This window comes from Hermetia illucens, chromosome 1 (assembly GCF_905115235.1).
Source record: "Hermetia illucens chromosome 1, iHerIll2.2.curated.20191125, whole genome shotgun sequence".
Classification (NCBI taxonomy): Eukaryota; Metazoa; Arthropoda; class Insecta; order Diptera; family Stratiomyidae; genus Hermetia; species Hermetia illucens.
The window spans coordinates 184,251,556-184,539,913 of record NC_051849.1 but is presented as its reverse complement, the minus strand read 5'-3'; the positions used below and the strand labels follow the sequence as shown (position 1 = coordinate 184,539,913).

The 288,358-nt window shown below is 41.5% G+C and overlaps 15 protein-coding genes and 1 long non-coding RNA gene across 23 annotated transcripts; 10 read left to right on the top strand and 6 right to left on the bottom strand.

Annotated features, from left to right (window-relative positions):
* The first annotated feature begins 87,827 nt into the window (after positions 1 to 87,827).
* Positions 87,828 to 93,360, top strand: LOC119646810 (derlin-1). The gene is made up of 5 exons (XM_038047411.1): positions 87,828 to 87,980; positions 88,039 to 88,242; positions 88,303 to 88,451; positions 92,958 to 93,068; positions 93,126 to 93,360. Exons 1-5 carry the CDS (start codon positions 87,828 to 87,830, stop codon positions 93,268 to 93,270), a joined length of 762 nt encoding a protein of 253 aa, XP_037903339.1. The 3' UTR covers positions 93,271 to 93,360.
* Positions 93,361 to 96,749: 3,389 nt separating this feature from the next.
* Positions 96,750 to 157,862, bottom strand: LOC119646987 (dynein heavy chain 8, axonemal). Its single transcript, XM_038047703.1, has 41 exons — positions 156,822 to 157,862; positions 150,940 to 151,404; positions 150,491 to 150,861; positions 150,304 to 150,412; positions 149,976 to 150,237; positions 144,068 to 144,303; positions 143,841 to 144,009; positions 143,379 to 143,778; positions 143,102 to 143,322; positions 133,710 to 133,834; positions 133,472 to 133,655; positions 133,208 to 133,415; positions 133,021 to 133,150; positions 132,546 to 132,964; positions 131,699 to 132,456; positions 126,506 to 126,645; positions 126,379 to 126,441; positions 126,152 to 126,319; positions 125,880 to 126,085; positions 125,606 to 125,826; positions 125,293 to 125,530; positions 124,501 to 125,233; positions 120,489 to 120,837; positions 120,247 to 120,420; positions 120,036 to 120,164; positions 119,639 to 119,973; positions 113,901 to 114,087; positions 113,582 to 113,838; positions 113,400 to 113,525; positions 113,106 to 113,344; positions 112,903 to 113,043; positions 112,528 to 112,817; positions 112,336 to 112,469; positions 111,866 to 112,276; positions 111,592 to 111,807; positions 104,723 to 104,991; positions 101,785 to 104,654; positions 101,541 to 101,719; positions 101,272 to 101,487; positions 96,964 to 97,293; positions 96,750 to 96,905 (listed from the first exon to the last, which is right to left on the bottom strand). The coding sequence occupies exons 1-41, from the start codon at positions 157,860 to 157,862 to the stop codon at positions 96,780 to 96,782; spliced, it is 13,845 nt and encodes a 4,614-aa protein (XP_037903631.1). The 3' UTR covers positions 96,750 to 96,779.
* A 622-nt stretch (positions 157,863 to 158,484) lies between these two features.
* LOC119656795 (probable 39S ribosomal protein L24, mitochondrial) lies at positions 158,485 to 159,614 on the top strand. Its single transcript, XM_038063405.1, has 4 exons — positions 158,485 to 158,686; positions 158,771 to 158,927; positions 158,999 to 159,192; positions 159,251 to 159,614. Exons 1-4 carry the CDS (start codon positions 158,591 to 158,593, stop codon positions 159,560 to 159,562), a joined length of 759 nt encoding a protein of 252 aa, XP_037919333.1. The 5' UTR covers positions 158,485 to 158,590; the 3' UTR covers positions 159,563 to 159,614.
* Positions 159,615 to 165,522: 5,908 nt separating this feature from the next.
* On the bottom strand, positions 165,523 to 166,296 carry LOC119646162 (transcription initiation factor TFIID subunit 10-like). The gene is made up of 4 exons (XM_038046535.1): positions 166,092 to 166,296; positions 165,962 to 166,026; positions 165,788 to 165,905; positions 165,523 to 165,733 (listed from the first exon to the last, which is right to left on the bottom strand). The coding sequence occupies exons 1-4, from the start codon at positions 166,206 to 166,208 to the stop codon at positions 165,626 to 165,628; spliced, it is 408 nt and encodes a 135-aa protein (XP_037902463.1). The 5' UTR covers positions 166,209 to 166,296; the 3' UTR covers positions 165,523 to 165,625.
* Positions 166,297 to 171,330: 5,034 nt separating this feature from the next.
* On the top strand, positions 171,331 to 173,152 carry LOC119646161 (geranylgeranyl transferase type-1 subunit beta). The gene is made up of 7 exons (XM_038046534.1): positions 171,331 to 171,681; positions 171,754 to 171,904; positions 171,962 to 172,109; positions 172,174 to 172,337; positions 172,426 to 172,578; positions 172,636 to 172,754; positions 172,817 to 173,152. Exons 1-7 carry the CDS (start codon positions 171,581 to 171,583, stop codon positions 173,064 to 173,066), a joined length of 1,086 nt encoding a protein of 361 aa, XP_037902462.1. The 5' UTR covers positions 171,331 to 171,580; the 3' UTR covers positions 173,067 to 173,152.
* A 5,759-nt stretch (positions 173,153 to 178,911) lies between these two features.
* Positions 178,912 to 187,029, bottom strand: LOC119654914 (thioredoxin domain-containing protein 11). Of its 5 annotated transcripts, none has more exons than XM_038060554.1 (12): positions 186,179 to 187,028; positions 185,902 to 186,115; positions 185,778 to 185,840; positions 185,358 to 185,723; positions 181,015 to 181,212; positions 180,865 to 180,955; positions 180,370 to 180,809; positions 180,153 to 180,308; positions 179,803 to 180,000; positions 179,553 to 179,743; positions 179,359 to 179,494; positions 178,912 to 179,300 (listed from the first exon to the last, which is right to left on the bottom strand). In XM_038060554.1, the coding sequence occupies exons 1-12, from the start codon at positions 186,616 to 186,618 to the stop codon at positions 179,070 to 179,072; spliced, it is 2,724 nt and encodes a 907-aa protein (XP_037916482.1). In that variant the 5' UTR covers positions 186,619 to 187,028; the 3' UTR covers positions 178,912 to 179,069. The 5 variants fall into 5 exon arrangements, with proteins under 5 accessions (XP_037916482.1, XP_037916500.1, XP_037916492.1 ...); XM_038060572.1 differs by having other exon boundaries at positions 179,365 to 179,494; XM_038060564.1 differs by having other exon boundaries at positions 185,902 to 186,112.
* Positions 187,030 to 187,165: 136 nt separating this feature from the next.
* Positions 187,166 to 187,848, top strand: LOC119654942 (INO80 complex subunit C). The gene is made up of 2 exons (XM_038060600.1): positions 187,166 to 187,532; positions 187,588 to 187,848. The coding sequence occupies exons 1-2, from the start codon at positions 187,388 to 187,390 to the stop codon at positions 187,785 to 187,787; spliced, it is 345 nt and encodes a 114-aa protein (XP_037916528.1). The 5' UTR covers positions 187,166 to 187,387; the 3' UTR covers positions 187,788 to 187,848.
* Positions 187,849 to 191,930: 4,082 nt separating this feature from the next.
* On the bottom strand, positions 191,931 to 202,759 carry LOC119654031 (ankyrin-1-like). Of its 2 annotated transcripts, none has more exons than XM_038059203.1 (8): positions 202,548 to 202,759; positions 193,921 to 194,045; positions 193,692 to 193,846; positions 193,497 to 193,629; positions 193,255 to 193,437; positions 193,084 to 193,189; positions 192,731 to 192,969; positions 191,931 to 192,657 (listed from the first exon to the last, which is right to left on the bottom strand). In XM_038059203.1, the coding sequence occupies exons 2-8, from the start codon at positions 194,026 to 194,028 to the stop codon at positions 192,190 to 192,192; spliced, it is 1,392 nt and encodes a 463-aa protein (XP_037915131.1). In that variant the 5' UTR covers positions 194,029 to 194,045; positions 202,548 to 202,759; the 3' UTR covers positions 191,931 to 192,189. The 2 variants fall into 2 exon arrangements, with proteins under 2 accessions (XP_037915131.1, XP_037915125.1); XM_038059197.1 differs by lacking the exon at positions 202,548 to 202,759 and adding an exon at positions 200,897 to 201,052.
* Positions 202,760 to 210,600: 7,841 nt separating this feature from the next.
* Positions 210,601 to 220,727, bottom strand: LOC119654047 (hsp70-binding protein 1). 2 transcript variants are annotated; one of them, XR_005249787.1, is made up of 6 exons: positions 220,545 to 220,727; positions 220,403 to 220,483; positions 219,805 to 220,342; positions 211,163 to 211,368; positions 210,809 to 210,930; positions 210,601 to 210,739 (listed from the first exon to the last, which is right to left on the bottom strand). XR_005249787.1 is itself a non-coding variant. In XM_038059211.1 (5 exons), the coding sequence occupies exons 1-5, from the start codon at positions 220,578 to 220,580 to the stop codon at positions 210,859 to 210,861; spliced, it is 933 nt and encodes a 310-aa protein (XP_037915139.1). In that variant the 5' UTR covers positions 220,581 to 220,727; the 3' UTR covers positions 210,780 to 210,858. The 2 variants fall into 2 exon arrangements, 1 of the variants encoding a protein (XP_037915139.1); XM_038059211.1 differs by lacking the exon at positions 210,601 to 210,739 and having other exon boundaries at positions 210,780 to 210,930.
* On the top strand, positions 210,647 to 217,527 carry LOC119654065. Its single transcript, XR_005249788.1, has 2 exons — positions 210,647 to 210,776; positions 217,448 to 217,527. It is a non-coding gene; the product is annotated as an uncharacterized LOC119654065 (long non-coding RNA).
* A 26-nt stretch (positions 220,728 to 220,753) lies between the features above and the next one.
* On the top strand, positions 220,754 to 221,517 carry LOC119654054 (DNA-directed RNA polymerase II subunit RPB9). Its single transcript, XM_038059221.1, has 3 exons — positions 220,754 to 220,978; positions 221,046 to 221,174; positions 221,253 to 221,517. Exons 1-3 carry the CDS (start codon positions 220,914 to 220,916, stop codon positions 221,440 to 221,442), a joined length of 384 nt encoding a protein of 127 aa, XP_037915149.1. The 5' UTR covers positions 220,754 to 220,913; the 3' UTR covers positions 221,443 to 221,517.
* Positions 221,518 to 229,948: 8,431 nt separating this feature from the next.
* LOC119658837 (probable NADH dehydrogenase [ubiquinone] 1 alpha subcomplex subunit 12) lies at positions 229,949 to 230,794 on the top strand. Its single transcript, XM_038066580.1, has 4 exons — positions 229,949 to 230,155; positions 230,246 to 230,423; positions 230,479 to 230,563; positions 230,621 to 230,794. The coding sequence occupies exons 1-4, from the start codon at positions 230,061 to 230,063 to the stop codon at positions 230,686 to 230,688; spliced, it is 426 nt and encodes a 141-aa protein (XP_037922508.1). The 5' UTR covers positions 229,949 to 230,060; the 3' UTR covers positions 230,689 to 230,794.
* Positions 230,795 to 233,788: 2,994 nt separating this feature from the next.
* On the bottom strand, positions 233,789 to 240,282 carry LOC119646590 (serine/threonine-protein phosphatase 2A activator-like). The gene is made up of 6 exons (XM_038047083.1): positions 240,124 to 240,282; positions 239,776 to 240,068; positions 239,372 to 239,714; positions 239,213 to 239,313; positions 234,384 to 234,491; positions 233,789 to 234,321 (listed from the first exon to the last, which is right to left on the bottom strand). The coding sequence occupies exons 1-6, from the start codon at positions 240,194 to 240,196 to the stop codon at positions 234,151 to 234,153; spliced, it is 1,089 nt and encodes a 362-aa protein (XP_037903011.1). The 5' UTR covers positions 240,197 to 240,282; the 3' UTR covers positions 233,789 to 234,150.
* A 7,231-nt stretch (positions 240,283 to 247,513) lies between these two features.
* LOC119646881 (beta-1,4-mannosyl-glycoprotein 4-beta-N-acetylglucosaminyltransferase) lies at positions 247,514 to 251,731 on the top strand. Of its 2 annotated transcripts, XM_038047509.1 has the most exons (3): positions 247,514 to 249,079; positions 249,157 to 249,160; positions 249,214 to 251,731. In XM_038047509.1, the coding sequence occupies exon 1, from the start codon at positions 247,705 to 247,707 to the stop codon at positions 249,058 to 249,060; it is 1,356 nt and encodes a 451-aa protein (XP_037903437.1). In that variant the 5' UTR covers positions 247,514 to 247,704; the 3' UTR covers positions 249,061 to 249,079; positions 249,157 to 249,160; positions 249,214 to 251,731. The 2 variants fall into 2 exon arrangements, with proteins under 2 accessions (XP_037903437.1, XP_037903436.1); XM_038047508.1 differs by having other exon boundaries at positions 249,157 to 251,731.
* Positions 251,732 to 264,967: 13,236 nt separating this feature from the next.
* On the top strand, positions 264,968 to 266,780 carry LOC119647140 (cryptochrome-1). Its single transcript, XM_038047933.1, is given in 1 exon segment — positions 264,968 to 266,780. A coding segment is annotated over 1 exon segment (1,611 nt). The 5' UTR covers positions 264,968 to 265,051; the 3' UTR covers positions 266,663 to 266,780.
* Positions 266,781 to 273,392: 6,612 nt separating this feature from the next.
* Positions 273,393 to 280,496, top strand: LOC119661180 (tetratricopeptide repeat protein 19, mitochondrial-like). The gene is made up of 2 exons (XM_038070398.1): positions 273,393 to 274,350; positions 280,142 to 280,496. The coding sequence occupies exons 1-2, from the start codon at positions 273,487 to 273,489 to the stop codon at positions 280,409 to 280,411; spliced, it is 1,134 nt and encodes a 377-aa protein (XP_037926326.1). The 5' UTR covers positions 273,393 to 273,486; the 3' UTR covers positions 280,412 to 280,496.
* The last annotated feature ends 7,862 nt before the right edge of the window (positions 280,497 to 288,358 follow it).

Here is a 288,358-nt window from a genome sequence, read left to right as displayed (position 1 = left end):
CGACTGTATTTATTGCAAACACGTAATGGATGATGCCAGCCTTACCTTTTTCTTCTGTTGAAGGAGGGGGCGCCATCGCCATCACTTTTCGATGGAAGGTGGTCCCTGGACACCATAACTGAGGCCACGCTGCTGAACGAAGAAACGTGGAGCTAAGTGGCACAGTCAAGGCATTCTTAATTCAAAAAAGAGAAAGATGGATAGGAAAGACGCCAAGGTAGCTGAAGCTCTCTGAATCCATGGGGTTTAGTCCCTAAGGTGATTTTTGTGACCGTTTTATTTTCTATTGTCGTCAAAAATCAAATATGTATGTACATATATATAAAAAGAGCGATGCAATTGAGTTCAAAATTTTCTCTGCCTACACAGGGACTTATTTAATTCTTGATAACAGGATTGAGCAGCTCCAAAAAATGGTTTTTATGAGAAATAAGTATTCCTGGTAATTTTTTTTGTGTTGGTTTTCTTTATAAATTGTATGGTTCGACTGCCGACCTGGTCTGATTAAGATTTCATAATTCGGCAAGTCCTCATACGCGATGCCCGCTGGAAACCGCTTTCAGATGGGCTAAAAATGTGTAGACTAAGCCAACTAATGTGGGCTTCTTTGTTCGCTGGTCAGACATGGACGAGACAAAGGCTCAAACAAAATATATAAACCGGACGATGGAAGAAGATGAGGTAATGCCATTCGCATCATCGGAGGACGAGTTGCTGGCATTCATCCAGGAGACATTCGTAGCAACACTGTGTTAAAACCAACCGCACGTACTAGCCATGGTACTCGTAAACCGAAACCGTCGACGTGAGCAGCCTCTTCAAAAGTAAACGCTGACAAAAAGTTCGGGAATTAGAAGCCAGCTCTGAAGCGGAAGTCCATTGGAGTCCAGCTCAAAAGCCAGTACCAGAAGGCCACACATATTGCGAGCAACATTGCGAAGAATAAGGAGACCGGTACTGCCGACGAGCCGGATGAAAAGGACCTAGGTAAATACCAGACGGTTGTTGAATGAATATAACAGCAAACACCCGTGAGAAAAACAGATGGCAAAAACCACCCCTTGAAACATAATCGATCTCGAGACGAGGTTGAACAACAAACAGGTAAGCAACAAGAGCCGGCCTACGAGCCACGAACTGTGAAACTCTTCAGCGACGTTCCCGGGAGTGGTGCAGGTGGATTTCAATTCCGCTATCGGGGAACTAGCGCCAAAGATGTAGGCCAATAATGAGCCCAGTTTGTTGAAGATGGTTATCGACCCTGGACGACAAAGACGAACACATTGGATTCATTCCCTACTTCGACTGACAAATCAGATGGTCTATGGGTTCCGCTTTATGCAAGGAATAATGCTCCGGGAACTTTCTCGGTTCGCGTGTTGTTAAGATCAGCGACGCCTGAGGGGGGTGTAAAGCTCAAAGTCATCCCTTACGACGAAATCTCCAGGAGATCTGTCATTCGCATCTGGTTGCCGAAGACGCGTATCAATAAGGACAAACTCGTTCAATCCCTACCTCTTCCCAAGGACAACTGTAGCCAAGAAGGATCAACCCAAGGCAAATAGTCAAGCTTTTCTGCGCCGTATAAACGAATAGTGCTTGGGGGCACTGGAAAAAGAAGATTACAAAGTACGGTTCAGAGTCAGAAACCCAAAGGTGAAAGTGTTCTGCTCCGCGAAATCGATGACAACCTAGATCTAGTCGACTCCGGCAACGAGCTGTTGGAGGAGATGAAGATCGATGGTCCGATGGGAATTGACGAACCCCCTACGTAAACATAGTATGACTTATGCCTCCGATAATCTGCTGATCTTGGAGGTCAAGTTGAAAACTTCAACGTCACACTAATCGCAGGCGAGTGAACTATCAAAGATTGTAAGACCAATTCATCACCTTAAAACCAGCTATCAAATACCTTGGAGTAATGATAGACTTTAGGCAAAACTTCAAATTGGTTGCTTGCGATAAGTCCTCCAGTCCTATAATGGCTTTGGTAAAGAAGATTGCAAACATTGGAGAGCCGCGATGGATTCTTTAAGCCAGAGCTCCACACCGTACTACACACTGCATGCCATAACCGAAAAATGAGTGCAATTTACAGAAGGACCGCAGTAAGAGTGCATTGTATTTTCAAAATTGTCCCAGATGATAAGGCACACGCCGTTAATAATGGATTTAGTACATCTGTCATGGGAGGCCCAGGTTCTCCAGAGATGAAAAGACCGCGGGTGGTCATCTAAGTTCCTTGCGATCATCCTATTCACCTATATGTGTTCCTCCTAAACTACTAACTGCTAACTGCTTATTTTATTCCCGACAAAAACTACACTTCCGATCGATTGATTTACATATATGAAGGGGTTCCACTTTTAACCACAAAATCGAAATTCATTGAGACACAATTTTTTAACAATATTCACTAGAAGCATTGCTGGAAATTTGCTTTTCGTATCGCACATGGGTGGCCCGTCCGATTTTGTATAACATCTTCCATTTAGTACTTCCTGTTCACTATCATTATATTTAACGCTGTACTAGTGATAAGCTCAGCAGCAAGAAAAACACAAGAATCAAAGTCCCATAACGACTGGGATTCGAATCCAAAAAAACAGAATACCATCAATCAGAATACCATCGCCCCGTCAAATCTTCCATGTGATAGACATTTTCAGCTTGAGGAAGCTAGAAGTGTTTGGCCCAGAAATTCTGAATTATGTGTGAAATGAGCTGGTAGGTTACTGTGATGAACTCATCAACTGTCATTTGCTTACAGGACCAACTGTTTACACCTTACTGCATCACAAAGATGATGCAGAAACTCTTTGCCACTGGAGTCAATGTCTGACCATTATTGCGACAACTCTTCTTCCAGCTAAAGAAAACGATTGGAGCAAGGAGTATATATGAATTCCGAAAACCAAGGTTTTTGTAAATATGTAGGAGCTAGAATCCTTTGCCAAGGCCTAGATAAGATTTCATTAGCACTGAAGTCATTTTTCTCATTCTATACAATACTGTTACCAACGCCACTTCGAACAAAATATTCACAATCCTGTGAACTACACAAATATTAGATGAGAGCCTTTTTGCCCTTATTAGCAAGAGCAAAGGCAGAATTTTAAGAAAATCATGAAAAAAAATATCCAAAATCTACAATTATGATTTTCGCCATTGGTACCCACTCAAATAATTTAAAATTCTGAAAATTATCTCAAAACCTCATAAAACGAATTGCAAGATGCACTTATCCTCGAATTATCCTGCCTTATCACGAATTATTGAGTAAAATTTTGGTCACGAATCATTGTCTCTCAAGGATCTATATGAACTCAATAATCACTTAATGGGAAATTTCATAAAGGACAAATTGTTGCTGAGGTTTGCCACTAAAGTGAACTACTTGAACGCTTTCGCTGCACATAATAAAGATTGTATTCTGCGATATTAACAAATAAGCCTACATTCATCTTTCTTCCGAGAAGATGCTCATGTATCGTGGCATATCATGCAGATCATTAAATCCCTTGCTAAGCGGTATCATTTACATGCTTCAAGGGAAGAATAGAAAGATTAAAGATTAAAGTGAATGTTGTATCGAAGTTGAATGAGCCACTATTATGTTACTTGTCCACAATTTTCAGATACTATTGACATACATAATTGCTTATGTCGGGGATTCATTTCCAAGTGAGGAGAGGTTAGGTCGCAGTCTACACTTTTTAGGAGTGAAATGTCCACACTAAACAACTTCTAGTTTAAATTTGCAAAATATGGTTTATTGAAGGATACGTACTACATACTTGTCAATGGTCCGTGATAACACAATAGCTATACTATTTCTTAAGGAAAAAGCTTCTAGATATTCACTTTTAGTTAGAATTTCTGAAATGCCGGCGTGCAAAACATAGTAATGATAGTAGTAATATAGAATACTATAGTTCAAGTAATTTTTCACTTTTTTTGAAGCACCAGATGCCAGATTTTATCTACAACTGCGATCTAAAATACTGTAAAAGGATTTGATGATGTGGCTGGCGATAGTTTAATGGGAAGATTTATTAAACGCACTATGAAATGCGCATAAAGAATGGTTTGTTTTATACCATCTGAATGACACTCTGCAAGAGTCCGAGGAAATCTACAGATTTTGGAAGCTCAAGCCCCGTGGAACCACCGTACGGTATTACATCACGGGGCGGAGTCAGCTCATTTTAGCTTGGTTCCCTTTAGTCTCTACGCGGCGTACGTAACTCTGCTTTTCTAGTCTCCTCTGCCTTTCGCAGTTTGCTCTGGATAGATTCGATCATGGTGTTGATCGCATCCCAGTCTTCCTGACATGCTAACATTCTTCGCACCAGATTCTCTGGTACGAGCACCTCTCCTAGAGTCTCCTCTAGGTTCTTCCTTTCCTCCACAAATCTTGAACAGTGGTAGAATACATGCTCTGGGTCCTCTGGGACTCCATCGCAGTTTGCACAATCGGGTGAGGTAGCCCCATCACGATTCTATAGGTGCTCCCCCACGGGTTTACGTCCGCTTCTGAACAGAGTTCCTTAAAGCATTCCCTCTTGCTTCGCTGGATGGCGAGCTTGAGGGTTTTGCGGGCTTCCTTATAGGCGCGCTTTTTGCCCTTGGTCGATTCTACCTCCTGCGCTCTCTGAGCTGCTCTTCTTCCTCGGTGACAGGCTGATCGAAGGCTGGCCAGTTCAGTATTCCACCAGTAGTTTGGTCTTCATCTTCCTGCTCGGCATGGACTCGTCACACGCTTTAGCGATGCATTGGGCCACAGGGACGTAGAGGTGCCTGCCTTATTAGGTTGGTCTAACCACACTTCCATGATAGTCTGCTCATCTAGAGCTTTAGTGGACCAGCCTGACATCTTTCTCGGTTTCAGGCATAATGCTCTTATGCCCGGTGACTCCACCCATAGCCCAAAGAAGATTGCCTGTTGATCGCTGTGGTCTTTCTCCCCACTCCTCCTGCATCGATCGGACCGATCAATGCCACTGGTGCATGCCTTCGCGAAATGGCCAAACGCGAAGCATTTGAAGCACCTCTTTAGAGAAATCTGCTCTCTCAGACGGCACACAACCCATCCGATTCGGACCTTCCCGGCCGCCAATAACTTCTGCGCTGCGTCCACTGGAAATCGCAATGTGGCCGATTGAGTATTGGCATAGGCTTTCCGCAAACTGACAATGAACTCTTCGGCAAGTTCCTCCAACTTTAACCATTCCATTAAGGGAGTGCAAATTTCCCCTTTGGATGTCACTTCATCGTGATCCTTGCACTGTATATAGACCTCATGTTTTTGGGTCCGTACTGTGATATTCTCCCCAAGTGAGTTCTTAACCTGAGTTCGGAAGCCATTAGTTTTCCCCAAGCTGATTTTTTTCAGCTCAAACATGAGGTCACCCTTTTGGATCCGTCGAATCTTGCTGACATTAGATCTTTTAGGTCTGGGTTAACTTTGACCTTTTTCAGTATTTCCGCGTAAGACAAACTTCCATTCCTGGAGATTACAATCGCTTCTGGCCGAATTCGCACTTTTGCCTTTTTCTTCGCCTTTTTCTTAATTACATTGTTCCACCGTTTTCATTCCCCTTGGATTTTGTCGAGTCGATTGTCTGTCTCAGATTCTGTCTCAGAATATATAAACCCAACCCGGCTTCAAAATACCTTCCATACCGATATCTGTTCAATCATACATTTTTATATTATGAAAATTTATTAAAAATTCCCCCTTACTTCATCCTAGGAGTATAAACAACAATATATGTACATCACAAAATAAAGCTTCATGCTAGCAAGTTTGATAGAAAGCCTACTAACATGCCTTTTAAAGAACAATTAATTAGTTAAATCCAGTCATATATTCTTGCAGATAAAGGAGGTTTTAATATTTTTAATGCTCTCCATTCAACATCCTCGTTACAAGCAGCAAATTATGTTTTTAACGCCCTTACAGGAAATACATATCAACCTCTCTTCCCTTCAGCAAACCGGCATTTGTTATCACTCGTAACTGTGCAGGAGCAAAATTTAGCAAAATGACAGCTGCTCTTCCACAACTCCATGTACATGATCAGGGTTGATTTATATCTTTATCGATACTTACAATTTTCAAAATTAGGAAGAGCTATATAAAGTGCGCTTCATAGTAATATGATTGTTCGTAATTTTGCATGTAGAAAGGCTTTTAAAGAGTTTACCTGAAAACGGCTGTTGCCATTGGAAAAGGTCAGAGAACCTGTTAAATGTTTTGCTGGACATTTATGTTTCATTACATTCACACTATATGGAAAACTATCATTTCCCAATTGTAAGGTCACTTATTTAATATACATATGTTTTTCTGGCTTTTTATTATTTAAATATATTTTAAAGTTAAAATTCGCAATGTTACATACAAAGAGATAATACGAGTACGAGAAGAGAAAAAAAGAGAAAATTTCGTGCCTTTTAAGTGGCTTCCCTGTGCAATCCCTTGAAGACAGGGCAACGTATAGTGAGTTGCATATACTCGGGAAGAAATTTTCAGTCACTATTCTTTTCTTTTTTAAGGTTTTGTGTAAACACAAAATACAAAACCTTATTAAAATCGGTTTACTGTCTGTCTGTCTGTCCATCAGGCGCATTTTTCTCGGAGACGGTTGCACCGATTGACACTAAATTTGGTAGAAAGGTGTAGAAACTGTGAACGCTCACGCATACAGTGAGTTACATCCTTTTACGTTGAATTCAAGGGGGTCCCCATACATGCAAAAGCGGGGTGTAAAATTTTTTTTCATTAAATATAGTCATGTGGAGTAACAAATTAAAGGTCTGGGCTAGTACTTTTCGAAACCGGTCTTAGTTTTGACATTTGTTGGAAAGGTGGGGATGCGGGGGGTTGAAAGTGATCATTTCTTCAAGGGGGCCACTCTCAGAAACTACCAAAGTGAAAAATCTTAAAAAAATCAGAAGGTGTCTGGGCTCCGAAATACCCTCCATACCGACACCTGTTCAAATAAAGTTAATAATAGTACATTACTATAATTTTTAGTAATTGACAGGAAAACCCCCCTTAAGTTCACCCTAGGACCACGAAATTCTGCAGCAATGGAGGCTACAGCATAGAGCATGACCCGGCCAAATTTGGTGAAAATGGCACTATTACTAGCAAAGTTATACTAGGTTAAAACTGTCGCTTCTCTGCAAATTCAAGACTATGAATGTCAATATCACTTGAAAGTGGATATTGTCACATAATATATGCATATGTTAGATGCTACATACTAATGGGACAAATGCACACTCAAATCTCTTTATAAAAGAAATACACAAAACCTTTCATACCTGAAGCATCTAGCTTCCGGTTTCCCGACTTGTTTAAATCGCTATTAACAAAACGATAAAATCCGCCATGCTATTATCATAACATAGTATGCTGGAGGAGGAGGGATTGAGGCAACATACTTTGTACTATCCTCAGTAAAACAAAAATAAAATGCTGAGATCAGGGAAAGAGATAAATAGAGTATAGTTGTAGTTATTCCACTATGCCAAATCCCACCTGATCTCTCTTGGTGGCAGGTCCCGCGACAGGCCGACCAAGAAAATGCATACAATGTCGTTAGAAACAAGATGATCGCATTGAGTAACAAGCCTCGGGAAAATGCTAGGGCGTCCACCTCAGTCTACGCTACAGGACGGTCCCCGGTCCCATCCAGAAATGGGCAAGCGTTCTTGACGCATGAACGGAAAATCAGTCCGAGCAAAACAAATACGTGCCTGCACGCTAAATGCTGGTACCCTAACTAGAAAGACCGAGGAACTCGCAAGAGCCCTTCCAAATAAACGCTTTGATATCTGCGCTCTGCAAGAAACACGATGATCTGGTGCCAAAACCTGCGACATTGAACGCGAACGCAGTAAAAATGGATATAAACTTCTCTATTTTAGTAGCAAACACACTCAATATGGCGTTGGCATTCCCATCTCAGAGGGTTTTCGTGATGCCATTAAACAAGTCAAACGGTTTAATGATCGGCTGATGAAGTTCACCATTATATCAGCTGATCGCACTATTCACTTCTTCACTGCTTATGCACCACAGACAGGTCGACTTGATGCCGAAAAAGATGCCTTCTGGCAACTTCTCGATGAAAACACTTGTCACGTGCCTGCTGATGAATATATCATCATTGCCGGCGACATTAATGGTAATGTGGGTGAAAAGGAAGACGGTAAAAAGTGTCACGGTGGAAAGGGGTTTGGAGCACGCAATGAGGGTGCGAGCGTATAATCGATTTCGCGGACACCCATGACATTGTACTTATGAATACATGGTTCATCAAACGATTGTCTCATTTTCCTACATTTTATAGTGGGAACAGTGAAACGCAAATCGACTATATTCTCATAAGACGCCGATATTTTACCACTGTCACTGATTGCAAGCTGTTCCCTATGAGACTATCGCACTTCAACATCGGCCGTTGATTGCCGTCCTGCGAATGAAGCCACCGATAAAACAGCGTGAGGAACGCACTGGCCCTCCGCGCACAAAATGATGCCGACTTCGTGAGAAGAAATGATCTCATTTACGCGATTATCAACCATTACGAATGTGGAGGAATCGTGGAACCAAATAAAAGACACGACCTACAGAGCGGCCTCTGCAACCCTCGGGGTCACCAGGCCGGGTAAGCGGTACATCAACGGAGATACTTGGCTTTGGAATGATGATGTTGAAATGAAGGTCCATGAAAAGAAACGCCTCTACCACAAAGTTCTTGACGATCAAACGCTTGCTAATTAGCAAATTTATAAGAATGCTAACCGGGAAGCAAAGAAAGCAGTCGCTGCCACCTGAGCGAACCATTACAAAAATTTTTACAATAAACTGGACACTCGGGATGCGAGAAAGATCTATATCGATTTGCCAAAAGCCGTAACCAACGCACACAGAATATCGAACACTTCTGTTCCGTTAATGACAAGAACGGTACTTTACTTACCAACCGTCGAGTGGCAACGGATAGATGGCGAGAATACTTCAAGCAAATTCCAACAAGCACAATCACTGTCAATAGCAATGATCTGCTCAAAAATGAGCGATTTAAATACCTAAAGTCAACGCTATCAGCCAATGGAGAACTACATTAAGATATTGCTTCACGCATTAACGCAACCTGGATGAAGTGACGTTCCACAACTGGTGTTCTTTGTGATCGACGTATCAGCGAACATCTCAAATCTAAAATTTACCACAATGTCATCCGTCTGCCGCTCTCTATAGTTCCGAGTGTTGGTAGACTATAAAAGACAATGAACGGCGTCTTGCGGTAATGAAGACGAAGATGTTGCATTAAACTGGTGGCGTGACACGTTTTAATCACATTTCAAATGAGGATATCCGCGATCGATATGGGGTTGCACCGCTCGTGGAAAAACTGCGTCTGAGGCCCTTTTCGATGGTATGGTTACGTAATTTACAATAACGAGAATTCCCTTGCCATTATTGATCTTAACATCGAAGTCAACGGTAAGTGACCAAAAACCCGGCCGAAACAACGGTGGCTTGATACGCTGGATGGGGATTTACGCCTTGCGATTACATCCAGATCAGGCCTTTGATATAATAAAATGGCGAAACCGATCACGACGAGCCGACTCCGCTTGTGAACGGGACAAAGTCTGAATAAAAAGAAAAAAATGTGAGGAGCGACGAGAGCATGACATCTCCGTACATAGTTAAAAATTCCATTGCCCTCTAGGTTTTAGAAAGCGATTTAAATAAATGATTTGATGGAAAGCCTTGTATTGATAATAGTCAACATCATGCGCTTTACACTCTGATTTTAATATTATTAGCAAATGCAAAAAATTTAACCTACAATAGATACAAAAAGGGCTAGGGAGAAATAGATTCTTCATGAATGGAATTTTAATATTTCATCCGAATGTCAATCATTCTCATTAATGATGGCGTCAGCATCTTATTTGTATGGCTTAGGATGCGGACAAAATTTATGAGTGATACCATGACCGTCCGGTTGTGGATAAAATCCGGCTCAATAGGTTACGATGGGCAGGTCACTTAATCCGTATGGATGAGGATGATTCCTCCCGGAAAGTCTATAAGGGCAATATGTATGTTAGAAAAAAAAGACGAGGCAGACCCTGCCTAAGATGGAGTGATGGGGTAGGTCAGGACGCCAGACAGCTTTTAGGGATATTGAATTGGTGGACCTCGGCGGAAAACCGGGATGTCTGGAGTTCCTTATTAAGGCAGGCCTAGACCGGGTACCGGTTGTTGTGCCGCTGATGATGATTAGGATGCGGTAAATTCGCAGGAAATTGATAAGTTTGAACTGCTATAACGTTCACACTAATAGTCGGATTTCAATAAAACTTGGCATGTGTATGCACGAGACAGTCCTCTATGTCGATGTTGTTGTAGTACTCCTAGGATAAACTTAAGGGGAGTTTTCAGTCAGTTGGTAATATTCTATTAGTAACTTTATTTGACCAGATATCGGAAGCCTGATTTTTTTCGGATTTTTGGGTTGGGTAGTCTCCGAAAATGGATCCTGTTTCACTTTAAGTGCGTACATTTTGACTCCCTACTCGCGCACTTTGCAATTCACACCAAAACTAATCTGTCTATCTGTTTCGGAAAGTACTAATCGAGACCTTTCATTTGCTACCTTACACTACTACATCCGGTGGATTTTTTTTTTAAATTCTCCCTTTACATGTAAGGGGTGCCCCCTTTAAACTCCACCTAAATTTATGTCACCCGCGGTATGCATGGGATTGGGGCAGTAAGTAAAAAATCCGGGCCCGGAGTGAAAGAAACAGAGTCCTCTGAGAAAACTCCAGACCGGAGGAGGTCCTCTGCCCCCCCCCCCCCCCTTCCACTACCTCTCTCGGCAGGCCTGAGCATTGGTTTAGAAGCCTTAGTCGTCAGTTATCCGTTTTGATCAGTACTGCTACAGTTTACTTACTTAGTCTAGATCCTGAGTACTCTCATTTTTTTTCATTGTACCTTTGAATGAACCTCGTGGTTTGGGAGGAAAGGCGAAAATGCTTGTCTTAGAGTATATTTTTATTAGTCGACAACAAATGATTTACCACAAAATAAATTTCATAGCTTTACAGATAGCACTGTCTGCCTCTGTCATTACTGGATCACTTCGATTTCGACTCTAGAAGAGTCTTGCAATATGAAATTTTCACTTCCTATACGCATATACGAAATTCATCACCTATTCCCTAATTTTCGAACCTCTGTGACTACCCAACATTTTTTCACTAAATTTTACACCTCAAAGACAGGAAAAATCCCTAAAAGTCAGCTCTTTTGGTTGTATTATAGTTACGAAAGTGAATCCTGTTCCAATTTTTGCCGATGTAAATTAAGTGCAATAAAAAGAACAAGGAACCTTCGACGACACCAGGCTTCAGAAGCACATGGGAGCCACTCCACCTCTACCTTCAATCATTCACTTTAAAGAGCTAGAACAAAACCCGTTAAAACTCTAGATTTGTGTGCTTCATAAAGTTAAATAGTTAATCTATAATCGAAAGTCCTGAGCGATATTTCTTAACATTAGTTAAACCCTGAGCTATAGACCATACTCACGTAGATCATAACAATTCGCGATCCCTCAAGTACCTTTTTGATATGATCATGATTACGATTAAGTCCACTACGGAGTGACACACATATGCCATACAGGAACGCCCCGGACAGGCAAAAGGTGCAGCAGCAGCAGCCGAGATTTGATCCGTTCCTTTCAAGACGCTGCCAACAATCAAAAGAAAACTGGAATTATTTGAATCAAGCGGAAATGCCGCGCCGCTTAACATTCTCACATTCACCGTTTACGGATCCTTTTTGTGTTGTCCTAGGAGCATGTTCCTTGGGACTTATCAAAGGTACTCACAACCTAGCCCAAGGAACATTATGAACGTGAATTGTGTTCGCGACGCGTGCTCAACTTCCGGTTAATTATGTTTGATACGACACGAAAAACGGTACGCCACCACCGTCCTAGTCATTAACCTTATGTAGTATCAGATGTACGAATGTAGATATGTTTGTCAGTAGTTTCCGTTTAAGGAATTGGATAATAACAATCATAAAAAACGGGTTTGGCTCGTGCCAACTGCTCGTCATTTAGATTGGAATGTTATAGAAGAGACGACATCCTGCCTGACCTTGCGATGAGTATGTGAAATACGATAACGGTGTAATTACAACAAATTCAAAATTGTATTTTCAAAAGGCGTGCGGTAATTATAGGACGCGTGCGCTTTTCGGGAGGAAACTCCAGGTGATAGCCAATTACCAAGGAAAATATGCATCAACTCAAATGCATAAAAGAGTTAACTGAAAATCATAAATTCGCAAGTCTAACAACTTGTGTAAATCGCTACAATTTTTGAATATTTTGTTAACGAAAAATCATGATTACCTTATTTTTCTTGGAAAAGTTATTATTATTGGGAATAGTTTGAATCCCTCATTATGATATTGACATCAGGTGGTAGATGTTGTGAAATAAATGTCGTGGCCCAACCAACATGACACTGCTTGAAGCAGAAACAAACCCCAGATAAATTATAGTTATGCACACGAGTCCTTTTGTCTATAGACTACAAAACCTTACCTGCTTTGGTAAGGTTTTTTTCTGTTCTGTCCGGAACCATTTATAGCATCCTTCACCTATATCGGCTGGAAGGAAGCTGATACTGGTAAACCATTTCCACAACTGGAAAGTCACAGTCTCCACCATACGAGAGGACAAATGATCACTGTTTAAAGTCGGCATATTTGTAGGTCAGTTCGTGGTAGTTTCATCATTCCAAATAAATTTCAGTGAACATTCTTGTAGTCGAAGACTTTACGAACATTATATATGAATATATACCCTCGAACCGGAGCAGTGGCGAAAAATAACAGTGTAGCTTCACCAGTGGTGGTCTTTCCTATAGAACTAAGGTTTGATAGTAGTGTCGAAGACACAGTCCTTAAAACTTGAATATCAATTTTTATTATGGACTAGCTGACCCTGCGAACTTTGCTCCGCCTTAGAGGCAAAAACTAAGCAAATTTTTGATTTTATTAAGTTAATTTTTTTATTTATCAAGTATTTCAATGATTTTTTAATAGGTTGCACTCTTCAGTTACGCACCTTGTGATATACGACATTTTTTGCTTAATAATCAGGCGCAAGAACAAACAACGCAGATGGTCTTCCGATCCATGAACATGCCGCATATAATTGACCATGTGAAAAACATTGATTTTCCAGATTCAGACCACAAACTTTTAAGGATTTACCTTGTGATAGGTTAATGGTCATGGCGAATGCAAGACGGATCAAAAATTGAAATCTTTTAAACTTAAACGACATATTGGATGGGATCATCGGGATCCTCGGAATGAGAACTACCTCACCTTCGAATTTTTCTTTGAGTATCGTCGTAAATCACAATGTTCATCAATTTACTTACCACCAAACGCGTACCATTGCAAAGTTTTGGTGGGTTTATGTTTCGAAGCATGATTATTACGGAGCCAACTTTTAGGCGTAAATTGTGTGGTAGCAAGCCAGGCACATCCAAGGAGTTTAAAAATTCAATTGGAGTTGGTGGCTTCATCTTTATTTGTTACACAGTCAATGGATTTGAATGAATGCATTGTTCCAATGGTATCATTCTGAAATATGTAGTTAAGGTCATCTACATCTTTATTCTTAGCCACTAAAATTGCTCGCTAACTCAACGATTCATTATTTTTATAATAATGGCTTCAACGATTGCCGGATCCCAATGGGCATCGTTTTCTAGTAAATTGAATTCTTCACTTGCAGCACGATATATTGGGAATATTCTATCATTAACAGTCCGTAGTCTAGGTGTATCTAAACAAAATATCGGTCTCAAAATATACCTCGTTCCGATATCTACAAAAATAAAGTTAATAATAATATATTAGCATATTTTAAAAATTTAGCAGGAAACCCCCCTTAAGTTCATGCACGGACTACTCTTTTCTTGGGAGTGCGGCCAGTACTTTCAAAAATTATGTATTTACTTGTTGAATGCGTTTCCTGGCACAACATTGGCTCGATTATTCAGGCCTACTGTTACTACCACTTCTTTTAAGGTTCTATGGACAACAAACCCACATTAAAATCGATTTATTAGTTTCCTGCCTGTCTGTCTGTCAATCGCACTTCTCTCAGAAATGGCGATGCCTATTGACATGAAATTTTGAAAAAAAGTTAAAACTGTGAACCCACACGCCCCAAAACAAGGGATTAGCAGGGATATAGAAATGTAAACGCTGTACTGTAGACCACAGCAAGAAGCATCATACTTAATGAAAATGCTGCTACTATAAACAAAGTTGTCATAGGTCGAAGTTGTCTGTTTTACGTAAATTTGCTGCATCCTAAGCCATCACACACACTATTAAATATGAGCATACGAACACACGAGCTATATGCTTTACACAAGTGGAACTATTGAGATCCCAAATATTCCTACATACAAAATCCACAAACCCTTTGTTACCTGAAGGGTGGTTTGTGGCTTGTTCTCAATTTAAATTCCGTAAACCACACGCACATACTATTAACACCGCCGCAGCGTCTTAGGGGATGGGTGAGGAAAGTGCAGAGGAAGCTATCACCACACCTGGTAATGCACCACCAAAATGAGAAGAAGCAGAATTTTAAGGTCCGGTACGGATAACCGGCGGGAGTCGTCTGGCTTAGTGACTGGTTCGGGTTCCCGTAATGGACAGCACAGTATAGTTTTCGGTGAAGGAAGCGAAAGAGTAATGGGGTGGACTTTTGAATTACCCGCCCAGCATGCTAAGTGAATCACCCCCGAAGGCACCCGCCATGCTAATATGCCTGGTATAAATTTTACGTATGTTACCGAAGAGGAAGTTCGACGAGCCATAAACAGTTCAAAGAATTTGAGGGCCCAGGGCTGCATTGGGTGCAGAATTTCTGGTATAAGAAATTCACCAGTATAGACAGTCGGTTGGAGCATAGCATAAAATCAGGTCAATAGTCGGTCGGAGGAATTTCTACCTTTCCTCACTGCGAGAGTTACCTACCTTATCCCTAAGAAGTACACGGTGCAGGATCCCGCGGTCACAAAGCCGATTACTTGCCTACCAAGGCTCTACAAATGAAACGGTGGCATACCACCTTATCATCTGAGGGTGCCAATACGCCAATATGCTATCCATGTATGGAGAGGCATCTTCCGTTGGGGTTTGTTGAGTACCCTTTGGTTTTGCATGGCACTGAACCGTTTCCATGGCTACTGAATGATACCAGAAGGCATGGTTTTACAATCATATATAGCCTACGTGGTAAGTGCAAGCTGAGACAAGCTGCATGCTGGTACTGACGACCACCTTTGAAGTCTGTTGCGAATAGTGGATATGTTCAGCCGTGGTATTCGGATGGAATTTAGATTAGACAAGTGTAGAATTCAAGCCATCCACAAAGGTCATAATGAGCAGCATGCCTAGACATTGTATCGGTGACCTCCACATCGAAGCTATGACCGAAGCAGACAGATACCTAGGAATTCTGCAAGGAACCCATGTTCGAGTTGATGATCTGAAGGATGATCTGCTGTCCAAATTCCAGCGACGTATAAAGCTGGTACTGAAATCGCATCCCTCGGGACGTTGGAGACGTTGAGCCATTTCATTTCTGGCTGCACTGTAATGGCACCGGTGCAATACACGAAGAGGCATAATACTGTATGTAAGGTGATTCATCAAAACCTTACATACAAGCATGGGCTGATCACGGGGACATGTCCAGTTTATCGGTATGAGCCGCAAGCAGTACTTGATAATTCTGCTTACAGCATGTACTGGGACCAGCAAATTCTAACTGAATGAACATTCCACACAACAAACCTGATGTGCTGTTAATTGGCAACACGGGTCGCTCCGCGTGTATTATTGATGCTGCTATTCCTCATAATAGCAACATTAAACAGAAATACGTGCAAAAGAAGGTGAACTATGAGCCAATGGCTCGGGAAACCAAAGAAATTTGGCATCTTGAGCGGGTGGTTGTAGTTCCCATAATATTGTCAGCTACGGGTATTGTGCCTAAATCACTCACGACTTCCTTTGATCCTTGGGACTCTCACACACTCTGGTTCAAACCATGCAGAAGTACACCATTCTACAGGCGTGCTCAATGTTGCGAGGAGTTCTCGATGGATTCTCCCATTAACCTACCACCGGCCACCACCACTTTATCTTTTAAGCAGGAAGGATCGACCGAGCCTAAATGCTTGGCACTTACTGGTAGATTGTGACAACTCGGAAGTAAAACAAGGTCCAGATTGGTGGACCTCGGCACAAAACCGTGGTGTGGGGGTAATCTTCTTTAAAGTGCTAAGGCAGCGCTAATAAAAGCAATCTCAATATGTTAATTGGCTAGAATCATGCCCAGCTGCACAAAATATAACAATGAACTGTGCTTCCTAAATTTTAGCTTTTCTTCAGGAATCATCGACCTAGGACAAGAAGTTTTCGAAATATTTCTTACACTATGCTAAAATGTATATATAAATATAACAGCTATACACATATACGCCACTTACCATATGCTTACGTTGCGTATAATTATGCAGAGTTTTTATGGAGCTCACTTGGAAAAATCCCAAGCGACTCTTCAAATGTTGACGTCACCTATCGCAGTTTTGATTATTTTTAGCTAGCAACAACTGTCTAAACCTACAGTTCCTTCGCATAACATAGATTTGAGCTCGTATTCCAGTCCCTGTATCCTAACCACTTTCGCATCTAACGATCGATACTTTTGCAGACTTTCTAGTAGTAATCATAAATATGTAAACTGGACTGCAGAGAGGAAATCCAGACCTAGGATGAATGGAAGCCCTTCCATATTACCAAAATATCTGCTTACTTTCGAAAAGTTCGAAAAATATTTGGGCTCGGAGGAATTGCCTCCTTCCCCCAACCTCGTCAGACCTGAAAATCGCTCATCACGTAATACATAGTCCTCAAGACTGTGTTTTTAATTAAGCGGTAATGTCACCTTACGAATTCTTTTAAACATTTGTTTTTCCATTCGCAAAAAATGCAAAAAATGAATTACAACGAGACAACATTTTAAAGTAGTCCAAAATATAAATTGACACCGGTACAATTGATTTCTTCCTCTGAAAGCGGCAGTCCAGTGATCTCTAATCAAGCGCTGACACCGCTTCTTACGGGTATAGCCCACTCCAGCATTTCCCCGATAATATCTAGAAGGCATATGGATCTACAAGAGGGTGGCTTTGCTGAAGGTGTACCAACCCTTGAGATGCGGAGAATATCCCATCCAATGTGATCGCCAAATGTCATGTCTACACTTTATCGTGAATTTTGGGCCTTTTTCAATTATGAGTACAGTCCAAAATTTTCATAAAAATTCATTATCCCGAAGTGTACAAAATATTAACAATTTGTAGTAATAATAATAATCGTTGGCGCAACAATCCATATTGGATCAGGGCCTTGAAGTGTGTTAGAGCACTTCATTCAAGACCGTAACGGTACACTAGGAGGCAATGTGGTCAGCATTGCGCTCGCCCGAGATTATTACCCTGATTTGATTCAGGTACTCATTCACAGCTGAGTCGACTGGTATCCGACGTCAACTCACGATGCAAATTCCACTGCCACCAGTGAGATTTGAACCGCAACCTTCCGTATGACAGCCTTGCGCTCTAACCACTCAGCTATCCGGACAACAATTTGTAGTACGCTGGCAGACAATGTAGTCAGCATTGCCCTCCTTTGCCATTACTACGTTAATTTGACAACTGAGGCGGCTGGTATGCAGCACCCACTAGCGATATAAATCTTTCTACCACCAGTGGGATGCATTGCGGCTTTCCGTTATGATTTCTTAACTCTCTAGCCATGTAGCTTCCGGACATGTAGGCAATACTGTAGGCGTTAACCCTACATAATAAATTGGCAAAATAATGAATTGAGAATCTCTCTATTCTTGACAAGTTAATAGTGATAGTTAATAGAAAATTTCCAACTCGAAGATTAATTAGAACACCCTAGGACCCCCGGTCTAGGCCTGCCTTAATAAGGAACTCCAGACATCCCGGTTTTGCGCCGAAGTAACCAATTCGATATCCTTAAAAGCTATCTGGCTTCCTGACCTACCCCATCGCTCCATTTCAGGCAGGGTCTACCTCGTCTTCTTTTTCTACCATAGATATTGCCGTTATACACTTTTCGGGCTGGATCATCCTGATCCATATAGATTAATTGACCCGCCCACCGTAACCTATTGAGCCGGATTTTATCTATAATCTCACGGTCATGGTATCGCTCATAGATTTCGTAGTTATGTAAGCTACGGAAACGTCCATCCTCATGTAGGGGCCAAAAATTCTTCGGATGATTCTTCTCTCAAACGCGGCCAAGAATTCGCAATTTTTCTTGCTAAGAACCCAAGTTTCCGAGGAATACATGAGGACTGGCAAAATCATTGTCTTGTACAGTAAGAGCTTTGACCCTATGGTGAGACGTTTCTAGCGGAACAGTTTTTGTAAGCTGAAATAGGCTCTGTTGGCTGACAACAACCGTGCGCGGATTTCATTGTCAGAGCTGTTATCGACTGTGATTTTCGACCCTAGATAGGAGAAATTATCAACGGTCTCAAAGTTGTAGTCTCCTATCTTTATTCTTCACGTTTGATCAGTACGGTTTGATGTTGTTGGTGGGTTGGTTTTTGGTGCTGACGTTGCCACCATATATTTTGTCTTGCCTTCATTGATGTGCAGCCCAAGATCTCGCGCCAATTGCTCGATCTGGATGAAGGTAGGCTGTTCATCTTGGGTTATTCTACCCATGATGTCGATATCGTCAGTGTAGGCCAGTAGTTGGGTGGACTTAAAGAGGATCGTGCCCCTCGCATTTACCTCGGCATCACGGATCACTTTCTCAAGGGCCAGGTTAAAGAGGACGCATGATAGGGCATCCCATTGTCGTAGACCGTTGTTGATGTTGAATGGTCTCGGGAGTGATCCTGTTGCTTTTATCTGGCCTTGTACATTGGTCAGGTTCAGCCTAATTAGTTTTATCAATTTTGTCGGGATGCCGAATTCTCTAATGGCCGTGTACAATTTTACCCTGGCTATGCTGTCATAGGCGGCTTTAAAATCGATGGAAAGATGAGGCAACTGATGCAACATTAAGCATAATGATGAACCGCTTGGTGTAATTAGTCACCTCCATATTTAACCAGAATATACAAAATAATAATAATAATAATTGGTAGGGCAAAAATTCAATTTTAAAGTATGTTAAAGCACTTCAGCTCAAGCCCGTGAAGGTACACTAGCCGACAATCTGGTCAGCATTGCGCTCCTTTGCGATTACTACATTGATTTGATTAAGGTATTCATTCATAACTGAACCGCCTGGTATCCTACAACCAGTCACGATACAAATCCTTCTGGCGCCAATGAGATACATTTCGGTTTTCTATCGCGATGGGTTAACTCTCTGACCATGTTGCCATTTGGGTATGTACGAAGTACTCTAAGCATTATCCCCCGGGCAACAAGCTAGCCCGGCAATAGTAAGAATTTCCCTATTCTTGAAAAGTTGATACTAATGATTAGTAAAATTTTCACATCAAATAATAATTAGAACACCCCAGGAGCCGAAAGTACTAATTCCAGCATTTGAAAGAACTAAGTGTCAAGAGTTGAATTTAAAAAAATGAACAAACAAAATTAAATTAAAATCAGCAGTTACCAAACTCCGGACGAAATATAGAATGAAAAGTGACTTCAAGGTACCATTTTTGTTACTTCGTGTTGTTCGCAGCTCCGGGCTAATGGTAGGAAGGGATATTCCATTGTAGACTAAATTGAAACATTTCGAATATAAATAAATTCAAATACACAATTCGCAATTAATTTTTCGCTTTCCATTCCTGCTTAACAAGAACTCCACCCTTCTATTCATCAGCCAATATGAAAAGAAATACTAACCACCTTTCCAGAAAGTAAAACGCGGAAAATCCCTAAATCCATCTTGGAAGCGTCTTTTCCTACACAAAACAAACATCAAAAACACTCGAATGAAATGTTATTTCTGCCATTTGTTCGACTCTCAATCATTTTTGTAGTCATAAGTCATTTCCCATCCTAACAATATCAAGGAAACGCGGTTCAGCAACGTGTGACAGGTTTCCCCATCAAGGAGGAAACGGAATTGAATTTATTCGAAACAACAAACTATAACCGCCACCGGAAATGAGAAATTGATAAACTGCTTAAGACTAAACACCCACACCCTACAATTATGTGATCCCGGTTTTTCGTCCTTGTTGGTATCCTGTTTGGTGCGTTCAACGTATTTGCAGTCAATCGGCCGCAAGTTATTAAGTCGTGTGTATGAAGCGGCGTTCAATTTGTCGCTATTAACTGTACGATATGAGAATATTTATCGAGGTGGTATAGTATAGGAGAAGACAGGGTGGAAGGAGAATATTTTGTTATGCAGGAGTATAGTTTATGAACGAAATGTACAGGGGTAAAAGCTTTTTTCATTTGGCGGGTCTTGGAAATTACGTAAATACGAATTCCTTGAAATTGGCTTCTCAGATAAAAACCAGAGGCAATGCAACCAATGGTGATATTTCGTCTAGGTAGTGTCCTTTTCTGGTTGGCATTTAAAATTTTGTTTCGTTTTCATTTATCCTAAGTCCAACTTCCCTCACTGTGATATCTAGGCCCACCAATGTCTCCTTTCTTCCTGGAATTATTTGATACTGGTAGGTACAAGTTGATTGCTGTTGGAAGAGCAAGGCGGTAGCGAATCTGTACAGCTAGCCCGCACTGTTCACGAAGAATAAAAGCTCCCCCGCCCCAAAAATTGATTACCTAGTGTCGTTGGTACTGGCTAGACCTGGACAATTACAAAGAAACAGCAAAATCTACCCGAAGTGCAGCAACACGTTGCCTTACAGAGTACGACCCCTTTAGTAGGTGCAATTATCTGGTAGACACAGGTGAAGTCTCGGTCCTCCCCGTTTCTAGACCCAAAAGACTATTTCCCCTGCAGCTAAAATTAGCGGAAGCAAACTCCATACCCATCGCAACTTACCGTTGTGCAATATCTGGTAGACGCAGGCGAAGTCTCCGTTTTCTCCGTTTCCAGACCCGAGAAATTATTTCCCCAGCAGCTAAAATTAGCGGCAGGAAACTCTGCGGCCATCGCAACTTACGGTTACAGGCAAGCAGACGTGAGTCTTGGCTTACGTAGGATCTTTTCATAGCACTTCATTTTGGCTGACATCAATGTCCTGATATTAGGCGCAGACTTCCTGTGTCACTAGTAGATACACCACAACCTCTCTTCGGTTATTAGGGAAAATTTCAATCTGCTCTAACAAGAGTTTGAACAACTACTTAAGCAGAATATTTGCACACCTTCCAATAGCAGATGGTTATCTCCACTCCATTTGGTACCCAGGACCAATGGCGAATGGCAACCTTTTGGAGATTATAGACGCCTGAGTACTCAGACAATTCCAGACTGGTACCCCATCCAACTCATCTAAGACTTTATACAATATTAGACAAACTGTCGTGTTTTCTCGACCTTGGATCTCGCCAGTAGCCCTCACTGTAACTTCCGAAGGCTTCCTAAAGACAATTATTTGCACACCTTTTGAACTCTTAGAGTTCACACGGATAACTTTTAGGCGCTGCAATACAGCGCAAACCTTTAGGAGATTCATCTATTCTGTACCACGAAACTTAGGACTTTTGTTTCGTCTATTTGAGGGACGTTCTGGTCGCTTCTTCTACCGAGTCCAAGCATTTGGTAGGAGTGTAGTTTTCAACGCGTCTTGGAAAATAAGCTAATTCTTAACGTTGACAAATGCAAATTTCTCCAGCAGAAAGTGAAATTTCTAAGCCATTCTATTACCTCTGACGGCATTCAACCCGACCCAGACAAGGTGCAAGCGATCGCAAACTTTCCGCTGCCAAAAATAGTGAAACAGCTTAAAAGATCCTTGAGCATGGCAAACTTCTACCGCCGTTTCTTTCCCAAAGCCACTCACCAGCAAGCATTACTCAACGCCTTCCTGCCTAGTCCTAGTACCAAGGATTCGCGGTTCTATGGTCTCCAGAAACCGTCCAAGCGTTTGTAACCACCAAGCAACAGCTTGTAAAAACTACTATTTTGGCATTCCCTCAACAAGATGCACCTCTAGCCGTGTTCGCCGATGCTTCAAATGCAGCAGTAGACACTGCTCTTCACCAAAGAGTAAATCAAAGCTGACGACCGTTGGGTTTCTTCTCAAAATAGTTGAATCTCGCTCAACGAAATTACAGCGCCTATGATCGTGAATTACTAACCGCGTATCTGAGTATTCCCTCGAAGGCAGGCTGTCCACCGTGTTTACGGACCATAAGTCTTACGACAAAACCCCGACGAAACGTCGCCCTTGCCAATTTCGGCACTTAGCCTACATCAGTCAGTACACATCAGACATTCAACATGTGTTCGGTAAAGGTGACTTAGTCGCTGTCACTTTGTCTCGGATCGCCAAGATCAACATCCCAGCCGCAGTCGATTTTTCGGCTATCGCTGTGGCCCACATACAGTTCTTCAGAGCCTGCAATCGGACTCCAAATACAAGTTCAAGGAGTTCCCCACCTTTGACTCACATTGCTCTATCTGCGAGATCTCTGAAAAGGGACTTAGGCCATGTATTCCAGTCGCCTTCCGTAAAGAAGTATTTCGTTCGGCGTACAAACTTGCCCACCCTGGCATTCGAACCAGGAACTGGTTAGTCTCCAGCAAGTATCTCTGGCCGTCCATGAAGAAGGACGTGAACTTTTGGGCCAAAGAGTGCATTACATGTCAAAAGTGTAAAGCATGCTAGAAAGGAAGCAAGTGCATTCCGTAGGTCGACAGCGCGCTTCCATACTATATAGCTCGACATTACAGGATCTTTGCGAGGCTCGTATGGCTACCAGTATTAGTTCGATCTGCTTACGCAGTGGACTATGGTAATACCTCCGAAGGAAATAACAGCACACTGATATGCTGAGGCTTCCCGTCGAGAGTGGATTGCGATCATTGGTGTTCCCGCCGTCACCACCACAGACCAGGAAATGCAATTTGAATCTACTCTCTTCTCGAAGCTCGGAAAGCTCCTAAAATTCAAACGTCAAAGGACAACTGCATACCATAAGCACTCCAATGGGATGCTAGAAAGTTAGCATCGGACGCTGCAGACAATTATTATGGCGCACGATAAGGGTTCCTGGTTGCAGGTCTTGCCTTTCCTTTCCTGCGTACAACCGCTCGTAAATAGTTTGCTCCCAGCCTTGCTAAACTGGTGTTCGGGGAGAACCTTCGGCTCCCTGACGACCTGGTCACCGACAAGAGAAACAAGATAAATATAAAACATAATAACAATAAAAAATACAGTAAGATAAATAAGTTTACTGTACGGTTAAGCTTGCTTCTATTGTGTTTCTTAGCGCCGGCCACAACAAAATATAACCGTACGTAAGGATGGGGCGGACCACGGCTGGGTACACCCAAAAAAACCTCCCTCCAAAGACCCTATTGAAGTAGAAACGTATACACGGGGTCCGGTGCTTCGATTACTCCTTTTTTGACCAAAATGACACAGTATTCTTTTGCGAGTGTAATGATTGTCTTAAATTGTATGTCGCTATGGTTAGTGACATTTGCGGTTAAATTAAAAATGATTACTATTAAGGAAATTTGCAGAAAGGAATCCCAATAGTGTACTTAAATAAGAGAGTAAAACATTTACAATAGTAAAATTTTCCTTAAGAAATGGTAAAATTAGTAGCTGTCACTATTTGGTACATATTGGAAATTGGCTGCTGGTATAAATAAATTAGGGCAGCTTCTATACCTATAACTTCAGTGGTCTCAACTGCGAATTAGCTTGCAATACTCATAGTCCATTTAAGGAAGTCTTAAAATACTTATTAACACTGCGCTAATCTTTCCAAACTGATAACCGTGGGCTAGAGACGCGTCCACCAAAAGATGACACTGCAGGTTTCTAAAGTCCAAAAATTGAATCCTCGAGAGGTAAAATTACCACTTACATTTCAGTGGTTTAATAGTAATCGGTAGATCTTGGAGGCCTAAGACTTTCTCTGCAGATAGGAGTATATATTGCCTTCAACTGACTAGAATAATCCATCCATCCATCCCGATGTGATGCGTACTCAATGGCGCAATCAAGTGGGCACCTCAAAAGGGTTTCCTGGTCTGAACTTTATTGTCAGGATAAAAGTGGCAAGAAGAATTTTCAAAAGAAAGCAAGCAAAAACAACCTTTCATATTAGAGTGAAAAATATCTTAAAGTATCATTAAAATACTAATAGATCTATCCGAAAAACTCCTGGTCCATGCAATTTTATATCTCCGTCTTATTTATTGATCAAAACCTTGTATAGAAAACTCTGTGGACCTATTAATTCTGAAAAGATTCAAAAATACTATAAGACGATTGGAGGAAGGAAATAAAAACTTGATGATAAGCTGCAAGAGGGACTTCTTCGTACCATCAATTCCACCATTTTCCTTGGTCATAGGCCTGATCTAGGAGGAGAGGCTATCAAATTACCATCTAGTTTATCAAGCCATTGTTGTCTCAATCAATCTTTTGGTATTCTCCCATTAACTTTGATGTTCAGACCCATCTCAAAATTTTTCTATAATTGCTGCAACTCTACGACAATATCCTCATTTTAGATGTATTCATGCGTGTTACAGCACTGGCCAACGCAACATCTTTGCCTCCATTGTGGTGAGGCACCTTTCACTATTTTTGATAGTCAACCAACATTCAGAACCATGGAGAGTGGCAGGGTGAATGGCACTGTCATTGATTTTGGTTTTGAGACGTTCGTTTATACGTCGATCACAAACAACACCGCTTTAGGAACGCTACTTCATCCAAGCTGCGTTGATGGCATTGATCCGATACCTAAATAGCTCAGTTTACGACGGTTCGTTGCCACTGATATTGGGGTCGCCCGTCAAAAATTCTGTTTTGTTCAGGTTCAACCTCAAGCCGTATTGCGTGGGGCGATTATTCCACTTCTAGACAAGTTGAACGTTGGATTTCCGTGTGTACATGACAAAAACGAAAAGGAATGGCGAGAAAGGGCTTTAAAGTATATGAAATCCTGACTCAAAATGCATCCTTTTACAATATCTAGTCAATCGAAGTGCATTAAAATATTTAGACAACTTTTACAAATTTGTTGAAAAATGCCACTTAATTGCTAATAATGATCATAATATAAGTCAGATAAGTTTGGTGCATACCCTATAATTATTAACAAAATTCTAATCAGTCAGCTTGTATGTTTGAATGGTTTTACTGCTCCTTAGAATATCATACCATGGCATAACAGATAATAATCTGATACACTAACATCTAAATCGTTACCATTCTGGCTTGCGTTTGTTGCGTAAGAAAAATATTACTCTAGAACACCTTGGAAATCAACTAGATCATAATGACTAGAAAAACATATAATTATACATACACATATATCACTTTCAGTTAATATTTCGCACCACTCTCCAGTATATCAAATCCTGATTGAGATGTTTTGCACCCCAAAAACAGCCAACAAAAACTCGACATGAATTCCATCTGTTTAACTTCGATTTCATCCTTTCCCCTTCTTCGAATGCAGTAAGCTTCCACTCACAAAAATCGCTCCCACGCCTTCCTCCTGATTCGAAAACCGAGGGCTGCACAGAAACAATTTTCATGGGTCTGAACAAATTAGGCGGGCGGCAGACCCTTAAATAGGATAATACTGTCTCTGGTTAACCGAAGGGTGTGTTAAATGTTGACATTGATTATGATACGAAGATGATTTCCGATGCCCAAAAAATATGACAGCAATTCAGAACACAGGATCAAAAAAGCCAATTACTAAGGAAATCCTGTTTATCAGAAATCATATGATATAAATGTGACAATGTATTAGTGGTGGAACCCCCCATGAAAAGTGGACAAAGGGTGTGAAGTAAAGCAAGTGATTTATAAGGAAAGCAGTGATTTATAGAAGGACATTTATTGATATAATATTTTTCTGAACACCAGATATATTGGAATAACAAAGTCCTTCAAATCGGCTACGCATCTTTCACCAACCTAACGTTGAAATAGCTAACAATTTTCATTAAATTCAATCCACCTAAAACTATTCGTACGCTTTATTAATCGGTGGAAAAACAGTCTAAATAAATACTCAACACCCTGCTGTCAACAGAATTGGGGATGATTTATCTCCCTAAACTTTTATACCAAAAGCGAAAAAGTACCACTTATATTATATGTATGTAATGACGCCCTCACTTTCGGTGTTGGAGATGAACGCCTGCCTGATAGGGTTTCATCTCGTTGTTTGTCTGGTTTTGCTTCTGTTCAAATCGACCGCAGGACATACAAATGTCACAAACAACCCGATTAAGGAGACGAGGTGAAGACACCAGGACAATGCCAGTTTACTTGCTCACTCGGTCGCCGGGCGGCCCTGTTCAGAACATTGCGGGTTGTTTTAAGAAGGGATTAAGCTGATTGGATGTTAAGTAGTATTCATTTGATTGAAATTTTAAAGTTTGCAGGATTATTGGCGAGAGGACATCATCTGATTATGACAGGATTAAATATTTTCAAGTGTTACGAACGTAAAAAGGCATTAACTGCGGTGGACTTAATAAGGCATATGAGTGTGGCCGGGAAAGATTTTGGAGAGCTGGTCATACGCTGCGTATTATTAAAATTACCATAATCAGCCTTCAATATAAAAAAACAAATTCTGATAACACATAATTAAAATAATCGGGTTATTTTATAAATTATCCATGAATCACAATATTTAGGCTTTTCCAGAATTTTCCGAATTAAATTTGAAATTTTACAAGCTAAGTTCAGAATTTTCGAAACCGATAAACACTTTCATTTCGAAATTATAATTTCTGATTTCAAATTCGAAATTTTCTAATTCAAAATCAGAATTTTTCGTTTGAAATTCAGAATTTTTTCTCAATTTTACGTGTTGTACCAAGGCTAAGGGTGGAGTGTATATCAGTCTGAAAGTTGGTTCACCCAGTAAGTGCAGTCGATTGGTTCTATTGCACTCTCCTCGATAATATTGATGAAGGTGTCTTCCTTTCTCGTATCGGAAAAGACAGTCATCGCAAATACTTTGATTTTAATAAGAGCCTACCCAGCTGGATTTACCTACGGGGAGTATGGAGGGAAGTACCTGACATTAAGCCTTGAATAGCAGCATTATCGATTATCAAATCTATTATCGTCAAAAATTCATATATTGCAGCTATTGCTGATTTTAAGATCTTTTTCGTTGTTAATCGCTATTATGAAGTTTGCATTTCTTTCTCGAATTGCTGGTACGACTAGGACAGCAGGATTGCTGCACCGAGAGCGAATAGGCATTCTACGAAGATATAAACTCGAACCCCACTTCATTGACAAATCAAACATGTGTTCGATTTCTCCCGTTTTGCTGAATCCAGTCGATGAGCCTTATGACATAATCCTTTCTTTTTCGAAGATTTTTGAAAGAATCCAACTGATCAATCTCGACAATTGCGTTTTTACCGTCAAGGCATTCTTCACTCAAATCTAAAACATATCTCCATGAGATAGCATCCTTCATCAGCTTCGGCGTTTTCGAAGTTTTCGTCACACTCATTTTCAATGAAATCAAGAACATCTGCTCTCGCTCTGAAAGCCTTTTGATATTTTTACAAACATTGCAACTGGGACCTCCTTCTTAAGGACAAATTTCCATCAAGAGAGTTGGTAACAAACTAATTTTAGAAGAACATGTCCAGTAAAATTTCTATAATAAATACAAATCCCAAATACAGATAAATGATATTCCGATTTAATATTTACTATTCTTGAATATTCTTTTCAAGAACAATGTCAACAATCACATATCGAGATCTGGCTAATAATGGCACACCGACATCTTTGCCAATCTTTCAGCTCCTCTCCTACAAGAGAGGGATAGAGCAGCATATTGGTATAGGGACTGCCACCAGTCTGCTGGAAGAATCGAGTGGAGTTCTTTGCGTGAGGCTCTTTGCGACGGAGCGATACCAGCCCTACTAAAGGAGAGCGATTTGAAAGAACAGAACTACTTCGCACGGAGTAATCGATGTCGTTTCGAGTAGGCCTTGCCGCCTGAATTTAAGAATTAAGATTTAGCTTGTCGTTAGAGAAGAAAAGAACTTCTCACTTAGGATTAGGGAAGTGACAATTTTCTGCAGCTTGTGGCGGAATTACCTCATGATGGTGTACCGCTAATGCTCATGGCATTTGGAGTTATATTGACAGGAGGAGTCAGTCCTTTACAGTCACGCAGTTTGTGAAGTTTTATATTGGACAATTTCGTCCCTCCTGCTTTAACTGCAGTTGGCCTCCAATCGATACTGAAAACTTTCAACGTTGCTGAGCACCGGGATTCAAGAATTGCGCCAAACGATTGTCTTCAGGAATTCCACTGTGTTGAGTCGTTCCGCCGTTTTTGATTGGATTTCAGCAAGAAAGAAGACGACTCATCAACTTCATCTCTACTATTACTACACACACATAATTTTTGGTATACTTAAAATTTTCTGCAATTATTAATTTTAATTTAAATAGAAGTAAAACGCGAGGCGTCACGAATCGGCACAACCTCTCTGCATTCGTCGTCCAGCTGAAGGACCAGTTCATCAGGCGCCTATCGGTAAGGGAGACAGCCAAACTGAATCACTTACTGATAAATTTCGAGAAATGAAACAGCTGGATAGGGACAAGTTCGGCGTGGAGCTCCTAAAGTCCTTGTGGCTTCATCGACTGCCGGAGAGGACGCAGGCCATCGTAGCGTGTGCCGACGACTGTTCTCTTGAGTTGTTGGCTGACACTACAGACACGCGGACCCCTTGGTTACGTGGTGTCTCGCGAATTCGCTAGCGTAGCGAGACTTCGGAGACAATTCACTGCGCTTAAGAACAACGCACCCACACTGACGCCGGTGGTGGATGCTTTGTGCGCGAGAGAGCGTCTCAAACTCGTCCAAAGCCTGGAGAAATGGGCATTCGGGTAGCCGCGCGCCGCGGTGCACATCAAACTCCGGCATGTGGTGGTACCACCGTAGGTTTGCGACTGAACCCATGAAATGTACCACCCCATGCACTTCTAATGCGACTCCAGGAAACTGAGTTCACTAGGGGGCCATTAGATGGTTGGAATATCCTTGAATTTATGCAAGGCGGTTTCCAAGATCCATGAGAGTATTCCGATAGGGAACTTAAAGCTACCCGATCGACTATAAAGTTCTTTAACGGAAGGCAGATTGGTAGAATCAGTACCTCGTAGTCTTAGATCCAACGTAAAAATTCAACTTCTTTACTTTCCGGTCAGTAGGGTTCCCGAGCTGCGGAATATTTAGAGAAGCGTCTCTCAAGGAAGCATTATGACCATTTGCACAGTTATTCTACTGAAAGAATGTAGTGCATCTCGAACAAGTCAGATCAGTCAAGTCAGATCAATATATAGGTCCGATCCAGTCAACTAGAATTGTCTGCAAATTTGACATATATACGCAGACTGATGGAAAGATCCCCGGTTTTTTTTGCTACGGCTACAGGCAGGTTCTGGGCACGTCCAAGCCCCTATCTACGAAACGTCGTATTCCAGCCACAGTCATCAGAGTGGTTTTTTTTCGAACATATCTGACACATCTTCCATAGTGAGTCCGAGAGTTACTGCGTTGAAGCTTTCCGACCCTTTACATTTGTAGTGACTTAGGTAATTGAGTGTCCGGATAGCTGAGTGGTTAGAACAGAAGGCTGTCTTGCGGAAGCTCGCGGCTCAAATCCCACTGGTGGCAGTGGGATTTTTATCGTGATTTGACGTCAAATACCAGTTGACTCAGCTCACTTAACGCAAGTCAAACTAATAATCTCAGGCGAGTGCAATACTGATCACATTGTCTCCTACAGTACACTACTGTAATCCTGTAATGTACGGTTACGATCTTGAATGAAGTGCTCTAAGACACTTCAAGGTCTTGATCCACTTGCTGTTGCGCCAACGATTATTATTATTATTAAGTGATTGAGCCAAGTGGCAGACTTCGATTAACTCGAAAGGTCTTTTAGCCATCGCTCAGTCACTTAAGGAGGTCATCCCGTGTGTCGGATCCGCGGAATCGAACTTTTTTTTTGCATCAATTGTATCTAGATATAGTGTTGAATATATGGGCAACGTAATTTTTTGAGTCGTTCGGAAATTATAGTGTTAAACACGTAATAAGCCACATGCCAAATTTATATCGATCGCAGTAATAAAGCGCGTATTTATTGGTCCGAATGACGTTCGAATGACTTCGCTAAAAAGACAAAAATTGAAGCCAAGGCTGTACATGGGCTAGGTATAGCCGATTAATGGTCAGTTAAGATTTTCTGGCTAAAAATTAAATCCTATGATGCTTTTTAAATGCGATTTTCTCGAAACTGCATATTGAAAATCTGCTGCCATTATAGCCCAAAATCCATCAAACAAAATTCTTTCAAATTTTCAGGACTTATTCAGAACATATTTTTATGGTTCGCAAACTAAGATAATTGCGATTCATTCAGTAGTTTTTTTTATTCATTAAAGGAGCCTTGAAAAAACACCAAAATTCACAAAAAAAGTTTAACACGGCACCAAAAATTTAGCTTTTAAATTTTTTTATTAATCCCAGTTTGCGGACTGCACGTCTGCACGTTAAAATGCCGTTTACTTTTTTCTTTAAGATAATCACAGCGCCATCTATCGTGGCAGCAGAAAAACACCTTTTTTGGAGATGGGTGTATAAATTGCTTTGTATTTCAATAATAAACTACGCTATCGGGCTAGAAAAATACTACGCATACGCAAGGTATTGATAAATATATGGTAAAAATTTATATTTGTATCTTTATCCATTTCTTCACAAAAAATTTCTAAAAAAAGCGAACAAAGCCGCCTTCACACGGGATGAACCCCTTAATGACTTAATGAATGAAGTCATTAAGGGGTCATCCCGCGTATCGGATACGTGGAGTCGATTTTTTGGCATTGTATCTAGGTATCTTCTTCTTTTTCTTCAGCCTTTGTCCCGTTCACAAGCGGGGTCGGTTCGTCGTGATCGGCTTCGCCATTTGGCTCTATCGAATGCCTGATCTGGCTGCAATCTCGAGGCTTTCAAATCCCCATCCAGCGTATCAAGCCACCGTTGTTTAGGTCTGCCTTTTGGTCGTTTACCATCGACTTCGATGTTCAGACCAATCTTAGCAAGTGAATTCTCGTTTGCACGAATTGCGTGACCATATCATCGGAGACGCCTCTCTCGCAACTTTTCCACGATCAGTGCAACCCCATAACGATCGCGGATATCCTCATTTCGGATGTGATCTAAACGTGTCACGCCACTAGTCCAACGTAGCATCTTCGTCTCCATTACCGCAAGACGCCGTTTATTGTCTTTTATGGTCGGCCAACACTCAGAACCATAGAGAGTGACTGGACGGACGACATTGCGGTAAATTTTAGATTTGAGACGTTCGTTGATACGTCGATCACAAAGGACACCAGTTGTGGAACGCCACTTCATCCAGGTTGCGTTAATGCGTGAAGCAATTTCATAACGCAGTTCTGCATTGGCTGATAGCGTTGACCCGAGGTATTTAAATCGCTCAGTTCTGGGCAGATCACTGCCGCTGACAGTGATTGTGCCTGTTTCATGGAGCATTGTATCTAGGTATAATGTAGAATAGGAATGAGGAATGAGGAAAGTGACTTTCCTATATCCTGAGTCGTTCAGAAATAACAGTGTTAACAAGCAAAGTGTCATATTTCAGGTTAATATCGATTGTCCCAATAAGGCACCAAAAATGTACCTTTCATTATTTTTTAAAAATCTTAGTTCGCAAACCGTGGTCTATTCGACACGTTAAAATGCCGTTTATTTTTTTCTTTAAGATGAGGAGGGCGCGCCTTGCGTGGCACCCGAAAAACACCTTTATTTGGGGATGGGTGGATAAGTTGCTACGTACTTCAATAATGAGCAGTGATATCGGTTTGAAAAAATTTTACGTATGCCCAAGGTATTAATAAATATGTGGTGAAAAATTCCCATTTGTATCTTTATTCAGTTCTTCAAAAAAATTAAAAAAAAAGCGAAAAAATGACCTTCACACAGGATGACCCCGTTTAAAGACATTTTGCCGGAAATCAGCATTGGAATTGGGAACAACAAACTCCGCGCCTGGATGGCATACCGAATAAGGTGAAGAATATGTTCGCTATGTTATTCGAAAGGAGCTTGTCAAAGTGGATATTTTCTGCATCATTGAAGTTGCAGAAACTAGTTCTGATCTTTACTTTCGTTCACTTTTCTTTCTTTACTCTCTTGACCCTTTAACCTTTCTTTACTTGCTTTAACCTTTTTACCGGCAACGGTATCGATTCCTCTAAATGGAGCTTGCCACTTTTATCGTTTGTCCGAGTGGTGTTGAAAAATTCTTAAATCACCTTTCAGTGTATCAAGCCACCATTGACGACTTTTTAGTCATTGCCCATTGACTTAGATTTTCCAACTAATTCCAGCTAGCGAGTTCTCGTCAGTGCAAATTGCATGACCATTCAAACTCAGACGCCATATGCCTTTCAAATACTCTGGGGAAAATATTAGAACGGATAATTTACGATGAGGTGCTCCCGATTACTAAGGTTCTAGGAGGTCTATCTAATCAGCAGTACGGTTTTTGCCACGTCAAATCAATCAACACCATATCGATTACGGATGTGCATATTTCGGATGTGATCATGGCGTCTTATGCCACTGATCTAACGCTACATCTCTTTCTCCACTACCGCCGGCTCCATTAATTGCCTTTGACAATCGGCCAGCACCAAGAGCGATAGAGGGCGATGGGGTGGTAAATTTTGGATTTGAAATGTTCGTAGAAAAAGTCAATCACAGAGAACCTCAGTACTTCGGACAGACGTACAGGCAGGTAGACAGGGAACCGATTTTTAAGAAGATTTTGTTTTCCACGAAATTTTAAAAATGGGTACTGTATAATCGATTGCAGTTTTTAATGACCTCCTTGATTCAAGGGTGCCATTTCCACAGCAACCGTTTGTCAAAGGTAATAGTGTTGGCGTTGTCATTCGCCGTTTCCGGTTAGAATACTGAATTGCCATTGCCAACTGTTCAGCTGCACTTAAAAGTCGATTTCATAATTGGAAAAAAGCTAGGTATTCCAGGAATTACAAAGCAAGAATATAATGCCGTGAAAATACTGAATTTCATCTGCAACTAACCCATTTGGCCAACATATGCTTGTATCTACACCTAAACTCAGAGCTTCTCGGACTTATCATAATTTAATTACATTCGACGATAATTAAACACTACTAAACTTATTAAATTATAATATTTGATTTTTAACTGCTGTCAGCCCCTATAGCTGCATGGTTTATGAATGCATCAAATCATATGTTGCACACAGTTGCTAAATAGCTGTTTCCGATCATAACTGACTTGTTGCGTTATGAATTATGAATAAGATATTTTAATGTAACCAATTTGTCACAGAACTCCTCATACTCCAAGGAACAGAACTACCCAAAGCATTCATTTCAAGGACTAACTACAATACTGCAATAAAACCCTCAAAGATAGAATTGATTGAATGCTGTCACGCAACATTATTTTACGCAATTAATCACGCAATAAAACTTTACATGGCCACATTGCCTGGTAGCTGACGGTTAACGCATATTTCAAGTGCTAAGCACCACTTTCGCCACTATTGCGGTCCTCTTTAGTGTCACCTCCCCCGCTAAGACAAGGCTATTCTGAGAAATTGATATGTCAGGATTTTAAGGACTGCAGAGTTTATCTAAAATTGGGATCTGGCAGTTGGTCATGCACTGGCGCGTGTACTCGATGAAAAGTCTCAATAAGGTCGCACGGAACCTTGTATCTACCGCCACCAGTATCTGAAACGCAGCCTTTCCTTTCATTTGCGGGAGTTTTGATTTCGATATAAAAAGGAACATGGAAGAGTAAATTGTTTACCCCTAATACCGTTGTGTACATTAACATAATTGTAACGGGAGATCGCCTTGCGGCGATAGGCAAATTAAATGCCAAATATTTGTTTGAGTGTATTATGTACAAGGAGATAGTTGAATCCGGGGTAGTCAGAGTAATTCGGCAGAGCTTATACAATTTGTAATATTATTTGCATAAGGAATATATTACGCAAAGCGTGAAACTCGTTAGAATGGTAAATTTGAAAGGCTTCCTGATATCTCGTTTGTGTACTTTTCGTCCTGAATGTGTACTTGGATAATTTGTCTTTTTGATTAATTGAAATGTATCCTTTTTTCATCATTTCAAAGCGATGATTTCATTTGAACCGATTCCACGGCAGATTGGTAATTATTTGGAATGTGTACTAGTTTTGCGATAGGACAAACAAATTACTTTCCATGTTATTAAGGTTTTGTTTGTAAAACAAAACCCTATTAAAATCGATTCAATGTCTGTCTGTCCGTTTGTCTGTCTGTCTGTCCGTCACAGACATTTTTCTCAGAAACGGCTATACCGATTGACACGAAATTTAGTGAGAAGGTGGGACCTGTAGACCGCCAGACATGCAGTGAATGATATCTTCCTACGTTGAGATTTAGGGGGGGTCCCCATACATGTAAAAGGGGGGTGTAAAAATTTTTTTCACTAAATATAGTCATGTGGGGTATCAAATGAAAGGTCTTTAGTACTTTTCGAAGCCGGTCTTAGTTTTGAGATTTGTTAAAAAGGTGGGGAGTGGAAGAGGTGCAAAATGATGATTTCTTTAACGGAGCCATTCTCAGAAACTACCCACCCAAAAAATCTGAAAAAAATCATGAAGCAGCCTCTATATGGTGCCCAGGCCTCAAAATACTCTCTATGTCGATATCTGTTCAAATTAAGTTAATAATAGTATATTACCGTATTTTTGGGAAAATTGAGTGAAACCCCCCTTAAGTTTATGTCAGAGTTATAAAAGTTGGTAGAATTATAAAATATAATATGAGGCTTATTATCTCCAAGTTTGATCCAAATCATACCATTAGTAACAAAGTTACAGTAGTTCAAAATTGCCTTACCGTGTAAATTTACAACCCGAAGTACTAAATCGGATATGCTAAATGCATATTCTTAACGGGCTACGTACAAATGGGATACTCACACAAGAAGCAAACAAAACCTTTCATACCTGAAGCGTCCAGCTTCCGGTTTTCCGACTTGTATATGTAATTGGTACTGATTATGCATGAATCTGCTTCTAGCGCCCTTCAAGAAGTGAAGGGTAATGGTACCTACACTATGACTGGAAAGAGATTGAGCACTTAGGGGCTGTTTTCAGTAGATGCGATTTGAATAGAATGACCTCCTGCTATAAATATTTTAAACATCTTTGAGAAGTACGCAAGTTATTTAAAACTAAGATTTTATGAGATAATGTGTTATCACCTCGCTTATATTATATTCAAATAAATTCATTGGCTTTGAAAAGAAAAATGAAGGTATTGGGAAGAAAGGAATGCAAGGACTCTAGAATAATCTGTAAAAATTTTTATCAGTCAAACCTTGTTACGCCTCAACATAAAATAACGTTGATTTCATTGATTGTATGGAGCAAAAAATATTTAATATCAGCTGAGTGCGTAGGACCGACATAGAACTAAGTCTAGCACAAATACAGACTTGGCCAAAAGTATTTAGCACCTTTAGAAGTTGAAGAATCTTGGTAGAACAACTTGGTATTTTACCAAGATTCTAGGCCAGATATGTTTACGATATTTCTGCAGTTAGGGAACGAAACCAGCTCGAAACCATATTCAACAAATTGAACACCGTCCACAAGAGTATTACATTCACCATGGAAGTCGAATACAACCTCCCACTGCCCTTCTCGGACTTACTCATCATCGATAACAGAGGGAGAATCGACTTCGATATTTACCGAAAACCAACATCCACGCAAAGAACCATCTCAGCAACACTCCTTCTCACAAAAATGGCACCATACAACGCAATGCTCCATCGCATACTAACCACGCCTTTATCAGAGGAACGTTTAAACAATGAGAACCTATTGAAACTGCAACAAAGAACGTGTTCAGTAGGAAGACGATAGAGGGAATAATCAGTAAAAGAATGACGAAAATGGAAAGGAATAACCTGCCGGCGTTTTTTTTACAAGCGGGACCATCTAAAAAACGTCGAGTTCCTATCATCCATTCCCAAATTAGCTACCAGGTGAAAAATATCCTAAGGAAACGCGACATCGAGATGATACCAGATGATTGAGAGACCACATCAACGGAAGACACGATTAGGAAACGTCAAGGACACCAAGGATGACGGCGAGAAAAGTGAAATCTATCAGATAACCTGCTCCGATTGTGACAAAATCATATATATGATAAACTATATTAATATATAAGGGAAGCAAATCTGACGACAGCAAAGAATAGACTAACACATGCCCTCAAATCATTGGTAGCCAGACACATCATCGAGGAGAAACATGCAATAACGGAGAATACCCTAAGGGTAATTAAGGAGGTTAATGACTTCAGCAAATTGGACGCATTAGAACGTTTCATCAGCAACAAGATACGGGAGGAAAAAAGAATTAACAGTGATTTAGGAGACAAGGAGGATAAGCTGGACATAAATAGTTCAAACAAAAACTCACTGAGGAAGAGGACAACTGGTCCTCGAGATACCGGTATATGAGGAATAAAAAAACTCACTATTCGGTATTTCAAAAATTAAATTTGTCTTTTTTTCATGATCAAATAAGCCGAAAAAACGACACACACAACCGAAGAAATCACAACAGAAAAACGTGGTGTTTTGTCCTTTTTTAAGGTTTTGTGTAAACACAAAGTCGGTTTACTGGCTGTCTGTCTGTCACACGCATTTTTCTTGGAGATGGTTATAGCGATTGACACCAAATTTGGTAAAAAGGTGGGAACTGTGAACGCTCACGCATATGGTGAATTACATTGTTTTACGTCGAATTTAAGGATTAAGGGATTTTTATTCATCAAATATCGTGTATATAGTGAGGTATCAAATTAAAGGCCTCGGTTAGTACACATAATATATGCATGTTGGTGTTTTTGGGGTGACGCGCAGGAGGGCACCCTGCTCAACTTAAAGAAAAAATGAGCGGCATTTTAACGGGTAGAGTATACCATGGTTCGAAAACTAAGATTGTTAAAAAATATCCAAAAGTAAATTTGCGGTGACTTGTTAAACTTTTTTTTTTTTGAAAATTTTGGTGTTCTGTAATGTACTATTATTAACTTAATTTGAGTAGATATCGATATGGAGTATTTTAAGGCCCGTATAGCTTTCAGCATCAACCCGAAGAGAATTCGTAGGGAATAACGTGCACACAGTTGGGCCCATCTAACTGGCATTAAAGGAACAGAGTTTCCGCATAGCCTCCATTTTTCCATGTTTTCTTCATCACCGATCACAATCCACCTTGTTGGCTAGCTTCTGTGAGCGCTAAGCTATGCTTTTTGTATATCGCGCAACGGAGTCTCCTTGTAAGTGGTCTGTACTCTACACGTGATGCTTTTTTGGGGCGGGGGGGGGGGGGGGGGGGGTTGGTACCAACTAAACACCTTCCCATCGTCGGAGAACTGGCCGTAACCGTTTGTCACATTACTTCAGGCCAGCCCCTGAATTCTCCCGCCTTGCGGAGCCTTCAAATCAGGGAATTCCTTTCACCAATGGGAGGTACGAGGAGGAAGGAAACTGTTAGTTCTAGGAACCCCCTGCCATCCGGCTCCTCCACCCGTCGAGCTCTACCTTCTTTGCAACGACAAGGACCCGAACGTAGTGGGCAACACGGCTTCATCTGTCAGCGCTTCTCAGCATCTCCTCGCCAATGTTGTCTGGAGAGAGATCGCCTGTGTTTAAATAAAGCTGCTGACGAATCCTATCCCACCTACTACAATAAAAAAAGGTATGCTGGTCGTCGTCCATAACTCCATTGTAAAACTCACAATCCGGAGATCCAATCTTGTGCAGGTAAGACTTTAAAGAAATAATCAGTCTCACCAAGCTTCCGGTTCAGCCACTCACCTAAGTTGTCAATCAGTCGAGCAGTTCATCCGCTTCTAGTTTCATTTTGCCTAGAACGTTGCCACTCATCTAGAATGCGTTGCGGTTCTTCACGAGCAACCACCGCCCTTGGCTCTTCTCCCTTGCGCTTGTATATGGCTTAACGCTCCTTAGCAAGAAGGACAACGGGGATTACTCCCGTAATCACCATCACGCCACCCGCAAAACTCCTCGTTTTTGTAATTGCGCGAGACTCTTACGATATAGCTCCTTGTCAAGAGCGTCAGCCCATACCTCTGCACCACAGAGCAGGACACACTGCGTTTAACTCATCAGGAGACGCCGCCTACTAGACATAGAACCCCCAATGCTTGCCATTAGCTTACTTAACGGTGAAACTCCAGCTGCAGCCTTTTTCGCTGCTGCTTTGATTTGCTCAAAAAAGCTCATCTTTGAATCAAGAGTCAGTCCAAGGTATTATACTTTACCGCTGGTTTTGACTCGACTGTCGACTCACCAAACGATATGGGAAGCAGGGTCAGAAATCCCTTTTTAGTCCGGATGACTACTTCGGTGTTTTCCAATGCAAGGTTGAAACCATGAGCAGTCATCCATCTTACCCGTCGCATCAATATGACAAGTCTGCTTTGTGCCTGTTCGACAGTGCGTCCAGCAACCAGCGACCAGGCGCACCTCTTCTGGCTTGTCGAGTTTAAGTAGACTATTATAGGAAGTGTTCGGAGGTCCGGCCCTAGGATCGATCCCTGTGCTACCCCCGAAGTAACCTCCATTCTCATCTGACCCTCTAGCGAGCTCTCTCTGATAGTCCCTCAATATCCATAAGAAATAGTTCGGCACGTGGAAAATACGTGATGCTTAACTGGTGTGGTTATGACACTCTCTCTGTAAATCGGCAATTTCGCCGTCCACCAATACATAGGAGGACTGAACGGTCGAGTATCCCCCGGATCACGTAAGCCCAGGACACCGTCGTTGCCAGGCTCATAACTTCATTTACGACAGCGCAAGCTTTAGCGCCACCAAGCTCTGAAGGGTCTTCCTCGAGAGCTTCGTTGGGAATGCTTTCTTCGTAACCGCATTTTGTTTTTAAAATCCGCTTGGGATTCAATTTCTCGACTGTACTGCAATCGAGGTGGAAAAAACTTTTGTATCACTGTGACTAGAGACAATATTCCATTTGCGATTCTAAGGTTTAGACAGGAAGCATAGAAATGCTAAAACCTTTTGATCAGGTAGATCATGAGTTCTTCAAATGACACAACACACAATGTAAGGATTCCTGATTCTTGTAGGAATTAACAAAAAATGGAATGGTAACATTATTGATTAAAGTTAAATTAATCGACTAGCTGCAACTCCTAAGGTCAAAAAATCAATGCAGCTTTTTGGGCTGGCAAGTAGGAAGGCATTTCATCTGTTTTTCTTTCAGTTTCTTGAAGTTTAGTTAAAAGATAACTTATCAATATTAACCACTTTTTTAAGTTTCAGGTACAATTCTCCTGACGAGATGAAAATTTTTGACTCAAACAAATCCCTTGATGACTCCTACCATCCTGATTTATCAACTTACATTCTTTCGTCAGACAAAAATGATTCACTATTCCACAAAACTTGCGTGGTCTCTTGCTCATTATTAGAAGAAATTGCTTGATTCCAAAAGAAGAAGCTTCCTAAATGCTTCAAATTCCTTATCAACGTCAATCTGCTTGAAATGAGCTGACTATTCTAATTTCAGTTCACCATTTACTGCAGTTAGCCTGCTAGAAAAGTGCATCCTTTCATACACGCACATATCTACATATGTATGTGCATGCACTCAACAATGGGTTCATTTTGGCCTGTAAAATGCGCTACGTATCGCCTGCCATGTCCTCGTTCATTCACACAAGCACCAAATGAACTGCATCAAACTGCTCATGTAAGCCGTGAAAAGAGAAACCCTAAAAAATTAACCCTTAAAACCGTGGGGCAAACAAACCATCACAAGGCTATCGAGCAAAAGGAGTAATTTCCTTTTGATCTGATCATCCGTATCTCACTATCTCAATCAATTTTCAGTTCATTCATTTCAAAGTCGCTGGCATTCTAAACAAATTTGGATTGCGATTTGAAATGAGAGCGAATCCAGGGAGTATGGCCAGAGGGACTTGTCTGTGCAGACAGGGTTCACGGCAGTAGTCATTCCAGGGTGTAAACAAATCATTTAGTTGTCGGCTCCGCTTCAGTTCAGTTTGGTTTCATTCTTCACCCCAAAGCCGCCGCCGCTTGTGTATGCACAAAAACTACAAAAGTACACAGAAAATCAATATTTGCTCGTATAGATTGGGTTCGTACACAGGACGAGAATGGGAGCGAATATAAGGTTTTAGGTATGGAACCTAGTCCAGTGTTAACGCCATAAATATCTATATTCACACTAATATAGAGTTGATATTATTACCGAAAGAAAGCAGTTGAAGGTAGTTTTCTATTAAAACATAGACTTTTCTGAGGATGAAGTCAGTAATCTAAAAGTTGGATACGACCATATCCTCCAGACGACATGAAACCAAGTCCCGAAAACTATTCGAATGAGCAACACTCGTCCAACCTGAGATCAGGATAATGCAATCGAATTGAAAGTTCTTTGCACTCAGTGCATTTAAGGATTTCATAACACAATGGCACCGACCCGAAGCGAAACGGGACCATGTAAATATTCAAATCCTCAGCCATGTTACAATTCATATGTTTGCCCAGCGAAATCCCTTTAGAATGCTACCGGAATGGTTTTTTATGGTCCAATCATCATTTCACTCCAATTGATGGGAGCAAACAGATCAGACAAGTGATGAGAATCATCCAATTCTTCCTCGTCCTTTTTGAATGATGGATGGCTTCGACGGTGATTGTTCTTCGAGGAAACTCGTTACAGCTGTTCGAGTAGGTGAATCCGTTTTTATAGAACGCGCCATAAGACAACCCACTAAGGACTCTAGTGTATTGACGATAATTCAATAGATGAAATGGACCAAATCGAGAACATGTTTACTTATTGCCAGATGAAGACACTCCAATTTGTGTATTTGCGGTAGATTGTAAAGTAGCTTTCGTGGTGACATATCTATGCATTCTTAGTAAATTGAAAATTATGTCCTGCCATTATCTGAATGAGATAAGGCTAAATAAATATGATTAACATTCGTGTCAGAGGGTCCAAATTGAAGGGAAAGATAACTGGGACATGTTTGACCGGCCACTTGTCACTAAGAATATATCTCTAGGCTTCAACCGCAAGAGACTTTATGCTGTTCCTTCATCATTCCTATGATTGATTCTACGCATGTATTATAAATTTCAAAAGTCAATACAGACTAATCGCATAACACAAATGGTATAAAAATTTACAAGGTAGTGAAAGAGTACCGAAGGGTATTCCACTTTCCGCTGTGACAGGGACCAGGATGCATCTCATAAGTCCACCGGCGGTGGGGTCCTAGTTGCAATAAAAGATATACTCCCCGCCGAATTCGTCTTCTCCTCCTCTGGCTTTCATTTTGATTGTGTTTCTCTTCGTGTCTACCCGCCCCCTGTGCTTGCCCTTCTTACCTATATGAAGAATTGTTTGACAGTTTGTCTGAACTCGTTACTGTTAGATTCCCTTCCCTCCTTTTCTTCCGTTGCGGAGATTTTAACCTCCCCATGCTCCACTGGCCTAATCATCCTAGCCTTCCAATTCCTTCCAACAACCTCTCACATTCTTCCCTTCCACTTTCTTCCTTTATGAATACTTATTCTGCCCCCCCCCCCTCCCCCCAAAATTCTTTGGACCGCACTCTCGATCTCTTCCTTTCCAACCTCGCCGAGCGCCACCTCACTTTATTTCCTTGCACATTCCCGTATGCCAACACTGACGCTCACCACCCCGCGGTTGAATTTGAAGCGGAACTCCCTCGTTCAAATCCCAAAACCAAGCGTAAATCCACTAAGTTCAACTTCCGCAAAGCCAACTTTGACAGTGTGAACTCAGCTTTAGCGGCTTTCAACTGGGTACATATATTAAGCAACTCATCGTGTGATCAAGCTCTAAACACCTTTTACAATATCTTTTCCGATCTCCTCTCCTGTTATGTCCCTTCCACTGCCTGCCTCCGCTCGTACCCAACTTGGTTCACAACGGAAATTCTTATTAACATTCGTTTGAAACTACACTGCAGGAGAAATTTCGGGCTTCCAAAAATGATGCCGACCTTACTCACTTTAAAGCTATACACTCTACTGTGAAGTCAATGGTCAGAAAAGCGCGTAAAAGGTACTTATTGAGCGTCGAAGCCGCCCTTGCCCGTGGTCACTTAAAACCCTTTTGTTCTCACGCTCACAATTCTCGTAATCCCACTCAACCTTTCCCTTCTTCTATCAGTTTCGCTGACTCCACTGCCAATTCCCCACAACAATCCTGCGACCTTCTCTGCGCCTACTTCTCTTCAGTGTTTTCTCCCTCGAGCCCTCCACCCTCTACACCTCTCGTAACTGCAGACTGCTCCGAATCTCTGGCCATTCCTCTCCTTACGCCTTCTTTAGTTGAGTTCCTCATTGTTAATCTGGACCCCAATGTCAGACCTGGGCCCGATGCGCTTCCTAACCTCTGTTTCGTCTCCGTTGGACTGTACCCTCTTCCAGTCCAACCTTGATAATTTAGTCCGTTGATGTCCGGTCAAGTAGCTAACACTGAATGTCAACAAATGCCACTGGATGTGTTATTCGTTTAAACCTTTCCCAACACCCTTTTCCTATTCTCTCAGTGGACAACCCCCGTCACTACTGACCTCCTTCAAAGACCTGGGTGTAATATTCGACAATAAACTTCGTTTCAATTCGCACTTCGTTGACATCATCAATAGAGCTTCCAAAATGTCTGCTTTTATCCTACGTTCCTCCTCCGACTTTTCCTCAATCCAGCTCTCCTTAACACTCTTCAATTCCCTTGTCAGAAACATCCTTGAATATTGCTGTGTAGTCTGGTCCCCCTTCCGCATTCGTGACTGCCGCGCTCTGAAAGTTGTTCAACGTAAATTCACCCGGACCCTCTTTTACAAAAAGAACCTTCCACGACTTCATACCCTCAATCTCCCCTCACTACAGCAACGCCGTATCTTCCTTGATATGTGTACTCCGTTTAAACTCTGCAGTTGTCTGACGGACTGCTCCACCAGCTCGGATATTACTCTCATAACACATGTAGTGCGGAAATTTTCGATGTACCCTTCGCGGAGCTCGAGATTTACTTCCACTCTCCGATCCCGAGGTTATGCCGGTCCTACAACGCCCTACAGTTTGAGTCCTTTGACTCTATTTCCTTCTCAAGTTCTAAGCGTAAAATAAGCCATTCACTTGGTCCTCCCTCTGGGGACCATATGTAATAAGGGATTTGTTTTCTATGTATTGTCCTCATTGAATAAATAAATAAATAAATAAAAGCAAAACACAGCATTTTCTTCCCAGGAAATTCACTTTGCTGTACGCAGAAAGCTCAGACGAAAGAAAGTTTAAATTGGTTTCGGCACGGAAGGAATGGTGGTCCCAGGGCGAAACGTGGATTGGTACCCACAATGGAGCATAAAACCTGGGAAACGCCTGCTGACCTAACACCAATAGCTCTACTGTCAAACCCTGTTTCCACTTCCACGTGGTGACCGCTGAGAGCTCTTTCTTAACGAAAAGCTACAGATGGAGAAGGATGAAGGTGAGTCTCTCGCGCCTAAAAACGGGACAAATTGTACCAACTGGTCCTCCAGGTTGGGGGTTGGGTAGGGCTGGCAATTCTACATGGAAAAAAACTTGTTACGAAACCACAACAGGAACCTCGGACTGGACTGATAACACAACGACGAACCCGGCAACGTAAACGGAATAACGATAGAGTGATGTAACAGCGTTGTAGGGGATCCGTTGGACAGCGACCGGTTTCCTGGGGAAGAGCCACTACACCATATATTATAGCGGCCATCCAGTAAACCTGTTGTTTTCGGCATTGAAAGCATAAGCGAACGGTTAGGCACTCTGCGCTTCCGAAGCAAATTTACAAATATAAGCCTCATTAATGTTCTCGCCCCTACAGAAGAGTACAGAGTCGGAGAAGGATACCTTCTACGGGGCAGATGAGTGTATCCTCGAAGCGTATCCCAAGTATGATATAAAAATCATATTTTAGGATTTTAACAGCCAAGTAGGGACGGAGCTCGTATTCAGACGATACGTTGGCTACCATAGCTTACATAGGCATACCGATTATAACAGATTACTGATTATTCAATTAGCAGTGTCACAAGAAATGGTTGTTGGAAGTACCTGATTTGCGCGGAAAGCCGTCCACAAACATACGTGGGCCTCTCCAGACCGGACCACTTTCAATCAAATTGACCACACGTTGATAGAACACCGCCATCTTCCAGCCTTATTTAGACCACTATGTCGTTGGCATGGTGCTCCGGACTCGGATAACAACGCCAACTAGAATCCTCTCTGACAATCAGGTTAGAGTTAAAACTGAAGCCATCCACAGCATATCCCTCCGTAACACCTACAAAGGGGAAATGAATGCCGCAATAACCGCAGGCAACAGAAGTCCTAGAGATGAAGCATCAACAAATGATCTTCACAATCACCTGAAGAATCATTGATACGGTAAGAAACATACTTAGTCCTAGTACAAAAATATGTCGAAAAGGCTGGTTCGACGACGAATGTAAGGTAGCAATGGAGCAGAAGAATGCTACATACCGAGTAATGTTCCATTCTCAAAGAACGCGGGCACGTGCGGGGACTTATCACGAACTCCGTCGAGAATTTGGTATCCCGACGAAATTAATAAGACTGACTAGGCTGACCCTGACCAATGTGCTAGGTCAGAGGAAAGCAACAGGATCACTCTCGAGACCGTTCGACATCAACAACGGTCTAAGACAAGGGGATGCTCTATCATGCATCCTCTTCAACCTGGCCCTTGAAAAATGATCCATGATGCTGAGGAACGAGCCTCTTTAAGTTCACCCAACTAGTGACATATGCTGACGATATCGACATCATGGGGAGAACGACCCGAGACGTACAAACTGCCTCCATTCAGATAGAGTAGGTGGCGCGAGATCCTGACCTGTACATCAATGAAGCCCAGACGAAATATATGGTGGCAACGTCAGCAACAAAAACCGACCAACCAACAACATCAATATGCACTGGTCAAAAGGAAATAATAAAAATTGGAGACTACAACTTTAAGACCGTTGATATTTCTCCTATCTAGGGTCGAAAATTACAACCGATAACAGCTATGATGATGAAGCCCGGGCACAGTTGTTGGCTGCCAACAAAGCCTATTTGAATTTACAAAAACTGTTCTGCTCGAAACGTCTCACCGTGAAAGCCCTCACTGTACAACACTATGACCTTGCAAGTTCTCATGTATTTCTCGGAGACTTGGGTTCTTAACAAGAAAAATTGCGAACTCTAGGCCGCGTTTGGTGGAAGATTCCTCCCAAGAATTTTTAGGCCCCTACATGAGGATAAACGATTCCATACCCTACATAACGACGAAATCGATGAGCGATACCATGACCGTCAGGTTGTGGATAAAATCCGGCTCAACAGGTTGCGGTGGACAGGTCACCAAATCCGTATAAATGAGGATGATCCCACCCGAAAAGTCTATAAGGGCAATATCTATGGTAGAAAAAGAAGATGGCGTAGGCCAGGACACCAAACAGCTTTTAGGAATATTGAATTGGTGGACCTGGCGCAAAACCGGGATGTCTGGAGTTTCTTATTAAGGCAGGCCAAAACCGGATACCGGTTGTTGACCATAACTTTTAAGGTTTCTATCAAAAACAATTCAATGTCTGCCTAGGTGGCTACCTGTCACACTCTGTTTATCCCGAAATGACTGAACCTATTCCCACGAAATTGGGTAGAAAATAATGGTCTGTGAATCTCTTTACATGTAACATACGAGTATATGCCAGCATTTTATTGATTGCATTGATTTTATGAGGTAGAGCTCCTCACGCATGCCAAATTTGACTGAGGTACTTATTCACAGCTGAATCAACTACAGATCCTTCTGACAGCAGGGTGTTTGAACCGCGACTTTCCGGTATAGAAGCCTAGTGTTCTAAGCACTAAGTCAGTCGGACAGCCATAAAGTGAACATTCTGGGATTATAAAAACTTATATACAAATATGGGGTTCGCATGGGAACATCTTATTTTCACTTTTTTAACTTTTTTGGTTATTTGTATGACAGTCTCAAGCGTGTTCACATTATGCTGATTGAACGTGATATACGGTTTCCAATTGCCCCTTTTTGTGGTGAGGACGACCCACTCGTCGGCATTCTTGGGATATTGGATTCCACTACATGACGTAGCCGTCGCTGCAATTGTCGCCCCTCCTTAATGTGCAACCTATCCACTGCCACTTTCGCCTTCCGATCAGTGCCAGGCCAAGTTTTTTGTTTGAGGTAGTATCGCGCCAGCGTACTCCGATGATACGACGCAGGCAGGAATTGACGAAAGCTTGGGGCGCTTAAGGAATTGTGAGGTTTATATAGCAATACAAAACGCGATGTACTTTGTTTATCTGCATCAGTAATTCCACAATTGTTAAAAAATTCGGAGTTTGTAGTCAGAGTATTGTATTCCAACCCTATCATCGTCAGATAAAGCGTTATTTGTGGGCCCCTTAACCCCCCATTGGCGCAATAATCCAATTGGATCAGGGCCTTAAATTGTATTAGAACACTTCATTCAAGACCGTAATGGTACTGTACAGGATTATAATAACCTATATTAGGCAATGGGGTCAGCATTGTGCTCTGGTTACTGGTTTGCAGGGAGAAAAATCGGCTCGTCTTTTTAAAAAACCATTAAATCAGTTGGCTCCTGCAGACTTTGTATCATACCAGATTTGAGAATTTTTTCACGCCTGTCGCTACCGCACATCAGTTCCACAGACCGCTTTAGATATGAAACAAGCGAGCTAAAAACTGTTTGATGAACATAATCCACTACAAGCCATGAATTTCCTTGTCACCCACACTCTACAAATAGAAAGAAGGTTAATAGTTGATTGATTGGATCTTTTTGATGCATCCAAAAGCGGCAGTAACGACAGAGACGCCCGTTTATCACTAGTGATAGTCGATATAATGACGAACGTTTTGCCAACATAACGGAGCCGAACCAACTTTCTGCTGTTGCAGCCTTCCCTACAAACAAACTACATCACGAAAATGACCTTAAAACTAGTGAGCCAATGAAAAATAATGAAAGCAATTGGTTAAATTAGTTCCACAAGAAGGGAATGACATTAAGTGTTTAAGTCCAGTAGAACAATCTGATCATGAATTCAACATACTTCGGCAACTTTAGCTAAAAATCTAACTTCACTGACCAACAAAATTAGTACGCAATGACCGATGGCTTTCCATGATAACGTTCGTTTACTAAAAAGCAATAAGCAGCGCCATTTGATAATATGAATAAAAGAATCCACTATATAGTATCACTCAATAATAATATATATTCATCAACATCAACGGCGCAACAACCGGTATCCAGTCTAGGCCTGCTAAGGCTAAGATAAGAAACTCCAAACATCCCGGTTTTGCGCCGAGGTCCACCAATTCGATATCCCTAAAAGCGGTCTGGCATCCTGACCTAAGCCATCACTCCATCTCAGGCAGGGTCTGCCTCGTCTTCTTTTTCTTTTTCTACCATCGATATTGCCCTTATAGACTTTTCGGATGGGATCATCCTCATCCATACGGATTAAGTGACCCGCCCGCCGTAACCTATTCAGCCGCATTTGATCCACAGCCTGACGGCCATGGTATCGCTCATAGATTTCGTCGTTATGTAGGCTACGAAATCGTCCATCCTCATCTAGGGGCTAAAAATTCTTCGGAGGATTCTTCTCTCGAACGCAATTTTCCTTGCTAAGAACCCAAGTCTCCGAGGTATACATGAGGATTAGCAAGATCATTGTCTTGTACAGTAAGAGCTTTGACCTTATGGTGAGACGTTTCGAGCGGAACAGTTTTTGTGAGCTGAAATAGGCTGCATTTTACCTTTGAAACATGGGAAAACTTTCTTCTAATGCTACTACTACTACTACTGGTCCAGTCTTTGCAGGATTTCAGTTAAGCTTTAGCATTTGTGTATGTAGTGTCTGTATAGTTCAGTGGTTACAGCGCTAGGTTGTCGCACGGAACTTCACGTCGGATACTAATCGACTCAGTTCTAAATGGGTATCTGGATCAAATCAAGGTAATATGATAATATCGGGCGAGCGCAATGCTACCCACCTTGCCTCCTACAGAGTTACTGTAATCCCGTAGTGTACTCTAACACACTTCAAGGCCTCGATCCAATTAGATTGTCGCGCGAACGATTACCATTATTACTTTCAATTGTGTCTGACAAGATAGCCTTTGTCCTCTTAAAATGTGTTAGAAAACCACGTTCCCACTGCCGTACTATGGCTTAAAACTTTCTGACGGGAGACACTGATTCCTTTCTCTAATAACCTGAGCTGTTCTGTGGCCCTCTCATCAGTATCATCGGAATCTGGTCTATGCCTGCCCTAGCAAGATCCTCCAGACATTCTGGTTTTGCATCGCTGACCACTAATTCGATATCCCTTAAAACTATCTGGCGTTCTGGCGTTTGCGATCGTTTCATCTCAGGCACAGTATGCGACGTCGTCAATTAGATATTGCCCTAATCGACTTTCTCGGTGTGATCATCCTGGCACAAACGGATAAAGTGATCTGCCCACAGAAACCTTCTCGTCCCTCCTCCTGTAGCATTTGGGTTTTGCTGCTGACGTTGTCACGATGAATTTCGTTTTGCATTCATTAATGTGCACCCAAAATTTCGTAATTACCTTGGCCTGCTTGATTCGGATGAAGTGAGTTGGTACATCTCGGGCTTTTCTTCCCATGATGTCAAAATAATCGTCATACGCCACTTTTTCCAAGGCCTGGCTCAAATGGACGCATGGTAAAGTATCCCCTTGTCTTAGACTGCTGTTGATTGTGAAAGCTCCTACTGATTTCAACTGGTCTCACACATTGGCTAAATTAGCTCAATCATCCGTATTAGTTTTGTCGTGGAAAACTATCAAAATTCAACTCTTCGCAACTTGAGCCGCTCTTCTGCCCCATTCTGCAGTTTGCCAGCCTCCATTCGTCTTTCTAAATTCCTTAATTGCCACATCTAGCAACTTCTCCACATTGCAAAGAAAATTTTTGCAGGATGTTGATTAATCGAGGACATGTTCTTCTTTCATGAGTTACTTCTTCTGCGACATAACCTTGATTCATACCTATACGTTTCTTTTTTTCGACTTTCAGTCATTTACAATCAATGAGGCCGCTGTAATATTTCCACAACTTTGACTACATTCTTTTACTTCCCTGTTTTCTCCGTTTGAATTTTAAGAAGGGATCAGTTGCATCGTTGCCGGATAGACGGCTATTACCTATTTGGAATGCTTAAAGTATGACCCCATAAATGCAGTGAATGACAAAGTTTGACGTTAGTTCTAAGTGAGTTCCCATAAATTCAACACTCGCCACAGCAACCTATTGATAATATCTTCGGATAATCCAAGTTTAGTAGGTAAAAATTTAGACCACGGTGGCCTGTGAGTATGCCTTCTATGATCCTAAAACACTTTTTAGCTAGGTTTAACCAAACGAGGGCTTATATGTGCCCAGAAGGTTCTTGGTAGGTTTGTCCAAAAAAAATCCCCTAACTATTGTTCCTCTTCCCTAAATCTCGCGGCTATATATCGCTTCCCTATCCTATAAGGTGCCATATCGGCCAGAGTATTCCGGACACTAATACACAGCTGTACCCTTTTCCACGGCAAGTAGCTCTAGGGCTCCCCACCCGTCGGCTATCCTGGGACAATGGATTCGTTTGCTTGTCATAACCAACAATGGTTTTATCGCCCTTTCTTAATATGCGACGTATCCAATACTACCTTCGCCTTTTGAACAACACGTTCCCAAGTATGTGGCCTGAATACAGATGTGCTGCTTCCTTTGTGATTGTGTCGGTTTTTGGTATCCCGATACCGAAACGCGAATATTGACGAGAACTTGGTCCATGATTTGGTGAACGACTCGAGATGCCTGATAACTCGCATCTAGTCGGATACATGGATGACGTAACGGCACTGACTATCGCACGGCCGGTTGAGTAAACTCAGCGCACACTGAGTATTATGATGCGCTGAGTTAGCAGATGGATAGTTGAACATGGATTGTCCCTAGCTCTGGAGAAAACCGAAGTCGTTGCTCTGACCAAGCATAAGGTGGACGCAACCGTGGTCTTGTCGCAGACCTTACCTCGGCATTATGATAGACACGAAGATGAGCTTGATTTGCAACACAGCAGTCAAGGCTGCGGCTAGCATGTTTGCGATTTCCTGGTTGATGTGCAATATCAGCGGTCCCTTATCCAGTAGGTGTCGTTTGCTGATAAGTGCAGTTCAGTCCGTCCTTTTTGACGGTTCGAAAGTATGGGCTAACTGCATTGGCTTAGTACAAGTACAACGGCGAGGAGCTTTGCGAGTTGTGTCGGCCTATCGTACCGTCTCGGAGCTAGCAGCAATGATGATAGAAGGAGTTATTCCAAGCGCTATTTAAGCTCCGGAGTAAGGTTTACATAAGGAAGCAGTCGTTTTTGAAGAAAAGGCCACACTCTCTGCGCATGGCAGCAGTCTCTCGAAAGTTGATTGAGAGGTAGGTGGACCGCACATATCAAAGACTTCCAGCCGTGTCTAGAGTTGAGTGACCCGTTACAATCAAGACATTCTTACAGTGAAAAAGAGGGGGCTGAATAAGAAAGACTTCAATGTAGCCGGCGCTCTCTAAACCACGGAAGCAATGTGTCAAACGGTTCCTGGGTAGAGTCCTAGATGCACCAGGGGGTATTTTATCCGGTAGTCTGTCTGAAGCAGAAGTCCGACACTTTGTGTGAAAATGCATTACACGTCCCTACCCCCAAAAAAACGCCTCGCTAGTTTCACCATTATTTAACGATTACCAGACTATTCTAAGAGTATTATTTTAATTTGTTTTCCATAATAGTATTTTCTTCCAGTTGAACAAAAGGAGAGAAAGTTAGAGGTTCGCGGCTATCCAGATCCTTAAATAAATCTATGATTCTTGAAACAGCAAAATTTGTCCGTATGAAGTGGTATTTAATATCTTTTTTGCTTTGAATCGAAATATTTGGTAAATAAAATCGACGTGATTACAGTCAAAAATTTATTTTTATTTAAGGTTACCTCTACTTTTGGTCGCAACAAAGTTTTCATGTATAATTGCGTAAAATTTAGCATAATTTTCAAAAACCAGTCACCCAGCTGTTAAGAAAATATCAAACAAATACAGGATTTCCTGTTGATGTTGTGGCAACTCTTTGAAACGTGGGAAGATATTTGAAGAGTCATCGGAGCATGTTGGTCTTAACTCAGTTTATCAGCTCTAGAAACAGATAGGTTACAAGCGTTTCTATCTAGAAACTGGCATACAAGCACTTTTATTGTTATCCTAAGCCACTATGCCAACTAGCCAATACATAACTTAAAAACGCTATTCATGGAACTTCACAAATAACAAGTCGGATTCAAATAAAAAAATCCTTTTGAATGTCTCAAGCCATTAGCCGTAGGAATTCACTGCGCTCCTTGGCAGTTTTAGAATGAAATTGTGGGACACAAACAGAGGCTTAATAGTAATGATTCCTTCACCGCGATCTTGAAAATTTTTTAATTCTTTTTCAATAAAATACAACCGTATGAACTCCTCATCATTGACATACGCACTAGAAATTGTCATATGTTCTTGCACCACCCGGCGAAATACTCATTTTCTACTGCTGAAAAATGGTTCAGAGAGTCCAACTGTGCCAAATAAAACCGACACTCGATCAACTCACAATTTGGAACTTTTCTCCGAAAAAGACTGTCTACCCCACAATTAGCTTGAACAACTGAGCGTTATTTTGCAAATGCTCTGCTTAACAGTGGGAAGGAGTCAACCATCTAATCATTAAACAGCTGTAAATTGCAACTAAACCGTTCCTGATGGACAGAAATAGGGCGTACACCACAACCCATACCTCCAAGCGAAAGATGCATTCTCTGCACCAAAGTCCCGACCATGATTTAGGTCCTTGAAAGTAGAAAGAAGAACAGTAACGTTGTAAATATGAAACTTTTGTATAAAATCACCCCACGATGCCGGACTAGGCCACATGAAAAATGAAACATAAGTACCGTCCTGGTCGGCAGGGGGTTGGGCAAATCAAAGTTGTCCGGGTTTTCGTTGTTGTTCTACGATTTTTGAGTAGTCAGTCCCTCCTCACTCTTCTCTTTCCCTTTCGCATGGACTATTCTTGCACCTACTCCGCTTCTCATCCTTTTGCAAGGATAATGTTTGTTGCTGAACTTTTTTATTTGATACTTATAAAAGGCATTCAAGAGGGCTGAAAAGGGGGAACCGGCGACTCCGGGACAATTACTCTTAAGTAAATCACAGCTGTATGGCCTCGAGTACCAGTTGCAGGTAAATGTTCACTGGCCTTGTGTGCAGCAGCAGGGTGAGCAAAGTTCCGCGGGTACTTGGTTGGTATAGTGGTTGAATCAATTCGGTGCATATGGAAGTCATTTTTTGCAACCATACGCCATAACGTTTTCTTTTCGCTGCCACAATAGCTCGGCCCAGCAGCAGCCTGGCATCGTAGTGATTTTTGTTGTTTACCCTCGTTTGCAGCTTCACAAAATGACTACTTCCCTTTTTTAGTTTTTCTGTTAATTACAGTGTATGCAACTTGAAGGGAACAAGACAGAACTATGGGGGAAGCAAAATTATAGATTCCTGGCGTCTGGTTTCTTAAACAGTTGTTCAATTAAATGCTTACGATTCGTACTAGGATGTACGCGATTACGAAAGCCTGAGAATTTAGGTATTATTTTACCAATACATATGGGTGCACAGTAGGGATTAACTAGATTGAACAGAATTCATTTATCAGCGGTTAGTGTTAGTTTGGCAGAAAATGAGCAGCCTGAGATTTTTATAAGATCTTCTGACATCTGCAGCTGTGACGAAAGATCTTAAAGAGTGATTACGTCTACCGATGTCCTATTGAGGTTGGAGGCAATTCCAGTGATGATTATATGATCTTTTAATTTAATTATAATTTTATTGAATAACGGGAAAAGAAAAAGTTAAAAAATGTCTAAGGATTCAACGGCTAAAACTGAAAACGAGATGTGAGTGTGGTTAAATAATATACCACCTTAAGCAGGAGGACAGCACGTTGAGATTCTTCAGATCCGATGTTTGATATCACCATCAGCCATCTGAATCCAAAATGAGAATAAATATTTAGAAGGGGATAATTTTTGATAGTGCACTCATCGTTTTAATTTTATTGTGATTTTACTTGATATGTTTTCCATTTTTAAAGTTTTGTGTAAAACAAATAATAATAATAATAATAATAACACTAAAACAAAAACTTTCTGTCATATGCAGTCGGTTACGACGGTATGGCGAAAGTTATTCCAGACGTGTCCAGAATGCAACATACGCGAGGAACCAGCGGAGCTTTTTCAGATCTCTCAACGAATCCCAACAGAGCGCCCAGACAATACAGTTCTCGGTGACGGAAGCGAAAGAGTATTGGGGTGGACTTTGGGGGTTACCTGCCCAGCATGTTGAGCATGCTGAGTGGATCACCGCCGAAGGCACCCGCCATGCCAATACACTTGGCATGAATTTCGCGGGTGTTACCGAAGAGGAAGTTCGACGAGCCATAAACATCTCGAAGAACTGGAGGGGCCCAGGTCTGGATCGGGTGCAGAATTTCTGGTATAAGAAATTTACCAGCGTACACAGTCGGTTGGCACGCAGTATAAATGAGGTCATGAGTCGGCCGGAGGAATTTCCACCTTTCCTCACTGCGGGGATTACCTACCTTATCCCTAAGAAGGATACGGTGCAGGACCCCGCAGACACAAGACCGATCACTTGCTTACCAACCCTCTACAAATTCATCACGTCCATTATTAGTGGAAGGATCTATGCGCACCTCGAGACCAACAACATTCTGTCCGAGGAGCAGAAGGGCTGCCGAGTTGGGTCAAGGGGTTGCAAAGAGCAACTCATTATCGACTCGGTAGCTGTAGGACAAGCAACTAGAGGCCAGAGAAACCTCTTCAGTTGCTATATCGATTATGCCAAGGCTTTTGATAGCGTTCCGCATACCTGGCTAATCGACATCCTACATCTGTATCGCATTGATCCGAAACTAATAAAGTTTTTGGCGACAGTCATGGAAGGGTGGCATACCACCTTATCAGTCCGTACATCTGAGGGTGCTAATACCTCAGAGCCCATCCGTATACGGAGGGGCATCTTCCAGGGGGATTCATTGAGTCCCCTTTGGTTTTGTATGGCACTGAACCCCCTTTCATGGCTACTGAATGATGCTAGAGGGCATGGTTTTGCAATAAAGTATGGCCTACGTGCTAAGTGCGAACTGACACACTTGATGTACTTAGATGACATCAAACTGTATGCCGGTACTGACGACCATCTTAGAAGTCTGTTGCGAATAATAGACAGGTTCAGCCGTGATATTCGGATGGAGTTTGGATTAGACAAATGTCGAATCCAAGCCATCCGCAAAGGTCATCACGAGCCACATGCCGGACATAGCATTGGTGACCTCCACATCGAAGCTATGACCGAGACAGACTTCTACAAGTACCTAGGAATTCTGCAAGGAACCCATGCTCGAGTTGGTGATTTGAAAGAAGCTCTGCTGTCCGAATTCCTGCGACGTGTAAAGCTGGTGCTGAAATCGCATCTCTCGGGGAAGAATAAAATAAGCGCGTTGAATGTATTCGCCATCCCTTCACTGGCTTATGCATTCGGAATATTGCCGTGGACGAAGACCGATCTGGAAAACGTCCAGCGGCGGATACGGACAACTATGTCCAAATTCCGAATGCATCACCCAAAGTCGGCCGTGGAGCGGATGAACCTGCCTCGTGACATTGGAGGTAGAGGCGTGGTTGACGTGGCGGCACAACATCATCGCCAAGTCGACTCGCTGCGCGCTTATTTTTACAGCAAAGAGCAGGCGAGTCCCTTGCATGCGGCTGTCTGTAAGGCAGACTGTGGACTGACTCCACTTAACTTGAAGGATCGATCCTTCAATCCTCTGAGTGGGGTGAAGTCGGACCAAGAGCGGATCGATGAATGGAAGTCGAAGGCAATGCACGGTAAACACGTGAATTGTCTTTGGCAGCCATTTGTCGATTTGCATCTGTCGAACAGATGGCTGTGTGCTGGGGAGCTCTTTGCTGAAACGGAGGGGTTCATGTGTGCCATTCAGGATGGCGTGGTCGCCACCCGAGCTTATAGAAAGCTCATCATGAAAGAACGGCTGGAGAACGACCAGTGCAGAATGTGTGGTTCGGCGTTAGAGACGTTGGACCATCTCATTTCTGGCTGTACTGTTATAGCACCGGTGCAATACATCACCAGGCATAATGCTGTATGTAAGGTTATCCATCAAAACCTTGCATATAAGCATGGGCTGATCACGGGGACATGTCCGGTTTACCGATATGAGCCGCAAGCAGTACTTGATAGTTCTGCTTACAGCATGTATTGGGACCGGCGAGTTCTGACTGATCGCCATACCGCACACAACAAGCCTGACGTACTGCTAGTTGACAAGACGGGTCGCTCCGCGTATATTATTGATGTTGCTATCCCCCATAATAGCAACATTGAACGGAAATACGTGGAGAAGAAGGTGAACTATGAGCCATTGGCTCGGGAAATCAAAGAAATTTGGCGTCTCGAGCGGGTGGTTGTAGTTCCCATAATATTGTCAGCTACAGGTATTGTACCTAAATCCCTGACGGCTTCCCTTGATGTCCTGGGACTTTCGCACAGTCTGGTTCAAACCATGCAGAAGTACACCATTCTGCATACGTGCTCGATGTTGCGGGGGGTACTCGACGGATTCTCCCACTGACCTACCACCGGCCACCACCACCAGTGCCCCTTTAGTTTTTAAGTAGGTAGGATCGTCCGAGCCTAAATGCTTGGCACTTAGTGCTAGTATTAGGTAAAATCCGGCATCTGCCGAGATTGTGATAACTCGGAAATAATAATAATACTGTAACTCCGCCGAAGCCGGTCCCAAGCCCGGTTGTGAAAAGAGGAGGGATGGATAGCTTCAGTCTGAATGGCTGTACGCCACCGCAGCGTCTCAGGGGGTAGGTGAGGAAAGTTCAAGAACTTTGCAGTCTTGCAGATTACTCACTAAGGAAGCTATCCCAACACCTGGCAGTTAGGTATAAAATGCAAATCCATCCAATAAGAAGAAGGAGAAATTTGAAGTCCAGTACGGATAACCGGCGGGAGTCGTCTGACTTGGTGACTGGGTCGGACTCCCGTAATGGACAGCACGGCGTCGAAACCGCTAGTCGTGGGGCGGTTCGACGTCTAGGCGCCACGACGACCAGGAGCACAGCTCCGCCTGCTGCAGCTGTTTCGCCACAATCTGTGGCAACCACTTCAGCAGGTTCGCGTAGGTAGCGGATGAAATGGACTGAAGAAATGAAACGGCGGGGGCGGGTACAACATCTTACCGCCTCTTGTTGCACCAGAGATTCGTCGAGCATTTCCCGCAATTCGCGCGACTGTAAAGCGAGTCGCAAACCAGTACCGCTTGATTACTCGCAGCAACGCAATCCCGGCCACCATCAGGGAGCGTGTTCGACTTGAGGTCATCGGGGAAACAGGTGACCAAGAGTCGATGGGGGCAGAAACGGCGGCATCAACAACACCATGCTGCACTGCTTGCAACAGGTGCAGTACTCGTCAAAGCACTCTTCTCCACCGTCCAGCGGAGGTTTCCGCTGAAGTTCGGGACGAATTCCAAAGAGCGTGTATGGAATTCTCGGATATGGATCCTTTGCATAGACCAGGTATTCCCAGGCTCTATGCATCCCCAGCAACTCCGGGAATTCTATCTCAAATCAATGATGAGATTGCGTCTCGACTGTGTGCTGATATGTCGCTGCTGAAACTACAATCACTTGTGTATTGTGGTGCAGTTGCGCCTATCAGATTGCACGGTCAGGAGATTCGTTTTCGCGTTATTGGTTTAAGTGACAAAAGAGATCCACCATGGAAAATTCGTCTGGAACGTCGGCGGGACTCACTAAGGCAGGACATTGCTAGACTGATTCAGATCAGCACTGGCAATGCCAGCCGACGGGTGAGAAATACAGTGCAGAGGGTTTACCGGAACTATGCCATCCCTTGTGAGACACCCGTTGTTGAAATTCTGGACACACTAAAACAGAAACTTTCTGTCATATGCAGTCGGTTACGACGGTATGGCGAAAGTTATTCCAGACGTGTCCAGAATGCAACATACGCGAGGAACCAGCGGAGCTTTTTCAGATCTCTCAACGAATCCCAACAGAGCGCCCAGACAATACAGTTCTCGGTGACGGAAGCGAAAGAGTATTGGGGTGGACTTTGGGGGTTACCTGCCCAGCATGTTGAGCATGCTGAGTGGATCACCGCCGAAGGCACCCGCCATGCCAATACACTTGGCATGAATTTCGCGGGTGTTACCGAAGAGGAAGTTCGACGAGCCATAAACATCTCGAAGAACTGGAGGGGCCCAGGTCTGGATCGGGTGCAGAATTTCTGGTATAAGAAATTTACCAGCGTACACAGTCGGTTGGCACGCAGTATAAATGAGGTCATGAGTCGGCCGGAGGAATTTCCACCCTTTCTCACTGCGGGGATTACCTACCTTATCCCTAAGAAGGACACGGTGCATAACCCCGCAGACACAAGACCGATTACTTGCTTACCAACCCTCTACAAATTCATCAGGTCCATTCTTAGTGGAAGAATCAATGCACACCTCGAGACCAACAACATTTTGTCCGAGGAGCAGAAGGGCTGCCGAGTTGGGTCAAGGGAGCCAAAGATCAATTCATTATCGACTCGATAGTTGTAGGACAAGCAACTAGACGCCAAAGAAACCTCTTTAGTTGCTAGATCGATTATGACAAGGCTTTTGATAGCGTTCCGCATACCTGGCTAATCGATATCCTACATCTGTATCTCATTGATCCGAAACTAATAAAGTTTTTGGTGACAGTCATGGAAGGGAAGGCGTACCACCTTATCGGTGCGTACATCTGAGGGTGTTAGTACCTCAGAGCCCATTCGTATACGGAGGGGCATCTTCCAGGAGGATTTGTTGAGTCACTTTTGGTTTTGTATGGCACTGGACCTCCTTTCATGGCTACTGAATGAAGCTAGAGGGCATGGTTTTGCAACATAGTATGGCTTACGTGCTAAGTGCGAACTGACACAATTGATGTATTTAGATGACATCAAGATGTATGCTGGTACTGATAACCATCTTAGAAGTCTGTTGCGAATAATAGACATGTTCATCCGTGATATTCGGATGGAGTTTGAATTAGACAAGTGTCGAATCCAAGCTATCCGCAAAGGTCATCGCGAGCCGCATGCCGGACATAGCATTGGTGACCTCCACATCGAAGCTATGACCGAGACATACTTCTACAAGTACCTAGGAATTCTGCAAGGAACTCATGCTCAAGTTGGTGATCTGAAGGATGCTCCGCTGTCCGAATTCCTGCAACGTTTAAAGCTGATCCTGAAATCGCATCTCTCGGGGGAGAATAAAATAAGCGCTTTGAATGTAATCGCTATTCCTTCACTGGCTTATGCATTCAGAATATTGCCGTGGACGAAGACCGATCTGGAAAACGTTCAGCGGCGGATACGGACAACTATAATATGTCCAAATTCCGAATGCATCATCCAAACTCTGCCGTGGAGCGGATGAACCTGCCTCGTGGCATCGGAAATAATAATCGTTTGCGCAACAATCCATATTGGATCAGGGTCTTGAAGTGTGTTAGAGCGCTTCATTCAAGACCGTAGCAGTACACTACAGTATATTGTAGGAGGCAATGTGGTCAGCATTGCGCTCGCCCGAGATTAAAACAAAATCTTACTAAAATCGGTTTACTGTCTGTCTGTCTGTCTGTCTTTTTTGTCGATGAAAGGTGGAAAGCTTCAAAAGCTACCGCAGGCTCCTACCACACGGTTATGTGGGACTCTTACCCACTAAAACTACCTCCTTCTCCTTCGATTCTCCCCGCAGAATTTATTCTGCGCTCATGTTAATATTCGTATTTCTCTCGCGTTCATTCTTTCGGATGATCCTGCCTAAGCTTCTTTCCAATGGCTGCAATCACTTTTTCGACTTCGGTCCATATCACCTTTGCTTTCACCATAAGTTCCATTATATTTTCGGGTGTAAAGTGCTCCCCGGTTGTAGCTTCTAATGTAGCCCTTTGGGCTTCGAAATTGGGGCAATGAAAAAAGACGTGTTCTGCGTCATCTGGAATATTTGGACACTTTTGGGCAATATGGCGAATCATCACTCTCAAATCGATGCAGATATGCTCGATAGCCGTGTCCGCTCAAGAATTGTGTTAGGTCGTAACCTACTTCGCCGTGGGGTCGCTCGATCCATTTCCGGATATCCCATATGATTTTGTGAGCCCAGCGGCCTTTTTCTGATTCGTCCCACTTCTCTTGCCATTCCTCGACAGTTTCAGTTCGTGCGAACTGTCGCCGACGGGCAGGAGATTCTCCAGTGAGATACGTTCGATCGTAAAGTCGTTTTATTTCTTTCGCCAAGATCTCAATCGGGATCATTCCTGCTATCAGGCAAGCTGCTTCATTGGATATTGTTCTGTAAGCGCAACATGTTCGGAGTACACTTATGCGATATGCAGCTCCAATCTTTCTCATATCAATCATTACACCTAAGTACTTAAGTTCAGGCTTGGAATTAATTGTTTGCGTTCCAACTTTAATCTTCATGGAAGTGCACTTTCCCCGTTTAGTAAAAAGTACTACTTTCGTCTTATGCTCTCCGAGCTGTAGGCCAGCATTCTCTAACCAGGATTTAATCTCATAGACTGCTTCATTTGCATAAAGCTCGACTTCTTCGAGAAGGGGCGCCACAACCGTCACACCAATATCGTCCGCGAACCCAATGGAGGCCACACCAGTAGGAAGGTCTAGGGCCAGTACTCCGTTATACATAATAATCCACAAGAGTGGCCCTAAGACAGACCCTTGTGGAACTCCGCATGTCGTTTGGTATGATTTCATTCCTTCATTTGATTCGCAGCACAGAATCCTATCGATTAGGAAGTCGGCAACGATATGCACTAGGTACTTTGCCATGCCTAAGTTGAATAGCGACTCATGTATCTTGCTCCATCTAGCGGAATTGAAGGCATTCTTCACATCAAGTGTAATCACTGCACAACATTTTCCCTCGCCAAGTGCGGTCCTAGCTGTGTTGGCTACTTGGGCAAGTGCATCTGTTCTAGACCTCCTCCACCTCGAAAGAATGAGGAGATGGACGTTGCTACACCACCAAGTGTGGCGATATCCAGAGAAATCGGACGCAAGAAAGCGGAACTTTCCGTGGAAGGTGAGGACAAGCTGGTAACCCCGGAGAGATCCATACTAAAAGCAGCGGACTTTTCAGTTAGCGGCGGTCTTCATATTAGGCTGCACTTATGGCTACAAACATAAGAATTAGTCAAATCAACCTGCAGCATGCCAAAGCCTCTTCCTATCTACTGGCGGCAAAGCTGACAAAGTTGCAGGACTGTCCTTATATATTTCTGGTTCAAGAGCCATGAGTTCGTTTTAACAGAACCTGTGGTATTGGATCAGTCAAAGGGACTAGGATCTTCTTCGATGAAAGATCCTCGAGACCGACGGCCTGCGTTCTGATATCAAAATTGTTAGAAGCAACCATGTTGAGACAATTCTGTTCCCAGGACCTTGTTGCAGTCAACTTACAATACCAGGTTAATGGTAAGAGGAGAAACGTTATAGCTGCCTCTGCTACTTACCCTATGATTCTTTGTGCCTTCCGCCGACGCAAGAACTAAGGGATCTGATAGTATATGCAGAATCAAGTGGTCTTGAACTTTTAGTAGGTTGTGATGCGAACGCTCAGCATAATTGTTTGATTTTATCACTTCAGCTGGTCTGATGACCGCGAACATAGGGTGCGTCCCTACGTTCGTGGGGCCAAGAAGAAGTGACCTAGCAATCTGCACTTCAAAGTTGTTAGAGTTGATTAGAAACTAGCGAGTACTAGATGAAGTCTCACTCTCAGATCACCATTACTTACATTACAGCCGAACAGCCTGTAATACAAAGACGGAATCCTAGGAAAACGGACTGGACGAAGTTCGATGAACTTCTTGGCGACAAAGTTCAGCTCCCTAGGCGACTAAGGACTCCTTTGGTGATAGATCAATTGAAAACTCTGAATCGCACACTTTTAGAGTGCTTTGAAGAGGCTTATCCTATTTCCCGAGAACCGAGAACAGTAGAGACTCAGGAAATCAACCAGACGACTTCTAGATCGTGCTTGCAAAAGCAATAGAGATGAAGACTGGCTAAACTTCCAGAACTCACAGCGTGAATATAAGAGGCTCGGAAAACGTTCGAAACGAGACTCTTTTAAAGCATACTAGAAGAAACTGGAATGTGAAAGGGAGACTTCCAGGCTCTGCAGGGTCCCTAATAAGGATGAGTCGGCCAAGTTGGACTCTCTTAGAAAACCGGATGGTACTTTCACGAACCCAGGGTTGAGTCTATACAGACTCTCTTCGAAGTACACCACCCGGGAGAGCAAGTTTCAGAAGTGGAAAGAAGAGAATTGGCAGTTTCTGCAAACCCCTTCAACATGAAGTTGTTGCAAGGGGAACTGGGACACTGCGAGAGCGGTTGTTACCAATGAAAAAGCGGAAGCCGCTATACTATCATTTGAACACTTCAAAGCACCTGGAATGGATGGCATATACCCAGCTAAAGGAGGGCATTGAACACTTAGAGAAACTTCAAAGAAATATTTTTCGAGGATGTCTTGCTCTGGGTTACGTGCCTTCCTCTTGTTAGAAGGTGAAGGTACCAACCTGGGAAGCCTGGGAAAGATGACTATTCTAATCCAAAGAACTTCAGGCAAATCAGTCTAACATCATTTTCGCTGAAATGACTGGAAAGACTTGTTGAGTGTCACAGTCACGAGAAGGTGCACAAGCCGCACCCCCTAAATGAAAACCAACATGCTTACCAACGTGAAAAGTCCTGTGAATCTGCTCTTCATTCTTTGCTTTCAAAGATAGAGGATGCAACTCTGAAGGGTGAGTAGGCAATGGGGTTGTTCATGGACATTGAAGGGGTTTTTAACTGTGCGCCCTTCCAAAAGCTCTATGATGCCGCCAGAGAGCATAGTGTTGACGAAACTCTAATAAACTGGATCTACGCTATGCTAACGCAGAGATTGTTGTGTGCTGAAGTGGGTGTTGATCGCTACTTAACAACCGAAGCGATGAAAGGCTGCCCTCAAGGAGGTGTGCTATCGCCACTTCTGTGGAGTATGCTGATCAACTCACTACTATGTGAACTGCAAAATCTGCCAATACACGCCCAAGCTTATGCGGATGACGTGGCTGTGCTAGTTGTTGGTCGAGATCTCGCAATGGTGTGTAGAAATACACAACGCGCCGTTGATTTGATTGACAGTTGGTGTCTCAGGCATGGACTTTCAGTAAATCCAAATAAAATGGACTTTGCCTTCTAGAGATGAGGGAAGTTATTCTAGACAAAAAGCTTCTTTGGAACAAACATGTAGAGGTAAAGATGAAACGAGCTCTCACGACTTAGGGACTGTGTAGGCAGACATTTGCTTCGACATGTTGCTATCATTAGGCCGATGTTTGCTTATGCATCCGTAGTGTGGTGGGTTAAGGTGAAACAGAAGAGTTTTCGCTGTAAACTAGCCACACTGCACATGGTGGTGGATTTACTCTGGGTACTTGGTCATTGTGGTGTAGTGGGAAATGAAATCTCGAATGCCTTAGCAAAAGAGACTTCAACTTTCCCCATGCTCGGACCGGAACCAGCAATTGGGGTGTTGGTAGCATTGACTGATGCTGCTATCAAAAACTAGGAACAAGATTCCGATAATGACAGATACGAATCCTTAATGCTGCTAGACAGACCAAACTTTTCCTGTCAGAGCCAAACAAACATACTGCAAAGTTTATCCTCTCGAAAAGCAGGAGGGCTTGCAGTAGTATTGTGGGCATTCTGACTGACCATAATTCACTAGCTGGGCATATGTTCAGAATAGGAATTATTCAAGATGATACGTGTCCATCCTGTAATAAGGAAGCGGAATCCACGGAACATTTTCTATGTGAGTGCCCCGCTTACGGACGCATCAGACATCAGATTTTTGGTGTTGATGTGCTCCAACTGCAGCGATACATAAACGAATCTGGAATATCCCAGAGACAGGAGAATCGAGTACAATGGACCACTAAGGTCTGAATGCTCAGAGGCTTTACCTCTCCCCCACCTCAAACACACACACACCCACCCATAAAGATCAAGCCACCAAATTAAATGATATAGAAATCCCTAGCTCTTATCTACGTACCCTGCTTCCAGGTACTCAAAATGAAATAGAGAAAGGAAGAAGTAAGACAAATTTCTGATGTCATTAAAAACTTCAGTTGGAATATCCATGATGATATTCCAACTCAAAATCCCACAGCACCACAGCTACTTCTACCGAAAGTAACCTAACTTGACGAACTGCATTCTTCGACCTAAATTGGCCACAAATGGTTATCCTTTCCCATTTTCTTCTCTCTAGGTTTCAACATTTCGCCTTTAAGGCATGATTGAGCTTTCAAAAAAATTAGAGCCTAGTCAGAAGCACAAACCCAGGGAAGTTGGTCTACAATAACTTTAGTTCTCATGCGAATAGAAGGACTCAACGAGCCAACCAGCAGAGTCGTCTTATAAATCTTTTCCAGTTTCAGTCGTGAAGGAACGATACAAATGCCTTTTTGCAACAGCACGAGCACAAAGAAAAAGAACGACTCGAGTTAAGTGCTGTGGAAATGCTCAAATGTTTACAGCCCAAGTGGAACATGTCCTTTGAGAATAACAAACAAACAAAAGAACACAATGGCACATTAAAAATGTACCGACGAGAAGAATTCGTTTTGTTTTCGCTTTTGCTCCTTATTGTTACGGAGGGGAGCCTGCAGGCTGGAGGAATCAGAACTGCTTGTATACGGATTCATTGTTCTCAATCCTGCTCTCATTTAATGTTGATATGAAATATGGAGTTGCCGAATATACAGGTACGTACGAGGATCTTTTAGGTTTTTTTTAAAACTGATGGTTTTCGCTGTGTTCCGCTATGATGCTTTGAGTTTGAAGTCATATGCCAATTTAGGGAGGTCCTGTCGAGAAAATCACTATCATTTGCTGTTCCTTTATGGCGCAAAAAGCTCTGATTACATTCAGCTTTTTTTTTTGCTGAATATATGGTCCTAACTTCGAGTTCCCCAGTTCAAACTTAGCGACGGTTGCAAATGTTGATTCAAAATTAAAGTCTTGAATGATCCTTATATCGACCCTTTCCATTCGTGCTATCTGCTTGCTTACATTCAAAGCGGTAACTCCTGCTGATAACCAAAATGCCATTTCGCATTGCATTTCGGAAAGAAAAAGCACGTACAAGCGACAATTACAGCGCGATATGAATTAGAAATGAATTTGCCATCCACAGAGCAGCCGAATAAAAAGGCAAGACAACCGCACCGCACAGCAATAAACAAAATTGTTTAAAAAAATTGCTTGGAGTGCGTCACCAACACCATCCGCCCCCGTTCGCTGTGTAATGCAGGACAATATGGGAAGAAAGAGCATAGTCACCCCGAATCAAACAACAATTTGGCCAGGATATGAACAGAGGAGCCTGCAGGGTGCCTGTGGGGCACACGAACGAACGAGTGAAACCAACCAGAAATAGAATTCAGGTTAGTTGAGCGAATTGATGGCGAGTTAAGCGCACAATCCTGCCGGAAGGACATCGCGCAATTCGCATTGTATGACAATGTCTCTCTGCTGGGAATTCTACTAATTGGTATTGTTTATTCGATGCAGATTGTGGATGGAGGAGTATGCAATTGAATTCTGTGGGGGATCAAGAGATAACATGAGAATTTAATACGATCCTTGGCATGTCAATATGTTGTATTAATTGGTGTTTGTAGGGAACAGCATGAGTTTTTGCTAATGACTTCTGCTCATGATATAAAGTTAATTTACTGGAGACAATTATTCATGATAGCATATCAATTGGTCGATTGGGGGTGAAGCGTATTAACTTATGATTGTTATTGTCGTAGCAGTGAGAGTTGTATGGACAATAAAGGGAAGTTCTATCGTCCATACAAACATACTTTCATTTTCTTCTCCCGTCCAGAAGCTTGGTCAGTTTGGGTTGATCGAAATTCCCAAATCAACATATTTTCTAAAAGTCTATATATCTCAACCTAATATTTCGTCTTGCTAAGGTTCAATATATCATAATTTCAACTCTCTCAACTCTTAACAGTTGACCCCAGCATTTTACGAAGAAGAGTAATCTGCAATACTGCAATGCCATTGATCTTTCAATCCTATATTATCCAGCAATACCATTCATACCATGCAGACGGTCCTAGAAGAATTAATGAAAAGACTAAGGTGGCGAAGGAATTGGAGGGTGTCGGATGAACCTTCTATGTCTGATCACAGGATAATCAGATTCGACATTGAGGGTAACTCCGAAATAGAAAGAATAATAAGGAATCCCATGATAACGGATTGGGAATCCTATGCAACGCACTTGAGCAACAACATTGCCCACCTTCAAGGAGGCGGTAACATCAGGAACCTGGCCAGAATGAGAACAGAGGCACAAAACTCTTCAACCGGGCAAAACAAACCAGGGACTGGCAGAGGTACAAAAATGCACTGACTGCGTATAGCAACGCGATCAGGAAAGCGAAACGAAACAGCTTCAGGGAATTCTGTGAAGGTATCGAACAGATCACAGATGCAACCAGTCTGTACAAGGCTCTAGCCAAAGACGGGGGAATATCCTCTGTCTATTTGAAGAAGGAAGATGGAACATTTACTGAGAATGAGGAGGACAGGGTACACCTGCTTCTCAGAACTCATTTCCCGGAGTCCTACCCCACGGTGACTGGCAACAACATTCTGCCTGACACCCCAACAACGAATAAAAGGGGAAGAAAGGAGAACTGGAAACTAGCAAAAGAGGTATGCTCAAAAGCTAGACTAAGGTGGGCAGTGTGAACTTTTAAAATATTGAAATCTCCCGGAATAGATGGCATTTTCCTAGGCCTAGGAATTATCTTAGAGTTTCTTCTGAGGGTGGTAAGGGGGAGCATAGCACTGGGATACACACAAAGGGCATGGAGTCGGACAAAAGTTGTCTTCATTCCAAAAGCGGGTAAAAAGAATCCTTTTCGCCCCAAATCTTTCAGACCAATTTGCCTAACATCGTTTGTACTCAAAACGGTGGAGAAGATCATTGACAACTATATTAGAACTAACGTTCTAAAGCGTAATCCCCTACATCACTGTCAACACGCTGGACGGTCAACTGAAACTGCGCTGTATCAGCTGACAGAGGTACTACGGGATGCCATAGAAACAGAAGAAATTGCACTGTGCGCGTTTTTGGATATCAAAGGAGCATTCGACAACACATCGCACACAGAGATACAAGATGCCCTAAGCCGCAAAAGAGTGGGAAACACCCTGGCATTCTAGATGAACTAAATACTAGAAAGGCAAATAGAAGTACCGACAGGTACAAATTCTATTGTCATGAACAATACTCAAGGCTGTCCGCAAGATGGGGTACTATCGCCGCTGATGTGGAGTATGGTAGTGGATGAACTCCTGGACGTGTTAACAAATACTGGAATACAAGTCCAGGGTTACGTGGACGACATTATTTTAATCTGTAAGGGCAAATATGAAGATACCCTATGTAACAGAATCCAAACTCAACTAAGGGTTACTAGCACCTGGTGCAGGAAGGTAGGACTGCGGATCAACTTAGCCAAAACCTATACTATACCATTCACTAGGAGGCGTAAACTTGATCACCTGGGAGCCATCACATTACATAATATGGAGGTGAAACGAGAAACAGAGGTCAAATATTTGGGAATTACGCTACACCAAAAATTATTCTGAAAGACACATGTCGGAAAGCCACGAGGGCTCTCATTACTTCCTCCATAGCAGGAAAAAATGGGGTTGCAGCCCGAAGATACTACTTTGGATATATACTGCAATAGTAAGGCCAATGATTACCTATGGAGCGGTAATCTGGGCGGAAAGAACTGAACTCAGCACACAAGCCAGGGAATTACATAAGCTCCGAAAGCTGGCTTGCGTGTGTATCAGTGGGGCAATGAGGACATGCCCAACGGCATCCCTGGAGGTCCTTCTGGGATTAACCCCTCTCCATCTGCACATACAGATGCAGGCGAGGAGGGCAATATTCAGGATGGCGGGTAGTATGAGTGAGCCGGGAAACTGCCTAAATCAAAGGAAGATTGATATTCTTTCTAGGCGGTATCCCGAATTACTGATACCAAGGGATAACATGACAACAGGGTTTCACTTCGATAAGAAGTTTGAAACACGTTGGAGTAACAGGGCAAACTGGGAGAGCATGGCTGCGACATACGGCTTAAACCAGCAACTGATTACTTTGTACACTGACGGATCCCCCACAGCAGACGGCGCGGGTGCTGGTGTCATTGGTCCAAGGAAAATGTACTTTGAGCAAATAAGCAGGTACACTAGCATATTCCAGGCGGAAATATATGCCATAGACAAATGTGCCTCCTTTAATCTCCAAAGGAACTATAGGGGGCAGAACAAAGCTATTCTCACCGATAGCCAAGCAGCGATCAAGGCACTTAGGTCCAACCAGGTGAACTCTAAACTGGTATGGGAATGCTTTGAGAGAGTGAATACAATTGGCTCGTCCAACAAGGTCTGGATACTTTGGGTTCCAGGCCATGCTGGGGTGGAAGGCAACGAGGGCGCGGGTGAACTATCCAAGAAGGGAGCATGGACGGCTTTACACGGGCCAAAACCTTTCTGTGGAATCGGAAACGGTTTCATGTCTATGAATCTAAGAAATGAAGACGAACGGTTGACGGAACTATACTGGGCGGACTTACCAGGGATGGAGCAATCCAGAGTGCTTATTGGGGGATATGAACCCATGCGCACAAAGGATTGCTTAAACCTCACCAAAAAGAACCTCCGAATCATAGTAGGAATTCCCACTGGTCATTCTCGGCTGAACTATCGCCTGGGGAAGCTAGGGATATCTATGGACACTGCCTGCAGGTTTTATGAGGAGTATGACGAAACCTCTACACATGTCCTGGGACAATGTCCGGCACTTGTGCAAAGCAGGTCGCAGCATCTGGGAGAACACTTAATACCACATGCAAAGCTGAAAGATCTGGAAGTAGGGAACATACTAAAGTTCTTGACGATTATAGGCCTGCTTGAGATACTATGATCAATAGGAAAACTATAACCAGTAAAAGGGGCACAATAGTTCTTTAAGGACGTGGTGCCACTTTCCCTTAACAGAATAATAATAAGGTGGCTATGGGTCAAAGCCACATTAAGAAAGTACAAACTTCAAAGAATGGAATTGCTAATGTACAAGGCATCGATTAGGCATAAGCATAGTTGGCGTAGCCATATGTACAGCCGTTCAAGGGGTAGTAAGGTAGTAGGTCTCAGGGCTAAATGTGGGTTGGTACACCCGATGAAGCATAAAACCTTCTCCGCAGCAGTAGAACGAACCCTCGAACTTTGCTCCAGGTATGAGATCAAAATCATACTTGGAGAATTTAACAGCCAAGTAGGAACGGAGCACGTATGCATACAATACGTTGGCTTCCACAGCTTAAACAAAACTACTAATGACAACGGACTGCGAACTTTCCAACTAGCAGTGTCGCACGGAATGATTGTAAGAAGCACCTTGTTTGTGCGGAAAGCGGACCAGACAGGACCAATTTCAACCAAATTGCCCACGTGCAAATTGAACGCCGCCATCTCTAAGTCTTGATGAATATGAAGACATATAGGGGGCCAAGATAGACTCAGATAACCATCTCGTTGCTATGGTGCTCCGAGTCCGAATAACAATACCACTTAAAATCCCCTCTGACAATCAGATGACAGTAAGCACAGAAGCCATTCACAGCACAGCCCTTCTTAACACCTATAAAGGGGAAGTGGATACCGCAATAACCGCAGCTAACAGAGATCCTTGAGATGAAGCACCAAAAAATGATCTTCACAACCACCTGAAGAACGTTACCATTGGTACGGCCACACACATAGTTAGCCTCAGCCGCAGAAAAAGTCGAAACGATTGGTTCGACGATGAATGAAAGGTAGCAACAGAACGAAAGAATACCGCATACCTGGTAATGCTGCCCTATCACGAACTTCGTCCAGTAGAGAAGCGACTTCAAAGAAAGAAAAAAGAAGCCTGGCAGAACCAACAAGTCTGTGAACTTGAAAAGTACAGGAAGCAACCGCACCAGGCGCGGAAATTTTACCAACAAGTCAGCAGAATGAAGCCTTATATACCTCGATGCTCATCCTGTCGAGATAAAGAGGAAAATCTGATTTCCGACGTAATAGGTATATTGGAGCGATAGGTTGAGTATTTTGATGAACTGCTCAAGCAAAATATTGGCGAGGTGGATGTCCCGCCAACTGAAGACGACGAACAAATGCTGTCACCACCAAGCATAGAAAAAACAGTCCGTGCAAGTAATCGGCTTGGAAATCATAAGTCGCCAGGAACCGATGGAATTACAGTCGAATTGGTTAAATATGGAGACGACCAGTTACACCAAGTGGTTCATCAACCAAAGCAGCGAATCAATGCCTGACGACTGGCAAAGGGGCATTATCTGCCTCACACATAAAAAGGGAGATATCACGCACTGCAGCAATTATAGAGGTATCACATTGCTGAGTACCATCTATAAGATATGCTCCGCTATCTTGTTAAGCCGGGTAGTCCCATACGCCCAGCACATCATTGGTCCATACCAAAGAGGCTTCACTCTAGGCAAATCAGCAACAGATTAGATTTTCTCTGTGCGGCAAGTGATGCAAAGACTTTTGGAATATGGACATCAGTTGCACCATCTTTTCATTGACTTTAAAGCCTTAAAGCCGCCTATGATAAGATAACCAGGGTAAAACTGTACACGGCCATGAGAGAATTCGGTATCCCGACGAAACTGATAACACTGACTACCCTGACCCTGACCAATGTGCGAGGCCAGATAAAAGCAGCAGGATCACTCTCAAGACCATTATTCATCAACAACGGTCTACGACAAGAGGATACCCTATCATGCGTCCTTTTTAACTTGGCCCTCGAGAAAGTGATCCGTGATGCTGAGCTAAATGCAAGAGGTACAATCCTCTTTAGTCCAACGTAACATCTTCGTTTCCATTACCGCAAGACGCCGTTCGTTGTCTTTTATAGTTGGCCAACATTCAGAACCATAGAGAACGACAGGACGGACGACATTGCGGTAAATTTTAGATTTGAGACGTTCGTTGATATGTCGATCACAAAGAACACCAGTTGTGAAACGCTTGCGTTAATGCGTGAAGCAATTTCATAACGCAGTTCTCCATTGGCTGATAGCGTTAAACCGAGGTATTTAAATCGCTCACTTCTGGGCAGATCACTGCCGCTGACAGTGATTGTACCTGTTTCATGGGGATCGGTTGTCAAAAATTCAGTTTTGTTTAGATTTAATCTGAGACCGTGTTGCATGAGGCGATCATTCCATTTTTGAACAAGTTGCTCGAGATCATTTTTGCTATCAGATGCTAGGAAAATATCATCTGCATAAAGCAGTGGGTAGGGCGCTGGACGTTGGATATCCCTTGTGACGGTGTCCATAACAAGAACAAAGAGGAGTGTTGAGAAGGCGCTTCCTTGATGAACACCAACAGAGACACGAAGCGGTTTTGATACACACGACATACTTCGAACTTTACTTTTCGGATCGTGGTAGAGCAATTGAACCCAGCGCACGAGTTCTTCTGGCACTAGGTATTGTCGTAAAGCATGCCAGATGAGTTCGGGTGGCACACGGTCAAACGCTTTCTCTAGATCCAGAAATGCAATGTAAAAAAGGCGATGCTTCTCACGATGTTTCTCCATGAGCAACCGCGCAGCGTGTATTGCGTCAGTAGTTCCTCAGTTTTTGACAAATCCGGCTTGATTCATTTATTGATATTCATTGATTATTTCAACGATTTCGCGAATACGGTTGTCAAGAATGCGTTCAAAAATCTTCATGGTATGGGAAAGTAGAAAGACCCTGCCTGAGATGGAACGATGGCGTAGGGCTTTTAGCTTTTAGGGATATCGAATTGATGGACCTCGGCGCAAAACCGGGATGTCTGGAGTTCCTTATTAAGGCAGGCCTAGACCGGATACCGGTTGTTGCACCGTTGATGATGATGAGGATGAATAAATATATAGTACTAAAGGTTCAAATATAAGGTAGCTAGTTTTTCACACATTTTTTTTAATCTGGTTTAAGAGGAGGGGGCATTTTGGATTGATTTGGATTGATTGATACATTTCAAATATATATTTTAAATAATACGATCTTAATTAGGTACAATCTTTCATTTCAACCAATGTTTGTCTAAAACAATCAAAAGTTTGACAAACCTATAAAGATTTATCAAAAACCTGAAGAAGTGAAAATTGAGCATAAACATAATGTAATAAAAGTAATATTCCGTAATTTGTAGGTTCAAATAGTAAAGACTACTATACAAAAGATGTGTGGAATAGTGTAGCAAGACCAGCAGAGGATTTGTTAGTTACCAGTATCTTACACACCAATTTGAAAAATACTGTTTAAGGTTTCGATACCGAAAAATCTATAATTATTCTTAGAAGGACTATATTGACTAGTGTTTTCAAAAAATTAGATTCAGGGACCTCTACTGCTTTCAGACAGAGATGCTTTTTCCACTGTCAGTACAATCCACCACTCTACATCTGGTGCTTTCATTTGCACATCTCCCTTTCCACGAGTGAGTCAGATGAGAAAAAGATAAGTCCGTAGTTGGGGTTTCATCCTCCTGGGGTGCCGGCGACCTTTTGTTATCCCGCAATTTTTGAGTTAAAATTGGTACATACTCATGACACATACTCCTGCGGATCATTGATGCGACAAGTAAGCAAATGAATGACTACTCACAGTTTCAGCTTTGCGTTGGGAAAAACTGAAGTAGTCATCTTGATCAGAAAGAATTCCGACCATACGTGCCATATCGATCAGTGAGTTGACTATAGAAACAAAATCAGCTGTTAAATACCTTGGTTTAATGCTCAACTCGAAGATGAGCTTCTTCGAGCAAATGAAAGCAACAACGAATAGGACTGCAGCTGGAGTCTTGGCCTTGGCTGAGCTAATGGCGAATGTTGTGGGCCCTATATCTACCAGGAGACGTCTTCTTATGGGAGTAACGCAGTCCGTTCTGGTCTACGGCGCGGAGGTATAGGCTGACGCCCTCAACAAGGAGGTACATCATAAACGTCTTGCTCGAATTCAGATACGGGAAGCATATCGCGCTGTCTGAGAACAGTGATGGTGTTCCCGGGAGTGATCTCCGTTGCCCTTCTTGCTAAGGATCGTAAAGCTATCTACAGCGGCAAGGGCGAAGATTTAAGAGAGGCCCGTGATTAACGACAATGCATCTTAGCGAGTGGCAACTCTTTTGGCAAAATGAGCTAGAAGCAGATCCGTGGCTGAACCGAACGCATTGTGGGTTAGATTACTTCTTACCCAACTTTTGAGTGGCCATGGAGGTTTTCAGTCTTACCTACACGAGATTGGAAAGGTACGATCTCCTGATTGTGTGTTTTGCGATGGAGTGGTGGACGACGCCGAACACAGTTTTTTCTCTTGTGAAAGGTGGGACGGCTTTCGTCAGCAGACACAGAGAGCTCTCTCCAAACAACATTGTCAATAGATGGAGTTGTTTTGTGCAAAGGACCGGATCGCAAGGGGTTCCCTGAACTCCCCGCTCGTGAAAGAAATTCCCTGACCTGAAGACTTCCTTAATCGGGAGAGCGGGATAGACCAAAGTAATTTGTCAAACGGTTCCAGGCTAGTTCTCAGATGGCAGGGAGATGTTTACTTGATAGTCTGACAGCGTATTGTTGCGGGAGTCCAACATTCTGTGCGTAAATGCATTCACCTACGCTATTAAAAACGAGACGGTGAGTTATGGATTATTATGAAAGGTTAGTTTTCTAGTCTTTTTTCCATAGATCATACTGACAGTGGAAAAAGCACCTCTGTTTGAAAGCAAGATACTTCCCGCAATTCGCTGACCATAAAAATGCTTCATCTCCTCATAGAAAAAGGTGTACACCTATGCAGTAAATGTATGCATATAGATAGTATAGTATAACTGTGCAGTATATATAACAATTAATCAGATAAAACGAATCAGAATGAGAGAGATTACAAAAAGGTCGACGGTCTGCCTCCAGCACTGGCATCTTCGAAGGCTATAACTTCAAAATCGTCTTAGTGTAGTATTCTGGTGTTACTAGCGATTAAATTATCTGCAATAATTAGGCGGTGTTGTTTTTTCGCTAGTATCAGAATGAGAGAGATTACAAAAAGGTCGACGGTCTGCCTCCAGCACTGGCATCTCGGCATTTCTTCCTGAAATAGCGGTATATGCGAATAAAATAAGTAATAACAGCGAAAAAGTAAAAACCGTCTAATTATTTAAAATCATTTCGCGGTTCCGTTTTATTAGAAAAATTTTAGTGCACCAAAAATGAGGGAGCACTTTCTGCCCCAATCCAATAAATGCTAAAAATAAAGATTTTTAATTTGCTTCCATGAAAGGTAGAAGTATTGTAACGACAAAAAATCAGATTCTTTTAGCCACTTTTGAAGAAATCTATGTCAGAAAGGATAAATATCGTCCCCGGAATATACTGAAATAGTCAAGACTCCCTTGAAACCATTTTTGGATTAATGAATCATAACAAATAGTGCTTCAAACGTCTCATTCGTCGGCAATATCGCCAATTAGCTGTTCTAGCCTAAATTAATTATCAATACTACATTATCAAGGCTACATGGTACACGTTCAAACAAAGTAGCGAAGAATGGGTAGCTTCCAGGCTCAAATTCAAATAATTTCAGCTGCTCTGCCTCATCGCAGCTTCTCCAAGAAACAACAACCGACATTGCCTGGACATGAGTGAAAAATCTACATTTCCAGGCACTCCTCAAAGCAGTTTAAAACGGCAGCAACTCCGTAGCATATTTCAACAAGTCTACGAGGAAATATCGATTTTGATTTCAAATTTGTCACAAAAGAGAAGTTTCCACGAATTGCACGTTAAGTGGCGCGAAGGCTTACGGAATGATGGAATGTCTGAAACAAAAGCCGACGAACTCATTCATTTCGTATGCAAACATTTTATCTGATAAAATGCGTTCGAGAGGAGAAACTCAATATTTACAATTCATCACAAGAAGGCAAGCAAACACAACGCTGCCATTTTGTTGGCGAAATTCATCGTTCAAGTGCGCCTCCATTGTTAACTTTGTGTGTGCTCATGTTGGCCCTGGCTGGCTGGCGGAAACACGCCCCCACGAACAAGTTGCCGCCCCGAGAATACGAAGCGCACAAATGAACAGCAAACCTGAAGTGGTGCATGCGCGTGTGCCATGTGGAAATTACATGGGAAAATATTTGATCCTTGGTGGGGATATAATTGCTGTTGCAGGGTCGCATTCAGGGGGTGAAATTGACAGTGGTGTCCTGAAAGAATCTGCACGACTTTCCGTAGAATTTTGAGTTTCTGAAAGTGGAAGAAAATAGGAAGACATTATTTAACAAATACAATATGCATTTATTGACGATAAATTTTATTAGAATATACACATAACCAGAAAAATTGTTTCTTATTTTTGATCGATTAGGAAAAATCAAATTAAAATCACATGCACATGCAAAACATAACCAATTAAAGCATATTGTGGCGATCACTGTGGAAAAATATGTGTAACATCAATTAAAATAGTACTAATGACAATTAGTCGTCCGGATGGCTCAGGTGGTTAGAGCACTGGGTTGTCGTAGCAGAAGATCGCAGTTCCAGTTCCGCAGGGCAATCTATGGTAAAAAAACAAGACGAGACAGACCCTGCCTGAGATGGAGCGATGGCGTAGGTCAGGACGCCAAACAGCTTTTAAGGATATCGAATTGGTGGACCTCGGCACAAAACCGGGGTGTCTGGAGTTTCTTTTTTAAGGTAGGCCTAGACCGGATACCGGTTGTTGCACCCTTGATGATGATGTTACAATCACACCGTACACCGTAGGGTGGAAAAATCGGACCAAGGGAGAAATTCAGCCCCGCCCTCACATTGCATAATTGATGAAATGTTGTTGCAATTTCTCTATTTCAAGCTCGGGAACCTCCAGAGAGGGCTCTGGGAGGTCCTTGTTACAATATTTCATCATTAATCTGTTCCGAATCGCAATTGGTGTCAATGCAAGAAGAAGGCTCAGCGGTCAATTCTCGTTATGGTGCCAATACTTACATCTTCCCTAGAAGCTTCAATGTTTTAACCCGGCTTGGAAAATATCAAAATTAATAATTGTCTGCCTTTATCCAATACTATGATAGCCTCCAATACTATGATAGCCTCCAAAGGTTGGCAACTACACCTTGGCCAAGACATTGTACCAGGGAGGTGGTATTTGGCGGCAGTAAGACCATTGTTACGTTTTCATCACTTGGATGGAGATACAAAACCTTGCGTGAGTAGTTGCTTTTTTTCACAGTATTTTTGGATTCCTAGAGAAAAACCACACCCCAAGTCAATCAGTGAAAAATGTCAAAGCTATTTAAACATTTTTAATATGTCTCCAAACATTTGGCAGCTTGGCCCTCGAAATATATTTCAAGACCTTTCAGTTTTTCAAACAGTATTCTACTAAAGGCTTACATTTGATATCGCCCGGTTTTGGTTTTTGGTCTTTGAATAATTTTTTGCCTTTGAAAAATTTGAAACCTGGTATTGTAACTTCTTCCCTGAAAATAAATCGACACGAATGTAAACGTCGCCTCACCAGTCATTATACAAAACTTCACGTATTCTTTTAACCGACGTGTGAAACATACCGGTGCCGCTTCACGCCTAAAATACAATAAAAGGAATATCAGGCGAATTTTACGACTCCATGAGCAAGGTCGAATCGATATTTTTTTATTTTTCCAGTGTTAATTAGCATATTTTCTTCCGCTAGATCCGCACGCTATTCCCTTTGTTCTATTTCAAATTCCGCTTTTATAAGTTTTGGGGGTAGCTCTACTCTCTAGGTCGATTCCGATCAACTAGGATGGTCTTCTAGCCATCGCTCAATCCTCTTAGTCATTACATTGATGTTAAAAACTTGTTTCTGGCTGTGAATTCTTCTTTTATAGCGCTGCAGTCCAATGTCGGTCCATGGGCTCCCGGAGCCTCGAGGTTTTTCGAATGATCGTTCCTGTTTGATTTTTGGGAAACATGATTCGCCAGTTGGTTTGATCGCTTGTGACATTTGTGTCGGCTTGTTTGAAGTTGTAATCGTTTAATGTCGCGTTTGGTCTGATTGGCGCCTATCTTCTAGTCTGTGGCTTGATTTTGGTCTTCGCTTCGTTTTTTTAGGCCACCTTTCTTTGCTACTTCGTCAAGCTTCTCCAAGGCTTCCTTTGCGCTCTCTTTCGGTCGTGCCAGCAAATTTATATCATTCATATATGCCACTATCTCTGGGTGATTGATACAGTAGCGTACCATTTAGTTGCACTGGTATATTTAGGTTTATGTACTTCATAGTCATCTTGCATGTTGCATCCAGTCCAACACCTTGCTTTAATCCGGATTCTGTACCGAAACCTCTTGTTCGTTTTGCATTCTTACTTGAACGCTTGATTGATTCATTGTCATTCTGAGGAGTCTAATGAGTTTCGCTGGCACTTTAAATTCAGACAATATTTTATGCAGTCCGAGTAATCAATATTGCCATATGCCTGTTTAAATTTGATAGGTATCATCATTATATTTGCAGCATTTTTCCACAATCTCCTTTACTGAGAATATGATCAACCATTGAGTCTCCACTTTGGGATCTTCCGTCGTATTTTTCAACAATATTTTTTGAGAAAGGTTCGAGCCTTCTTTCAATTAATTTTAATAGCATTTTATAACAGGAACTCAATAGCAATATCCCCTTATAATTCGCGCAGCTGAGTTTTCCAATTTTATAAAGATATGACACTTTTGCGCCTATTCTTCCGGCATAGTTTCATTAGATCAAATATGTTTGTGTTTAAGGGGCGCAACTAGTGTGAAATTTTCACAAAATTCAATTTTTTCTTTTGCATTTTTTGATAGTTTACTCCTTTAGAAATAAGATATAAAATTTTCAAGATTGTATCTCAAATAGTTTTTGAGTTATAGCCTTCTAAGCTAATAGCTGGTCGTCAGTTATAAATATGCACTATCTGAAGGAACCTGCTCGTCATCCCTATCCTGCTATAGTTCTGCGTTCCAATCTAGCCGTTATCTTTTCCGTCAATTTGTGAACGGACTTTAAATTATGCCTGTTATCATTCAATCTGCGCATCTCGTCATTTATACGCTTTCGTTTCTTTCTTCTGCAGATCTTGTAATCGGCTCGTCTTATTCTACGTGTTGTATATATATATATATATATATATATATGCGGCGTTTTTGTTATCGATTGCTGCTAGCACTCTTCCTCAAACCATTCGTTCCTTTCGCGCCGCAGTTCGTGTCTGATGGTTTTCTCTCTCTCTCTCTCTCTCTCTGGGTGCGTCTTTGAGCCGACTCCATTTCCCATCCAAGTTATCGGCATCCTGGGGTCAGTTCAGTATCTGCAGGATATGTTCTTCTGATTTTCCACCATATTTCGATGCCATTTCTTCGCGCTGGAAATTTTCAATGTTGAACCTAATAGATGCGATGAGCCTGCTACTCCCAATAGCTGCTATTCGGCATCGATATCTAGTTTTGACAAGATACTGGTGGCTGCCGCATAGCGACATAAGCTGATGTCAAGGGTGCTAGACGCAGCTCGTTTCTCAGCTAGAACGTGATCAATCTGGTTGAACGTCGTCCCATCCGGAGAAATCCATCTTCTCTTGTGGATCCTGCCGTGAGCGAAAAAGGCAGATGAATTTGTCATTTTAGGAGCCTGCTTCCGTTCTCGTTAGTTGGGTTGCACTACTGTCATTGAATTTAAAACTGAGCCCCATATTGGATCTTAAATGCAACAACGACTACGGGAACGGTAAAGTGAAATCTAGTAAAAGGCTGTGTCATTTTAGTTATTAGTTAAGCCCTGTGAGTTGGGGCTTAAGAATATACTCAAAGTCTTCCCTGCTTGTCGTAAGAGGGGACTAAAAAGGGTAGAAATTTGTGGGCTAGCAACCTGCAAATTTTGAAACTTTATTGCTACCAGAACGTCAACAACGCCTCGGATAGGGACTAACCTCTCGGAAACGACCTTTGGCTTTCGAAAACGGACTATGATTGGTTTCCTCGACAACGGTAGCGAGGGTCCTTAGAATGCTCGCTTTCTCTAACTTGAGTGGGAATTCCAACGATATAATCTGCACATCTTGGCTTAAGCGAAGTAAGACCGTAGAACTTACAATAGTGCTCTCCTTTCTCTTGCGGCAATGTACTTTTGTATTCTGGGAAGCCAAGAGGTAGGAGACGGTGTCGGGTTACTTGTGACGACTAAATGCCAAGGTGGGATCTGGCAATACGTTGCTCGGACATGTGATAGGGAAACACGGTCTTGGCTACGCAACGCTAATGGTGAGAGGTACTTGGATTTCAGCAATTGCCACCACCTTGTCATTGATGGCACATTGTTTGAGCACAGAGCTAGCCATAAGGTCAGTTGGGTTTCAACTGAAGAACGCCGTACGAAAAATCAGTTCTATCACTTCGCGATCAGCTGTAGATTTGGGAGTTGTCCCCTAGATGTGCGTAACAAATGAGATGCTGACATCAGCGTATCTATGGTCCCTTACGTTTGCTTGCGTGTTAGGTCCACCACTTATCGCAGGGTTGGGGAACTGCGACCCCTTAAATTCAACATTGACCGCTTGTACGACCCAGCTGTCGCTTGCCAGTGGGAGAGCTATCTTGCTGATTGGACGGCGGACATACTGAATAACGCACCAGAAAATATCCATGAGCACCATCGAAAACGTCTTTTCTCGGATACTACGACAACTCCCGAACGAGCGTCATAATATCTGGCTGACTGCGGAATCGTGGAAGCGGATCGATTAACGGAAGGGGTTGAAGGCTCTACTGACCGCTGCGAGTGATGGCGGACGTGACGCGTCGAACTCTGATACCGAGCGAAATTTCGAGGAGTTCAACGTTGTGTACGCCGTGACAAAACAGAATTAGCTATTGAGCAGGTCAGGGAAGCGGATGATGCCGCAGATCGCAATGATTCCAGAACTGTACACTGCATCACTGCACGCCAAATGTTACATGCTGCACTGAAGTAAACTCTTGGAGGATCTTGAAGTCCAAAGTGGAGTTCACCTGGCTGCATCTTATCACCGATATTATTTCTTCTTGTTATCGATGACGTTCCTCAAACACCTCGACTACTGACGCTGATGTCATTTGTTTGCTCTCTCACCATTCTCACCGGGTCATGGACCTTGGCCAAATGGCTCTGGATTTGGAAAGGGAGGCAAGTAGAGTTGGACTGATGATAAACACCAAGAAAACCAAGGTTCTCAATTTGACGGGTCATCGCACTTCTCCCTATCTGCGTCAATGACCACAGCATCGAAAGCGAATACCTAGGAAGCGTGATTTCTGCCGACGGTGACACCGAACAGGATGTCGTTCGACCATTTACTATGCTTTCGCTACCTTGTCTAAAATTAACTAATTATCTCAACACTAAGATTGAGAGGGTTCTGTGCTAGTGTTCTTTCTATGTTACTAAATGGGAGTAGGACATGGAAATGAAATCCACTGTTATCCAAAAGCTTCAAACTTTCGTCAATACTTGTCTGCGATATTTGAGTTATTAGCATAGCATGAATTGACTGTACTATTCCATGTTTACCTTCAGTCCGATTTTGCTTGCTTCAATCTCGAAATCCGACGGCGCGATGGTTGAGGAAGTAGAGCATTAGCCTCTTAATCTCGCTGCTCTGGATTCCAATTCCCGCCGTCATGGGTGTCTGTGATCATCTTGTGTTTGGCTCGCTGTTGTGAGCTTATTCCTTACACAGTATAAAGTGTGATGATAATGAAATTGAAGCATAGTCTCATTGAAAAATGGGGAGGAATAAATGACAAAATCAAGGAAACCCCTTATACTCCCATTTGCCCAAGGTTCGTGACTCGGTGAGAGAACAGGCAAATGTCATCAGTGTAATAGTAATCAAGAAAGCCCTAGACTTTCCCTGTAGAAAAGGGCACAGAAAACTCGAAGCTATTTATATAAACATCACTAAAGTCACGATACGGAGAGGGTCTTACCTAGTATAATCGGTCTTCAATTGGCAACAATAACCCCCTGAAGTTGAAGCTCTATTCAAGATTCGTTTCCTATTCCAAATTTAGTATTGGTACAATTTCAATAACATAATGTATTTGATAAACTTATACCATCAGTTCACCAACACTCAACGTAGTCATTCTCTTTTCGATTCCAGAAAACTCAATGACCGTCAGCTTTCCGTCACTGTTCGTCACCAAAATAGCTTTCAAATGGAATACTTTAATTTTCACGGAATCATAATTCACACATTCAAGGTTCAGAAGAGAAAAGGGAGAGAGGAGAGTGTCTTCAAACTGTGTAGTAACTTGATGCCTAATATGTAGTAACCAAAAAGGGGAATCCAACCATATCCAAATCCATCCATCCCCCGTCCCACCATTTATTGGTCAGAGTCTATTTTGCATACAGAATCCCTAATAGTTATTGGTTTGGTTGATGCTTGGATTTCAAATATCGTATTCTTCCTGAAACAATTCAGTGCCTGCCAGCCATTTCAATCAATCAAACACTGCTTCAATCAAATTTAACTTGTATAACAATTTACAAACAAGTCCCTCGAGGAAAAGACTAAAGGAAATTTTAAATTACGCCAAAATGTCCAATGTCATTGAAAATGTTCAAGAAACCATTCTTCACGGTGCAGATATCCAAAATCAATAGTTACTATGAGAAATATATGTAAAGTAGGATAATTTGGTTAATCTGAAGTTCGGATCATTTCTCATGACTCCTCTCTGAAGAACTCATCGAACTGATCATTCCCGGGAAATCTTCAATAATCCTTATAAATTCTGATCGTACATTTCACCGTTTCCCATTCATCTGGACATGTTGAAAGTATCTGCAAGGATCCTATGTAGGTAATTACATATTTTCTCCCGTGTTCAATGGAATAAAATAATCTTAACAAATCGCTAAGTGCACTTCTCTCGGGGGCTTTAAATTCAATTTCGCCAGCCATTCCAAATGCATTCAAATGAAAATTCGTTTACACATGAAAGGTTATATGAGTACCTGTTGGATTTTTTACTGTAGCAATTTTTGCAGTTTGACTACGCAAGATAAAAAGTAGGGCGTAATCGAGAATATCATAAATGCCGCGGTAGAAGGCGCGCTTTATTTAATACAGGTCGATTTAATCAAATGAAAAATATGTGTGTGTGTTGTAACGATTAGGAAAGCGATTCTGCTAAATGCTTGATGTCTAGTAAAATATTTTTGATATTACCGCTTAATTTATTTAGAAATGTGGGAAGTGAAGTCGGTTTAATCGGTTACTAATTGAATATGATTATTTTATTTAACAACGAAGGTAGGATGTGTGATATCTAAAAACTCATACTTCATTAAATATTTCACGAGAATTATTGAATTCGAAATGTTAAGTGGTTGTAGGAATTATAATCGCGGTTTCCTGCACATTTCTTAAAATGACCCTTTCGGAGTAAACACTGTTCAAACGAACGAATCAGTGAATAATTGGATATACTCTTCCTGCGATTGCTCTTTGGTAAGCCCGAATAATATTGCTCTCCATGTAATTTGTAAGCGAGTCCTGATAATAAACCCTTACGTTTCTCTCCCAATGGTGAGTAATATTTCTTCTCATGCTAAAGTCCGGGTGTCTGAATTAAAATATTTATATTACTAGCTAATCCCGGCAGACCTTGCTCTGCCTGTTTATGTTTGCAAAAACTGCGGATTTTCTTCAGGTACTGGAAGAAGGGAACCAACCTGATGATGGACTTGTCTTTTCACTTTGAACGTGTGTGAAATTACCATACTTTACAAAAAAAACCATGCCATTTGAAGGTATGAATTGTATTTCCGAATATGCCGTAGAGAGTATTTGGATTCCTGAGCTATTCCTAGTACCAGCAATATGAGATAGAAATGGCAATGGAACAACACCAGGTATTTCTTGCTGTAACTTCAATGCTCCACAATCCAAGCACAATATAGCCTTTAGATTAATGAGGACATTTCGATGCATTTTGTAATCCTAGTCTTCATTGTAATTGGATGTTGCTTTATTAGGATTGATTTTCAATGTTGATCGAGTCTATCATGAGTATTCAGCTTCACGGTGTGTGTCATGGCCTTCAGCAGTTCAGCAACTCTAAAAGTAGACGCCTTTGATCGAAGATTTGCTATTTGTATACCATGTTGTTGAAATGTTTCAGGTTTTAGCTCAAACTCACAGGCTATCGAAGTCCTTTTTAAGGGGAGCGCAACGATTTTTTAACGCTGCTTTTCACCTGGGAATGGGGTTCAAAGTTAAGCCCTACCGATTTGACATAAAAATAGCCCCGATTTGGTAATGGCCGTCACAATTTTTTAAAGGAGTTAGAGAGGAGGACTTTGCTCCTCTCCCCCCGCTTAACCTCTTTAACGAGGTATAAGTAAAACCCAACTTGTAGGGTCATAATTTGAGGGGATGACCGTTATGAGTTTCATCAGGATCGCAGAGAAGACCGCCCCTCTCCCCTGCATTCAATCTTACGACGATGGGATTGAAAATTCAACATTTACCCCAATTTCATAACAATCGGGTGAATGGTGTAGAAATTGATCCGTTGGAGCGCCATCTAGTGTCGAATTAGAGCAACATATTAAAAATAACACATATGTACGAATTTTCATGGCGATCGGTTGAACGGTTTCGAAGTCTATCGATCACAAACAGATATATCTGTATACCAACTGCTTTCATTTTTATATATTAGACTCTACTTACATAGAATTGGGTGTAAAAGCAAACCTTAGTCTCTTTGAAAATTAAATACAATGCGGGTTCATTTGGACATATGTAACTCGCAATGTGTACGAACTGGATATCTTGCACCATACACTTCAATGTAATATTGACACTGTATGTCTTAGGGGGAGATAATTCCAGACGAAAGAGACTACTTTCACCTATAATAATAGTGCATTTTCCACCAAACTTTCCACTAAGGAGTTCCCTGGTAACGCTGGAGAGTTTTTTTTTCAAATTAAGATCCTCGAGCGTGTGAAACGGATGTCAAGTACCACTCCACCAGAAAGTCATTAACTCGAACATAGGTTCCTTGAGAATTCATACAGATTACACTTCATCTGGTCTCGGTCGAGCAAAGCTTCGATGTGGAGGTCATGGACAACAGACTACTAAGATGGTAATCAGTATCAGCATACAACTTGATGTCAACTAAGAACATCAAGTACGTCAGCTCGCTGTTAGCACATACTATGCAAGGAGGCTAAGTGCCATACAAAACCAAGAAGACTATACACAGCAGAATCAACTCCCAGTACATTCTTTAAAATTTTATGGAGACGAAAAATCCTCGACATATTCGTCCGTGACGGGGGTTACGCGAGTAAATTTCCGCGCATAAGGGCTGGTATTAGCGCCGTGTATGTAGTCCAGGGTATTGGTGTGTGCCCATGTGATTGCAACCGCATGGCTGCGAGTTACTGCGAACACGTGGCATCATTTGCTATTACTATAGACATTCCACCACTGTTTATGGCTTGCCACATCCCAACGGAAACCAAAAGCAAAGTATCCTTAAAGATTAGTGGTAAGGTATCTTAATGGAATCACTGAGCGAATTACGGTTCAAAATTCCTCTATGGGAAGCTCGGTGGAAGCAAACAAGCACAACATTCTCTGCTATAGATCCATGTTTGCTCTCCTAGGAAGTGGAGAGTAAATTTCGGATACATCCGTTTCCTAGTGAGATAAGATCGAGAAACAAAATGAAAGGGATGTTAATGAATCCACCTGGAAGACGCCTTTCAGTGTTCGGATGGACTCTGAGCCCGTTGGTACCCTCAAATAAGGTGGTCTGCCAGCATTCCATGACTGTCGTCAAAAGTTTTGTCAGAATGGAATTAATGCAATACAAACGTAGGACATCAATTAAGAAGGTATGCGGGACGTTGTCAAAAGTCTTGGCGGAACTAAACAGATTTCCTTAGCCTTTCGTTATCTGTTCTACAGCTACCGAGTTGATAATGAGTTGTTCTTTGCAGCCCCTTGATTAAACTGGACAGTCTTTTGTTTCTCGGACAGAATGTCTCGACGTCCGCACTGATCCTAATAATGGACCTTATGAGTCTTGTGTCAGCGGGGTCCTACACAATGCATACTCGCACCTGAAAAATGTATGCTTAGGAGTAATCCACTCAGCATGCTGGGTAGGTAACCCCATCCATGCCAATATTCCTTTCTGTTGAAATTCCTTGAGTAATCTTAAGCGCCGTCTGCATGTTTGCCAAGCCTTATAAAAAAGTCTCAAAAACAGGCGTCTGGACAGGGTAGCGCTGCTGGCGCTTTTTGGCGATATTTTCCGTCTACCTGCTTGCCAACCATCAACAAATAGTCGTAACGCAAACCTGTGAACAGCCTGTTTTTTTGGGATGTATCGATCGAATCGATGATTCAGTCTGAGCTAAGCCGACAAATCTCACTTATGAATGCTTCATTCCACTTCCATTTTTAGTGTTCAAAACTGCAAAGCGTTTTTCCCACAACTCATCATCATCATCATCATCATCAACGGCGCAACAACCGGTATCCGGTCTAGGCCTGCCTTAAGGAACTTCAGACATCCCGGTTTTGCGCCGAGGTCCACCAATTCGATATTCCTAAAAGCTGTCTGGCGTCCTGGCCTACGCCATCGCTCCATCTTAGGCAGGGTCTGCCTCATCTTCTTTTTCTACCATAGATATTGCCCTTATAGATTTTCCGGGTGAGATCATCCTCCTCCATACGGACTAAGTGACCCGCCCACCGTAACCTATTGAGCCGGATTTTATCCACAACCGGACGGTCATGGTACTGCTCATAGATTTCGTCATTGTGTAGGCTACGGAATCGTCCATCCTCATGTAGGGGGCCAAAAATTCTTCGGAGGATTCTTCTCTGGAACGCGGCAATTTTTCTTGCTAAGAACCCAAGTTTCCGAGGAATACATGAGGACTGGCAAGATCGTAGTCTTCTACAGTAAGAGCTTTGACCCTATGGTGAGACGCTTCGAGCGGAACAGTTTTTGTAAGCTGAAATAGGCTCACGTTATCAAAGTCGATGCCCCGAATAACACCAAAATTACTGCACCGATTCTTTTGAAATTTTGAACACCATTTACGAGGTAACGATGGAGAGTTTCTTTCAAATTTGTTAATATTTTTTATTTTACAATATTAAATTAGGCGATTTTTCTCCGCGTTTCTCACTCCGAAGTGTTCCCAAAAAAGTGCAAAAATTTAAATTTCGAAAAACCCTTCCAGCGTTACACCAGGAACGCGATCATTTAATGAAAGAACTTTATTTTTTTTATTTGATGATCCATCCTGATGATGAGGCACAGTTCGTTTTTTTTTCAAATATTTCCTGAGGAAAATTTTACACAATATTCTTCGAATGTACTTTAACAAACCATAGGTTTTACCTGTGTCGTCAAAATAAGTTCACAAAATTGTGCCTTTTTTGCACGAATTAGCATTACTCCTCCCCCTTATTGTTACACAAGCGATATGCCTACATGATGCAACGGGGGTTGGAATAAGGAGTATCAGATTGAGATACTGCACCCACCAGCATTTTTCACAGTTAATGGAAAGGCTGCTTTTCACAATCGCTCCGATCAAATGAAAATATTAAAACCAATACATCACATAACTTCTAAATCACAACTTAGTTACTTTACTTATTTACAAAAAAAAAGAAAGAAAGTAAAGTATTTTTACAATCATCCTGAAATGGTATGAAGAAATTGATGACAGATTTTCTAAAATTAGAATTAAAATGAAAATGTAATTTTTACAATTCCGGTGATAATAATATAGAAAATATATGATGTAACAGTCATTAGGGGGCAGAAATGGCAGAAGTTGAAGTTATATTATCAAATAGTATAGAACTGCAATAAATTTTACAACAAAGAACCCCTTCTGGACATCTTCTTTTTCATCTTACATATGATTTTCTTCTCCCTTTGAATGTTTCATTTATTAATGGACTTTGGTGGAACATTCTTCTTTTTTCTTCAGCCTTTCTCCAGATCACAAGCGGGGTTGGCTCGTCGTGATCGGTTTCGCCATTTGGCTCTATGAAATGCCTCATCTGGATGCAATTTCGAGGCTTTTAAATCCCCATCCAGCATATCAAGCCACCGTTGTTTCGGCCTGCCTTTTGGTCGTTTAAATTACTTCGATGTTCAGACCAATCTTGGCAAGTGAATTCTTGTTAGCACGAATTGCTTAACCATGCCATCGAAGACGCCTCTCTCGCAATTTTTCCACGATCGATGCAACCCCATAACGATCGCGGATATCCTCATTGGTACAACATTGTTCAAAACTAAAAAATCAGCTATTCTGCATCACTAACGTTACTCAAAATAACCACCAATAACGACGAATATGACGTCAAGTTTTTCTCAACGTAAAAATTGAAGACTAGATGTCTCTGTGTGTCGAAAACGACGTACTAGAAGGACACGTATTCTGGTCGCTTGTCAGAATGAAAAGTCATCTCTAATCGCACTCATATGTCAATATCGCAGAAAACTCCAGTAAAAAACATACGAATTGGCCCTGCTATCTCTTCGAGTCTTAGAAATTCCGGTCGAGCAATTGCCCTACATTGAACTATTAGAAAAAAAATCGCTTAAAATTAATAAAACATGACAGATATATCTCATTGGTTTAAAAATGTTCCTCAATTTACACGATTCTGGCTTACGGCGACGCTGGGAGTCAGTATCATTGGCCGATTTGGAATGATCCCGCCCCGATATCTGCCGCTTTATTATGAACCTTTTGTACACGGTTTACAGGTAAGTGCGTAACATACTAAGATTTCTGTTATTTTAGTTAAACGATTCTCATTGACAGCTTTGGCGGCCAGTTACAGCTTTGTTTTTCTACCCGCTATCGCCCAGCACGGGATTCCACTTCATGCTCAATTGTTACTTTCTGTACAACTATTCACTCAGATTGGAAACAAATCACTACAAAACAAGCCCCGCTGACTACTTGTTCCTGTTGATGTTCAACTGGATATGTTGCGTTATCAGCGGGCTAACTTTTGGCATTCCGGTAGGACTGAAGATTGCAGTACACTCGAATGAATAATAGAAAGATTTGTCTTCTTTTAAGGTTCTTATGGATCCAATGGTACTTTCCGTGCTGTATGTCTGGTGCCAGCTAAATAAGGAGGTGACAGTGAACTTTTGGTTCGGTACGAGATTCAAGGCTATGTACCTTCCTTGGGTTTTGGCTGGAATTAACGTCATCCTTTTGGGAGGGTAAGTCATAATCATCTTTAACAGGAGAAACGATTGTTTTTAGCATTTTTCTTTCTGCGCATAATGGTCACAATGACGTGGAAAGTTCTGATGTCACTTTTTAAACTCGTGTGTAATCTGACCTAGTTAATTTTGAGAACCAAAGCCTTGGCTGACGTTAGAATACTTGGCGGATGGAAAACATTTATATTTCCGTCTTTTACCAAGTGATTCTAATCTAACTCTAATCAGATAAAAAGTTTAATTTAAATTTAGTTATTTGAAACCAAGTGTTCATGTGTTCTTCGTCACCTAAAAGATTTCTTTATATTGATGTGAATTGCGAAATTTAGCAAGAATAAATTTAACGCTTGTGTTTACTCCTCGATATTTACGGCATGTCACCTGCAGATATGGTTCTCAGAAGTTACGATGTCTCGATAATTCTACTTATAAACTCTGTTATCTCGATTCTTAAAACTGCAAGCAATTTTTCAAACAACCTCGCTTAGCCTCTCAACGGAAACAAGTTTTGGATCATTGCTAAAACTAAACATGTTGGGAATATAGTGAACTGCCGAGTATTCACGGAATTGGATGACGCAGCAACTGCGAATAGAAGGCAAAAGACAAACGAAATAATATAAACTTTCTTCTACAATCTTTGTCCCATTCAAAAGCGGGGTCGGCTTGTCTTGATTGGGTACGCCATTTTATTCGGTCATAGGTCTGGTCTGGATCGCTCATCATTTACCGCATCAAAGCACGGGCCGGAATTTTGGTCACCTCCCATCTCCTTCGATGTTCAAACCTATCTTGCTAATGAGTTCACGACACCGCGAATTACATACCGAAAATGTATGTAGCAATTTCACCACGACCAGTGTAATCCCGTATCGACGGCGGATGTCTCCATTTCGGATGTGATGATAGCATGCTACGCCAAGGCAATTTCTTGGGTCTCGATTACGGCGAGATACCATTCATTGCCTTTGGTAGACAAATTTTGGATTTGAGACTTTCATTGATGCGTCGATCATAAAGAACACCAAATGTGGAAAGCCACTTCATCCAAGTTGCGCTGATATCTGAAACGATTTCATAACGATAGTGACTATTTTATTGGGATCGATCGTCAAAAATTCTGTCTCACATCGTGCTGCATGAGGCGATCTTTCTCTTCTTCAACAAGTTGCTCCAGATCAGTCTTGTTGGGGAACGCTAGCAAAATATCATCTCATAGAGCCGTGTATAGAGCACTTGACGTTCGATTTCAAGACGACGATGATGAACACCGAGAGAAACCTGAAGTGCTTTGGATATACACACTTCGAACTTTACTGTTCGGATCATGGAAGAGCAAACGCCTTCTCTGATCCAGAAATGCAATATAAAGAGGGCAATGTGCGCGGTGTTTTTCCATGAGTAACTGCGCTGCGTGTATTACGTCAGTAGTTCCGCAGTTTTTGACAAACCCGACTTGATTCACGGTTATTTGAACGATGTTGCAAATACGGTTGCAAAGAATGCGTTCAAAAATATTTATGGCATGGGAGAACGATCGGATGGGACAGTAATTTGAATATTCTGCCAGACTACATTTCTTTTCGGCGGGTATCGATGTTAACGTAAATGGAGGAATCTTAAAACGCCTAACTACGTCGACTTGCTCTTCACCTTCAGCGAGGTCTTGTAGAATTTGTTTGTTTTTTAATGAACCAAATATCTGGCCCTCGAGAATTTGATCCGTAATACTGAGCTAAATGCAAGAGGTACGATCCTCTTTAAGTCCACCCAACTACTGCCCTATGCTGACGATATCGACACCATGGGAAGAACCATCCGAGACGTACAAACTGCCTTCATTCAGATCGAGCAGGCGACGATTGGCGCGAGATCTTGGGCTGCACATCAATGAAGGTAAGACAAAATATATGGTGGCAACGTCAGCACGAAAACCAACCAACCAACAACATCAAACCGCACTGGTCAAACGGAAAGAATAAAGATAGGAGAATACAACTTTGAGACCGTTGACAATTTCTCCTATCTAGGGTCGAAAATCACAACCGATAACAGCTACGATGATGAAATCCGCGCACGGTTGTTGTCACCCAACAGAGCCTACTTCAGCTTACAAAAACTGTTCCGCTCGAAATGTCTCACCATAGGGTCAAAGCTCTTACTGTACAAGACAATGATCTTGCCAGTCCTCACAATGCAAAATAGCTGGATAACAACTGACTGAAATCTGGAAACTAAAGGCATGTAAAGGGGTCAAATAAGTTTGACGAATGAAAATAAACAAAAAGAATTCATAGAAGCATTCAAGCATTGTGACAGAGAAGCTATGATGGAAAACTCAATACCAATAAGCGGGGTTATTTATTGGAATTTACAAGTTAGAGGACGTTTTAGTAGAGTGAAAAGAAAAGTTATTACAAATAAACGAGGGCGCCATTTTATTGCTTTTGTATGAATTATCAGCATTGTTCCCAAGGGACCGCTGTTTATTATTCATTATCGCGGTTGTACCTTTCAGTTTACATAATTAGCAAACTAAGAAACATATATATTAAGTGTGTGTATAAGTTTTTTCTATATTCCCAAGTCGCCACGTTCACTTTTTTAAAGACATTCCTCTCTAGCATCGTCGGATATAGTCCAAATGGTAATTGTTTCAATGCGACTAATAACAAATAGGGGGCACAATAGTTCTTCAAGGACGCGGTGCGACTTTCCCTTAACAAAATAATAACAAATAGATGGATATAGCAAACTTTTAACAAGAATGTAGTGTTCGATTTAGTTTCGCCCTTCGATAGTGGGAATAAAAACAATAAAATTGCCTTCATGTGTTCTACCTCAAATTATAAATACAGGAGGAATTTGAAGTCCTGGATTTCTGTTGTGCCCGAAAGTATTACACGATTTCTCCAGCATCTTCCATTCTACCTCGGCTGGGGGACAGAGGAATTCAAAGGAATCTTTCTGCTCATTTACCAAGGTATAACCCTTAGCCAAATGGTTTTTCAATAAGGAGAAAAGAAAAGCTTGACTGAACAAAACCAATGTTCTCAATCTGGCAGTTCATCAGGTCATCTGGATTAACCCTTCGTTGGGCATTCCATTCATTTACACTTTATTCCAATATGTATTGGTATTCCAAATCGAATTCATTAATATAATCATCATCTTGGTTTGTGCACAGGAAGCAAATACAGTCCACCCTGGAGTATTGCTGGCACACCGGATCCGAGCGGTTAGAGCAAAAGATACATATTTTACGGCGGAACTTATCGCTTCCTTGCGATTGAAGTTTGCATCATCAATTGCTTATGATTATACATGTGTGGCCGCTTTAACTGTACCAATTTGCAAGCTGAATCAATACGTTTTCGCCTTGTTTTTTCTTCTGGCAGGCCTGTGTAGAATTTGCCTACTTTGTTTTCGAATCACATGCCTACCAAATTTCGATTCTATATTTCGCCGGTTTTGTTACAATGATAGAGAAATAACTGTGCATCAACAGTGGCATTTTCATGTGGATTGTAATTTTGGAAGATCAAAAAGTTCCAATTATCACGAATTGGTGAGATTTTGTCGGTGACATGCACGTATACGTCCATCATGAAAACGGATATATTGTATTAAAATACGAAAGCTGTCATGGGACATAGCTGCTTGGAATACATTGTGCAAAGCTCCAGCCGCCAAAAGTATAGCAATGCATCCATCTAATTCGGTGTTTAGCTCTTGCAAACTCTTTTTTTTTCGTGGATTTCTCCATTCCACCAAAGACAAACAATCGCCTTTCTTCCATAACATTTCCTTTCGTTGATAATATTGAATGCAAAGTTTTGTGAAAACAATTTTCTGAGCACCTCAACCGATATCGAATTTTGCTTCTTCGGCCCAGCTCGAAAACGCAAAATGTTATGATGACGCGAATGATCAACTACAGCTGGTTCATTCCTGCTCTATTTGGCCCGTCTTGACCGAAGAAAAAATCATTAGTTGCCTTTCCTCTTTTTCGTCATCTAAAACTTAGTTCGGTTCGATTATCAAATCAGCTTCATTATCAGATGCATCTTCGACAGTCGTATATTCAAGATTGTTTTCATCATTCTCATCTCTGAATGGATCATTTTCGTCACCATCATCAAGTTCTTCTTTATGATTGCGGTGAAAATCGTTACGTAAGACTGTTGCCAATCGTCTATGAAAATCTGCACCCAAACTTCGTTCACGTAATCATGTATCATAAACAAATTCAATTTCGTCACTAATTATTGTTATTACCAAACAAAACACAAAAAATTCATGGTCACTTCACGAAAAACGTGTTCGAAGCTACCTTTAGTGACAAAGTTGAATGACCAGATAGAAGAATAAATTAGTCAATAACGAATATGTTCGCCCAGAGAGTAAGGTGTTACAGATCTATCGCACTGAAATTTGCGAACTTGTGAATGTATTGTAGCCAAAAGCAAAAACAATTCCTAATAAAATCACTTTTCTTTTCAGTGGTTTCCTAGAGCTTCTTGGCATTCTTATCGGACATCTTTACTTTTTCCTGAAGTTCAAATACCCAATTGATCTTGGCGGACCATCACTTTTGGATACTCCTGCATTTTTGTAAATACAAATCTAAATATCCTCTCATTCCCAATCTAACTATAAACATATTTTCAGAAAATCGTTTTATCCTGATCTTACTGGTGGCGTTCATGGATTTGGAGTGCCCCCGGCTAACCAGCGACCAGCTCAGGAGCAAAGGCCAGCTGGGAATCGATTCTTCGGTAATTCATGGGGTGCAGGCAATGTTCTGGGTAGATAAAACCAAGGCGAAAAAGAAATTTGATCTTTCTGTTGTGTAAATGGGTGTGTATGTATATTATTATATAATATAATGAAGTAACAAACTGAATAATGTATTTTAATAAGATTCTAAAACGGAACGGTATGTGTTACAAAGCCTACATATGTTGAATGAACAATGATAGACTCACTTTTTATGTAAAATTTTCATTATATAAGTAATAATAAATGAATGCTGATAAAAATTATTTAATTTTCATTAAAATTGAATGCTTTTCGCAAGAAAATAGAGAACGAACGCTATCATCGAGTGACAGAAACGGAGAGCTTATCGGGGACTATTATTAGAAAATCAAAACTTCATTTATTCCCAGAAAATTTTCCACCAATGTCGATAGCTTCTCAATAGCGTATGTATCATGATCTTTCAAATTCTGAATTGAATTGTACACATTCACTTAGTACGTAGTAGTAAAGAAATCGATGTAGTTAATTTAATGAAAAGTCGTGATGCGAGCAATCAATGTATCCAAAAGGTATCGTCGTCATCCTGTATGGCGTAAGAGCAATATCTAACAATAATAATGGATTTAGGTTCTGAAGCGCGTTAGACAACTTCATTTCAAAATGTTGATAGATAGCCGGAGGAGAAATTATTACACTGATACTGTTGAGCCGGCTGTGTTCGATATCCAATCACAATAAAAACTACCCTGCCACCAGTCAGATTTGAACTACAAACTTCCGAAGTAACAATTATTAAACGATCCGTGCACTAATCAGTACTCCTTTAACCATCGTCACTCTAATATAGTTTACACCCTCATCTTATTATCTCCCTCATTAAATTAGGAAGCAGTTAGGGTAATCATGTATTTTTCATTTATTCTTCTTCCTTTGAATTTATTATTTACAAACCACCCGCAATTTTTGTTACGGTGAATATTGACAGGAATTTCAAATTCAAACCGGCACTAATGCACAATGGATTTTCTTTTGACGCTGGTTCCTGTGGCCTTTATGTAATTTTCGAACCCCCACTGGCAGCTCAGCAGGACGTCTTCTCGATCCCTGATGTTACCGAAGAGGAACTTTGGGAAATCTGCAGACGTATTGGGGACAGCAAGGCTCCGGGATTTGACGGAATTTCGAACAGAGCTCTGAAGGTGGCGGTCAAGGCCAGACCAATGTGGTTCGCAAGCACATTTGAATCGTGCATGGCGGAAGAAGTGTTTCCCGCCCAGTGGAAGAGGCAGAAGCTGGTGTTGATACCGAAGCCCCGAAAACCGCCCGGCGTGCCCTTTTCATATCTCCCTATTTGTCTCTTAGACACCATGGGGAAGATGTTGGAGAGGGTGATATACAACAGGCTGCTCCCGTTCATCGAGCTTGCGGGTGGTCTTTCAGAGCGGCAATATGGGTTTCGGCGAGCCCGTTTTACGGTCGATGCAGCAGCAAAGGTCGTGGAATTGGCTCGAAATGCAATGGCCATGGGCAAATGCTGTGCTCTGGTGACGCTGGACGTCAAAAATGCTTTTAACTCAGCCAACTGGGGCTGGATTAAGGGCGTTTTGGCCAAACTGGGTGTTCCTAGCTATTTGGCTCGGCTCATCGAGAGTTACTTTTCGAGAAAGACTTCTCGAAGGAGTACATTGTGACAGCAGGTGTGCCTCAAGGTTCTATATTGGGACCGCTGCTGTGGATAATAATGTACGACGGAGTGCTTGGCCTTCGCGTGCCGGAGGAGACAACGCTGATTGGTTTTGCGGACGACCTGGCGGTAGTTGCAATTGCAAAGCATCCCGAAGACGTGGAGCTTTATGCAAATGAAGCCATTCATACAATCAAGTCATAGTTACGAATGGCCAAGCTGGACCTGACGGACGAAAAGACGGAGGCGGTCCTCATTACCAACCGTAGGAAGAACAACACGGTTACCATCCAGGTTGGTAATCGTGAGGTCGTCTCAAAATCGGTTGTCAAATACCTGGGGGTGATAATCGATGCCAAGCTGAGTTTCAAGGGACACTTGGATTATGCACGAGAGAAGGCAGCAAATGCCAGCTCATCCCTTGCAAGGATGCTGCCTAACGTGGGAGGGCCGAAGTATAGTCGCAGGCTACTCATCGCGGGAGTGGTGAGGTCGATCCTGGTGAGGTCCGCCCCTGTCTGGGCGGGAGCGTTGAACCACGCTGTCAACCGGAAGAAGATAAGTTCGGCATAGCGGCCAATTGCACTAAGAATGTGCAGCGCATTTAGGACGGCGTCGACGGAGGCAGTGTGTGTCATCGCAGAAATGATCTCTATAGATCTTCTAGCGGGCGAGGCACACTGGCTCTACGAAAAAAGGGAAGGCAAATCCAACTGTCCTGAATGCGGTGGTACACCCGAGGACCCGGAACACGTTATGTTCCATTGTCCCAGATTTCTGCAGCAGAAAAGGAGGTTGAACAGCATCTTAGGGGCGGACATCGAGCCCTCCAACCTGGTGGAAGAGATGCTGAAGTCGGAGGAAAACTGGATGGCGGTAAATGAGGCAGTAGCCGTAGTGCAGACAAAACTCCTGGAGTTGGATCGAGCTCGGAAGGCGGCGCGACGGAGACGTGACATGGACGAGCTGGTATAGCGAACCCAAGCCTCCCCCGCGAAGTAATACTTCACGGTAGTCCCGCGGGGAGGGGCGGAAGAGTGGGGGTGGTTTTAGTGGTGGGTGCGAATCCCACACACTGCTGCAACCTGGCGCAGCAGCGTCTTTCTAACATTTAACATATCCACCTCCATCCATAAAAAAAAAGGCTGGAACATTCTCAACGATATGGATTGAGTGCGAGAAACGTTTAAAAGCGTTGCAATGGGTTACAAAGAATACCGATCAACATTGGACCAACATTTTAATCAGTAGTCCACAGATGTCTAGCTTTGTAGAAAAACGGTGGCGGATGGACTTGTAACCAGCATAATTCAAGTTAGCCTTACTGTTATATCGGTTAACGAAAAAATAATCTTTGTTACAATAGATACCTGGTGAACATTCTTCTATTCCGTAATTATAGTGGGTAACGTCTCGTCATATAGTCAGATTACTGCAATTCCTGAAGTCTTGCTGTGTGTGAAGTTACATCAAAATGGATTTACCCATTCGATGTCAGAATCTTGGGAACCCACAGTACCTTGACGTAGCAAATTGCTATAGAAAGTTTGAGGTGAAGATACACCACCTTTGGCTGTTTAATTAGTTGGATTTCCACCCATTGTGTAGCTTCCCCACGTGGTTTTCATAGTGCCAGTTTTAACTTTGTCTTCCTAGCATTCACCATAAGTCAATTTCGAATGCCCGAATAGTAGAGATTATTTGTAAAGTGTGAAGAACATATTTACAAATCGTGCCCTTAAGACACTTTACCCAAATAGACTCCCCAAGTAAACAACTGCGGATCAATTCCATTCATTTAATGAGCCAAATTATAAGTTAACACAATAATCTAGACAAATACTTGATAGATAACTCAACACAATAAATTCAATTCATCACTTAATATCACACAATAACGCAACACCTCTCAGCACCCAATGATTTGGAGGTTTTGATGTTTCCAGCCAAAGTGGTGTTATGTAATTCAAATCCGTTCGGGACATTTTCTTGTACACTGGACTCTATTGAAAACAACATTCATTAACAAGGTTCGATCATCTTGACCGAAAGTTAACATACCTGATAAAGCTTTGGACTTTTAGGGGCAATCGAATCAATGGCGAAAATATGAATAACTGGCATCAATGTGTAAAGCACCTTATTAGTAGCTTCGATTAACCGGGAATTTTTCTTATCCCAACCAGCGCCATCTAAGTACAAACCATGTACGTAGACCCCTTCTTTTGGTGGCTTTTTGCATTCTTCTGCGGTTGCTTTTGTGACAAAATTATGTAAAGACACTTGATCCAGGGCCCAACCTTTATGTGCACGCGCCACTTCTTGCTTCATGGCTGTTAAGAATCCTTGGGAATTGAAAAATCCTGACATCCAAAATACGGCAGGTTCATTCTAGAAGAAGATTTCTACTTGTTGAAACTAAGCAGTAATGTTTTAGATAATAATGAAATTAGGACATAGATGTCAGAATCGAACTTCTTCTCAAGGCTAATTCGGACCCGATTAATTGCAAAAAAACTCCCGGGTATATTTGTCGCATAAAGATGAAAAAACCAGTCAACTATCTTTTCATATGACCGTTGTTCTTCTGTGAGCGCTGCACACCCGCACCGTGATTGGCCGATATGCCAAACTCACACTTTTCCGGTTCGCAGTATTGTGCAATCCTCCCGCCCAAATAGAAGCCGCATATAATAGGACGGACATCACTATCCTTATAATAAGCAGACTGCGACTATATTTTAGCTCCCCGTTATTAAGTATCATTCCTGATAGAGATGAACTAGCCTCACCGTCTTCTCTCACGCATAGTCGAAGTTCCAGTTGAGAGTCAACTTGACATGGATTATTACCCCCAGGTATCTAATAATCGACTTTAAAACGACCTCATGATTACCAACCCGGATTTTGCCAGTATTGATTTTCCAGCGATTGGTAATAAGGAGTGCTTCCATCTGTTCGTCCGCCAGGCCCAGTTTTATCATCTGTAACCATGATTTTAAGGCATGAATGATTTCACTTCCATAAAGTTTAACCACTTCTCCAACATCTTTCCCGAAGTATCTAAAAGGCAAATAGAGCGATATGAAGAAGGCATACCATGTGGTTTTTGGGTTTTCAACCCCGACTTCCCACAAATCATGAATCAAATGTGGTTATTAACCCCACTTTCTTCTTGTTACAGAAAAATTAATGTAATTATTTTGAACTGGAGCCATGGGCACGTCACTTGGAGTGATTTTTGTCCACATATCTTGTTCATTACAACCTTATAGACAGCGCCCCATGCCTTCGTGCCTCAAAACATATATTAATTCCGTTTGTTTCTCCGTATGACCTTTTTAATGCCACGACGATAATCTCTGTATAATCCTTCAAAATCATAGCATTCCGCCTTCTCCTTGCCCTTTAACAAAAGCTTGCAGGCAAAAAGAGCTTCAGTTACACGCTGAGAAAACTGACTCATCTTTTGCAGCGTCGTTCTTTTCTAGGTCACGATCTCTTTCTATCGTCGCTAGGAATGTCTTCTAAAAAATACAGTAGACCAACTATTCTTGTTTCCGCTTCCTTTGCACCTTCAGTCTTCATTTTTTCCGCTTCCGATGTTTCCAACGTCGCGAAAGATGGCCTGGTGGTCACTATAAGCATGGGATTCACTTACTCGCCAGACAATCTCTATCTCCCAACGTGTTAGATAGCGGACTGCAAGGTAAGCTGATGCGGAATAAAGCTCTCTGCGAGTCAACCTATATCTCTCTCTGGGGTTGATATGTGGGTTTCCAGGAGCAAACCTCCCGTCTACCAAGACCGTTAATGGAATGTGATAGTCATACTCTGCACGAGGAGATAATACTGTTAACAAAACGCTACAGATCTACTGGAATCTACAGACTGGAAAGTCGAAAAACACCTCCCCAATCCAGGGTGGATAGTTTTCAGTCGGGGTAACTGGTTGTATTTGGACGGACCTAATTTATATCTCGTCGCCCCAATGAGTAAGCTACTCGTGTACCAAATGAGTACACAAACTAAAAACGTAAAAAAGGAACAATAAACAGCACCACATATCGCACGTCTTAGCAATACTGATAACCAAACGGCTTCTTCCAAGAGGGCCGAAGTTGGGAAAACAAGCCAAGCTCAACATTGGCCTACTACGAAGACCGCAATAAACTAAATTCCATGATCAGAATGAAGGGTCCAGCAAAAGTACATCTGAGGTCAGTATATCGGACGCCTGTAGCACAGGCGCTAAATGGTATCTGCGTTATCCGAAGGAGGGCCTAGGACCGAATGAAGCAAGCAAGAAGACTCAGATAGAAGAAAAGTGGAGCAGCAGGGATCAGCTTACAAGAAGGAAGTGCTCCCCAAAACCGAACTCAAGAGGGAAGAAACCCTGAGTAGGTTAGGGACATAGGTAGAACCTAGGAGGCCTGCCGTTAGCTATGCCAATGCGGTAAACGGGCATATTGCCGAAATCATTTCCAGAGTAAACACTTACTCGTGAAGAGCATCATCTAAGACCTTATCGTCATGCAGATGTGTAAGTGGTGGAGTCAGAGTTCGTGACAACTGACGTACCTTTTTGAGCAGTTCAAGTAGCTTTACAGTCCCTAAATTGCCTGGATGGAGATGATATGTCAGGGGTGTACATTGTAACAATCTACCTTCCCAAAGCCGCAGCAATGGAAACAGAGGATCATCTGAGCACCTTACTTGCTCTTTGCAAGCGGTTGTGGGCAAAGGCAAATTCCTCACAAATGGGGTAGACAACCGATTATCCCCGAAGGAAATTGACGTAACTGCTTCATCAACTACAGATTTGGCAACATCTCTGTGCATGTATGTACACAGGAAGAAACCGCCGAAAAATACTTCAGAGTGGAAAATCTTCCCAAATCCTCGAGACGATTGTGAAGGTCATAGAGGCCGAACGGACAAAATCGAGCAGGGAAGTGATTCTACTGCCCATTGAGGAGAAAAAGTTTGGCGATCTAGACCTGGGGCTCAAGGCAGACAGCGAGACACATGGAAATACCACTCGGAGGAGGAGGATTATACTCGACATTGGAGAAGAATTTTAAGCATTCATGGCCAGCACTAAGATAACCCAGGCAAACCTTCACCGGGCAAAGCTGCAGCTGCAGTAATTGCAAGGGCAATTTTCAAGAACAACATTGGAGTAGTGCTGGCTCAAGGGCGATAGGCACCAATTCGGGTCTGCAAGGAGTAAGTATATAGGTAATTTGGGATTCTTCTTTCAAAAAATCAGAAGCTTACATCATTATAAAACCCATTGGAAACCCGGAAGGCAGTCATGGCATCGGGCTACTTCCCAGCGACGATACTCGGATCTCACCAAAATTAGTCGTTAGACTGGTGAAGTTCTGCGAGAGGAAAGCGCTACCACTTCTCCTCGGCTATGATGTTAACGTCCATAATGATATTTGGGGAAGCAGCGACACCAATTGAAAATGTGAGGACCTTCTTGAATTTATTCTTAGAAATGGGCTAGAGACATATAATGTAGAGAACACACCAACAGTCGTGACCAGCACCAGGCAATAGGTACTAGACATAACTCTCTCTCAATACTCTTATCTGTGAGCTGGTTAAGAATTATAGGGGTGAGTCCTCTGTATCGGATCACAGAATAGTGAAACTCTGGACCGGATACTCTGGGGTCCAAGCCATTTTGGATTAGAAGGCCATCAGGCAGCAGATAAGCTGACCAGAAAAGTAGCAGGAATTATATGAACTAGAAACCTTTTGTGGAATCGAAAAAGTGGAAAAGTAGAGCAGCTGAGGCAACACTACCAGAAATAGAGCAGTCCCGGATGTTCATGGAGGAGATGCGAGCGTACCACAGGATTGTTTAAATTTAAATGATAGGTTTGATCGGCATGCTATAGTTAACAGGTATACTATAAGCATTAAAGGAACATTATAGTTCTCCTAGGAACTCCCTTGTCACTATTATTATCATCCCTATCGCCAACAAGGTGCTGAGGTACACGAGGCCGACGATCGAATCTAACTATCCGCCTAGAAAAGTGAGCATCAATACAATGTGTTGTAGGTTTAGTCCGAGCTGCTCATTACTCGACTTTCCCACTTCAAGGCCTACGCACCGGCAATAATTTTAGGATTATGGTCTATGTTGGACACACCAGACTGATTGGTATCTCTTCATTTTGTGCCATTGTTGCACTAAGAGGAGCATAGTAGCTGCAGATATGGACACTAATATTATATATATGCTAGACACCTTCAACGAGCTTGCCGTCCACTCCTTTTTCCTCTACCACGCCATGCATCGTGGATCTCCAGTATAATTTTTGTTGCGTGATTTCAAATGTTCATACTCACCACAAAGCACCAGTTATAGAATTGATGATTTCTTTCCAATAGCTCGGAAAACCAGAATCCCAAAGTGGATGATGTCCAACTGCCACGAAGCCAAATGGTTGGCACTTTTGCGTCAAAAATACAATCCAAAGCATCTCGTAATTGTTCACTCATTATAATCGTTCCTTCAATTGCCAGTAAGAGATCTTTAAAGGTTGACCTTACAAGCACAATAATCTGCAAAAAAAGGCGTGAAAGGGTATTTTTAAAAAGAAAACTTCAATTAGCACCTTTTGAATTCTGTCGATTTCCTGCCGGAGGAAGATACACATTGAACGCAAAGGACCCATCATCTGCAGTCTAGCTTTCACTGCAAAAGGATCGTATGCTGGTGGAACCTTGTCAAGCATATCTTTTACTAATCTAGCAACAACTGCTTCCCGCGTTTCTCCACCACCAACGGATGATTCTGGCGAAGTACAGATAAATCATCAGTAAATAAACAAGATTTTTATAAAATAGTTATCAACACACCTTTCGGCTGAACGGCAATAATCGTATCTAGAATAGACTTTGTCGTATTTGTTTGATATGTGATATCTGCGTTAGGGTGCAGACCATAAGCTTGTGGAGGATCTACCGCAGGGAATAATTCGATCGCCTGTAAATAATCTTCTTGCAATTTGAATTTCAAAATGGGATAGCCATCGAAAAATGCAAATTTATCATCAAACAGCCTTTCAGAAAACCATTCTTTAGCGAAAGTGTTCAACAAACGTTTATCATAATCATCTGTAACTCTTCCTCCATATTGAACTTCACCTAACATATACCGAACCGTACTCCAGCTTATTCCCTTTTTCGGATCAATATCATCCAAGTGATTCTGCATAAACATACAACTTGCAAGCCAATCAGCAGAGTTGAATTCGTAAGGAATATTCCATCCAAGGGGTCCAAACTTTCTTCGTTCCTGAACCACAGTATGCAAATAGGAAACACCAAATACTAAAGGATGATACCACGGATTTTCACTGTAATCCAGAAAATCTTGAGACAAATTTCCATAAGTCCGCTTCAGCCCAGCACGAATGCCTGATGGTGGTTCGTTTGTGAATTTGATGGATAATTGTAGGAGTGTAATAGGGAATGAGTTATGAACTTCTGTGGTCATCCATACACGGAAATTTTCATGGTATCCGGTTCCGGCTTTCTCCAGCTCCAATAGCTGTACGGTTAATTCGTTCATATACTCTAACCCTAAATGGCAGTTTTGCAATAGCACCCAACCTCCATTCTCTAGACATTCGGACATTAGTTTTCTAGCATGTATTTCTTGACCCTGACCCATCGACATTGCTTGGCACGTCAACTCATTCTTTTTAGCCAGTGCTTCAATATTTGGAGTTGGATCTGATCCCATGGAAAGGAAACAAATTAGCGGAGTAAGAGGACGACTTTCAGCAAGCATTGTATCGTAATTCAATATAACAGGCTCGGCGAAATTTTCTCCCAAGGAATGAGCTAAATATTTTCTACTTTGGGATAAAGTCCTATCTGGACACCAGGCTCTTATAAGGAGTAATTTTCTGAAAGGATCCAAAGAATTGTAGCCATCAGGAATAGTCTCGTTTTCAGGATTTTCCTTGTGATACCAATTACGCCATGGTCGTTCGTTTTCACCAATCTGCTCTAAAATTTTGGAAAACTGCCGTAATTTAGTCAGTGCAACCAAATTCAACCATGTTATGTCTGTAATCCAGTTGAATGGTTTCGGTGGACATTCTTTGATGTCTAGAGCGGCTCCACCCTTAATAAAATTCTGAAATTCATCATAGGATACATTGCCAACCTGCATGTCGATATTGAAAGCCATCATCATAACGAATAAATATTTATGCATTTCGTACAAGCCCCTTGACTTGTAGGCATAAATATCGAAGGTCAAATACTCGATTATCCGCTTGATCCTTTGTTGGGTTACATGCGTCTTCTTGGAATTGGTCATAGACAAATCAAAACGTTCAAGGAACTGAACTAAGGAAGTCTGGTACATTACGTTGACCATTGCCATTGTGCACACCAGAAAATAGAGGACACTACCACGAGTGGCAACAGGTCGGAACTCCTCTCGGGCTGCATTAATTTTCGCTTCTGTTACTTTAGCGATTTCAAGTTCTTCTTTCACTTGCATCGCTGTATTTTTGCTTGTGTTTAAAACTTCAATTACAGTCACATCATCTAGAAGACTTCCCTGAGTGGTAGATAACTTATGTAAAAGATTCGCCTCCAATTCTTTCATATTCTTCATGTTTCTGGTAACGTTTTGTATGAGTTTCGTCCGATCTTCTTCTAGTTCTTGTTTCTCTTTTATGATGACCAATCCTAGCAACTGATCTTCTAAACCTTTCATGGTTACAGTGAAATCTATGATTGATGTTCGTGCAAATATTTCTGGTGTGTATGCAGGATTTGGAAGTTTCGTGGTAACGTACATTCGGAAATCATTGTTAAAATCGACTTCCTTATCTCCAATCTTGACTTTGAATGTGGTTCCTATTTTGATGAGATTTTTTTCGAAAACATTGTCCAAACTAGGATCAAGCTGTTCTCCTACATCCTCAATAATAATCGGTAGACCCATAGATACGGCGTCTTCGATGTGATTTCTGAAATATCTATGATTCAACGAAGTAACAATAAGATTAAATTGCTTCTCCTTATTCTTGATCCATGCTTTCCCTTGAGATTGTGGATCAATCAGCAACGGATAACGATCTGCTTTCGTCGCGATTATACCATTTTGTATGGACAACTCATCACTCGGTAAGCCCTGGAGGTTCCATTCACCGATAGTGGAACTATCAGTCAAGCTTTCTATGGTGTTTATATTTGATGACATTGGGATCTTCCTTGCCAATATTTCAGTGAACCAAGCATTCTGTAATTTGGCTCTGAATTCTTGGTTGAAAGGTCCCGTATAAGACAAGAACCCAGTCAGGTAAATAACATCTCCCACGAGTCTATCAGTCTCATTTTTGAATTGAGCCAATTGTTCTGTCCATCGTATTCGTTCACCTGCAAGTCCAGAAATAAGCGCCGCCGCTGCGTCCATTTTTTCTTGGCATTTCCTGGCGTCTTCCAATACCAAGGCTTTCTTTCCCATCGCTTCATCAAATAATGCTCGGACGACATTCAATTCGTTTTCCTTTTCCTGCAACATTTGACTGGCTTCCTCTAATTCAGCGGTGGCCTTATTATATTTAGCTTCCTGAATGGCTAAGTTTGCTTTGAGCGGCAATACCTCTTTATTTACCGCATAGTATTTCGACATAGCGATTGTCCAAGATAGCAGACCAGCAACGTTTCCGCAAGCTACTTTTGCAGCTTCGAAAGTGTATAAACTAGTAGAATTGAAAAAATAGGTTAACACATAGAAGTAATTAACAACTACCAATTCACGTTTACTCACCTGTAACTAAAATACGGTACCAACAGGTCTATCATTTCAGCGTTAATTGTATCTTTGGGGTATGCAACGATTTTTGCCAAAAATCTGGTATCAGACATAACTTTAAGAGATTCAGCCCACGATGGTACAAGGAAAACCTTTTCGGGATCAGGTTTTACATATTCTAATCTTTTACCAAAAAGAATCAACACGGCGTCCATAATAAGGGTAATTAGATACGGCGGTTTCCCCAATTTTCGTACAGTAGCAATATCAGAAGCTTTAACTGTCTGGAAAGAGATAACAGTTTGAAATAAATTTGTGAAGTGTTTAAGTATAAAATCCACAGGCCTGACGAAAGGGTGGTGGAAAGGTGGGGTCCCTTCCGGGACCAGAGTTTTCTCGAGGGCCCGGAATATAAATTTCAATAAAAAAGAAGATAATAGGCAGGTCCGCATAATTCTTCCTCCAGGACCCATATAATTTTCACCCCTGGGCCCTATTTGCCGCATCCTTTTTTCACCGGGCCCAGATTTTCTCTCTACGGCCCTGAAAATACATATATATTGAACCTTTTATATCTATCCCATTGAGCCTGGCTTTAAGAATACACTCAAAGTATTCCCTGCTTGTCGTAAAAACCGGCTTAAGGAATAGAAATTTGTGGGCTAGCAAGCTGAAAATTTCGAATTTTTTTTTGCTACCGAAACGTCAATTACACTTCGAATAAGGACCGACTATGATCCTCACGGCTATGATCTTTGGCTATCGAAAGAGATCTATTAGTAATTTCTAGAAAGTGCAAGTACAGTAACAGTATCGAAGGCTCCAGAATTTTCGTTTTCTATAACTCGAGAGAAAATTCCAATGATGTAAGCTGGGCATTCTGGGGCACAACGAAATAAGATGGTGGGACTCTGGGGAGTATTCCTCTCCCTCCTGTAGCAGTGTACTTTTATACACTGGAAAACCTAGTGGTAGGAGACGCAACTCCAACGTCGGACAGTTGCTAACAGCTACCGCAAAACGCGCTCTCCTGACCCGGTTTCTGACAAGATGCTGATTCCAAAATTTCGGCCCCGGTTAAGCAGCATCACAATTGTAGAGTGGTACGCACTAACGGAGAATTCCGATATAAAAAAGAAGGTCGCTTTTTATTACCATTCCACATAGTTCGAGAGACGCTTCCTAGAAGTGAAATTGTGATCTTGGTGAGTGATCTGAATGCCATGATTTACAACTTTCATCACTTTATCATCGGCGACACAAGGTTCGAGCACAGGTCCTGCCACAGGCTCAGTAGCGTTTCAATTAACCAGCAACGAACATCTAATCAGATTGACCATATCACGATTAGCATTGGATTTTGGAGCATTGGTCTTTTTAATGTGCGTAACAAAAGAGGTGCTGACACTGGGTTCGAACAATATCGCATGGTCGCTTACCTCCGCTTGTATGTCGCTGCTGAGTTTGCTTGTTAGGAAAGAGGGCGTCGTCACCCCAAATCTGTCTTGCTGTGGAAGCGACCCATATTATAAACAACCCACCTAGAATATTAATGAGCACTGGACCGTCATCAAAAGTGTCCTTATCTCTGGTGTAGCTGATTGGGGAAACGTGGGGGCTGATTAATGAACGAAAGGAGCTGAGAGCTCTGTTGATGGCTGCGAGCAGGGGTGAGTGCGATTTGCTGAAACTTGGTTACTCTGTAGAATACGTTTACGACCAACGGAATTTTACCATTGCTAAGAAAGGGAAGCAAAAACTGCCACAAATAGCACCGATTCTGCAATTATATAACGCTTTACGACAAAACTTACAGGTAAGCCTTTTGATGATCTTATGAGGGACCTTAAAGGTAGAGGTCTCATCCACGATGATGATCAACTGAGAAGAAGGAAGGACCACTTAATCACAATTCTTTATCGTGTGGCATCTGGTGAAGTCCCACCTCTTCTGAATAATTTGAGTGCTCCTCCAAGGAGGAGCGAAATTCTCTGCAGCTCCTGCAATCTTTGCGGAATTGCAATTTCCACTAATTCGTAAATCCTGGAAATCTGAGATCCTTCTCAGTGAGTGAAGAAAAGATAAGGAAAGAAATGGAGTATTTGCGTGCCCCTGTTTCACGTACATGCTAGCTCAAATCATTCTAGAATGCATCACGAAACACTTTCATGAATAGGTTTCTGCTCTGGATCCTACTGTACCGACCAGATTAACACACTTATGGAGCAGTGGGCGGAGTTTCGATCTTCGCTCGACTCCCTAGTTTTCGAGACAACTTTCGACAGAGGCGGACAAGAAAGATCTCTGGGAAAGAGTGGGATATGTCCTACTTAGCAAAGGAGGTTCAAATAGCACCTGAGGAAGGTATAGACAACCGCCAAGGAAATGAAAATGAAATCTTGGACGAAGGTCATCATATCTCTAAAAAGAACTTTACTGTAATTAAAAATAAAACTAGGTAGCTTGCTCCTACTACAATATATTTTAATAGTTAGTAAATACGTATTTCGAAAGCTACTTACTTTCTTCCTCAGTACTTAAGCTAAAAGCTTAAGTACTGAGGAAGAAAGTAAGTAGCTTTCGAAATACGTATTTACTAACTATTAAAATATATTGTAGTAGGAGCAAGCTACCTAGTTTTATTTTTATTTAGAAGAACTACAAGCATCGGAACGATAACTAACTTTACTGTGTTAAAGGAAGTCAAGTCTTATGAAACGTTGGGAATTTGAAATTTTTTTAAAGATAATAAGTTAAACAACAACCTTGACAATCACGACGGCATCGAACTTGATGATGTATCAATAGCCTTAAATCCGCATTCAGTATTTTGTACAGAAATTGAAAATGTAACTAATTCAAAATCAAATTGAGGCTGGTTCCCCCCACTGTTCTCTCTTTGCTACTATGTAACCACTGGATATCGAGTCGGCGTTGAATTACTTAATAGACTGAAGAATATCTACGGAAAGGGCAGCTTTTGATTTTTTTGTCTTTATTTTTTGTTTAAATTTAATTTTGCCTTTAAAAAAACATAAATTTCCCATTGTCCTTGCCATTTTTTAAAACCATCAGGGATCATATGTGCCCCGTGTAAACCGCCATAATCCTGAACACATTTGCAGGCATCTAGCCTAAAAGCTCTCGCGATCAGATCCTCTTACGGGCGAGCCAAGTCATCTGTGATTGCTAAGTAGTGGAGTGGATTTCATCTTCATAGTCCCGAGCGACTGCACCCGCCGAAGATGGTCAAGAGCAGAACTTCGCCTTACCGCTCCATCCTTTTCCCTTTATGTTTCTATGACCAGAAGTCTAGTGGAGAGTGACTTTGAATGTACAGTCTAGTCTGTTCGGAATGTCTCGCCACTGAGTACAAAGCCTTAATGGGAGCCTGGGTATCGGTCAGAATGACTATGTTAAGTTTACGTCTCGGATCATGCTCCAGCTATCAACAGCTTCCAATATTGTCAGTGTCATCGGTTGGAATACACTATTCCCGTAGGGTTTCGCTGTCCAATATCCAAATTCACGTAGTTTGACAGCAATGTACGCTACAGCGTATTTAATATGTTGGGCCAGGGGAGAAGGTACGGGAGTGTATTGAGGGCATATACCGATCAGGACATGGATACTATCTAATGCGTAAGAAATCTTATTCTGGTTAAAGTCTTCTTGATAGTTTTGCTACTAACTTTGTTGAATATTTCCTGTATCTCCAGGAAGACAGCCTGTAGTGTAGCGATCACTCAACCGTACTAACTAGCACGTGAAGATTTAGAGAAGGGCGGTGATGATCGACCTTGAGTGGATATCTAATAGTGATGAGACGACTTGGCCGAAAGCCGTTCGCGGACTTGCATATGTAACTGTTCACCCTCCTCACACCTTAGATAAAAATACCTTGAACAGATTTTCTTCAACCTAGAATATGCGCACTCTCTGGCTCTAGTGGATGTTCTTAGTTATGCAAAAGCCGCAGATGGAAGTCATTGAATAAGCTTGAATATTACAATGATGCTTGGGGCTACTGCTTCCTCCAAATTATCTTCCCAGTAAGTTCCAAGTTAGATTCATTGGAAGAGCAATCGAAGATCGTTGGAGCCGTCCACTGTTACTGTTACATTTACTTTAAAGGGTGAAGTCGATGATATTGGAACGCTATTCTTAATGTAGTATAGGTCCCAACGTGGATTGACCCCCCGATAGAGCATAAAACCTGGAAAATGCCTGCTGAACCAACATCAACAGTTCTACCAAATCCTATCGCCACCTCCACGCGGTGATCACTGAGAGTTCTTTCTTAACGAAAAACTGCGCGCCTAAAAACGGAACAAATTGTACCAACTGGTCCTCCAGATTGGAAGTTGGGTAGGGCTGACAACCCTACACGGATAACCGAAATTACAAGGCCACAGAAGGAGCCTCGGACAAATTGGAATTTAAAACGACGAACCCTGCAACGACAACGGAATAACGATTTGCGCATTTTCTCATGGAACATGGGCTCCCTCTACAGACCGAATGCTGCTGAGCAGCTAGCCGATACCCTGTCCCAATATAGGGGTGATGTAACAGCGTTACAAGAGATGCGATGAACAGGGACCGGTTTCCCTGGAGAAGAGTCGCTACACCATATATTATAGGGGCCATTCAGTAAACCATGTGCTCGGAGCAGGTTTCTTAGTCAGCCAAAAAATGAAACCTGCTGTGATCGGCTTTGAAGCGAAAGGCTATGCACTCTGTGTTTGCGAGGCAAATTTAGAAATGGAAGCTTCATCAACGTTCACGCCCCTCAGAGGAGACTGCAGAGTCGAAGAAGGATACCTTCTACGAAGCAATTGAGCGGACCCTCGAAGCCTGTCCCAAGTATGATATCAAACTCATACTTGGAGATTTCAACAGTCAAGTTGGGACGGAGCCCGTATTCAGGCGATATGTCGGCTTACACAGGGATAGCAATGATAACGGACTGCGGATTATTCAGTTAGCAGTATCGCACGAAATGGTTGTTGGAAGTACCTGTTTTGCGCGGAAAGAGGTCCACAAACATACATGGGCCTCTCCAGAAGGGACCACTTTCAACAAAATTGACCACGTGCTGATTGAACGCCGCCACCTTTCACTCTTGATTAATGTCAGAACATATAGGGGGGCCAATATAGACTCGGATCACTATCTCGTTGGCATGGTGCTCCGCGTTCGAATTACAACACCACCTACAATTCCCTCTGACAATCAGGTGAGAGTGAATACTGAAGCCATTTACAACACAGTCCTCTGTAGCACCTGTAAGTGGGAAATGGATGCCGCAATAACCGCGGTCAACAGATGCCCTGGGGATGAAGCATCAATAACTGATCACAACCACCTGAAGAGCATTATCGTTGATACGGCCGCAAACATACTTGACCTCAGCCACAAGAAAAGCCGGAACGGCTGGTTTGACGGACGATGAATGTAAGCTAGCTACAAAACGGAAGAATGCCGCATACCGAGTAATGTTGCATGCTCAAAGAACGGGAGAAAGATCTACCAAGAACTGCGTCGAACGAAGTAATGACTTCACAAACGGAAAAAGGAAACCTGGCAGAATTAACAGGTTTGTGAACTCGAAAAGTACAGGGAGCAACTACATCAGGTGCGCAAATTTTACCAACAAGTCAGTAGGAAGAAGCCTTGTACATGTCGATCTCTGCCAAGGCAAAGAAGCAAATCTGATTTCCGACAAAATGGGCATATTGGAGCGATGAGTTGAGTATTTTGATGAACTGCTCAACAACCAAAATATCGGCGAGTTGACGGACAAATACTGCCACCACCAAGTATAGAAGAAACAGTCCGTGCAATCAACTGGCATAAAAATCATAAGTCGCCAGGAGCCGATGGAATTACAGCCGAATTAGTTAAATTTGGGGGCGACCAGTTACACTAAGTGGTTCATCATCTAATGCTCAGGTGCGGGACAGCGAATCAATGCCTGACGATTAGCAACGAGGCATTATCTGTCTCATACATAAAAAGGGAGATAACACAAAGTGCAGGGAATATAGAGGTATCACGTTGCTGAGTACCATCTATAAGATATTCTCCGCTATCTTGCTAAGCCGGATAGCCCCATTCGCCCAGAAAATTTTTCGCCCATACCAAAGAGGCTGCACTTCAGGCAAATCAGCAACAGATCGGATTTTCTCTCTCGGCAAGCGATGAAAAAACTGTTGGAATATGGAAATCAGTTGTACTAAAAACCAAAGAGCAAATGAATACAATAAAGATAGGAGACTATAACTTTGAAACCGTATCTAGGGTCACACAATCACAACCGATAACAGCTATGACAATGAAATCCGCGCACGGTTGTTGTCAACCAACAGAGCCTATTTCAGCTTACAAAAACTGTTTCGCTCGAAACGTCTCACCATAGGGTCAAAGCACAAGGCAATGATCTTGCCAGTCCTTATGTATTCCTCGGAGATCCGGGTTCTTAGCAAAAAAATTGCAAACTCTTGGCAGCGTTCGAGAGAAGAATTATCCGTAGAATTTTTGGCCCCCTACATGAGGATGGACGATTCCGTAGCTTACATAACGACGAAATCTATGGGCGATACCACGACCGTTTGGTTGTGAATTAAATCCGGCTCAACAGGTTGCGGTGGGCGGGTCACTTTATCCGTATGGTTGAGGATGATCCAGCCCGAAAAGTCTATAAGGGCAATATCTATGGTAGAAAAATTAAAAGAAGACGAAGCAGACTCTGCTTGAGATGAAGCGATAGCGTAGGTCAGAACGCCAGAAAGCTTTAAGGAATGTCGAATTGAAAAATTTGCAGTTTCCTCTCTTTAACTATTAACTATTATACTATATTGATAAAAATGTAATCCACTTACTCTTAACGCTTCTTCGGCCTCTTCTAATGCTGGTTTAGCCTTTTCAAGTTTTCCTTCAGCTACGGCCTTATCTGCGGATATTTGTTCTACCAGCTCTTCGGCCCGACCTTTTATAATCAGCACTTGTTCCTTAACTTCTTCTGCAGCAGCAGTAGATTTTGATACTTCCTTCAATACTTCTTCGGCGGCCTCGGTTGCAACAATAATGTCCTTATTCTGTGGAATGAACAATTATAAAATATAAAGCATAGTGCTATCAAAATTGTGATCATACCTTTGCTATCAAATCCACTTCTAACACCTTCACCGATTCTGCAGCTTCTTCCAATTTTTTCAAACCGTTTGTCATTCTCTGAGCCATTTCAAGGATATTTTCTCTTTTTTCTTGATATACCCTTTTATAGCACTCCAAAAACGAAATTAATGATTTGGGTGTAACGTAGGTCTGCCGTCGGAATCGATCGTAATACTCAGCGCAGATTTCTTCCACATAAGCATGAATGTAACTCATAATGTTTATTACTTCAGTTTTCACCTCGTTACTGCAGACAATTTCGAATGACTCCAGATAGAAGTTTGAAACGGCTACTCGTGCATCCTCAGGCCACTTTTGGAACCAATCGATTGTACAGCCAGAAATTAGACCTGGGAATTTCAAGGCACGCAATCGGAATTTTTCTCCAATCTAAAAATGAAAGTTTGACGAATTCCTTTGAAAATTAGCACCAATTTAAGATATCTCACCGGAGAGAAGCATAATGCTATGTGCAAGTTGTTTCTAGCTCGTGATATAAAGAAGTCGTAGAGATTATCGATGGTAGGAGGACGTTTCGGTTGAGCTTTTTTCATTTGTGGTATGATATCGCTCAAAATTTCGTCTAAATCATTAGCAAACGTTAAAGACTTTGAAACATATTCAATACAAACTAAATTTACCCATCTCATCTTTAGCAAACAGATTTGCGATTTCACCTGAGCTGAGAACATTGTTTAAGTACTCTAGGAATGACTCCTCCTTTATTTCGTTATCGGTGAAAATGAACGTAATACCATGGTTCTCAAATCCAGCTGTTCTATAAAGGTACTTGAAGTCTTCTACTAAATTTTGGGCATTGTACGCTCGTGTCAAGGTTATTTGGTAGAACTTATAACCAGCGATAAAGGAAGCAAGTCGGGTTAAACTTTGTTTACCAGAACCACCAACTCCAACCAAGAGAGCATTGCCTCTGAAAATCAGAAAGTAAAAGGATTAAATTAAGTTTGCATAATTTTTATTCACTTCAAATTGACTGTATTTTATTCGTAACCAACCTTGATGTTCTCACAATCCGGGATATTATCATCAAATGCATTAGCGCATCATGGAAGAACACCAAATCTAAATGGTATCCTCGAACGTATTCATTGAATTGTCCCATATAGAAGTGAACTTTCTTCAATGTTGCTTCAAAACTAGAAAGAGATCAGATATGTCAAACAAGAGTAGATAGATACGTAGAGAAATGGAAAAGCACCTCGGTATTTCCTCATAAATTTTGGGTGGCTCCAAGGATATTTCTTCCTCATCGTTTTCTGTTGCTTCCGGTGGGTCTCTTAAGAAATCAACGAAATATGTTTCAGAAGCGTCATAGTCCGAGAAATAATCTCCCAATAGAGCTTTGCAATCCTTTTCCATTTTATCGAAGAACCATTCTTTATCCGCAAATGTGGTGAATCGGTCAGCAATGACTCGGGTGCACTCATGGCGCCAGAGCTGTAAATATACCAGATAACCAGAATCCGATTTTTTTTCGAATTGATTTGAATACCTTTATTAAAGTTTTCACTGAGGTACACTCTGGCTGTTGAATATATATTATTCCCTCCCAAATCCTAGATAAATCTCGCAAATTGAATACATAATGGAACTTTGCAGGGGTGGGAAGCATCTTTGCCTAAAATTAATAGCATTTTGGGAATATGCTTCCACTGATTGAATTAGCCACCAAACCTTCACATTCTGCCAGAATATTCTCGTTAGTGGAATCAACAAAGGAACAAACTCAACAATGTTCTGTGGAAATCGTTCTGCACAAAAATATCCTTCGCCAATTTTACGGAATATTTGATCCATAGAATTGTTGCTGGGCAGGGTGGCATTGAAAATGCAGAAGTGTCTTTTCAATCTATTGGGGATATCGTTTCGTCCACCACCAGGATGGATCATGGCGGCAAGTAGTTGAATATCATTGATGTATAGAAAATCACCTAGAATACGATTTGGAATACATGCATGCTTTGTAAGATCCACTAAGAAATTAAGACTTTACCTGGTTTATCCAATGAATAAAATCCTCCTTGTTCGATCATTTGTCTTACAATTTCATTTGTAATTTGATCACCCCATTCGTTAATAATAGGCATGTTTATATCGTCCACAAATATTGTCATTTTCCGTTGCCCAGGTGGGCCATATGTAGTACCCACACGTTTTTCCACGTATGATTCGATGATTCTCTGATAAAAGGCGATGTTATTTAATTGATTAATTCCAAACTGTAGCCTGCGGTAGTTCACTATTATGCTAAGTGTGTCCAAATAGATAAAGCTAAGGATTTGTAGCCTCTAGGTGGTAAGAAGTCGCGGGTTTCGAATCAGATGGTCATGACGGAAGTATGAATTTTTGGGGAGCACCAAATTCATGTCCCCTAGAGAAACAGGCAGATTCTAACTCAATGATATGCCTGTATTTGTGCCTACGGCCCAGTCAGGCAGAAGAGAGAGTACACAAACCCAAAAATGGAAAAAACTAAAAACCTGACTACGGCCAGTCTTTCTGCCGAATTACTGCCTAAATCTTCCAGAAAACGGAAGAGGAAGGGACGTCAGAACGAAATTTAAGCCACTAAAGGCGGGGAGGCTAAAACTAAATTTAGCCTGTCAGAACCATCTTCATCTCTAGCGGGGAAAGCAGAAGAAACAAAAGCTGGTGATGTGGTCGCAACTAGTCTGATACCGATATTTGAAAACGGATTCACGCGGACAAGACCCCGTCAACCTGGACAGAGAGGAGCACTGCAAAAGATGTTGAAGTTTTTTGAGAATGGTGAAATAGACTCTTCGGTCAGCGACGGTCTTTCATCACATGTAAGACTGTGCTTTTATCAAAAAACATAAAGCTTTATTCAATTATTTTCTAGCATACTAAAGTAAAAGCCTCTTATTCGGTTCAATAAAGCCCTTCATATTGGATTAGAGAAAGGAGTTATTATCTCCTTCAATAAAAAATCAAGAACCCGAGAGCCTCTGCTCTGATTTGATTAAATTTGATTCAAGCAATCAGACATACATACATCGACTTTAAGGCCGCCCATGATAGCATAACGAAGGTAAAGTTGTCCACGGCCATGAGAGAATTCGGTATCCCGATAAAATTTCTAAGACTGACCAGGCTGACCCTGACCAATGTGCGAGGCCAGATAAAAGCAGTAGGATCACTCTCAAGACCATTCAACATCAACAACGGTCTAAGACAAGGAGATACCCTATCATGTGTCCTCTTTCTGTAACCTGGTCCTGGAAAGCGTGATCCGTGATGCTGAGTTAAATGGGAGTGTCACGATCCTCTTTCATGTCCACCCAACTACTAGCCTATGCTGACGATATCGATATCATGAGAAAAACGACCTGAGACGCACAAACTGCCTCTATGCAGATCGAGCAGGCGGCGCGAGATTTTGGGCTGCACATCAATGAAGGCAAGGCAAAATATATAGTGGCAACATCACCAAAAACCAACTAACCAACAACATCAAACCGCACTGGTCAAACAGGAAGAATAAATATAGGAGAGCATTGATAGTTTCTCCTATCTAAGGTCAAAAATCACAAACAATAACAGCTATGAGGATAAAATTGGCGCATGGTAGTTGGCAGCCAACAGAGCCTATCTCAGCTCACAGAAATTGTTCCGCTAGAAACGTCTCACCATAGGGTCAAAGCTCTTACTGTACAAGACAATGATCTTGCCAGTCCTTACGTATTCCTCGGAGACTTGGGTTCTTAGCATGAAAAATTGCAAACTCTTGGCCGCGTTCGAGAGAACAATCCTCCGAAGAATTTTTGGCCCCCTACATGAGGATGGACGATTCCGTAGAATATATAACAACGAAATCTATTAGCAATACCATGACCGTCCGGTTGTGGATAAAATCCGGCACAATAGGTTGCCGTGAGTGGGTCATTTAATCCGTATGGATGAGGATGATCCAGCCCGGAAAGTCTATAAGGACAATATGTATGGTAGAAAAAGAAGACGAAGCAGACCCCGCCTGAGATGGAACGATGGCGTAGGCCAGGAGGCCAGACAGCTTTTAGAGATATCGAATTGGTGGACCTCAGCGAAAAATTGGAATGTCTTGTTGTTATATTATTAAGGCAGGTCTAGACCGGATAGCGGTTGTTGTGCCGTTGATGATGATGAATCATACTGACACAACTCTGTGCCCAGGACCTAGTTACGGTTATCTTACAGTACCAGGTTAATGGTAAGAAAATGAATGTCTGAGACGTCTTTGTATACCTTACCTATAATTCCCTGTATCTTCTGCCTAAGCAAGAACTGAGAGATCTGGTAATATACCCAGAATCAAGTGTTCTTGAATTCTTAATAGTGTCAAGATGCAAACGCTCAACATCCTAGAGTAGAGAAGTTATTCGATTTCATCACTTAAGTTGGTCTCATGGCTACGAACACAGAGTGTGAGCTCAATTGAAAACTCTAAATGAACCCCTTGAGAGTGCTTTGAAGAGCCTTGTTCTGTTACCCAAGATCAATGCCTTAAAACAGTTCCCTGGCGGAATCAGAGAACTACAACTACAAAATTCGGAAAATCAACCAGAAGGCTGGCGCGCTTGCAAAAACAATAAGTATGAAGACTGGTTAATCTATGTTAATCCCCAACATGAATATAGGAGGCTTGCAAGAAGCTTAAAGCGAGCCACTCTTACAACATACTCTCAGAGGCTAGGAGACAGAAAAAGTACTTCATGGCTGTGCTGGACCCTGAAACGGATGAGTCGGCCAAGCTAGACTCTCTTAGAAAAGCGAATAGAACTTTCAAAAACTCGTAGAGTTGAGTCAGATTCTCTTTGAAGTACATCATCTGGGGAATAGAATCGAACAGGAGGCGATTAACGGATTCTAAAAATGCTTTAACTTGGAAGTGAATGCTGTGGTTAACAGTGAAAAAGTAAGAGCCGCTCTATTACCCTGCACCTGGCATGGATTACATTCATCCAGAAATATTAAAGGAGAGTATAGAACATCTATACCGATTTCTAGGAAATATTTTTCTTGGCAGAAGGTTAAAGTAGTCTTGTAAAGGATGACTATTCACTTCACTGCTTAACATCATTCTCGTTGAAATGTCGCGTCACATTCGAAAGAAGCTCCTAAGGTCGTACCGGCTAAATAGAAACCAACATATTTTCACCTTGGAAAATCTGTTTCCAATTCCTGGGTTTCAAAAATGGAAGGCACAACTCTGAAAGGCGTGATGAGGGTGTTCGTAGATATTGAAGGAACTTTTCACTTTGCTCTTCCAAGAATTTTGTGATAGTGCCGATGATACTTTGGTTACTAGAATCTATGCTATCCTAAAGCAGAGATTGCAATGGCTATTGGTCGAAATTTCGGAACAATGGTTAGAAATATACATTGCGTCGTTGCTTTGATTGACAGTTGATGCTTCAAGTAGAGCTGCCATACAGATAACTTTACAAAAAAGAGGAAACTGAAAAATATTCGCATTCCAAACATGATAGAAAAAACCTTTCAACTTTCCAGAGAAGTGAAACATCTCAAAGTTATTCCAGATAAGAAACTTCTTTGGAACAAACATGTAGAGGCAAAGATGAAACGAACACCCACAGCTTATGGGGTATCAAAGCGGAACTTTGCCTCGACATAAGGATTCAGACATCATGGATTACTGCAGCTACACGTTGCTTCCATTAAGTCCATAATATCCTTTGTTGATTTACCAGAGAAGCCAACTTCACTGCAAGCTAGCCTCACATGCAAAACGCTGTATGTTTCGGCGGAGCTGTAGATGTACTATTCAATTTGCAATCCTTAAAGCCCTGCAATGTGAGCATTTTAATTTGTTTAGGTTTATGGGGAAACAGGGGACATCAGGGGGAAGAAACATTGGAAGAGATTATGGAAGAACTTTTAATGTCTTTTGATTCTCGTTTGGTAGTAAATATAAAGTTACACTGAAGCACAGAGATAACTAGGAAATATCAGAATAATGGGTGACAAGGTATACTGAAGTCTTCTCTACTGATAGCTCAAAAACAAAGCAAGGCTTTGGAGTAAGAGTCTAACCCTCAGATAAAAGCGAGAGGACTCCTTTTTCTTTGGGACCATATATAACGGCATTTCAAGTTGAAGTTTATTATATGCGATCCTAAGAGTGACCGGGCGGTTAACGAGCCATCGGAAAGTAGGCGCATCGCAATCGGCAGCAACAGTCAAGCAGCCTTGAGTGCTTTAAGCAGTCCCTTTAACCTGCCAAAAATCATTCAGCAATGCATGTTTGGGTTTTATATAGACGTAAGCACATTCAATATGGTGAAACTACTCAGGGTACCTAGTCCCTGTGACATAGAAGAGGGTGAAGTTTCAAATACCGTTTCAAAAAAGGGTTCAATTTCTCCCATGCGGGGATCGCTCAGTAACCGTCTCTCCATAAGAACAAGTGGCAGAGAGTAAATGTCATTAGATACACCAAACTTTTCTTGTCAGAGCCAAACAAACACACTGCCAAGAAGGAAAACCTTATTCAGACTGACTTTAACCTACTAACTAGACATATGTATGTTCAAAATAAAATATTACAAGATAATACATGTTCATTCTGTAATAAGGAAGCTGGGTCCAAGAAACATTTTGTATGTAAGTCATCAGACGTCAAATTTTTGAAGCTATTGTACTCGAGTTGTAACAGATAACATCACACCCACTAATGAAAACTCTGTGCTAAAAAACAAATCTGCAATATTTCGTTAGATGGGGAGTCGATTGCAATGGGCCACTGGGCAAGCCGATTGCCAAAACGTCTATGTTATTATTGACCACCAAATCATGTATTTAATAGGGTATTTCACGGGCACATTTTTCGTAGCCACCCTGTCATCCTCCATGGATCTGAGTGCTGGTCGACTATAAAAGACGCCTCACAGTAATGGAGAGGAAAATGTTGCGTTAGATAAGTGGCGTAAAACGCCATGATCACATTTGAAATATGGATATCCGCATCGATATGGGGTTGTACCGATTGTGAAAAAATTGCGAGAGAGGCGTCTTCGATAATAGGGACATATAATTCGTGCTTACGAGAACTTACTTGCCCTTGGTCTGATCACTGAAGTTGAGAAACGACCAAAATGCCGGCTGAAGCAACGATGGCTTGAAACGCTGGATGGTGATTTGAAAGCTTTGCGACTCCATTCAGATCAGGCCCAATACTGAGCAAAATGGTGTAACCAATCAAGACAAGCCGCCCCCGTTTCTGAACGAGACAAAGGCTAAAGAAGAAAAAGATGGAACTCTGTCAATGTGGATAGAAAATCATTACCTAATTTGTCGAAGCCAACCGAGATAATACATCCAAAAGGTTAGGGTTCAAACTATACTGTTACGGCATTGAAGGAGAACAGTAGTGACAACTATAGTTCGATTCCCGGGGTAAAAAAAAAATTAAATTAAATTAAAATTAAAAGATAGCGCATTTCAATGGGACGAATGACGAAAATTACTAGTTAATAATAGGCTACTACTTTTATTTTACCTTCCCCTTTACTTGCTGCTGGAGCGCTAAATCTAATCAATGGATTAATACGTACATTCATCACTGAATGTAGAACACACCACTTGGTTAGGACTTTACAACACATATGGACCTTAAACTCTAAGAAATATTCTCTTTTTCAGAGATACATACATGTATTAATGAATTGTTTGTCTAATACTCCTATTACCACTGCTCAATAAATGACTTACCTGGTACATGTTGGGTGTTGTTGCAGACGAAAAATTAAAGCTTTTCGACAGATGCTCCTCTGGATCATAAGTCAACATATAACCTTTAATCATGACTGTCTTCGCCGTACCCTGTTCACCAATCAACAACACAGCTTTACCTTGCTTCGCAATGTTATTCATGAGGAATGCTGTTCGAACATTATCAACATTTGGAACCAAAATCGAAGCATATTCTGGAATATAATCTGGCGGATATACATAATCCTCCACTTGAGTATCCCAATGTACCCAAACGCCTTTCTCGCTTACAAGATATTCGAAAATTGATTCGGTTTTTTGTTTTTTCGGCCAACCTTTGTTGGATATTGTGCAATTAACTTCTTATATCAACTAAAACTTCATTATCTATATTTACTCATTTTTGATGGATGTTTCAGTAAGAATTCCTCAAGTAATTGTCGTTGATCCAATTCCAACACAGCACCAAGAGTCCACATGAGAGTGAAAAGGAATAGTCTTTCTAAATGTCGTTCAGAATAAGTTACTGGAATTCAAAAGAAGGTCATGGCAATATATTCAAATTATGTTTGATTTGATTTGAAATATAAATTAGTTAAAACACAAACCTCCTGGAGTTAACAGACCATCCAGTGTGCAAAGACATTGTCTCATATACAAAGCTTCCAAAATCGACATCTTTGCTATTAATTTGGTTCGGAGGAACTCGTATGCATCACCGTAAAGACGTTCAAAGAAACTCCTGAACTGAGGTGAATCGTTTGCTCTTTGCTTCAACCATGCTAGATTACAGGCAAGATTAATATCCACATTTATCCATGTGCTTAGTAGATAGTAAGAATAGACTTACCCTCTAACAGTGTTTTCCAGTTCAAAACGGATGAACTCATGAAAACCATTCCCACTCGGCTAACCGTAGCAGGAGATGCATTATCCACGTTATCAGGTTCGAAAACTAATTTACAATTGTCAGTCATTTTAATGCGATCCCCGTTGGCCAATGTCAATGTTTTATTATCGTCCAGGACAGAATTTAAATTTTCAATCCATACAGCGTCAACTGGTCCATCAAGAACTAACCAACAATACTCAGTTTTCTTGATCTTGAGTGATCTTCGCCACAAGGTGGAGAAAATACCGTCTGTCCAGTCGTTAGTTGCAACATCCAATCTTCCAAACATTTGCGGGGCTGTAATGGCCTGAAATTTTAATTACAAATTTATTCCTGCAGCACTTGTATATCATTAATTTCTTACTAGCGGATGGCAATCACAACAATTTATGTCAGTTAATAATGCAAGTCAAACCTTTAAATCCAACTATTCGACGAAAAATAACTTCTAACTCTTGAAGAATGAACTCGTGGGGAAGTAAAAGGACGAGGTATATCCGATATACGAGCATCGAGTTTCTTGCAACGAAATCTTATCATTGCCAAAGACTCATATAGGCATATGGTTCAAAAACCAGTAGTGACTCAAAGTCCAGCTCCTTTCATTTCACACTTTTGAATGATAGATTTAGACTAATCCAGAATGAAGAAGTATCCGATGGCTTCTATAGAACCTTCACAGGACTATCGCCAGATGCAAACACTGATGGAGATGCTAGTGGCAAGTCACCTCTCACGTTCGATTTTAGCTCCACTCACTCCCGGGAACGTTCGTACTAATTACAACGAATCCAGTGAACCCAGATATTATTGCCAAGTTACCAGTCGATACCAATTTTTTCCCTTCGGGCCTAAATTCAAATGACGAAGGACGAAAAACACGCGAGAGATCTCGACCAACATTTTATGGCAGAGTTTATTATCACCATCAAAAGTTTGGAAATGAAGCTCATCATTTTCATCAACGGCATAAGCACCAGAAAATGCTAATGGCCACCTGGTAGGCCTCAAAGATGTAAGCGACATAAAAGTCCCTAAAATGCTCACACTACCTGAAAATAGCAAATTCGAAAGGATCCTAATACAATAAATTTTCGAGTACTCATGTATCGACGGATGTCAAAGACCAAAAATTAGATCGGACAACTGCCCGACCTGGACAACCGGTTACATCCAAGGCATCCAAGCAGGAATTTAAACAAGTGTTGGAACAAGGTATGACCCGACCTTACAGAGATTACCTTGAATTAAATACGCACAAAATACCCGACACGACGTCCCCAACTTAACAGATTTGAATGTAATGAACAAAAGAGTATTCAGCAAACTTGAACTCCTAGATACTCGCAACCTCGACAAATGCACTCAAAATTAGAAAATTACTATTCGAATTGACCAGGATGTGTTTCGTCCAAGTAACGCATCCTAAACCTTCCAACGCGTTATAGAGTCAAACTTTCGAGACCTGACTTGAAATACGAAAACAGCCTGAGAAATATTTTTTTTCAGACTACAGACTAACGTTGTAAGGTGCAGACCCTTTCCGATTATCCCCATCTCGAAGATATTACACAATTGTCAACGGTTAATTAGTTTAGTTTAGTGGGGGGAGCTTCAACTCCAAGAACTCGGACTTTTGATTCGACCTATTGTACTGCCCCCTAAAACACCTATTCAATGGCTTTCCGCCTGAGGCGCACGCAAGCTTTTACGAATCTGAGAACATCTTCCAGAGACATAAGTGCACATATTTTTAGTTGAAGAAAACTGTAGAAAGGTATCTTCATCCGAGATCTAAGGAGGCCAGACAGCTGTCTCCTCTTCCTTCTCACACGCCGCATATAGCCTAGACTACCGTCCTAATTTAGCGATAGTTTAAGGATCACTGTCCCACTAAAAACTCTTTCACAAAGATTTTCGTTTGCTAGCTCGGATTAAAATTTCTCCATTTGGCTGGGTAAATCCTTGCGATTTCACCCTTCATAGTAGACTCGACGGTGGATAGCTAGATGCTAGATGACCTTGGCGAGCCAGTTTGTCAGTCTCCTAAATTTCAACGGTATTCAAATGGTTGGCATCTACATCAGAAATGTTTTGTTCAGTTAGCCAGGTTTCAGCAGCAACTGCTGATAACATTGCCCGACTGTCAAAATAGATTTGAATGGTACGACCCTGCCGTTTTCGCCGCAAACATTATTCTGTCCCCAATAAAATCGCATATATCTGCGCCTGATATATTGTCGCCATTTTTCCGAGAGGTCAAGCCAGTTCCATAATCGAATTTTCCGAAAACACCCCCACGCCGGAGTAGTGTTTTAAAAGACAAATCTGGAAACCATATGATCGGTGGACATCAACGGCACCAGATGTTTGCCAAGGAGTTTCTAGATGGATGCATGACCGTATAATTAGTCGCTTTTCCACATCAACCATATATCTATCTTTAGCTGCAGCAAATGAATGGGGGTAGATTTAGGGTAGCTTCGCGTGCCGCGATCAACATAACACTCACTGCTTCACTAATGTTTAGGCAACCGAGCCTTTCAATGTTCGGCAACAGCTTCCTGTTCTTAGAAAAGTTCAGTCAAGGCCACCAGACGATAATCAATCTTTTGTGGTGAAATCTGCAAGATTTTTGATATTGTTCCTGGATATGGTACTTCCACGTAAAGTTTGAGTTGAGATTTACTCCCAAATACTGGATGTATCCGCTGAATTTCCGCCCCTGATAATGTGGGTAGTGTGTAGCTGCTTCACGTAACCTTCCTAGTGAACATAGCTAACCCAGTCTTCCTAGCGCTCACCTTAAGTCTGTCTGAGGTAGCAACTGTGGATTAGCTGCAAAGTTTCGTTCATGCGCTCACATACTATGTTCAGAGACTTGCCGATAATTATTACGACTAGATCTTCTGCAAATGGTTGTAGAAAATCCTTTTACCCTCCAAAAAACATGCTGCCTCAACAGACTCCTCTCCAAACAATATGTGGATCTTTTTGCACTCCAGAATATGAATGATGCAACTGATTATCAGCAAATCAATTTCATGCTGTCTTCCTGCCTCACAAATTGCCGCAAATGAGGCATAATTGGAAGCACATTCGAAGTCTATAAATGCGCCCAAGATAGATCCTTTTCCGGACATCGCCTTCTCAATTTTTATTGTAAAGAGTCCTAGCGACCTTTCATATACAGATGCAACAAAAAAGGTCCTCTACGCTTATCTCCATAGGTACATATCTATGGCTAAGATCAGCAGCATTCCAAAAACATGGTCTTGTCAATAATTGCAAAATGGAAGCATAGTTCCACTATATCCTGGTAGGAATGAATGAATCGCTTTCGATTACAGCAAATTATAGGATGAAACCGTTCTCCAAAAACATTTTGGTTTAATCCCCCAACTTCCTGCATTTTTCTTAAAAGTTCCCGTCGACATGCGGAAGAATTATATTACGTACAACAGGGAACTTGTAGATATCTATTGTGCATTAGTTTACTTCCAGTCACTAATATAAAAACTGCAATAATCAAGACGACTCGATTTTTGCTTTCAATTTCAAAGCAACTTGCTTTGGTAGGGAGATCAGGCATCTGAACTACATTAGCGAATTTACTACCAATGTACAACACCTCCAGAAATACGAATCTGAAACTTTCAAGGGTCGAGGAAATCATATTCCCCAGAGACATCACCTCTTAATTTTGTTGGATCCCAGAACAGAGACGTAACTAAAGTAGATTCCTACCAACTGAAATTACTTTGTTGTTGGAGAATAATGTATAATAATAAATCGCACATAACTAGAGAAAGGAATAAACACCTAACCATTGAACCATTGAAACTCTGTGGAACGCTTCATAGTTCCAACCATCTCACGGAGTATTCATAGCGCTATAAAAAACAGGCTAACGCAATTTGCCTGACCGTGTTCACATGTAATCTATTTTAAAATCTGAAAAAGTACTCACTTTTGGATTCATTCTCATCTCCTTGTGAACTAATCCCATTTCCGTAAAGCTTCTCAGAAGCGTATGAATGCAGCTTGTCTTTCCTGATCCTGTTGGTCCCATAGTCATCAACCCGTGTCTTACTAAAGATGTCTCATATAATTGCACAACTTTTAAATTCCATTCGGGACTATTAACGTATTTGAAATCTTCAACAGTTGTTTGTATTGCTGCTTGCAGTTGTTTGTATGTGGCATGAGTTAATTTGATACCTGGGAACATATCTTCAATAAGGGATAAGAACAGCGGCTCATCTTCATCAATCAATTTGGAAACATTCATGTCTCTCAAAACTCGCATGACAATCGTTTCTTCAGTGTCAGAAGGATTAGCACGTTTCTGGGCACCCAAAGTTCTAAGTACCGAAAGGATATTTCTTAATCCGAAATCGTAGTGAACTTGTTTTGAGAGCTGCTCTTCACATAGTTTATATAATGTAAAGAATTTTCTGGATAGTACAACATTTTGTTTGAATCCACAACTGGCCAATTTCACCCTAATGATAATTTGTCGATCAGGTACCATCATAGCTACAGAACGGAACATAATTTTCAAATTCTCAGGAAGTTCTTGTCGTCCTGCGTAACCCGGATTCATAGTGATGAAGAGACCAAACTCCGGATTCAAGGAAACTACGTCTCCATCACTGAAAATGAAATGTGTTTTCTTCTCCTTCCTAGCTGTTAGTACGATGCTAAGGAAGTACAAGATAGTAGTTATGAATTAAAATATAAATAAAGGTTTTTGGCTTACTAGATTTGTTGTGCAGCCACAGATAACACAGGTAGTTCGATTCGATTAAATTCGTCAAAGCAACCCCAAGATCCTGACTGGGCAAGTCCTTTATAGATTCGCCCCAATCCTCTGAAATCCATCTGATCGGAACAGTTGAATACCACCACTAATTTTCCTAAAGCTCTACCCATGTCTTTTGTGGTTTCAGTTTTCCCAGTTCCTGCTGGACCTGCTGGAGCACCTCCCATACTCATTCCTAAAAATAGAATTCGCAACAATGGATTTATCGTTTATTTTTCATTTTAAATGTTGATTGACCGTAGATACGTACCTATAGCTTGTGCCAACGTAATATAACATCTATCAGTTAACGGTGTGATGGCCAATCGCTCTGTCACACCCAAGTATTCATTTTGGTAAAGAAAATCAACATCAGTTATTCCAACAATTATATCATCATTCTCTTCCTTGTAGTAAAATCTGGCCTGTTTTTGCCATTCAAAATCAGTGACTGATTTTATTTTCAACCGACACAGATCATCAAAAATATCCCTTTAATACCACCCGCGTTAGATTACAAATCAGCTTACATTGAAAGCACTTACCTTTGATGCACGTGAATTGTAACCATAGTCTCAAAACGAATGCGATCCAATTTTGTCAGATCCTTCACAGTCAGCTCAATGAAACTATTCAGTAAATTTAAAAATTTCGCATTTGTTTTCTTCATTATGGTTTTATCGGTTCGACTCTTACGAAGAGCATATTCGGCATCTTTCGTCCAAAGTATCTGAACACCGATAAGTCCAGCCTATGAGTAAATAAGAACTAGTGATCCTCAGGAGTCCACTTTACTATAAAAGCTAAGTTTTCTTACTTGGCCACAGAAAGTTGGAAACTCTAAAACAAAATTAAATTCGGGATCCGATAAGGATGTAGCAATCTGCGCAAGAACTGTACGGACGCTATCCTGCATTTCTTTCAAAAGTGCTCCAAGCCATAATTCAACACCACCCGTGCAATAGACGCCATTGTCCAGATTCACCTTGAATTATTATAAAACTTAATAAATTCACCAAAGGATTGTAATAATTTCATTGTTACTTTCTCTCCGTTGGCTGAATTCATTGCCAAAATATGATCATTCGTTTTCGATTCAAAATCAACCTAATGGAATTTAAGAGTATTGTTAACTTTCGACTCAAATTTTTAATTTTTACTTTAAACTTACGGTAGCCACAGCGTCAAAAACACTTAGCAGGTGTGGTTGAATCGTTGTTGGATCAGAAGATTGACCCAATATTTCCAGCAACACAGGATCAGATACAAAGAAGAATCGGGGGAAAATCAATCGTTTGGATTCGAGGTAGCCTAAAAAATTGGAATGGGAAAATTGTATTAAATGTAACAGCATAAAAAACCTTTTAGGTTTGTTAACTAATATTGGAAATAATAAGCAATCGTTATCGATATTTGTTCTGGAGAATCCCTCAAATTTAATTGTTTTCGTGTATTTATCAAATGCATGCGAGCTTCTTCTAATTACCTTCGTTATGCCCTCAAATCCACCAATTCTCGGAATTGGCTCTTCGCTCGAAAAAGATTACGTCCCTGACAATTCATGACCTAGACCACATTTACTCTGCAGGAGATCGACGAAGACCGGAAGGCATGAGGCATCAAACCATTCGTCACAGCCAAGGAGAAGTAAACCAAGAAGCTGAACCGCTCGAAATTGGGCGGCTAGTTTAAGTTATAGCAGCAAACTACGCTTTGATCCGTCCTGGATAACATGCCCTCATTCCCTAATATCAACTTTTTCTGCGCACCCTTTCTTAACATGACCCCTATGTTCCTAGACGTCTTATTTACCTACTGTCCCAATCACTCTTTCGAGCCCAACAATTCTGCCTCTATAGAAATCTTGTGTGCATATTATCGCACTGCTGACCAACCAACTACCCTCCTTCATAGCTTCCACTTCAGTAACACCAAACCCGAAACTAGAATTCAAATCTAAACGGTCATGTCATTAGTGTACTCAGCAAGCAGTTTTGAAATGGACAGTGGGAGTGGTAAGGAGAAGTAACCAGCTATATTATATACTCCGCTCTGTTTAGTCGTAGTTAGTATAGTACATCTACACACTAAATGGTCCCGGACTCGCGAATGAATTGAAGAAGCTCATCCGCACACATCATAGGCCCTAGCATGAATCCTCATGCCATTATCAGTGATCTGCTTGGCTTCGAAAAAGTTAGTGCTCATTGAGTTTCGAGATTGTTAACAGAAAATTAAAAACAGGTTGGGTTGGAAATCTGTGAGAGACTTCTGAATCGATTCCAACAAGAAAGAGAACATTTTTTGAGATGCATTGGCACATGTGATGATACTTCTGTATATATTACACTTTGGCATTAAAAATGGAAAGATTGGCGAAGAAAGAATGAAGTCTGCCCAGTCATTTTCTTTATGATTGACGCGTGGTGAATGCGACATACTATTGGCAATTGATTGAGTCAAAAAAAGCCACCTACCCAAACAAAATACGAGGTATCATCATCATCATCAACGGCGAAACAACCGGTATCCGTTCTAGGCCTGCCTTAAAAATACGAGGTATGGCCACTAGAAAAATCAGCATTCCCCATGATTAAGTCAGGCCAACACTCCAGGTTTGACGACAAGGGGCAAATCGATTGATGTGCTGGAAAACCCTCGATACCCCCCCTATTCTCCAGATTTGTCTCCTTATAAATATTATTCCTTTACCCCATGAAACAATCGTTCATAGTGGCACGATTTGAAGGCAATGAACCCGCCAAGGAGAGTGTGTGTGCCTGACTAACAACGCTACTTCAAATTTGTTTTGAACAAGTTTTCACATCGTTTTTATTTGGATCCCCCTCGTATTTTTGGTATCACTGACTAAGCTGCCGTAATCCTTAGCTGCAGGATCCGCCGTTACTGGTATCTGATTTTAGAAGTACCAACTGACAGCGCAGCAACCAGTCCCTGATATCCTAACCATACCGAGTACCGTACCTAACCATACCGTACCAATTAGTTCTGTAGATGCCGTTCGACAAAGCAACCTCAACTTCAGCAAACGCGGAGGACACCACTCGGAATATTCACTATACAAAAAAAACCTTCTTTTTCACTACCCTGACGCAGGTTATTTAAAAGTAGACACTTTCCGCAGTACTCCTTCTTAATTTCGACAACACAATTCTTGAAACAGCTCCACCAACCATCTCCCTAATTACCTAGTCAGTATACATAGAACTGGCCCGAATATGTAGAGAGAACTCCAATCAATATCCACGCCACTGACAAAAACTGCCAACCACAACGACATCCTGTAACAAAACATACCGCTTCTAAAAAAGCAAATAACATTGTTCATCATTTCCTGAAAACACACCATTCCACACTTCATATACTGCACTAAAGCTTCAAAGCCAAAGTCAATGCATGGATTATCTCATTGGATCCTCGTTTTCAAGTACTCATTCGGGCAAACAAACTGCATTTTTACAACATTTTTTTGTGCCAAACATAGACAGTCCCTAACCTATTTGAGAAAGGAGGAGAGAAGAGCCATCATAGTATGAATAGCCATGTAACAAATAAGCGTCGCCGGAAGGGGGTGGAGTACACCTCACTAATACTTTGAGATTGTGGCTCGCTAGCAAGGAGCAAGTAAGGAATTGCGAATTCACTCAAAGTTATCTCTACTTTAGGCAACCCTGGCTTAGAGACGGACTGATCTTTAGCCTACGGCCATTTACGGTTTATGATTGGTCCTACCATATGCAAATAATCTTCGACGATGGTATCCAGACACCCCAAAATGCTTACTTGCTTCAACTTCAGCGAAAATTCTAGCGGCGCAGACTGGACATTCTGGGGTCAAAGCGGTTAAGCATAGACTCTCGGGAACACTTCTCTACTGCTAGCGGCACTGAACTATTGTACTTAAGCTGAGAGAAAGAACCTTTCTAAGAACAGCTCAATGCGGTCGAAGGGAGGGGTCATGAAGGTGATATTATAATCTGAATGCCAAGGTAACCTCTAATATATGATGGGGAAACACGGTCTCGAGGAATGGAATGACAATGGAGAAAGGTTTGTGGTTTTTTGTAGCTCCCACCGCGACGTTAGTGGCAACCATACCATAAAGTCAGTTGGGTTTCAGCGGACATCAAACCAGATTGACCACATCGCAACCAGGAGTACAATTAAGAATTGTCTTCTATATGTACAAGTGTTAGCAACGGCTTCCAGCTAGACTATCATTTGATTGTTGCTTGCTTTCGTTAACCTATTACGTTCTACTCCCAGGAATGAAGAACCTCAACCCCCGGGATCAAAGCGATTTGCATTCCGGCTGTCCTTCGACAGTGAAGGAACTACCTTTCTTTATAATCGTCGGACTAGAAAGTGATCTTTACTCTGATGCAACTCATGTTATCGGCCACGCCCAATAATAAAAGGGACTTTATAATTGCACTGGTGAGTGAAGCAGAAGCGCAACGAATACTAATGATTCCAGTACCCTATACACCGCATTTCTTCCAGGTGATTGCAAGTCTTCCGATAATCCCGTCAAAAACGTTAACACTAAATTCCTCATCAACGAGAACTTAGCAGGCGGAAGCAGCACATCAAAGCGGTTCTCAATCATATAACATCCGGTAAAGTTCCACTCCTTGAGGATGAAATGGCTAGTTACTGGGGGTCAGTAATTCTTCGCAGCTCCTAGTATTTCTGCAGACTTGCTACTTTCATCCGTAAATCCTTGGAATCTGAAGTCTTTCCCAGAGAGTGGAAAAAGAAGATTATTGTTAGAATTCCAAAGAACAGCACCCTTGTTGAGTGTTACAATTGGAGGGCACCTGGGTGCTCACTGCCATCGCAAAATTAATAGCTAAATTAATCCCGGGACGTATCAAAAAATATCTCGAAAGCTTGATCGGCAGAGAACAGGCTGATTTTGCTCTGGATCGTCACCCTCTGGATGATTGTGGAACAATGTGCAGCGTTTAAGTCACTGCTTGAAATTTCAAGAAGGCTTTCGACGATGTCAAGAGAGAACACATCTGAAGCGCTCTGCGGTATTTTTAAGAAAATAATAGCTGTTATCAAAGCAACACATGATGGCATAAAATGTCAGGCTGCATCGAAGTAAAATTTCAATGGAATTCGAAGTCCGAAGCAGAGTCCCATAGGGTTGCATTCTGCCACCAATATTATTTCTTCTAACCATTAGTGGCGTTATTTATGCTGCCTTCGCTAGAAGACGAGGACGAGCTGAAATAAGCCATGTATTTCTTCAAACACCCCATCAATGCTCATGACACCTCCTTGCTATCATTACCGAGTCATACACTTTTGCCAAATGACTCTAGTTTCGAAGAAAGAGGCAGGCAGAATTGGACTAAAGGTAAATACCAACGAAACCAAAGTTCTGATTCTGGCTCATCCACTACATACTTCCTACCTGCATTAATGAGCAAAGGGTTGAAGGCGTCGATCAACTTGTCCACCTTAGTAACCTTGTTTTTGCTAATGGTAGCATCGAACTCATATTACTCAACGCACCCACTTTCGCTGTTTTATCTGAATATCAACTCGCAGTTATTTGAATTTAATTTCTTCTCTGTATTGCTATACGGGAGCAGTACATGAAAAATTACTACTATTGTTACTCGAAAGCTCCAAGCCGTCATTAACCCCTGTCTTAGCGATGTACTCGGGATACTCTGGCTTTCAAACAAAGAACTATTTCTGCATACAGACCAGATACCGATAGGTTTCTTGATTAGAAGTGGGAAATGTGAGTAGATAGGCCATGGCTTAAGAAGGGATAACTCTATTGCTGGGTATGTCCTGCAATGGAATCCATTATCCCTGGCTGACCGGCCCTAGATACCCGCAGCACAGAGTAGTAAAGGAGGAGCGTAGGCCTTTCGGGAAATGGGTTATGTTTAGGGGATTATGGCAACCATATATCTGCCAAGGTAAATAAGATACGAATGCAAAGACTATTGGCGCTGAAAAGATTTTCGGCTTATGAAAGAAATCTTATGTTCAGCAAATATCCTTTTTGAAAGTATTTTCAAAAATTATACAAATGCAATTATGTAAATGAAGTTCCGAGATAGTTGTCCTATACTCGATATGGCCTAAAGAGTTGGTTGCAGCTTTGCAGCTCGCGAAAACAGTCGCTATAGATGAGTAGAGTACCAAATTCATTGGGGGAAAAATTGTTAACAGCCCTGATGTGTTCCATGAATTTCAAAAGCCAAATGGAAGGCACTTGACGGCTGACTGGGGTCATGTTATTCGTATCACCATCCTTATGCTGGACTAAACTGCCAAACTTTACTGAAATTATACCCAAAAACAATACACTCACCTGTTAACGACTTCTGGCATGTTTCCAACTGGTTCAACAGGAAATTTAACACCGTTGCAATGGTGTCATCACTCGTACAACAATCAACCGCATTGGGGACTTCCCTAGCCTTATACATTATCTTTACGTAATTCTTATCAATATTTGAAAACCGTTTAGCTTCGGCAGGCAATTGTTTGGCAATATCGCCTCCCACAAATACTGCTTCCAAATAAACCCACAGATTTTGGACTTGAAGCCACTTCTCCAATATTTCACCAGTATTGACAATTTTCGATAACCAGGTCATGATATCCTTTTTGAAAGGTGCATTATATCGATTCGTAGCCAATGAATTCATAACCATTAAACTGTCCTCTAAGCTGGTAATAATCTCCATGGTTTCACCGCCTTTGAGCAATAGTTCACCTCTAGTCTTAAACGGTGCTAACTGAAGATTAACTGAGGACCAGTCAACTATAACTTGTTTGAGCTTAGCTTCAATCTCAAGTTCTTTAACAGCTCCCACACAAACATCTTCAACATCATCCTTGAATTTCAGAATCGGCGCTTGTAGAAGTTTGCCCAAAGTAAACTTAGGACTAGTAACATCAAATGTCATATTCATCATCTTGCTGAGACGTTCCCAATGGCGTTCCTTCATCGCTTTGTTGGTCATTAGTTCCAAAAGTGGGCACATTTCATTGAAATCGTCGATTTTCTTTTTGAGGTCTATGTAAGCAGGCCAGGTTTGCATGCCACGAGGTAATCGTCGACATCTGAATGTAGAGTGTAAAATGGAGCTATAACATTAATTAACCAGGAAGGCTGACTCTTCCCGAAACGAACAAAATTTTTGAAAGCTTACTTCAACTGGAACTCCGCTAACTCTCCTGAAATCTTCTCAATATCAACTTCAGCCCACGGAATTTCTGAATAGTCGTCGATAGTTTTCAATACAATGATATACAATGAATAAAGCTTATTGAGGAAGTTGAACTCTCTCTTCCTTTTGTGCAAAATTGGATAGTCCGTGATAGGCATTCCGAATAATTTCTCTCCACTGCTGTACATCTCGAATTTACGCCAGAGCTCATCAAATCTATTCTGAAACAAGAACACACGATCACTAGCCTCTTTGGCAGGGATACCTTCCACCATTGGCCCTTTCAGTTCGTAGTCCGTATTGAATTCGTTGAGTTCTTTATTGAATTGTTCGATTCCTTGCATAAGTTCAGCAAGCAGTGGACCTTCCATTTCAGCTATATCAGCTGATACTTTCTTAGCCTGGAACAATTACAAATTTAGCCTACCAGTGAAGAATATTGTAGATGCAACCTTACACTTTCAAGCATATTGTTGAAGGCAAATTGCAAGCTATCGACCTTCTCGTAATCTTCTTTGGGAACGTGGATTTCAAAATCTGAGAACATGTGATAGGTTTCAACCATAGTAATAAGGTCCATATCCATTCTAGAAATACAAATTATATATATTAATTTGAATTTAACCAATCTACACTATGACTACTGGATAAAATTGTCGCGAATTTTTTCAAGACAGTTCATTGCCATTCGAACATCGTCTAAATCTTTAATTGGTTTGCTCAAGATATTCTCCATATCCGCTATAAAGTCGACCATTTCATCCAATTGTTTCTTATAGTTGGCCCCTAATAGTTTGCCTAAAATTAGCTTCCACTTCTTCGATTCTTCCACGAATGAAGAAATCGCCTTATCTAAAATAAATGAACTGTTGAACAAATCATGGCATTAATTTCATAAACTCCAGTACCTAATCTGATTTCGATCGGTCCAATAATTATTGTATTATTCATTTTAGCAATGTCCTGAGTACGAGTATCATATTCAATGAATTTTTCTCGAATATCTGCTGTGAGAGGGTTTCCTTTCACGAACTCCTCGATTTGATCCGAACGATCTTCAGCCCAAAGATACTGGAAATCGGCATATGTATCCTAGTTAAGAAAACAGTAATATTGAGTTAAACTATATTCGAAAATCCAACATACTTTCAAAGCTTTTGAGATATCCACTTGATAAATATGCAAACCGCCGGAAAAGTTCTGCATGGCACGAACAATATCTTTATGTTCAGCTACAGCTTTGTAAAATGATCGTTCGTGACGAATTTCATCTGAAAAATTCCAATAAATAGTATTAGTGGAGAAGCACTGACAGTGAGTTTAAACATGCAATTATTAACGCAGGGTCAAAAAGTTCTTGGAATGGAGGGGATGGCACTCCGGGATCGGGAGAATTAGCCCCTTTCGCTCTCTCCCCTGATAGACATGCAAAAAACCCTTGGGAAATTGCGCCTTCAGTCCACTTGCATTCCTAAGACAAGAAACCTAGTCTGTCTTCCAAAGAAAAAATTTGTATACCAGGCAATAAAGCAAAATCAACCAAATGTGGTCAATATTGAGATAACTGCCGCACATTTGTTAACTTCAGAAAACACAAATCGATGTTTAATAGCGTTCCTAAGAAGGAAATCGAGCAACTTTTCGAAAAGCAGGGGCTAGAAAATGAGAAGATTCTCTGCGACCCACCGAGTTTTTTTACAGATCGGAATAGAAAGGTTAACAAAATAAGGTTGATTATTCAATTTCAAGAAATTACATAAGTCCTATATTGAGGATAGAAATGATTCTTAGTAGTTTAGAACAGTAGACGGCGTAATACCAGGGCATGGAAGAAAAATCCTTATCCGAGGTCAAAACTATGTGGATAATGCGCAATCACCTCCTTCTCTCTCTCTCTCTCGTCAGGCCTTCAAGTGGCACAACTTTTTTAAGCAAGACGAAAATTCGTTATAATACGACTTCAAGCCGGAACGTTGCGTGGAAATTGCCACTATGAAAAACATTGACAAAATTACAAACTTAACATTGGCATATGCCCGTTTCAAAAAGAAACGTCTCCCAAAAAATATTGCAGTATCACTCCAACCCAACCATTTGGATATTTCTGCATGACCATCTTAGCACGCCTCAGTTATGCGAAGATGAGTGCTCACACCGCATCAGAAGAAATGGCCAGTTGCGTATTGCTGAAAGTTTTTAGGCCTCTGTAGTGAGAACATTTTAGTCTGAAAAAAGGGGGAAAAAATGACCTACCATAACTTTGTTGATAATGATAAGATTCCCTTCAAACTTTCCATTATTATGCCATGTATGGTGCTTTAAATTTGGATTTGTAATCCTAAGATGAATTTAAGGAGGTTTTCCAGTAGATGTCGAAAATATAATGATATTATTAAATTTATTTGAATAGAGGTCGATATAAACTATACTTTAAGGTCTAGATAATTTTCAGAAAGTTTGATCTCACTTCAAATTTGATTAGAGTTCGTCTTAAATTTCATGGCTCGGTGGTATTCCTTGAGCCGGGGAAAGAGATAGAAGTCACCGGGAATAAGATAGGTATTCCAGCAGTTTGAATCCCATTTCTCGAATGGCAGGCATCGACTTTATGAACAGAAGTGTTATCTTGATGAAACCAGACTTCAGCTAGCAGTTTGCTGTGCTTTTTTCTCTTGATAATACATAGTTTCCTTTTCCAAATATTCCAATATTCCACTATAATTACTCCTCCAGCGTCCCAGAAAACGAATGCCATAAGTTTGAATGTCTTCGACGTCGGTGACGGGGAACCTTTCCAAGTTGTGAATTATTGTTTCCTTTCCCGATCAAAATGGTGAATCCAGGTTTTATGCCTGGTCACAAAACATGATAAAAAATGTATCTGATCCGCTTGAAACTTTTCAAGATTCTTCTTCGAAATGTCGACTCGATTGTTCTTTTGCTCGTCGGTTAACATTTTCGGCACCCAACGGGTAGAGATCTTTCTCATGTGCATTTCGTTCATAAAAATGTCCAGCCATATACCTGATTGCAACTCTTAGATTTGTCGACGAAACATCTAGAAGTTCTCTGCAGTGAGGGACGTGGATGGGCGTCCTTTGCGATGTTAATTTTCAGGGGATGATCTGATAAACTTGGCGTACAACTCTGAAATATAGAAGAGCAGAGTCCCCCATTGTCTCCAACAAATTGCTGTGTGTGTCTGATGAGCATCTCTAATTTCGTGTTTCTCCATGTTGATGTTAACTACTTGACTTCAAGTGGATTTAGCTCCCCGAAATTATAGTCTATTTATATATATTTTTTTGAAGTGATTTAGTGGGTACACAGGCAAGCCAAAAATTTTTTGGGAATTTGTTACGTACGCAACAACTCGAGCCTCACATTAGGCGCCAGCTCTGTTACGATGGCAGTCAACGGTGAGCCGAGTTGTTGCGTACGTAACAGAGTTGGCGCCCAACGTGGAGCCCGAAAGGGGGCTTTCCCTCAATCTTGATGGTATTAGGATCAGAGCTTCCTTCGTTTGCGAATACTCTGAGGCCTAAAAGAAATTAGGAAAATTTTGTTCACTAGGTGAACCTCCTCTTCTAAGTTCGAGCTTCATGCTCAAAACAGGGCTCTTCAGCGGATTCCTCTGCATAGCCGTCTGAAATTATTACCAGGGTGCGAAAGGGAAGGATGTAGAAAGAAACAAGTAGAATGGACCTTATCCATTCACTTGTCCATCCGACGAGGAATTAGCTCAAATTATTGACTCAACATATATCAAAAATTAAAGTTCATTGACGCGTTTTTGTTGACTTTGTGGGTATCTAGTTTGAATTGTAGCTTTCAGTTTCGACCGGATTAGTCAAAGTTAGGAGGATGGCCGCGTTGTTACCTCATCCCTAGTCTAGATGGGACTTAGGTTTGCGATTCCGATCAGATTCCTCATAAAACGTAGAGTTTCCTAAACCTATCCTTTCATATTCCTTATTAAAGCTTTGAGTTGATTGATTTACTGGGTCGGCGGGTGGCCGTCGACTTTCTTCTTCATGGGAGATTTTTTTATGTGTACTGACGTTTCTTGGGAGTTGGGAAGGAGCATAAATACCGCAAATTCACACATCTTTTTTTTTTGTTGTAAATTGTGAATCAAATTTTATCTCGATATGGCTTTTAAAGAAGCCTCTGTCTACCTACAGTTGGTCGATGAGGAGGCGGAGTCGAAACTGACCGGAGCTGTGCCCAAAATTCTCATAGGGCAAATGGCTGCTGGACATACGATTGAAAAGGGAGCCAAGCCGCCTTTTCAGCACCCTCAGCGGATCTACCAGCAAGCGCTGGCTTAAAACACCACACTCGCATCGTAACAAATTGTGTGTAAACAGAAATCCTTCGAATATTTGAAAGAGTAAAATTGTGTATCCCTTACTCGCCTACTTTGCAGCCTATGTCAAATCTGAGAGCTATTTCGCAAAGTACTAATCGCGAAGGAAAGATCCTTTGATATTTCGGAGAATATAGTTCAAAAAGCCCACGGACCCTCTTCCCGCCCAACCGGACCGAGGGGCGACCAACCTAAGGATGGGCTGAAGGCAACATCCAAAGGCCCGCATCACAGCGATGATGCGTTTTAACGCAAAGTGTGTGCGACCATGCGAAAATGTATTGTTTACATCCCGATTGTCGCAAACACTTCAGCCAAAGACGCGGAGGTCCTACACTACAGAGACATGGATCTTATATTGAAGACAGTGCGGATCAAGACTGAAACCCATTAGGTCAGATTGTTACCGGACAGGACTCTTCGGACTATAGCACAGGTTGCAAGGATAACTGCTTTTTGCATCTCCATGTATAGTCCAGCCCTAAGATCGAGCGTTTTCAGCGCTTTATGTAAGTTCTGCGGGACTAATCCCGTCGCTGAAATTATTACTGGGACTACTTGGATCTTTTGTAGTCTCCAAGTCTGCTTCATATCGTCTGCCAAGGGGCCGTAGTTCCGGATATATATATATATATATATATATATATATATATAAGGGGGAGTAAACCTCCTTAACAAATCCGTAATCCGGGGTGAAGGGATCGACGCGCCTATCGGATGAATTGCAGTGACGTTACACTGTATTTTAGCGGCTCCCCTCCAAATACCTTCCCTACCTTTGGAGGTAACCATGGGGCATTGCAACATTGGGGCTCTGTTGCAGGGCTGACTGGTTCCCCATTACTCGTGGGAATAAAATTGGGGACTTTGGTTTAAATTCTTTAAATGGGACCCCAGGGACACGAAGACAGTACCCAACACGGTTAAGGGTCGTTCAACAACATCAGAGCGGCTCTTCGCCCTTGGATGTTTTGGCGGTTATGCCGTCAACCACCAGGGACGGGAGACCTAGGCGTCGTATGGTTTGGACGAACCAACTCAACGAATTTATCGTCCGCGCCTATTACCGTGTCACGGATTTGGAACGGAATCCATCAGGGTACAGACATCGACTACATGACGCGTTCATAACCCGATTTCCGGAGCTAAGTCATGTTCCGGAACAGAACGTCGTCAACCAGTACCGAGTGATCGTGAATAACAACCGAGTTGCCTTACCAACTAGGCAACAAATCTTCCAAGAGGTTTCACTTGAGCTCGGGTTGGAGTCATCAAATTACCGGACTAGTCAAAGGAGTAACACAAGTACTCCACCTGTAAGGCACTCCATGAATCCAGTAGTCAGGAGAAGCTTAGTAACTGGGGATGTCGACCCAATTTATAATGAGGCTTTGACCGCATTCCAGGTCGCATTCACAGAGTATGCTGAGATTCTCCCAGACGCTAGGCCAAAGATCCCAAAACTGAAGTATACTTCGGCAACTACTAACATCATTGCTGCCGTTGACAGAATTTTGGCTGATCGTTTGGCTAGCGAGATTACTGCTACAGAGGTTCACAGCCTGATCTACGTTGCAGCTGCCACAGTTATTCGTCTCCATAACCAACATCTTAGAGCGAATAACAGAGGTATGCGCAGAAGGACTTTACCGTTCTGGGTGTTTCGACTCAACAAAAGAGTCGAAAAGTTGAGAAAGGAGATTGGTCGTGTGACGCAAGCACTCCTTGGAAATCCATCACCAAGAGTGCACAGATGCGTTGCGAACATCATTGGAAACTACCATTTGTCCAATGATATGCCAATCGAAGAAATCCTCGAGGTGCTGAAGCAGAAACTCGCGGTATGCTCCAATCGCATCCGTAGGTATCAGAAAAGCTTTCAGCGAAGGACAGACAACACCTTGTTCTTCCAGAACCAACGAGGATTCTACAAAAATCTCATCAACTCAGGTAGGGAAAGTAACCTCAATCTGGATCAGGCAGAAGACTTCTGGAGAAGTGTTTGGAGCGAATCCAGTCGTTGCAATTTAGAAGCAGCGTGGCTCCCACACCTTATGCGTTCATGCGAGGCCCTCCCCGAAATGACCATGCCTGACGTAACTGAAGTCGACGTTAAAGCAGTCCTTGACAAGGCAGGTAACTGGAAGGCGCCAGGAGTTGACAAGATTCACAACTTCTGGCTGAAGCGGTTCAAGAGCACTCACAGGATATTGGCAAATCAATTTAATCAGATGATTGCCGATCCTGATTTAGTTCCACCATTTTTCACCAAGGGGATAACTTTCCTCATCCCCAAGGAACAGGGTGTCTCTTGCCCTTCAAAATGTCGACCAATTACTTGTCTTCCTACCATCTACAAGGTCTTCACTTCAGTTCTGTGCGCGAACATCTCAAAACATCTTGATGTTCATAAATTGATAGCTGAGGAGCAAAAAGGATGCGCAAAAGGCTCCCGAGGCTGCAAAGAACAGCTTATAATCGATACGGTCGCTGTAAAGCAGGCTGTCCACCAAAAACGAAACATCTCGACAGCCTACATCGATTATAAATCAGCCTTTGACTCCATATCACATTCGTGGTTACTACAAGTGTTACGCTTGTATAAAATCAACCCGAATGTTGTTCTTCTACTGAGAACAGTAATGAAGAATTGGAGCACGAAGCTATCGGTATCTTCGCAAACATCAGGAGAGATACCAATCAGGCGTGGCATTTTCCAAGGCGACTCTCTAAGCCCACTGTGGTTTTGTTTGGCTTTGAATCCACTATCCCATCTTTTGCATGAAAGCAAATACGGGTTCCAAGTCAAGCATGGCATATTGTCGAAATGTACCTTAAGCCATTTAATGTACATTGACGACATCAAATTGTATGCCAAAGACGAGAACCAACTTCGCTCCTTGCTGGACATCACCATCCAGTTCAGCAGGGATATCGGCATGCAGTTGGGTTTGGAGAAATGTCGCATAAAAACAATTGTTCGGGGAAAACACACCGACAACGAAGGATACAGCCAAAATAACATCCGAATTGAGGGTATGGATTCGGACGACGTCTACAAATACCTCGGCATATTGCAAGCAACAACACCTGCTGTGGCAATAATTAAATCTAAGTTGCTGGGGGAATTTGAGCGGCGTTTGGATCTTGTCCTTAAAACTGAGCTGTACGGGAAAAATAAAATCATGGCAATCAACACCTTTGCCATTCCCGTCCTTCTATACACTTTCGGTGTGATACAGTGGAGTAATACTGATTTAGAATCTGTCAATAGACGGGTAAGGGTAGTTCTTGCAAATAACAACATGCACAATAGAGCTGCCGAAAAATTGAGGATCACTATCCCACGTCATCAGGGAGGAAGGGGGGTACTTGATTTAAAAACGATGCACTACAATCAAGTGCATTCTCTTCGTGAGTTTTTCTATGAGAAACAATCCTCTAGCCAAATACATCAGGCTACCGTCATGGCAGATAATAAATTATCTCCTTTGAACTTGAGAAGCAGAGAATGGGATCCCATGTCGAATGTTACTTCAGTCCAACAGAAGATCGACATGTGGAAAGAGAAACCCATTCACGGAGGTCATATAAAAAATTTGTTGTTGTCAGGCATTGACATCGAAGCCTCCAACAAATGGTTGACAAATGGTGTACTTTTCTATGAGACCGAAGCATTCCTAACTTCAATCCAGGATGCTTCGCTCCCAACAAAAAATTATAAACGGTACATTCTTCACGACTCCTCAATCACCAACTCCAGTTGTAGGTTATGCAACTGTGAAGAGGAGACCATCCAGCACATAACATCTGCGTGCAGGATGTTGAGCGGTACCGAGTACACCAATCGTCATAACTCCGTCTGCAAGATTCTCCATCAAAACCTTGCGTTGAAGTATAACTTAGTGGCAACCTACCATCCTTACTATAAGTATACTCCGCAGAGAATCTTGGAAAATGATCGGGTCAAACTACTGTGGGACCACACTATTGCCACCGACCACAGTGTTAATCATAACAGACCCGATCTAGTTCTGCTTCTGAAGGAAGAACGAGCGTGCTTTATAATCGATGTAGCCGTACCGTTGGACCGGAACACTGTTGAAAAACAGCACGAAAAAATCCGGAACTACGGCCCCTTGGCAGATGATATGAAGCAGACTTGGAGACTACAAAAGATCCAAGTAGTCCCAGTAATAATTTCAGCGACGGGATTAGTCCCGCAGAACTTACATAAAGCGCTGAAAACGCTCGATCTTAGGGCTGGACTATACATGGAGATGCAAAAAGCAGTTATCCTTGCAACCTGTGCTATAGTCCGAAGAGTCCTGTCCGGTAACAATCTGACCTAATGGGTTTCAGTCTTGATCCGCACTGTCTTCAATATAAGATCCATGTCTCTGTAGTGTAGGACCTCCGCGTCATTGGCTGAAGTGTTTGCGACAATCGGGATGTAGCAATACATTTTCGCATGGTCGCACACACTTTGCGTTAAAACGCATCATCGCTGTGATGCGGGCCTTTGGATGTTGCCTTCAGCCCATCCTTAGGTTGGTCGCCCCTCGGTCCGGTTGGGCGGGAAGAGGGTCCGTGGGCTTTTTGAATTATATATATATATATATATATATATATATATATATATATATGATATATATGGGGATCTCTCCTTAAATTCCGCACAAAACCATGCCTTTCCTTGTATGCGTGGGACTTCATGGTCTGTATATGTATATATGTCTGTATATTTATATTTCCAAGAAAAGTTCATATGAGAAACAGACAGATAGACATATAAACAAACAACCAATACACCGATTTTAATAATCGTTTTTTTTTATATAGCTCAACAGACCTTACGTAAATCCCTAACCACCGGAATTAGTTTTAACTCATCTCAATTAGCAGATATTCCTTGAAGATCGATGCCTTTTTCTTGAACTTTAAATAATGAGTTCAACCTAAGCTATCCCAAGATCCCATCTACTTACTAAAAACTCTGTAATTGCGATTGCCTTAAAGGACAATACACAAAAAAAAACTTAAAATGTTCTTAGAACGAGTAGCTGAACAAAGAGTCAGAAGGTATCACATTTGTGCAGTTTCGAAATTGCCGGTTCAACGAAATCTGCTATTGCTCTCCCCAGGTTTTCCCGAGAAACCTACAATTCTTTTCTACTTTTCTGCGACATGTGTTTTTAAGTGATCCTTTCTTAAATTGTGACCTGTCTATTGCCACTTCCGTCCTCTAATTAACACATCTACAGGTACTTAGCTCGTATGCCGATTCAATTTATTGTTCGAGATTTTCTCAGACCAGAGTACACCGATGGCACGGCGGGTACAAGATTTGGAGTCCTTGAGTAATAGTAGTATTCAGTTTCTATATACTGCGTCCATATAACAGCACAGATGTATCTGCATATCCAGATTTTAAACGAAACCACGTAGGCGGATCTGGCGCTGTTAATGCATCCGGTGGCATCAAACTCAGTTGCACCGCCAGCATAAACAATGTTACCAATATAGATAAATTGATCGATATTCTGTCTGTTGGTTTTTATCTTCAATGCGATTCTGCTTGCCATGAGAGCAAAAAGATATAATAGGAATTTTTCGAGGTGTATAAGGAAAGATATCATGGTCCATTGAATTAAAATCACTGGCGGATCACTCAAAAGGTTTTGCATATCAAAATATCCATGGTTAAGTTTCTGCTCTATTATTGAACCTTGGGATACCGGAAAATTTGTGCACGATGTCACAGACGGGAACAAGGATATAGTCTTTTAGCAAAACATCGCTCGCTCACCCAGCCCGTGTACAAATGGAGAGGCACTGTAAAACCTGAAGTTTGAACTGATTCCACGAATTGTAGAGTTTGCCAAGTCTGATGGCATTGTTCTCTATAGGTCAGTGTCCCGTGCAGTGCGCATTTTCACGCATCTGGCCCAAAAGCTCTCGATCGGGTCCTGTTATAGGCGGGCCTTAAGGCTAGTCTACAGTTCACACGACAAAGTAAAGACAGCTTTCAAAAATTGGATTCGAGAAAACTTTGCGGGGAAGAAATTTCCATTAGCGGGATACTTTGGGAAAAATATAAGAATTGTACTTTAATGTAATATGTTCATAAGGAAACCTAATATATAATAGAATTGCATATCATACATACCGACACCTACTCTCCTTAGTTTTCTTGCAGCTGTTTTCGCCTGCTTCCCCCAACTTGAAACAGCATAATGTACATCAATAGCATTTTGAATCACTGCTGCGACATGGCTTTGCATTTCATCCAAGCTTGGGTTTATTACACAAGAAGGCTTTATCAATTCCATATCAGTAGTCAGCAATGGAGGCTGCTCAAACGAGTGGCCCGCAGCAGAACTGCAAATACTAGTTTTAACTAGATATAAATTCCAAAAATATGTAGCTAAATCTTTTACGTGAACAAACGTTTCCTCAAAATATCCAAAGATTGTTTCGAACTATGGGCTAAAGCAGCTATCATCTTGTTATTAAAATGAGAAAATAAGTCCATACAATCTACTCGAAACGTGAACATGTCCTCATTGATATTTTCATAGTCTTTGAAGCACAACTTCTTGCGTACAGTGTCAGAGGGAAACCACACTGTGTGGTAGATACGATCGAAAAGGATCCAATCATATTTATCAACAGGAAGAGTTGCTTCGTATCTCCAATTCTCATCATTAATCTCTTCCAAAGGCAATTGAAAGACTCGGCGGTTTCGATGATCAACTTCAGGAAAGTCTATCTTATCCGCGAAAGTATTAATGAGTTCAATAGTAGCCTTTTCAGTTGTGAGTGATTTGTTTTCAAGCATTTTTTCTGTGAAATATTATTTGAATAAAAGTTATCACTTCATAACCGTCCATTCCACTAAATATTACCAACACTTTGACGAAGTTTACTATTTTCTTCAGTGAATGTCTTTGGTGTTAGGGGTGTATCCGGTAGATACATCAAGTTCGTATTTGATATCCGCTCCATAACAGATAGTATTCGTTCTCGTTCGATATGTTCAACCGATTCGTAGAAATTCTCTATATTTTGCATGGCCTGTGGAGAGGTATTTGTTTATATGTATCTAATAAACAGAAAAAATAACGATATTTACTATTTGTGCTTCTGCTACGAAATCCTGAAGTCTTTCTGAGGTCCATGTAATTGTTGATAGCCCTGGTTTTAACGCTAATTCTAACGACCTCAGTTCGAAACGCATTATCGTAACGAATACAGACGATATTGAATTCCGTAGTCTTTCGTTCCTGCGTAATATACTTTTTAGTTCGTAGGATGCGTTTATGACCTTTTCTTTACAGAATGTTACAATTGCAGCTATGTCAGGAACCTCTACAAAGGAAAGTATAACATGAAAACTATTTGTTATTGACACAACAAAAAATTGTGGTCCTTGCATACTTATAATTACAAACAGTAGATTATAGCTCCTAGAAGTTCATTCATTTTATCTGAAATACTTTTGGCTTTAACGACGAAGTAAATAAAATATGTTTTTACTAGACAAGGGAAAAAATTAAGAAAAATATGTATAATGAATGTGTTTCTTGAATTGATTGACTTGGTCTTTGACCGTTGATTATTACATGCAGTTGATATCGCTGTGGTTTAATTATAAAATGTACCCTAAATGACAAATTGGTATCTGATTACTAAATCTCCATCTTTCGATCAACAAGTGATCTCAATTGGAAGAAATATGTTCAATTTGTAATGCTCGCATATTTTAAAACTTAGAGAATTCCTGCAATTCCTACGATTGGCTTCGGTATTTTCTCGTTAATCCGCCCCGCTGTTATCTCATTCTTTCTTTTCCTACAATATAACATTTTCTCCTTTTCTTCCTTTCCTTCACTCTACCTACTTTAAAAAAAATAGAGTGGCTTTGGTGGTAGGTTATTGGGAAAATTCGCCGAGAACCCCTTCCAACATCGAACATGTTTGCAGACAGGTCTACTTTTGCATGGTTCGAACAAGACCGAAAGAGTATCGCAGGACATCTAGGAAAGAATTTACTTCAAGCAATACCGATGAATTCTATATTATATAAAGCATTCCGGCGCAAGTTAAGGTGCGTCCAGTTAAAGAGACGTGATTCTTGTTAATAACGTGAAAAGATCCGAAGTACCAAGGACCTGACTCACATTCCCAGAATTATGTGCTGACTAGCAAAAGGGCTGGCAAACACGCGCTGACGGGCAATTCAGTGGAGCTGTAGTTAGTTGAATAGTCTAAATACGCCAAGTTTTAAGAAACGTTCGATTTATTTGCATGTAAAATGGACGAAATGCTTAATGTACCATCAACCAAGTAATCACCTGGCTTATGTGTCAGACTCCTTCCACAAAAGTTGCCGACTAAATACATCTTCTCCAAATGAACTCTCCACCCCAGAACCGCTTTCACATTACTTCAGGGTGGCTCTATTTTTCAAGTTTACCGTGTCTTTGCCTTTTAATCTAGCCTGAGTTTACTTGATTGGGCTTTCACATGCTTCATCAAGATTTTTTCCGAAAAATATCTTGAATAAATCCTAATATGATACTCCTGTGCTCTTCGCTTTGGGTTATCTTTTCAACAATGTTGCTAACATTGCATTCGCCAATTCTCGACTCAAGCGTTTTTCTCACATCACACATCACAAAAAATAGAGCGTGGATGTTTTACTTTACCATTTTTCCTATTACTTCAGAGGACTCTCGTTTTGTGCCTAGATTATTGAGACTCCTACTTTTATCTTTCGCTCTTGAGCAGCAAATCAATAGGAATAACGCGACAGCCAACCAGAACTGCCACTTCAAATATTGTGTGATATGCTGAACCAACTCTAAATGCATATATAATATATGTACGTTGCATAGACAATAGAATTCTCCGTCAATTTTGTGCCTGAAGGGAATCACTCCGTATCTCGCTGCGCTACACTAGTTCTGCGTAAGACCTTCGACATTCAGTTCCTGCATATTTCACTTATATATGCTTGATATTCACCCTCTAAAATGCGCTTCAACTCCTCGTCTACTGTTCTACGCCAAATGCCCTTGAACCGAGACACTAATTGGTCATCTTGGGAGAGTAAGTTCCACTGCATGGCGCAACCAGCAATGAAATCGTCGCCCCTCACTGATGTGCGACCTATTTATTGCAACTTCCGCCTTCCGATCACAACACTCACTGGTGACAAGCCTATGCGTCGACTAAGTTTTGAAATAGATTCAGGTTAGCCTAGTCCGATAATACGTGGCAGAGAAGTGTTCATGTAAGCTTGGAGCTTTTAAGCGACAGTGGGGGTCACTTTCCATGTGCTACTTCCATATAGCAACACAGAAAAAAAATTAACACAGAAAAATCTCAACCTGATCTTGGTATTGAGGTAACGGCATTTCCAGATTTTAGACAAGGCAGCGATAGCCGATCTAGCGCTGTTAAGGCGTCGAGTGGCGTCCAGTTTGGTGCCACCATCGATCGACAGAAACCACGGTTTCTAGATATATGAATTGATCCACGCCTTCGATGTTTTGTCCATTAATGCAAATGAGCAGAATATGATGACCCGTCAGACTGAGAACCTTGGTTTTTTGGTGTTTATTTTCCGTCAGCTCGAAATGTCTCACCGTAGGGCCAAAGCTCTTACAAGACAATGAGCTTGCCAGTCCTCATGTATTCCTCGGAGGCTTGGGTCCTTAACAAGAAAAATTGCGAAATCCTGGCCTCTTTCGAGAGAATCCTCCGAAGAATTTCTGGCCCCCTACATGAGGATGGACGATTCCGTACCTAACGAAGGAATCTATGAGCAATACCATGACCTTCAGGTTGTGGATAAAATCCGGCTCAATAAGTTGCGGTGGGTGGGATGAGGATGATCCAGCCCAAAAAATCTATGAGGGCAATATCTATGGTAGAAAAAGAAGACGAACAGATCCTGCTGAGATGGAACGAAGGCGTAGGCCAGGATGCCAGACAGCTTTTAGGGATATCGAATTGGTGGAACTCGGCTCAAAACCGGGATATCTGGAGTTGCTTATTAAGGCAAGCCTAGGCCGGTTACCGGTTGTTACCCCGTTGGCAATGATGATTTTCAGTCCAACGATACTTGTGTTTCTTTCCAAATCGCCAGCCCTTTGGCCAAGGTCCATGACTCGGATTGAGAGCAAACATATGCCATCAACCTACTCGAGGTGTTTGAAAGAGGCTATTATCATCTTTTCCAAAATCTCGGGCTCCCAAGATTTCCGTACGAGTAGAAGTAGCAGATTTGCATTAATTTGCAGCGACCAATAACTCTACGAAGAGACCGTCAAGTCCAGGCTTTACTCCATTTCAATACATTCATAGCCAAAATGCTTTCTTTTCTGCTTGGAGTAACAATCCGTATCCGCATATTACGGTGATTAGTCATTTCATTCACAAGAGAATGTGATACGGGTAAAAACTGTGGTGAAGTGTTCTTTCCACTTTTTCAGTTTCTCATCATCGTGGATGAGAAGTCGACCGCTAATGCCCTTCACAAGACCATGGAAACATTTGAGACCAAATGCAAGCTCTTTTGTGATGCGGTATACACTTCTGAAATCATTGCGTGGTACGACAGCTTCCCCCTGCCCAGTGCAATAGTATATTCCCTTTTGTCACAACACACACTACGCTGGACTTGTCAGAATTTCGCTCAGTATCGGATTTCGAACGCGTCACTCGATGCGGTCAATAGAGCCTTCAATCCCTTCCGTTCATCGATATACTTCCACGATTCGGCAGTAAACGAGATCTTGAACGCCAATTCGTGGCCAATGACTTGTGTAGCACCCGAGAAACGAGCACTTTTGATTGCAGCCCAATGTTCATCGATATTCTCAGGCGGGTTACTCAGTATATCTACCGTTCGATCAGCAAGATAGCTCTCCCACTCTCGAGCGACAACATACAGATGAGTGATATTGAACTTGGGGGTCGCAGCTTCCCAAACCTACGAGAAGTGCGGACGCAAACCGCAAGCAAAGAAAACAAGGCGATCCCTTTCGAAGCCCATATCAATCAGGAGACAACTCCTAAATCTACTGCTGATCGCGAAATGGCCGATCTAATTGCTCGTGCGGCGTCGATCAGTTGAAACCCAAGTGATCTTATGGAAAGCTCTGTGCTCGAACAGTGTGTCGCCGATGACGAGGCGGTGGAAGTTGACGAATTCCACGAACCTTCGCCAAGACCGTGCTTTCCCATCACATATCCGAGCAAAGTTTTGTTAGATCCCACCTTGGTATTCACATCACCCATCACGGTCACGATGTCACTTTCAGGAAGCTTCCCCTGAACCGCGTTTAATTGCTCATAAAAAGCATCTTTCTCCACTACATCGGAAGTCTCCTTTGGTGCGTAGCACTGTACAATGGTGATGCTCCTTAACCTGGACCGAAATCTACCAGTTAGAAGTCTGTCAAAAAGCGGCTCCCAGGTCAAGAGAACGCGCCTTGTAGTAGCCGTCAGGAGCAACCCGACACCGGGTTCACGTCTGCTACCACTTGATTTACCAGAGTACAAAAGCACATTGCCGCAATAGGAAGAGGATTACTCTCCAGAGTCCCACCATCTTATTTCGCTTAGGCTCAAAATGTCTAGTTTATATCGCTGGAATTCCCGTAAGTTGGAGAAAACAACATTCTGAGTACCCTCGCTACCGTTGTCGAGGAGCGTGCGCTCATTCCAGAAACCAATCATACTCCGTTTTCGATAGCCAAAGATCATTACCGTGAAGTCAGTCCCTATCCAGGGTGTTGTTGACTTTTCGGTAGCAGCAGAGTTTCAAAATTTGCAGGTTGCTAGCCCACAAATTTCTATCCCTTTTAGTCGCATTTTACGACAAGCAAGAAAGGCTTTGAGTGTATTCTTAAACCCGAACTGACAGGGCAAAATACGATTCATACAAAATTTGTATCATTAGGAGTAACCGTTTCTGAAATAACACGTGTGACAGACGGACAGACAAACAGACAAATTGACAGATGGACAGACAGTCAAACAGTAAACAATAAGGTAAAACAAAACAAAAAGGTAAAACAAAATCATCAGCAACAGCACTAACAAAAAACAATAGCTTCTGAATATAGTAAAATTAGTTTTATTATTGCGTATATGCATGCATTTCGGGAGCGACTAATTCTCTGCCTCAAGTCAACTGCTAGATAGCACGGAACCGTCTTAAGTTCCCAATGTTCTTCAACTAGGTCCTTGAACACACAGTCAGAAAAATTCTTGTTGATACCAAAGATATGCTGCTCCTTATGTCAACGTAAGTGATAGCATACGATGATGACATCAATGTCTTATCGTGCTTCCTCCTTATGAAGCTCGGCAGTACAATGAAGATGGCGGGAGTAAAGGTTACTGAACAAAGAAAACTAGAAAACATATACCAGCTAGGCAAAATATCACAATTAGTGAATGCACCCCGGAGAACCAGGAGAATGCAGCTTCCAAATAAATAATACTATTTTGTCCTCCCCATCATAAAATCAAAATACATTCGTAGGACGATGAAGTTCCGTAACTATAAAATACCCTGTTAAGGTCCGGAAACAAAACTTGAGCTTGGACACAGGCTTCTGAAAACTCGCTAAAAGCCCTTGAAAGGAAGATGTTAAGAATTCGAAAGAATGACCAATGGCGAATCAGGTACAGCAGAAAGCTATATGATATGACCTGAAAAGGGTATTCAAGAGAAGATCGCGAACTAGAGAGATGTGTAATTCATAAGGAAGTCGACTCAAATGTGTCACTCAATTCATTCATGTGAGTGATATGACACCATAGCAGAGACGAGTCGACCCAAAAGAGCATTTGAGCATTTGAGTATTTTTGAACTTCATCAACCGGATTATAAATTTGCGTCACGGCAATTTCTACGGTTTTACCATCATTTAAAATTGTATCATCAAAAAGAAAACACCTACTATAACCTACCTAACATACCCTTTCAAAAAAGCAAATAAATAAGCTAGTCTAGAACATACCCAAATTGAGCTTCCACATGCATTCTGTCTCCCGAATAAGTTGGAATATTTCCGGATGAAGTTGCAGTTCCAACTTTGCTTTAGGATTTTCTCTTTTAAAAACAGGTACATGAAGAAGTGCTCTAACTTCTTCAGCATAATCAAACCACGCCTTGTGATGAGTCATCTCATAATGTGCAACAATGCCAGCCATGTAATTGTAATACTTAACAGCCAGTTGTGATTTTTCATGTCCCATTACACATGGACGTTCCTTAATTGCCTGAAATTAGTGAAAATTCTATGTAATACAAGAGGAATGAAAAAAAATCAAAGTCACACAACTTACGTTCATAACATTGTCGATCCTTTTAAATAACATACGAATCCAATAGATCCGCCCAGCCACTGGTGGCATATTTTTCGGAATCGGTGGGTTATTTCGTTGTTGATTATACCTGTTAACAACAACGAAAATTCAGAAAAATGTTTCTTTAGTTGAATCATATTGTATAACCCAATCATATTTAACTTACACATCTTTCAATGTTAGAATTTCATTTTCAAGTAATTCTGCAACTTCTAGGTATCTCCTATCCATACATAAGCAGTCCAGATTCAGTTTTTCGAAGCGCTTCAGGACCAACAAAACAGAATCAGAAGTAGGTATCCCTTCTATTTGCTTTTTTAGGAAGGCTTGCATATGTAGCTCAGCCGCTTCCACTTCTCGTACAAAGATTTCGTAATCTTTGTCAAACGTTTCTAAGCGATAGTTCAGCGGCTTATAAGGCTTTGACTTTATCTTCTCCAGTGAATCCTTTATTTCGCGAGCGAACTTTTCCATTCCACTTATTTGTATCTTATCCAATATTCGGTATGTGATTTCTGTATTAACTATATCCTTGATCTGACCAAAGAAGTGCAATTTATGACAATCTTCACATGAAAATCCACCCAAATATCACCACTAGTTTATTCTACTCACCTTTTCAAGCCGTTTTAAAAACTTCTCCAAATTGCAGAATATATACACAGGCGACAGCTCCCAAGGTTTCTCATTGTTTTGTTCCATGTCTGAAACTGTACTGAAGAAGGCATCCTTGTAACTTTGCATAACCTCATTGCATTTTGCTATTTTCTCGATAACTTCATGTTTCGGGACATCCCAAATATTGGTGGATTTACCAAGTAAGTAATAACGGCAAGAGAGCGTTAACTGATTAGTTATTTTGACGAGGATCCCAGTTGTATTTTCCGTTGTATTGAAGAAATGTGCTGATCTGCACACATTCCGTATCGATGTTAGCAAAGGGGGAAGGCAAGCTATCATGTCTTGTGGAAGTGGTCTGTACAACGGTTCCCAGAATCTTTGCAACGTGCTAATGTATCTTACATTATCCTGCGCTTCATTGATTGCGACTGTTACTTGATTATCGATATCTTTCCATTGCTGATGGGGAGAGTTATTATAAAAGGCACAATTTAATCGAATAAATAATCGTTGACAATGAATCAAGACTAAAAAATAAATTTTATTTAGGAATTGACGGAATCCTGAGTCCTCATCCACTTGATGACGAACTGGATCAATTAAGAAAAAACTTTCTCCCACTTTTATGGTCCACGGGCCGCTCTTATTGGTCTAAACACCCAGTTTTTTATAAAAAGGACGACCGATAGTTTCGTCCATGGTACAAGCAGCCATCAGACGCTGTCTCACCTTTTGCCTTGGGAGCAACGTTATTAGAAGTGACTACAGGTAGCAATCGGTCCTTTATATATATATAATCGGAAACAAGACGTGGTTGTCCTTTTTTTTAAAAAAAAATAAATATTTTAACGACGTCTACATACATACACTAAAGGAGGTCTTCTACCGTCGTCGTTTTAAAAAATCGATTTTTTTTTTCGCATAGTTTGAAAAATCCGCATGGATAAGGACAAACTCGTCCATTCCCTGCGCCTTCAAAACCCTAGGCTTCCCATGGACGACTGGGTTGTTATCAAGGAGGAGGAACTCCAGACAAACCTTTTCTGTTCTGTATAAACGGAGAGTGCCTGGAGACACTGGAAAAGGTCAACTATAGAGTGCGGTACGGAATCAAGAACGCAAAGGTGAAAGTTTTACGCTCTGCAAAACCAGACGACGACCTGTATCCAATCGACGCCGCCAACTGTTGGAGGAGATGAGAATCCACAGTCCGACGGGCTGAGGGTAACACAGATAAATCTGCAGCACTCGAAGTGCGCCTCGGCTAATCTTCTTGTCTTCCTGTTAGATCAAGGCATCGACCTCGCACTAATATAGGAGCCTTGGATCGGAGGCAACCGGTCAAATATTTTAATTTATTCCCCAGCACAGACGGTGCTGATCAGAACAGACCTAGAATATGTATCCTCGTGACAGTCGTGGTCAAACTGGAGCAGGCAGGGACAGAGAACGTGTTTATTTCCTCGGCTTGCATGGCTCACAATCTGCTCCACCAGGAGAACTATAACATTTGACGAGTACCATAGCAACAAAGAAGACCAGCCTGTTGCTAGGCAGCGACACCAATGCAAGGCATACACTTTGGGCCAGCTCGGAAATTAACGAGAAAGGTGAATCATTCTTTAATTTTATTATTACTATATACCTATCGGCGTGTAACAGGGGCAGTACACAGACCTTCCATTTCTTCAGGGCGGACACCTGTGACGGTGGGGAGGAGGTCTCTGACCGACAATGGGATTCTTAGGATGGACAACTGGAGAGTGTCTGACCAGAGATCCTCCTCAGATCACTGTTGGATACTTTTCAGTTTAGATCTCGCCGTAGAGGTCCTCAAACCCTTCAAAGAGCCCAAGAGAAAGTTTGGTCAAGTAATTAAGAACAATTCTCCAGTGCGCAAATTGGCAAGATTGGCACTACAAACGAACTGGAGTCAAAGGTCAGGGCTCTGGAGAAGGCATCCGCCTTTAATGTCTCGTGCCCTGTTAAATACAGCAAGAAGGATAAGGACTGCCTGAAGAAGTGCAAGTCGGCCATCAAGACCGCCAAGAGATGGTCTTGGTTGGACTATTGTGAGAACATCAGATTCTTCTGGTGAAACCTTGGAGCTGGTGGTTCCGACGCACTTTCCCACCAGCGGGAAGGACTGTGAGTCAGAGTAGTGGGTTTACGGCCACCCCAGCCGTGTGTGACTATCAGATCGATAATTACCAAGGATATGATCGGCTGGGCTGTAAACAGCTTCTGCGCATATAAATCTCCGGGCCCAGGTGGCATAATGTCAGTCATGCTACAGAACCAGCTGAACAGGGTCGTGCCGTGGCTTGTTGAGATTTACCGGAGTTGTATCTCCTTAGGATACGTACACAGTCCTGAAGACGCACACGAGTGGTTTTCATAACGAAACCGGGCGGGCGCGGCCATGAGTCCGCGGTGGACTTCCGACCAATCAGCCTTACCTCTTTCATGTTGAAGATCCTAGAGCGCGTCGTCTCCAAGTTCCACCATGCCTACCTCAAAGACAAATCCGCAGAAACCGCTCTCCACGAGGAAATTGGCACGGTTGAGAAGTCGTTGCAGTGCAAGCAGCATACCCTAGCTGCCTTCTTGGATATAGAGGGAGCACGTTAGCAGCAACGTTAGTGCCAACGCCATTAAGGAAGCCTTGACCGGTATTGGATGGAGGGGTATTTTACGCATTGGATTATATCCATGCTGAGTACCAGGATAATCCAGTCGGATCTGTGAAGCAGCCACCAACACAAGGCTTTGTACTCAGCGACGACATCCTCCAGGCTGATGGGGCAGTGCTGAACAATCTGAACAGCACGCCCAAGGTCACCTTCCTCTAGGTTTGCGGGCATAGGAACATAGAGGGGAATGAGCCGGCTGACGTATTGGCCAGGCGAGGCTCTGCTCTTGGCAGTCCTTCGACAGGTACAGTCGGTGTCTCGCTGGCGACTATCAAGGGCAGATTCTACTTACACTACTTAGCAGCCGCGGGCCTTAGATGGCGAACGCTTACCACCTGTGCCAAGTCAAGGAGGATTTAGCCCGCTTATAACATAGCCAGCGTGCAAATGCATACAAAATTAGGACAGTCTGCACGGGACATTGGTCCATAGGGGACCTCGCCACCAGGCTCAGCATACCGGACAATTCGCATTGTCGAAGCTGCGGAGAGGAGGGAGGATCCTCATGCACTTCTTCTGCAATTGCCCAGCTCTAGCTAGAGTCAGGCTACGGACACTGGGTGAGCCATTCTTTGGGGACCTCAGAAAGATTTCTAGGTGCAGCGTGGGAGAGCTGCTTTCCTTTGTGAATGTTACGGGCTGGCTTTGAAGATATAAGCCAGCTGGACTCTGCCCGCCTGCTCTCATAACAGCAGTCACGGTTATAGAAATTTGTGGCATCAAAACCACGCACCACAGCGGGAAACTTCCCATAACAAAGCCTACATGCCGCTAAATATACCAAACTTTTTCTTTCAAAAGCAAACAAGCATACTGTAAAGTTTAGCCTAATCTAAGTGTGAAGCTGCAACCGATTTCCAGAAAACTGGGATTTTAATGGATAGAAACTATAAAAGGTAGTAAACTGATTTTAACAAGGTTTCGTTTTGTGTAAAAGAAGAAAGACCACAAATTTGAAGCAGATAGTCAAAAATCTACAACAATAACAATTTACATTTAAGTATACCATAGAGATTGGCCGTGTAACATCTAGACGCCCCAGGAGTAGGTGGGGGAAATTCTGCTTGGAGTTGGAAAATGGGTATCCCGTTAGGATTCAACTGTGAGTTAAAAATGCATGCAACGGCGTCTAAAAGGAATAGAAATTTCTGGGTCAGCAACCTACAAATCTCGAATCTTCTGTATGCTTTGAAAACGGCTACCACTTTTCTAAGGCAGATTATTTTTTCGTCTATGACCTTTTGCTCTCATCAACGGTTTATGATTGGATTCCGAAACGTCCGAATACTTTTGAACGACGGTATCGAGGCTCTCCAGAATACTCATGTGTTCTAACTCAACGAGAATTTCAGCGACACATTTTGGACCTTTTAACGTTAAGCGAAGTGAAATGGTGGGATTCTGGGGAGCACTCGTCTCCCTTTTTGTGGCACTGTGCTATTGTACTCTGGTAAGTACATATGAATCCGGTGTCGGATTGTTCTGGAAGTCGATATCAGCCAAAATATTAACTGCAAGATCCGGGTCTATTTCTATATTCTTTTCGTTGGTGTAAGTCAAGTTGCTCAAACTTGGAAACGGATCGGCAAATGTAGGAAATGGAGAGCTCCTATTGTCGCTGCGAGTGGGGGCGAACGTAATGCGCTGAAGTTTCGGTATCGAGGCATATCCGGATAGTTGAGTGGTTAGAGTAAAAAACTATCGTACGAAAGGTCGTGGTTCAAATCTCACAGGTGGCAGTGGGTTTTTGTATCGTGATTTAACGTCGGATACCAGTCGACTCAGCTGTGAAAGGGTACTTGAGTCAAATCAGGATAATAATCTCGGGCGAGCGCAATGCTGACCACATTGCCTCCTAAAGGGTACTGTAATCCTATACGGTACACTATAGGATTACAGTACGGGTTTAAAGGAATTGCTCTAACACACTTCAAGACCCTGATCCAAATGGATTGTTGCGCCAACGATTATTATTATTATTATCGATGCAAACTACGGGAAACCCAACATCGCGTACGCCATGACAAAAGGGACCATGTATCATATCACGAAAGAACGTACAGATGGTCGGGAATCTTCCAATGATCCGATCAAATACGTTAACGGTTGTCTCTTTATCAACGATTATGAGCAGCCTAAGATGCGGAAGAAACACTTCACCACAGTTCTCAGTCCTGGGGGTTTAACGTGAGTACCTTCCGTGTAGGCATAATCCCACGGTCCTCTTCGGACACGGATTGATTTTAGGACCACAATCAGAGCCCCGCCATACAAGCACAGCGGTCCTGGTTTATACTGAGTGCAGGCTCAGCATTCATACCAGTGGATGCGAGGCCTATCTAACACCTCTGCCGCAACTAAGGGGTACGGCACCCGAGTTGTACAGCGCAACTCCACGTTTGAGCTCCGAGGAGCTCAGCCCGCGATGTAGGCATAACCACAACCACCATGAAACTCCCAATAGGACGCCAACCGCAAATAACCGAACCGAGAACACATCCTCCAGGAATATGCTCAATATGCTCTCAGAGGGCCATACCGGTTTCCATGGTACCAGATAACCTCTTGTGAGGCTTCGTGGCCGAAACCACTTCAGATGAGTCCCTTGCAGAAAAGATCAAGATCGCCCTCCTCGAGTACGTGAGGACGGAACCTATAACATCAGATGAAGACACACCTCTTGTGGACAAAATGTTTTCACCGTAACATGCGGATACGGACTGCTCGCCTGAATAGAAGCAAAATCATCCCGGCCATAAATGCGCTCAAGCAGGGCAAAGCCAACAGCTCTAGATCCTCCTGCACTGACGACATCAAAACTGCGGATTATTTTGAAACAGTTTGTGAAGTTCAGGTCTTCGCTTCACCTGGTCGGCAGTGTATCAGGAGTGCTCTACGCGGGAGAGGAGGAGTGTAGGCTTTTCTGGGAGACCTGGAAAGGGTTGAAGCATAGTTCGGGGAACCCGCAACGATGGCAGGTAAATATGATCAACGTGTTATGGTCCATTTAGGGGATAGTAGCAAAGAAAATATATTCATCGCGCTTTCAACAATTATACACGGATATATGAATTACAAAAACAAAAGGGGTATTGATTTGCTCAGATTGTTATCCTGTTCGCTCAAAATATGCTAGTGAATTCTAAAACGGTGAAAAATAAAAACTACTTATCAAGTAAATACCTTCAGTAATTTTGATGATCTGGATAGCACCAAACACGTATAATGACTAACAAAAGGTTGCGAGCTGACGAATTCCACCACAGATCTGTATCGAGTTAACATTCTTCGCCATTGCTCCAGCATTTGCAACGGGCCCACATCTGGTGTATCGCGATGCAATTGTCTGCCTTCGTTGATTATCCTTTGAATTTGCTTCATCCATCTCTTGAATGAGGCCTCCACCTGCTCGACGCGTTTCCTGTTTTTCGCAGTCGCCTCGATTTGGAAATTAACAAGCAAATGTCCTCTGTAAAGTTCGTGGGAAACTTCGAATACAACACCAGTCCTAATGGCCTCTTCCGTTGCAGACATGAAGTCGTTGAAATTTTTCAGGCTGTGTATAAAATCCTTCTTATTGCGTTCCGTACAACTGCCATAATCTGTAATAGCAATTACAGCTTCTGAGAAAGCCTTTTGCACTTGATCCTTCACGCCAGCTATAGCTGAATCCGTCTCAGTACCGCCCATTTTGAAGAAATAAATTTCCTCCGGGATGGTTCTAGTCTCAACTGATTTTTCGTTGTTCGTCCGATAAGCGACAATGCACGCTTTCGTCGGGTTTGCACTTTTGCTGTTCAAACATACCGCGCGGGTTATCGTCAGATTCTTATTTCTGACTGTGTATCTTCCTGAATTTATGGGATATCCCAACATTTTGCGATAGAAAAAGATCACTCCGTGCACACCTCTTGCTGAAAACAAATCGTCCATCAAGTCAATGTGAGCGTCAGAATCCAGCATTCCTGCAACAATATCTTCCGTATCGACGCCGAAAAAATCTGCAACAATTTCCAACACATATCGATGATTGGCTCCAATTCGTGCTATTCGCAAGGGTCTCTGCTCCTTTCCAAGGGCAATTAGAGCCTTTTCTTTCTCTTCCCTTGAAAGTTTAGACGCTGCCGATCGTTTGAGCCGTAACCGTTGAAGCTGCCTAGAAACACCGAAAATTCGTGCCAAACGTTTAAGATGCCGTCCCGAATCATCTTCGGGATTAGACATAATCGATCCTATTCCGGTAATTAATAGATTAAATGCTCGTTTTTGTTATTATTTAATGTATTTCGACAATTTTTATTAATTAAAACAAAATAATTCGATGAGTTGATTGTTATCCTTACTAAAGTTCGCAGTTGAATGAGAATGCTCAATATTGAGTTTATCTAGGACTACTAAGTTCGAAAAAGGGTTTGACATTTGATAAGCTAAGGTTATTTCGCCGTAATTGTCGAAGATTGTTCAACAGTTGATTATTGATGTACAATTGCAGCGAAATTTTTAATCAATTTCGAATATTCTTATCATTATTGCGAATTTCAGCTATTTCGAAAATGAATTCAATAATATGCCAAGATGATTTAAATTTGGATAGAGATCTTTCAATTAAAACGAAACTGGTTTGCGTCCATGATGAAATGTTAAATGGCGCAAATAATTTACAATAATTTATGATCACGAATAGAGAACTGTGGTAGCTTTGACTGAAACGTTCGGCACGAAGGTCATAACAGAAACGCGAATGTAAATAAGTCCCGAAAAGTTCCACCAATTAATATATATACATCACAACTATCAACTTGCTTTCAATACGGTAGGACATCAGTCGAATGTCAATTTCATTTCAACTCTTCTATCACTTCGGTAACCTCAAAGGTCCCCTGAAGTCTGTTGCGGAGTGTTTGGCTGAGGGGTTTTAACTTATTTATGAACTTCTGTGCCCTCACGTTAAAATGAGAATATTACAATTCCTCCGTAATAAGACTAGTTCTTTTCTGAAGGACTACTCGAACTTGCCTGAGAGCTATGTGAAAAGGAGTAAGGAGCAGGTGCGTGCTACGAATTCCAATTATGAACAAGGTTCGATATTAGTTGAGAACACTAAATGAGGACTTCATTACTTCCTTTAAAAGGTCTTCTGGAAAACGCCACGAGGTCTACCTAATTACCTCCCCCGAACTGTAGAGCGAAAAAAATTCCGATACACCACAAACCGCCCGTGGACAGGACAGTTCCGCCAACAGAATATGCCGGGGACGTATAGGAAGAAAGTATTCGTTGAGCCTATTCGTAAGTGATTCCCATCTTGAATGCTGACGAGGTCAAAGCTAGAGAACTATTTAATTCTCTAATCATTTCAGCGGAGTGGAACATATTTCGCGGAGATCGTGTCGAGGTCCTAATCGGTAAAGACAAGGGGAGACAAGGCATCGTCAAGTCAGTCATCACTGAGAGAAATTGGGTCATAGTTGACGGGCTCAATTGCCATTATCGGAAAGTCGGTAAAGACAAAGATTACCCGGGGATTATTATAAAATCCGAGGCTCCACTAGTGGTATGCTGACATGTGTACAAATCCAAATTAAGTGCATGAGCTTAGAATTCTCTTTCAGATAAATGAGCAGGTTGCCCTAGTGGACCCTTCTGATTTGCAAGCAACAGAGATGGAGTGGCGGTTTACCGAGGAAGGAGAAAAAGTTCGAGTCTCAGTAAGAACCGGCAGAATTATTCCGATTCCGCAAGCGAATGAAGAGACCTACGATTACAAGACGAAAGGTACCTACGTCGAAAAGCCGAAAGATACTCCTGGAAGTGTTGTGAGCGAAGTAACATTCAAGCCATCGTTGCGCACTTTCGAGATGGAAATAATGGACGAAATGGGTATACAAGAAGACCGGATACCGAAGAAAACTTATTGGTATTAGGATTAATTGTAAATAGGTTGTAATAAATATATTTTGCTGTTAAGTCTGTGTATGTGCTTGTATTCCTTGTTGGGGAAATAAACATGTGCTTACCAGAAAACACCTATGCGGAGCTTAACTCCTCACGCTCAGCACTCATCCTCCATTGTTCTATGAAACATAGCTTTAGAGCAACCTGCTTGTCGACCATCCTAGGATAGTCCATTGCATGGCATGACAACCAGGAATACAGTCGTCCTCCGTTCTCAATGTGTGGTCCATCCACTGATACTTCCACCTTCTGATCGATACTCCACGGATGCCTGGTTCATTCGCCAACGAAGTTATTCATTTGTTATTTTCTTAGGCCAGAATATTACGATCACATGACACAAATATAAGTTATTGAAAGACGGTTAAAAGTTAGCATAGGTCCCAGGGCGAAAATGTGGTTTGGTATTCACAATGAAGCACAAAACCTAGAAACAGTCCTATTACCAAACGTTATCTGCACTTCCACATGTTGACCGCTGAGCGTTCCTTCTTAACGAAAAGCTACAGATAGAGAAGGATAAAGGTCAGTCTCTCACGCCTACAAGCGGTAGAAATTGTACTAACTAAATCTCCAGCCCCAATTTCAATTTCGTTTAATCCACGCTTTCCACTATAATCAAGTTTTTATTTATTTTGGTTCTCCAGGTTAGGTGTTGGGTAGGTCTGACCACCCTACACGGAAAACAATTGTTACAAAGCCACAAAAGGAACCTCGGACTGGATGGATCTCACAAAGGCAGGCCCGGCAATGAAAACTGAAAACAATTTGCGCATTTGCTAATGGAACGATACCCTGTCCCAATATGAGGCTGATGTAACAGCGTTGGAAGTGATGCGCTGGACAAGGACCACTTCCCTCGGGAAGAGCGACTATATTATATATAATAGCGGCCACCCAGTAAATCATGTGTTCGGATTAGGTTTCCTAGTCAACCAAAGTCAACAACTCGGTATACTTGAAAAGTACAGAAGGAGGAGGCAACCGCTACAGGCCCGCAAGTTTTGCAATCAAGTCAGCAGGATGAAGCCATATACATTGCTTATCCAATCGAGACAAAGAGGAAAATCTGATTTCTGATCGTATGGGTATATTAGAGCAATAGGTTGCGTAATCCGATGAGTTACTCAACAACCAGAATATCGACGAATTTAAGGTCCTGGCAACTGAAGATAAAGGGCAAATGTTGCTACCACTTTCTATGGAAGAAACATTCCGTGCAATTCATGAGCTTAATAACCATAAGTTGCCAGGATCCGGTGAAATTACAGCCGAAATAGTTAAATATGGAGGCGACGAATTACACCAAGCGGTTCATCAACTTATGCTCAAGGTGTGAGACAGCGAATCAATGCCTGATGACTGGCAAAGAGGCATTATTTGCCCCATACATAAAAAGGGGGATATCACGCAGTGCACCAATTATAGAGGGGTCACGTTGCTGAGTACCATCTATAAGATATTCTCCACTATCTTGCTAGGCCGAATAGCCCCAAGCGACCAGAACATCATCAGCCCATACCAAAGAGACTTCACTCCAGGCAAATGAGCAACAGATTAGATTCTCTCTGAGGAAAAACTGTTGGAATATGGCCTCAATTGCACCATCTTTCCATCGACTTCAGGGGCACCTATGATAGCATAGCCAGAGTAAAACTGTACATGGCCATGATAGAATTCAATATCCCGACTAAATTGATAAAACCGACTAGGCTGCCAGGTAAAAGCAGCAGGATCACTCTTGAGGCTACTCAACATCCGCAACGGTCTGAGACACACGATAGGGCATCCTTGTTACCCTGACCCTCGGAAAAAGTGATTCTTGATGCTGATGTAAATACGAAAGGCACGATCTTCTTCAAGTTCACCCAACTACTGGCGTATACTGACGATATTGACATTATGAAACGAACAACCGAGGCCACCGTCGGTTGAAACAACGCTTTCTAGATTATACAAATCAATCAAAGTTTTCGATGCTCTACCAATTAATGCAGATAGGGAGAGAGCGATGATCAGTCAGTGGCTTCCATTCGACTCTGCTTGCTTGGAAAATATTCAACGATAACCAGAAGAAAATTATTACTGCCAATGCAATCCAAGGGGGCTATGTTCTGGCCTTCGAATTCCTGTGCGATTATACTCCATCATATATCGCCCTGATAACAGCTATTAGTTTCCCTGCAATGTTCCTTCTGCAGAGAACACTCCAGATACACCCCATGTGCACATTGTCGAAAGCCATCTCGAAATCAATGAAAAGCAGGTGGAGTGGTGAGCTTAACTCCGCACAATGTTGCATAATGATTCGAAAGACGATAACGTGTTTGGTACAGAAGGATCCAGAGCGGAAACCACACGGTTATTTGTCGCTTCTTTTCTTCTTTTATGCATGCCAATGTCATTTCAGCTAATATATTTACGACGCTGTAGGTTTATCACTTGCAGAGCGTTAAGTATGATGATAGTGAAACTGTGCGGATGCCCTATACTCCATCAAGGAGTGAACAGGAAATACTACATTTACGAAGATAGGAAATACGCGTATACCTTTGCAGTTTTCATACTCAAGACGGGTGCCCTTTTCCAGAATATTAACGATCATCTCTTTCTTCCACTGTCTGCGATTTGCGAGATTTACGAATTAATGGAAATAACGCAGAAACTGCACGAAAGAGCCCCAGAAGAACACCGTTGGCTGTTCATTAATGAAATCAAAAGCCTACTGCTAGCTTCCCTCACAGAATCATCGGAAGGCTTATGACTATATGTAAGCTCTTTCGTGATCCGGTAATCGGTGAAAAAATCGTTACAGTTTCTTCTTTCCTCACTAACGCAATGGTGGAGTTCCTTTTGGTCACTGCCATTAACAGACTTCTCAGGTTAGTCTTCTTAAGACCTAGCCGACAACTTCATCCGTACTAGATATAGAGGCATTTCTGTGTGAGCCTAGTGCTCATCAATATTGCCAGGTGGGTTATTCAGTTTGTACCATTTGCAGGAAAAAAGTTTTCACACTGCTGGATCAGTAAAACGGATCATGTTCAATTTTGCGGGGGAGCGGGTGCGTTCAAAGACTGGTTGTAGTGTGGGGAAGCTGCTATGCTTCGTGAACGCTACGGGCTGGCTCCGACGCAGCAGTCGCCGTCTTAGGAATCTGTAGCAACAAAACTGCGTACCATAGCGCTAGTTTGGTTCGTCGGAGCGGCCACTACCTATCCTTTGGCATTCAGGTCACATATCACGATCCCAATGTCACCTTCAAGGAACCTCAATTGAACTGCATTTCATAGAAACCTTCCTTCCTTCCATTCATAGAAACTTTCCATTTTCTCTGAATCGGAAGCCTTCGTTAGTGCGTAACACTGTACTATTGCAATGTTCCTCCTGCTGCGGTTCCTAAGATTTGTAGGTGCAGTCTACATTAATCCGGCACCAAATTCACACTTACTTCCGACATCGTCAAAGAGCAATAAAATCTTGATGCAAAAGAGAGATGAATGTTTCCCAGATTTCCACGATCTTATAATAATAATAATCGTTGCCCCAATAATCCAATTAGATCAGGGCATTGAAGTGTGTTAAAGCACTCCATTCAAGACCATAACGGTACACTACAGGATTATAGTACCATATAGGAGGCAATGTGGTTGGCATTGCGCTCGCTCGAGATTATTACCTTAATTTCATTCAGGTATTCATTCACAACTGAGTCGACTGGTATCCGGCGTCAAATTACGATACAAATTCAACTGCCACCAGTGAGGTTTTAACCGCGACCTTCCGTACGACTGCCTTATGCTCTAACCACTCAGCTATCCGGACATTCCCACGATTTTACCTCACTCAATCCCAGAATGTCCAACCCGCATTGCAAAATTTTTGCTGAAGTTGAAACAAACGAGTATTTTGAAGAACCTCGCTATTGTCGCCGAAGAACAATTACACAATTCAGAATTCAATCATAAATCTTTGATGAAAATAAAAGACCAGAGCCGAAAAATCAATCCGCCTCAGAAACAACGTAGCCTTCTCTGAAACATAATAACATTCGAGATTTACCCTTTAGTCGCCTTTTACAAGAACAGGGAGTAACTCGAGAGAATTCTTGACGGCCAGCTAACAGGGGAGTTAATACCTTAGTAGAGCATCGATAACAGCAAATGTTACCCCACTGAACTGAAGGTTATCACCCACTGACTGAAGGTTACACGCCCAAAAATTCAACTATACATGGGAAATCATTTATTTTCCTTTTCAAGCAGAGAAAACCCAAGAGTGCGAATGAGAAAACCTCCGTGTAGGTCCAAGATTATAATCACTCGTTACAAATGCGTCAATTTAAACATAAATAACATGTAGGTCGAAATCAGGTTTAACATTAAAATTGGAGGTTGGAGAATTAGTGGATGCACAGAAAAATGCAAACAAAAAAAATATTTCGAAATAGACTGGAGTTAATTCGTATTTGCACCACTCTCCAAGCCAAATTATATCAAATCTATGGGCTCGAGAAGTAATTAAAACGCGACATTATTTCCTGGAGGATGTAGATCTTGCTAAATAGATGGCAGTCAGAACTCCTCAGCTAAAGTTATATAAGTTTTTTTCTAAACTATCCAAACCGTACAGCAGCAAACTTTCTTGGTTTGTTTCTCCGGATTAGACAGAGAGGAGGAATTAAGACATGATCTACAAGACAATCTACCAAACCAGCAAAACTAGGGAAAATCGCTCGCTCTCCGATTTATGGAAAAGCACATGGTTGGTATTTATATCCTTGTGTCTTTTCATCACCCAATCCTTCCTTTCCCTCCTTGACACGATAAGTACTTGTGGATGGAGGTAACGAAAATGTAATGCAATTTCATCTTCATTCTAGAATTTTAATGCATTTACTTCACTGTTCGAATTGTTCACAAGTAAACTACTAACGGTGCGATGGTTGAGGGGGTAGAGCGTTAGCTTGTCGATTTGGTTGCTTTTGGTTCGTATCCCGGTCGTCATGGATATGTTGTGTTTAGCTCTATACTTGTCTCTGCTGTTGGTGCTCAGAGGTGGCGATGAGGAAGACGGGGCGGCAACCCTGTCAGCCAAACCAAAACCAAGTGGCCGAGGAGACGCTGTACTCACTTTGGCTTGCCGGCCGTGATGCAATAGTCGAATGCCCCAAAGGCCTAATCAGGGCGATCAGACCCGAGTCTGCACGGGGATTCATCTGAAGTGGCAATTTGGTCACGAAACCTTAGCAGGGGTATACTGGTACCATGGGAACCGGGATAGCCCCTGGACTTTTATACTCCGGGTGAACTCCCGTTGTATGTGAGTACATGTCGATTGTTGCGGTTGGCGCCATAGTGGGAGTTTCATGGGGGTTGTGGTTATGCTCAAGCGAGAAGAGACCTTCGGGCCTCGGCGTGGTGTTGCGTTTCAAAAAGGGTGCCTTACTTCTTAGTTCGATAGAGATTTAGGTAGGTCTTGCATCCACCAGTATGAATGCTAAGCCATGTACTTGGTATAGACTGGTACCGTTGTTAATTGTCTCAGCGGGACTTTGATTGTGGTCACAAAACCGATCCGTGTGCTAAGAAGACCGTGGGATTAAGTCTTCCAGACAGGTACTCACGTAAAACCCGCAAGGACTTAACTGTCTCTGCTGTTATGGGTTTATCACTGCACAGCAATAATTGTGATGATAGTAACAATGAAGCGCATTCTCATTGAAAATAAAATGTGGGGAAATAAATAACATCAACGAATAGATTGTGTGAATGCCAACATTATATTACTCCATCTCCATCAAATCCTTTCTCATACAGACGAGATTTGTGAGCGATATCTTCATAAAACTCGTAGTTTGTTAGACAACCTAGGAATTACCAGAATCGGGTGCAAAAACCTGACAGTGGAAGTGAAAAGAAATTACCGATTTAAGCCCAGATATGTGCTTTTTATTTTAACTCAAATAAAACGGTTCCCAATATAATATTACAAAGAAATATAATGACAAAATATTAAACTCGATTTCCCTCTTAAACAAAGTAATGTGCCTTGCGGACAGTAATACCATAATCAGCAAGTGCCGGAGTTAGATCCTCCATTGTCAAAGTGTACTTTCTATCCTTAGTTCCAGCTTTGTTCTAAAAAAAATACACAAATGCAGTCATAACTTGAGAAACCAGCGAACAACCCACCTTTGAAGATCCGTGGCTGGAACCACTCACATTACTGGTGCGAGTCTTGCAGTGCTGCAACGCGTCATTCACAACATCTGAGATGAATTTCTGGGCCGCGATTGATATCAGGCGAACGCTAATTGAATAAAAAATTATTATGTGTGTGCCACCTTTTGGTAAATATAATATTACATTCTGGGATCATTAGCCTCAAACCCGGCAGTATTCAAATAGTGAGATGTGACTGCGTCTGGGATCTGTAAAAAAAAACGATTAAAAAACCAAAGAAAAAGTTTATGAATTCGACAAAGTGAAAACTTACCGTGGGCGTATAATCCTCCAACTGCAGCAGAAAATCACTCAAGATCTGGCCTTGGGTACGATCGTCTTGTGGACGTGCCGCGCCACGATGAATACCAAAATTATCACCACCGCTCATATTGAAAATATTGAAAATTCACAAAGTAGATCGCAAACAGATACACACAGATCTCAAAACTGACGGCGAATGTCAACAAAGGCGACTGGAGTGCAGTTTATACCATTTATTGGAGAAATATGGCCGCGTTTCTTCATAGCGGTTGGCAATGACATTCGTGCCACCTTTCGACAAATAGCGTTGATTATAACTGCCAGAACAAAATGTTCCACGATGTGGATATCCCAGAAATTTACCGAAACAGTCCGAAAAATCAAGATTTCGGATTTATTTATTGAGCAAAGAAAAAGAATACATGTGCGGTTCAAAAAAATTATAACTTGAAAGCTCAAGCGTTACTAATTAAGTATGTAACGCTAACCTAGCAAACTGAGAAAGGGCTACCTTTTACTTTATTGTACCTGTGCAAGGACAGTGACCCAAGCCGGAAGGGATGAAGAGGACTGTGGGTTTGTGGAGCCTAATTGGTAGAAGGAGGGACCTTAATTTAGGGGAGAAGTTAATATTTACAGATATCACATATTGTACAGGCTAATTAATGTTTATTGACTTAATCTAGACTAGGTAAAGAAAAATAATGAAAGGTGATCTACACCTGGGCGGGGATTGACTGCCGGAACATTGGCTCTACGCTGTTAGCCTCTGTGAAAGTCCGGGGAGGAGCTTTGATAAAACAAGGGGATGAAGGAGGGAGGGGGGCGTGATGAGAGAGGGGGCGAGAGGAGAATTACTGTCCGAGAGGAGAGCTACCCCTGGCACGTAGTACCTTTACTTGCGTAACGAGGCATTGCATTTAACGAGTTTTTTTATCAGTTGGTTAGGGTGGGACAGGCACTTCTTCAGTCTAACGCGCGACAGTTTGATCATATGCGGAATTATGGGGCAAACCCCGAAAAGGTCGTACAGGAGAAAGTTTTGGTGAAATTTTTAGATTTGGCCTTCTGTATTTGGCCGTGCATTTCCTGAGTATCGTCTTTTCGAAACGTTGGAGGGTTTCTGCTACGTTAGATGGCATAGTAGCCCATGCTGGGAAACCATAGGTCAGGATTAGACGAATAAGAGTTTTATATAAAAGGGTTTTGGTGATAGGGAACAGAGCCCGAAATGAGAGGATGGTTTTTAATGCAACTGAGGCCTTAGAAGCATTGGCAATAGCAGATCTGACATAAGGGTTGGGTATAAGCTTGTTGTTGAGAGAGATTCCCAGATATTTAATGTTTGGTTTCGGCTTAAGCGTGTGGTTGGCAATGCGTAAGTGGCACTGTGCGCCAGTGACACTTCCCGCTGGTGTTTCTGAAGCAAATAACCTTAGACTTAAGGGAATTAACGGTGAGGGCCCACCGGTTGAAATACGCAATCACCCTATTGGTTAGCAGATTGAGAGAGAGGGAGGCTAGTGAGGGCCTGAGACCACTCGCATATAGGATGGTGTCATCAGCGAAGAGGATCCCTTCTGACGCGGGAGGACTATTGTCGTTGGGGGAAAGGGCGGGTGAAGGGCTACCTAAGTTGCTGTTAGCGTGGGGAATAAGTTTACGGGAGGGAGGGGAATATCGTGGAGGAAGATGTTAAAAAGTTTGGGGCCTAGAATAGATCCCTGAGGGACTCCTGAGTTTACCAGGAAGTCGATGAAGCGAATTCCATCGAGGCGCGTGAAACCTCCGCGGATTCTGAATAAGGAGAGGAGCAATTGGACTGAATCACTTTGTAGAGCAAGCCATTTTTCCATCATCATCATCAACGGCGCAACAACCGGTATCAGGTCTAGGCGTGCCTTAATAAGGAACTCCAGACATCCCGGTTTTGCGCCGAGGTCTACCAATTCGATACCCCTAAAAGCTGTCTCGCGTCCTGGCCTACGTCATCGATCCATCTTAGGAAGGGTCTGCCTCGTCTTCTTTTTCTACCATAGATATTGCTGAATCATCCTCATCCATACGGATGGAGTGCACTGCCCATCGTAACCTATTGAGCCGGATTTTATCCACAACCTGACAGTCATCGTATAGCTCTTAGATTTCGTCGTTATATAGGCTACGGAATCGTCCATCTTCATGTAGGGGGCCAACAATTCTTGGAAAGATTCTTCTCTCGAACGCGGCCAAGAGTTCGCAATTTTTCTTGCTAAGAACCTAAGTCTCCGAGGAATACATGAGGACTGGCAAGATCATTGTCTTGTACAGTAAGAGCTTTGACCCTATCGTGAGACGTTTCAAGCGAAACAGTTTTTGTAAGCTGAAATAGGCTCTCTTGGCTGCTAACGACCGCGTGCGAATTTCATCGTCTAAGCTGTTTTCGTTTGACTAATGCGATTTGATGTTGTTCGTTCTTTGGGTTTTGGCGCTGACGTTGCCACCATGTATTTCGGCTTGCCTTCATTGATGTGCAGGCAAAGATCTCGCGCCGCCTGCTCGATCTGGATGAAGGAAGTTTGTACGTCTCGGGTCGTTCTTCTCATCATGTCGATATCGTCAGTATAGGCCAGTAGTTGGGTGGACTTAAAGAGGATCGTACCCTTTGCATTTACCTCAGTAGCACGGATCACTTTCTCGAGGGCGGGGCGAGGGTTGAAGAGGACGCATGATATGATTGGTCTTGAGAGTGATCCTGCTGCTTTTATCTGGCCTCACACATTGGTCAGGGTCAGCCTAGTCAGTCTTATCAATTTCGTCGGGATACCGAATTCTTTCATGGCCGTGTACAGTTTCACCCTGGCTACGTTATCATAGGCGGCTTGAAAGTCGATGAATAGATGGTGCAACTGTTGTCCATATTCCAACAGTTTTTCCATCGCTTGCCGCAGACAGAAAATCTGATCTGTTGCCGATTTGCCTGAAGTGAAGTCTCTTTGGTATGGGCCAATGATGTTCTGGGCGTATGGGGCTATCGGGTCTAGCAAGATAGCAGAGAATATCTTATAGATGGTACTCAGCAACGTGATACCTCTATAATTGCTGCACTACGTGATATCCCCCTTTTTATGTATGGGACAGATAATGCCTCATTGCCAGTCGTCAGGCATTGATTCGCCGTCCCACACCTTGAGCATCAGTTGATGAACCACTTGGTGTACTGGGTCCCCTCCATATTTAACCAATTCGGCTGTAATTCCATCGACTCTGAGCAGCTTATGGTTTTTCCGTTTGTGAAGTCGCTTCTCCGTTCGACGGAGTTTTTGGTAGGTCTCTGCACGTACCCGGGTTCTTTGAGAATGCAACACTACTTGGCATGCAGCATTCTTCTGTTACGTTGCTAGCTTACATTCATCGTCGAATCAGTCGTTCCGACTCTTTTTGCTGTTAGCTGCGGTCATTGCGGCATCCATTTCCCACTTATAGGTGTTACGGAGAGCTATGTTGTGAATGGCTTCAATATTCACTCTCACCTGATTGTAGGTGGGGTTGTAATTCGAGTCCGAAACACTATGCCAACGCGATAGTGAGGGGTGGCGGCCTTCAATCAGCACGTGGTCAATTTGGTTGAAAGTTTACCGTCTGGAGAGGCCCACGTATGTTTGTGGACCGCTTTCCGCGCAAACCACGTTCTTCCAACAACCATTTCGTGGGATACTTCTAACTGATTAATCTGCGGTCCGTTATCATTGATATCCCTTTGTAAACTAAACTATGATTGTCAGAGGGGATTCTGGGTCGTGTTGTTATTCAAGCTCGGAGCACCATGCCAACGAGATAGCGATCCGAATCTATATTGGCCCCCTGTATGTTCTGACATTCATCAAGGCTGAGAGGTGGCAACGTTCGATCAACACGTGGTCAATTTGGTTGAAAGTGGTCCCGTCTGGTGAGGCCCATATATGTTTGTGGACCGCTTTCCGCGTAAACCAGGTACTTCCAACAACCATTCCGTGTGACCCTGCTAATTGAATAATCCGCAATCCGTTATCATTTGTTTTTTCGTGTAAGCTATGAGAGCTAACACATCGCCTGAATACGGGCTCCTCCCCTACTTGACTGTTGAAATCTCCAACTATGATTTTGATAACAGCAGATTCCATTTTTGGCTTACTAAGAAACCTTATCCGAGCGCATGGTTTACTGGATGTCCGCTATAATATATGGCGTAGTGGCTCTTCTCCAGAAAACCGGTTCCTGTCCAGCCCATCTCTTCCAACGCTGGACAGGGGACAGGGTATCGGCTGGCTGCTGACCAGCATTCGGTTTGTACAGGGAGCGCACGTTGCATGATAGATACGCAAATCGTTATTCCGTTGCACTTGCAGGGTTCATCGGTTTAAATTCCATCTTGTCCGAGGCTCCTTCTGTAGCTTCGTAATTTGGTTTTCCGTGTAGGGTTGTCAGCCCTACCCGATCCCCAACCAGGAGGACCAGTTGGTACAGGCGCGAGAGAATCGCCTTCATCCTTCTCCGTCTGCAGTTTTTCATTAGGAAAGAACTCCCAAGGATCACCACGTATAGGTGGAGATAGGGTTTGGTAGTAGAGCTGTTGGTGTTGGTTCAGCAGACGTTTCCCAGATTTTATGCTTCATCGTGGGTATCAATCCTGGTTTCGCTCTAGGACCTTTACTACCCTTTGACCGGATTTCTTATCCTTGATATTAAAACAGCTGGATTAAACGTTGAATTGTAGCTAAAACTTCACTCTAGAATACAAAGTTTCCTTGTGAAAATAGAGAAAGCTATGTAAAAGTATTATAATAGCTTTCCAAATGTAAAAATTGTAAAGGTTTTCATGAATTTTTAAAAACATAATGTACTAAATTTCTTACAAATAAAAGGAATTTCACTTTCACTATGATAAAATTTTGTTAATATCATTTGTGGGTAACTCATTTTTTCACTATAGACATACATACTGGACACCCTCTAATACCAGAAAATATTCTTCTCTAAACTATAAGTTTCCATCCAATAGAGAGTAATTGGTACAACTTTCAGGATATAACAAATTAAACAACTTCTAATCCGTAAGCTTCTCTGTTTCCAATGATTTATTTGGAGTTACTACTTCGTATGAGAAGGGTTAGATGATTTAGCTGAATTTTATCAACTACGTCACAGTTATGGGATTCTAATATTTCTAAATCTCACCTGAAAATGTCTGTGATATCTTAGTTCATTGAAAGCCGGGTCTGTCACAACAGAATGTCAAATAGCAAAGAGACAGCTGACGTTCTGTCGAGGTCAGCTTTTATCGTAAAGTACGCTGTTTTATCAGACGTCAGAAATGCGTAAAGACTGGTCTGGTTCATGAATAATATGCCATTTAGTCATTCGTTCAACGACTTGTGGTAGGAGTGGGTGAAAGTTCCTTTTTAATCTCCTCGTAACCTCCGAGCGCGCACAATTTTCAAGGGAAAACGTTAATGTCTCTCCCAAAAACAAGTTGAAACAATGTCCAACGTAAATGCAATTTGCCGTAGAAAACATGCAAAGTTTTTCATGCGATTTCTTGATTTACTGCCATCTCGTCTGGCATCGCATGATTCCACACGGTACGTTAGACAAGTTCTGTTAAAACAAATATTTACAGTTTACTTACAAGATAATGTATTTAACATCTGCAGTGTGACGATAGCGTTTTTTGCCGTGTGCGGACTTGATATATTGAATTCGCTGGATACGATACAGCCGGCGACCGTGGAAACTATCATCGACTGGCTATATCGATATCAGGTCGTTTCGAAGGAAGGTGAAGTCGAATGCAGTGGATTCCAGGTAGGCCAATTGCGGTGAATGCTGCTCCTGGTGCAACGGATTTGTTTGTCTTTCCAGGGTTCCAGCACAATTAACACTTCAGTGCCAAACGAAAACATTACTAAGTACAAATGGGGCCATTTGGCCATGACCTACACAGCAATTGCCACACTAGTGACCCTAGGAGACGATCTCAAGCGCTTAAACCGTAAAGCAATAATAAAAGGTTGGAATTGCCAATAACACTTGAAAGAGGTTATCATTTTTGCGAATGATTTCATTCATTGTAGGTGTAGCAGCTGTCCAAAGGGATGATGGAAGCTTTAGCGCATCCGTGGAAGGCAACGAGTACGATATGCGTTTCGTGTATTGTGCGGCAGCAATTTGCGCTATGCTTAACGATTGGGGAACTGTTAATAAAGAGAAGATGGCAGAGTACATATTAAAGAGCATTGTACGTAAGCCACAAAATTTAATTCATACAATCATGTTTCCCAATGTTTGTTCCTCATTGAAAGAGTTTAATATTTCTTCACATGTAGCGGTACGATTATGGCGTGAGCCAACATTTTGAAATGGAGGCTCATGGCGGCACAACATTTTGTGCGATAGCGGCTTTGCAGTTGAGTGGCCAATTAGACAAACTTAGTCCAGAAACAATAGAAGGGATGAAGCGATGGCTGATATTTCGGCAAGTAAGTGACACTAACTGTCTAAACTCCAACAAAAGTAATGTTAATTCATCCAATTAGATCGATGGGTTCCAAGGTCGCCCTAACAAGCCGGTAGACACCTGCTATTCATTTTGGATAGGAGCCTCACTCAAGATACTTAATGCCTTTCATTTAACGGATTATGAAGAAAATAGAAGGTAAAATTGCCCTAAGCTAGCTAGGATGTCAGCTCTCATTCTGTTTGATATTTTCATTGTAGCTACATACTATCCACACAAAATACCACCGTAGGCGGCTTCTCGAAATGGCCAGATTCGATGACGGATCCATTTCACACATACTTCGGGCTTTGTGGTCTTAGTTTCGTAAACGAACCAGGTATTTTGGAGATAATGCCTAGTTTAAACATATCAATGCGTGCTTACAAAAAACTGAAGGAGCTGCAAGGACACTGGGCCCCTCAGGAGCCTGAAGAGTGTTCAAATTGTTCGATTATCGACATAGAATAGTATTCAAAATACTTAATTTTCTAAAAAAAAAAATTCCAATTTAGTTCAATGTGATGTTCGAAGAGAATAAAAATTTAGTGATTGTTTATAATGTTTTGCACAACGACCGATTAGTAACTGATGAGAAGATTAGATGATGAATAAAATTAGAAATGATAAAAGTCTTTTATGTATACACGGGTGACGTGGCCTTTCTACAACGTTAGATACATAGATAATGAAGCCTCATATTTTATCAAGTATACCATTACAAAAATAATCAAGATGAATATTTAACAGTTACAAATTCAGTTAGATACCTTTAGCGCTAATGAATCAACTGATAAACTACTCTTGACCCATGAATGATTTCCGGCATCATTAAAAACATTATTTGGTGTATCGAACTATATAAATATAGGAGGGCATTTAATTTGTGTAACATGCTTACATGATCAAAGTTCATTCATAGCCTTATAAATCACGAAAATACTAAACAAATTTTGTGAGAGTATCCCTAGAAAAAGTCTTACATTATAAATGCCACGCTAAGTGTAAGTTCAAAAAACCTGTTTCTTACTTATCATAAGGCTAAGAAATATTATTCTGTTAAGGGAAAGTCGCATCGCGTCCTATTATGCTAAGAAATATAGTTGTTCCTTATCTGATTACATTTTTAAGGTTTTGTGTGAAACAAAACTTAGAATCGAGTCGATGTCTGTCTGTCTATCACACCCAGTTTATTCGGAAACGGCTAGACCGATTGTCACGAAAATTGGCGAGAGCGTGTGATCTGGAGTTCCCTTTACGCATGGCGCCATTTTGGGTTAAGTTTAAGAGGGCTCCCCATACATGTGAATGGTGGGTTCAACATTTTTTTCACAAAATGTGGCCATGTGGAGTATTAAATGAAACGGCTCAATTAGTACTTCGAAACTGGTCCCATATTTGATATCGGGTGAAACGTAGGGGAGTGAGGGCTCAAAATATGACCCTCAAAAAGAGTAACAATTCGCGTTTTCAGAGCTTATCCAACCGAAAAATCTTAAAAAATTCACAGTGGTGTATTTAAACGAGATCTAGACCTCAAAATACATCTCGTTCCGATATCTGCACAAATAGCATATTTTAGAAATTCAGCCGGAAACCCCCCTAAGTTCATGCTAGAACTACACTTGCATAAAGGACAACATAAAACATAACTTTGGGAAGTTTAAAGGAAATCCAACTATTATTAACGAAGTTATAGAAGGTAAAGCTTGTATGCATGTATGACGTCATCATAACATACCAATTTGTCAGTACTACACCAAAGTGAGCTCACATGAATGGGAGGCCGCAGGAAAACATTTCGCTTTATCTGAGTGTAATTATGCGGTGTTTCCAGCGATTAATTATTTGAAATAATAAAAAAAGTGTATATTTTTGCTGGTGTACATGTTTATTCTTGCAAATCCCGATAAGGCTTGTTAGCACTGATGAAGGGAACAAGTGGTTCCCGAGATATCGGTATTTGCAAGAATAAATAGCTACCCCAGCGAAAAAGAAAAAACAATTTTTTTATTATTTCAAATTTCGCTTTAGTTTTTTAATCATTTATATATCAATATCATTTACCCGAGACAGACATATGTATGTATTTATACGGATATGTAAATGAATCGTTGGAGTAGTGTCTAATCAGATAAATATATTTGTACATTGAACAAGCGGTATTCAATATACGTACTGTCTGTCTATGTACATATCTATGCTTTTGTGCACGAGGTAATTCGGAAATATGTGTACGATCAATTTATATACGTGCATGTATAAGCAGGGTGTGATTTAGGTTGAGCATAATATCTACGTCTGTATATCTTGTAGTTTGAAAAAAATATGATATTGAGTACAAATGGAAAAGTGTGCGTAGGAAGTTTTTCATATAAGATGAACACAAAATCCCTACACCCGAAGCACCAGCTTCCGGTGTTCCGACTTGTTTATTTGGTGAATATGAAGCCAAAAAATTAAGTTTTTCAGTTAGCCTTCTAGTCGTCTTCCATCAAATTCGATGTTTAGGTTAACCTTAACTTGTAAATTTTCAGTACATATTAAATAAGCATACCAACGAAGATGTCTCACTTTCGATTTTTCCTCGGCGGGTGCAACTCCATAGTGATCGGGGATCTCCTCATTTCGGAGGTGATCGTAACGTTATGTTATGTTATGAAAGTGTTCCTCAACATCTTTCTCTTCGTGGCCGCCTGTGAGCACTCGTTGTTCGTTGATGAGTTTATCGAAATGAACCCCATTTGGGTAGCACCACTTCATCCAGGTTGCGCTGATACATAAAGCAATTTCATGGCGCAGTTTGTCATCGACAGAGAACATCGATCTGAGATACTTAAGTTGCTCTGTCACATTTTACACTCTAACTCAGCGTAGCGTAGCACACTGTGAATCGACTTCTCTTGACTTAGAAACGAATATAGAAAGGATCGTATTTCTGCATAAATAACGGCAGAGTATATATGGCTTCAGCAGCTCCACAGCTCTTGACGAACCCGGTTCGGCACACGGTAATTTGAACAATGTCGCAAATGTGGAGTATGGGAAAAAACTTCCAGCCCTTCACTTTCCAAAGATCAGCTGCCATGTCATCAGGCCTTGCTGTTTTCCCCGGTTTCATTCGCTTAATCATCTCCACAACTTCTGTGGTGCTCACAGGTAAATTATTCCAAATATCGGGAGTGGTTCCCACAATATGTCCACCGGGGCTCAAGCAGGCAATGTATAGTTCTTATCATTAAGGGGGCTTTATATACTCAAAAATTAAACCTATTTTTGAAAATTTATTACAAACCCCTAAAGTAGGTTTTGAATGATTCAATTCAATAAACACACTCTCACAGTATACTGCGAACATTCTTTTGAAACTCAATATTACAGTATGTTTTTATTTCTCTGTCTGCATATGTGAGGCTACCTACTATTCAGAGGGGCGGGCCTTATAGCGCTACAGATCCATTTCCTTGCTTCCCATTTCGCATTCTTATAACTTCGACAATTGACCAGCGGTTTATCGACAAGGATCTAATCATATGGGTGTTTTTTTTTCATGGACCTTCATTTAGATATCATCATCCCAAAGCCAATCATGTCCATTTTTCCCTCGACACTGGTAGTGATCGACCGCCGCGTATGTTAGGAACGCCACAATTTAATTAGCAACGGGCTACTACGCTCATCAAGTTTGCCTTAATCTCATTTTTTTGCAATCGCTGTTTTGTAAACGCCCATTATTTTCTATAGAATTTTGCCCTACACTGTTACACTACAGTGCGCTGTAGGAGACAATGCGGTCAGCATTGTGCCCACCCAAGATTATCAATTTAACTAAAGTACTCATTCACAGCTGAGTCGACTGGTATCCGATATCCATAATATTTAGTAAGATCAAATTATAAACGTGGTTCGAACGATAAAGGCAAGTATGTATACAAAATAGGAAAAAAGAATTTCGGTACAAAATTACTGCAAATGGAGACGTGCTCCTATCAACAACCCATTTTTTTAGAGGAGCCCACTTTAAAAAGCAAAAAACAAATACAAACAATTATAAAATTCATTAGTTGAAAATATTGTATCATAACTCAAGGCCGCAATAATAACATATAAAAAAAATTGAAAAGATTACGTGCCAAAAAAAGGTTGAAATATCGAGCGTCCAATAGGAAAACCCCCTTAAACGTAAACTATAATTTTTTAGCTAGTCCCAAAATCCGAGATCATTCAACCATCGCTGAACAGTTTTTACATTAACCAAGGTCATTTCTACATCCAGCAATTCCAGCAAGTCTTGGACTATTTTTGCTCGTTTTTTCCCTTTCTCCCTTTTAGGTATAGGTTGCCCACAGCATAATTTTAAATTATTTCGTATACTTTCCTCTAAACAAATAATTCCTCTTCTATTTCCATGCCCCTTGTTAAAGCATAAGCACAGTGCTTTAAAATGATTTCATTTATATACAGTGAGCGAAATTGAAATCCGGATACCGTCGTACGAAATACATAAATGCTCAGAAAGGGAGTATACGCTGTACGTGCTTTGTTTTTTTTACAAGAACGTTAAGTACATTCTATTAAATAGAATGCGAAGAACATCAATGAAAAAATAGAACCCTTGTTGAGGGCGATTTACAACAGAAACTCTATTTTCGTAGGCAAAATTGAAATCTGAACAGAACTAAAAAATCGTAATAATCACACTAAAAACTCATAACAATGACTAGTTAATTCGTTGTATGAAGACTTTTAACATCATTTGTATCATCAGCGTGAGCCAGTGTTGAGGCATGGGTGACGCCTTTGGATTAGCCTTCCATATAACTGGAAGAGTACTCTTGACATAATTTTTAAGAGCTCGAGGATTTTCACACCTATGAACCAAAAGGGGTTTCAATTTAAAATCGCCTTCAACATTCGAACCCAATAACAACGCCAAACGATCTTTAGCTGCTTTAAACCCATGCATAGACTTTTCTTCCTGCGATATAAAAATACGAGAAGGCATTTTTCACCATCATCATCAACGGCGCAACAACCGATATCCGGTCTAGGCCTGCCTTAATAAGGAACTCCAGACATCCCGGTTTTGCGCCGAGGTCCACCAATTCGATATCCCTAAAAGCTGACTGGCGTCCTGACTTACGCCATCAGTCCATCTTAGGCAGGGTCGGCCTCGTCTTCTTTTTCTACCATAGATATTGCCCTTATAGACTTTCCGGGTGGGATCATCCTCATCCATACGGATTAAGTGACCCGCCCACCGCAACCTATTGAGCCGGATTTTATCCACAACCGGACGGTCATGGTATCGCTCATACATTTCGTCATTGTGTAGGCTACGGAATCGTCCATCCTCATGTAGGGGGCCAGGCATTTTTGTCCAAAATAAACCAGTTTCGTCCTCGTTAAAAATTTGTTCAGAGGAATAGTCTCCACTTTCGATAATTTCCTTTAATATTCCAGGAAAACTCTGAGCAGCCATATGATCGGCACTAGGAGCTTCTCTTTACACTCGAATGTTTTGTAACGAATATCTCGTTTGAAGCACAAGAACCATCCGCGACTGGCAGAAAAAGATTTTATTTCTTCACTATTATTGTCGCTACGTTTATTTTCCAGTGTGCTGATGATACTCAGCGCCTTATTTTGAATAATAGTCAAACAGAGGAATCCGTCGCTGAGTTTGATTTTGAATGAAAGTTTTTCCATTTCACAAATTAAAGCATTCCTTTTTCGTATAATAGTGCTGTTTAAAGAGGCGGAATGTAGAGTTGTTAGGAGTTTTTCTTTATCTTTCAATATTGTTTGTACGATCGTGCGTGATAAATTCAGTTCTCGTCCAATAGATGAAGTTGAACAACCGCGATCTTTGAGTTTTAAAATCATAGATTTAACCTCCATTGTAATTGTCTTTTTTACTCTCTTCTTCACTTTACTCTTACTGTCTTGTTTAGGTGGCATAGCTAGATTAAAATTTAGTTAAATATATACGAAAAAACAAAAACTGTCAAAGATGCAAAAAAAATTAATGTATTACGTCTTGATTGTCCGTTGCCCTTCAACTAACTAATCAGCGGCATGTGCGGGATAATCCCCGCTTGCCGTCACCGCGCCCCGGCGGCGCCACGGACATTGGCCTCTCGATAAGTGAATTCTCTTCTGCTGGAAATCGAAACAATTGCCGTATGCTTGAGGAATAGTGTCAAAACATTGTGCGACATAACTTGAAACGACTTACGTCGAGGACTGCCTGTATTTCTATATCCACTTTTAAGTCATTATCCGTTCAGTTTTCGAATAGATAAAAGAAAACAGATTTTATAACGAAAATACATTTATATAATATAATAATATGTTCTTCCATACATTCATTTAAATACAATAAATATTATGTATTCACCAATTACTTTACCATTTTCTCTTGCCAAGAACACAATTCAATTTCTTCAGCGAAAACATCATCAATATGTGTCATCATTTCCTCATTAATTGTTTGAATTGTAAAATATTATTCTTTAAAAGTTCCAAATCATCCACCACATCGACTTGAAAAGATGACAAGTAAATTCTTTGTAAAATTTGTAATTTACGAAGAACTTCATTGCGAATTGTAGGGTAATGTCGCCAGTTTCGTAAGTTACGTGAAATATTGTCCGAAATTTCTAGTCGCATCGTATATAAACAATTCTGAATAGAACTACTAGCCTGGAAACGAAATTCAATACAATTTAATTATGTATTCCATTTCTGCTACCATATTTACCCGTACTCGTCTAAATTGGCACGATTCGTAAATCGCTTGCAGTCTTTCTTCTGGACTCAAGTTGGCTATAATAAAGCCGAGTATATTTGAAATATTCACTTCCATTGCGTGGGGGAATATTCGCGACTCAGATGTTCTGAAAACGAAAGATTTCATTTAACCTTCGGATTTCGATTGCATGATTTTCTCATTACCTGTTGCGAGGGAAAATTATAAGCGTTGGATACGTATCCATAGTGTAATGCCATTGAAAATCGTTGAGATCGGAATCAATCCGCAAAAAATCTATATCAATTGATTGTAGTATTTTTGAAACGATTAACAATGTTTGTGAGAATAAGCTACATAAAGCACATTGCACCGAATAGAACAAAACAACAATTGTCTGAAAACAAACGATGACTGCTGAAGTAAATGTTAGTTTTTATATATTTTGTACTGTACCTTGCGGGAGAATCGTAAATATTCGCGAAACTCATTTGAAGTAATTTCCCTAATTGAGATTTCTTTTCCAGTTGATGGCGGTGATACTCGTTTCGTTGATCGAAACTTTCTTCTAACAGTTCCCGAAATGAAATTTTTGATGAAGGATATAACCGATTTTGTTGAAATTTCACCTTTTAAGTGATATGTCGAATCATGCTTTTGGGAAGAATATCAGAAATTGTAAATTACTCATTGGTTGCCAACAATTGATTGTTTGTCTTTCGGCTCTAATTTTGTGAGAATAATTTATTTGCATATAGAGTTTCAATGAATAGTAACGACAAAAAAAACAATCTTAAGATACTTACAGCATCATCAATTATAATCATAGACGAGTTTTTCGGCACCGCCGTTATATCAATCCCTAATCGAGAGGCAATCGGTTTGTACATTATACTGTCGAGAAGTATAAACGATAGAGTTCTATTGAATTCTCTGGCTTTACCATCGAACTCAGACAAATCCTAAGTAAACCAATGAAATTAAATTATTCCAATACTACTTGACATCAGTTGATAAACTTACCACATTTTTCTCATTTCCAAAGTATGTATCCCCAAGGCTATTATCCGATAATCGATGTGCATGACATAAATTAATTATCGACTGTTCAAGGAGTTTCATGGCACTTCGATTGTCATGCTCTGGACGCAACATGGATAGCGGTGACTTCGGGGTAGAGCCACGATCTCTCAGTTTTTCCTTGAAACTATCACGCCAGCTTTTATTGAATACATTTTTACATGATGGTGACTTGGAATTTTTTGCTTTTGTTTCGATGTAGCAATAACTTTCTGAATTTTCCATCAATTTATCAAACTTTGAATTATTCAATATATTTGAAAATGTTATATTTGGCTCATCTGCCGTACAGCTTTTGTAGAAATTCTCTTCGTTATCATCGCTTGTAGGTTCGGAAATATTTAAACAAGTAGATTTCATTTTTAAGTATCTTTTCAAGTTTTCTGCAAAAATTACACAGGTTAATAGACGATAAATCTGAATTCTACAGGAATATACCTTCTCTTATTAAATGCATAGTAGTCCCACTAATACCTGTACTTTGAGTATCATTTTTACATCTGTTATATTCTAGTGCAACTTGTTTTAACTGCAATCGCACAAAAAATTTGAAGCTAACAAGTTCCAATAAATTTTTCGTTTACTCACCATGTGATATCCATCCTTATTAAATGTGTAGTAGTCCTTAGGCGTGAAAAATATAACGGTTGGTCCGGCTTTAAGATAAGGTGCAAGTGTAGCAGATTTCTTGCCTGGAGGATGAATCCATGTCGTAATGGAATTTAGACGATCTTTAAGCCACTTGGTTATATTATCAACCGACCACCTATCTGTCAATTCCATATCCTGGAAAAATCATAAAAATAAATGGGAGATAAGAACCTGTTCACAACTTTTTAATGAAAGAGTAGAAAGTATGAATGATTCTGTTGTGCCCACACACACACATTACAACCTTAAAATCCCACAACTTAGAGCATGATCTTCCTGTTCTACTGTGTTGTTGTGCTTTTGAAGTCGTTTGAAGCAGGCAATCACGACAGGATCAATACCAATTGTTTTGCGTATTCTTGTAAACGATCTACTTCCTAGCATCAGTTATCAATCTTTTCAGAAAAAATATAAATAGTTTTTGTAAAAGCGGTGACGAATTTGGTATTCAAAGTCAAATATGTCGAGTCTGTATACTGTCACTCTTACTATGCTTTTGTAAACAGATAGGTTTTCGATGTCTTCATGCGCTAGTTTTAGGAGTTCAAGGGAAAATGATATTATTGTTTAAATAGCTTGACTACACAGGTTGGGGGTTGGGTAGGGCTGACAACCCTACATGGTGAAAAACTTGTTACGAAGCCATAACAGGAGCCTCGGACGGGATGAATTTTACAACGACGAACCCGGCAACGAAAACGGAATAACGATTTGCAGATTTTCTCATGAAACGTGCGCTCCCGGTGCAGAGATGCCAAGCAGCTAGCCGATACCCTTTCCCAATATAAGGCTGATGTAACAGCGTTGCAAGAGATGCGTTGGACAGGGACCGTTTCCTGAAGAAAAGTCGCTATACCATATATTATAGCGACTATCCACTAAACCATGTGCTCGGAGTAGGAGACTGCAAAGTCGGAGAAGGATACCTTCTACGAGGCAGTAGAACGAACCCTCGAAGCCTGTCCCAAATATTATATCAAAATCATACTTGGGAATTTTAACAGCCAAGTAGGGACGGGGCCCATATTCAGGCGATACGTTGGCTCCCATAGCTTACATCAAAATATAAATGATAACGGACTGCGGATTATTCAATTAGCAGTGTCACATGAAATGGTTGTTGGAAGTACCGGGTTTGCGTGGAAAGCGATTCACAAACAAACGTGAGTCTCTCCAGACGAGACCCCTTTCAACCAAATTGACCACGTGCTGATCGAACATCCCCACCTCTCAGCCTTGATGAATGTCAGAACATATAGGGGGGGGGGGGCAATATAGACTCGGATCATTATCTCGTTGGCATGGTGCTCCGAGCTCGAATAACAACACCACCCAGATTCTCCTCTGACAATCAGGTGAGAGTTAACACTGAAGCCATCCACAACACAGCCCTCCGCAATACCTATAAGAGGGAAATGAATGCCGCAATACCCGCAGGCAACAGAGATCCTGGAGATGAAGCATCAACAAATGATCTTCACAACCACCGGAAGAGCATTATCATCGATACGGCCACAAATATACTTGGCCCCAGCCGCAAGAAAAGTCGAAACGGCTGGTTCGACGATGAATGTAAGCTAGCAATGGAACGGAAGAATGCGCGGGCACGCGCAGAGACTTATCATGAACTCCGACGAGCGAAGAAGCGACTTCACAGACGGAAAAAGGAAGCCTGGGAGTACCAACAGGTCTGTGAACTCAAAAACTACAGAGAGCCACCGCACCAGGCGCGCAAGTTTTATCAACAAGTCAGCAGAATGAAGCCTTACACACCTCGATGTTCATCCTGCCGAGCCAAAGCGGGAAATCTGATCCGACAGAATGGGCATATTGGAGCGATGGGATGAGTGTTTTGATGAAGTGCTCAACAACAAAATATCGGCGAGTTGGAGGTCCTGCCAACTGAAGACGACGGACAAATACTGCCACCACCAAGCATAGAAGAGAGAGTCCGTGCAATTCATCGGCTAAAAAATCGTAAGTCGCCAGTATCCGATGGAATTACAGCCGAATTGGTTAAATATGCGACCAAGTACACCAAGTGGTTCATCAACTTGTGCTCAAGGTGTGGTACAGCGAATCAATACATGATGACTGATAAAGAGGCATTACCTGTCTCATACATAAAAAGAGAGATATCACACAGTGCAGCAATTATAGAGGTATCACGTTGCTGAGTACCATCTATGAGATTTTCTCCGCTATCTTGCTAGGCCGAATAGCCCCATACGCCCAGCACATCATTGGCCCATACTAAAAAGGCTTCGCTCAAGGTAAATCGGCAACAGATCAGATTTTCCCTGCGGCAAGCGATGGAAAAGCTGTTGGAATATGGACATCAGTTGCACCATCTTTTCATCGACTTTAAAGCCGCCTATGATAGCGTAGCCAGGGTAAAACTGTACAGGGCCATGAGAAAATTCGGTATCCCGAAGAAATTGATAAGACTGACTAGGCTGACCCTGACCAATGTGCGAGGCCAGATAAAAGCAGCAGGATCACTCTCAAGACCATTGGACATCAACAACGATCTACGATAAGGGGATGCGTCCTCTTTAACCTGGCCTAGTCGTGGCCGTGGTATCGCTCATAGATTTTGTCGGCTACGGAATCGTCCATCCTCAAGTAAGAGGCCAAATATTCTTCGAAGAATTCTTCTCTCAAACGCGGCCAAGATTTCGCAGTTTTTTTTTTTTTTGCTAAAAACCCAAGTCTCCGAGGAATACATAAGGACTAGCAAGATCATAGTCTTGTACAGTAAGAGCTTTGACCCTATGTGAGACGTTTCGAGCGAAACAGTTTTGGTAAGCTGAAATAGGCTCTGTTGGCAGCCAACAACCGTGCGCGGATTTCGACTTCATAGCTATTATCGGTTGTGATTTTCGACCCTAGATAGGAGAAATTTTCAACGATCTCAACGTTGTAGTCTCCTATCTTCATTGTTTTGGTTTGACCAGCGCGATTCGATGTTGTTCGTTCTTTTGGTTGTGACGTTGACGTTGCCAACATATACTTCGTCTTGCCTTCATTAATGTGCAGCCCAAGATCTCGCGCCCATCGCCACCCGCTCGATCTGGATGAAGGTAGACTGTACATCTCGGGTTGTTCTTCCCATGATGTCAATATCGTCAGTGTAGGTCAGTAGTTGAGTGGACTTGAAGAGGATGGTGCCTCTCACATTTACATCGGCATCGCGAATCACTCTCTCCAGGGCCAGATTGAAGAGGACGCAGACCGTAGACCGTTGTTGATGTTGAATGGTCTCGAGAATTATCTTGCTGCTTTTACCTAGCCCCGCACATTGGTCAGGGTTAGCCTAGTCAGTCTTATTAATTTCGTCGGGATACCGAATTCTCTCTTGGCTGTGTACAGTTTTAACCTGGCTATGCTGTCATAGGTGGCTTTAAAGTCGATGAAAATATGGTGCAACTGATGTCCATACTCCAACAGTTTTTCCATCGCTTGCCGCAGAAAGAAAATCTGATCTGTTGCCGATTTGTCTGGAGTGAAGCCTGTTTGGTATGGCAATGATGTTCTGGGCGTATGGGGCTAACCGGCCTAGCAAGATAGAGGAGAATATCTTATAGATGGTACTCAGCAACGTGATACCTCTATAATTGCTGCGCTGCGTGATATCCCCCCATACTTTGAGCATCAGTTAAGGGATTCATAGATCATATTTTCTCGCCAAATTTTGTGACAATTGGTTCAGCAGTCTCCGAGTAAATCGGCTGTGGTAGACAGACATACAGTTTTCTTTCACAAAAAAATCTGACAAATTTTCTAAACAGATGCGAAAAGCAGTTTCTTGCTTTCGTTTCAATGAACTAATCCAAAAGATCAACTCATACCAGATTTGTAGTGGGAGGATCTTCTATTCTTTTATGTTTCCGCATATACACTCATACACAACTAATAAGTGATATTTACTTTGAACTCATTATTAAAATTTCCTCATGTAATAAAATGAAATTATCAAAACTATATGTTTCTACCTTTCTCTTCGAATTACTAAAAATCGTAGGTTTATCTACAGTGATGCTATTAGAAGTGCATCAACACAATCGCACTACGTTATGGGTATTGTTAACGAATGAAAAGAAACAATTGCAAACCGCAAGACATCTTCCCAACACAAACGAAAGATTTGAGCATTCGCCTATAAAGGCCGCGATGTACACGTCAGCTAGATAAGGTAAAGTTCTTACGTGTAAAAGCTCATTCCTTCAATCGATCAAAAATTGTGTTTCTGAAGAAATCTGATAATTGACTAGACTTACCAACGTTTCATTCCAATTGTATAATTTAACGGCCGGCGTTTGCACAATATCGAACTCACGACACGATTCCCCTGTTACCACAGCAAATTGCACATCTTGATATGGATCCTTTTCAAGCCACTTAATTGCACTTTGAACGAATATGAAAAAATCACTTTGTCTCAACTCTGGTAAACTGAAAAATCCAACAACCACAGAATTGCTATCCATTCGAAGAGCATTCAATTCATTTCGATTCGAAATACGCCTGTAGGGTTTCATCAAGTTTTCCATGAAACGCGAAAGTGGTTGCACCAGCCACGGGCCGTTATATTGGACCGCGACTCCTTGTGGAAAGTATACCATAAGTACGGGCCATGTTTGAACCTTAAAAAGGAAATCGTCAGTTTGCTGATTAATGAATGTTTATATTCAGATTACCTTAGCATACTGTAAACGACACTCGCCCCCCGGTTGCCAACAATTAACTGCTGCAAAGTATGCCTGCAAATTGTAATCATTCAATATAATCAAGAGATCAGGTTTGACTTGACATTGCACTTACTTGTTTGTGGTATTTATTTGCGACTTCCTCATAGGCTGCTTTGGCGAATTGGCTCTCAGCACACCATGGCGCGTAAAACAAAACCAGTGACAATTCCGACATCGATACTCGGCTTTGTATCACATTTAAATGTCCGCCAGGCCATTCCTGAACTAGCGAATCTTTCGAAAACAGCGGTGTAGGCGGCGGCGCCCTTGAAATCTTAGGCGGCCTTCTTCAAGTGCACAAAAGTCAATTAAGGAAAATACAAAACATATTCAAGCGAATTTAACCTCACCCATTCTGTAAAGTTGCATACGTGGTCAAGGCGAGTGCAAATAAACAGATCAGCTCTTTACTGTATTGCATTACCATTTTACGTAGGTCAAATAGAAATATGCCGGCGTGGGAAATGTCGGATTCTCCGTCGTCGTCGCGAATGTTTCTTTCGTTTTCGTCGGAGTCAGCAATTTGGGAAGGAAGCGCGATCGGTTCTGGATGAATTGAAACGCCGGATACGCTGCAAGTAGAACCATCGTCTCCAACAATGCTACTCGCCGCCGATTCAGAAGTTTCTGATAATAACTCAGAATTATCTGATCGTGTGTCTATATGTGCACCTTCAACGCCGAGGTCCTCTTCTGACTGTGCGACGCTATCGCGACTTGGTCGCCTCTCACTGGTTCCAGCGTTTCTGATGTTTTCTGCTGATAAACTTGAACTAATTTCTGATGACATAGGGACAGAAATTTTTCGATACGTCGCTCCTGACTATGAACTGCGACCGCAACAAAAACATCACTTCACACTTTGCAAAATATCTGAACCCCCAAAAGTAACAACAATGCCAACTGTTTTCCTCTGTTTAGTTCAATAATTCAATTTTTGCTAATGTTTGCGAGAAGTGAGTGCAGAGCACATAGCGTTGATAAGGTTTCTTTGCGGGTAAACAGTTGGCTATGGGCGCAGATCTCAATGTTTATCACAGCAGGTGCCGTGCGGGTGCTTTCGCAAGAAAATAGTCGCTGGAAAGAACTTCCTCGCGGTATCAAATGCAAATAATAGAACTAATTAGAGCGAACATTTCCACATCAAATACACCCCACGGGATCACGATACCGATGACAACTGTTTGTCCCAACAGTAAGACGTTTGTGACGTTTTCAATAACATGTCAAAGGGCAGTCTGGCAGAAGAAAATTCAAATATAAATACTGTGGACAGCAGTGTTTAATAACTTTACTGAGCATAACTCCCAACTGCTTTCAGAGTTTGCCGTCCGTGGTTAAAGCGAAGAAGGGAATCGGCTACCATTATCATAAAATACGGCTTTGTGTTCCCGTCCTAAAAACACATCACTCACCTGGTAATGCCATCATATAGGAGAACATTTGTTTATCAATAAAACCATATGTAGTTGACGTCGTATTTTGAAGCTGATAGCCGGGAAGCGATCGGATTAGTACAATATTTCAGTGATAAACAGTTGCGTGTTTTATTAACCAAAATGCAAACGGAAACACCAGCTCCTGTTTTCAAAAAATCTTCCTTAACGCAACAGCAACCAGGTGCCAAGAAACGTCTTTGGAAATCATTGAAACAAATTTTGGCTACAGAAAGGCTTCTGCCTTGGCCTGAAGATGCTATTACATGTGAGTTGTCATTCCTTTGTTTAAGGGTTTAACTAACTAATTCCACTTTATGCAGATTCGAGTATAAATCCACCACCGTCATTCCGGCCTGCTAAAAAGTACTCCGACATATCCGGACTCATTGCGTTCTACACGGACCCGCAGACAAAATTGCATTATCATAACGCCGAAGAATTCGCAACAGTGAAGAGTCTGCCAATGGACTTAACAGCCGGATATTTAGCGCTCAGAGGAGCTAGTAGCATAGTTGGATAAGATCTCATTTTCATGTAATAAATGTAAGGACAAAAAAAGTGAAAAATATTTGTTTAATTAATTCACTTAGTTATATAATTCCAAATTTGTTTGTGTTATGATAATTTCACGGGGGTATTTGATTATATTAAATATTTTGAAATGATGAATGTTACTTGAAAAGTGCCTTACCCAACTGGTAAATGAAATATCAAGGAAGCGAAACAGCATAAGCGAAGCGTTCTCTTTAATGAAGATCTTTTGAAAAAATTAGTTGTTTGCCCCCAGGGCCCTGTTTTGCGTTGTAGGCTGGTTCTATAAAATCCGTTGCGATGCAGCAGACCTTAAAGAAAAGTCTAAAGGTTTTTTTACGAATGAGCAGAAATAAATGAGTTCTTTTAAATCATAATTTTCATCTCCATCCCCTTTAAAGCCAATTAAAATTTACAGCGATCTGCCCCATTAAAAAGGTGTGGCTTTTCAAAGTGATTTTTCCCTTGTTAAAGAATTACGCCGGTCAGCCCCTTTAGAAAACCATGGCGCTTCAAAGTGGGGCTACTTTTATGTCAAAACTATAGGCTTAAATTCTGAACTCTATCCCCGTAGAGTTAAAGGAAGGTGTGAAGGGAAACGCAAGAGGTTCCGCCTGATAAATCCCGTTGAAAAATCGCGCGATGACTTGCCTTAAAAAGCTATTTCGCTTGGGGAGTATTTTGATATCACCATGATAAAGTTTTGTTTGCTAACCAAACTCCCTGAGAGAGGGTGAAGAGATGAAAGAAAAGGGCCCTACTTTGCTCCTGCTAAAAACCTAATGGGTCATCATCATCAACGGCACAATAACCGGTATTAGGTCTAGGCCTGCCTTAATAAGGAACTCCAGAAACCCCGGTTTTGCGCCGAGGTCCACCAATTCGATATCCCTAAAAGCTATCTGGCGTCCTGACCTATGCCGTCGCCCCATCTCAAGCAGGGTCTGCCTCGTCTTCTTTTTCTACCATAGATATTGCCCTTATAGACTTTCTGGGTTAGATCATCTTCATCCATACGGAATAAGTGACCCGCTCACCGCAACCTGTTGAGCCGGATTTTATCCACAAACAGACGGCTGTAGTATTGCTCATAGATTTCGTGGTTACGTAGGCTACGGAATCGTCCATCCTAATGTAGGGGGTCAAAAATGTTGAGCATATGGTGAGCCTATGGTAAGACGTTTCGAGCGGAACAGTTTTTGTAAGCTGAAATAGACTCTATTGGCAACCAACAACAGTACGCGGATTTCGTCGTCATAGCTGTTATCGGTTGTGATTTTCGACCCTAGATAGGACAAATTTTCAACGGTCTCAAAGTTCCAGTCTCCTATCTTCATGTTGTTCGTTCTTTCGGCTTTGGTTTTGGCGCTGATGTTGCCACCATGTACTTCGTCTTGCCTTCATTAATGTGCAGCCCAAGATCTCGCACCGCGTGATCTGGGCTGAAGATAGACTGTACATCTTCTTCCCATGTTGTCAATGTCGTCAGCTTAGGCCAGTAGTCGGGTGGACTTGAAGAGGATGGTGCCTCTCGCATTTACATCGGCATCACGAATCACTTTGTTCGAGGCCAGGTTAAAGAGACCGTATGATAGGGCATCCCCTTGCCTTAGACGGTCTCGAGAGTGATCCTGCTGCTTTTATCTGGCCTCGCCCATTGGTCAGGGTCAGCCTAGTCAATCTTATCAATTTCGTTGGGATATGGATTCGCTCATGGCCCAGTAAAATTTTACCTTGCGTATGTTGTCATAGGCGGCTTTAAAGTCGATGAAAAGATGGTGCAACTGATGTCCATATTCCAACAGTTTTTCCATCGCTTGCCGCACAGAGAAAATCTGATCTGTTGCTGATTTGCCTGGAGTGAAGCCTGTTTGGTATGGGCCAATGATGTTTTGGGCGTATGGGGCTATCCGGCCTAGTAAGATAGCGGAAAATAGCTTATAGATGGTACTCAGCAACGTGATACCTCTATAATTGCTGCACTGTGTGATATCGCCCTTTTTATGTATGAGACAGATAATGCCTCTTTGCCAGTCGTCAGGCATTGATTCGCTGCCCCGCATCTGAGCATAAGATGATGAACCACTTAGTGTAGCTGGTCGCCTCCATATTTAACTAATTCCGCTGTAATTCCATCGGCTCCTGGCGACTAATGGTTTTTAAGCCGGTAGATTGCACGGACTTTTCCGTCTATGCTTAGTAGTGGCAATATTCGTCCGTCATCTTCAGTTGGCGAGACCTTCAACTCGCCGATATTTTGGTTGTTGAGCAGTTCATCAAAATACTCAACCCATCGCCCATATGCCCATTCTGTCGGAAATCAGATTTCCCCCTTTATCTCGGCAGGATGAACATCGAGGTGTATATAGTTTCATCCTGCTGACTTGTTGGTAAAACTTGCGCGCCTGGTGCGGTTGTTCCCTATACTTTTCTAGTTCAGAGACTTGTTGGTTTTCCTAGATTTTCTTTTTTCGTCTGTGAAGTCGCTTCTCCGCTCGACGGAGTTCGTGATAAGTTTCTGCGCGTGCCCGCGTTCTTTGAGAATGTGACATTACTCGGTATGCGGAATTCTTCCGTTCCGTTCCTAGCTTACATTCATCATCAAACCAACCGTTCCGACTGTTTTTGCGACTGAGGCCAAGTATCTTTGTGGCCGTATCAATGATAACGTTCTTCAGGTGATTGTGAAGATCATTTGTTGATGCTTCATCTCCAGGACCTCTGCTGACTGCGGTTATTGCGGTACTCATCTCGCCCTTATAGGTGTTACAGAAGGCTGTGCTGTAAATGGCTTCGGTATTCACTCTCACCTGATTGTTAGAGGGGATTGTAGGCGGTGTCCTAATTCGAGCTCGAAGCACTATGCCAACGAGATAGTAGTCCGAATTTATATTGGCCTCCTATATGTTCTGACATTCATCAAGGCTGAGAGGTGGCGGCGTTCAATCAGCACGTGGTCAATTTGGTTGAAAGTGGTCCCGTTTGGAGAGGCCCACGTATGTTTGTGGACCGCTTTCCACGCAAACCAGGTACTTCCAACAACCATTTTGTGCGATACTGCTAACTGAATAATCCGTAGTACGTTATCATTGGTATCCCTATGTAAGCTATGGGAGCCGACGTATCGGCTCAATACGGGCTCCGTCCCTACTTGATTGTTAAAATCTCCAAGTATGATTTTGATATCATACTTAGGACAGGCTTCGAGGGTCCGCTCAACTGCCTCGTAGAAGGTATCCTTCCCCGAGTCTGCAGTCTTCTCTGTCGGATTGTGAACGTTTATGAGGCTTATATTTCTAAACTTGCCTCGCAAACGTAGAGTGCATAGCCGTTCGCTTATATTTTCAAAGCCGATAACAGTAGGTTTCGTTTTTTGGCTGACTAAGAAACCTACTCCGAGCACATGGTTTACTGGATGGCCGCTATAGTATATGGTGTAGCGGCTCTTCTCCAGGAAACCGGTCCCATCGTGGGTACCAATCCACGTTTCGCCCTGGGAACTAATCTAGACGTTTCATTTGATATCGAACATGACTACATTTGGCGAAAGAAATTGAACACCCGCCTTTTGCATGTATGCCCCCCCCCCTTTAAATAAACGTAGGATGATGTAACTCATTGCATGCGTGGGTGTTCACAGTTGCCACCTTTCCACCAAATTTCAAGTCGACAGAACCATATCTGAAAAAGCTACATGTGGCAAACAGGCAGGCGAACAGACTGTAAACCGATTTTAATAAGGTTAAGTTTTCAACAAAATCTTAAAAATGAGTAGAGTATTGAAGGCATTGGTAAATTTATATATACAGAAAGCCATGGTTTCCCGCTTGATACATTGACAGCCCTTAATCCGCCTTCGCTATTTCGCCACTACAAAATCTGGAAGTGCAGCTATATAAACACCAACATCAAGCTGAAACTGTTCCATTCTTCTGTGCTGCTAGGTGAAATAGCAGATGTAAATTAGCCACCACTATCATTCCAAAGCTTCAAGCTTTCTTCGATACTTGTCTGTGGCCTGGCACAATTTACAATAAAGAAATTTGTCGATCTACGGGCTGAAAATTTCCATGTGCAGTATCCTCAAAACTAGCTAATCTCCGTTATGTGTTGAACATTCAAAACTACCATATTAAGCATTACACGTATACAAAAGTTTATTTTCTTGTTTAATTATACTTGGGTACAAACATTTCTATGAAAAATATAAATTATATTCAGATCTTCATCGTCGTAGAAATTGGTACAAATATTTACAGATATATGTAGTTATACATATAGAAACCAAATGATTAATACAAAATATCACATATTCACTACCCAGCAATCACATGAAGGCAGTGATACGATGGGGGAACAAATCAACAACAAAATATATCACATAGCTTAACCTAGCTATGCTCGTACAAAAGATATCTTTTTAAAATATCGGGAATAAAAAGAAATGGCACACTTTCGGGTAAATCTCTACCAAACAGTTTTCTGAAAAAACTTCTTGATAGAGCTTTCAACGATAGTGGTATAGACGATTTGAGTACTAATAATTCTCTTTGTTCAGGAGTTAAATGTGTGTTCCGCCTTATCATGCAAGGATCAAACTCTTCCGCTGCATCCAGAAGAGTGTGGAATACTTCACTTTCTGCAGGTACATTATCTAACACATTTAATAAGCCATCTGGGTCACGATATTGTGTTTTCATTATGACTTTAGCTCCATGTTTGAGAAGTAAATGTAGTTCACATAGGGAAATGTTTTCGTTACTGGCTAACAATTCTGCTAGAGCTGGTCTGAGAGTCATGTCACTACCAGGTTCTGCAGGTACTTTAATATTCGGATCAGCACCATAGGATAAAAGCATCTGGAAATGGAGAAAGTAAACCATTAATTCGTATGAATTAAATACAGGGCGTATTCCTGAGTTGAAAACCTACTTTCATAATTTCTAACCGATGTGGAATATTATCAGCACAAGCTACATGTAATGGTGATCCAATAATAGGACTGCATCTTCTCACATTTGCCCCGTTTTCTAAAAGCAGTCGTACCAATGCAGGATCTCCGCGAAGAATCGCCAAGTCCAACGGGCTGGGTCTGTCTGGTTCTGGATATGGTGCTGGTATGTCGACTTTTGCGCCTTGTTTGATGAGGAGGTTCACTAATGTAATGTTTCCTGTGAATATATGGGAAAATTAAAAGATATCTAGCTTTCCAATTCTTGTACACAATATCAGTGGAATTTGAGGCTTTACGTTGGTGATTATAGAATTCCAATTTGAAAACGTACCTGACAAAACTGCATAGTGAAGAACTGTTCGATAGTCGTTTCTGGCGTCAGTCATTGCATTTACATCAGCTCCATAACTTAATAACAACAATACTTGTTGCATACCCTTTAATTGAACAAAAGAAAATAATCATTGTTCTGGTTTTTTTAAATATTTTTCGATGGTTCTACCTGATTCAGTCTTGCAGCTCTCATTAATGGAGTCATTCCAGAACGGTCACGAGTCTCTGTGTGTGCACCAAAGGTCAGTAGCAGTTCCAAAGCTTCATAATCGTTGACTAAGTTAATTTCAGCGCCGAAGAAATATCTTTTATTTGGGTCCGCTCCGTGTTCTAATAACAAACGAGCAACATCCTGTCGAATAGAAATTGTAGTTTAACAAAAAGAAAAAATGGTTGAAAACATGGACTTACATAATGTTTGTTGCGTAAGGCCAAACGTAAGGGTTCATCACAAAGCGTTGTTCTGGGGTAAAGTTCATCTGTAGGTTCTCTGTAGTCAACTTTAGCTTCATGGTCAAGTAAAAGTTCAGTCAATTCCAAGTATCTGTGGATAATGTCCATTATTAGTAAAAAAATACTCAAACAAGTATAGATTCGGAAAAATACCCATGCTCTGCAGCTAAATGTAGTGCACTATAGCCACAATCATCTGTTGCATTAATATCTGCACCTCGAACAAGGAGCAAGCTTACTGCTTGGGTGTATTTTTGCCAAACGGCATAGTGAAGTGGCCTAAGACCTTGAGTAACGGGGTCATTGACCTGTAAGTAATAATAAGCGATAATAGTAGTGAAAACGTTCTCAGAATTCTACAATGATTTATAATTTTTCCTACCTTTGCTCCACAAGCCAATAGAATTCGAATTTCATCAAGGGGTAACATTCGAATTATAGCATCTGCTAAGCCCCTTTGAAGGGGATTCGCGGCACATTCGGCCGGCATAGCTAATATTCTAGGAGCTGAAATTGAGGATAAAGCATTCTAGTTTATTGAAAATACTTTAAATCATAATTAAAAAATTATTTTAAAAATATTAATTCCCTATCCTCGTTTATTTTCAACTTGCAAAAAAAAAATGTTGAGACTTAGGTTCCAAAAAACGAAAATCATTGGATTATACCACATATATTAGCGTGGAAGTTAAAGTTAGTTCGAAATAACCGTATGGCAAAATCATTAAAAAAGGATAAATATTGCTTTTGATATGGTGTTTGAAATAAAGCAAAATGGCACCTTGCCTTTCCATGAATACAAAGCTGTTAGAAAATACGATAGTATTTTGGATTGCGCGGTCCATTCTAGTCTTTTCAGCTGGTATATCTACAACGAACCGTGATAAACTATATCTTAGATATTTTTTCAGGCGTATTTATAATGTTAATATGCAATACGGTATATTTCTATACAAGCGAATTAAATATTGCAATTAGAAAATATGTATTATTTAAAATAATTAAGATTTGCCTTTTTTCGCTAGTTATATTTATTTTATTAACCTTGTAAAAACCGATATTTCGGGAACCACTTGTTCCTTTCATCAGTGCTACAAGACTTGTAGCATTGATGGAGGTAACAAATTTTGCAGCACTGATCAAGGGAACAACTGCTATAAGTCTTGCAGCAGTGGTGAAAGGAACAAGTGGTTCCGGAAATATCGGTGTTTGCAAGTTTAATAAATATTACTAGTGAAAAGAAAAGGTAATTCCTAATTGTTTCAAATACTTTAATTGCTGGAAAACTGCGAGATTACACTTAGATAAATATGTATTGTTTATTTGCAAAACTATTGCTAATCTTAAGTTAAAGACTAAATAAACTAAATAAATAAATAAGTAGGCAAATAAGTGAGTAAATGCAGCGGCAAGAATTGAAAGTGAAAATATAGCGTAAGCCAAATAAGGGGTTCTGAAATGAAAACCACTTCATTGACGATTCGGTAAAGCCTAGTGAAATAGTCACTGTGTAAGTGATAAGCCTACAGCAGCTGATCAGTACAAAGACATACGTAAACATCCGTGACCATGCGGATTTTGAACCTGATCGAGAGGCTGACACACAAAAAAGTCCACCATCGCGTCATATACTTGCCAAATGAATCACCGATTAAAAATATTGAAAACTATTTTTTCTAAATAACTTTTGGCAACGAAAATAAATAATGAAAAATTAAAATTGAGGCCTCTTATTTCATTATTTCAGATCATATCATGGCTAAATTATAATGTCCACGGTTGGTTACTCTGTTTTTGTGGTGCTCCATTTTATTAGTTACTAAGGGGTCACGCTTTCCTTTGCTCATGTCAATAAAATTAAAAAAGTATACCTTGATATATGCTCAATATATAATTGATTTGCGAATATAGTTCGTATTTACTAGGGAACATATGGTCAAATAAAAGGAAAACAAGGAAGCTAGTAAGCTAGTAACCCCTGGATGTGTGTATAAATTTCTTCGGTTCCTAAGTCACGAAAAAGAAAACCGAAAAAAACTTGTACACACACTCAATATTTGGATAAAATCGAATGAAAATGTTGAATCAATTGAGTCTGAAGCTAGGAACAGTGTGAGTAGTGTAAGCTATGGAATGATGAAAATATGCTCTACTTAGATTACTGGATTATTGGAGGGTCTTCTCAGGAAATGTTGAAGCGAACACATCCCGAGAAGCAGACTACGATGGCACGCAAGTTCGGTTGAAGCGCTATGGGTTAATGGCTATTATAAATAATAATCGTTGGTGCAATACTCCATATTGGATCAGGGCCTTAAAGTGTGTTAAAGCACTCCATTCAAGACCGTAGCGGTACACTACAGTACACTGTAGGAGGCAATATGGTCAGCATTGCGCTCGCCCCAGATTATTAACCCTGATTTGACTCAGGTACTCATTCACAGCAGAGTCGACTAGCATCCGACATCCAGTCACAATGACAAATCCCTCTGCCACCTATGAGATGAGAACATGAAAAATAATTTTCTAATAGTATCTGGCGACTGAGGTAGCGTCCATTCTACTGATCCTATTTTCTCATTCCATTGAATCCAAAGTCGGTTCCGATGATTGGGATCAAAGTCTTCTTGATGGAATCTATTGTTACTGGCATAGAGCTTTTAAGTAGACTTCTGCAAACTAAATTTGCAGAATTGCACCATCAACTTAGTGTCCACGATTTTGATGAAGTATGTGAACTTGCCAAATCCTTATGCCGAGAGATATCCATAACATGGATTTTCACTAGTTCTACAATTTCTTGTATTCTCCTGCTTCGATCATTCTGTTATCAGGAAGCGCGTTTTATTTTTTTTTTAATTTGAACATCCATCATATTTTGGCTTTATAACAAATTGGACAACATTTGCCGTCAGATTTTCATATACATCCATTTTACAATCCATATGTGGTAAAACCACCAATTCGAAGGGGAAGAGATATTAATCATCATTAATTTGTGAACAGGCTAGCATACTAAATAACAGAAGCATGCCGAGCTACGATTTCTCCCCAAACAGCTCGATTACACTGATGACATCCAATTTTCCTTTCATTAAGTCGTTGAGAGAAAATATGAAGGCAACGAGCTGAGAGCGCCGATGATTGCTACGAGTGGGCGAGCGCCCCCACAAGCTAAAGCTCCGATACTGTGAAAAAATCCAAAGAATGCAGTATAGTGTACGACATAATAATGAGAGGAAGGTCAAGGAAGCAGAAGTTGTAGGTGGTCAAAGCGGCATGTTCTGAGGCAAAATGTCACGTGCTGCATCGTGCTGAAATCTTGGAAAAATGTTAAGTCCAGAACCAAGTTTAATGGGGCTGTATTCTGTCACCGATACTATTTCTTCTTTTTATCGGTGATTTCTTTCACACTGCTTTGGCCGGAGGACATGGAGTTCAATGTAAGGTATCTATCGTCTTTCCTCAAACAGTTCAAACTATTGTTTAGAAGGCAGAAGTGGAAATGGATAGGTCATATATCTAAGAAGTGTTGCAGTTCTATTGCAAGCCATGCAGTGCAACCACTATCCTAGAATGGCCGATAAGCGGAGTATTCTAAAGTTTGGGGACGCAGAACGGTGTAGGTAGACTGCAAACTTCTCAGAAAGTTATGAGGGGAATTAAAACACATTGTCAATGTCAATGAGGTATTGTCCTTTCTGTTCATTTTGCTTATATACACGGAGATCAAAACCGCTCGATTCATTGATAAATCAATTAGTGTATTCCAAAAGTAAAAACCAAACATTCCATAACATAAGACTCCTTTTCAGATTTATTGGCAAAGTCTAATCAATGGTTTAGATTGAAAAGTTCCTTGAGGATGCGGACATGATTACTATGTTTGCATACAAGCATACATATGTATATGGATATACACACACACCCTATAAACTGATTACTTGAAATCCTTCCTTAAGTTCACCTTAGTCCTGAAAAAAAATTTCACTACTATATGGCATTAGAAAATAGTACGAATTCCACTAAATCCTACCATTATCAATACGATTTTAGTGGGTTAAAATTGCCTTTTCCGTGTGGTTTTACTACACCTTAGCTATATGGAAATGCAATGGTCAACACCATAGGAAAATCAAAAAGTGGTTCATACCTGAACGGTCTTACTTTCGGTTTCCACTTTCTTTTTTATTGAGGTGTGGTACCATAGTATCGCCCCATCGAAACCAGATACTAAAATTTGAATCGATTAGAAGACGAAAGTAACCTCAATAAATCTCACAAGTAGGGGATAGCCATCCTCGCCACCGGAAAGTTGCGGATAAAGAGAAAATCAGTTATTGCGAATTCGCATGGAAATGCACGATCGATTCATACATATGGCACCAGGCGCGGAAGTTTTACCAACAAGTCAGCAGGATGAAGCTTTATACACCTCGATGCTCATCCTGTCGAGACAAAGAGGGAAATCTGATTTCCGACAGAATGGGCATATTGGAGCGATGAGTTGAGTACTTTGATGAGCTACTGAACAACCAGAACATCGACGAGTTGGAGGTCCCGCCAACTAAAGACGACGGACAAATACTGCCACCACCAAGTATAGGAGAAACAGTCCTTGTAATTCATCGGCTTAAAAATCATAAGTCGCCAGGAGCCGATGGAATTACAGCCGAATTAGTTAAATATGGAGGCGACCAGTTACACCAAGTGGTTCATCAACTGATGCTCAAGGTATGGGACAGGGAATCAATGCCTGACGATTGGCAACGAGGCATTATCTGTCGCATACATAAAAAGGGAGATATCACACAGTGCAGCAATTACAGAGGCATCATGTTGCTTAGTACCATCTATAAGATATTCTCCGCTATCTTGCTAGAGCGGATAGCCCCATAAGCCCAGAACATCATTGGCTCATGCCAAAGAGGCTTCACTCCAGGCAAATCAGCAACAGATCAAATTTTCTTTGTGCGGCAAACGATGGAAAAACTGTTGAAATATGGACAATAGTTACACCATTTATTCATCGACTTTAAAGCCGCATATGATAGCATAGTTAGAGTAAAACTGTATACGGCCATGAGAGAATTCAGTATCCCGACGAAACTGAGAAGACTGACTAGACTGACCCTGACCAATGTGCGAGGCCAGATAAAAGCAGCAAAATCACTCTCAAGACCATGCGACACCAACAACGGTCTACGACAAGGGGATGCTCTATCATGCGTCCTCTTCAACCTGACCCTCGAGAAAGTGATCGGTAAATGCAAGAGGTACGATCCTCTTTAAGTCTACCCAACTATTGGTCGCCCTTGATATCGACACCATGGAAAGAACGGCCAGAGATGTACAAACTGCCTTCATCCAGATCGAGCAGGCTGCAATTAAGGCGAGATCTTGGGCTGCACGTCAATGAAGGCAAAACAAAATATATGGTGGCAACGTCAGCACCGAAAACCAACCAACCAACAACAGCAACCTGCACTGGTCAAACGGGAAGAATAAAGATAGGAGACTACAACTTTGAGACCGTTGATAATTTCTCTATCTAGGGTTGAAAATCACAACCGATAACAGTTACGGTGAGGATATCCGCGCACGGTTGTTATCAGCCAACAGAGCCTATTTCAGCTTACAAAAACTGTTCCGCTTGAAACGTCTCACCATATGGTCAAAGCTCTTACTGTACAAGACAGTCCTTATGTATTCCTCGGAGACTTGGGTTTTTAGCCAGAAGAATTGTGAACTCTTGGCCGCGTTCGAGAGAAGAATCCTCCGAAGTAATGTTGGCCTCCTACATGATGATGGACGATTTCGTAGCCTACATAACTACGAAATCTATGAGGGATACCATGACCGTCCGGGTGTGGATAAAATCCGGCTCAATAGGTTACGGTGGGCGGGTCACTTAATCCGTATGGATGAGGATGATCCAGCTCGAAAAGTCTATAAAGACAATATCTATGGTAGAAAAAGAAGACGGGGCAGACCCTGCCTGAGATGGAGTGATGGCGTAGGTCAGGACGCCAGACAGCTTTTAGAGATATGGAATTGGTGGATCTCGGCGCAAAACGGGGATGTCTGGTCTTCCTTATTAAGACGGGCCTAGACCGGATACCGGTTGTTGCGCCGTTGATGATGATGAAATTTAAGGTAGTAGGATGTGTTGATGGATACTATCGATAGTCCCCATAGCATACTACACTGCCTCGAACTTATAGGACGAACTACGATTTTCTACTCAACTCGAGTTAGTTACTTTCTAGTAATCCTTCAGATTATTATTTGTTTCCGTCACCAATAGTACTGAAAATCGGTTTATTTTTTCTGAAGATCTCGAAAATTTATTTTATTTTCGATCAGCATCCACTAAATTGTTGATACTATTCCCTAGAACCTATGCTCTATCACTAGCGATTGACTGAAATGTGTTTCAGCTCCTTCCAGGCTTTCATCCTTTACTCACTAATATTTTTAATTTCGTTTAGGTATACACAAGTCGAGTTGTTATCACTTTAGAATAAAAGGAGTAACGTTACCTCACCTTTAAGAATAAACCCCATTAGTAGTCATATATCCAATGTCTGGCTAGTTTATAAACAGTGCATGTTCATATAAACGGATAAGATATTTATGCGGTTTGAATTTGAAAAATAATATAAACATACAATTATAGTGTATGGCATAAAGTGAAGTAGATATATTAAAATTAACTCTTCCACGAACAAATCAATAACAAAATACCGGATCTAAATTATAAACAAAGAGTCTTTCGTGAACTTTCTCCTGTATTCCAAATTCAAACACAATTCTCAGAATAGGTCAAAAACATTTCCGCATGAGAAAAAAATAAAAATATTTATCTTTAACTTAGACACAACTGGCCAATCGTTAAATACATAGAACTAGCTTTCCGTCGTATTAAGGGAAAAGCACGTGTTTATAAAGAAAGAAAACGTTCAGGGGAAAATCCAAAACGCAAATAAGAAAATTTTCCCAGCGCATTTTCGCACAAGCAACAGAAAGGTATGTACTGCGTCGCTGAAAGTGTGGCGCTTTTACAATTAATCAACAAAACTAATTCATTTGAATGGTGAAATTAGGCACGAGTATCGTTTGAGTACATGCGTTGAAACACGAAAGCTTTTTTGAAAAATATTGACTTCGCAAATGGATTGGCAATAAAGCATGACATGAGCAAAAACCAGTAGAAATTATGTCAAATTTATTTTTGGGTGTTGGACATACGATTTTATTTCTATTATTATAAATGGTAAATACAATAGAGGTCATGTGAGAAAGTTAACACAATTTTGGACAACAAAAACAAGCAAGGGATGAAGAAGTCAGCGAACCTGATTCCATAGTTAAGTTTTGAGAAGTCGATCGTTGGTTATCGCGTTTATGGTTTTTAAAGGTCACTTTATCGAAACTAAGATAGTTTTTTTCTCAGTTATACAAACCACGAAACTAAAACGACATTTGCAAACGCATAAAATTTAGTTTTACTGAACGGCCTTTATCGCTTAACTGACTAAAAAGCTCCAAATGGCTGTTCTCAGTTCTATTTTTGAATTTATTTGCAGACTATTTCTGTCCTCAAAATACAGGCATATATTGAGGGATTCGTTCACATCATTTTCAATTTTCATGAAATTTTTGGAAAACAAATTTGTTTTTCCAAAGGTAGTAGAAATATCTTTGATTAGAACAAGAATTTCCACTGAAAACGAAAACTTTCCTTGGAAGAGTTTGCGATGCTGATAATATAGTAGGACCGTTTGTATCCTTCGCAATTTATTTTTCACAGTTCCAATCTTAGGTTTCCTGATAGGGAAATGCTCATTCGTGGCTTATTGAATAAGATAAACCTAAGATTTCGGTAGGAGCAAATTTCACAGTCATAAAATATTTTTTTCAAAATTAGTAAATTTAATATTTAAGGATTTATTGGAAAGGCCTTAGTCAAGGAATATATAACAGATTATCCAATAAAAAGTACGTCGTAGGCCAGTAATCAAAACTTGCAACAGATGAGAGCCTTTGATTTATGTACACATGCAAGAGATATATTAATTTTAATAATTAAACAAATTTTTATTTTAACTTTAAAGCCATATTTTGGGACTCAATTATATACTAAAGAATATAACATTCATATAAAGTTCGGAGCCTTTTCTTCCTAACCTCCACCTTTTCGTTTAAGATAAAAAGAAGCACAAAAATGATGTGGATGAATTCCACATTGACACACTGTGCAAACATGCTTACGTATGTACGTAAAGGGGAACCACAAAAGAACAGAGCAGCTGATGATAATAATGCTTTTACGAGATGAAAATAAAACGCATCTTTGCAAGCGAATTTGAACCAATGAGTTCTACTCATGACTGTTGAATTATATTTAATTTATTTGAACAAAGAACTTTGGATCTGCTCAATATATGAATGCATTTCGATGCACACAATGCGGCTCAAGGATGCTTATAAAGAGTTTATAGTAAAGCAAGACTTTACTTTCATTTAGTCAATATAGTTATTGTTTCATGCATGAGTATCGACGTTTTGTATTATTAATAGAATTCAAAGGATGGAAACGTTTTTCTACGCGTAATTTGATTTGAGTAGCGTGTATAGCTGTTGGATTGATTTTTATTTTATGCATAAAAGAACGCTTCTGGCCCCTTCATTTTTCTTCCAAATAAATGGTAATTACAATTATTTAAAAGGACGAAATATATATTCTATCATTTTCTCCACTTTATATCGTAACAACTTGAAACTCACAGTATCCTTTAACTTGGATTTTTCTGACTTTATAAACACTAGAAAAAGTATTGAGCAATCACTTTCTTATTTTTCACAAACAAATGTTTTCACTTCAAAACTAAGGATCAAAAAATATTATTTATCGTCCCAAAAAAGTGACTATGAGCCATCAACTGTTACTCTGGTTTCATGATATCACAAAAAAAGTAAGCACATATCAGAAGATAAAATAATCACCTTTATCAGATGCTGCAGTTCTCCGTTTGCCTTATTATTATCCTTTTGTCTATAATTTTTTTAAATTCCAAAAATATTTAAATATAATTTTGATACGCACTCACTTAACGGAAACCGAAATAAGAACAAAAATTTCCAAGTGACTTCCGAGTTCTTTTCCCAACTATATCTTCCTTTCAGTACCAAATCTTGGGAACGAATGCGAATAATACGTTGCAGACGTCTTTCCTATATTCCCGATTTTGTGCTTCGACTTAGCGACAAAAACAAAAATATAAAACCAAAACAAGTTTTACTTTATGCGATTTACACTTAAAAATTACGCAGATATTAACATTTTCCCCTCGTGTTCTTTATTTCCAGAGTGCTATGTACTCAAGCTAAATTAAATACATAATTTTCTATATTTGTATGAGAAGAAAGTTTTGTTTTTCACTAAAGTTCAACGGCAACTGAAATGAGGAGAACGTAAAGAAAACACGAGGAAAATCGCATCAAAATAAACAAAAAATAGCGAAAGTTCAACGAAAGAAGGCGAACATGTGTTCTTTGTCTAATTAAAATTATTTATCACATACATATATTAAAACTGAAGCGCCATATAGTTCTCAGAATATCTATATAAACATGCAAAGGTGCATTCTGCTAAAAAACTACGGTTTATTATAAAATATTAATAGAAAACTCAAAGTGCGATATAAAAATAATAACACGTGGTTCACGGCCCCCTACCCCTAATTTAAACCATTTTTCGTGAAAATATTGCAGTCTGGAAAATCAGGGAAAGCACCAGTACTTCATTGTTGGTAATCATTTTATTATCAACCCAATTTTTGCAGAACTGATCTAGATTAAAAGTTAGTCAAAGGAACCAGTTCATGGTCACAAAAAAACAACATAAATACACGTATAAATAAACCCTATTTCAAGAAAAAATATCAGTGAAAGCTTTTATAATTTTACTCTGATGGAAAGTCATGTTTTTTAATTACAGTGCTACTCAAAAAGTGTGTATGGTGCTATATTTTCTAAATCAGTGTGTTCAAAATTTACATTACTTTAAGGATAGTAAAATCCTTTTAATGCACGTCCCTTCCTCACAGCGCATTGAATCGTGCACTGAAATCCTACAAAGGTTTTCTTATGATGATAATAATAATCTAAGTGTAATTTCTCGGTGTTAAGACTCGCTTTTTTCTATTCGCTAGTGATATTTATTAATCTTACAAATACCGGTATTCCGCGAACCACTTATTCCCTTCATCTATGCTAACAAGTCTGCTAATAATTCGATGGCACAACAGATCAATTTAAACCTGGGCCTTGAAACGTATTGGAGGACCTCATTTCGAAATCCTAACAATACACTAGGAGACAATGTGTTCAAGCATCGCTTTCATACCTAAATTGATGAAAGTACTCATCTCACAAAACCATCCGGTTATATGGTGGCCCTGACTGGAACTTGAAACTGCTATTAATTCGAAATTTAGTGGGAACTGTGAATCCCCACGGATGTCGGTGAGTAACATCATTCTACGTTGATTTTTTGGGGGAATCCCCCTACATGCAAAAGGGGAGTGTAAAATTTTTCACCGTATACAGACATTTGGAGTATCAAATGATTCCAATTTGTTCAAAAGATATTGTTTTGATTGTTGTGAACAGTGACAAGATTTAAAAATGACCATCTACAAGAGATTAGCTAGCCCTACAAAAAAAAAATTACCGTTTTAAAACTGAACATGAAATATTGTGACATTGTAAAAAGTGTGAAAGTCCATCCTTCATCGGTGGAGCGATTTTTGAAAGAACACCACCAAACTGGACAACCCACTGGCTTAAAATATCGGGGACTTTTTTCCAAGGATGAAAATCATTTAAAACATTTATGTTTAGCGGATTAACACCTTTCTGCATCAAAACTTATAGACTGGCTCTTGGGCAACCATGCTGCGCCAGGGCAATTCAAAGAAGGTTAAACGGCATGGATTTGAAATTTTAAAGACCTGTAAGAAACTGCTGTTAGCACAGAAAATGTAATTTGCCAGGCGACAGTACGGTAAAAGTCATTAATCTTGGACATTGGTCGATTGAAGGAAGGTTATTTTTTCGAATAAATGTAAAGCAAATCTAATTCACGGCGGTGATAGAGAATTAAGCACCAAAATGGAGAAGCTTTTTTAGCAGTCAAACATTTGCCATATGCTATAATCTGAAGAGTCATAATACTCGTATATCATATATGTGTATATATGAACATTTTGATGCCGGGCGGCCTTGTGAATACCGAAAAGTTCAAAACATGAATAGCAGAAGTAGCTACACAATAATCCAGAAGTTATTAACCTAGGGCCCAGATATGTACAGTATGCAAAATTCGTATTGGAACACCTATGATTTTACAGAAAAATTGTTTATTCTACGAGAAAATTAAATGATTTTAGCACAATTATATTTCTAATTATTTGCATTTGAGTTAAGACACTTTTAACACATAAAAGTTTTTAAAATAACAAAACCGGTTTTTCATAATGGGCTATAGATCATTATTGTCGAAGCAAAATTCGTATTAGAACACTAATGGTGCGACACTGTACGCTTCCAGGAAATGCACAATTTGCACAGATTGTGATGTTTTAGTTAATGATCGGCTGTGTATCGAGTTAGAGAATAGTTTTAAGTATAAAAATTACATTTATTTTCCATAATTAGTTATACTATTCAAAATTTATCAAAATGGGTCGGAAGTCAACAGAGTTATCAAACGATGTTCGAAAATTAATCGTTAATTTGCATGAAAATGGGAAATCGTTCCGGGAAATAGCAACAATCGTTCAAAGAAGTCATACGACGGTTTACAACATAATCAAAATATACAAATCAAGCGGCAGGATCAATAAGAAATCGCATAATCCGAATCGAATGCTTCTGACTCGCAGACATCAGTCCTTTCTTCTCCGTCAAATTCGAAAGGATAATGCCGTAAGTGCTGTAAAGCTAGCTGCCCTCCTAGAGAAATATTGTGGAGTAACTGTAACAGCTCAAACGATTCAAAATTACATTCGCCGGCTTCAATTTCGGAGCAACGTAAGTGCAAGAAAACCTTTTATAAATACAGTAAATCGGAAAAAGCGAATTACATTCGCAAAAAGGTATTTAAATAAAAACTTCCGATTTTGGAAAAATGTAATTTTTACCGACGAATGTAAATTTAATGTTAAGTCGTCGGATGGTCGCATACGAATTTGGCGTGAACAATAATCCAGCTACACAATAGCTACACAATAATCCAGGAGTTATTAACATAGGGCCCAGATATGTAAGTATATTGTCTTAAGAGAGTCATCTCGTGTAAAGGCCGTTTTTTGGCTTTTTTAGAATTTTTTTGTGACGAACTGAATAAAGATACAAACACTAGTTTTTCACAATAGATTTATTAATATCTTGAGCGTGCATAGTAATATTTCCAGCCCGATCGCATAGTTCGTTATTGAAATACAGAGCAATTTATACACCCATCTCAAAAAAAGGTGTTTTTCTGCTGCCACGCTAGAAGACGCTGTGATCATCTTAAAGAAAAAAAGTAAACGGCATTTTAATGTCGAAACTTAACTACAGTACGCAAACTAGGATTATTAAAAAATATTAAAAGCTAAATTTTTGGTGCCGTGTTAAACTTTTTTTTTGAGATTTTGGTGTTTTTTTCACGGCTTCTTCAATGAGTAAAAAAAACTACTGAACGAATCGCAATTATCCTAGTTTGCGGACCGTAGAAATATGTTCTGAATAAATCGTGAAAATTTCAAAGAATTTCGTTGGATAGATTTTGGGCTATGGTGGCAGCCGATTTTCAACATGCAGTTTCGAGAAAAACGCATTTAAAAAGTAGAATGCAATTTTTAGCCATAAAACCTTAACTGACCATTAATCTGCTATACTTAGTCCATAAACCTTAGGTTTCTTCAAGAAACATATGTACAGCCTTGGCTTCAATTCTTGTTCTTTTAGCGAAGACATTCGGATCGATAAATACGCGCTTTATTACGACGATCGACATAAATCTGGCTTGTGACTTATCACGTGTTCAACACTATAATTTCCAAACGACTCCGAATTTCAAAAAATCACTTTCCCCATATATTCTACACTATATCTAGATGCAATTGATGCAAAAAAAAAAAATTAAATTCCGCGGATCCGACACACGGAATGACCCCCTTAACACAATTTGTTGTCGAGCAGATTGCAGTGCCACAAATTTATTTTTTGATTGTCTAGAAGATTTGAAGGATGAACTGCGAATATGATTCTTAGAGTTGCGTGCCTTGTTTACGCTAACCGTGGCCTATCAACTGTTCTGATTTTTATCAAGTGGCCTTTGCCATTAATTAAACATTAATACCGTTATTTCGTTGGCGTACGGTACGGGATGCCATCGGACGATGTCGGGAGAGGGGCTCATACACACGCAGGCTAGGTCAAAGCCGACATTGTGTACTTCAGCTTGAGACGACCACTTCATTGTCAGCAACGTGTTGAGAAGTTACTTTTGCACCGCTATTGAAGCTCGTACGCGTCTTTTATGAAGTGAGAAATGGCAGTGTGGCTAGCTGAGAGAAAGCTGAGGGCTTTTCACCCAGCTCGCGTCCGGCAACTGCTCTTACAAGGGTGTAAAGTAAGACTTGCTTTTGCGCGAAAATATGCTGACTGAACTGAGAAGGAATGAAAGGACGTCCTATCCTCAGAATACCCTTAACAGGTCCAAATAGAAGCATAGACTTAAGTTGAAATTAGTGTCCATGTTTTTCTTTTTTTTACAGTTGGTATAGAAGTTGAAAAAAGAGTACCTAGGTACTAGCACTGAGAAAGAAGGCACGTGGTCTCCAAAACGATCGTATGCGGGAAAAAATAAAAATATTTACAAGATATGGAAAAAAACCTAGTTCTCTTTTTTCAACTTCGCATAGACTTTCTTGCAAGACTTGTTTTTTTTTTATTTCCTTAAGGGTAGTTTCCAAGGTATCCCTCATAAATTCTCTACATTTAACGATTTCTGCAAATCGAAAGAAATAAAAGGTAGGCGGTTAATTGTGCCTGTAAGTGCAATTTGGTATAAAGATGTTACAAAACTCTACTTGCAGAATTTGTACTTGTTAATGGCAAGAAGAATTAAAGACGTAGAAACCAGATAAGGTCATATAAAAAATAAGGGAAATAACAGGCCCCGCACGAACTATAATGCAGCTGAAATATTGAAAAGTTGAATGATTTGCATTATCGTTTTTCCGAAAAATTGTTAGTCTAAGGGGTAAACATCCAATAATTGGTTTAATCCCTGCGAATTTTTACAAAAAGGATTAATTTACAGCTATTGAGCCAATCACAAACTTTTAATTCCTAAATACCAACTCCAAACAATATAGTTTTAAAACGAAATTTGTCAAAACTTTTGATAATTTATAATTAGTGAAGAAGATAATTAGTGAAAATGCGCTAATATTTTCGTCAAGTGTGTTTTGCAAATCTGGGTTCAGTTGACGTTTGATGAAAAAGGGGGAAGTAGGGAGGTTGCGAAGTAATAATTTCATTCACGTACCCATTTTCAGAAACTGCCTAGCCCACAAATCTGAAAAATCGCGAATCTACCAACGTTTCAAAAATACACCTAATCTAGCCGATTAGATTTTTGGTTAGCACTAAAAGGCTATACCTGGTGCATAGAGTATCTTTTCCACTTCTCCTGAAAATTCCGTAAGGTCGACTGCTCATCCGTACCCGAAATTCTAGACCCTCTTTCTGCGTCGCTCATGAGCCGTTCGTAACGACTGATCTGCACTTAGTCAAGCACTGAGCTGCGCAGCTAAACACCTTACTTTTCCACTACCGTAACTTTCTAACAACTTCGAATTTAGGAAAATTACTTTGTCAGTTCATTATATGTATGCTCTAGATTAGGTTTATGCAACAACAAAAAAAATCGATTTCTTGAAGCCGTCACACGGGATGACCATATTATCGGGTCATCCCGTGTGACGGCTGTTTTTCTAACTAGGAAAGATTCTATTAAGGGGACTTTTTACACTAAGCATTTTTTTATTGCTTACTATTATAATTCGATGGAATCAAAAATCATCTCTCGAAACTTCAAGTCGGAACTGGGAGTAGTTTTTTCGATTTTTTTGTGAAGGCAAGTCAGGAAATTTTATGCAAAAATAACAAGAAAACACAAAAACGGCACATTTTCCATATGAATTGTGCTAACACCATCTTTTCCGCATACTTTATGACATTGATCGGCAATTGATTATTAGATTTGCTTGGTCCTTTTTCTGTTTCATTCTCTAAACTTGTCTCTGAAAGACTGCATTTTGTCTCAGGAACTACTGACTTTAACTTTTTTTTTCAAAATGATAGTAATACTCATCATTGTGGCCTAATATTTCGAGATTCGTTGATATTAAGTCCTTTTTTGCGATATTTTAGATAAAAAAAACATCAGAACGATTTTGAAATAATTTTTTTAAAAGCTGCCAAAATTCTATTTTTTAACCGACCCCGTTTGTTCTAATACGGGCCATAACTGCATGTTCAAAAACCCAGGAGAAGTTGGACTAACTCTCAAAAAAGGGCTATTTCAATATCGAATACAACCCTGTGCACAACAACGAATGGGTACATCTTTTTATTCGATTTCTTTCTTCTTTATCTTTTAAATAAAAAAAAAAGCTCAGCTTTCATTTCGCAGAAATCAAGTCACTCTGCTAATTACATTTTTTTGTGTAAAAAGTGCCCTTAAGAAATCCCGAAAGTATGTAAGCGCTTTTCTCGCAAATTAACTGAAATCGTCCTTAGTACCAATCAATGGATTATGGGATCAATTGGCGTGTTTTCGCATAGTACGCTCGCAGATTAACACTCTACTTATGTATATGTCGATAGGTTTTCAAAAATCAAACATTGTATTTTCGTACAGAATACCTAAATCGGCGTGCCAGAAATCTGACGAAATGCTAGTTTTTTTACCTCTTTCAGTTGTGGGTGTCTCAAACTCCAGTGGCCATATGACTACAAATATCGGAAACACAACCTGAAGAGAAAATCGGGAGTAGAGATAAAAATTTTTATGTGAATCTATTATCCCTTCGGCTTCAACTAGCTTGTTGTGTTTTTATTCAAGACCGTAACGGTACACTACAGGACTATAGTACATTGTAGGATATAATGTGACCAGCATTGTTCTCACCCATGCTTTTTGGCCTAATATGACTCAGGTACTCATTCACAGTTGAGTAAAGTTAATATAAGACGTCTATGAAAACTCAATTGACTATTTTCGTTTTTGTCTAATTTTTCACTCGTTGCATTGAAAGAATTATTTGCGCTGCAGACTATATCACACCCTAGGGCCACTATTAGGATCCGTTTGTCTTTCGCGCTCTTGGCTATATTCTAAGGACTGCTATAAAGCTTGGCCACAGATGTTAAGTGAAAACGACAGTGAATCTGAAACGTAAATTTCATCTAGAGCCGATAAGATGGTTGCAATATTATCTGCAGCCCCGTAGGAAAATCAATAACATTGGACATAAATAGTAGGTATTTCTGTGTTCGTTTCTCCCATTATCATAATAGTTAAAGTGACCTTTGAGTACATGATGATGTATCTGGAAAATTTAACCGCAAAGCCGATTATAAACATATCACATCAACATCCCATGGTAAAAGATATTATAACACAATCTATATGCAAAATGTTTTTGTTATTTCTGCTTTTTTAACAGAACTACAACACAAACAAATTGAACACAATCAACATCCATTATTTTTTTCGGGAACTATTATATTTCCTGAAAATATTGACTCAATACTTTCTAGCACCAATGTTTATCTTATACGAAGCGTGGATATCATCAACCTAACGATTCGCATATTCATGATCATATGGTTCGTACGTTGGAACCTAGCCAATTTGAAACTAAGCCAAAGACGGAATAGACGCGGCAAGTGAACGGCTAACCGAACACTTTATCTAGAATTGAGATTTAAAAAGTCGCACGGGTTGATGTCATTCTTCTTCGCTTCTCTATTTCTTCCCGCTTGATCAGTGCTTCAGCAAAGTGTGTGTTTTGGCTAGACAACAACAGCTTCAAGTGTCGATTGGACCATATCATATGCGAATTTTTCCTTGACTGAGAATTACGAGACAAAGAGACTACAATGCACAGGGTATTCTGATTTTAAGTAGTTTATTGACTTACAATAAATAGAGAAAAATTCTGTATTTTTGACCAAAAATATTTGAGCCTATTTATCTGTCGGTGTCGTCTAGTGTGTCAGAAGAGCATCTGGCTAGAAGAGTTTTACTGTACTCAATTGTTTCCTGAAGAAAATGAAAAGAAGGGACATTAAGGATGATGCATTAGACAATCAAAATTAATTTAAATGAATAGTGGTGGAATGAAAATACAAAACATGAAAAGCGCAAATTCCAAGAATATAATTACAGGTCAAAATTAAAGCATTAATAGCTTCGAATTAGTTTAATAATAGATTATGATTTAAATAGCATCAACTCAGAGTATGGGATATACAATATCTAAGTAAAAACTCACCTCGAATTCAGGTTTCCCTTTAGTCTTATTTACAATATTTTCCAATTTATCTTTTAACCTTCCCGTTAAATGCTCTGAAGCAACATCTTCTTGCTCTGTTAGGATCATCAAGGCATCAAGAAATGTTTCAACTAGGTAGCAATACTCATCAGGAACTTCCAAATATTCTGATAGTCTTTCAATGGCTCCAAGCTTAATAAATTGTTCTGAAAGAAAAAAAAAACAAAGATTTTGATTAACAACTGGAAAAATCAAAGAAAATACTATGTGTAACAAAATTATAAAATGGAATATTCCGATGCCCCGATTCACGATAAATCAATATAAAGCCCAAGATTTAACTGACCACGATGTTCGAGAGACGTCATTAAAAATAATGGAGAAGAGAGATCAACTTTTAATTCAATAAATCCGGAATGAATTAAGCTGTTATTTTTAATATATTTGTTTTCTGTTTTTATATATACACCCATGAGATAATATGCACCAACAACAAACTTTGTTTATCTAGTCAAGCTTAATATTTCCTGCCGTCAATGATTTGATTTCGTCAGCGGAATTGAAGACTGAAAGTTGTGATTTTTAAATAAGATCATGAATAAACAGTCTAAGTTCGAGATAACTTTCATATGGAGATGTGACGCCTATTATATAGGCGACAATTATATCATATTTATTTTTGATAGGTATTATTCAATTATATAATCCGCGGGAGTTGGTCCGAATGAAATACATTTCATATGATTGCTGTGATCTTTATTAATTGGGGTAGCTCAGTGTACAAGTACAGCAGGAAATTTATTGTAAATTGACTTTGAGTTCGACCACACTTGGCGATTCGTAAAAATATTACAGAACAATAGTCCGCAGGTGGGAAATGCTGTAAAGAATAAATCACAAGTTCGTTGACATATATACATATATTATTTTCAGTATTTCGAAATATGTCAGACTACACAAAGTATAAATATGACAATAAACAGTAGAATTCCTTGATAAGACTTAAGTAGGTGTAAACTCCTCGTTAAGCAATGACCTAGTCTTTCGTTACAATTAAATTAAATGAAGGATAAATTTGGGTTCATATTGTAATCGATTATTTTTTTCAACCTCATGACGTCCTGACAACACTGCCGTGGATCTATGCGAGTGTACTCATATCTTTCTTTTAAATACTTGGAACAATTCTGCTTCATTTATTTTAATGCATGTACAAACATGAAAGAGGATGCACTTGATCTGACGGAATTGTTGAGTGAATGATATTGGTTGGGTGTGCATGAATACCCAGGCATCCATAATTTTAGAAAATTCAGTTAAATCCTTGCTTTTTTTTGTAAATGCGATTTTTAATTCCGCCTGAGGCGTTTCTAGAACCAATTGACAGTAATGAGTATAGTGTGTATGGCCGGAGAAGTATGATAATTAGAAGATAATTGTGAATATAAATAGATAATATTGTGACAAGATTGGATAGAAATTTGTGGGCTGGGAACCTGCAAATTTCCAAAGTTTCTTACAGTGCTTCGGATTGGGTCGATTATGGCATTTGCTATTGAAAACGGTTCATTGGTGTAAAGTTGTCAAATTGCTGTGATCCGCTCTACCCGAGTGCCCAAAATAAACTTTTTCTTCATTTTAAAATCAAACCGTTATCTATCAGATCCATCAAAATTCAACAGATTAAACAGAGAGAGCTGGGATTTTGCAAGGTGTATGCGTAGGCTCCCAGAAGGTGTTCAGTTTCAATTTTCTATTTTATTCAAATAGAGTGAATTTGAATGAACTCTGTTGATGATCATTCACTTGCCAATTTTTTCACGGTCCTGTTTCTTGTTAAACAGTTTTTTTAGTGCAGGCTAACTAAATTTTCTCAGATTATGATCTGTTAATAAGAAAAAATGAGTTAGAAAAACGGAAAAGGAGCAGACTTGATAGACTTGTTTTCGAGTTCAAAAATTGAGTTAGAAGAAATTTCTCAGCTCGATGCTCTTACACAGTTTACGACAACGTAGATGCGGTTTGTTCAAGAAAATCAGATAGGAATTCCCATTGGTGGGCTAATTTTTATTCAAAAACCGTTCGTAATTTACAGTGAAATGAAGCATGCACCACCATTTTCTGCTAGACAAAAATGATTTGATTATAGGAAAAATGCATAAGGGAATTCGTTCCGCTCATATTCATCAATTGCTGTCTAATTTACTTTCATGTTAACGGAAATGCGAAGAATGTACATCTGCAGAAAGGTGAAGCACACTTCGGCAGGCTGGCAACGACAACCTCCTGTGTAGAGTACCCCAGATACACCCTATGTTCACGCTATCGAAAGCTTTCTCAAATCGATGGAAAACAGGTGCACGAATACGGAATACGGGAGACCGACAAGCCCGACAGTTTTATTACGTTTGAGTGTATTGATGGCCGAAATGATTCCTTTTCTGCTTGGAGCAGCAGTGCGTATCCGCATGTTACGATGACTAGCCATATCAACATAAGAGGTTAAACCTCGCCGAATGTGATACGGTTAAGAACCGTGGTGGAGTATTCTTTCCACCTTTTCAGTTGATCGTCATCGTGGACGAGAATTATCTTACTATCGTAAGATTTTGCGACCACATGCAACCTCTTTCTTAATGCGGTATAAACTACTGAGATCATTGCGTTCTGCGGCATCTTTCGCTTCCCTGGCCTGATGAGTATTGCCTTGATCAAAAACTTCCCAGAATTACCACTTTGTAGCTGGATCGTTGGAGTCAATGGGAACCGGAGGGACATGCAGCTTTAATGATCGATATTCTCTATATATATAATATCTATATTCTTAAGTACAATATTTAAGGATATTGACATCAATTTTCGAAACGATTCGAAGTCATAGCTATTTACAGCGCTTTACCCTAATGCTCCAGCGCAGTTGTCTGCCCGGAATTGACTTATCAATGGCAAAGAACTTACCCAGCATTACCCAAAGAAAATAAGTTGGAATACCGGAAGCTCGCGCTATGGGTATAAAGGTTTTCATCTTATGTAAGAAACTTCTACGCACATTTTTCTATCCGTATATAGCTACAAATCCAAAATATTCCTTCATATTTTTCCAAACTACAAGATATGCGTACGTAGATATTATTATAACCCTAAATAAACAAACTGCCTATTATCGAATACTGTACATATCCGTGCATATATAAATTGCTCGTACTTATACTTCCGGTTTACTTCATGCACATATATAGTACGTATATTGAATACCGCTGGTTTAATGTACAAATTATGTATCTGGATTAACTACCCACACATGTCTGTGTAGAGTAATTAATATTGATATACAAATGACCAAAAAACTTAAAACTAAAATGTGGCTTTGTGACTCCCGGTTCATATGAGCTTACTTTGATGTGGTATTGACGAATTGATATGAAATAATGACACCATACACGTTGTAGAATGCACGAAATTCACAACAGATGGCAAAGTTCCAACCTCTATAACTTCGTTAGTAATAGTTGGATTTTTTTCAAATGTGACGAAATTGTGCCTTATGTCGTCCTTTATACAAATGCAATACAATTTTCTACTTCTAGAATGAACTTTAAGAGGGTTTTCGGCTAAATTTCTAAAATATGCTAATATACTTCTATTAACTTTATTCATGCAGATATCGAAACGGGGTGTATTTTGAGGCCTAGATTTCGGTTAGAAACAGCACTGTGATTTTTTTCAGATTTTTCGGTTCTGGGTTCTGGGAACGAGACTTGTTACACCTTTTGTCGGTTATATTTTGAGCCCTCACTCCCCTACGTTTTGCGCGATATCAAAGGGGAGTTTCGAAAAGTACTGATTGAGCCCTTTTATTTGATATCCCACATGACTACTTTCTGTGAAAAAAAAAAAAAATTCTACCCTCCATTCACATGTATGAGGAGTTCCCCTTTAAACTTAACACAAAGTGGTACAATTTGCTATATGTAAAGGGAACATCAGACCACAGGCTGTCACAAATTTTCATGACAATCGGTCCAGCCGTTTCCGAATAAATCGGGTGTGTCCGAAAGACAGACAGACATCGAATCGATTTTTGTTTCACATAAAACCTTAAAAATACTAAAATAGCATGGTCCCGAGTCTCCTATCCACTTAATAGCGGACCGGACTAGTTGGAAAGCAACTTACTTCCACGGTTGTGGTCCACGGACCCCTCAGTTTTGGGCAAACCCTTGCTGCTTCCAGGGCAGAGGTGAGGCAACGTCCAATGAGTTGCCTGTGTCCTGGACGCAACAGTAAGTTTACACATATAATGCTTTTCCTGCCAATTTACGAATAAAAGGCTACTTGAAAGATGTATTGACAGATTTACGCAAAATAACAACGACAACTTCGAACAACAAATTACTTCAAAAAATCTTCCATTTAATAATTTGTCTTTGATTGGAGATGGTCACTTCATTTCGTAGTCGTTTCGTAGTGTTCAGATTGCTTGCAAATGCATGTCGTTATTCCAACATGCAATTGTAATGCAAGAAAATTTAGGAAAGCTGTAAGCGAAGGACAGTACTCGCCGCGGCATGTTGGTAAGGGGTCGCTACACATTTTGGTCAAAGATTGACATTTTTTTTCACATAATAAAACTCTTTCTAAATATTTTGCAATTTGTTTCATGCAAATCTGAGCTGTAGAACGCTATAAACAGCAAAAAAAGTGCAAACAAAATCTTAATCAGGTTCGACACAAGCACTTTTGACAAGAGCGGTGTTCACAACGGATATAAGTCAAATTTCAGGTTATTTGTTTATAATTGAGTGTAAATTATCGACTAAAACTAAGCAATTTTAACCGCAGACTAGTTAATGTTTTTAGGGTTAGGTTATTAAAATCGATTCCCTGTCTGTCTATCTGTCATATGCACTTTTCTCCAAAATGGCTAAATCGATCTGAACGAAATATGGTGGACATATTGAAACTATGAAATCTCACGCATACAGTAAGTGACATAAATTTACGGGGGGTTTAAAGGAGGGGTCCCGATACATGCACAGGGAGATGTAAATTTTTTTTTCTTCGAATAATGTTTCGATTAATACTTTCCGATGATGATATTAGTTTTGGCATAAATTGTAAATGCGCACAAAGTGAGACAAGACAAATTTTCCCAACCCAAAAATCTGAAAAAATCAGGATGATGCGCTTATATAAAATCTAGCCCCAAAGTATTCCCCATACTAATACTATATTACCAACTTTTAGAAATTGACTGAAAACCCTCGCTAAAGTTCATCCTATCGCACATACGCCTGCCCAGTTTCATGAAAATCAAGCTTTTAATGTCAAAGTTATAGCAGTTTAAACTTATGAATTTCGCGCGAATTTACTGCATCTTAAGCCATGCAAATAAGATGCTGACGTTATAATTAACGAGAATAATTGACATTCGAATGAAATATTGAAATTCCATTCATGAAGCATTTACTTCTGCTCCGATCCGAACGAAATTTGGTGGACAGATGGAAACATTGGATTTACGTGGAGTTTAAAGGGTGTGAAGAGGGAATGTAAATTTTTTTTCACCGGATATAGTCATAGGGGTATCAAATGAAAGAATCAATTAGTACTTTTTGAAACTGATATTAGTTTTGATGTATTGATTGTAAAGTACTCAAGTAAGGAGTCAAAATGTGGTGCGCTTATATGAAATCTAAGCCCCAAAATATATCTCATTCCGATATCTGTGAAAATAAATTTACTAATAGCATATTACCAATTTTTAGAAAATTGGCTAGAAAATCCCTTAAATTCATCTTACAAGTACTAAATTTTGCATCAGCATAGAGGACAATATGGTAGCGGTTGACTGCTATCAATACAGTGCTTTCCAGATCCAATTATTTGTGTAAATGGCATTTTAAACAATAGCAGGCAATTCAATTTTTAACTATGAACACACGGAACTATCATGCACTCATCATTTTTCACATAGGGAAACATAAAAACTTTTATACTTGAAGCGCCTAGCTTCCGGTACACACTGAAGATGAAACCACCAAGGCAAGCCTTGAAGTCGGCGGGCGGAACTTTTCATTCAGCACCACAGTTGCGTTCTGCGCAACATCATTGGTGTTGGTTCCCAATTGCGTGATGGTGTTGTGCTTCTGGCCGCGATTAATATAGAAATTTTCCAGTTTGGTGTCAAAACCAATCATAGAAGACGCCGATCTCAATAATATTGAAATGACACTTTATCAATTTTGTATTGTATTTATGTATTTATGTTTTGGTTGTTTACAGCTGGCTGCTTATGGATTCGCACGCATAGGAGTCTTATAGAAACACGATATACAATACATTAAGATTTGCGCAGAACGTAGAAAAACAAAAAAAAAATCTTAATAAAAATCGATAAAAAGTAGCTTAATTTTTGAATTTTTTTGTTCAAATATTAGTGAAAACAACTTCTCTTTCTTTCAATATGTTTCACTACTAGTTGTTAATGTGCTCAAAAATTTTGAAAACAATTGCTCCAGATGTCAAGGAGAAATGTTCTTTTTCTAGATGGAAAATTCTCCATAAGGACAACGACATGTAGGGACCGCCTTAAAATAAAACTTGAATATTTGCGAGAACTTATTTGCGATCTTAACATTTTACGCATAATTGACTATATTTCCAATTTTGTAACGATCTCAAGGTCAGGAAACTACTTAATTATATAATATTCCGTGAAACATGCAGTGCGTTGAGTAAAATTGTACAGCAAAATTAAGGTTAAAAAGAGGAATTCTGTTTTAAATTTTGCATTTTATTAAGATACAATACAGAGGCTTTTTCGTCATCATATCAAACTGGTATCCAATCTCCCTTGCTACGAATAATGGCTTCAAACCTTTTTCCATACTTTGCACTAAATTTTCTGAATAGTCATCACTAAACTGTTTCCATATTCGTTTCAACGTTACTTCCAGATGTCGAGCCTTCATCCCTCTTAACTTAAGCTTCATCAACACTCAAACATTTTCCATCGGATTGGCGTCTGGGTTTTGAGCAGGTCAATTTAATAATATAATGCCATTTTCCTGTTTTCAACGGATACACAACTGACTGCAATGTTTGGGATCGTTATCCTCTTGCAAAATCGAGTCTCTCGAATTCGTTCCATACAACGATCCGGCAGACTTTAACAATAATTTCTGGTATAATTTCACCATAAACTCTGCGTCCACAATTCTGGTGAAAGTATGAAGTTTACCGAATCCTTGCTGAGGGAAGCATCCGTAAACATCAACTTTTGCTAGATGTTTAAACGTCCGTTGCAATATCGTTTCCCCCTTTTTTTGGCCAAGCTCGATTCCAGCAACTACTAATTGTAAAACACAATTCGTCTATAAACATTACATTGCTTCAATCACGGTCGATATTTTCCTTGGACCAACTTACATTAGCACGTTGGGGAGTGCCGTCTTCACGTACTCGAGGAGGGCGATCAGACCCGAGTTTGCAAGGGACTCATCTGAAGTGGCTCTTGCCACGAAGCCTCACCGGAGGTTATCTGGTATCATGGGAACCGGGATGGGCCTCTGAGAGCATATGCTCGAGAAGAATTCCTGGAGGATGTGTTCTCGCCCCGGTTATTTGCGGTTGGCCCCTTAGTGGAAGTTTCATGGTGGTTGTGGTTATGCCTACACCGCGGGCAGAGCTCCTTGGAGCTCAAGCGTGGAGTTGCGCTGTACAACTCGGGTACCGTACCCCTTAGTTGCGGCAGAGGTGTTAGATAGGCCTTGCATCCACTGGTATGAATGCTGATCCTGCACTCAGTATAAACCAGTACCGCTGTGCCAGTCATGGTCAGATTGTGGTCCCCAAATCAATCCGTGACCGAAGAAGATCGTGGGATTATGCCTACATGGCAGGTACTCACGTTAAACCCCCAAGACACTCTCATGGATAAACTTACACGTTATTCGATGTGCTTCCCTGACAGTGAAGGTTTTCTCGTCGTACTCTTGTGAGAAATATCAGATTCTGAAAGTTTTTTCTTGGTTGTGTGTAATGACAATGTTCTTTTCCGTAATTTTTCCCTTGCTGTACGCAAAGGTAATCTTGGAAACTTCATGAACAAAACGACCATGGCTTTGTTCTGGGCTTCAGTGATAACCCCACCTGGCCCCTTTCTAGGTATAGAATCGATTTCGTCATCAATTTCAAACCTTCTGACCAATTTCGTTACGAATGTCCTAGTGTCTAGTTACCTGTGCTAGGCTCATTTTTGGGCCCTATTTATGATTGACGAGAAATACCTTCTGGAAGCGCGTGTACTTGGTGCTCATTCTCTGGCTGAAATGAAAATGCAATTGCGATCTTGCTTTTATACTGGAGGATTTAAATCCTGATTACCTCCTCACTATCTTCATAAAATAAGGAAATTATGGTGTACACGATCTTAATGAACACTTTGTAGTATTCGGGGCGTTTTCAAAGGAACAAAAAAAGACACGAAAAACGAAATTCACGTGACGTTAAAACCAGAGTTCAGAAAAATGACGATTTACGGCTACATCAGCTAGAAAAGCACATAATGCTCTACAATAAAGGACCCCTTAGCCATAATTAAAACAAACTCTTCAAATAAATAATTCTTAAGTACTTACCCCTTACTGCATTATGATCTTTGGACAAAGCTCCAATCAGGAATGCTGATTTCACCATTATCTTTTCTTCCCCTGATCCTAAGCAGCCCAAAATACACTCTAATCCTCCGATCTCTATCAGTGCAGCCAAACAAGGCTCATAACTGCGTACCATACACGATAATGCGTGCATCGCCTTCACTGCCACAGATTGTTCATCCGACAGCAGTTCCACCAATTTCGGTATGATGTTAATCTCCAAAAAATGTTTCTGGCAATAAATATTATTCTGGCACATCACAGCAATGAGCGAGGCAGCGGCTGCTCTGACTTCGGAAAGATCTGACTTCAAGCAGTCGACAACTACCCCGGTGCCTCCGATTTTCACGAAGTTATCTGCGAAATCGATATTTTCTGCATAGTCCTCTACTATTTGCAAAGCATCAACACGTTCTTCAGAAGAAGCATCACTTTTATTCAGCACTTCCAGAGCCTTCTCGAATTCTTCAATAACGTCTACGGTCATGGATTTCAGGGCGTCCTCCAGGAACTTTTTGCGCTGTAATTTGTTGTGATATAAAGATGTCATCATTTGGACTTATATATGATTAATAAATACCTCTGGGTCCATCTGCTGCCATTGTGATTCATGGGGAGCATCCTCATTCCTGGTGTATTGCATTGCGAATCGCAGCAAACCCTTGAATATCGAGAATTATCAATTTTCATCAATGAATTTGTGAATATTTCTGAATACGTACTTGTAGGTTTTTCGGTAGGCGTTCTTCGTCGCTCATTTCGTAGATATCACTTTTCACGAATTATAAATGACTCAATAAAGCGGAGTTCTTGAATGTAAACTGAAAACTCGCTAGGCTTCCTCGCCGCCTGTGTCGAAATATGAAGTCAAAATAGAGTGAAGCGTGGTAGCTTTGAATTGATCAACTTCAATTGACGGGTCGAACGTCAACTAGAACTTTCCATTCAAACATAACCAAAGAAAACAATCAGCGGCAAACGACGTTAGTGCAATTGTTTTCCAAGATTTCTATATAAATAACATTGAAAATATTATTGAGTGTTACCCAAAGTTTACTCCCACCCGTGTGTAAGTGATATAGACCAAAAAAATGGCGGGATATGATGCACAAGGAGACGGTCCGGGCTTTGTTGGAATTCGGTTTTGCCAGGAATGGTATGAATTGATTGTTTGATATCTAAAAGTCCTTGCAGTGAATATTTTCTACTATCTGTTACCCTAGCAACAACATGCTTTACCCCAAAGAAGACAAGGAGAATAAAATCCTGATGTACGCATGTAGAAATTGTGACTACAAACAGGAGGCAGATTCGAATTGTATTTATGTTAACAAAATTATGCACGAAATCGAGTGAGTATTGCTTCTGTTTTCGGTGTTCACTAAAATTTGAAGATCTATTAAGATATTTTAATTATTCTCTCTTTCCAGTGAACTTACACACATAGTGCCGGATGTAATCTCAGACCCAACTCTCCCGCGTACCGAGGACCATGCATGTCCAAAGTGTGGTCACCGGGAAGCTGTATTCTTCCAAGCCCAGACACGACGAGCTGAAGAAGAAATGAGATTGTACTACGTCTGTACAAATCAAAATTGTACTCATCGCTGGACAGAATGAATGCTGTATTTTCTTAACTTGGGTGTATTATTTAATAAGACGGAACTTGTAATAAAACAAAAACAATCATATAAATAGCTTCTTTGAAATGGCTGAATACAGTGCCACCAAATCCCATACGATCTCATTTTCATCATTAGTAAAGATAGTGAACTTTAACTAAATATTTTGATATTTAAAGTTTTGTTGCAAACCCTAAGTGATGTGTGTATTTACTTGGGATTCAGGATTCTGATTTGCTTGATAATAACAACAAGGAGGTTATCGTTAGAGTATAGAGCAAATATGAGTCAATGCTGTTTAAAAGTATAGGGATCCTCTCATTATAGCGTATGTGTTGAAATTAGCGGAAAGAAATTCATAATTATCATATTCTATTATTGGGATCTGCTTGCCTGCTAATAATGTGTTAGGGGCCAGTGGATCTGGCGGGGGGATGAGCCGAAGCAACACCTCGGGGATCGCTCCCTGCACTGGAGAAGGTGCTAATAGAACCCCAAGCCAAGATGGAATAGCATACGCCGCGGGCTGCATGAGCAATGGGGAACTCTGAGTGCCACCTTCAGTTTCAAATTAGACCCTTACTTACAGGGTGGACATTCTTCCCGGACCAAGACATGGACTCAATTATCAAAAAAACAAACAAATCGACGAGAGAAGAAGAGATGGTGATGTCAGGCGCATCATCGGAAGACGAACTACTGGCATCCAGCCAGGAGGCAGTAGCCGTCGAGAGCAGTAAAATCGGTTCAAGCCGTAGCACCGCTTTGCTGAAAGAAACCGCGGAGACCTCCCCGAACGAGGCGACAGACGGACTAGTCGTTTCCGGCGTGGAATCCACTGCCGTAAAGTTGGGCGTAGCGAATACCAGACATAGTATCCTAACCCGACACCCTCGACGTCGGGGGATTTCTAAAAAGTAGAAACCGACAAGAACGTCGATCGCTGGAAACCGGCTAAGAAGCGAAGGTCCACCGGTGTCCTTCTCAAGAGCCGGTACCAGAAGGCCATGGATATCCTCAGGAAGATTGCTAAGAATAAGGAGGCCGGTACTGTCGACCAGTGGGATGAAAAAGGGCTCGCTAAATACCAGGCGATTGTTGAGGAATATAACAGCAAACGCCTGGCTGACGAGCAGAAGGCGAAGCGCATCCCTCTCAAACGCAATCGATCTCGAGATCAGGTCGAACAAGAACACAATCGGAGCAGAGTGGGCAGGAACAGCTAGCTCACGAACCATGAACTGCGAAACGCTTCAGCGACATGGCCAGGAGCCACTTATGAGTGGCGCTGGTGATGGCAATTCCGCTAGCGGCAAACTAGGCCCGGAGGTGTGGATTAGTGTAGAGGCCAGACTGTGGAGATGGTCACTGAGCATTTCCTGGACGCCAAAGGCAAATACACGAGATCTATCCCATATTTCGAGTCCTCTAAGGTGGTCCGTGGGTTCCAGGTTATAGCTTGCGAGGACCAATTCTTCAGGGATTTTTTCGGTTTGTGCGTCGTTTAGATTAGCGACGCCTGGGAGGGCGTAACGCTCAAAGTTATCCCCTACGCTCAAAGTTATGAGATCCCCGGTCGCATCTGGTTGTCGAAGATCTGCATGAATAAGGACAAGTTCGTCCAACCCCTGGGTAGTTATCTAGGAGGAGCAACCTCATACAAAAGGCCAAACTATTCTACTCCGTATAATCGGGGAGTGCCGGGAGGTACTGGAAAAGGTAGACTATAAAAAGCGGTTCGTAGTCAAGAACGCAAAGATGAAAGTGTTCCGTTCTGCAAAACCGGACGACGACCCGGATCCAATCGACGCACACTGGGGCCTTTATAGGGCACTCGTGCTCAAAACTTCAAAACCATTTTTTTTCGTGTTAGAACCTTATTGTAAATAATAAATAATGGGATAACAGCATGGATAAACTATAAAAAGACGTAATTTCGCATTATATATGTGTATTTAACATAAAACGCAAAAATTTGAAACCATAAATGTGAATGACCTTAGAACATTTAGCATATTTTCAAATCTTGGTTCAATTGTGAAATATAGTATTCTGTCAAGGGAAAGTCGCACCGCGTCCTTGAATAAATATTAAGATAAGGATCATTTCAATAAAACATGATTATAATCAAACAAAAAAAAAATAGGAATGTATATTTATTTGCATTGGATTGATTTTATAGCCAATAACAAAATTTGGAATCTGATTAGGTGGACTCATCAGAATCCGTGATTTGAAGGTCTTGTACCGACGTTGAAACTGAATTATCCAAATCCACCATTAACATATCACAAACCTCCCTATCGAATGATTTTCTCTTTGGAGTTTGTAGTTTTTGTAGGTTGTAATCAAGGGGTCAGAAGAAATTAAGAGTTTATTGAAAGTATCTGTAATATTGTGAAGCCTTGAAGTCTTTTGGCTAAAATGTTCCCTGTAGGCCTTAAAATCTTTGTTTCGGGTTTCTTGTGCTTCCTCGCTATTGATAACAATGCGTGCGAAATAATTGTTGGGCTGTGAATTAAAATCGTATGCACAGTCGGACTTATGTTGTTCCATGGATATAATCGTATGTATAATTTGGCCGTTTCTAAACAATAAATTTATTTATATTGAAACCACTTGAAATTATTTGTAGAATCATGTAAAATCGTCTAATAAGTTCTTTATCAACTCCAGAAATAGTTGCGGATTCTTCAAAATTTTCAAAAAACTTCCTGGCTACAATCCCATCATGACTGCTACCGTATCCAGAGTTTGATTCATCGATTATTAGCGACATTTTTTTTCCTAAATGTTCCTTGAAGAATTTTCTTTTTCGTTGTTTTGAACAATATCTATGGTTTATGATTTTGTGATTCGCCAAGATTTAATGGGTAACTTATATGCTAGTTGCAGTAAAAATTCACTGAAATACCAAACGGCAAGAAGCCATCATCGACACTTCTGGATAAGATTTGTTGTCAGTTGTTAGAATTTTAGCATAAATAGCATCGTAGTGAAGATTTAGTTTCATTGAAGACATTGCATTGGGGTCTACCATCGTGAATATGGTTTTGTGTGCCACAGAGAGTTCTTTATTATCGATCGTTATTGTCGTAAAGTTTTGATACGAATTTTGTTTGTACTGCGTGTGACTGGAACTACCGAATCCGAATCCGATGGATCTAAACTTTTAATGACATCTTTTTGAGCTGACAGTAGCCGACAGGCAGTACGGTCTAAAATTGATTGTAATGATACCTCAGCTTCACTTTCTTTTAATGAAATGTTTCCTAGCTAACATTTTAATTTTTCATTTTGGACAAGTTTGTAAGGTGGGAATATTTACTTTGCATAACTTCGGATTACGTTATATTGTTTTTTGGATAACTCAGCTTCAATTATCATAGACAGGACATCAATTGCAAATATGTTGACTTTTGGGCATATTTATCTTTTATATGTGTTTGAGCAAATCCAAGAATTTTGGTTACTTTCTTGACCACGTCTGCTTCAAATTTTTTACCCCTCGCCCTCAATTGCATTTGCATAGCATAAGCTAAAACATCCGGGTGATTTCCAGCTCGCAAAGCTGCTGTTTTCCTGCGTTTCGTCTAATCGCTACTTGCTTGGAAACTAATGGCGGCCAACTGCACCTCTTGAATTTCGGTTGGTTTGAATACGAAGGACACTTCTAGCCATTTCTTTTCTGTTTGAAGAAATCTGTCTTTATGTCTATTGCAAATTATCCACTTTAATTTTAATTACGTTTTAAAAATTTTTAAAGTTATGATGTGCGGATTCAGGCAGGACTTCCATGCATCTTCAAACTTTTTATCAAATTGTGTTTGTCTAGTTTGGAAAAATATTTTGCACATTTTCTTCCTTGTGATGGAAATTTGAGTGCAAGCATCGTCTAAATAGAGCAAAAACGCTGCACAAACTTTAAATTTATTTTTTTCAATTTTTAAATTTTGCGCAAGGGGATTTCACTTTTTCTTTCACATTTAATTTATTTGGACCTTCTATTGTAACACTACATTGGCAGATTTGAAATCCTCTTGCGCGAAATTGAAATATTCACATTCAAAAATAAAATTGACTGGTCAGATTTGAATGCAAATTTCTCCCTAGTTTCGTCATTAAAATTGCTTTTTTGTATTTTAATATATTACATACCATTACTAGAAGTCGCCATAGTAATTTGGAGCAGAACTTGTAAAAGATAAGAAACTGACGAATATTTGCTTTTGCTACTTCGAATATATAATAATAATAATCGTTGGCGCAACAATCCATATTGGATCAGGGCCTTGAAGTGTGTTAGAGTACTTCAATTCCAGACCGTAACGGTACACTAGGAGGCAATGTGGTCAGCATTGCGCTCGCCCGAGATTATTACCCTGATTTGACTCAGGTACTCATTCACAGCTGAGTCGACTGATATCCGACGTCAAATCACGATGCAAATTCCACTGCCACCAGTGAGATTTGAACCGCGACCTTCTGTATGATAGCCTAGTGCTCTAACCACTGAGCTATCCGGACACTTCGAATATATGTAATAATTAAGTCTAATACCAGTGGGAAATAACAAGGACTAAAAATGGTGAAAGTAAATAATTGAGACTAAACCTCTTTACTTGATGATTTGCCGAAATGTTTACATTGTTTGAGTCATATAATAAATTCAAAATAACGTCAAATTAAAATTGAGGTTTTGAGCGCTATTTCCGAAGAAAAGGCCCCAGTGCGACGTCGCCAACGAGCTGTTGGAGAAGATGAAAGTCGACGGTCCGACGAGAACTGACGCAAGTAGATCATGCTGAGGGTAACGCCGATAAATCTGCTGCACTCGGGGTGCGCCTCGACCAATCTGCTTGTCTTCTCCTAGAGGAAGGCGTCGACAATGCACTAATACAGGCTCCAAAGCACATATTATAATTTATTCCACGGCATAGGCGACGGTGATCAGGACAGACCTAGAGCATGTATCCTCGCGAGGAAGAGTCTGCACGCTTTCCTATATACGGACCTGAGTTCACCTAGTCACGGTCAAACTGGAGCAGGCGGTAGCAGAGAACGTGTATATTTCCTCGGCTTATATGGCTCACGACCGATCAGCTTCGCCAGAAGAACTGACGAGCACCATAGCAACAAAGAGGGCAAACCTGTTAATAGACTGCGAATCTAATGCAAGGCATACATTTTGGGGCAGCGCAACGAGAGAGGTAAGTCATTCTTTGATTTTATTATTAATACAAATTTATCGGTGTGTAACTGGAGCAATACACTAGCCTTCCATTTTCCCAGCTCAAAGAACTGTGACTGTTTGGAGGAGGATATCCGTGATATTACCCTAACCGACAATGAGTTTCTTAGGGTAGAGAACTGGAGAGTGTCTGACCAAAAATCCTTCTCAGATCACAGTTGGATACTTTTCAGTCTAGATTTCGCAGCAGAGGCCTCCAAACCCTTCAAAGACCCCAGAAGGATCGACTGTAGGAAGTTGGGTCAAGTAATCAAGATCAAACTCTCCGGTGCGCAAATTGGTAGGTCTTGGTTGGACTATAGTCAGAACATCGAAAGCACGAGCGTATGCGCCAGCCTCAGTAAAATTTTGTCTAAGGTAGATAGGAGCCCATCCTTTCTTAAAAACTCGGAAGGCTTCTGGGCGGAATTTTCTGGTGAAACCTTGGAGCTGCTGGTTCAGACACGCTTTCCCGCCAGTGAGAAGGACTATGAGTCAGAGTCTTGCTTGGAAGGGGTGCAGCCACCCCAGCCATATGAGACTATCAAAACGGTAATTACTGAGGATAAGATCGGCTGGGCTGTAAACAGATTCTCCGCATATAAATATCCACATCCAGATGGTATAATGCCAGCCATACTAGGGAAGCAGCAGGGAAGGGTTTTGCCGTGGCTTGTCGATATTTACCGGAGCTGTATCTCTTTAGGATACGTACCAGTCTTGGAGATGCGCACAAGTGGTTTTCATACGGATAGGCGCGGTGATGATTCCGCGAAGGGCTTTCTACCAACCAGCCCCATCCCTTTCATGTTGAAGACCCTAGAGTGCGTCCTTGACATCCACTTAAGGGCGATTATGGAGAAAACGCCTTTCTCTAATTTTCAGTATGCCTGCCTAAAAGGTAAAAGTTAGTACCAACGCCGTCAAGGAAGCCCTGACCAGTATTGCATTGGAGGGATATTTTACATATTGGATTATATCCATGCTAAATAACTAAAAACTAGGATAATCCAGTCGCATCTGGGAGGCAACCACTTGACCAGAGCTGTGAACAGAGGCACGCCCCAGGATGGCTGGATCCAAAGCTAAACTGGAGATTGAACATAGAACTGAGGGCTGTGCTAAGAAGGCCTGTATAGCCTTCTATGTCTGCAAGAGAACCTTTGCGAAGAAATGGGGGAAATCCGGGCGAGGATGGTTCTCTGGATGTACACAGGTATGGTGCGTCCAATCCTAACGTATGGTTGCAGCCTTTGAGCAAAATGTACAATAGAGCGGAGCTTAAAAAGATTCAAAGAACCGCGTGTGCGGGTGCCACTGGGGCTGCATCTCCTCTCTCTAGACCTCCACATTCGATATGTTGCAGCGTGTAGTGTCGTCAGACAGCTCTGCTGAGCCCGGATGCTGGACAGCGATGCCTTACGCCCATAGTAACGAAGTATCTGGGGAAATCTTGGCATTCCCCACGGACTATGCTACACGGAAGTTGAACTTCACGAGAAACTTTGCTGTGGATTTTCCAATCAGAGCCGGCGGCGTATTGCAAGGCGATGACACGGTATTCTTCATCGACGGATCAAAGATTGTCTGCGGAGCTGGCACGGGGGTTGTCTCGAAAACACAGAGTGTATCCGGTACTGGCGATACTGGAAGCCTGTCGATGGCTGGGGCATGATAAGGCTCGGATCATGCCTCAACCATGTAACGTAGAGATTCTGACCGACAGCTAAGTGGCCATTAAGGCCTTGTACTCAGCGACGGCATCTTTCAAGCTGGTGGAACAGTACAGGAATGCGCTGAACAGTCTGGGTGGCAGGATCATAGGAACATAGAAGGGAATGAGCGGACTGGCGGATTGGTTAGGCGGGGCTCTGCTCTTGGCAGTCCTTCGGCGAATCTACTCGCACTACTTAACAACCGCGGAACTCAGGTGACGAAATCTCATCACCTGTGCAAAGTCAAGGACGATTTAGCCCGCTTATAACAAAATTCGGTTCGCCCTTTTTGTCAAAGGAGGACACTAGTACCGCATTAACTCAATTTTGTCGATAGTTGCCTCCGAATTTTCCCTTGAGCCATTAATAAAGCTTCTCTTGTTCGGAAATATGCGACGCGGCAGGCTTCGATTTTGTTGTTCTACCAGTAGTTGTGTTGTCTTTTATGAGCAGCCGCTTTCTGAGCGTACTCACGTATGTCATGTCCACCCCAAGCTCCTTCTTCTGAAAGTGTACCAGGTCCCACCATTGGCGTCTAGCTTAATGAATGTTTCTAGTAGAACACGTCGTCTCATATTCGCAGTCCGGTTGCTTCCTTCCAGAGTCCACCTCAGCATCTGCTGCAATGGTTGAAGTTGATTTGTGACTGCGATTTTCTTTGAGGCTTGCAACGTGTCGATTATCCACACAGTGTGCGATTTGAACCAGGTCCACAGTCCTTGTCAATACAAGCCTCCACTCCGTATCTCCCACATTGCTACACATAACCCAGCTTAGTCGTACTAAGGCTGCTACCAGTAGTTCGAGTTCTCCTTTCAATAATAGGCTGATAATGGCGTACAGAAGGTTTTTCGCTGCCTCTTGAAGTCCGATGAGATTGAACTTCTTTTCCAAGGTTTCGAAAACCCTTGCAGACTATAGATATATTCGGTCTGCTAGCTCTTATGTCCCTTTTCAGTCCGAAGGACTTTCCAATTCGAATCAAGAATTTGTACGTGATTACATACATAAGTTTTCATTTCTAAGACCGCCTAATGCCACTTACATTATCTCCCAAATTAATGAGTTCCCAGTCTTCCTTCAGTCTCCTGTGAATATCAGCGTATGACCCTTCACAGCGTTCGGAGATGATAATAAGCTCCGGTCGTATTCTCTTCCGATCGGCCGGGAGCCCGCTTGCCCAGTACCTTCGATACACTTTTACCAGTGATATGAGTGTACATTTAACTTGTAGCCTTCTATCATTTGTGTGTAAGCTGTTTTGGCGAATATTCGTATTCTAGATGCTGTAAAAATTTGTATTCATTATATTACTTTAATTACCTACACTTCTCTGGCTCTGTTGGCTGACAAATTCACTTTCAATCAACTTGTAACTCAAGCCAGGCAATTTTTTATACGAGAAATGGACATTTGAGGATTATTTCGCTACCACTCTGGTAGATGAGACATATTGGATTTATAATTTTCAAATTAAAGCCGCAAAATACACTGTTAGTTAGTTTATATTTGAAGACAAAACAAATCTAAAGTATGGTAACTCTGCACAGTCTCCGATTCCATCTTCCAACTGTCAGATGGTGAATTGTCAGAACGTCAAAACACTAGATTGTCGGGATTTCACTGAGGACAGTTTCAGTGCCGTTCTCATTTAACAGCCTACTTTTCACTATGTCGAAATATTTAGGGTTGGACAGGTTCTTTAAGGTTTTCCGTATCATACGGGAGAATGGAGGACTTGTAAAAAGCTACATGAAGTTATACAGGTACTTATGTAATTCTAACCTGAACAGCTGGAAAACGGATCGTATTGCGCTTGAATACTAGACCTGGGAACCTTATTTGAATCTTTTCAGATTTGATGACTTGAAAACAGGCACTCTAGTCGGAACTGACAAGTACGGGAATAAGTACTACGAAAACCCTTATTACTTCTACGGTCGTAATAGATGGGTCGAGTACACTGACCACGTAAACATGGATTATGATGGTTCCCAGATCCCTGCCGAATGGTACGGATGGATGCACTACAAGGTTTGTTGTCCAAATGATGCTTTATAAAAACGATTCAATATTTGTTTATCTCTAGACCGACTTGCCTCCAACTCGAGATGGTGACAGGCCAAAATACAAGTGGATTGCGAATCATAGCGAAAATTTGTCCGGCACCAAAGGTACGTTGCTACAGCTAAACTTTTGAGTAGGAAATAGTTGAATATCTTCACTTTCAGAGCAATATATGCCCTACTCGACAACTCCACCGAAAATTGAAGCTTGGGATCCGAAGAAATCGAAGTGAAAATCTAGTTTATTTTTAGTGTCGAATGTTTGTTAACTGGACAAAGTGTTTCGCAAAGTGAAATGTTTCAAATTTCTAATAAAGAATGTAAACGATCGAAGTAGAATTCTATACTTTTATGTTGGATATGGGAATTCAAAGGCAAGTTATGTGTAAACAGTATTTCGGGAAGCAACTATTCCCTTCGTCAGCAAGTTAGAAGAAGAAAGAAAATACTGACCATGCCATCGAAGACGCCTCTCACGCAGTTTTTCCACGATCGGTGCAACCCCATATCGATTGCGGATATCCTCATTTCGGATGTGATCAAAACGTGTCACGCCACTAGTCCAACGCAGCATCTTCGTCTCCATTACCGCAAGACGCCGTTCATTGTCTTTTACAGTCGGCCAACACTCTCACAACCGTAAATTTTAGATTTGAGACGTTCGTTTATATGTCGATCATAAAGAACACCAGTTGTGGGACGCCACTTCATCCAATTTCATAACGCAGTTCTCCAATGACTGATAGCGTTGACCGAAGGTATTTAAATCGCTCAGTTCTGGGGAGGTCACTGATGTTGACAGTGATTGTGCCTGTTTCATGGGGATCGGTCGTCAAAAATTCAGTTTTATTCAAATTCAATCTGAAATCGTGTTGCATGAGGCGATCATTCTATTTATCTGCATAAGGCAGTGTATAGGGCGCAGGACGTTGAATGTCCTGTGTGATGGTGTCCATAACTAGAACAAATAGGAGTGGTGAGAGGGCGCTTCCTTAATGAACACCAACAGAGACACGAAGCGATTTTGATACGCTAGCCAAACTTCGAACTTTTTTTTCAGATCGTGGTAGAGCAACTAAACCCAGCGCACTAAGTGTTGTCATAAAGCGTACCAGATGAGTTCGTGTGATACACGGTCAAATGCTTTCTCTAGATCCAGAAAGGCAATGTAAAGAGGGCGGTGCTTCTCACGGTGTTTCTTCATGAGTAACCGCGCAGCGTGTATTGCGTCAGTAGTTTCGCGGTTCTTGACAAATCCGGCTTGACTCACGGTTATTTCTACGATTTCGCGAATACGGTTGTCAAGAACGCGTTCAAAAAACTTCATGGTATGGGAAAGTAACCGGATCGGACGGTAATTTAAACATTTTGCTGGACTATCTTTCTTTTTCCATATTGGAACAGTGGTACTTTCTTGCCAGATGGTGTTCTTCCTTCCTTAATAATCCGCTTTCCAGAGCATAGATGCGATGTCATCAGGTGCTGTGGCTTTCTCCGACTTCATTCGTTTTATTGCCTCCTCGACTTTAGTTGCGCTGACAGTTAAGCCCTTGGGTGTTTAACGTAAGTACCTGTCGTGGAGACTTAATCCCACGGTCCTCTACGGACACGGGTTGATTTTGTGACCACAATCAGAGCCCCGCTGAGACAAGCAACAACGGTACCAGTCTATACCAAGTGCATGGCTTAGCATTCATACTGATGGATACAAGACCTACCTAAATCTCTACTGAACTAAGGAGTATGGCAGCCGTGTTGAAACGCAACACCACGCCAAGGCCCGAAGGTCTCTTCTCGCTTGAGCATAATCAACAACCCCCATGAAACTCCCACTAGGGGGCCAACTGCAAATAACCGAGCTGTACTCACATACAACGGGAGTTCACCCGAAGTATGAGATTCCAAGGGCTATCTCGGTTCCCATGGGACCAGTATACTCCTGGTGAGGTTTCATGACCAATTTGCCACTTCAGATGAGTCCTCGTGCATCGCCGTAATTAGGCCTTTGGAGCATTCGCCTACTGCATCACGACCGGCAAACCAAAGTGAGTACAGCGTCTCCCGATGCCACCACTATGGAGGTTCTCCTCGGCAACTTGGTTTTGATTTGGCCGGCAGGGTTGCCGCCCCGTCTTCCTCACCGCCACCTCTGAGCACCAGTTGCGCCGACAGGCGGAACTGCTCCAAATGTCGGCAATGATTGTGCAAGTGGAAACAATGATCCAGTCAAGGGTTTTTTTAAAGGGTGGAAAAAATAGGAGGGAAAGGGAGAATTCTCTAATAAGGGGCAATAAGTATTAGACTACTGGAGGAGAAAAATTCTGAAGCGTTAAGTGGAAGTCACGCTGGAAGTGCTGGCGACAACTCTTGAAGGTAAGGTAGGCGAAGGCGAGAAAGCCGAGAGGCGGTGTTGTACTTTGAGTCCCAGTAAGCAGACGAAAATACCAGGGGAAATTGGTAATTGCTTAATTGCCGTTGCACCTGCAACAAGGGAAGAACCGAAAACCCGCGACAATGGATGAAGGTTAACGGTAGAAAGCGGCAAGGGGATAAATAGAACTTCCGTCATATAATTATTTTCCAGAAATAAGATAGGTCCTAAGCCGATATCCTTCGAAAGGTGAAAGCGAATTAGGAGCTGACGCACGCGATAATATGAGTCGTATCAGCCGAAGATAGAAAAGATCCCCTTTCCTGTTCGAATTAAATAAAACGAATGAGAAGTCAGTGGATAATTTTCGCGGCCAAGTGGGAAAGGTGTTAAGAGGGCTCTCCAGTTGCCCAGTTGAAGGATATAACAAACAAATACAAGACGAGGTTAAATCATATATATGTTGTGCTAATAGAACAATTTAATCTTCATGTGATAGAATAAGTGTCTGATGGTTGGGGTGCTTTCCCATTGTCGGGGTACTCAGACCATTATTGCTAGCAAAAATAAGTTGGGTTTATGCCGACTCTGGGAGCAAGTATTTGCAAACATTTGCTTCAGATGCTGCACTTTCAACCAACTTGACCACGTGTTGATCGAACGCCGCCACCTCTCAGCCTTGATGAACGTCAGAACATATAGGGGGGCCAATATAGACTCGAATCATTATCTCGTTGGCATGGTGCTCCGAGCTCGAAAAACAACACCACCCAGAATCCCCTCTGACAATCGGTGAGAGTTAACACTGAAGCCACCCACAACACAGCCGTCCGCAACACCTATAAGGGGGAAATGAATGCCGCATGCTGTTTTTTTGGGGTTCAAACAGTCGCCCAATTGCAAGGTGATCAAACCAAGTGAGCAAAACAGCCTCGATGCGGAAACGAAAACTACGAAAATACTTATAAGAATGATATTTTTTATTTGATTCATACACATCAATTCCACAAACGCACAAAATGAGACGTCTGGATTGCACCAGATTTTTTCGTCAATGGAGATTTCGTTTGTGAATAACACATCCAGTTTTTAGGCATTTTTTCAAACGAATTTTGAACACTTTACTTTTATGATGCTAGAATTAAATTTACCATAAATCACGACAAATATTATTTCATACCATAAACTATGTACAAAATAAAATCACATCACTCATTTATTTTCTGATTAAGTTCCGAATAAATATTTTTTGGTGGAAGGTTAAAATCGAGAACGTAATAACGATAAAATATATAATATCGGATAAATTTATATATTACGTGATTCAATGGGCGCCCATGTCTCCTGAGCCCAATTTTGTAGGCATTGGTTTCTTGGACATATCTGGTAACATTCCGAGCCGAACTGATGAGAGGACGGTACCTGGTTTCACAGGCTTGAAGGTCATCAATGAACCAAAGAGTATGTGCTGAACCACAGGAAATTTACTTAATATCTGTCAACAAAAAGATTATTGATTGAAGGTTGTAATTTTAGAAGAACAATTACAAATCTTACCTCTTTTTGGTACATTTTCACGAGACCTGCATGAATTTTAGACCATGATTGAACCGCACTTATGCTCCATAACTGATTCGAATGTTCCGCAAAATGACCAGTTTTTACCTGTAGAGGACAAAATTGAGGGAGTTTTTGTTTGTCAGTAAGATAAGGATGAATTTTTGAATATGGGGTAAAATAGATTTTGGTATAAAAAGAAGCTCAAGCTCCGATGAACTGCAAGTTTATCTTTTGAAATACGAAGAAAAAGTGGGTGAGGGGATTGTCAGTCACAATGTTGCTATGGGAGCATTGTGTCTTTTTCATTGCAGCAGTTTTGAAAAGTCGATTTTGATGTAGATAATCATCGATAATTTTGTCCCCATTACAATATTGGCAACTGAACGACGAACCAAGTGTCACTTTGATCTGATTCCGTGCGCAAAAGTTGTAATCAAGAAGACTATACCATACACAGGAGGGGATACCAGTCAAAAATGCGGGATAAAAAATGAATCATCCGGTTTGAGACCTAGTCAAGATCACAGTGCATTCTGCGCATCTGCTAATGTAACTGCGATCCTGACTGAAAATCCCCGCCTACCGCAAGTTATATTTTTTTGTCCCGCAAAACTTCAAGGCCTGCCCTGGGCAATTTCACCTCCTGTGTATAGTCTTCTTAGTTGTAGTGAACATAGAATGCTAGAACTGGTCAAAAGGTTAGTTAACTTTTGTCAATACAAGGATATAGCTAAAACTCATATAAAAAAGTGCCAGACGAAACTGCAGTTCATTCTGCACAAAAAACATCATCATCATCATCAACGGCGCAACAAACGGTATACGATCTAGGCCTGCCTTAATAAGGAACTCTAGACATCCCGGTTTTGCGCCGAGGTCCACCAATTCGATATTCCTAAAAGCTATCTGGCGTCCTGAACTACGCCATGGCTCCATCTCAGGCAGGGTCTGCCTCGTCTTCTTTTTCTACCATCTCTTGTAGACTTTTCGGGCTGGATAATCCTCATCCATACGGATTAAGTGACATGCCCCCCGCAACGTATTGAGTTCACAGTATGTGACTGTGGACTCACGGTGAACGCTAGGAAGACTGGACCAGTTGTGTTCACTAGGAATATCAGGCGGGGCAGCTATACGATACCCACTACCCACTTAGCAGAGACGGAAATACAACTGGCACAAACAGTCAAGTATTTAGGAGTACATTTCGACTTCAAGTTAACGTGGACCATCCAGAAACAATATCAGAAATCCTGCAGATTGTTCTGATGATGTAGGAATGCAACCTGGGGACTTTCACCAAAACGGATACACTGGATATATACATGCATAATAAAATCAACTTTGATGTATGCATGCACCGTCTGGTGGCCGAAACTGAAGTTTGCTAACAGCAGGAAGCTGGTAGCGCAGATTCAGAGTCTTGATTGCCTAAATATTACTGGAGCAATGAGTACTACGCCGACCGCTGCACCTGAGGCTATCCTAAATCATCAAGAAAAAGCAGAACCAGCTTTTGGAACCCGGCCATCCACTGTCAAGTCTTCTCTGAAGGGTGAAATTGCAAGGATTCACGCAGCCGAGTGGAAAAATCTGAACTCTTGCCGGCAGGCCTAACAACGGCCTGAGCGCTCGGAGCTGCGGCTTCCCCCAGTAAACTAAACTCAAGTAAACTATGTTCAGTTAGATCTTGTAGTTCATTCTCCTCTTGATAAGAAACTAGCCTGGCTATCTGACGCGACTATTGCGCGCGCGCTTTGTTCATAATAACTCCCCTTGAAGACATTATTTCGGGTGGTAATTCCTACTTCTTCTTCTTCTTTTTATAGCCCGCACAAGATTACTTCGAAAACCCCAGATCCTCGTAATCCAAGCTACGGAAAGCAAACACCATCTCGCAATTTTGCGGGAACACCTTATATTTCCGTTTTGCCTGAAGAGAAAAATTGTCTGTGATCACTGTGTGTTTAGTGTTCGTTAACCCTTCAGACCAGTTACGGAAGGACGAATCCTGGTAGGCGATGATTTTAATGCCAAGGCCCTTGAATGGGGCATGCCTCAGTCAGACTTCAGAGGGAAACGGATTTTGGAAATGGCGGCGAGAATCGGGCTCGTAGTTTTAAATACCGGATCCACGCCAACTTTTCGGCGCCCAGCCTGTGAAGGAAGCATTCCTGACATCACTTTTGCGGCGGAATCTCTGGCATCATCGCTGGATGGGTGGCGAATCAAGACTTTTTGGTAAGTGATCATCAGTACATCGCGTTCGAAGTGGTTGACGCTACTTGCCGATGAGCACCAACGCGACGCCCCCCCTGTATAATGTTGCGAGGGTGAACACCGGGAAGTTGGTCAAAGCTCCTGGAGCAGGAAGGCGCTCCGGGGGTTGGTAGCGTCGCAGCTGACACCGTGGTAAATTCAGTGATGAACCTGATAACGACGGCGTATGAGACTTCCATGCCGCGGCAAGCCTTCTATCTACTGGTGGAGCGCAGAAATTGCCGATCTACGCTCCGACGTTTGGCACAACGTTTGCACGCCAAAGAGGAGGCATGCGCCATAAAGGCACAGTATAGATCAGCAAAAAGGAGACTTCGCAGCGCTATAAATAAAAGCAAAGCTCGCGGCTGACAGAACCTTGTCAACGAGGTGAATGAGGACCCATGGGGACTTGGCTATAAGTGCCACCCGGAAAATCGGCGCTCTGTGGAGGCCCTGCATACTAAGTACCGACCAGATGGACCGCATTGTACGGGTATTGTTCCCCAGACATCCTGTACGGGTTGATGTCAATAGCGCGGAAAGCGGCGAGGATTGACCCCTTTTCACAATGAGAGAGCTCGAAGAAGCGGTTCTTGCTATGAAAAACAAGATCCTGATGGCATCCCGGCGGAAGTTTACAAACTAGTGTTCCGCCAACGGCCAAAATTGCTGCTTTAGGCATTCAACGCTTGCTTGGAGGAGGGCATCTTTCCTTGTCGCTGGAAAGTGGCCATACTCGCGCTCCCGTCTGCATACCGACCGCTGTGTATGCTTGGCACGCCCGAGAAAGTGCTCGAGAAGCTCATTAGACTCGCTGAAGCGATCCGCGCTGTCGGGGACTTATCCTTAAGGCATTTCGGGTTCAGAGCAGGGAGATCCACAGTGGATGTTATTATGGAGGTTGTAGATGCGGTTCACCGAGTAGAGGCACACAGCTGCCGATCTCGACGGATAGTGCTCCTCATAACGTTTGATATAAGAAATGATGGACAGACAAGCTAGGCACATTAGAAAACTCATTCCACGTGCCGAGCTATCTCTTGCGGATATTGGGAGATTATCTGAAAGACCGCTTCCTATTCTATGAGACGCTAGAGAGCCAGACGAGGATGGAAATCACGTCGGAAGTAGCACAGGGAACCATCCTAGGGCCGGGCCTCTGGAACACTTCCTATGATAATCTGCTGAGACTCGATATCCCCGAAGAGTCGCGGCTGGTCAGTTATGCAGACGACGTTGCGGCATTTGTTGCCCGACGCCCTATTGAACAGGCGCAAAGCAAACTTGGCATATTGATGTCTTGCGCTGGAAAAAACCGAAGTAGTCATCTTGACCAGAAGGAGAATCCTGACCCTGCGCCCCATATCGATCAGCGGTTAAATACCTTGGTTTAATGCTCGACTCGAAGATGAGCTTCTTCGAGCAGCGGTGGACAGGGCTGCAGCTGGATTCGCGGCCTTGAGTCGGCTAATGGCAAATGTTGGAGGCCCTATATCTACTAGGAGACGTCTTCTTATGGGAGTAACGCAGTCGGTTCTGATCTATGGCGGGGAGGTATGGGCTGTTGCTCTTGACAAGAAGGTGCATCGTAAGCGCCTTGCTCAAGTGCAGAAGGGGGAGCTTTGCGAGTGGCGTGATGGTGATCGCGGGAGTCATCCCCGTTGCCCTCTTTGCCAAGAAGCGCAAAGCTATCTACTGCCGCAAGGGCGAGATTTAAAAGAGTTGGTTGCCCGTGAAGAACGTCAACGCACCCTTACCGAGTGGCAACTCTCTTGGCAAAATGAGTCAAGGAGCAGGTAAACTGCGCGGCTCATCGACAAGTTAGACCCGTGGTTGAACCGAACGCATGGTGAAATTACTTCTTTACCCAACTTCTAAGCGCGCATGGAGGTTTTCAGTCTGATCTGCACAGGATTGGGAAGACGCGATCTCCTAATTGTGTGTTCTGCAATGGAGTGGCGGACACACAGAGGAGCTCTCTCCAGACAACACTGTCAGAGAGATGCTGAAGAGCGCTGGCAGCTGGAATCATGTTGCGCGTTCGGCTTCTTCTTATTGCGAACAAGGTTCCAGGCTAGTTCTCTAATGACAGGGAGGTGTTTAGTTGGTAGTCCGACATCGTACTATTGCGGGAGTCCAACATTCTGCGCGTAAACGCATTCACCTACCCTACTCCCAAAAAAAGAAAAAAACCTTCAGCCCGAACATTTTAACGATCTTCGATACGGTACTAAGGACAGCGTATAGGATTTATCTCGCTTTGTCGCCTTGTTAAAAAAAAGCTTTCCACTATTGGCGTGGACTACCTTCGCATTTTTTAGCATTTTCTAAGTGTTCCAAAGTTCAACTGATCTCCTTAGAAACCACTTCAAATTTTTAGGTTGTTGCATAGCCGTGAAGAGAAAATTCGAGACCGAGGTGAAAACTGTGCGGGGTCCCTAATATTCTTTTTCATAGAAATTTCTATTCCCACCCTAAGAAAACTCCGGGCCTGGTGGAATGCTTTGCTTTCTACCCTCTCTCAGCAGACCTGTGTTTGTGATGTTCTACCAGTTCCCACTTACCTGGCAAATATAGTCGATGCAGCTTATAAACATGTAATGGTTCTTATATTGTTGAATAACTTCCTCATCCAGGAACTTGTGAGGATCAATGGGACTGTTAACTGAAACAAAAAACGGTTAATTAGAATCATTCACTTTATTGGGCTTGGTTTGCCTTGCCTGCGAATTGTGCACTACCCCAGATGAAGGGTACAAACTGGTAGTCGTCGAGACTCCAAACACCGTGACTTCCAGCGGGCTCCATTCGATACGTTAGTTGTAGGCGTCTCACAAACACCAGATATGTGTTGAACAACTTCAAGGCACACGCCACATTATCATTTTCAATTAAGGCTTCAATTTTGAACAAGCAACAGAGAAACATAATGAATGACAACTCATGCCCGGTGCCGTAGTCGATGCGTGTAGCATTCCCGAAGGATTCGGTGAAGTAGACCACAATTTCGGGCACCGCCCGTTTGAATTGGGGCGGCAAGGCGGTGCATAGGTAGTCAAAGGCGTTCTGAAAGTGATAAGATGTGATGGTCAGCGAAGAGCTGGGGTATTTCTCAAATAACGCTTACATCTTGCATCTTCTTAAACCAGTCCCGGTAAGCTTTGTTTCCAAATCGTTGCGGCTGAGCGATTGGCGGGGTTGCATCGATGAGAGCATTCAATTTTGTGAATACTTCGAGTAGGTTTCTCATTGTAGCCGACATAGGACAGTCGTCAGTGAGTTTCTTTCCCTGTATGGCCAGGCTAATGCCATTTATAAAGCCAACAATATCGTAATAGGCTTCCGACCGCATCCAGACCATCATATCGCCTTCGGTCTTGACACATTTTGTCGGCACAGCGTAAGTATGCTCGGTGGATTCTGAAAAGATGTTCAGGTAAGAAAGGCAGTGATGAATGAAGAAGAAAGGACGAACCTGGAACTTTAAAGGTGGGTGTGGATTCACGCGAATCGCCGGCAACTTCCGAAGCAGTTGGATCGTCTCCCATTGCGATCTTGACGTTGGATAAGGGGACTACTTTGACAGTTGTGCAATATTTTCACGGACTCTTCTTGATTTTCCACTTTTGACGTTTGCTAGGGAGCTGAATTGTGATGATTGGATACTGAATAGAGTTTCTATTCTGTTTGAAATATTTTTTCTTTCTGTTGTTCTGCTGCTAGGCGGAATAATGTTGTTTGTGCGATGACAACATTTAGTTTATATTCTGGAATAACAACTGCAATGGCGTAATGTGATGACAGGATAATTCTTCAGGAAGTTTTTGAATTAAACAAATTTATAATAGAAGAACTATGACTCCGAAATGTTGTTTACATAGCATGCTGTCCCAAACCCTGGGAAAGGAGGAGGATTTAAGGTAACGTACCTTGTATTATCCTTAGTAAAACAAAAATCATAATCTGAGATCAGGGAAAGAGATAAATAAAGTATAGTTGGAGTTATTCGAAGCTAAATCCTACTTGATCTCTTTTGGTGACAGGCCCCACTGCAAGCTGACCAAGAAAATGCATCCAATATCGTTAAAAACAAAAAGAAAATAATAGAAGAACTATGGCTTCGTCCTTTCATTGCATTCATTGTTTTTCGATGAAATTTATTGATGATACACAAACTCTAGTTTTCGAAAACTTTTTCGGGACTAATGAGGGGTGGCTTTATTACCATTATCCATTGGATTTCGTTAATATTGTTCATGTAAATTTGAATAACTCGATGTCGTAAAGTATTTTTGTTTAGTTTTCTAATATATATGGCGGAAATATACGCCATAGACAAATGTGCCTCCTTTAATCTGTAAAGGAACTATAGGGGCAGAACATAGCTATTCTCACCGATAGCCAAGCAGCGATCAAGGCACTTAGGTCCAACTAGGTGAACGCTAAACTGGTATGGGAATGCCTTGAGAGACTGAATACACTCGGCTCGGCCAACAAAGTCTGGATACTTTGGGTTCCAGGCCATGTTGGGTTGGAAGGCAACGAGGCAGCGACGAACTAGCCACCTCTATACACGTCCTGGGACAGTGTCCCGCACTTGTGCAAAGTAGGTCGAGGCACCTGGGAGAACACTTAATACCAGATGCAAAGCTGAAAGGTCAGGAAGTAGGGAACATTCTAAAGTTCCTAACGGTTATAGGCCTCCTTGAGATACTATGATCAATAGGTACACTATAACCAGTAAAAGGGGCACAATAGTTCTTCAAGACGCGGTGCGACTTTCCCTTAATAGAATAATAATAATAATTAGTTTTCTAATATTCCCGAATTGCCAGGTTATCATATATATGGAAATTGCAAACCAGAATCTATGTTTAATCAAAGAGATAATATTAAAAGTTAAAGTCTCGGCATTAGAGAGAATAGCAAACCGAATTTAGTTGGCTGAAAAAAGAAGAAAGTAAAGTCATTTTCATGGGGTTTCCCCTCGGAAGCAATCCAAAGGGGATGAGGGTGGAGAGAGAGGATTCCTTCCGGGCCCGTGGGAAGCAATAACAGAAGGAAAAGAAGAAAACAAAGTCATTTTCAGGTTTCTCCTTGTGAGCAGTTCTGGCGAGAGGTGGTGGAGATGATTGATTCCCCCAGGGCTTGGGATCCAGAATAGAAATTTCGTTACAAAAGGCGGATAATAGGGGCCGTATAATTTTCACCCCAGAGCCGTATAATTTTCACCTCTGGACCACTTTTCCTGTTTACTTTTTACCACATGTCCGGATTTCTTCTCTACTATGTGTAAGTTATATTTTTTTTGTATATAGAAGTATAGGTTGAGGGTTAAAAGCTAGTATGTACCTCAGGGGTTTTTGTAGATTCGGTACTGCCTTCCTCAACAAATATGCAAATGCACACAAATGAAAGAGGGTGAACGACGAGTTTTCTATACCGTAAAATAGAGGTGACCGGACTGGGACCCCAAAACGAGGGTTGTGTAACAGGCTGGCAACTTGTTGATAATATAATATTGGCTTGGAACTTGAAACTGAGGCCAAGAATCAACGTGGACTGGAGCTCTTAAAGCAAAGCAAGAAATAGGCCTAGATAGATGTCTTAGTGGTCCAGAAATCAAAATAGTAAATGTTGGATTTTCAACTCCATCTCCAGAGAGGGTGGAAAGGTTATGGAGGGTAAAGAAGGAGATGCTCTTCTTCGAAGCCGATGAAAAACCGTGGCAGACTGCCAACACACCCTCCCCCCTCCCCCCCCCCCCCCAAATTTATGGTCCCTCAAAGTAGATTTTTTTGATAACTTCATGGTCAAGTTTGAATTTTCAATCCTTTCCCGACAGGGGGAGAGAATAGAGAAGATATGCAAAAGAAAAAGAAAGCTCTTTCCTTTCTAATGCCTTTAAGAAATGCACCGGTCACCTCCTCCCCTTGAAATCATTAAGGTTTAATTTTAAACCCATCTCGCGATGGCATGATTAATTCTTGTTGAAAAATCGTGACGGTCGTTTTTCCTTAAAAAGTTTTGGCGCTTCGAATGATGCTTTTTTTTATATTATCATGGTAAATTTGGGTTTGCCAATCCCACCCCCGAAAACGGAGAAAGAGAAGAAGATATTATGAGAAAGGAAAGCCCCTCGCCGTTCTATTCCTGCTAAATACCTATAGCGGTTACTATTCCTTAAAAACCGCCAAGGTGCGGGAGGGGGTAGAGGGGCTTCTTCTTTAACCTCCTATGCACAAGGTGATGAGTATTACCCTACCAATAAGCTTGTTAATGATATGATAGTAGCCCCTTTTCGGGGTGCCATAGTCTTCTAACGGGAGATGATGTCAATATTCTTTGACGGTGCTAGAAAGGGGGACCTTACCCCTCCCCCTGTTCTTCCGGGGGTAAGGCTTGCAAATCAAGCTTTACCATGATGATATCAAAATACCGTCCATTTGAAGTGCTATAACTTTTTAAGAGGGGGTGAATGCCGCGACTTTTCAACGGGATTTGAGCCGAGGACTCCATGCGACGCCCTCCATATAAACCCTAACGTTTTGATATGAAAATAGCCCTACTTTCAGGCGCCATGGAATTAAAAAAGGGGCATGATTGGCGTTATTCTTTAACGGGATTAGAAAGGGGGTTCTCCTTACACGCGAGAGGGTTGAAAATTCAAGCTTGACTATTATGATTTTTTTTTAAATTTCTTACTTTGAGGGGCCATACTTTTTTAAGGGGGTGACCACCGCCAGTTTTCATCGGCTTTGAAGAGCGGGCAACTTTTCTTCCCCCTCCATAAACTCCTCATCCTCTCTGGGGATGGGATTGAAAACTCAATCCGTACCGACGAAACTTTTAGGGAGTAAGATATTTGTCTGGAACGCGACAGTAAGAATTTCACCCGTAATTTCACAGACTTCGGATCAATCAATGTGTATCTCAAGTGAAAACAAAGCTTTTGAATATTTGGCTTATCGACGTATTTGTTCCAACGGACGGTATAGACGACTCAGTAAGAGATGAATGAGACGGCATGAAGATCGGCAAAGAACCGGCCCATGGTGGAACTATTGGTCGCCATTATCTCTACGATATAACTAACAAGTACAAACTCATGAAATCCGCCTTCAGTAGAAACATGGCAATCTCAACGACTAGTTTTTTTCATCAACGGGTTCACAAGAGGACGTAGGCCTCACCAGATGAGAGGACCTTGAACCAGATTGATCACGTTTGCATTGGGAAACGAGCTGTATCTACCATCATTGATGTACGATATCGATACGAGATCGCTAATAGTGGGAGTAGCAGGCTCACCACAGCTATCAGGTCCGATGTTGAAAAGCGCCAGAACAAAGTATATCGGAACGTTAGAAGAAGAAATTTTACAGGCACTGAACTAACACCGGGAAGGAAATAGCGTTTAGATGCAGGGTGACATAATTCTGCAAATAGTTTGGCGTATTCTTCAGTTTCTGCTTTTTCGAGGTGTCACTGAAGTGGCCAAATATTTAATAGGAGAGTTCCTTCTGCCTCCTGCTTCGATCCCTTCGTTCCTGTAATTTGGGATCATACATTGAAATAATGTTGATCCATTTCTTCTTTCTTCTGATTGATCTTTGAATTGGAGATGTGTTTTCAGACCTATCAAGAACGGAGGGACAAGAGGTGGTTTCTTTCCTACGATCTTGCGTGTTTTACTACAAGTTTTTCAAAGAATTTTTCCTGCCCGCTAATTTAGCCGGCAAGTGCAGCAAATAATCATGAAGCATTTTTTGAAAGATGATTCCAACCTTCATTATTTCCTTGGGTAATTTTAAAAACTTGCTCTATTTGAATATTTGGAGTTTCTGCTGGTACACACCGGGAGGCAGTAACTCTCCCGTCCAAAAGCAGGCATGGGACCTCCATTAATCAAAATTCCTCTTAAAATTTAAGGCGTAATTTTGATTCGGTTTTAGATGGTAGGACTAAAATTTAACCAAATTCCTGTATGGCCTCTTTTATATGCTTGATAATAATCTCGAACTTTTCATGTTCAATATTCTTACTGACAGAGCATTGTAATCCAGGTATAGAAAGTACGTTCTGAATTCGCATCATGATATGCTTTTCGTTGGCTATGCTCAGAATTTTCAAATCGCTTTTATTGGTGGTTTGCAGGTATCTTCAACTCTTAGTTATGTTGATTCTCATCAACAAGGACAAGGGGAGTCCATAAAGTACTTGACGGTACCTTCTTAATATTCTTCTGTTGTTGTTGATCAATCATGACCGCAGAGCTATTAAAAAACCAAGAAAGTGGCGAAAGTTGACTGCACAGGTCCGCTAGTATTTAGGTGGAACTTCATTGAAGTGCTTGGTAGACATGTGATTGCTCTATGCTAGTCAGACTCTAAAATGGTTGCACAAAACTTCATCTGTTTTTATTTATGTGAGATTGGGATTGCATTAGGGTAGATCCTGCAACAATGTCATTATTTGAAATATCCAGTTCAGTCATTCCAATAGAACGAGGAAACTGGATATTTTTCGTCACTGCTATTCCGATGTTGATATTAGTTTTTTTCCGAAAATTGTTCTTAAGTGGGTGTTGGGTATATCATTTTTATTTACGAACTCAAAACTGATAATTACCAGCAAATTTATTAACCCCAGATCCTAAATTATTTCTATTTTGTTAGTGAAAGCATTTCTTTTTGTTATGGCGCCAAACACTTCGGCATTAGAATATTCCATTTTGGCTAAATTCCGACCGTCAGGAAGTTTCTTCTGGATTGCATTGATTGATTGATTGGCCCCAAGCCTTTTTTCTTTCATCATCATTTCACATCAACTCTAGACGGATTTGTGGGAATGACAATTCTTACAACTTAGCTTCTCGCATACTTCGATGGCGGAGCTTGCCCTCCTGAAGTCTTAATTTCCTGGATGGGGGCTTGTATAAATCTTATAAAAGATGCAACTCACTGTTGTATGTCATTCACCATCCGCCATTCTCCAACACCTGGTTTAAATGCGGTTGAGTACTTTCCAGGACATTGTTTTTTGGTCTCCGACTTGGTTGATCATTCACGTCTCGCTTCCGTAACACATGCTAGGCAGAATCAAAATTTTATATATGGAGAACTTTTTTTCACTGTTTATATTTTATTTTTCAGATTTGGCAACTTGTTCAAAAGGGGAATGCACGCCTCATACAACACGGTCTGAAATTGAATCTGAATAAAACAAAATTTTTGACGATCGATCCTAATGAAACAGTCACTGTCGGTGGTGGAGATCAATCCAAAATTGAGCGATTTAAATACCTCAGAACAATGCTATCAATTAAATGTTGAAATTGCTTCATCCATTGGCCCAGTCTGGATGAAGTAGCGTTCCAAAACTGGTGTTCTTTGTGATCGACCTATCTACGAACATCTCAAATCTAAAATTTACCCAAGTGTCAGTTCTGAATGTTGGCCGACTATAAAAGGAAATGAACGGCGTTTCGTGATAATGGAAACGGAGGTGTTGCGCTGGATTACTGGCGTAATACGCCATGATCATCTCCGAAATTGGGGTATCCACGATCGCAATGGAGTGTACCAAACGTGGAAAAATTGCCAGAGAGGCGTCTTCGATGGTATGGTCATGTAATTTGCGCTAATGAGAATTCACTTACCAAGATTGGTCTGAACATTCAAGTTGATGGGAAACGACCAAAAGGCCGGCGGATCTATTTCCGCCGGCTTGATGGATAGCGATTTGAAAGCCTGGAGCCTGCGTCTAGATCAGGCCTTGAACAGACCGGAACCGATCAAGATGAGTCGACTCCGTTTCTGAATAGGATAAAGGCTGAAGAAGAAGAATCAGTATGAGGCAAAATGACCTGTCTATTGATTTCGTCTATTTCGCTGTTATTCTTTGTGAAAGTTATGCTTAAGGGCAATTGTGTCATCATTTATTGTCGCGTTTTGTGTGATTGGCGTCTTTCTTCTAATTTGCGACATAATTTTGGTCTTCTCTTGGTTTATTCTAGAACAACTTTATATCTTCGTCAAGTTTCACTAGTGCCACCTTCGTGTTCTCTTGCGATCATGCCAGGATATTTGTATCATCTATATACACCACTATCTGGGATGATTTATACAGTAGCGTTCCATTTAAATTCATTGGAATCTTTGGGTGTAATAATGTTGGGATCACCCGATCATCTTGCTCTCATCTGCAGTTTGTGCTAAATCATCTTGTTAATTGGTTTTGTTGTCGGTTGGTTTTTGTTTCTTTACTTGATCGCTCGACTGAGTCACTATCATTGTGAGAAGTTTTATCAGTTTGGCTGGAACTTCGAAATCACATAACATTTTGTATAGTACTGGGTGATCTATAATGACGTGTGCTTGTTTGAAGCTAACGAAAATTTGATGGATGTCTACGTATTATTCCAAAGACTGCTTCACGAGCTGGGCCTATTGAGTAGATGGGGAAAACAAACATGACGGTGTGATTTGGTCTATACTGTTCATTCAGCGAACAAAGGATCATGGGGCGCATACTATTGATTGCAATAAGATGACCATATTATCGTTCAGAAAAAGATATTGAAGTATTGTCTTGAAATAAGTCTTCCACATCAAATGCTCTCTTATCTACATATATATATATTTGAATTATAAAATTATGCCGCTAAAATCCCCTACTCCCGTATGTGTGCCCGTAGCCCCTCTCATTCCAATTGGCCATTCATTGCGCTCCGCATTTCATCGTTCCGGACCATATCCCTCACATTCACAATAACTTCGTGCATAGACCAACATTCCATTGGCGTGACGTCATCAAACAGCTGAATCAGAACCAGACAGCACCGGATTCGCTTGTCTGCAAGGCAGTTGACACAATCCGGCTGTCAGCTGTCACTGTTGTCCTATAGATAGATGTTTGGAGGCTGTGAGATAGTCCTTTTTTGGGTGTGTTTTTCTTGCCATTAGATCGTAGTCGTTTAAAAGATTCCTCTCAGGGCGATGCCTTGCCGACACCGCGGCAATTATCGAATCACGAAAGTTTTTTCAAATGTGCTATGCAGTGGTACAGTGTCCGTTACGACACACGAATAGTTCTATGGGCGCTCCTTTTTGTGCAGTTGCTCCTAATCGCCGGATTTTGGGTGCTGCAGCAAGGTGTGGGCGACTTTAATGACGGCGGCGACGAGCAGAATGCCGTTCAGGACCATTTCGCTGTGCATTTCGTCAAGTCGCAGTTACGTTTCGACAGTGCCTCGGAGAGCGGATTGCGTAGTTCCGGTACGGGAAGTACCCAATCGACGGGTGATAAGTTAATTGAGGTTAAGCCAATTAGTCAATTTGCATCTGATTATGTGATTTTCACCGAGTCGGGAGACCAGTTTGCGGAGAACCTGACATGCTTCCGGCAGGGAATCATCGACAATGGCTTCCACCAGACGAAAAATGTGAAGCAGTGCCGCTGTCAGCCCGAGTGGCATGGGAAAGACTGTGGCCAACCGGAGATCCTCTGGCGAGCCTTTATGACGAGCAAGGCGCCGTTGTTTCTTTCCGATGCACGGCAGCAACCTCACAAGGTATTCTACATGATCACAGGTCATTTTTATAGCCTTGAACTGCTGGAAATTCAAGTGATGGAACTGTTCGGATGCGTGGACTATTTTATAATCTGCAACAAGCGTCCACCGGGCACCCCGCTCGCCTCACGACCTCGACTGAAAATGAATTTTGCCACCGACTTCCTCGACCGAATTCTCCTCATCGACCGGGAACCCGAGTCTGCGACATGTACCCCGAAATCTGTTTATAAACTATTTAAAAGTAAAGTAAGCCAAAAATCTATAAAACCTGATGATATTTTTGTAGTAAGCAACAACGATCAAGTCCTAAACAAGAAAGCAATCAAATACCTGAAGTACTACGATAATTCACCTGGCCTGATACGGTTCCGTCTGAAGTACAACGTGTACGGGTTCTTCTGGCAGCATCCGGAGAGCACGCGGCTGGGAAGTGGGGCCAGTACGATCTTACAACTCGAGGAGAACTACAAGTCGGATCCGGAACGTTTGCTGCTGGCGCGGAAGCCAACAATAATTGTCGGAGACCTGAATCACTTTGGAGGGTGGTACTGCGAGTACTGCTATCAACCCAGCGAAATTGTCGATCGGCTGCAAATCGATTCGCCGGCGATATTCCCGCGCTCAGTGAAAAACCGACAGATCGACAGCAGCTACATCCAGAACCTGATCGCTAGTGGCCTCTATGTTGACGGGAAGTTAGGATTGCACAAGCTGCATCGATTCTCCGATAAGTACTACGCGCCAGAACATGCAGAGCAGAATGGCTGGCGCTTTGATAATATTTTGATGAATTTATTCTTGACTTTTGACGATGACGACGACTACGAGAACTGAAGGACCGGAATATCAAAAGGTTTCGAATTTATCTACTTTGAATCTGTTTTTAATCTCATTTTGGTGCTAAGATTGTTGATAATGACATTTTTTTAGATTGGTAAGACATGCGAAGAAATTGAGAACACATTTTGTAATTTATGCACTTTGTAGCATTGACTTGGAAGCATTCAGGGTAAAATGAATCGAGTCTGTTGGAGTAGCTTTAAGAAGGGAGTTTGTGAAGTGATTTTGGCTTGGTAAGAGCCTGGTTGTATGAAAAGCATTACTTTCGCGCGCAATTAAAGTCTGTGCAGTTGTTATGAGTTCGCTTAGAGTCAGCGTGAAGGAAGGGAAAACCGAGTTCGGGGTGAAAACCATGCGTGTCTCTCCAAAATTACATAATTGATCTAATTTTCTATCCTGATCCCGCGAGTGAACTCTGGGCATGGGGGTGATCCTCCTCTTTCGATAGGCTTGCTTAGAGTTTATGTTATATGCAATGTGAAATTTGACTGGGAACTTGGTTGCAAAGTACTTTGAGGGGACTATGACAAACAGAACATGACGTGCTTCGTTGGTTGGCAGTTTTTGGTGTTGCAAATAGCTAGGTAGGTCCTCCTAAGATATCATCTTTCGTGAGCTCATTTGTTTCCGGAAATGTTCCGATTTTTTTTGAATTTATTGCTCAGTAGTTTCGTCGTCAATGAGGCTATGGTGGTTGGATCTTGCTGATTCCACTTGTCTTTATAGTCTGCTGAATCGATTTTACGCCACGCATGCTGGAAACAGTTTTTAATAGAGGCTGTTGATACTTGTTGGCAGGATTTTGCCAACATTGCTATATCATGTACTAACCTTATTTTGATCGTTTGAGCATCCTCAATTGCGGGAATGTATTTTGTCAACACTAGCATAGAAAATAATCTGTTGTTCATTAAATTCTTTCACTGACAATTATTTTAAAAGGATTCGAGGCCCTTTATCATGCCTTAGTTGTGAGGGAAAAATTTCAAGTTGATATTTTTGAGATTCTGAGTACTTGGTAGACCGACGTAGTTGTCCACAATTACAAAATCTTCACTCTTTGTCTTATCATCTGCTCTGATTTTTAACTATTCTGGGGAGCATTTTTCTTCCTTTAAATCTCTGATAAATAAGAAGGGATAGATTGGTCAATGTAATATTTTCCGTTTTGTTCGATGTCTTTTTTCCATCCTTCATAGAGTTTCATTATTCTTCATTTGTGAAGCTTGCCTTCATTGGTAGAAAACTGGGCAAGGTGCTAAGTTACCGCCTCATCCAAAGGTAATGTTATTTCACGCAGTGAAAAGTGTTAAAGAGGCTGAAACAAATGAAAGTCTGATGACCAAATGTTAGTCGAGTATGTTGGGTGGAGTGGCACATTCCATTCTAGTTTCTACAATTTTTGAGGTCACAGATGTCTGAAGTCTCACTTTGTCGTGAAGGAGCACAATTCCTTTACAATTGATGAGCAATTTTTTTAGATGAAACTGACTATTTTTTTATCCTATAGATTTCTACGAAATTTGGTGCCATGTAACCATGTGCCATGTGATAAGTGTCTCTATTTAATCGTCAATGACTTCGGTAAAACTTCTTTATAGAGCATTTTTAATATTGAAACGGCCAGTGCGACATTTTTAAAAACAGTTATGCCAATTTACCTTTTTTGTGGAGCATTGTTAAAGTGAACTTTGCACAATTTTTAATAAACTTCACGAGTATTCTCTCCTTAACAAAATTACAACAGTAAAATATGACGAAAATGCATAGTTTGATCCTCTATCTTTTAACTTGTTTTTAAATTTGCAAAACTCAACTAAACCGCTCAATTTTTTGTTAATAATGGAATTTAGTTGTTATACAATACTCCAAGAAACTACTTTTGTTGGATGTATTTAAAGATCCGAACATGTTTCGATTAACAACACAATGACAGCTGCACTATGTTCAACTTATCATCAGACCAGTCAGACTGACTGGTTTTATGTAAGAATTTAAATTTTCAACAGTTTATCAGCCATTGCTATAAAAATATTCTGGACGATCAGTCAATCATAATTTTGTCATTCTGAATGACGCCAAACAGATGAAATACTGATCGTGTAATCCAAAGGACTAACTGAGCTCCCGCTCTTCTCCATGAATTCGCCGAGGTCCAATATTGTGATGGGTTTTGAATTTTCGTTAATGTTCTTTTTTGATGATTGACTCAAAATATGTATATATTCACAGTAATTTAGTTGCTTTGCCTTCTTGTTTGCTTCCTTGCGCAACGCTTTGTAGCAATCAATGGCTGAGTTTACTTCTCGTGATGTTTGACCGCTACGTTCTTCGTTAGGATCATGTTGAAGAAGAAAGTTCATTCCCTTTTCGAAATAAGAAAGCGCATTCGTTAAGGTTTCTACTGTTAGCTGTATGGATATGGATATGGGAATGTTGTATGGGGCCAGCAAAATAGCGGAGAATATCTTATAGATTAATTAAAATCGATTCACTGTCTGTCAAGAAGTGAGAAGGTTAGAAAAGAGTCACCAAATTAAGGATCATTTTTAAGGTTTCGTGTAAAACAAAACCTTGTTAAAAAACGATTCAATGTCTGTCTGTCTGTCTGTCACACAGACTTTTCTTCAAAACGGGCAAACCGATCCGAACGAAATTTGGTGAACATATGGGAACGATGAAATACAGTGAGTGACATAAATTCACGTGCAGTTAAAAGGGGGGCTCCCCATACATGTAAAGGGGGGATGTAAACATTTTTCTTATCGAATATAGTCAGTTCATATCAAATGAAAGGTCTCAGTCAGTACTTTTCGAATCTGATATTAGTTTTCACCTGAAATACAAACTGCATGAGTGAGGGGTTAAAATGTACACAGCTAAAGTGAGACAGGTTTCATTTTCGGAGACTACTCAACCCAAAAATCCGAAAAATATTTGAAGGGTGCATTCAGATGAAATCTAGGCCTCAAAATATGTCCCATTCCGATATCTGCTCAAATAAACTTACTAAAAATATATTACCAACTTTTAAAAATTGACTGAAAACCCCCCTTAAGTTTATCCTAGGAGTATACGACATAGAGGACAGTATCGTGCATCCGTATGCCAATTTTCATGTAAATCCGACTATTAGTGTCAAAGTTATAGCAGTTTAAACTTATCAATTTTGTGCGAAGTAGTCAGTCAGTCAGAAGTCAAGCCATGCGAATAAGATGATGGCGTCATAATTATGGTGTCGGAGAAATTCTTCGCATTTGCTAATAATATTAAACTCAGAGTGTAAAGCGTATAGTGTTGACCATTATCAATACAGGGCTTTCCATCAAATGATTTATTTAAATCGCTTTCTAAAAACTAGAGGGCAATGGAATTTTCAACTATGTGACACGGAGCTGTCATGCACTCTTCAGCCTTTGTGCCGTTCACAAGCGGGGTCGGCTCGTTGTGATCGGTTTCGCCATTTTATTATATCAAACGCCTGATCTGAATGTAATCGCGAGGCTTTTAAATCCCCATCCAACGTATCAAGCCACGATTTTTTCGGCCGGCCGAACCGGTTATTGGCAAGTGAATTCTCGTTAGCGCGAATTACGTGACTATACCATCGAAAAGGCCTCAGACGCAGTTTTTCACGATCGCGGATATCCTCATTTCGGACGTCATCAAAACGTGTCACGCCACCAGTGCAATGCAACATCTTCGTCTCCATTACCGCAAGACGTTTTTCATTGTCTTTTATAGTCGGCCAACACTCAGAACTGTAGAGAGCGGCAGACGGACGATATTGCGGTAAACTTTAGATTTGAGACGTTCGCTGATACGTCGATCACAAAGAACACCAGTTGTGGAACGCCTCTTCATCCAGGTTGCGTTAATGCGTGAATCAATTTTATTACGCAGTTCTCCATTGGCCGATAGCATTGACCTGAGATATTTAAATCGCTCAGTTCTGGGAAAGTTACTGTCGCTGATAGCGGCCAGCCAGTGGAGAACTGCGTTATGCTCCTTACATAAGAAAACACAAAACTCTTTATACCTGAAGCGTCAAGCTTCCGGTTTCCCGACTCCAGCAGATTCAATGAACATTTCGGTGTCATTTTACTAAAAGAGGAACAACTATATTCAAGAGAATAATTGAGCTAGTTCTTAAATGAACCAACTGTGTTTTTAATTCAGCAATTTACTATTATGTATGCTAGCGACTACATACCTTGCGAAACTTCCATCAGATGCGCTTTTTAACAAAACGCAATTTTAGGTTTCCCCACTTTATACATATTAACGAACATTTTCTTTTTCGCCATGTGCTCTCCGCATAATCAAGCATTTTAGGCCGTAAATTGCCAGAATAAAAAAGGCCGCTATAGCGCAATGTCGTATAAAGAGCGGCCGTATAGTGAGGTATGGGTGTACTACTATTGTCGGTCCTTAAATCTGGTGCCTAGTTAATTCCATCTTATCTTATTTGCTCTCTATGTCTTTGGCATGCTTATTTTATGGTGTTAGTCTGATATCAGGTCTTTGCCTCTGAGAATCCGCATTTGGTGTCTTGTAGATTGTTGACTTTGTTCGTACATGTGTATTGCTGTTTTTCAATGCTTTCACGAGGTAATACGATTTTTTTTAGCAAGCATGATCCCTTTTTTGCAAACAAACTCTAAAATATTTTTAAGAATTCCAATATTAATTTGAATTGAATTAATATCAAAATGAAAAATACATTCAATTATCGGAATAAGCCTTTACGTTATCTATAAGCTCTAGTCTTCTTTCAGGAAGCTCCATTTCTGAAGCGAAGAACGTTTCATCCATCATTGTGGTAAAGTTATCCGCCCATTTTCGCACTTCCTCAAATGTTCGAAAGTATACATCGGATGATGTGTGTTGCATATATTGATGGGACTTTTTTGCATTAAATATGCTGTCCTTAATGGTGAAAGACGTTGATACCTACTAGGTTGTTCAATAAGTTTTCCCGTTCGATAAGAAAAATACAATTTTATAGTTTGAAATACACTTCATTATTTAGTATAGTTTCCGTGAATATCAATACACTTGTTCCAACGAGATTATGAATTCCATCCTTGAAGGGAGAATCTGGAAGGGCTGCAAAATTCACTTCCACAGCTGTTATGATCTCATCATTTGATGAGATGCTGTTCTATTCCACTCAGTTGCTATACAAATATTTCACGCAATTTATAACAATTCTCGGTTGATTATTTTTTAATTGAGCTAAGCTCGCGAAAACTAGAACTAACTTTTACATCAGCTTCCTTAATTAATACTAGTCTTTTTATTACTAAGAATATAAATGTGTTAAATGACTGCGGTCGATACCGTAAAAACTTTTACTTTACACAGAAAAGAATGACGCATGCGTCTTGGGTGACGGCTGGAGCAGAAGAGACCGGTTGTTCTCCATGCGATCCCTCTGTTTTCAGCTAGCGGAACTTTCTCACCGCTGGCTCTCCACTCCTGTGGCGACAACAATTCGAACTTGAATTCATGGATTTTAGTCATAGTCAAAATGCTCCTGTGACGAGTTGCATTGTCCTGATGAGCTGATCTTCTTTTTCTTCTGCAAACCGGGTCTTTTTTTTTCATGAATTCTTTGTTTCAGTTGGTCAGAATGGTTACACTAATATTCAAAATTTATTGTTTTACCAATTTGCATGTAATCCTCAAACAAAATTCCTTTCACATTTCAAAAAAATTATGCTAACACCTTCTTGGCCAATTTCTGGACACGAGCACGTTTCGGAACCGAAGAACCAGGTTCACACGGCCTTTAGCCTTGTGTTTTGATTCAGGATCATGGTGATATACCTAAGTCTCACCTATAGTGATGAATCGACGCAGAAAGTCGATTTATCCTTTCGAAAACGCGCCAAATGTTGCTGAGAAAATCGCATTGGAATGTGTTTTTGTTTCATTGTTAGCGAATGCGGCACCCATTGTGCACACAGCTTTCTGAAACCCAATACTTCAGTTAAAATATTGCTTACACTGCCTATTGAGTTGCTTAGGGCTTTTACTAAATCTCTTTCTGATGTCGTTACTGTTTCTGGACGTTCTTGACGTGGACCGTCTTCAACGCTTGTACGACCACGTTTAAATTCAGCAACCCATCTTTCTACTGCACTAATTGAAGGCGAAGAGTCCTTCTACACTTTTAACATTCGTTCATAAATTTCCTTTGCTTTTACACCTTCCAAAAATAAAAATTACTGCATGATACTTGATTTTTTCATTGTAAAAAAAATACCGTGACACGTCGAAACTAAATGGCTTTTAAACAAAGAATGAATTAACAGATTGAAATGAAACTTACATACGTTCATATGAAGAATATACCAACCTAATAAGAAAAAAAATTCGATAGCAGCGACGCCCTCTCTTATCGAGCTGCGAAACATATTGAATAACATGGTATCTCTTTGCTTTTTGCTTAACGACTTTTTGTCTGGAACTGTTCTTCTTCCTGTTGTGAATTTTGTTCAGGTTCCGAAATGTTTTACTTCTCATAAGTAATAGAGAAAGGAGTAACTTTATCCAAATTACAAAAAACAAAACTATGTAGTTTGGGTAAAGTTACTATTTTGTTTATCAATTATAGGCTGGACTACAAGCATCAGACAAAAATGTAACCAAGAGTCGGCACTGGTTGAATGTTGTCTCAGTCAATTCTGTGCATCCGTGAAGTTTCGATACTAGCACACGTTTGTTTTTAGGCTTGGTACGCCTTTATTCGTTTACCGTTTGATTTGCTCCGAAATGTCCAACATCGACTGTAGAACGAAAATGGAATACTCTTGGAAACTTTTCTAATTCCAACAAAAATTCCTTTTTTCCTCAGGGGCACCAATCCCTTTTTTAATTAATAATGCAGCATTATAAATTCTTACTTTAAGAAAACTTTATTTTATAAATATTGAATTAAAACAATATGCGGTGTCTGACCGCTGAAACGAGAAGCAACTCCTCAAAAAATCGTTAACGAACTGTCAAAAATTCATTTTTTTTTACGATTTTTCTCGTCAAATACCAAGGCCTACTCCGCCACGGAGAATACCGGTGGTGGCATCTGTCAGTCGAATTAACTGCATTCGAAATAAATTTTTTCAAATGTTGTTAACCCTGTTTGTGACCGTATAAGCTATGATGGAGTTTGCAGACTTTGTTGTTCCTTTTTTCGTCCGTTTCAGGCTGGCGCAAGTAGGTTAATGGTTTCTTCCAGGTCACCGAGTCGAACTGCTCTAGGTGTATGTAGGTTCATTAATAATGCAACAAAATGTGTAATCCTAATCGAGTTGAATCCCGCTACTGAGCTGAATGCTTCACTAAAGACAATATCAAACGTCTGTATAAACTTTGTGGCTACGAATTTGGGTTACATCACTGGATGTTCTTGGTTAGCGGACGCTTTTACCAAGGTCTAAGTTTGAGCATCGATAAGTGGCTTGAATTCTTCTTCCATTCATGGATTTCTTGATAGTTCTTTTGGGTCCTTCGTTCGAATCTTCGTAGGCTTGCCTTATTATTGCTTTTTGGTAACTTCAGGTTTCTCTCTGCCTGTGGTTATATCTCTCTGTTAGTCAGGAATTGTGTGTCCAATGCGACTTGATTCGAATCCTGCCTTTCATTATCGGTTATCTTGGCTTGCCGGTCTCTTCGGGTTCGTGAGATTCTTCTTCCAGAATGTCTTACGTTTTGTTTGGAGAGCGATACTTGCATTGAATACGTCTGAATATGACTCTCTGAATGTCAGCCTTTAAACTTAAGGTTGTGTTTTCATTTTTGTGATGTTTATCTTTTAGGACGTGGGTGAAGATTTCTTTAAAGGGTTCGAGCCTGGTCAGGGGCGTGCTCTTATTGCTCCAGACTTTAGCTGGCTTTTCCCTCATATTGGTTGACATCGTTAGGTTTGAAGGGTGAATAAAATAGTTCGTTTTTTCGGGTTACATTTTAAGTGGGACCTACCTGGAGAGGAGTGAGGCGTGGCTTCCTTGATAGTACTGGTTTATTGTTCGCTTGATTCGTTTTATAGGACGTATACATGGTGAACTACCCCAAAGTCGCTGGTGAGCTTACTGATTTGTGTGGTGAATACGAGGCCCGTTGTCGAATGGCAGAATATTAATGTCTTTGCCGAGAAGTTGGGAAGCCTTCTGGAGAAATTTTTTGTCGCGTTGGCTAGTCCCGCAATTGTGTTTGACGGAGCAGGCCTGCCCCCAGTGGCTAAAAGCATTTATCAGCAGTAGAATGTACAACTATCCTCCTGGGGATTGTTATTGCATGGGGTTATAGGGGTCGGTGTAGTTAATTCCCCCAAAGGGTTCAAACTTCGAGTTGCTTTCGTTGATGCAGACTTCATATGAGACTTCTTTATTTTCCATGTGTTATTTCCAATAAGTTTTTAAACATATACTGAAGAACTTCTGCTGTATGATAAAGGCTTAAATGGTCCTGTAAATTTTTGGCGATGACTTGCGCTGATACCACACAAAATTGAACGATTAAGCGATAATCATCCAATTTTCCACACCCAGCACCCCAGTCTTTATTTCACGAAAACAAAATACTTAATTCAATGTTCAGACTTTCTTAGCGTGCGTGTAGTAGTGCTTTTACACGTGGAGATTATACACTGTAAAACAAATCAACCTAAAAATACAATATAGCAAATTGAAACCCAGGGCCTGTGACAAAAACTTTCAATTATAGTTAAAATTTTCAAAAGTTAATTGTTTGATTTTTATAAGTCGATTACAAAAACGAATACTCTCTAAATTGAATTTACAAAGAAAACCTCTGGAAATGACATCTTTTGATATTTTCCTATTGGAATATTCATTCTATTTTTTTATATTTAAAAGGAATGTTTTTTATTATATTATCGAACACATTATATGCATTTTGTAGAATGAAGGAATGAACATGTAACGATGTATACTGCGTTTATCATAAGAGTAAAAGTAAATCTCAGTTACTGGGATGAGTCATGTACAGATTATTTACATTGTTTTCTTCCTATGTGGTAACAAGTGATATGTATAATGGAAATCAATCAATTACTGTATATATGACTGCAATTGTGATTTATCATCAATAAACATTAACTAATTAACAATTAGCCAAGAAAGTATAATTTAATTTAAACATTTTCAGGTATCAATTGTCTTAGCAAAATTTTGGGGAAACCGTCGTTTGAGCCCGTTGATGGCAAGGCTAATTTCATTTCTGTTTTGGAGCAGCAGTCCAAACCCAAGTCTGAATCCACAAAGGATAGAACTTCACTTCAATCGTAGTGAAATGTGTTTTCGACTTTATCAGCAGGTTATCAACATGGATCCCCTGGGGGGTCCCTGTGCGGACCAGCTTCTTCAACTAATGCAAAGGTAAAGTTTCATTTGTCACGGCATATGCTTAACTGCACTTCTTGCATTTTTTCATGGAAAAGAAGTTCCAGTGCGTCAGCTCCTTATATTTATCGACCCATCTCCACATTTATGCAACCAGTCAGATTTTGTGACGTCTTTTTGGGACTTTGTGGTTAAAATCTTCGTTGGCGCGTAATACTGTACAATTGTGACGCTTTTTACCCTTGACCGGAATCTCACAGTTAAGATCTTGTCAGAGACTAGCTCCCGGGTGAGGAGAGCGCGCCTTGTGCTAGCGTTTGTGTTTCGTGTTTGCTACAACTAGTCTTCTCAAACTAGTTGTAGCACAGTGCCGGAAAACGGAGAAGAATACTCTACAGAGTCCCACTATCTCATTTCACTTAAACTAAGGATTCTCAGCCTATAATGCTGGAATTTCCAGAAAGCTAGCATTCTTGGGGCTTTCGATACCTTTGTCGTCGACCGTACGCACAATTTAGGAATCAATCATAAACCATTTTTGATAGTCAAAGATAGTAGCCTTGAAGGGATATCCTTTGCAGCAGAGCGAGAATGATATAAAATTTGCAGGTCGCTAACCCACGAATTTGCTAATTATTAAGACTTCGACTTTCGATTGATGAGTGTTGGTCGACTATAAAAGACAATGAACGGCATCTTGCGGTAATGGAGACGAAGATGTTGCGTTGGACTAGTGGCGTGACACGTTTTGATCACATCCGAAATGAGGATATCCGCGATCGATAGGGACTTGCACCGATAGTGGAAAAACTGCGAGAGAGGCGGCTTTGAGGGTATGGTCACGCAATTCTCGCTAACGAAAATTCACTTGCCAAGATTGGTTTAAATATCGAAGCCGATGGTAAGCGACCAAAAGGCATGGGGATTTAAAAGCCTCGAGATTACACTCAGATCAGGCGTTCGATATAGCTAAATAACGAAACCGATCACGACGAGCTGACCTCGTTTGTGAACGAGGCAAAGGCTAAAGAAAAAGAAGAAGAAGTCCTTTTCCGATATGATATATGGTAACAAAATTGTTGCTATTTGCTGTAGCTTCTGCTTCTTTGACTAATGCAAAGATGAAGTTTCTTTTGTCATGGTATATGCTAAGCTGCACTTCTTGTAATTTATCATGGAAACGAAGCTCCAGCGCGTCACACTTATCCACGCTCGCAGCCATAAAAAGAGCGCTCAGCTCCTTACATCTATCGATCCGTCTCCATATTTATGCTGCAGGTCCGGTCTTGTGACGTCTTTTGGGATGTGGTCAAAAACTTCATCCGCGTCCAATATAGAGGCACTGGTGATCACGACCCAGTTCTCATTAGTATTTTCGGGCAGATTAGTCAAAGTTTGTGTTATTTACGCTATAAGAAAGTTTTTCCACTGCTGGCCAACAGTCAGATAAATGAAACGGCTAATATTGAATTTAGGATGTTGACGCTCTAAAGCCCTGTGAATAGATCCAGTAGTGCCACGCAAGTGAAGGCATATAACCATGGTTCCTTCGAGGCTGATTTCAGTACCCCCTATGTTACGTGCATACAGTAGAGTCGAAACCCAACTGACCCTGCAGTAAGGGCTAGGCTCAAAAGTATCTCCTCATAGAAAGTGACCTTGTTCATTATATTAAAAATGCATGTCGGTGCGCAGCGCTGCACTATTGAATTGCTCTTCAGTCTGGACCACAATTGCTATGCTCTTTAACCTGCATCGGAATACCGTAGTGAAGGTGCTGCAGAGGCTGACTCCCAGGGGAGGGGATCGCAAAGTCCGGGAACGATCTCATGTTTGCTACCAATACGCCTTCTTTATGGATTTTGGGAAAGCATTTGATTCTAGGCAGGAAAACTAAACCGCATAAAAACATTGAAATGAGATACTTTTCTTGGATTTAAAAATGGACCTCAAAAACGAGGGCGACATTTACAAGAAATCAACCCAAAGAATGAACCATCATATACACATCAAACCGCGACTTTCACCATAAGATGGCATCATACAATTTCATGATCCACAGAACAATGCCGCTCAACGAGGAGAAGAGACAAAAGGAAACGAACTACATTCTCGAAACAGCCAAGAAAAATAGATGTAACCGTGACACCCTTGTGAATCGAATTCAAAAGAAGAGGGGTCAGGCTTCAAAGAAATAACTTCCAACAAGTTTGATTCTGGTTATCTAATACTCTTTTATCCAAGAGGAAAACATAGAATCAAGAAAATGGGTAACATTAACCTAGTCAACTGCTGTTTCACTAGCCTGAATATTTCAACATAGGCTTGTCCTGGAGGTTCCGCCTTTTACGTATAACGTAATCGGAATTTCTTTCCATATTTCTGGAAACTAACAAGTACCCGCTGTATAACCTTCCATTTCTTTCTCCTTCGCTTATTCCGCGGGACTGCCGTTTCGGTATTGTTCGCGAGGCCAGGATCAATTACAAATTGCGGCTCGTGTTGTTTTTACGTATTTACCAATTTCCGCCGAAGCTACACTTTCCACCATCCTTCAAGTCGACAATACAGTTAAACACACATAGCTAAAAAGAACATGCTCTACATCCTTCGGAATCACCTCGCATATTGGGCAATATGAGGACTCGTCAAGCCCGAAGTGATAAAGGTATGAACGAAACCCTACTTTCTCGTTTACGAATTAGGCAAGGTCGTAGTTAACTTCCCTGTGTCGTTTAATCCATCACACAGTTCTGGGATAATTCTAATAATGCTAATTGCCGACGATGGACACAGGACTTGCGATGGATTTAGTGGTATGGGGCTGAAATGTCTGCAATTCTTGTTTCAATGCCGAAGCCTAGATAGGTGTTGAATAAAGCCCAATCGTAATATTAACTCTCCAGATAAGGAGCCACGGGGTTTGCCACAAACCCTTGGGCCATCCACATTCGGCGATACTTTCGTTAACTATGATATATAGCAACTCCAGAAGTCTTTGTTGTTAAACTCTCAAAATGTGGCTTGAAGTTAGTTTTTGGTCTATCATGACTCCTAGCTGTATTTAAGCGGTGGTTGCAAATTTACGGTGTGTTCGCTAATTCTTAACATTTATCGGTATCTTGGTCACATCTTCGGCGAGCTGTAATGTCAAAACTCCTTATTATTCACAAGGGAGGACCTAGTACTAATCCTTGTGGGATTCCACAGGTTCTTTGATGCGTCTTAGGTCATCGAATAGTAACACAATAGCCTCTCCTGGAGGAATTCTACCACAATGCATACCTATTATTTACATATATGGTTGCCATTTATACCTTGGAAGGGCCGCAGTCCTTCCAGGACTTCCCGAGATGCCGCCCTGTTTCTCTAACGTTTTGCACCAAGTGCTCTTGGAACGACCCACTCGTCGGCCGCTTTGGTAGAGTCAAAAAAGCTTTCATTGCATGGCGTAGCCGTGCGTGACATATCCACTGCCACTTTCGCCTTCTGATCAATTCATGTACAAGAAACTGGCCTGTATGGCAACCAAGTTCTTTGTTTGAGATAGTATCAGACCAGAGTACTTCGGCGTTCACGAAGGCTTGGCACTTTTACTCCTATATAAGAACGCAAAAAGAACACTAGTACAGAACAGTCTCAACTTGATCTTGGTGTTGAGATAACTGCATTTGCCGATTTTAGATATACAAATTGATCGACTTCTTCGATGCTCTGCCCATTAATGCAGATAGGGTCAGGGAATGCGATGAACCGTCAGACTGAGAACCTTGGTTTTGTTGATGTTTATCTTCAGTCCAACTTGACTTGCCTCTTTTTCCAAATCCAGAGCCATTTGGCCAAGGTCCATGATCGGATGAGAGAGCAAACAAATGCCATCAGCATAGTCGAAATATTTGAGAAAAGATGTCATAGTCCATTGAATTCCTCCACGTCCAGCATGAATAACGTCACCGATAACAAAAAGAAATAACATCGGTGACAAGATGTAAGCCTATCGGACTTCGCTTTGGACCTCAAAATCCTCCGAGATTCGATGCAGCACTGTAACATTTTCGCCATCATATGTCGCTCTGATAATGGCTATACGTTTCTCCGTAATGCCCTTCTTGCGTAGGGTACTCCAGATACACTCCCTGTTCATGCTATCGAAAGCTTTCTCGAAATCGATGAAGAGCAGGTGCAGCAAACATTTAAATATCACGCGCTGTTCCAAAATGATTTGTAGCGCGTTGATGTGGTCAATGCAGAAGGATCCGAAGTGGAAACTAGCCTGCTCTCTGTCGATGAAACTTTCAAGATGTTCGCTGTGGGATTATTTTAGATATTATTTAAGCAACGGTGCATGCAGATACCCCTTCAATTGTCACACTCAAAACGGGTGATCTTCTTTGGAATCTTAACGATCACCTCCTCTTCCATTCTCTCCAAGAGATCTCGGGTTTCTAAGATTTTCGTACAAGAGGGAACAGCAGATCTGTAGTAACTGCAGGTGCAGCGAAACAACTCTGCGGTGTGACAGTCAAACCGGGCGGCTTTACTTTGTTTGAGTGCATTGATGGCCGAAATAATTTCTCTTTTGCTTGGAGGAAAAGCCCGTATCCGCACCGGATGTGATACGGTTAAGAACCATGTTGAAATGCTCTTTTCACCTCTTCAGTTGTTCGTTATCGTGGATGGGAAGTCGACCGATGAGGTTCTCCAAAGACCATCGAAAAATTTGCGACCACATGCAAGCTCGTTCATGATGCGTTAAACAGTTCTCAAATCATAGAGTTCTGAGGTATCTTCCGCTTCCCTGACCAGCGTAATAGCAAATTCTCATTTGTGACGGTGCACTTTACTTTGAACTTCGCTCGGTATTTGAGTTTAAGCGCGTCACGCTCGCCATCACTCGCAGCGGTCAATAGAGCTTTCACCCCCTTGCGTTCATCGATCCACTTCCACGATTCCGTAGACAGTCAGATTTTATGACACCCCTTCGATCAGCAAGATACCTCTTCCAGGGTCGAGCGACAGCTGGATCATACAAGCGGTCGATGTTGAACTTGGAGGGTCGGAGTTCCTCAACCGTGCTTGAAGTGATGGACGTAACCCGCAAGCGAACGTAAGCGACGATCAGATGGTGATTTCTTTCCAGGCCGATGTCAGCACCTCTCCTCTCTTCTCGCACATTCAAGGGACAACTGTGAAATCTATTGCCGATCGCGAAGTGGTCGATCTGATTGCTTGTAAGATGACGGTCAGTTGAAACCCAAAAGATCTTATGGCTCGAACAACGTACCACCAATGACAAGGCGGTGGAAGTATCAGAAATCCACGAATCTCTCACCTTTACCGTTGCGGTCGTCAAGACCGTGTTGTCCCATCACATGACAGAGTCCACCTTGGCATTCAAATCACCCATCACTAATTTTAATTTGTGATGTAATTGCTCGTAGAAAGCATCCTTCTTCACTTTATTGAAAGTCTCCGTTGGTGAATAGTATTGTACAATTGTGATGCTCCGTAACCTGGACTGGAACCTTGGAATTAGAAGTCCTGCAGAAACCGGCTTTCCCGTGAAGAGAGCACGCCTTGCGGTAGCCGTCAGAAGCAACCCACACCGGATTTGTGTGCGCTACCATTTGTATTTCCAGAGCAAAAAACCACATTGCTATTAGTGTGGCAAGAGGGAGAGGAGTACTCTCTAGAATCTCCCCATCTTACTTCGTTTAGGTGCAGAATGTCCAGTTTATATCATTAGAATTCCCGCTCAAGTTGGAGAAAGCGAGCGAGTGCTACTGATGCCGAGGAGCATGCCCACACTTAAGAAACCAATCATAGTCCACTTTCGACAGCCAAAGGTAGTAGCCATTAGGTCAGTCCCTATCAAAGGCATTGTTGAATTTTCGGTCGTAGCAAAGTTTTGAAATTTTTAGATTGTTAGCCCATACATTTCTACTCCTTTTAGTCCCGTTTTACGGCAAAGAAGCAAGACTTTGGGCATATTCTTAAGCCCCAACTCATAGGGCTTACCAAGTATTTGGGAGAGCCTAATTTGGCTAAAATTAAATTAAGCACTACGCTGAACATAGGCATATGGGGTAAAAAGTCTCGATGAATACTTTCCGATTCAAAAGAAGTGAGAAGGTCAGAAAAGAGCTGCACCCGATTTACCCGGAAATAGCTGAACCTATTATCACGAAATTTGATGCGAACCTGTGGTCTCTGTCCGTGTATGGATCAATGAAGTGGTGACAGACAATTTTTGTTTAGGATGAGTATAATATTTACGTCTTTAATTTATACGTACATCTCGAATATATGAAGGAATATTTCGAATTTACAGCTATGTATTATTCGCAAAGAAAACGTGCATAGAAAGTTCCTACCATAAGATGAATACAAAAACTTCATACCCGAAGCGCCCAGTTTCCCGTATTCCGGCTTGTCTAATAATTTAAACGAGAAATCTGACTTGGAACGAATGAAATTGGGTAATTTTCTACAATTTGTGCAACCCTAACTCAAGGCCATACCAGTCACCTGATTTCGGCGCCGGGCTGTTTACTTGTCATTTACATTTTGGGGTGTTTTGTTTACAAACAGATCGAGAACAGGCGTGGGACGCGGTCATGTCTACAACAAACGCCGGTAAACAAACCATTGTACATTGGTTTCGCAAGGGTCAACGAATCCATGACAATCCCCCATTGAAGAAAGCATGTGCGCTGGTGAATGCCAATCCCGAAAAATATGTTCTTCGCCCGATATTCATTCTGGATCCAGGGATTCCACGTTGGATGACAGTTGGCGCCAATCGGTTTCGGTTTCTACAGGAATCTCTCGTGCAGTTTAATGATAATTTGAAAGCTATAAATTCGAGGTTGTACGTGGTCAGAGGCACACCAAGTGATGTATTTCCGCGACTGTTTGAAGAGTGGCGTGTGAAAGTTTTAACGTTTGAGTCCGATATAGAGCCCTACGCCAAGAAGCGAGATGCCGAGGTGAGGAAGCTGGCGGATGAGTGTGATGTGGAGGTGATTGTGGAGAACTCCCATACTATATACGACCCGTATAAAGTCCTGATGCTTAATTCGGGGCGCCCAATTATCAATTACCGATCCTTCCAAGCAGTTATTGCAAAGTTACCAGCTGCTGAGCCTGTTCCGACTCCTGATCCTATCAAATGCAGCCCTCCACTTAAAGATTTCATAGAAGAGAAGAATGGGGTTTGTTACGACGTTCCATCACTAGAGCAGATAGGAGTCGATGTCAACTCTCTGGGTCCTAGCAAGTTCCCTGGTGGAGAAACAGAAGCGCTTTCCCGTATGGAACACCATTTGAAGAACACGGAATGGATATGCTCCTTCGAGGAACCGAACACGTTCCCAAACTCACTCGAACCGAGCACGACAGTCTTGAGCCCATATCTTAAATTTGGCTGCCTGAGCTCCCGCCTCTTCTATAAATGATTGACAGAGATCCTCGCCAAAAACAAGAAGCATTCAAAGCCTCCAGTGTCGCTCGTTGGGCAGCTGTTATGGCGTGAGTTTTACTACAGTGCCGCAGCAGGGGAACCGAACTTCGACAAAATGGAGGGGAATCGGATTTGTTACCAAATTCCCTGGACATCCAACCCAGAGTATTTAGAAGCTTGGACCTATGGGCGAACTGGGTACCCTTTCATCGATGCCATAATGCGTCAACTGCGCCAAGAAGGCTGGATACACCACTTGGCTCGACATGCTGTTGCATGCTTTCTTACTCGAGGCGATCTATGGATATCCTGGGAAGAGGGACAGAAAGTCTTTGAAGAATTGCTTCTGGATGCCGACTGGGCACTGAATGCGGGAAATTGGATGTGGCTTTCAGCGTCTGCGTTCTTCTATCAATATTTTCGCGTTTATAGTCCTGTGGTTTTCGGCAAGAAGACGGACAAAGACGGGAAATACATCAGAAAGTATGTTCCAGAGTTGAAGAATTATCCAGCATCGTTGATCTATGAACCGTGGAAAGCAACTGTAGCGCAACAGAAATTGTATGGCTGTGTTGTTGGAAAGGATTATCCAAAGCGAATTGTTGTACATGAAGAGGTTTACAAGAAGAACTTGGAGAAGATGTCCAAGGCCTACAAAGTTAACAAGGAGCTACTTGCGAAAGGCAAGGAGGAAACAGGGTATGGTGTAAGTTCGAAAGCTTCTGGGGTTAAGAGGAAGTACGAGGAAGATGAAGATGAATGTTAGTTGAATTCGGGTTATTAATTTGGTTACATGAACAATTGCATTATTCTAGCATATTGTTTTGAATTGTTGTTTGCTTCCTAATTTATTGAATTTGTTTACTCACATTTGAAAATTGAATATTTAAGAATAAAGCACGATATTTTTTGCATTCTAAAAAAACGTGGTTTGTTTTCAAGGTAAGCTTCATTGCCACCAAATCTATCTGCAAGGTTGCTGTATTGGTATATTTTAAGTTGGCGGATTAAAGATTTGTTTGTATTTCATTGATTTATGTTGATTAACTAAGCTGGCAGATTTTAGATTTGGGAGGATTTGTATTGCCAACCTAAGGAGTTTCTTTACACATTTGGAAAGTTTGCCTTTTGGTATGGGTTTGAATAGCTTGTGAAATAATGGTTTGAATTACATATACACAGCCACAAAATTAAACCTGCTGGTGATGAATGTAAACTAGCAACGAAACTTAACAATACCGCATACCGAGTAATATTGCATTCGCAAAGAACGCAGATACGGCGATCGGAGAAGCGATTTCGCAGAGGGAAAAGCGAAGCCTGGGAGAACCAGCAAGCCTGTGAACTCGAAAAGTACAACCGCACCAGGCGAGAAGTTTTACAAACAAGTCAGCAAGATGAAGCCTTACACACCTCGATGCTCATCCTGCGAGGACAAAGAGGGAAGTCTGATTTTGAGTTGAGTATTTTGATTAACTGCTCAGAACATCGGCGAGTTGGAGGTCCCGCCAACTGAAGACGACGAACAAATACTGCCACCACCAAGTATAGAAGAAACAGTCCGTGCAATTCATCGGCTTAAAAATCATAAGTCGTCAGGAGCCGATGGAATTACAGCCGAATTGGTTAAGTATGGAGGCGATCAATTACACCAAGTGGTTCATCAACTGATGCTCAAGGTGTGGTACAGCGAATCAATGCCTGACGACTGGAAACGAGACATTAGCTGCCCCATACATAAAAAGAGAGATATCACGCAGTGCAATTATAGAGGTATTACGTTGCTGAGTACCATCTATAAGATATTCTCCTCTATCTTGCTAGGTCAGATAGCCCCATACGCCGAGAAAACCATTGGTCCATACCAAAGAGACTTCACTCTAGAGAAATCAGCAACAGATCAGATTTTCTCTCTGCGGCAAGCGATGAAAAAACTGTTGGAATATGGACAGCAGTTGCACCATCTTTTCATCAAGCCGCCTATGATAGCATAGCCAGGGTAAAACTCTACACGGCCATGAGCGAATTCGGTATCTCAACGACATTTATAAGACTGACTAGGCTGACCCTGATTAATGAGCGAGGCCAGATAAAAGCAGCAGGATAGCTCTCAAGACCTTTCGATATCTGCAATGGTCTAAGACAGGAGGATGCCCTACCATGCAACCTCTTTAACCTGGCCCTGGAAAAAGTGATCCGTAATATATTTTGAGAATTGTGGGGTCCTAAGTCCGCATCAACTTAATGCTGGACCGGGCCAAATGGGGAGCAACTTAACCCCTCCCACAATTCTCGAAACATATTTTCAGCTCTGGCCAAGCTCTGGTCAGTAAGGCGGATTTGCGCTCAATATATTTTGTAGGCATGTCGTGTTCTGCGAATTATATAAAGTAGCATTTACCATCTGCGAGTTGCTTCGGTCACGCTGTTCCCAGAGCAGAGGTTACGGAGCATCTGATGATTTGCCTCTACGCTGGTAAGAAAACGTAAAGCCGTCATCGCCTGACATTTTTGTAAAGTTTGGGTGCTAAGTCCGTGGACCAAAAAAGAGGGAGTAAGTTGCTCCCCATTTGATCCAGTCCAATTCTCAAAAAATATTTTCAGTTCTGACCAAGCTCTGGTCAATAGGGCGGATTTGCGCTCAATATAATTAATAACCGTAGAGCCGTCATCGCCTGACATTGTTGATCCGTGATGCTGAGGTAAATGCGAGGGTCACGATCCTCCTTAAGTTCACCCAACTACTGGTCTATGCTGACGATATCGTCATCATTGGAAGAACGACTCGAGATGTACAAACTGCCTTCATCTAGATCGAGCGGGCTGCAATTAAAGCGAGATCTTCGGCTGCACATAAATGTAGGCAAGACAAAATATATGGTGGGAAAAATCGAACAACCAACAATATAAAAACGCACTGGGCAAACGGGAAGAGTAAAGATAGGAGACTACAACTTTGATAACGTTGATAATTTCTCCTATCTAGGGTTGAAAATCACAACCGATAACAGCTATGATGATGAAATCCGCGCACGGTTGTTGGCAGCCAACAGAGTCTATTTCAGCTTACAAAAACTGTTTCGCTCGAAATATCTTACCATAGGGTCAAAGCTCTTACTGTACCAGACATGATCCTGTCAGTCTTCATATGTTCCTCGGAGTCTTGGGTTCTTAGCAAGAAAAATTGCAAACTTTTAGCTGCGTTTGAGAGAAGAATCCTCCGAAGAATTTTTGGTCCCCTACATGAGGATGGACGATTCCGTAGCCTACATAACGACGAAATCTATGAGCGATACCATGACGGTACGGTTGGGGATAAAATCCGGCTAAATTGGTTACGATGGGCGGATCACTTAATCCGTATGGATGAGGATGATCCCACCCGGAAAGTCTATAAGGGCAATATCTATGGTAGAAAAAGAAGACGAGGCGGACTCTGCCTAAGATGGAGCGATGGCGTAGGCCAGGACTTTTAGGGATATCGAATTGGTGGACCTCGGTGCAAAACCGGGATGTCTGGAGTTCCTTTTTAAGGTAGGCCTAGACTGAATACCGGTTGTTGGGCCGTTGATGATGATGATGTTCTGATGATTGTCCTACTGTCGTTGAATTAGCGCCACCGCACGCTTCCACCTGCGAATCATGGACGCCCGCCACCACTGAAGCGCACGCCTTTTCGATCTCATGTTGCTCGAGCATTCTCCAGCTGAACGCTGCCTCGTCGCCAAAACAACTGTTCGTATCGAGGCTAGCGTACTCCACCACTTCTGACGCCTGGCCTATATCAGAAGCAAAGACAACTCAGCTTTGCCACCTCTCTCATGTATGAAGCTTACGAAGGATGGTCCCTCTGACCGAGTGATAGCTTCAAAGTGACGTACCCTCACGTATTCAATGATATCATCCAACCTTCCTTTTGGCTATAGGGGGTCTTCGTTAGGTCTTATCAGGGGACTAAGCTTCGTGAAAATTTCCTGCCCTGCCGAAGTTAAATGATTCTCACAACTTTACACTATTTTATCAAAATATAAGGAGTCTAAGGACTAAGCAATCGGATTTCAAACTGTCTGTCCTAGCATTCCAGCTCCACATAATCTGCATTTCTGAAACCTGTTTGGATAAAAGGATTTTAGATTCCGAGCTCTTCGAAGATTGATCTGTCTTTCGTTGAACTTATCTTCTCCTCTTCCTTCACTTACGATTCTGTCACCACGAGTCATTCCGCCAAACGTATGCCCCTTTATCATATCCTGTGTATATTTTCCCTGCCTCAGGATTTCTTCGACAGATTATCAGAAGTCCTAATCGTTTTGGTCCTCTCACTTCCTTTCATCCTCCGTAGCGACTTTAATCTTCCTACCCTCTCTTGGCTTTTCTTCTCGCCCTAAAAATTCCACCCAGCCTTCCCTTCCTTTATAGACTTTCATGAACACCTGAGCCGCCCTCCAGTTCAATCTTTTTAGAAACCACTTAGATCGCACTTTTGATATTGTCCTCGCTAACCTTCTTGTGCATCCTGTTCTCGAGTTCGATGCTGAGATATCCCGGCTCCACTCCCCTGCCGCGAGCAAGCCCACCAAGTTCAACTTTCGTAAAGCGAACTTCGAAGATCTGAACTCAGCCCTGGCGGCAATCAAGGGGGTCCCCTCCTCTCTCCATTAATGTGTGAACAAGCACTCAACACCTTCTATACCATTTTATCTGATCTTTTACCTTGTTACGTCCCCTCCTCTCCTAAGTGCTTATGCTCTTATCCTGTCTGATTTACCACAAAAAACTTCGTCAAAAACACAATGCGAGGGAGAAGTTTTTGGCTTCGAGAACATCTGCTGACTTAGTTTTTTTCATAACTCTGCGTTCCTCGGTCAAATCCTTAATACAAAAGTGTAAGAATGAATATCTGGCCAGTGTTGAAGGCTCACTAAAGCGCGGAAACCTCAAAATTTTTTGGTCCCACATTCGCATCTCTCGCCGTCCTGCCCAGCTATCCCTTCCCTCCATTAAATTCTCTGGCTACACTACTATACTATCGCTACTTTTCCTTAGTCGATGTTCCCTCTTCTTCCTCCTCTTCCCTCCTGCTACTGAATATAGCCTGTCCCGCATCTTCTTACCTTTCTCCTTTTTGAGTACCTAATTGGCAAACTTGATTCCAATGTCGGCCCTGGTTATGATAATAATAATAATAATCGTTGGCACAACAATTCATATTGGATCAGGGCCTTGAAGTATGTTAGATCACTTCATTCAAGACCGTAACGGTACACTACAGGATACCCTATAGGAGGCAATGTGGTCAGCATTGCGCACGCCCGAGATTATTATCCTGATTTGACTCAGGTACTCATTTACAGCTGAGCCGACTGGTATCCGACGTCAAATCACGATACAAATCCCACTGCCACCAGTGAGGTTTGAACCGCGACCTTCCTTGGATATGATGGTTTCCAAAACTCTTTTTGCTTGAAACTGGTCAGTCCATTTCCCTTCCCTTATCTCTTATTTTTGACAAAAGCCTCGAAGAGAATCATTTTCCCAGCTTGTGGAAAGAGGCTTCCATTATCCCCATTCACAAAAGTGGCCATCATACGCTTGTCGATAATTACTGTCCCATTTCTCTCCTCTTCTCCTGTTCCAAAATCCTGGAAGGATATGTCAGCGACTGGTTGTTCGTTAACTTTGGCCACCACATAGTGAAAGAGCAACACGACTTTGTTAAGTGTAGGTCCACTGCCTCCAACTTGCTCGACTTTACCAACTTTGTCACCAAATGTCTAAATTCAAGGCAACAAGTGCATACCATTTACACTGAGTTTGCTAAAGCCTTCGACACTGTAAATCGCAAGGTACTTCTATCCAAACTCTCGTCTCCAAGCGTTCCCATACCATTAGGTTTATGGCTTGGTTCTTACTTTTCCAACCGATTTTACCGTGTCTCTTTTGACGGCTGCACATCCCGCTCCCCTCTTCTGACGTCCCGCAGGAATCTGTTCTGAGCCCTTTGTTGTTTTTATTTTTTATCCCCTTACTTCTCCCCCTCCTTATTTGCGCTTGTTAGCTGTATTCCGACGACCTTAAGCAGTTTTCCGCTATATCGTCGCCTATGGACTGTGATTCCCTTCAACTTAACTTAGACACTCTGGTTCGTTGGTACTCTGCTCATGGTTTAGCGGTAAACGTCAGAATGTGTCACTATATGTGCTACTCGCTAAAATCTTCACTCACTTCCTTCTTCTACTCTCTTAACGGACATTCCTTATCATATCTAAATTCAACTCAAGACCTCGGAGGCACTTTCAACAATAAGTTCCGCTTCGAAACTCATTACCTTGAAGTCACCAATCAAGCGGCAAAATTGTCAGGCTTTATACTTCGGCCCTCCTCCGATTTTGACTCCATCCAACCTTACTTAGCTCTCTTCAATTCCCTCGTGAGGAATACCCTCGAGTACTGTTCCATGTCCTGACGTGAATATGATTGTCCTGCCTTTGAAAATGGACAACGTAAATTTACCCGTTCCTTCTTATTTAAGAAAAACTTCCCTCGTGTGGAATACCCTTCCTGCCTCCGTACTATACGCAGAGCTCGAAGTCTATTTCCATTCCCCGATTCCTGGGTTATGCTGAAGTTACAACGCACAACAGCTTGGTTCTTTTCAACTTCTCTTCTTTAAGTAGTTTTCAGCATAGATTAATGCTTTTTCCTCCTGCTGATGGCGCTGGGGATCGACGGAGAAGGATGAGCTCTGAGTTGAATTATTCACCCATACGGCGACTGGCCCCCGTCTTCCTTGCTTCTGCATCGGTGGCCAGATGACATGGTGGCCCTGCAGCGGCCCAAACCAACCTAATTGTTTGCCCCTGCCGCTCCATATATAATGGGAGGACTCACGCTTTCTGGAAGAGGGTTCAAAACATTATAATAATTGTCGAGTTATTATTTAACCCTCAATTGAGGTCGTCGGGTCAAAACGGGCCCCACCGTCCGCATTTTTGCTCTGATATTTTGCGAAGCCCCCACGACTACTACTCCTCTACACCATATAGCACTAGGGCTCTATGCTAGTGGACTCCACTGCATGGCATAATGGCTCCAATATAACCGCACGGGGAGAGCATTAGCGGGGAACAACCTCAACTTCATGTCGGTGTTGGGATAGTTTCATTTCTAAATTTGGTATGGAACATCGAAGGCGGATTTGGCACTATTAGTTCTCCGAGCAAGATTAGTAGCACAATGCCTTCAACGTTTCGCCCTTTAACGAAAATCGGAAGACTGGAAATCTTGGTTTTGTTGATATCTATTTTCAGTCTGACATTGCTTGCTCCCTTTTCCAATTCCAGAGGCTACCAATATATAATATGACACCAGTCGCACAAAAAGTTGCAACGATTGGTGCAATGGTGACACAAATTTTAAGATCTGGGCGTTATTGGAAAAGGCTGTACTTTTGGAAGTTTCAGGTTGATTGCAACTAAAATTGGGAATGGCTCAAGAAACCTTTGTCAATTCTGTCAGCGCCATGTCAGCAAAACTCGTAAATTTTATACAGCCTCACAAAATCCTTAGTCGAAATATGTAATATTTGATATGAGTAAATTTAATTCATCAGCATGGGCCACCTTCCGGAACCGCATCTTTCGGACATCACCGTATAATATTTCCAATGAAATTTCCAATTTTTTCAAATCAGCTTACAACCTGTTTTCCTCGCCAAGCAAACCTAACCGAAATGGAGGAGCTTTCCTGCGTAGATTATCGACTGACTATTCAAATTCAGACGAATATACGAGAAGACGCGCATTGCTGAGATGGACGATTCTCTCAATTTTTCCGCGTAAGCCAACACCTGAAACATACCAGAATGCATACGAAGTCGAACGGGTTATTTCGGATATGGTGGTGAAAGCAGAGAAGATGGTAATCGATGGCAAGTTGCCTGAAGCTAAGGCTGTTCTTCTAGAAGCATTAAAGCTGGCTGAAGACACCACGGTCTTCAGCAATATATCATCGGTTTATGACCTCCTGTCGACAATAGCATTTAAGGAAGGTGGAATCCCAGAAGCTGAGGACATGCTGGTCAAGTTTATTGAGAAACTTATTCAGTTAGGATACCCGGAAAATCACAACAGCATCATTCGCTTCAAATTGAAACTGTCAAGACTTTACCAATCTGTGGGAAACCGAGATATGGCCGAGCTGGGTTTCAGGGACTGTATAAATACTCAAGAGGAGAAACTTATGAAAAACAAGGCAAGCGATGAACTTACAAGTTTGATCTATGTAAGTTCACTTTTTTGGTATGGACGTTTCCTATCTGAATATGGCGAGTATCAGAAGGCAAAAGCAGTATTGAAGAAGGCTCTCAATTCGTTGGCTAGCACACATTCTGTTTCTGCAGCACAGGTCATGGTTGTTCTATACTACAATGCGGAGGTTGCATATATACTCAAGGTAAGTTTTTAATTGGATAAAAGGAGGTAACTTTTAGGGAACTACATAGCTTGTGCCAAAGTGAAGGGGCTTCGTTCCGACTTCTGGTGAAAAACGGAGTTCCATTCTTTATATTTCACCGCCAACTCATCTAATTATTCTAGTTTGTTATGAGCAGCCTACATAGAATTCGATAAGTTGAAGTTGGTGTTCTAGTTATGGGTAGATTATACAATTATGGGATTTCATAGGATATTAAGGAAGCTGCTGCATTACACACCAGTTTAGGTTAGGTTAGGCTAGTTTGGTGGGAAGCCCGCAGTTCTAATTCCTTAGGCCTCTTATTAGGACCACTGTACTGCCTCCTAGAATCATAAATTCAAAGAAATCCTACCTGCGTCGTTGGTTGGCTTTTGCGAGTCTGAAAAAAAGCAGATGGTCTAACGTCAAATGCTGTCTCTGGTCCCATAAATGTGGACTCCTGGCCATCTGTCGATTATTCTTCTCATTCGGTGATTAGGACATAACATGATCCGCAGACATCAACGTCATATGATGTTTCCCCAGATATTTCCAGACCGTACCTAGACACATCATAAGCTGCTATTCGTTCCATATTCAAATTAATCGGTGGTAAATATAGGATAGTTATAGATAGTGCCAGTTTTCATCCCTCCAGTAATATTTAGGCAACTGGGCCTTTGGATATGTGCTACTAACTTTCTGCTATTAGTGATGTCCACCCTCAGCTACCAGAATATGTATGCACAAACCAAAATGTTCGTTATATTCAGTTGACCCGTTGTGGTCACAACCCTGCAGCACCAGAAGAATCTGCAAGGTTTCTGACATTGCACCTGAAAATAATGCCTTCACGTTAGCTTCGAGTCGAGAAAGATTCCTAAATGCTTGGCTGTTTGTACCAGCTGGATATCCCCCCCCAATAAGGTAGGCACCGTGTAGCTGCCCCATCTAAAGTTCGTGGTCAAGTCTTTTTAAGGTTCATCGTGGGTTCATTCCAAAGGCAGCAACTGTAGATTATTTGCAAAAGTGCATTTAATCGGTCACATACTGTGTGCGCAAACTTATATATATGGTTGCAATTTATCTCCTTGGTGGGGTATAAGGTGTCAACTACATCTACGCCAAGTGAGACCCACTTGTCGGCTATCTCGGAATAGTGGTTTCATTGCATGATGTAGTCAGCAATGTAATTGTCGCCCTCCTTAATGTGTGTCCTATTCACTGCCACTTTCGCCATTCAACCACGTCTGTAATAGTATCAAGACTGCGTACTCCGATGATACCCCGCAGACAGGTGTTGACGAAGGAAGAGCATGATGATCCCTTAGATTGAGAATCTTGGTTTTGATGGTGTTTATCTTTAGTCCAACTCTACCTGTTTCTTTTTCCAAATCCAGGCCCATTTGGCCAAGGTTCATGAGCCGGTGAGAAAGCAAATAGATATCATCAGCGTAGTCGATGTGCTTGAGATAAGATAGCATAGTTCATGGAACTCCTTCGCGTCCTCTGTAACATGAAGAACCTCACAGATAATACGAAGAAATAATATCGGTGACAAGATGACAAGACAAAATCCTTTGAGATTTAATCTCGACGCAGCACGTGACCACCATCATATGCCGCTTTAATAATAACTATTAGTTTCTCGAAATTGATGAAGTGCAGGTAAAGTAGAAATCTAAACTCCGCCGCGCACTGTTCCAAAATGATCTGCAGGAGGGGGGGGGGGGTACCCGGAGCGGAAACCAGCTTGTTGTCTATCGATCAAGCTTGCAGGATGTTCTTTGATACGTTCCAGAATTATTTTAGCTATTACCTTTGCGACGGCAGGGAGCATGCAGATACCCTCCGATCGTCATATCCAAAACGGGTTTCCTTCTGTGGGATATTAGCGATTATCTTCTTCTTCCACTCTCTGGTAAAGCTCTTTGATTCCCATGATTTCCGCACAAAGGGAAGTAGCAGATCTGCAGAAAATCCAGGTGTAGATGTAAATAACTTTGCGGGGAGACCGTCAAGCTCAGCGGCTTTACCCCGTTTGAGTGCTTTGATGGCCGAAATGATTTCTCCTCTGCTTGGATGAGCAGTCTGTATCACGTTACGGTGATTAGCCATTTCATCCACAAGAGGTGGAATCTCACCGGATGTGATAGGGTTAAGAACCGTAGTGAAATGTTCTTTCCACCTCATCAGCTGCTCGTCATCGTGGATAAGGACTCGACCATTAATATCCTTCACAGGACCATAGAAGAGCTCAATGGAAAATTCATTTTTGTCACGACGTGCACATTATGTTGAATTTGTCGAGAATTCACTTGGTACTGCAATTCGAGCGCGTTACGCCCGCCATCTCTGGCAACAGTCAATAGAGCCTTCAACCCTTTCCTTTCATCGATCCACTTCAAGTATCCCGCAATCAGCAGGATCTTATAACGCCCCTTCGGGACGTGCACCTGAAAAAAGAGCATTTTCGGTGGTAGCTCATGCTCATCTTACTTAGTGAATCTGCCAAGTAGCCCCAAGTATCGAGCGACGGCGGTCGGTGTCGAATTTGGGAAGTTGCAGTTCGCCAACCCTGCGAGAAGTGGCGGCCGGAACACGCAACCGAACGTAAGCGACCATCAGATGCTGATCCCTTTCGAGGCCTCTCTCAACTTCTACAACTGCTCACCGCAAAATGGGTGATCTGATTGCTCGTACCGTGTCGGTCAGTTGAAACCCAACTGACCTTATTGCAGTTCTGTGCTCGAACAATGTGCCACCAATGGCGAGGCGGTAGAAGCTGTAGAAATATATATTTCCCATCATTATCGCTACACTCGCCAAGACTGTGCTTCCCCATGACACGTCTGAGCAAGGTGTCGTCAGATACCACCTTTCCATTCAGATCACTTATGACGACCATAACGTCACCTTTAGGAAGCATCTATTGAACTGCGTGTAATTGCTTCTAGAAAGTATCCTTCTCCACTATATCAGAAGCCTAGTACTGTACTGATGTGATGCTTCTTATTTTGGACCAGAATCTTGCAGTCAGAAATTCATCAGAAATCGGTTCCAGATGAAGAGAGCGCGCTTTGTCGTAACCGTCAGCAACAACCTGATACCTTATTCGCGTTTGCTACCACCTGGCTTTCTAGAGTGCAAAAGAACATTGCCATTAGTGCCACAAGAGGCAGAGATCTACTCTACAGGGTCCCATCATCTTACTTTGCTTAGGTTCTCCCGTGATTTTGGACGCTGCCTAGGATGCAAATGATTTACCATTTCCTCATTTCTACCTCTGTATTTACCGCTCTGTAAGCATAGATTATCAAGCTGCTGTCTACGTTCTTTGACAATGATTGCTTCAACTTAAAGGCGGCCTCGAGTGAGTTAGTCTCTTCGCAGAGCGCCTCCGTGATGATCATTTAGCTAACCTTATGCTTTTCTTCAGAGCTTTCTAAGCGTGTTTGTAGCGATTCCTGCTAAACGATTTATCAAATTTCAGAGTTCTGTTGAGGAGCACCCTTATTTACTTATTTAGTTCCATCATGGCATTCAATCCTTCTTTGACGTATTGTGTGAACACCTCCCTTCGAAAGCTTCTCTCTGTCTTCCACAGATTTCGAATGGAACCGATTGGAGATGGATCCCTGCTCATTAAGAAATCGATGCACCTGTGAACTGTGAACGTGATATCGTCCGATACCCACGACTCTCTGACAAGCGATATCAGGAGATGCCGTCGTGATGTTCATGACTTCTTGCGTGACCGCATTGAAGAAAGTCGGTTTATTACCTAACTTAAGGATCTGCAATTTGGTATCTACTAGATATACTAACAGTTTGGATCCTCTCGTGCGAATGCTATAACTTCTCCAACAGATATGGTGGGCGTTAACATCGCACGGTGCTATCACTTACTGGCTTTTTTTCTGTGCACTGGATAGTTCGTATGGCTACTCCATTGGGGACTTCGTCCTCATCGCAGAGAAAATAAGTAGAATATCAAAGAATCTCCCTGTTGATTTTTTATGCGTGATTTGATTGTGATGGTATCACAATTTCATAACAAATTTATTTGAGAAATATTGCATATCAACTATGCTTAATGTCGGTTTGCTTGTACTTAAACCTCTTGATCGTTCCGTTCAAGAATGCTAAGGAAATTTCCTGGTTAATCTGGTCAATCTCCAGTTCTGTTGCTTAGCGGCATCTGGGAGGTAGTGTTGAGGCTTTTCTATACAGCAAGTTATTTTGACGACTCAACATTATTACGTTTTCTATTCCAAAGCTAGAGAAAGCACTGGTACCAGTGTACCTGAATATGTCCCACACATTGTTGAACGACTAGCAGTATTCCATAAAAGTTCGTTCTTTTGACAGCAAATTTTAGCCGTAACATTTTACGGTATAAACCTATCACTGGATGAAGTGCTAACAGCTACGAGTTGTTCCTGCCTGCGCTCTTCGCACCGCTTATTATCGTAATCTGATAGATTGACCTTGTCATACAAGACCCATCCATTGTCCTGTGCAGAGACGGGAAGCTTTCCGAGTAACGTCTGCTTATCGCAGTGTCTCGAACCGTGATGGTGATCGCAGAAGTAATCCCGGTTGCGCTCCTTGCTAAGGAGCATAAAACTATCTACTGCCGTAAGGGCGAAAACTTAAGAGAGATGGTTGCCTGTGAAGAACGTCAGCGTACACTTACCGAGTGGCAGCACTCTTGGCAAAATAAGCCAATGGGCAGATGGACTGCGCGGTTCATCGACAGTTTAGACCCAGGCCTGAACCGAAGGCAAGGTGAGATTGATTACTTCCTTACCTAACTTCTTAGCCGGCTTAGAGGTTTTTAGTCTTATCTGCACAGGATCGGGAAGGCGCAATGTCCTGATTGTGTGCTCTGCAATAGAGTGGAGGACGACGCTGATCATACCTTTTTTTCTTGCGAAAGGTGGGACGGCTTTCGTCAACAGCTTTATGCGCCAGAAGATTACTGTTGCTTCGAATTATCGTTAGTCACATGTGCCACCATACGATCCCTTCCCCTCGACCTTGCTACAACTCGAAGATTGCGGTTTGCCCGAAGTCGTTCTGCCCAAAGGTAAATGCTTATCCATAGGTCGGCTGAAGCCCAGGGCGAGGATTGCTAACAGAAGGGAACTGCTTCTGTTCATCCGTTGAGGACCCCAATTAGATTGGTTCCCCAGTGAATAAAAGGAGCATATAATTCCAGATTCAGGTTTTCGGTCAACGAACTTAGGGGTGCTCTCTCACTTAAGAATGGATTATTACCATTGAAGTTTAATTTTTGTTTTAATTTTTGGTAAAGAAATCTGTTTCGTTTAGTTCAGAGTTCTGAGAACCACTTCAACTCTGCGGTGCTGGAAAGGAGCCATTGCAGGAGTGTTTCGTACCAGGTCTTTGTTTACGCCCTTTTAGGAAGACCTGAGGGAAATTAGCGGATTTCCAATAATATTCTTTTGAAGGTTGTTACGTGCTATATCTATTATTCAATCCTAAATCGGACTTGCTCCTAGTTGTAGAAAAATGGTGAATTTGCTATAATAGATAAAATTGTTAGAAAATACCATCTCGGGCCCTATTCGGAGAATGAGACTCTCAGAACTATACATAGAAAATCGTTTCTAAATGTTATGCTGTAGTGCGGCTGTAGATAGGCAGATAGTCATAGTATCTTACTAAGTATGTTAGTCTTATCACTTACTAATTGCAACATTACTTCGCCCGTTTTGGTACACTTCTAACAATTCCCCTCATCTCAAACCTAATTTATTTTCAGGAGTATGATGACTCTCTAATTTATCTCTACCAAGCCATAAATCTCTGCAAGAAGAACGATCCAGACAATCCAGACCTTCCATTATACTTGATAAAAGTTGGCTACATTCATATTATAAAAGGATTGTATGAAGACGCCAAGTTTTGGTGTCAAACAGCTGGACAAATGGCGCAAATGTCGCGCAATGAGGAAGCTAAAACAGAAGCTGGACTATGCATTGAGACACTACAGAAAGCTATGAAGGACTCAATAAATGAGAAGCAGAATTGAAATTCCGGGTAGACAGATAAACATAAATGTAGATTTTTGGAAAATTTTCGAAATTAAATAAACAAATAGAATATATAGCAATTCAGGGTTAGCATTTGACTTTTGTTTTAGTTTGTATCGTTGTGTTCTGGAAATGGTTGCGTTTATAGTTCTGGAATTTGGAGGTGAGTAATCTATGAAGGTTCGTGCATATTAAAGGTGATCTTCTGGCTTTAACTTTCAGTTAGTTCTCCAGGAAGCGGAATTATTTTCTATTTAATGTAACCCATCAACATCGATGGCTATCGATCGACCCATCAACAGCGATAAACGTACCTAAGTAACTGGGTTCACCAATCGTCGTCAGTTATGTTTTCATTAGCTTCCAATTGGTCACACTTTGCACATCACTGTGCAACACTTGCTAGAACAGCCTTCCTAATTATTGAGAATGAAGAGGATGGTAATGGTTCAGCAGCCTTTATGCAGCAGCACTAGCCTTTGGTGTTTCCATATCTTAGGAAGGACTTACCAACCAGCTTTAACGGTTTGTTTGTATTTCGTCAAAGTCCGGTGCCTTGTTATTTTCCAGCTTACTGCAAACTCCCGTACTTTTTTCGTCATTACTGCGGATATTAGTACTATGTCTAAAGGTCTCTGGAGGCCGCTGCCACGCCTGCAATCCCAAAGAAATAAACCGTGAACCATTTTCCTGAGCTGTTCGGGATATGTAATTTGCGTACACCTAAGCGCAGAGTTGTTTAAAAAAGCCACCTCACCAGTCAGATCGGTGACAGATACATCATAGTTAGGGTTTCTATGGAGTTCTTTCATTGTAGCCATTTCTACCATTGATTTGTAGATTGGCTGCGAAAGTAGGTCTTTAGCGACGCTATAGTTATTTTAAATTGATTTGAATCAGTTTAATTTTCCCACCGCAGTTAACACACCGCTTACCGCACTATGTTTTCTATCCGGCCCCTCTTTTCGACCGCATTTCAGGTCCTTGTCACATCCCCGGGCAATATCGGCAATATGATCTTTTTCTTCGCACTGTCGATTTACAGCACCTGTGTCTGCCTTCATCTGATTCCTGTTCAAGAGATACTTGAAGCGTCATACGCTTTAATGAAGTTGACAATAGATGCTTCCTGCGGACCCTGCAGTTAAAACTACTCCTCTAAATCATTGCGAATTTGAGCCTTTCCTATGTCCTTGCACTGGATAGAGATTTTATGCTTTTGAGTACGCATTGTAGCACTTTCATAAAATAAAATTGGCTGCGGAAGCCTTCGGCTTCGCTCACGCAGGACCATTTCAGCTGCAACATGAGATCCTCTTTTTGGTTCTTCCGGATTTTGTTGACATTTCCCCTAAGTCTTAAGGCTGCTTCGGTGAGCTTATCACTTGCACAGAGGTAAGTGTGATGATAGTGAAACTGAAGCACAGTCTTATTATGCGCATGCCCAATACTCCAATAAGGAGTGAACAGGAAACACTTCCTTTTTTAAGGCCAGAATCAGGTTTCATCTTTTGTTCTTAGGAGATATTGCTCGTTTTAGAAATAATAATCATCTTTGGGCGAATCTTCTTTTTTTGCTTTTTTAAGCAATTTTTGGCTCAGTCTTAGTGCAACTGTTAAATTTTTCACGATTGACTAGTGCCTCCTTTGCTGGCGCTTATGTTTTGGGCGCTATATTCCCACCTGTGCAGGTTTTAACCCATTGTCAAAGCGTGTGATACGACTTTTTGTATTCTGGGTACTTGCTGTTTGTCTGGGCATTCCTCTTCCTTTTTCCGTACCTTTTGGTTTTTTCGGTGTTCATCTGAGGGTATAGAGTTGGGTGTCACCTATGTTGGCTGCGTTGAAATCGAAAGAGTTTTTGTAGGGTTTTCCCCTTCAATTCAGCACATCCTGATCATTGTACAATGTGCAGTGCTAATGTTTAGTAAACGAGCAACTCATCAATGTTAGCTCCAAGTGAAATCCAGAATGATTCTTTAAGGACACATTGCCATCCAATTGTTCTTTTCTGTACATTCTGTTCATTCCCTCTAACTTACGGGGTGTCTACTGCTGAAACTGTGCAAGGCCATTTTCGTTGTCGGGTTTGGCATCGTGTGACCAATGTAGTCTTGTTTTGCGGCTTTTGGCAGGTAATTTTTTTTCAGTAGTGCTATAAGCCCTACACCAATCCCAGGATGGAGAGGGTGGGAGATTCTAATGGAAAAATGGATTGAAGATAGTCAAACGACCATCCTGAATGGCCGGAGACGACCTAGAGGGAAGAGCTATCCAAAAAACCTAAAAAAACCTGAAAGTTCTTCTTTAACAAAAAAACGGCAAACGGAAAAAAATAGAGGTGAAGCTTGTAAGGACATAATTGATTTTTTGATGGTCAGAAGACCATACTGAGAGGCCGAAGACGACCTAGAGGAAAAAGGTATCTAAAAAAACCCTGAAAAAAATTGGCGAAATTGAAGCACCATAGAAGTACTCCGTCGACATGTGCTTGCACGCCTGTGTGCTAGCCAGGCTCGGAAATGTAGGAGAGTTCTTTGACCACTTCGATCCCTTACGTGTTATTATACAAAATTCCACTTACCTTTTGCCGGCGTGGAGTGGTAAAATTTCGGACCCGAGTGTCGCCTATCCTTCCTTCACATCCTCAGGCCATTATTTTAGAGCATGGGTTCGTACCTCACGTTGGGCGCCATTTGTAATGGCAATCGTTGGTTTGTTGATGGTCAAACGACCTGTGCAAGCAGGTGTCGACGGGGGAGAAAGCTCATATATACAAAGAGCTCTCATAGAGTGTTGGGTGGGTTACCAGATAGGACGGCACTCTGTTTCCCCACAACCAAAACAGCGAAAGGCAAATAGTGGTCCAGATAAACGAGCGCGTGATATCTCTAGTTACCGAGAAGCTGCTGGGGGATATCTGTGGTAAGATCGGTGACAATGAGGTCCCAGGTTTGGATTACTAGCAGAGTTTTGAAGCTGATAGTTAAGGCTAAGTCCGACTTTTGTTCAACATCTTCCCGGTGCCCATTGGTGGCAGTGGAATTTGTATCGTGATTTGACGTCGGATACCAGTCGACTCAGCTGTGAATGAGCACCTGAGTCAAATCAGGGTAATAATCTCGGGAGAGCGCAATGTTGACCATATTGCCTCCTATAGGGTATCCTGTAGTGTACCGTTAAGCTCTTGAATGAAGTGCTCCAACACAATTCAAGGCTCTGATCCAATTGGATTGTTGTGCCAACGATTATTATTATATTATTATTATCTTGCCTAAAAGAAGGAGTATTCCCTGCCCAGTGGCAAAAATAAAAGTTTGCGTTTAATTAAAGGGGTATTAGTTGACACAGATGTTTCTGGATATTTGGCGAGCCCTGTGGAGAAGTATCTCTCAGAGAACTCTCCGGTACGGGGCGAATGAGGCCAAAGAGTTTATTGTAACAACGGCGGTACTACAGAGCTCAGTAATGAGTCCCTTGTTATGAAATGCCATGTATTTTGGAGTACTTGTGCTTCCCGTCCCAGAAGATGCTATGGTTGTCGGTTTTGGTGATGACCAGGCTATAGTTGCTACAGCAAAGCATCCAGTGAATGTGGAGGCTCATGGACGGAAAAAGCGGTAAAAACCTGACTGATAGGCCAGGTTAACCCTGGTGGGTGAGAAAACGGAAGCAGTCTTAGTAACGAATCGTAGGAAGAAAAATACTGTGAAGGTGGAAGTCCGTGGACATACGGTCGCCTCTAAACCGGCTGTCAAGTATTTGGAGGTGATAATTGAGGCCAAACAGAGCTTTAGGGAACACATACTGGTAGAGTATCTATGCATGTCAAATGGTAGCTAATGCTACCACGACACTGGCAAGATTGTTGCACTGAAAAATTGCTTTTAGCTGGACTGTTGCTACCCATTCTGCTTTACTTGTCGCCTGTATGGGCGAAGATATCTGCAAGTTATCGGAGAACGAGGCAGATCAATTCAGTTTACCGGCTGATGGTTTTACACGGTGAGCCCTCGGTGAGTGTCATCATGACCGACGCTCTAGGCCTGCCTTAGTAAAGAAATCCTGACATTCCGCTTTTGCGTTGAGGTTTTTCAATTTAATATCCTTAAAAGTTGTCTGCCACCCTAGTCTACGCCATTGTTGCATTTGAGACAGGGTCTGCCACGTCTTCTTTTTCAATCATAGATATTGACTACCCACCGCAAATTGAGTCAAATTTTATTCACAACCAGTATAGTGTCGCTCACTGATTTTGTTGTTATGTAGGCTCCGTAGCCTAGCCGAGTCCGTAATCGTCTATCCTCATGATAGAAAGTGAACTCTACTTTTACTCAAAAGCTGGAAGCCTTCGTCAACAACTGATTCTATTTCAAACGAAGAACTTGGCCGGCGCAAAACTCTGGCACTCGTACGCACTGTGATCGGAAGGCAAAAGTGACAGGGGATAGGTCACACATTAAGGAGGGGCCTCAATTGCATTGCTGGCTCTCCGAAGATGGGCGTCGGGGAGCCGTTCCAAGGGCACTTGGTGCAGAACATTGTAGGAGCAGTGCATGAGTCTTAGGAAATCATGGGTGGAGCTATAGGGCATTTCAGGTAACAGCGAATGATGGTGCATAGGTGTGGTTGACGTGCTATACCCTACCAATGACAACTATATATATATATCTAAGTCTAACATTGATGACGCCGAATTGAAGGGCCAAAGCTCATATTCAGATTTACACAAAGAAGGGCAATGTTGCTGACGTCATGCTCTCCGCATTCGAGCGCTCACGCTCAAATCCGTTTTTGGTTATTGTTGTTGTAAAGATATGTCTCGCGAAGGGAAGGGAACCGTGGGACTATAAAAGACAATGAACGGTGTCTTGCGGTAATGGAGACGAAGATCTTGCGTTGGACTACTGGCGGGACACGTTTTGATCACATCCGAATAGCGATCGACATGGAGTTGCACCGATTGTGGGAAAACTACGGAAGAGGCGTCTTCGATGGTATGGTCAAGTAATTGGGGCTAACAAGAATTCACTCGCCAAGATTGGTGTGAACATCGAAGCCGATGTCGATGAGGATGTAGAAACCTCGCGATTGCATCCAGATCAGGCATTTGATAAAATAAAATGGCGAAACCGATCACGACGGGCCGACCCCGCGAACGCAACAAAGACTGAAGAAAAAGAAAAAGTAAAGGTGCTATCATTCTGGCGGTGGAATTTGGAAACTTGGTTGCTCAAACTAGAGGCTCGGTCCAGTCACTATGGACTCCGCCAGATTCAACTACACGCTCATGGGCCTGGATGAGGAGTTAGTCGCGTTCGTCGCCGATATTCTAGGCGCGGAGGGCGGCAGGCCGTACTAGTGTGTGCTGGTGACAGCTCCCTAGAGGTGTCGCCGATAAAATACATGAGTTGGACGCCGCGATCCACATCAAACTCCGTCATGTGCTGGTACCGCCGCAGGTTTACAGACAGACCCACTAAATATACCAACCCATGCACGTTTATCAGAACACACAAAAACCAAAATTACGGGGTGGGGGATTAATAGCTGTTGCTATTGTAGCATCATTTTTGTGTAAAGCAAAACCTTATTAAAATCTGTTTACTGTCTGCCTGTCTGTCTGTCTGTCCGTCTGTCTTTTTTTTTATTGAGGAGATGGAAATCTTCAAAAGATACTGGCCTGGACACGTCATCGTGTGGGATTCTTACACACTAAAACCCACTAAAATAGACATCATTTCAGAGATGACGAATGCTGCATCTGAGACAGTCCTGAATGCCGAGCACATCCTTAGGGCTGTTCTTCTGTAGACTGAACTCAGTTTGTTAGCGTTAAATGCAACCTACAATGCCTTTCCCCAAACTGGAGCTGCATAGAGCAGGATCGAACACACTACCCTAGCTATAAGCAACCTGGCAGCATGCCGTGGCCCTCCCACATTCGGCATCGTCCTTGCCAGGGCCACACTTGCAGTTGATGCTTTATCATAAACATACTGCACGTGTTGCTTATAGCTAAGTTTCCCGTCTATAATCACTCCCAGGTAATTGATGGCAGGCTTAGAAGTGATGATATGATTCCCAATTTGAATACGGGCAAAATTTCTTTTTTTACGGCGCTTGGTGATGAGGACCGCTTCCGTTTTTTCTTCCGCAAGTGTCAGACCAGAACTCTCTAGTCAACCCTTAACATCATTGATTTCTTCACATGAGTATAACTCAGCATCTTCAAGGTGCTTTGCGACCACGACCAGCGCTATATCGTTGGCGTAGCCCATCACCGTGGCTTCGTGGGGTCCGTCATCGGTGTCATACCAATGCTTCCGTTCTTGTAAATAGGTGTTGACAATAGCTGCAAGATAAGCGGGAAAACCAATCTTCGGCAGAGATTCCCGTATTAGGTTCCAATTGGCTGAATTGAATGTATTTTTCACATCCAGGGTCACTACTATGCAATATTTGCTAGTACTGCCCTTTCCGTGAATTGCATCTTCGACCAAGCCAATAACCATTTTAATGGCATCAATGGTTGATCTGGCTTTACGGAATCCATACTGCTGATCTGAGAGACCTCCCTGGCTCTCAACAACCGGGAGTAATTTATTATAGATTACTCGCTCTAGCATTTTGCCCACAGTGTCCAAAAGACAAATAGGTCTGTAGGAGGTTGGCTCACCTGGAGGTTTGCCAGCCTTAGGCAGTAGCACCAACTTCTGTCGTTTCCATGATGCAGGAAATATCCCCTCGGACATGCATGCTTCGAACAACTCGGCGAACTTGCCCAGTCTGGATTTCACAGCAAGCTTAAGGGCCCTATTCGGAACGCCATCCAGCCCCGGAGCTTTGTTATCCCCTATCCTAGCGCAGATCTCCAGCAGCTCCTCACTGGGGACTGGCGGTATTGCCGTGTCGTTGGAAGCTGTCTATGCCCTCCTCTTGCTGTGGGAATAACCCCTGGATAATTTTTAACAAAAGTGAAGGGCACGTGATCTGGGGAGATGATCGGCCTCTGAATCGCCCCATTACGATTTTATAGGCGCCCCCCACGGGTTTACGTCCGCTTCCGAAAAGAGCTACTTAAAGCTTTCCCTCTTGCTCCTTTTGGATGGCGAGCTTGAGGATTTTGCGGACTTCCTTATAGGCGCGCTCTTTTTGCCCTTAGTCGATTCTGCCTACCGCCCTATGAGCCGCTCTTCTGGCTCGTGACAGGCTGAACGAAGACTGGCCAGTTCAGTATTCCACTAGTAGTTTAGTCTTCTACTGGGGAATGAGTACCTCTTAGGCATGGACGCGTTACACGCTTTGGCGTCCACACAAAGCCACTGTATGTTTGACCCCCCAGTACATTGTATGGCTTGTCGACCATATGCCCATATCGCCGCTTCACCGGTCGAGTCTGTAACACATACGCCACCATGACGGTTCGCTAATGATGGCAATTTCCACCTGGGATTCGTAGATGGTCTGCTCGAGTAAATCTTGAGCGACCCTACAATGATTGATGTTTATTTGAATAAACCTGATTTTTTCATTGAAGTTAGCGCCTTCTTAAATTCCAGGCATTTACCACTTCCAGCAATATGCCGGTAATCCCGTCCCTCACTTCCTTCGCATAATAAGCATTTGGGGTCCCTATTCCACGTTTGCCGTCTGTCCATCTGTCCTTTCATACCTGAAGCGTTCAGCTTCCGGTTTTTCGATTTGTTTCCTTACTGGGTGTGTATAAAATTCAGGTTAGTTCTTTTTGTAACTTTGGCCATTTTTTCGGGTAGTTTGTTAGCGATACACTAATCGAGGTCTACAGGAAGACAATTCCTGCTATTTACATCCGCGCTTACTTCAGGCAGGGTTGACTAGCATAGATATGCCTGACCGAGCCAATGCTATCAGGAATACTAGAAATAATTTCCAAAAGCTTGCTAAGGACTGCTTAGCACTGAAAG

What these genes read in the sequence shown, in the direction of transcription:
- LOC119646810 (XM_038047411.1), top strand. Translation starts at nt 87,828, where the DNA reads ATGACAGATATATCTCATTGGTTTAAAAATGTTCCTCAATTTACACGA. An exon ending in CTTTTGTACACGGTTTACAG is followed by an intron (nt 87,981 to 88,038) that starts GTAAGTGCGTAA and finishes TCTCATTGACAG; the next exon opens with CTTTGGCGGCCAGTTACAGC. An exon ending in TTGGATACTCCTGCATTTTT is followed by an intron (nt 93,069 to 93,125) that starts GTAAATACAAAT and finishes ACATATTTTCAG; the next exon opens with AAAATCGTTTTATCCTGATC.
- LOC119646987 (XM_038047703.1), bottom strand. Translation starts at nt 157,862, where the DNA reads ATGTCTAATCCCGAAGATGATTCGGGACGGCATCTTAAACGTTTGGCA. An exon ending in ACTAAGGAGAGTAGGTGTCG is followed by an intron (nt 133,835 to 143,101) that starts GTATGTATGATA and finishes GGAATTTTTCAG; the next exon opens with ATGAAATTCGTCACGAACGA. An exon ending in TATTGCCGTTCAGCCGAAAG is followed by an intron (nt 101,720 to 101,784) that starts GTGTGTTGATAA and finishes GTACTTCGCCAG; the next exon opens with AATCATCCGTTGGTGGTGGA.
- LOC119656795 (XM_038063405.1), top strand. Translation starts at nt 158,591, where the DNA reads ATGAGAATATTACAATTCCTCCGTAATAAGACTAGTTCTTTTCTGAAG. An exon ending in TGAAAAGGAGTAAGGAGCAG is followed by an intron (nt 158,687 to 158,770) that starts GTGCGTGCTACG and finishes TTCCTTTAAAAG; the next exon opens with GTCTTCTGGAAAACGCCACG. An exon ending in AATCCGAGGCTCCACTAGTG is followed by an intron (nt 159,193 to 159,250) that starts GTATGCTGACAT and finishes ATTCTCTTTCAG; the next exon opens with ATAAATGAGCAGGTTGCCCT.
- LOC119646162 (XM_038046535.1), bottom strand. Translation starts at nt 166,208, where the DNA reads ATGAGCGGTGGTGATAATTTTGGTATTCATCGTGGCGCGGCACGTCCA. An exon ending in TGGAGGATTATACGCCCACG is followed by an intron (nt 166,027 to 166,091) that starts GTAAGTTTTCAC and finishes TTTTTTTTACAG; the next exon opens with ATCCCAGACGCAGTCACATC. An exon ending in GAGGCTAATGATCCCAGAAT is followed by an intron (nt 165,906 to 165,961) that starts GTAATATTATAT and finishes TTATTCAATTAG; the next exon opens with CGTTCGCCTGATATCAATCG.
- LOC119646161 (XM_038046534.1), top strand. Translation starts at nt 171,581, where the DNA reads ATGTCCAACGTAAATGCAATTTGCCGTAGAAAACATGCAAAGTTTTTC. An exon ending in TCGAATGCAGTGGATTCCAG is followed by an intron (nt 171,905 to 171,961) that starts GTAGGCCAATTG and finishes TTGTCTTTCCAG; the next exon opens with GGTTCCAGCACAATTAACAC. An exon ending in GATTATGAAGAAAATAGAAG is followed by an intron (nt 172,755 to 172,816) that starts GTAAAATTGCCC and finishes TTTTCATTGTAG; the next exon opens with CTACATACTATCCACACAAA.
- LOC119654914 (XM_038060554.1), bottom strand. Translation starts at nt 186,618, where the DNA reads ATGTCATCAGAAATTAGTTCAAGTTTATCAGCAGAAAACATCAGAAAC. An exon ending in TATGCATTTAATAAGAGAAG is followed by an intron (nt 180,810 to 180,864) that starts GTATATTCCTGT and finishes TAATTTTTGCAG; the next exon opens with AAAACTTGAAAAGATACTTA. An exon ending in GCCAATTTAGACGAGTACGG is followed by an intron (nt 179,301 to 179,358) that starts GTAAATATGGTA and finishes TTTCGTTTCCAG; the next exon opens with GCTAGTAGTTCTATTCAGAA.
- LOC119654942 (XM_038060600.1), top strand. Translation starts at nt 187,388, where the DNA reads ATGCAAACGGAAACACCAGCTCCTGTTTTCAAAAAATCTTCCTTAACG. An exon ending in GCCTGAAGATGCTATTACAT is followed by an intron (nt 187,533 to 187,587) that starts GTGAGTTGTCAT and finishes CACTTTATGCAG; the next exon opens with ATTCGAGTATAAATCCACCA.
- LOC119654031 (XM_038059197.1), bottom strand. An exon ending in GAGCTGCAAGACTGAATCAG is followed by an intron (nt 193,190 to 193,254) that starts GTAGAACCATCG and finishes GTTCAATTAAAG; the next exon opens with GGTATGCAACAAGTATTGTT. An exon ending in ATCGGTTAGAAATTATGAAA is followed by an intron (nt 192,658 to 192,730) that starts GTAGGTTTTCAA and finishes CTCCATTTCCAG; the next exon opens with ATGCTTTTATCCTATGGTGC.
- LOC119654047 (XM_038059211.1), bottom strand. Translation starts at nt 220,580, where the DNA reads ATGAGCGACGAAGAACGCCTACCGAAAAACCTACAA. An exon ending in GGCAGCAGATGGACCCAGAG is followed by an intron (nt 220,343 to 220,402) that starts GTATTTATTAAT and finishes AACAAATTACAG; the next exon opens with CGCAAAAAGTTCCTGGAGGA. An exon ending in AGATCATAATGCAGTAAGGG is followed by an intron (nt 211,369 to 219,804) that starts GTAAGTACTTAA and finishes TTTTTCTTTCAG; the next exon opens with AACAATTTATTAAGCTTGGA.
- LOC119654054 (XM_038059221.1), top strand. Translation starts at nt 220,914, where the DNA reads ATGGCGGGATATGATGCACAAGGAGACGGTCCGGGCTTTGTTGGAATT. An exon ending in ATTCGGTTTTGCCAGGAATG is followed by an intron (nt 220,979 to 221,045) that starts GTATGAATTGAT and finishes CTGTTACCCTAG; the next exon opens with CAACAACATGCTTTACCCCA. An exon ending in AAAATTATGCACGAAATCGA is followed by an intron (nt 221,175 to 221,252) that starts GTGAGTATTGCT and finishes CTCTCTTTCCAG; the next exon opens with TGAACTTACACACATAGTGC.
- LOC119658837 (XM_038066580.1), top strand. Translation starts at nt 230,061, where the DNA reads ATGTCGAAATATTTAGGGTTGGACAGGTTCTTTAAGGTTTTCCGTATC. An exon ending in AGCTACATGAAGTTATACAG is followed by an intron (nt 230,156 to 230,245) that starts GTACTTATGTAA and finishes GAATCTTTTCAG; the next exon opens with ATTTGATGACTTGAAAACAG. An exon ending in AAATTTGTCCGGCACCAAAG is followed by an intron (nt 230,564 to 230,620) that starts GTACGTTGCTAC and finishes CTTCACTTTCAG; the next exon opens with AGCAATATATGCCCTACTCG.
- LOC119646590 (XM_038047083.1), bottom strand. Translation starts at nt 240,196, where the DNA reads ATGGGAGACGATCCAACTGCTTCGGAAGTTGCCGGCGATTCGCGTGAA. An exon ending in ACCCACCTTTAAAGTTCCAG is followed by an intron (nt 240,069 to 240,123) that starts GTTCGTCCTTTC and finishes ACATCTTTTCAG; the next exon opens with AATCCACCGAGCATACTTAC. An exon ending in TGAAAATGTACCAAAAAGAG is followed by an intron (nt 234,322 to 234,383) that starts GTAAGATTTGTA and finishes TTTTGTTGACAG; the next exon opens with ATATTAAGTAAATTTCCTGT.
- LOC119646881 (XM_038047509.1), top strand. Translation starts at nt 247,705, where the DNA reads ATGCAGTGGTACAGTGTCCGTTACGACACACGAATAGTTCTATGGGCG.
- LOC119661180 (XM_038070398.1), top strand. Translation starts at nt 273,487, where the DNA reads ATGAGTAAATTTAATTCATCAGCATGGGCCACCTTCCGGAACCGCATC. An exon ending in AGGTTGCATATATACTCAAG is followed by an intron (nt 274,351 to 280,141) that starts GTAAGTTTTTAA and finishes ATTTATTTTCAG; the next exon opens with GAGTATGATGACTCTCTAAT.